Source organism: Pongo pygmaeus, chromosome 6, assembly GCF_028885625.2.
Source record: "Pongo pygmaeus isolate AG05252 chromosome 6, NHGRI_mPonPyg2-v2.0_pri, whole genome shotgun sequence".
Taxonomy (NCBI): domain Eukaryota; kingdom Metazoa; phylum Chordata; class Mammalia; order Primates; family Hominidae; genus Pongo; species Pongo pygmaeus.
The window spans coordinates 8044213-8332570 of NC_072379.2; the positions used below are offsets into that span (position 1 = coordinate 8044213).

The 288358-nt window shown below is 45.8% G+C and overlaps 3 protein-coding genes, 2 non-coding genes and 1 pseudogene across 22 annotated transcripts in view; 2 read left to right on the forward strand and 4 right to left on the reverse strand.

Annotated features, from left to right (window-relative positions):
• Positions 1-16765: 16765 nt before the first annotated feature.
• Positions 16766-39684, reverse strand: TMEM130 (transmembrane protein 130). 2 transcript variants are annotated; one of them, XM_054496795.2, is made up of 8 exons: positions 39325-39684; positions 33309-33614; positions 30407-30566; positions 26302-26468; positions 25525-25609; positions 21689-21891; positions 18837-18949; positions 16766-18498 (listed from the first exon to the last, which is right to left on the reverse strand). In XM_054496795.2, exons 1-8 carry the CDS (start codon positions 39407-39409, stop codon positions 18310-18312), a joined length of 1308 nt encoding a protein of 435 aa, XP_054352770.1. In that variant the 5' UTR covers positions 39410-39684; the 3' UTR covers positions 16766-18309. The 2 variants fall into 2 exon arrangements, with proteins under 2 accessions (XP_054352770.1, XP_054352771.1); XM_054496796.2 differs by having other exon boundaries at positions 16766-18462; positions 39325-39678.
• An 8084-nt stretch (positions 39685-47768) lies between these two features.
• On the forward strand, positions 47769-183199 carry TRRAP (transformation/transcription domain associated protein). 14 transcript variants are annotated; one of them, XM_063668114.1, is made up of 72 exons: positions 47769-47928; positions 50358-50518; positions 51249-51298; positions 59401-59511; positions 61464-61568; positions 62831-62914; positions 64755-64811; positions 66749-66874; positions 68440-68517; positions 68697-68785; positions 69642-69738; positions 72471-72609; positions 75276-75354; positions 77852-78086; positions 79181-79544; positions 79635-79732; positions 80200-80394; positions 81138-81329; positions 84834-84999; positions 86534-86790; positions 91059-91259; positions 94410-94561; positions 96455-96654; positions 99308-99525; positions 99951-100148; positions 100722-100982; positions 102550-102711; positions 104889-104985; positions 106470-106591; positions 106948-107118; positions 112275-112343; positions 115055-115108; positions 117595-117714; positions 117946-118065; positions 118770-118934; positions 119013-119194; positions 119417-119615; positions 120236-120364; positions 122539-122805; positions 124710-124916; positions 125760-125918; positions 126013-126147; positions 127610-127720; positions 128975-129121; positions 130717-130930; positions 131748-131873; positions 134081-134227; positions 135146-135345; positions 136502-136623; positions 136946-137159; positions 139522-139701; positions 141119-141265; positions 145436-145555; positions 145774-146061; positions 146232-146369; positions 147503-147615; positions 148061-148196; positions 151048-151239; positions 152541-152769; positions 153363-153628; positions 154197-154297; positions 158030-158231; positions 159712-159876; positions 161397-161487; positions 162817-163016; positions 163843-164104; positions 173971-174196; positions 174907-175124; positions 178140-178324; positions 181013-181216; positions 181302-181496; positions 182032-183199. In XM_063668114.1, the coding sequence occupies exons 2-72, from the start codon at positions 50419-50421 to the stop codon at positions 182314-182316; spliced, it is 11634 nt and encodes a 3877-aa protein (XP_063524184.1). In that variant the 5' UTR covers positions 47769-47928; positions 50358-50418; the 3' UTR covers positions 182317-183199. The 14 variants fall into 14 exon arrangements, with proteins under 14 accessions (XP_063524184.1, XP_063524189.1, XP_054353076.1 ...); XM_063668119.1 differs by having other exon boundaries at positions 84834-84942; XM_054497101.2 differs by having other exon boundaries at positions 47791-47928; positions 162871-163016.
• Positions 50967-51162, forward strand: LOC129041883 (small nucleolar RNA ZL1). The gene has a single exon (XR_008503998.1). It is a non-coding gene; the product is annotated as a small nucleolar RNA ZL1 (small nucleolar RNA).
• On the reverse strand, positions 54258-54361 carry LOC129041846 (small nucleolar RNA U13). Its single transcript, XR_008503977.1, has one exon. It is a non-coding gene; the product is annotated as a small nucleolar RNA U13 (small nucleolar RNA).
• LOC129041675 (E3 ubiquitin-protein ligase RNF14-like) lies at positions 168178-169687 on the reverse strand (annotated as a pseudogene).
• Positions 183200-197459: 14260 nt separating the features above from the next.
• The window catches only part of SMURF1 (SMAD specific E3 ubiquitin protein ligase 1), a 116194-nt gene continuing 25295 nt past the window's right edge, over positions 197460-288358 (reverse strand). For 3 of the 4 annotated variants that reach the window (XM_054497109.2, XM_063668122.1, XM_063668123.1), the window contains exons 2-18: positions 231502-231540; positions 230289-230397; positions 227465-227598; positions 227252-227317; positions 224832-224907; positions 222241-222482; positions 221387-221471; positions 219589-219735; positions 217693-217891; positions 215739-215842; positions 212136-212250; positions 210390-210568; positions 208405-208542; positions 207101-207221; positions 205553-205754; positions 203056-203140; positions 197460-200710 (exon numbers count right to left, since the gene is read on the reverse strand). In XM_054497109.2, the coding sequence (XP_054353084.1) occupies positions 200611-200710; positions 203056-203140; positions 205553-205754; positions 207101-207221; positions 208405-208542; positions 210390-210568; positions 212136-212250; positions 215739-215842; positions 217693-217891; positions 219589-219735; positions 221387-221471; positions 222241-222482; positions 224832-224907; positions 227252-227317; positions 227465-227598; positions 230289-230397; positions 231502-231540 (2141 nt within the window). In that variant the 3' untranslated portion in view covers positions 197460-200610. The remainder of the gene's footprint in view (positions 200711-203055; positions 203141-205552; positions 205755-207100; positions 207222-208404; positions 208543-210389; positions 210569-212135; positions 212251-215738; positions 215843-217692; positions 217892-219588; positions 219736-221386; positions 221472-222240; positions 222483-224831; positions 224908-227251; positions 227318-227464; positions 227599-230288; positions 230398-231501; positions 231541-288358) is intronic. The other variant, XM_054497110.2, reaches the window with a different exon arrangement.

Below are 288358 nucleotides of genomic sequence, written 5' to 3' on the forward strand. Positions count from 1 at the left end.
AAAAAGCCGGGCATGGTGGCAGGTGCCTGTAATCCCAGCTACCCGGGAGGCTAAGGCAGGAGAATCACTTGAACCCAGGAGGCGGAGGTTGCAGTGAGACGAGATTGTGCCACTGAAATCCAGCCTGGGCAACAAGAGCAAGACTCCGTCTCAAAAAAAAAAGAAAAAAGAAATCAGTCTTAGCAGAACCTTGATCTTGGACATCCAGCCTCCAGAACTGTGAGAAGATAAGTGTTTGCCTTTTTTTGTTTTTGTTTTTTGTTTTTTGAGATGGAGTCTATTTCTGTAGCCCAGGCTGGAGTGCAGTGGTGCAATCTCAGCTCACTGCAACCTCCACCTCCTGGGTTCAAGCAATTCTCCTGCCTCAGCCTCCCGCGTAGCTGGGATTGCAGGCGCCCACCACCACACCCAGCTGATTTTTGTATTTTTAGTAGAGATGAGCTTTCACTGTGTTGGGGCTGGTCTCAAACTTCTGAACTTGTGATCCACCCATCTTGGCCTCCCAAAGTGCTGGGATTACAAGCGTGAGCCACCGCACCCAGCAAAGTGTTTGCCTTTTAAGCTCTCCAGTCTATGGTATTTTGTTACAGCAGCTCCTGCACACTAAGACAAGGATTGAAACATTTACAGATTCAATGATATCAAGTCTGGGAGATGCTGCAAAACTCACAGGTGGGGAAGTGTGCAGGGTTAGCAAGAAACAGGATTGACCACAAGGTGAAAATTGGCAGGGCAAGTTGGCTCACCCCTGTAATCCCAACGCTTTGGGAGGCTGAGTCGGGCGGATCATTTGCGGTCAGGAGTTTGAGACCAGCCTAGCCAACATGGTGAAACCCTGTCTCTACTAAAAATACAAAAATCAGCTGAGCATGATGGTGCACACCTGTAATCCCAGCTATTTAGGAGGCTGAGGCAGGAGAATCGCTTGAACCTGGGAGGCGGAGGTTGCAGTGAGCCGAGATCGCACCTTTGCACTCCAGCCTGGGTGACAGAGCAAGAATCCATCTCAAAAAACAAACAAAAAACAAAAACAGGCTGAAAGTTGCTGGTGAGTGATGAGGTCATGTGGCAGGAGGCCTCTATTTTCCCTCCACGTTTGTGTGTTTGAAACGTTCTCTACTAGAAGGTTTGTAAAAATAGTATAGTGGAATGGGTCATGAAATCGCTTTGGTGGGGTCAGAACCAGCATCTTCTTAAATGAGATAGAATAAAATAGAACCGTCTAAGTCAGGTGTGGTGACTCATGCCTGTAATTCCAGAACTTTTGGAGGCCAAGGCAGGAGGATCATTTGAGGACAGAAGTTCGAGACCCGCCTAGGCAACATAGCAGGACCCCCCCCCCCCCATCTCTACAGACAATTTTAAAGATTAGTCGATCATGGTGGCGTGCACCTAAGTCCCAGCTACTCAGGAGGCTGAGGTGGGAGGATGGCTTAAGCCCAGGAGGTTGGGGCTGCAGTGAGCTATGATCACACCACTGCACTCCAGCCTGGGCCACATAGTGAGACACCATCTATAAATTTTTTTAAAAAAAAAAAGAACAGTCTAGAATAGAACACACCAGGATTCTTTCCATGTGATAATGTAAGCAATACTTTATAAACTTTTTTCAGGCGTGGGTGGGGAGGTAACGTGCTGAATGTAAAATGTACTTCTTACTGTATGAACCAAAGAGCTGGAAAATCACTTCTTGTAGTTGGTTTGACTGTGGCCTCTGGAGCCAGGTTGCCTGGGTGTGTGACCTTGAACAAGTTACTAAACCTCTCTGTGCCTCAGCTCCTTCACCTTTAAAATGCCGTTAATAATCCTACCCTCATTACAGGATTGATATGGGGATGAAATAAGCTAATGGACGTCAAGTGTTCTAAACATTGCTCCTAGCACATTCTAAGTGCTCCATAAATAGCAGCTATCACTATGGTGTTGGGAATTTGCTGGCCTGAAAAGGGAGGAAGAAGAGAAAGAAGAGAAAGGCAATGCTCAACCACAAAGAGCATTGTCTCACAGTGGGGTCCCAGGCAGTGTGGCATTTCATTCATTCATGAACATTCATTCGTTCACATTCATTCACTCATTCATGATTATTCATTTCTTCATGGATATTCATTTGATCATTCATGAATATGTATTCGGTCATGAATATCATTTGTCCATTCATGGTTATTCACTCATTCATTCATTCAATAAGTCTTCTAGAATGCCCACTATGTACTCCTCCCAAAACACTGGAGACACAGTGATAAACAAGATGGCCTTGGTCTGTGCCCTCACAGAGCTCACCCTCTACCTGGGAAGATAAATTAAACAATTTATTATAATAAACATGTAATTATTGGAATGGGGAACCACAGAGGCAAGCTGGGCCATCCCCTAACAGCTAATTGATGTTTGCGACTCAGCCAAGAGAAAAACTAGGGCGAGGTTCGAATGTTCCGGGCAGAGGCGAGAGGGCCGCTCCACCTGTGGGGAATGCCAGAAGCTCAGTATGACAAGGCCTGCTCTCTCCAGTAGGGGGCGCCACTGACCAGATGTGGCTATTTAAGCTGATTTTCATTTTATTTCATTTCTTTCTTTCTTTCTTTTCAGAGGCAGGATCTTGTTCTGTTGCCCAGGCTAGAGTGTAGTGGTGCAATCACCACTCACTGCGGCCTCAACTTCCTGGGCTCAAATAATCCTCCTGCCTCAGCCTCCCAAGTAACAGGGATACAGGCGCCCGCCACCACACCCAGCTAACTTGGTTTTGTTGTTGTTGTTGTTGTTTTGTAGAGACAGGGTCTCGCTGTGTTCCCCAGGCTCCTCTCAAACTCCTGGGCTCAGGCTATCCTCCCATCTAGGCCTTGCAAAGTGCCAGGATTAAAGGCATGAGCCACCATACCCAGCCTAAATTTAAATCAGTGAAAAATAAACAGAATTAAAAATTAAGTTCCTCGGTGCTCAAAAGCCACACTGCATTGCACAATGGAAGCACAGCAGGCTTTCATCATCGAGTAAAGGTAAGCGTGGTCAGTGCTGGTCAAGAGGCCGAGCTGTGCCATCCAATGCCACAGCCACCAGCCACAGGCGGCTGCTGGGCACTTGAAATATGGCTAGTGCCACCGAGGAGCTGAATTTTAAATTTTATTTTATTTTAATTAGTTAAAATTAAAATTTAAACACGGATCTTTAATTCAGTCACTGGAAGACTTTTAATTATGTTTGGTACAACTCGAATATGTATATCTATTTTTTAAACTGTACATTTTACAAAATCTAAACACAGATCATGTTGAAATGCTCTATAAAAGGAAAGTACGCACACCAGACAGTGAAGACGTAGAATGAAAAAAGAAGAAGGTAAAATATGTTATTACTAAATGTTATATTGATTGCATAGTGAGATGATAATATTTTAGAAGGAGTGTACTAAAAATATATTATTAAAATGTGGGGCCTGGAGTGGTGGCTCACGCCTGTAATCCCAGCACTTTGGGAGGCCAAGGCAGGCAGATCACTTGAGGTCAAGAGGTCGAGACCAGCCTGGCCAACATGGTGAAAGTCCATCTCTACTAAAAATACAAAATTAGCTGGGTATGATGATGCATGCCTGTAATCCAGCTTCTCAGGAGGCTAAGGCAGGAAAATCTCTAGAACCCAGGAGTTGGAGGTTGCAGTGAGCCGAGATCACACCACTGCACTCCAGACTGGGCAACAGAGTGAAGCTCCATCTCAAAAAAAAAATTACATGTGTGGCTCACATTATATTTCTATGGAACAGTATGGGACTAGGGCTTAGATGGGGAGGAAGAGGGCAGAAAGGGAGCTGGAGAGGTCTGGAATTCTCATAAGCTCAATGGGGAGCTTGAACTTCTTCCTGGGCAATGGGGAGCCACAGCAGGTGTTGGAGCATGGCAATGACAGGGTCAGACACTTATGCCTGGAAAGTGTTTATGCCTGGATACTTATGCCTGGAAAGTCAGATACTTATGCCTCTGGCAGCTTTGGGGAGGATGGAGGGAGGAGGGAAGCCAGTTGGGAAACCATTGTCATCAAGCTCACCAGACATGAGAGGGGCTTGGGTTAGGATGGTGGCCCCAACATCATTATCATCATTATTATTAAAGACAGGGTCTCACTCTGTTGTCAGGCTAGAGTACAGTGGTGCGACCATAGCTCACTGTAGCCCCCAACTCCTGGGTTCAAGCAGTCCTCCTGCCTCACCCTCAGGTAGCTGGCACTGCAGGTGCTAGGGATGGAAAAAGCTGCCTGTCTCTTTTAAGGAAATTTCATAGAAATTTCACCCAAAACTTCTGCTTTAATCTCGTCAGCCACCCCTAGCCATATGGGGGACTGGAAAATATAGTTTAGTTGGGTCCATGGCTCTCCGGGACAAAATTAGGACCCCATCCTAGGGAAAGTGAACGATGAGTAAGCTCAGGCACGGCACAGTGGGTTCTGGGTAGGTGGCTCTGAGTCTTGGAGGGACCCACAGCCGAGACATGGACAGGTGCCACCTCAGAGGGCTGCGCTGTGGAGGTGAGAGGTGGCTGCACCTCTCCTGAGCTGCTTACTGGCAAGGTGACCTCCTGGAGAGGGAGAGATCCTTCAGGGACAAATGACACAGCAGGGTTCCCAGCACTGAGCCCTGAGATACAACATTAGAGAGGAAGTCAGGAAAAAGGAAGGAAACCCTGACTAGCAGGCAGAAGGGAAACCAGGAGAACACAGGGTTTTGTGGGGAAGGGCTGGGGCCCAGGACCTAGCACCCCTCTAAGCTCCAGGCAGCATGAGGCTGGAAGCTGCCTAGGACCAGCCTGGGCAACATAGCGAGACCCCCGTCTCTACAAAAAAGTTTTTGTAGAGATCACTCCCTGGCTCACAGGTGATCAACACGTATGTATTTTCTTTTCTTTTTTTTCTTTTTTCTTTTTTCTTTTTTGATATGGAGTCTCGCTCTGTCATCCAGGCTGGAATGCAATGGCACAATCCCGGCTCACTGCAACCTCCGCCTCCCGGGTTCAAGTGATTCTCCTGCCTCAGCCTCCCGAGTAGCTGGGATTACAGGCGCATGCCACCATGCCCGGCTGATTTTTGTATTTTTAGTAGAGATGGGGTTTCATCATGTTGGCCAGGCTGATCTCAAACTCCTGACCTCAAGTAATCCACCTGCCTCGGCCTCCCAAAGTGCTGGGATTACAGGCATGAGCCACTGTGCCTGGTCTATTTCTTGAATTAGGTGGATTTGGCCACGTGAACATTCTCGATATCTTTGTTAAGAACAATTTCTGAGGAGACAGGAGTGAGGAAGCCAGGTCCCATTGAGCAGTGGGCAGACAGGAAGTAGTCATTCTCTCCAGAAGTTTGCCTGGGGAGGCGAGGGGAAGTGGAAGGAGGAACAGAGCCCTACTCAGCTCTGAATTCCAGCACCCAACATCATCATCATCATTAGAGACAGGGTCTCACTCTGTCATCCAGGCTGAAGTACAGTGATGCAATCATAGCTCACTGTAGCCTCCGACTCCTGGGCTCAAGTGGTCCTCTTGCCTCAGCCTCCCAAGTAGCTGGCACTACAGGTGTGTGTCACCATGCCTGGCTAATTTTTATTTAAATTTTTTGTAGAGACGAGGGTCTCACTATGTTGCCCAAGCTGGTCTTGACCTCCTGGGTGCAAGCAATCCTCCTGCCTCAGCTTCCCAAAGTGCTGGGATAACAGCCACCACACACCTGGCCCCTATCATCATCATCATCATCATCATCATCATCTCCAACATACAGATGAGAAAACTGAGGCCCAAAGAGGTAGAATGATTGTCCCAGATTTGTAGAAGGGACTGGAAGTTTGCGTCTGAGCCTGGCCCTCCAGCCACAGCCCAGCCCAGCCCAGCCCAGCTCCAACAGCGTCCCCACCCCTACCCCCTCTTCTTCCTTCCCATCATCCTATTTTTCTTTAATGAGCCAGCTCTTTGATAACTGCAGTGTGTTTTTTAGGAACTAAACAAACTGAAGCTGCAGGGTATTCTTTTTTTTTAACAAAAGACCTCATTGAATAAGCAATGGGTTTTTCTGCAACTATTTTTAAAGATGGAGCTGCAGGCTAGGCTGTGAGGAAAATCACAGAGAGTGCTCTCCTCAAGGTCAGGGCATTGAGGGAAAAATCCGTTGTTGGTGAGGTGCCCCGCGGACAAATATTCCTCGGTCAGAAGACCCAGGCAGTGGACAAGGCTCCTGGGACAAGCTCTCCTTCCCTGGCTACCCCAGGACACTCAGGACATTGGTGTCCCTCCATCCTCTGCAGTGGCCCTAGCCCGGTCCCTTAGGTGGAGAGATTTTGTGATCCTTAAGCCTTGGTCCCCTTGTCCCTGGTATCCTCACCGGGACATGGTTGGCCACCGACCCTGCCCTCAAGGGGTTCCAAATTGGGGCCAATGTTCCTGGAAACAAAGCATTTCCACAACATCCCCACACCTAATTTCCAACCACTTCCAAGCATTATCTCCAGTGAAAGTGAGGCTCAGAGAGGTCAGTGTGGCTGCCTGTGGCCAAGCTGGGGCTCAGACCTGGGTCTCTCTCTGTCCCCGTGGTGGTCCCAGCATTATCCACTGCAGGGAGCTACCTATTCCAATACAAATCTATGTTACAGCTGGGCACAGTGGCTCATGCCTGTAATCCCAGCACTTTGGGAGGCAGAGGCGGGCGGATCACTTGAGGCCAGGAGGTTGAGACCAGCCTGGCCAACATGATGAAACCCCATCTCTACTAGAAACACAAAAATTAGCCAGGTGTGGTGGCACATGCCTGTAATCCCAGCTACACAGGAGGCTGAGGCACGGGAATCACTTGAACCCAGGAGGTGGAGGTTGCAATGAGCCGAGATCATGCCACTGCACTCCAGCCTGGACAACAGAACAGTCTCTGTCTCAAAAAACAAAAACAACAACAAAAATAAAGATCTCTGCTCCAGGGGCACTGGAAGATTCTGGAACCTGGTGCGAAGGCATGCCTGAGCCATGCTGCCAACTTCATTTATTTTTTTGAGATGGAGTCTTCCTCTGTCTCCCAGGCTGAAGTGCAGTGGCACGCTCTCGGCTCACTGCAGCCTCCACCTCCCAGGTTCAAGCGATTCTCCTGCCTCAGCCTCCCGAGTAGCTGGGATTACAGGTGCACTTCACCATGTCCGGCTAATTTTTGTATTTTTAGTAGAGACAGAGTTTCACCATTTTGGCCAGGCACGTCTCGAACTCCTGGCCTCAAGTGATCCGCCCGCCTCAGCCTCCCAAAGTGCTGGGATTACAGGCATGAGCCACCGCACCCAGCCTCAACTGGATTTTTATTAAGAACTGGGTGGGGACATTTCTCTAGTTTTTATGTGCAAGTAGCCCCAGCTCTCTGGGCTCCAATTTCCCAACTGTAGATTGGGGTTGACAGTGGTTGTGTAGTTAATATTTTCTAAGTCCTCCCTATGCGGCACATGGCACAGGGTTCCCTAAGTGGGTGCTATTATTTCCCTCAGTTGAGACAAGGAAAATGAGACTCAGAAAAGCCAGCTTATTTCTGCGTATTTCTATCATGCCCCTTGCAAGGATTTGAGCCAGACAGGGTCTTGAACCCTCTGAGTTGGGCCGTAAACTCTTCCTGTTCCTCTGGAGTCTGGGCGCCCCCTGGTGGTCACAGCAACTCCTGCGGCTCAGCTCCCATCTTCCTGGTCCAACCTCCACCTGATCACTCTGGGATAGGTGGGCCTCGGGCAGGTCGGCTGTCAGAAAGCCTAAGAAGCACCTGCTGAGATGGCCAGGAGGGTGGTGATCCATCCAGCAGCCCAGGACCTCAAATCCCAGCTCTGTGGCCCCCAGCTCTGTGACCTCGGTGAGGTGCTCAGGTAGGAGGAATCACTAAGAGATTAATTTCTGTTTTGTTCTTGGTGCATTTTCCCCTTCCTGGTTCCAAGAAGAGATCAGGTGTCCAGGTCTTTGCATGAGACCATCTTTTGTTTCCTGGCTTTTATTGTGAATGCTGAACTAGTAGGGGATGACGCTGGGCTGTGTGGGGAGAGGGTGGCTGGGGGAGTCTAACCCTGTCTCTTTGTTGTAATAGACTTGGGGTTAAAATCGTGTGGTTTTGCTCCTTTGCACATGAAAGCATTTTCCCCACCAATTGTGGGGCCCTGTTTAGAGCCTCTGGTAGGGCCCACACATCCCAGGGAACAGGAGGGAAGGCTTCCTGCTGAGTTTCCTGAAATTTGAGCCCAGTCACTAAAAACCATCTCTCAAGAGTGTCAAATAAAAATAAATCCAGGCTTAGTAAGGAGAGACTTTCTTCAAAAGGGCTATTGCAAAGGAGAAAAAGGTGCCGGGAGTGGTGGCTCATGCCTGTAATCCCAGTAATTTGGGAGGTCAAGACAGGAGAACCCCTTGAGCCCAAGAGTTCAAGACCAGCCTGGGCAACATAGGGCGACCCCCATCTCTACAAAAAAAAGAAAAAAAAAGTTTAATTAGCCAGGTGCGGTGGCACACGCCTGTAGTCCTAGCTACTTGGAAGGCTGAAGCAGGAGGATCCCTTGAGCCTAACAAGTCGAGGCTATAGTGGGCTATGTTTGTGCCACTGTACTCCAGCCTGGTGACAGAGCAAGATCCCATCTCAAAAAAAAATTAAAAAAGGAGGAAAGCATTTATTGCAAGAGAGACAAGACTCTGACCTTAAAGTCTGCAAGCTGCTCAATAGTTGGGCAAAAGGCAAAAAAAAAAAAAAATTTTTTTTTTTTTTTTTTTTTTGAGATGGAGTCTCGCTCTGTCGCCCAGGCTGGAGTGCGGTGGTGCGATCTCGGCTCACTGCAAGCTCCATCTCCCAGGTTCACGCCATTCTCCTGCCTCAGCCTCCCGAGTAGCTGGGACTACAGGCACCCGCCACCACACTCAGCTAATTTTTTGTGTTTTTAGTACAGAAAGGGTTTCACCGTGTTAGCCAGGATGGTCTTGATCTCTGACCTCGTGATCCACCCGCCTCGGCCTCCCAAAGTGCTGGGATTACAGGCGTGAGCCACCGCGCCCAGCAAAAAAAAAAAAAATTGTTTTAATAGAAAGGAATAAACAAAGGCAGAATCAGGGGGACCAGATGCCACCGTCACTCATGCCTGTGAGCCCAGCATTTTGGGAGGCCAAGATGGGAGGATGACTTGAGGCCAGGAGTTTGAGACCAGCCCGGGCAACACAGTGAGACCCCATCTCGACAGGAAATTTTAAAACTAGCTGGGCGTGGTCGTGCATGCCTGTGGTCCCAGCTACTTGGGAGGCTGAGGTGGGAGGATCGCTTGAGCTCAGAAGTTGGGGGCTGCAGTGAGCTATGATCATGCCACTGCACTCCAGCCTGGGCAACAAAGCTAGATCTTGTCTCAAAAACAAAAACAAAACAAACAAGCAAAGTGTGAAAGATGTAGCAAATGAGCTGGAGGGCAGCAGCTGGGATGATAATCCTTAAGTGCTTGGACCTGGGTCTCAATGTTATGGGGAATCCCTGAGGGTTTGGAGTGGGAGAGTGAGCTGACCCAGCGGCAGTTTGGAAAATAATGCTCCAGTGCGTGGCCCAGAGACACAAGCTGTGGTCTCTGCTTGAGAGAAGCAGTTCCTGCTACACACCCCCAGTCTCCCCCAGGAACAAGCCTGCAGCAGCCCAGCGCCGGGTCAAATACCCTTTGGGGACCTAGGAGTTGAGGACCTGGTTTCAGCAGGACGACCTTGTCTTAAAGGGAAGCCTGGCCATTGGGACCTTGCTCCCTGAGGCTTCCTCTCAGAAGAACTTATAGCACCGCCCCCCACCCCCAACACCCAGTGCTTGCTCCTAGGAGCACAAAGGGGCTTTGGGGGCAGCTGGAAGAAAATTAAAAGGCGGCAAAACCCAAACCCCACCAGAGAGGGTGTCTGCGCTGGGGACTGCTGATCACGGTCTCCAAAATGTTAACTCAACACACACTCTCTCGTGACTTTAAAATGCACCCAGTATTGAGCCGGGCACAGTGGCTCACACCTGTGATCCCAGCACTTTGGGAGGCTGTGGTTGGGGGTATCATTTGGTTTCAGGAGTTTGAGGCGGAGTTTGCAGTGAGCCGAGATCACGCCACTGGACTGCAGCCTGGATGACAGAGTGAGACTCCATCTCAAAAAAAAAACAAGAAATACAAAAATGATCCTGGTGTGGTGGCTCATGCCTGTAATCCCAGCATTTTGGGAGGCTGCGGTGGGGAGATGGCTTGGTTTCAGGAGTTTGAGACCAGCCTGGGCAACACAGAGAGACCCCATCTCTATGAAAATACAAAAATTAGCTGGCATGGTCATGCATGCCTATAGTTCCAGCTGCTGCGGAGGCTGAGGCGGGAGGATCCCTTGAGCCCATGGGGTTGAGGCTGCAGTGAGCCATGTTGGTGCTACTGCACTCCAGTCTGGTCAATGGAGTGAGACTCTCAGGAAAAGGAAGAAAGGAAGGAAAGTACCTATCATTCAGATGCCCCCACACATGTACACACACTCATGCACACACGCATGATGCATACATGTGCACACATGCACACACGCACACACGCATGATGCATACACGCACAGTGTGCAGTTTACAGAGAAGAGCAGACACAGGGGGATAGTAGAAGCAGGAGAAACAGGTGGACTGATCACGCTGTCCACAGTGGTGGCAGCCCTGGAATCAGCAGCTGTCCAGAGCCGAGGCGGTGACAGTGGCACCAAGTGGTTAATGCACCCTGGATCCCCAAAGGCCTCCCTGCTCTCCCCAGGGTCTCATGCAGGGGTCCAGCTGGTGGCTTCTGCTCCCTCCCTTCTTCATCTCCCCACCACAGCCCTGCTCTGGGGCCCTGAGGCAGCTGATCCCCATCATTTGATGGAAGGGAGTGGCGGCCAGGGCTTGCACGCCTCTGAGCCAGTGTCCCCAACGCCCAGCACAAAACAGGTCAGAAAGATGCCCGTAGAGGGAGGAGTTCGCTTAGGAGCTTCCCCTCCCCAGTGAGAAGCTCAGCTCGGGAGACTATAGGGCAAGGGTTGCTGTGGGTCACACGTAGAGCCGGTGAGAAGCTGGAAAATACAGCAGTCTGGAGAGGGGATCAGGGAGGAGGTGGGCAGCTCCCTCAGTCTCTCTTCATGCTTCTTCCTATAGAATCTTCCATTCCCAGTCGACAACAGCCCTAGGAGGTGTGAAGTGGTGTCTCACTGTGGTTTGGATTTGCATTTCCCTAATGACCAATGACATGGTGCATCTTTTCATGGGCTTATTGGCCATTTGTATATTTTCTTTGGCTAGATGTCTATTCAAGTCCTTTGCCCATTTTTTTTTAAATTGGGTTATCTTTCAATTGCTGAGTTGTGTCATTCACTATGGTCAACAAGCTGGGAAAAAATGGGCAGGTATCTAGGCTCTGCTTGGTCCCCGGGGCAGCGAGCTGTGGATGCCTCCACAGTGTTTTCTGAATGAATGCCTAGAAAAACACACCAACACACCCATTCCCTCTTTTTTTCTCTCTTTTTTTTTTTTTTTTTAAAGACACAGGGTCTTGCTCTGCCACCTAGGCTGGAGTGCAGTGGCGTGATCCTAGGTCACTGCAGCCTCCAACTCCTGGGCTCAAGCAATCCTCCTACCTCAGCCTCCCTAGTAGCTGCGACTACAGGCACCCACCATCATGCCCAGCTAATTTTTTTAATTTTATTTTTTTGTAGAGATGGGGTCTCGCTGTGCTGCCCAGGCTGGTCTCAAATTCCTGAACTCAAACGATCCTCCCACTTTGGCCTCTCAAAGTGCTGAGATTACAGCGAGTTCCCTCTTTATCCATGTTGTACAACATGAAAAAACAAAAGCTTGGACAGATTCAGTGGCTGGCCCAAGGTCACAGAGCCAGGCTGGAACACAGATCTCCATTTCCTCAACCCACAGTCAGACTGTCTTGTGGCTGTAGCTGTTGACTCGTGCTGACCTGTGGATGCCTGGGAAAAGCTACTGGGCAAGAAAAAGAAGAGGCAGAGCAAAAGTGACCTCCTCTTCTGAAAAGATTTCTCAAGGGCCAGAGTCCCAGGAATGCCTTGTGTCCTGGAAGGGGCTGAAGGTTCTAGAAGTTGGTTGCCAGCTTGGCTCTTTCACCGATGTGAATGTGAGTATGTGTGTGTGTGTACAGTGTGCCTGTGTGTTCATGCAGGTGTGTCGGCAGGTGCTGCAATGCCAGGACCCTGTCCATCCATGCCCCTTTGCCGCCATGCCCCCCGGTGCACCTGGCAGAGGCTGGGAGACTGCAGAAAGCATAGCCGGGCAGACACTGCCACCTGCTGGACACACTGGGCACAGCATGCAGATGGCTTGGGGCCCGGCACTTCATCTCCTAGATCTTCTAAGGCCCCCAGAAAGTAGTGTCCTCCATCGCCCCTCATTGCCTCTGTGGGCCTCTCTAGAAAACACCTACAGGGTGTAATCTCAGCACTTTGGGAGGCCTGTAATCCCAGCACTTTGGGAGGCCAAGGCGGGCGGATCACCCTGAGCTCAGGAGTTCAAGACCAGCCTGGCTAACACGGTGAAACCCTGTCTCTACTAAAAATATAAAAATTAGCCGAGTGTGGTGGCAGGTGCCTGTAATCCCAGCTACATGGGAGGTTGAGGCAGGAGAACTGCTTGAACCCGGGAGGCGGAGGTTGCAGTGAGCCGAGATCGTGCCACTGCGCTCCAGCCTGGGGGACTGAGCAAGACTCCGTCTCAATAAATAAATAAATTAATTAATTAATTAATAAAAAGGAAAACACCTACTGATGAAATTTTTGGCACCATGAACCCCTTTAAGTCAAGTCAAGCCCTCTTCTCAGAATAATGTTTTCAAAAGCATAGTATAAAATAGTGCTGGACACACTGGCTCACACCTATAATCCCAGCACTTCAAGAGGCTGAGGCGAGAGGATCACCTGAGGCCAGGAGTTCAAGACAAACCTGGGCAACACAGCAAGACCCCATCTCTAAAAAAAAATTTTTTTTTAATTAGCCAGGTGTGGTGGCTTATACCTGTGATCCTAGCACTTTGGAAGGCCAAGGCAGGAGGGTCACTTGAGGCCAGGAGTTCAAGACCAGTCTGGGCAACACAGCAAGACCCCAATCTCTACAAAAACTTTCTTAAAAAATTAGCCAGGTGTAGTGGCTCACACCTATAATCCCAGCACTTTGAGAGGCCAAGACAGGAGGATTGCTTGAGGCCAAAAGTTTGAGACCAGCCTAGGCAACATAGCAAGACCCTGTCTCGACAGAAAATTTAAGTCAGCTGGGTGTGGCGATGGACACCTGTAGTACCAGCTACTTGGGAGGCTGAGGTGGGAGGATCGCTTGAGTCCAGGAGTTCGAGTTTGTAGTGAGCTATCATCGCACTACTGCACTCCAGCCTGGGAGACAGAGCAAGACCCTGTCTCTAAACAAATACATAAATAAAGATGTAATTTCTCCCATCCAAGTACCTCAATGCTCTCCATGGATCCCTTGGGGATTAGGGTAGCTCAGTTTAAGAGACTCTGACCCATTCCCTGCCTGATGACCCTGGAGCCTCCTCAGCCCGTTGGCCCACTACCACATAGGACCCAGCTCAGCTTGCTCCCTCAGCCCCTGCCACACTGTCTACAGCCCACCTGCTCTCCCAGCCTCCAGCCTCTGACCTTCCCTCCTCAACACAGAACAAGGCACCACCCTCAGAAGCCAGGCCAGTGGCTTTCTGCTCTGAGGATGGATAATTGCCTGATGCCGCCATGCGGGAAGGGGCCCACACCACAGTCCCTCTCTCCAGGATTCAGGGAGGAAGGCCCCTGCTTCCTGACACCCAGACATCACCACGTCTCAGACGAGGGCTTCCGGGCCATTTGTCCTGACCTATGGGGTCTTCTGGGCAGTCTGGACAGACCTTGAGTTTGTTACTTAGAGTCTTGTGTTCCCTCCCCTAATTCCAGTCATTGTGAGGTTACAATACAAGTGTGAGGAAGTAACCCTTTCTCCCTTTCTCACATCATCCCTCTTTCCTTTCAACAATATTTAATGAACACCTACTATGTGCTGGGTAGTATTCTGGGTGTTAGAAGTAGAAACAGTGAACAAAATAGGCAAAATCCTTTCTTTCTTCAAGTTTATATACCATGTAAGGCTCAGATTAAATAAACAAGTTAACGCCAGCTGCAGTGGGTCATGCCTGTAATCCCAGCACTTTGGGAGGCCGAGGTAGGAGGATCCCTGCAGACCAAGGGTTCCAGACTAGCCTCAGCAACATAGCAAGACCCCATCTCTACGAAAAATTTTTGAAAATTAGCTGGGCATGGGGGTGTGCTCCTGTGGTCTCAGCTACTTGGGAGGCTGAGATGGGAGGATTGCTTGAGCCAGGGAGGCTGGGGCTGCAGTGAGCTATGATTACACCACTGCACTCCAGCCTGGGTGACAGAGTAAGACCCTGTCTCTATAAAAAAAAAAAAGTACAAATAAATTTTAAAATAAATAAATTAATAGTATGTTAGGCAAAGCGTGGTGGCTCACGCCTGTAATCTCAGCACTTTAAAAGGCTGAGGTGGGCAGATCACTTGAGACCAGCCTGGCAAACATGGCGAAACCCTTCCTCTACTAAAATTACAAAAAAATTAGCCAGGCCTGGTGGTGGGTGCCTGTAATTCCAGCCACTTGGGAGGCTGAGGCAGGAGAATCACTTGACTCTGAGAGGCAGAGGTTGCAGTGAGCCAAGATTGCGCCACTGCACTCCAGACTGGGTGACAGAGCAAGACTCCATCTCAAAAAAAAAAAAAAATAGTATGTTAGAAGGTGACATACACCATGGGTATAAGGGCAGGTAGGAGAGGAGAGTTCCAAGTTGACCTCACAGATGAAGGTGATGTTTGAACAGCCGTGAAGGAGCAGAGAGGGAACCCCACACGTGTCCAGGAAACAGTGTCCTGCCCGGCAAAGGGAACAACTCGGGAAAGACCCAGCTGGACAAGCAGCAGGGGCTGGGGATGACAAGGTCACAGGCCAGTTTGGACAGGGACTTGGGGGGCCACCGGAAGGATTTGGGGTTTGCTCTGAGAAGGGAGACACTGAAGGGTTTGGGGCAGAGGAAGATGTGGTCTTGGAGCAGTTTTGTGGACAAACTTCTGGCGCAGTGAGGGGTGAGCAGGAGCCGCCAGGCATTGTGAGAGCTCTGCCCGGGACCGGGGTGGTGGCGGCAGGGGAGCAGGGAGCAGCCGTCAGATTCTGGATCTCAGTTGAAGGATTTCCCATAGGATGGATATGAAATGTGAGAGACGGAGCTGCCGAAAATGACGTGGGGAAGTCTGTTTCCTGGGGCTGCTGAAACAAAGTACCACAAACCAGGTGGCTTAAAACAATAGAAACTGGACTGGGCACAGTGGTTCACACCTGTAATCTCAGCACTTTGGGAAGCTGAGGTGGGTGGATCACGTGAGGTCAGGAGTTCGAGACCAGCCTTGCCAACATGGTGAAACCCCATCTCTACTAAAAATACAAAAATTAGCCGGATGTGGTGGCGGGTGTCTGTAGTCTCAGCTACTCAGGAGGCTGAGGCAGGAGAATCGCTTGAACCCGGGAGGCAGAGGTTGTAGAGAGCCGAGATCGTGCCACTGCACTCCAGCCTGGGAGCAAGACTCTGTCTCAAAAAAACCAAACAAACAAACTCAGGGCTGGGCACGGTGGGTCACGCCTGTAATCACAGCACTTTGGGAGGCCGAGGCAGGAGGATCACTTGAGCTCAGGAGTTTGAGACCAGCCTGGGCAAGATAGTGGAACCTCATCTCTACAAAAAATAAACAGAAAATTAGCCAGGGATGGTGGCATGCACCTGCAGTCCCAGCTACTCAGGAGGCTGAGGTGGGAGAATCACTTGAGCCCAGGAGGTCGAGGCTGCAGTGAGCTATGATGGTGCCACTGCACTCCAGCCTGGATGACAGAGAGAGACTCTGTCTAAACATAAAATAAAATAAATAAATAAAAATAAATAAGGCCAGGTGCGGTGGCTCATGCCTGTAATCCCAGCACTTTGGGGGGCCAAGGTGGGTGGATCACGAGGTCAGGAGATCAAGACCATCCTGGCCAAAGATGGTGAAACCCCGTCTCTACTAAACATACAAAAATTAGCCGGGTGTGGTGGCGTGTGCCTGTAATCCCAGCTACTTGGGAGGCTGAGGCAGGAGAATCGCTTGAACCAGGGAGTCGGAGGTTGCAGTGAGCTGAGATCACACCACTGCACTCCAGCCTGGTGACAGAGTGAGACTCCATCTCAAAATAAAATAAAATAAAATAATAATAATAAAAAAGAAACGCAGAATCCAGGCCCCACTCCAGACCTCCAAAATGAAAATTCTTGTTTACCAAGATCTCTAGCAATTCTCATGAACCTCAAAGTTTAAGAAGCCTGCTAGAGACTAGTGGTTCTCACACCTGATATGCACCAGAATCGCAGAGGGCTTGTGAAAACAGGTGGCTGCCCCCCTCCCCAGGCACTGCTTCAGGTATCAGGTCGAGCCCAAGGGTCTGCATTTCCAACAGGACCCCAGGTGTGACCCATGTTCCCCCTCTGGCTCTAGAATCCCCCTGAGGTTTCAGACTGGGATGCACGTCCAAGTCGCCCGGGGACAGCTCTCCCCAGCTCCAGGGATCTGAACTGCCTCCCTGCAGTTGTCTTCACCACAGAGGACAAGTGGGATGTCCTGCTGCGTCACAGCACTGCCGTTGCTGTCTGCAATGCAAAAACATCCATGCACAAAAGAGAGACTCCGGCCACACAGTCTATGCTTGGCTATATTCAGAGCACACAAGCTTTATTTAGCAACAATGGCAGTATTTCATGAGAACGAGCTGCACAATAGCATAAATGCCATTTTCCGCACATAGCCTGGGAGCAGATGGTTACAGCGACAGAGCCCAGACCCCACAGTCCTCCCCTGCCCTTCCCGACAGGCTCTGGCTACTTCTGGCCTCATTATTGTCTCTCTCAGCCACAGCCCAGGTCGCTGGGCCAGATGGGAGGGTGCAGGCTGGTTCCACTGCTCAGGCTGTGTCATCCTGCTTCTTCCTTCTCAAGGCCACCTCGGGAGCAGCTGGCCGGCAAGAATGCCCCCCTCACACACGGTGAACCCAAGTCCCTACTGAATCAAACTCTTCTTTCGTTTTTTTTGAGATGGAGTCTCGCTCTTGTCACCCAGGCTGGAGTGCAGTGGTGCCATCTGGGCTCACTGCAAGCTCCGCCTCCCGGGTTTGCGCCATTCTCCTGCCTCAGCCTCCCGAGTAGCTGGGACTACAGGGGCCTGCCACCACGCCCGGCTAATTTTTTGTATTTTTTTTAGTAGAGACGGGGTTTCACTGTGTTAGCCAGGATGGTCTCGATCTCCTGACCTCGTGATCCACCCGCCTCGGCCTCCCAAAGTGCTGGGATTACAGGCGTGAGCCACCGCACCCAGCCCTGATTCAACCTCTTCTACCGCTGTAATGCCTTTTCCTCAATGAAAGTTTCACACATGGGTTTCGATAAAATAAGGTGATATTTATAAAGCACTCTGCACTCACTCAGTATTAGTCCTGCCCCCTATCCAGCCCCCCGCCAGCAAGCAGGGACTAGGATGGCCTTATAAAGGGCGCAAGAACCACAGAGACAAAGCACAAAGGGAGGGCCCGGGCCCAGAACCTGTCAGGGCTGCTTGGAGGTCAAATTTCCTTTCAACTCTAGTGCAGGGCACATCCCAGCAACCGACTTAACCAGATACAGAGCTGATCATCTGAAATGCCCACGTGACACGTGTGTTTATATGTGTGTGTGTGTGTGTGTGGTGTGTGTGTACATGCACACTTCTCTCTGTGAGTGTGCCCATCTATGTGTACAACCTTTAGTTATGGATTTTTAACCCTCTGTGACCTTCTTTCTAGCTCTCTGGCACAGGCAGGGCTGTCTGGGGGAGGAAACTGAGAACCCCCAATGGACAGCAGATGTGCCAATATGAGAGGAATGGGCAGTGGGCAGCCAGGCCCACCTGGGAGTGAACACGGAACACCCCAAGTGTCAAAGTCCACACGAAGCCTCTTCAAAGGTAGGGGTCGAGGGCATGGTAACTGAGTGGGGCTTACATCAGTGGCTGGACTGTACAGATGGGTGAATGGCTGGGGGCGGGGTGACAGAGAGGCAGGGGCTTGTGGCAGTGGCTGAACTGTACAGATGGATGATCCAGGCCAACAGCCCCACGCAAATGAACCCCTCCTGGTCAGTGGTGCACACCACCCTGCTGGAAACTCCAAGTCAGCAGTCAGTTAACACTGAGACGGGGTGGGGAAGGGGAGTGCTCACACAGTGTAAGTTTTGACAGACTTATAGAGGGGCGGGAGCAGCCCGTGGTTCTCACGAACAATTTCCAGGTACTCAGATGGAGTCTCCAGCAAGAAGGGCCCACAGCACATCTGGCAGCAGCACCTGACCCCAGAGGGTGGCTCCGGGTTCTTGTCAGACATGGGGGAAAAGTCAAAATCAGCCACCTATGATGAACAAAATCCCAGGGGTCAATCACCCACCCACCAGGAGCCCCATCAGGTGGCCTTATGAGCTCAGCTGCCTGGCAGCAGAGTGCACAGAAACACCTTTCTGGCACCACACAGATGCAAGAGATGGACATAGGAGATAAATCAGATGGGACACCAACTTAGCAATTTTTCCTGGTCTACAGATGCCTCTTGGGCACATCACCCCAAGTTCCAGAGCCTCACTGTAATATCAAGACCCCCTCCAGGCATCCTGGCCTGGCCCCCATACCTTCTCTAAACATCCTCTCTAGGCAAGGCCCAGTAGTCCAGCCCCCACCCCACTGAGTACCCACCTCCACCATGTCCTTTTGCTGAGTGGCATTCCGCAGGGTCATGTACATGATGAAGGCCAACATCACAGTGATAAGTGTAGCACATGGGAAAGCAAAGACAGCCGGCTGGATTCCTGGGAATGAAAGAAGTAACATTACAGGACTGGGTAGCTGGTGCTACAGTGCTGGTTCAGGAAGCAAGCACAACAAAGGAGGGAATGGTCAAGCCCCACCAGTGATTTTTTTACCCTCATGTACATGCATCCCAACTGGGCAACCCCAATAGGTAAATCCAGGACTTCACAAAAAATAAACTGGGGTCTGGGCGGGGGGCTTTCAGCATACATCCACAAGTTACTTGGTAGCAACTTCCAAGAGGGGCAGCTAAATTCCTCACACCTTGAGTGAGGGCTGGACTCAACGACCAGCTCCTAGTGTACAGCAGATGAAAGGAGTGACAGTGGATGACTCCTGAGTCTAAGCCATAAAAGACACCACAGCTCCCTCTTTGCTCTCTTGGGTGACACTTTTGGGAAGGGCAGCCATGTTGTGAGGTCACCCAGTCAGCACTGTGTCCTTTGCTTCAGATTCCCACGCTCTGGCAACTCCAGGCTCACCCACTAAACCTGTTGCTATGAAGTGGTATGGTAGAAAGAGTCCAGTGTCTGAAGTTGAACAGTCCTGGGTTCAAATCCTAGCTCTGAACAGGCTACCTCATGCTAATGCTGACCTGCAAGACTGCTAAGGAGATGCAACAAGAAGAGGGGTGTTGATGTGTGTGGCATGTAGTAGGTGATCAGGAAGTGTGGGTTCCCTCTCCCTTTTCCTTCACCCTCTGCCATGAGGGTCTGTTTCCCAAGAAAAGTTGTCATTGATTACCTATACTGCTGTCTTCTCTGCAGAATTCAGGGGGTTCCTGATTGGAACTTGGTCCCCAGAGGGTGCTGACAGATGCAGGGCTCAAGTGACCTGATGATGCCCACAAAGTAAGCCAGGGCCAAGATTGAGTGTAGCATCCTCTCAGGGGCCCAGAGTGGGACTGGGGAGACTGGAGGGGACAGTGACAGCTTCAGGTGCATCCATAGGACCAACCTTGAAGACAGGTGCAGCTGGCAGGGTTTGGCATGAGCTTGGGAGCACTGGGAAGAACTAACTCCTACCCTGGGACCAGGAATCTGAAACCCTGGCTCAGGCTCAGGCTGACATCCAGTCTTGTTGCCTCCCTGTGCCTTAGTTTCCCCTTTTGTAGCATCAAAGGTAAGAGTAGTTTGGGCATCTGAAAGACGGTGCCTTCAGGACCTGAGATCCTACTCTATGTAAGGAAGTACTTCTCTGGGGCTCCCAGAATCCTCCATAAAAATGAAGTGTACAACCCAATGCTGTCATCAGCAAAGCCCACAACCATAAGCCAGGGGCTGAGCCTAATGATGGTTTTGGAAGGGTATTTCAAGAAAGAAGGTTGGGCATCCTTTTCTCTTTTTTATTTTTTATTTATTTATTTTTCTGGAGACAGGGTCTCATTCTGTTGCTCAGGCTGGAGTGCCTTGGTGCGATCTTGGCTCACTGCAGCCTCAACCTCCTGGGCTCAAGTGATCTACCACATCAGCTTCCTGAGTAGCATAGCAGAGACCTACAGGCACACGCCACTCTCTCTCTCTCAATCCCTCTCTCTCTTTCTCTCTCTCTCATATATATATATTTTTTGTTTGTTTGTTTTGTTTTTTGTTTTTTGTTTTTTGTTTTTGAGACAAGAGCCTCTCTGTGGCCCAGGCTGGACTGCAGCTGCGCAATCTCAGCTCACCGCAACCTCCACCTCCCAGGTTCAAGGGATTCTCGTGCCTCCGCCTCCTGCATAGCTGGGATTACAAACGCACACCACCACGCCCAGCTAATTTTTTGGTATTTTTAATAGAGACAGGGTTTCGCCATGTTGGCCAGGCTGGTCTCAAACTCCTGGCCTCAAGTGATCCACCCACCTTGGCCTCTCAAAGTGCTGCGATTACAGGCACAAGCCACTGCACCTGTCCTATTTTTATATTTTTTGTAGAGACAGAGTTTTGCCACGTTGCCCAGGCTGGTCTCAGACTCCTGGGTTCAATCAATCCACCTGCCTCCGTCTCCCAGAGTCCTGGGAGCCACCATGCCTAGCCCAGGCATCCTTATTAACGATATGCAATGCCTTCTCCCTGCAAGACTCACTACAACACTGTGAGTTGAGTAGAGTTACTGTTGGAGATGCTGGTTTTAGCGGTGGCAACTGCTGGGGCAGGGGTGATGGTGATGAGGGAGAGAACATTGCAATCATGGTGGCTTATTTGGTGCAAAAGTGTTTGCGCTGGGGACATGTGTGGTCTTGGAAATATGTGGGAGAAGACATTGGCATGGTTGCTTTTGGTCCACGAAGGTGGCACTGGGGCAGGTGGTGGCATGGGCTTATAGATGTGGGTAGGGTCAGGGGGTCATTGAGGTGACTTGGTGAGAATGCTGATAGAGTCGTTAGTGGTGGCAATGGTGGTCCTGGAAGAGTTGTCAGGAAAGCATATGGTAATGGTGGTGGCTGAGTTGGTTACAGTTGTTAGTGGTGCTGGTGTTGATGGTGGTGCTGGTAGAATCGATGGGTGCTGTATTGGGGTTGGCAGAGTTGTTTGCTGGTGGGATTGGAGAGTTTGGTAGTGGTGGTATTGGCAGTTGGCCAACGCTGATGTTGGCCATGACTGGAGCCAGTGGCATTATGGATGGTACAGATGCTGGCGGGCTTCGTTGCTGAGGACCTTGGTAAGGCTGGCTGGTAGGAGCGTATTGGTGGTGGTGGCAGGGTGGATAGGCTTGTGCTGCCCATGTGGCACTGGAGCAGAAGGCAAGGTGTCACTTACTGGAGGGCCACACCTGGATCCTGTGGTACTGATGCGTCTTGCTGATGATATTCTCGGCCCGGATGCTGAAGCAGTAGTCCCCAGGGTCCCTGAAGGTGTGCGTCAGGTTGTACGCTGTGCTGGCTACAGACACAGGGTGGCACTCCCCTTCCTCCAGCGGGAGGCACTCAGGCTTGAGACGCCAGCACACGGTCAGAGGAGGGCTGCAGGGAAATGGGGTCGGTTTTTAAGAAAAGGCTCAGCAAAGCGTGTCAGCACAGACCAAGTCCAAGACAGGCCGGGTGTGCAGGAACTTCAGTGTCCTTTCCAGGACAGGACATCGAGCTGTCCTGGATTCAGCATCATGCATTCCAGACCAGGGGACACTATGGTGCAGAAGAGATGGTCCCGGACCCCCAAGAGAATTCCAAGTGAATGAGGCCAACAGAGATACGCACAGACTGCTCACTGGAGGCAGGATGAGCGGTCCGATGGCACACATGGTGTACCATAGAAGCCCGGGGAATAATAAGCACATCCCCTTTTTTGTTTTTTGCATTTGATGAGACAGAGACTCACTCTATCACCCAGGCTGAAGTGCAGTGGCTCAATCATAGCTCACTGCAGCCTCCAACTCCTGAGCTCAAGCGATTTTCCTGCCTCAGCCTCCTGAGTAGCTGGGGCTACAGGCACCAGCCACCATGCCCAACTAATTTTTTAATTTAATTTAATTTAATTTTTTATTGATTATTTATTTAGAGATGGAGTCTCACTCTGTTGCCCAGGCTGGAATGCAATGGCGTGATCTTGGCTCACTGCAACCTTCACCTCCCGAGTTCAAGCCTCAGCCTTCCAAGTAACTGGGACTACAGGCACTCACAACCATGCCTGGCTAATTTTTGTATTTTTAGTAGAGACAGGGTTTCACCATGTGGGCCAGGCTGGTCTCAAACTTCTGACCTCAGGTGACCCGCCTGCCTCGGCTTTCCAAAGTGCTGGTATTACAGGCGTGAGCCACTGCGCCCGGCCAATTTTTTAATTTTTTTATAACGACGGGACTATATTGCCCAGGGTGGTCTCCAACTCCTAGCCTCAAGTATTCTCCTGCCTCAGCCTCCTGAAGTGCTGGGATTACAGACATGAGCCACTGCACCCAGCATGAGAGAGTTGTTTTTGTTTGTTTGTCTTGTTTTTGTTTTTGTGGGTTTTTTTTTTCTTTTTGACAGAGTCTCACTCTGTCACCCAGGCTGGAGTGCAGTGGTGCGATCTCGGCTCACTGCAACCTTTGCCTCCTGGGTTCAAGTGATTCTTCCACCTCAGCCTCCCAAGTAGTTGGGATTGCAGGCATGCACCACCGCACCTGGCTAATTTTTGTATTTTTTGGTAGAGATGGGGTTTCACCATGTTGGCCAGGCTAATCTTTAACTCCTGACCTCAAGTGATCCACCCACCTCAGCCTCTGAAAGTGCTGGGATTGCAGACATGAGCTACCGTCCCTGACCATGAGAGCATTCTTAATGAGGTAGCCAGAGAAGGCTTCCTGGAGGAGGTGGCATTTGAGCAGATCTGAAAGGACAAATGAACCTTTGATGGGTGAGAAAGAATAAGGGCATTCCAAGTTATCCACATTCCACAAGCATAGACTCAGAAGCTGGAAAATGCAGGTCCATCCAAGGAATGTGAAATAAGCATTCCAATTCCACACAACACTAGGTCCGCAGGAACAGCCACGCACTCGTGCCACCTCAAAGATCAGGGCTGCTAAACCCACGGGGCTTCCCATTCTCCCCATGCTAAGCTCCTGCCTCCAAAGCCCCGTGAAAACTACCTCCAACCCCTAAATTATTCACAGCTCATCTTCCTCTTCCCCTGGGCTCCATTGCCCACTCTCTGTCTGGCCTAGCATCCCTCTCATGTGTCTCTGTGTGGGCACAAGAGTCCTTCAAGGGCGGGTCGGGCACGGTGGCTCATGCCTGTAATCCCAGCACTTTGGGAGGCCGAGGTGAGCGGATCACTTGAGGTCAGGAGTTTGAAACCAGCCTGGCCGACAGGATGAAACCCTGTCTTTACAAAAAAATACAAAAATTAGCCCAGCGTGGTGGCACGCACCTGTAATCCCAACTACTCAGGAGGCTGAGGCAGAAGAATCGCTTGAACCCGGGAGGCGGAGGTTGCAGTGAGCTGAGATTGCGCCACTGCACTCCAGCCTGGGCAACAAAGCGAGTCTCTGTCTGGAAAAAAAAAAAAAAAAAAAAAAGAGTCCTTTAAGGCCTGGGCCCTGACCACTGACGTCTGCTGCTCTATCCATCCCAGTGGCCCCAGGAAGGGGCACCCTCATGGACAGAATGCACTCGGCATCTGTGTCTCCTCACCTACTAAACACTCAGCCTGATGCTGTTCTTGCCATGAGCCTGGGCCAGGCTGCCTTGATTAGACTGACTGATGAGAATCCCCTGGAATGATCTGCTTCCGTGTCATGTGGGGTGCCCCACCCTGCACACAGAACCCTTGGAAATCTTGTCTACTCTGGTCTAGAAGCTTCCAGAATAGCATCTTGTCCAAAGCAGATGCTCAAGCAACTTTTGCCTGCTGGTGCAAGCTCCCCTGTGCAGACTGGAGACCAGAACAGATTTGGTTTTATGTTTTTGTTTTTTGTTTTTTTTTTCTGGACAGAGTCTTGCTCTGTTGCCCAGGCTGGAGTGCAATGGCGGGATCTTGGCTCACTGCAACCTCCATCTCCCAGGTTCAAGCAATTCCCCTGCCTCAGCCTCCCGAGTAGCTGGGATTACAGGCATGAGTCACAGCACCCGGCCTCAGAAAAGGCTTTTGAAGGCAGGCATTCCAAGGGGCTTAGAAGAATAAGAAACATCTGGACATGTGAAGGGAGAGAAGAGAACCCTGAAAGAACCGCATGGGCAAAGATCTGGGGGCTGGAAAATAGGCCACGTCATACACAGAGGGCTTCTCAATAGGAGGGATCCCTCCCAACCTCTGTCTCCATACCCATGGTGAATACAGCCCCAAAAGGCAAGTCCTCCCTCCCTGGGACCTCAAGAATTGAGCTGAGGGCTAGGTGTGGTGGCTCATGCCTGTAATCCCAGCACTTGGGGAGGCCAAGCTGGGAGGATCGCTTGACCTCAGGAGACTGAGACCAGCCTGGGCAACATAGTGAGACCCCATCTCTACAAAAATTAAAAATTGGCCAGGCATGGTGGTGCCCACCTTTAGTTCCAGCCACCCGGGAGGCTGAGGCGGGAGAATCATTTAAGCCTGGGAGGTCAAGGCTACATTGAGCTATGATGGTGCCACTGCACTCCAACCTGGGTGACAGGGCAAAACTCTGTCTCTAAAAAATACAAATAAAGGCCGGACGCAGTGGCTCATGCCTGTAATCTCAGCACTTCAGGAGGCCAAGGCAGGTGGATCACTTGAAGTCAGGAGTTGGAGACCAGCCTGGCCAACATGGTGAAACCCCATCTCTACTAAAAATACAAAAATTAGCCAGGCATCGTGGAGTACACCTGTAATCCCAGCTAGTCAGGAGGCTGAGGCAGGAGAATTGCTTAAACCAGGGAGGCAGAGGTTGCAGTGAGCCAAGATTGCGCCACTGCACTCCAGCCTGGGCGAAAGAGCGAGACTCCGTCTCAAATAAATAAATAAAATAAAATAAAATAAAATGAAGACTGGAGCTGAGCCCATGCTCTCGCCATGGCCCAGACTCAAGACAGAGTGGCACTGCCCTTCCACGAGGTCCCAGACCTGGGGCCCGTCACAGAGCAGAACAGACTTGGGGTCACTGTGAAAGGGGATGTGCAGAGCCCACAGGGCAGCCCCAGTGCACTCTGGAGCTCACTTACCTCCCTAGGAAGTTCAAGGTCACGGTCATCTTTTGGAAGGTCTGAATTAGGGTGGGCCCCAAGACTTGGATGCCTCGAAGGGTTTCTGTAAGGCAGAGAGAACCCCGTTAGACCTAGTGGCTACAGATTGCTGTCAAGGCTCCCAGGGCACAGGGTGGTGCGACCGCCACCCTGTCTTCCCCTCTGTCCCTCTCCTAAGAGCAGGTCACAGGTCTGTGCAGGGTTCCTCTGGGTCATGCCCTCTCCTATCAGTGGCAGGTGCTGAAGCCAGCTCAGAGGGAGGAATGTGGAAAAGGCAGGCAAACAGACGACCGTCCCGCCCATTGCCAAGTCATCGTCCGTGTCATACAGAAGCGCACCATCCCGTCAGCAAGAACCAAGACATCTTCTGCAGCTGCCCAAGGGCTCCCTCTCACCAAAGCCAGGCAGAGATGGAGACCATCCCACCCCAGGGTGTGCCTCGGTGGGAGGCCGATGGGGCCGGGGAACAAGGAATGGCATGGACTGGCCAATTCACGGCAGATACCTGGTCACCAGCTCAGGCTCTGGGAGCAGGCAGCCCGGGGCACAAGGGCCGCTCAGCCACTGCACAGCCACATGATCCCATCCGTGGCCTGCAGCGCCCTGTCTGAAGCCGGGGTAATGATAGACGCTCCTCAGAGGTCTGTGGGGCTCCAGAAGACATACTGTGAGTCCAGCCCAGAGCCACTGCGATCTGTGCATACGGTGACCCCACTCTGGAATGCTCAGACTGCATCAGCCTGCCTGGACACCCACCCTGCAGCTTCAGTGAGGCAGAGAAGTCCCCGGTCTTCTGCATCACAGCCTTCGTGGCATCCGGCTTCACCTCTTCCCACTCCGCCACCACTTTGAGCTTCACGGTGAAGGTCCCGATGATGGAATAGTTATAATAGACCACGGAGTCTTCAGTCACCATCTGGGTCCTGTTAGGAGACAGGGAGGAGAGAGGAGGAAGACAGCAGATGGTTGCTTCCCCTTCCTGTAACTCAGAAGTGATTCATGGGACTTGTCAGAGTCAGCAGAGGCTGTACAGCGATACTCCCAGCTACCAGTGAGCACACCTGTCATCACAGCCTAGAGCCAGCCAGGGCTCCAGGTCAGCTGGCCCATTTCCCAGATGAGCAAACCAAGGCCAGAGAGGGCCTAAAATTCAGGAAAATTACAAATTCTCACATTAGCCAAAGTTCAAGGGCTCAACAGCCCCACACGGTGAAGACAGAATAATTTTTTGGCAAAAATTGTTTGTTTTTGTTGTTTTTGTTTTTTGAGACAGGGTCTCACTCTGTCACCCAGTGGCACAATCATGGCTCACTGCAGCCTTGAATTCCTGGGCTTGAGCAATCCACCCGTGTCAGCCTCCCAAGTAGCAGGGATCACAGGCGTGTACCACTGTGTCCGGCTAATATATGATTTTCTGTAGAGACAAGGTCTCACTATGTTGCCCAGGCTGGTCTTGAACTCCTATGCTCAAGTGATCCTCTGACCTCAGCCTCCCAAAGTGCTGGGATTACAGGCAAGAGCCACTGTGGCCAGCCAAGCCGAGGGTTCTGTTGGACAAAGCTGCCATCCAGATTTTTCAAGTAAATGGTCTTTTCTGCAAATTGTCTGCTTTCCAATATTTATACTGTACTTTTTATCTCTCTCTCTCTCTCTCTTTTTCTTTTTCTTTCCTTTTTAGAGATAAGGTTCTGCTCTGTTGCCCTGGCTGGAGTGCTGTGGTGCAATCATAGCTCACTGCAGTCTCTGAACTCTTAGGCTCAAGCAGTTCTCCCACCTCAGCCTCCCGAGTAGCTGGGACTACAGGCACGTGCCACCATCCGTGGCTAATTTTTGTATTCTTTGTAGAGACGAGGTCTCACTATGTTACCCACCCTAGTCTCGAATTCCTGGGCTCAAGCTTTCCCCCACCCTCTTGGCCTCTCAAAGCACTGGAATGACAGGTGTGAGCCACCATAGGCCTGCACTTATTTTCTTGATTTTCCTGAGTAAGTTAGAACTTTCAGGATAATATTGATGGACCCTGATAAGGAGCACCCTTGTCTTATTCCTGCATCTAGAGCCAGGTTCCCCCAGCATCTCAATGCAATGATTCCCCGAAGGTATTTGACCACAGGTCACTTTTGTCACCAAGAGTTAGAGAATCCACATTCCACATTTTGCCAGGCACGATGGCTCACCCCTGTAATACCAACACTTTGGGAAGCCAAGGTGGGAGAACTGCTTGAGCCCAGAAGTTCAAGACCAGCCTGGGCAACTTGGCAAAACCCTGTCTCTACAAAAAATACAAAAATTAGCCAGCTGTAATGTTACAGGCCTGTGGTCCCAGCTATTCAAGAGGCTGAGGTGGGAGGATCACTTGAGGCCAGGAGGCGGAGGTTGCAGTGAGCCGTGATCACGCTACTGCACTCCAGCCTGGGCAACAGAGCGAGACCCTGTCTCAAAAACAAAAACAAAAACACATCCTTTTTTTTTTCGAGATGGAGTCTTGCTCTGTCACCCAGGCTGAAGTGCAGTGGCACAATCTCAGCTCACTGCAACCTCCTCCTCCCCGGTTCAAACGATTCTCCTGCCTCAGCCTCCCAAGTAGCTGGGCATACAGGTGCGTACCACCATGCCCAGCTAATTTTTTTAATTTTTATTTTTTGTATTTTTAGTAGAGATGGGGTTTTGCCATGTTGGCCAGGCTGGTCTCAAACTCCTGACCTCAAGTGATCCATCAACCTCAGCCTCCCAAAGTGCTGGGATTACAGAAGTGAGCTACTGTGCTCGGCCAAAAACAAAAACATATTCTAAGTTCTCCACTCAGTATAATGTTAGTTGTTAGTTCCAGCAACTTCTTTTTCTAGTTTATTGATATTACATTGAATGTTCATTTCTGTTCATACTAACACTTTTTTGGCATCTAAAGAGATGAACTGGCCAGGCACGCTGGCTCACACCTGTCATCCCAGTGCTTTGGGAGGCTGAGGAGGGAGGATGGCTTGAGGCCAGGAGCTCAAGACCAGCCTGGCCAACATAGCAAGACCCCATCTCTACAAAACATTTTAAAAAATAGTCAGGTGTGGTGGTACATGCCTGTGGTCCCAGCTACTCGAGAGGTCAAGGCAAGAGGATTCCTTGAATATGGGAGATTGAGGCTGCAGTGAGTCAGATTTGTGCCACTGCACTCTAGCCTGGGTGACAGAGCAAGAGCTTGTCTCTAAAAAAGGAGGGGGGGGGGAGGAAAGCCAAGCACAGTGGCTCACACCTGTAATCCCAATGCTTTGAGAAGCTGAAATGGGAGGATCTCTTGAGCCCAGGAGGTCGAGACCAGCTTGGGCAACATAGTAAGACCCTGTCTCTACAAAAAAATTTTAAAATTAGCTGGGCGTAGTGGTGCATGCCTGTAATCCCAGCCACTCAGGAGGCAGAGCTGGGATGATTGCTTGAGGCTGGGGGGTCAAGGCGGCAGTGATCTATAATCACGCCACTGTACTCTAGCCTGAGTGTCTGACCACAGGTTGCTTTTGTCACCAAGAGTTAGGAAATCCACATTCTGAGTTTTGCTGGGCACAGTGGCTCACCCCTGTAGTCCAACACTTTGGGAGGAGGAAGGAAGCAAGGGAGGGAGGGAGGGAAGGGGAGGGGCGGGGAGGAAGGAAGGAAGAGAGGGAGGGAGAGAGGGAGGGAGGGGAGAGGAGAGGAAAGGGAGAGGAAGGGAGGAAGGAAGGAAGGAAGGAAAAAGAAAAAGGAAAGGAAAGAAAGGAAAGGAAGAAAAAGAAAGGAAGGAAGAAAGAAAGGAAGGGAGGGAGGGAGGGAAGGAAGGGAGGGAGGGAGGGAGGGAGGGAGGAAGGGAGTAGGGCCAAGCACGGTGGCTCCCACTTGTAACCCCAGCACTTAGGGAGGCAGAGGCAGGAGGATCACTTGAGCCCAGGAGTTCAAGACCAGCCTTGGCAACATAGCAAGACCCTGTTCTCCTCCACCAAAAAGGGGAAAAAAGACAAAAAGTTAAAAAGGAGGAATAAAGAGAAATGAAGCCAGAGTACCTGGGTTCTACCTCGTGTCTACCAAGGGTTGGCTGGGTACCCTTCGAGGTCAAATGGGAAAAAAAATCCCATGTACCTTTACCTTCCTTAAATGGCTGTTTTGGGCACCAATGGCCTCCTCTATTAGGTGAAGACACCACAAAGGCAGGGCTAGTGACTGATTCACCAGTGTTCTCCAGGACCCCCAGGCGTGGCAGAGAGGAGGTGCTTGAAGGATGTTTGAAGGGAGACAGAGTGAGCAGGGAAAGGAGAGGAGCTTCAGGTGGGTGCAGTGGCTCACACCTGTAATCCCAGCACTTTGGGAGGCCGAGGTGGGAGGATCACTTGAGGTCAGGAGTTCAAGACCAGCCTGGCCAACACGGTGAAACCCAGTCTCTATTAAAAAATATAAATTAATTAATTAATTAATTTAATTTAATACAAAAATTAGCCAGGCATGGTGGCTCACACCTGTAATCCCAGCACTTTGGGAGGCCAAGACAGGCACATCACTTGAGGCCAGGAGTTTGAGACTAGCCTGGCCAACATGGTGAAACCCCATCTCTACTAAAAAAAAAAAAATACAAAAATTAGCCAGGCGTGGTGGTGCAAGCCTGTAGTTCCAGCTACTGGGGAGGCTGAGGCAGGAGAATCACTTGAACCCGGGAGGCAGAGGTTGCAGTGAGCCAAGATGGCGCTACTGCACTCCAGCCTGGATGACAGAGCAAGACTGCATCTCAAAAAAAAAAAAAAAAAAAAAAAATTAAAGGTGAAGAGATTCAGAGCACCCTGCACAGTGCGCGGTACAGTGGGGTACAGGTGACAGCTGTAGGGCCTGCAGAGGGGTAAGGACCTACCCGTCGCCGAAGTCCCAGCTGTAGAGAAACAAGGCGGTCTTGAGGAAGTCGCTCGGGTCGTGCAGGAGGAAGGAGACTTTCAGAACAGTCTTAGTGAGATAGGAGCTGGGCCAGGGCAGGGAAGTGTTCTGGGTGACAACAAGGTCCCCCACGAGGAACTCTGGGAGAGAGAGAGAGAGAGAGACACACAGGAGGGTGAGTCTTGGAGATTCAGGGATCAGGGAACCAGGTAGAGACTTCACGGGCAGCTGTCAAAGCCACCGCTTCCCTGTCCGGACCTTCTGGCTGTCAGAGCTAGGCAGGGAGAGGGGACCGCCCCACCCCCCAAAGACCCCCAAACACAGAGGCATCCGCAACCTCCCCCTGCTTCATGAACACTGCTGAACACTGGAGGACTATGTCACATTCACTGTTTTCTCTCCTGTCCCCTCTCACCAGGACCCTGAACTTTCTGGCACAAAAGACGCCCAAGGTCAGAAGGAAATGCATGGCCGGGTGCGGTGGCTCACGCCTGTAATCCCAGCACTTTGGGAGGCCAAGGTGGGTGGATCACAAGGTCAGGAATTCAAGACCAGCGTGGCCAAGATGGTGAAACCCCGTCTCTACTAAAAATACAAAAATTAGCCAGGTGTGGTGGCACACACCTGTAGTCACAGCTATTCGGGAGGCTGAGGGAGGAGAATCGCTTGAACCTGGGAGGCGGAGGTTGCAGTGAGCCAAGATCGCACCACTGCATTCCAGCCTGGGTGACAGAGCAAGACTCTGTCTCAAAACAAAAAAAAAAGAAGGAAATGCATAAGCTTTGAAAGGAACTTTTGAGAAATATTTCAGAATGTCAGGTGACCCTAGAGAAATTAGCAGTTCCAATGGCCAGGCATGGTGGCTCACACCTATAATCCCAACACTTTGGGAGGCCAAGGCGGGCAGATCACGAGGTCAGGAGATCAAGACCAACCTGACTAACACGGGGAAACCCTGTCTCTATTAAAAATACAAAAACAAAATTAGCCAGGCATGGTGGCGGGCGCCTGTAGTCCCAGCTACTTGGGAGGCCGAGGTGGGAGAATGGCGTGAACCCGGGAGGCAGAGCTTGCAGTGAGCCGAGATCGCGCCACTGCACTCCAGCCTGGGCGACAGAGCAAGACTCCGTCTCAAAAAAAAAAAAAAAAAACCAAAAAGCAAAATTAGCAGTTCCACTGATCACAGCTTCGCACGCTGGGACCACTGTCCTGTGTCTACTTCTCTAAAAAGAAAAAAAAAACTGGTGGGGCACGGTGGCTCACACCTGTAATCCCAGCACTTTGGGAGCCTAAGAGGCAGATCACTTGAGGCCAGGAGTTTGAGACCAGCCTGGCCAACATGGCGAAACCCTGTCTCTACTAAAAATACAAAAATTAGCCGGGTGTGGTGGCCAGCACCTGTAGTCCCAGCTACTTGGGAGGCCGAGGCACGAGAATCGCTTGAACCAGGAGGTGGAGGTTGCAGTGAGCCAAGATCACACCACCACTCCAGCCTGGGCAACAGAAGGAGATTCTGACTCAAAAATAATAATAATAAATTAATTAAAATTAGTAAAAGTGGAAAGAAAAAGGCATGCTCAATAGAGCTCATTTGGAAAATGTTAAACATAAAATAAGAAGAAAAGAAGCTATCATTCAACTCAACCACTGTTGCCATTTTGAAGTATGACAAAGTATTTGCTTGTGTGTTTAATATACACATACATTAAATACAGATTATTGGGTTAGTTAGACAATTCTGTGCTTTGCTTTTTTAATATGCAATTTTACATGCATGTGTATTTACCCATGGCCTCACAAACTCATTGTAAGGGTCACTGTTAATAGTGGTATAAATGATTTCATTATATTTAGCCAGTCTCCTCACGGTTGCTCACTTAGCTTGTTTATCTCTTCTTTTGCTACTATAAACACTATTGCAATGAACATCTTAATGCATAAGGCATGACCCAAATGCAGGTTTATTTCCTGAAGATAAATTCATTATTAGACTGGAAAGTCTAAAGGGGCAAAGGGGCATCTTCTCTTGGAATGAGAGAGAGAAAGAGAGAGAGACAAAGAGACATAGAGACAGAGATAAAGAGACAGACAGAGACAAAGACAGAGAACAGAAAGAGCAAGACAGAAAGGGAAAACAGAGAAGGGACAGAGAGACAAAGACAGAGACAGGGACAGAGAGACAAAGACAGAGACAGAGACAGAGATAGAGAGAACAGAGAGAAGGACAGAGAGAGACAGACAGAAAAGAAAGGGGAGAAAGAGGGGAGAAAGAACCAGTGAATGATTGGCCCCAAGACTATAATAATTTCTTTTTTTTTTTTTTTTTTGAGATGTAGTCTCACCCTGTCCCCCAGGCTGGAGTGCAGTGGCACGTTCTCGGCTCACTGCAACCTCTGCCTGCCAGGTTCAAGCGATTCTCCTGCTTCAGCCTCTTATACAGCTGGGATTATAGGTGCCCACCATCATGCCCCCACTAATTTTTGTATTTTTAGTGGAGATGGGGTTTTGTCATGCTGGCCAGATGGCTCTCAAACTCCTGATCTCAGGCAATCCACCTGCCTCGGCCTCCTGAAGTGCTGGGATTACAGGCGTGAGCCACCATGCCCAGCCGAGACTACAATAATTTCTAACCAACAGTACCTATTGACCAGCCGCTCTCCACAGGTTTGTATTAATGTATACCCCCAGCAGCAATAGGTGTCCATTTTAGCACAATACCTGCTGGGGGGAATCACTGCCATTTTCAGATCCTTTTTAACTCAACTGACCCGGGGAAGGAATTTACCAGCCTAATCTGCATTGATCTGATTCCTAGCAAAGCTGGATGTTTTTCTCTGCATCAAGGGTTTGAAGGCAAACTAGCAAACGGGAGAGACCCTCACCTGTGATGGGGAGGACCACGAAGCCCCTGGCCACAGGCTGGCACATCCAGCAGTCAGAGGCAGTGACCCAGACGGAGACCGGGAATTCCCCGGGCACGTGGCCGACCACACGGATGGTGGAGCTGAGACCCTTCTCCGTCTTGCCAGTGAGCACCAGCGGGGTGTGGATCCAGTGGAAGCGGTAGAGGTGGGCGTCGGCGGGCAGGGCCAGGCTACCGTTGTCCTTGGCCACCAGGCTGGCCGAGATGGTCACCTCCGCTCCCGTGGTGGCAGGGCTATCAGTGGTGAGATTGAGTTCATACAGACCTAGGAGCCCAGAAACAAAGACTGTGTTTCAGAATGGTATGTGGCAAGGAGCCCCACAGCCACCTCTGGGCTGGCATCAACTATTCTATTTCCCAGGTGGAGAAACTGAGGCTCAGGCAGCTCAAGTGACTTGCCCAAGGGTCACTCAGCCAATTCAACATCAAACTGAGGTTCAAACCTGGGTCCCACTGACTCCAAATCACAGTCTTTTCAGTGTTATTTCCCTTTCCTTCCTTCCTTCCTTCCTTCCTTCCCTCCCTCCCTCTCTCCTTCCTCCCTCCCTCCTTCCTCCCTCCCTCCTTCCTCCCTCCCTCCTTCCTCCCTCCCTCCTTCCTCCCTCCCTCCTTCCTTCATCCCTCCCTGCCTCTCTTCTTTCTTTTCTTCCTTCCTGTTTTTTCTTTCCTTTCCTTCCTTTTTTTCTTTTCTTTCTCTCTCCTTCCTTCCTTCCTCTCTCTCCCTCCTCTTTCTTCTTTCTTTCTTTTTCTTTTTTTCTCCCTTCCTTCCTTCCTTTTCTTTCTTCTTTCTCTCTTTCTTCCTCTCTCTCTCTCTCTCTCTCTCACTCTCACTCTCTCTCCCTTTCTTTCTCTGGATCTCACTCTGTCACCCAGACTGGAGTACAATCATCACAGTTCACTGCAGCCTCCACCTTCTAGGATCAAGAGATCCTCCTGCCTCAGCCTCCCGAATAACTGAAACTATAGGCACACACCACAACACCCAGCTAATTTTTTATTTTTTGTAGAGATGGGGGTCTATGTTGCCCAGGCTGCCTAAATTATATTTTCTTTTCATGCCAGCCGGGCAGGGCCTTGGTTAGTGGCTACTCTTCTGGACAGGCCACACAGAGAACATTTCTACCGTTCCCCAGAATTCTTTTGGTTTTGTTTTGAGATGAGGTCTCCCTCTGTCATCCAGGCTGGGGTGCAGTGGCATGAACATAGCTCACTGCAGCCTCAAACTCCTGGGCTCAAGTGATCCTCCCACCTCAGCCTCCCGAGTAGCTGTGACTTGTAGGTCCAAGTCACCACGCTTGGCTGATTTTTAAATTTTTTTTTTTTTTTTTTTTTGTAGAGACAGGATCTCACTATGTTGCCCAGCCTGGTCTTGAACTCCTGGCTTCAACCACTCCTCCTGCCTTAGCCTCCCAAAGTGCTGGGATTACAGGCATGAGCCAGCATCCTCAACCACATTGTCCAAAGATCTACTGGACAGTGCTGGTCTCATGCCTCTGGATTCCTCCGCTCCTCACTCCTCTCTCTCTGTCAGGGTTAAAGGATCCAGCTGTCGGCCAGGCATCATGGCTCATGCCTGTAATCCCAGCACTTTGGGAGGCCGAGGTAAGCAGATTACTTGAAGTCAGAAGTTTGAGACCAGCCTGGCCAACATGGTGAAACCCCGTCTCCACTAAAAATACAAAAAATTAGCTGAGTGTGGTGGTGCATGACTGTAATCCCATCTACTCAGGAGTGAAACTCCACCTCAAATAAATAAATAAATAAAGTAAAATCACATCTCCCCAAGGCCAGCACCAACATGGTGGAAAACCCCTCTAGATGAGGCAACATTTTAAAGTAAAAATGCTGCCCATCCCGTGTTCCCTGGGGGCTGGGGATTGTAGCACAATGACTGACCCTGATACATCCCCGAGTCCCTGCCTCATCCTCCCCTCCCTTAGCAGGTACATGGTCCCCAGACATCTGACGGATGCGTGGGCCACCCTCGTGTGGTTTCCAGGGCAGGGCCAGCCCAGGGAGTAGAAGCAGGAATCGAGGGGATAAGGGAAGCCCCTTCTAGTGCCCAGGCAACTCTGAGATTACTTTTTTCAGCTGCATCTCATTCACTTCAAAGCAACATCACCTGTCCCTGAGGGGGGGACTCCAGCTCCGACATTTCCTCAGGCCCACCTCACACATTCGCTGCTTTGGCCCACATCACACATTTCTTTTTTTTTCAGGGCCATTTCTTTTTTTTTTTTTTTTTCTTTTATTATTATTATTATTATTATTATTATTATTATTATTATTATAATACTTTAGGTTTTATGGTACATGTGCCCAATGTGCAGGTAAGTTACATATGTATACATGTGCCATGCTGGTGCGCTGCACCCACCAACTCGTCATCTAGCATTAGGTATATCTCCCAATGCTATCCCTCCCCCATCCCCCCAACCCACAACAGTCCCCGAAGTGTGATGTTCCCCTTCCCGTGTCCATGTGTTCTCATTGTTCAATTCCCACCTATGAGTGAGAATATGCGGTGTTTGGTTTTTTGTTCTTGCGATAGTTTACTGAGAATGATGATTTCCAATTTCATCCATGTCCCTACAAAGGACATGAACTCATCATTTTTTATGGCTGCATAGTATTCCATGGTGTATATGTGCCACATTTTCTTAATCCAGTCTATCATTGTTGGACATTTGGGTTGGTTCCAAGTCTTTGCTATTGTGAATAATGCGGCAATAAACATACGTGTGCATGTGTCTTTATAGCAGCATGATTTATAGTCCTTTGGGTATATACCCAGTAATGGGATGGCTGGGTCGAATGGAATTTCTAGTTCTAGATCCCTGAGGAATCGCCACACTGACTTCCACAAGGGTTGAACTAGTTTACAGTCCCACCAACAGTGTAAAAGTGTTCCTATTTCTCCACATCCTCTCCAGCACCTGTTGTTTCCTGACTTTTTAATGATTGTCAGGGCCATTTCTTAAATTATAAAGGCATTTGAGGCCGGGCCCAGTCAGCTCACACCTGTAATCACAGCACTTTGAGGCCAGAGGGTCACTTGAGCCCAGGAGTTTGAGATCAGCCTGAGCAACACAGCGACACCCATTCTCTACAAAAAAATAATTTTAAAAATTAGCCAGGCATGGTAGCGTGCACCTGTTGCCCCAGCTACTTGGAAGGCTGAGACAGGAAGATCTCTTGAGCCCAGGAGTTTGAAGTTGCAGTGAGCTATGATGGTGCCCCTGCCCTTCAGCCTGGGCAACAAAGTGAGAGACCCTTTCTACAAAAATAAATAAATAAAAATCAAGTCATTTGAATTAAGATGCCGAGAGCTGGCCACTTCCGAGGGAATGCTGGCATTGAAAAGGGGACCTGCAGTGTCTTAACCCCAAAGAGGAAATTCCAGAAGCTGTGATGGGAGCTTTTCCACGCAAATAGAGTGGGTATATGATATTGAGGGACCTGAAGCCCGCATGGGTCACTGCTGCTGCCTGAGGCCACCCAACCAGTCTGTACCACCGTGGTTGGGCTTTGCTCTCCCTCCCCACTTTGGCTGGGATGCAGCATTTGGCCAGGCTGTGGACAGAGAGGTGCGTGGATGAGAGACCACCTCCTCCCTCATCCCCCTAACTCCTGGCACCCCTCTCCTCCCCATCCCCTCCCTGCCACCCCAGCTGAGAAGCGTGGGCCTGAGCGAGGCTGGCAGGTGGCAGGGACATTTGGCTGCATGCTAATGGCCAAACAGCATCTGCAGTGAGACAGGCGCATGTTATCACGCAGATCGGTTGCCAGGGGAATGGATCAGGAGGGCAGCCGGCTGGGACTGGGAGGGGGGATGGGGGGGCGGGGAGGGGCTGTGTCTGCTGCAGACGTTGCCGCAGACACTGGCCCAGCTCATGGGAGCCCGCCGACCCCCCCACCACCTGCTGGCTCCAAGGACACTTTTTCTCCGTCTGTTTTTTCAAAATCAGGTGTGTCACAGCCCCTGGGTGATACTGCCCCTGTTCCTCAGGGGTCTCAGGGAAGGCCAGGACATCCAAGGTGGAAATGGACCAGGAAGCCTTTGCCAAATGTGGCTGAAGGAACCAATCACAGGGCCTGGTGCTCTACCCATCAAATTCATCTTTCCAGGCTGGCGTGGTGGCTCACGCCTGTAATCCCAGCACTTTGGGAGGCTGAGGCAGGTGGATCACCTGAGGCCAGAGGTTTGAGACCAGCCTGGCCAACATGGCGAAGCCCCATCTCTACTAAAAATACAAAAATTAGCCAGGTGTGGTGGCAGGCGCCTGTAATCCCAGCTACTTGGGAGGCTGAGGCAGGAGAATTGCTTGAACCCAGAAGGTGGAGGTTGCAGTGAGCCAAGATTGTGCCACTGCACTCCAGCCTGGGTGACACAGCAAGACTGCATCTCAAACAAACAAACAAAAAAATTCATCTTTCCATGTTTGGGAGTCCATGTGACATGGACTTGGGGTATGGAGCAGCCAAGGCAGAAGTTTAGGGGACTCCACGGGCCCCCCAAGTCACCCAGAGCTGAAGGGGCAAAAGCAAAAAGAGATGGGGCAATCACCCCAAAGCTTGGCCCATGGAAGAAACACCTACCTTTTCCAGCAACACAGCATGTGCGGCCCTGAACATTCTAGAAAATGGCTACACCAGTCCTTTCACACAGAATATGCAGACTACCCAAGACACTTCCAAAGAGTACCTCTAAAGTCTGGATAACACAACCCGGAATTAATTAATAGTCCAGTACATGGACTTCTGACTTACAAATTCCTAATTCACGGACTCCAGAAAGGGGAAGGGTAGAAAAGTCTCCCCCACGGGTGAGGGAGAAGATATGTTTCCCAACTCTGCTCTCAGTCACTGTGATTTTGACCACATCACGGGTGCAATTGGCTAGAATGGGAACCACACATGATTTCCAAATAATTAATTCACTTTTGTTATTTTCTTTTTTTCTTTTTCTTTTGCAATTTAGGACACATTGAAAATCTCTGACACAAATAAACCTGATGGACAAAAGACCCCTTTTCTGTATTTCCAGGAGGAAATAGGTAATCTTGTCCAAATGCAATTCCCATAAAATTCGTCTAATTCATCCCTGAGGTGCAGGTTTTCTTTGACCTCATGGTTTTTCTTTCACAAATTTTCATTAGATCCCTTGCTCTCTCTCTCTCTCTACCGCTCTTTTATGAAGGGGGAGGGGGGTGAAAAGTGTTGGATAGTATTCAACCTTCTTAGCTGCCCACGTCCCACCTGTCCCTCGAATAGTCTTCAATCTGGGTCCTTTTATGGTTCCCAAAACGTGGCAGAGAGGTGGGTGCTGACCTTCCAGCGGTGGGGAGGCGGGGGCAGTAGACACACGACCCTGCTCCCTCCACTTCCCCACCCACACACACACCCCAGGAACCTGTCAGCTCCGGGTCCATTTTGGAAATCACCACCAGAGAGGAAATGGCAGCTTGGCCTCCTGGGCTCTAAAATCGCGTCTCCCCAAAGCTAGCACCAACAGGGTGGGAAGCCCCTCTAGATGAGGCGACATTTTAAGGTAAAAACGTTGCCCTTCTCGTGCTCCCTGGGGGACTGGGGAATTGTGGCGCGATGACGGACCCTGGCGCATCCCCGCCTCCCTGCCTCGTCCTCCCCTCCCTTAGCGGGTGCATGGTCCCCAGGCATCGACCGATGCGCCGGCCACCCCCGCGCGGTTTCCAGGGCAGGGCCAGCCTGTGGGGTGGAAGCAGGAATCCAGGGGGTGCGTGGAGCCCCCTCCAGTGCCCAGGCGACTTTGGGGAACAAGGGTGAAAGGAGAGGGAAAAGGGCGCTGCAGTGGCCTCAGCCGAGGAGGGAGATGCGCGCAGCGCGCACGGTGCCACCTCCGCAATCCCCGCTCCCGGGCCCACCCGCCAGTGGAGACGGTTCCAGGCCCCGGGCGGGCTGCGGCTGCAGGGAGGCCGGGTTGCCCAGCGCCTTACCTGCGGCCACCCCTGCCGGGGCCCAGGGCAGGAGGCAGGAGAGCCAGAGGATGCGGCCGAGGCGCGACCACACTGCCTGGGCCATGGCGGGGCCAGGAGCGGGAGAAGCGTGGGGCGGACGCGGAGGGAATGCAGCTGGAGCTCGAGAACGGCGGCGGTCGCTCCTCGGGACGCGCAGCGCGGGAGTTGCGGGGAGATGAGGGCGCCGTGCTCGCTCGTCCTCGCCGGGGGACGCTCTGTCGCTGCGCGCCGCCGCCGCCCACAGCCCGCTGCGCGACCCCGGCCCACGTCAGCCGCGCCGCGCGCCCTCCTCCTCCTCCCGCCGCCCCTTGCTCCCGCGTCCCTTTCCACGGCCGCGTCCTCCCTCCCCGCGTCTCTTCCCACGGCCGCGCCCCCTGCCCTCCTGGAGTCCACGATTGCCCCTCCCAGCTTGCCTCCCCTCTAGGGGTTCCAGAGCTCCCTTCCTGCGCCCTGGCTCCTCCCCGCATCCCTCCCCACCCCAAATCCACCCTCGGCCGCATCCTTCCCCTCCACTACCCGAAACCACGCCCCCCGCACCCGCATTTTTCCCTTCCCCCGAGCCCCTCCCCGCCCTGGATCCGATGCCGCCGGCTCTGACTCAGCGTCCCCAGGGGCGTGCGCTGCGCCGCAAGCCGCCTGCAGGTCCCTTGGGGCTCTCCTCCAGGTGCCTTCTCTCTGCACGCTCGTGGCTCCGAGATGCTACTCCTCATTCAAGAACTGTTGAGAGCTTAAGGTGCGCCAGGCGCTGGGCGAAAGGCCTCGAAATTCCTCTTGCTGCTGCTGCTTCCTCTTTTCTTTCTTTCTTTTTTTTTTTTAATCTTGAGACAGAGTCTCGCTCTGTCCCAGAATGGCGCGATCTCGGCTCACTGCAACCTCCGCCTACCGGGTTCAAGCGATTCTCCTGCCTCAGCCTCCCAAGTAAGCTGGGATTACAGGTGCCCGCCACCAGGCCTGGCTAATTTTTGTATATTTAGTAGAGACGGGGTTTCACCATGTTGGCCAGGTTGGTCTGAAACTCCTGGCTTCAAGTGATCCTCTCGCCTCAGCCTCCCAAAATGTTGGGATTACAGGTGTAAGCCACTGTGCCCAGCCTTTTGCCCCTTCTTGACAGAGGGGCCTGAGCACCTGGCCCCTGCGCTGGGCTTGATGTCATCCCCCGGTTTACCCTCTCAAGAGCTCTCAGGAGCTGCTGTAAGATGGGGCTCCTGCTCGTATCTGGGCCCAGGGCCACTTCTTTGTCACTGAGGGCCTTGTGGGAGTCAGGCAACTGCGGTGAGGGGTGACCAGCCTACATAGTTACTGCCATTTGCCTTAGAGGAGCAGGGCTGGGCTCTCCTAGAAGCTGGAGGGGCCTGGCTGGCCTTAAACGCTGGAAGCCCGGTGGGTTCTGGTCCCAGCTATGCTTCTGCTTTGCTACAGGCACCTGGGCAAGGGATCCTTCCACACAGTGAAGGCCTTTGACCTCCTCTCTGGCTCGTGGAGCACGGATGGACCATCACGGCACCACCCAGTGCATTGACATCAAGGCGTCTAAAGCCCGGGTCTCCAAGCCCCTGGCCACCAGTACCAGTCCATAGCCTGTTAGGAACTGGCTGCACAGCAGGAGGGGAGCAGGGCCTGTGAGCCATGCTGAGCTCCACCTCCTGGCAGATCAGCAGGGCATTCGATTCTCATAGGAGCGCAAACCCTACTGTGAACTGCTCACGTGAGGGATCAAGGTTGCGTGCTCCTTATGAGAATCTAATGCCTGATGTTCTGTCACTGTTTCCCATCATCCCCAGATGGGACCATCTAGTTGCAGGAAAACAAGCTCAGGGCTCCCACTGATTCTACATGATGGTGAGTATGTAATCATAATAGAAATAAAGTATACAATAAAAGTAATGCACTTGAATCATCCCGAAACCATCCCTCCAACCCCTCATTAGTGGAAACATTGTCTTTGGTGCCAAAAAGGTTGGGGACTACTGGTCTAAAGGGCCTCTGGCTCTGGGACAGCTGTGAGCTTCCCTGAGAATGGGCCCCACTGGCCCCACTGGCCCCACTGCTGTGTTCAGGGAATGGAGGGAGAATAGATTTGAGTGCGCCCCTATGAAAAGTTAAAAGGGCTAGACAGGGCAGGGCACGGTGACTCACACCTGTAATCCCAGCACTTTGGGAGGCCGAGGCGGGTGGATCACGAGGTCAGGAGTTCGAGACCAGCCTAACCAAGATGGTGAAACCCCGTCTCTACTAAAAATACACAAATTAGCCCGACCCAGTGGCAGGCGCCTGTAATCCCAGCTACGTGGGAGGCTGAGGAAGGAGAATCGCTTGAACCCGGAGGCGGAGTTTGCAGTGAGCCAAGATTGCACCTCTGTACTCCAGCCTGGGTGACAGAGCAAGACTCCGTCTCAAAAAAAAAAAAAAGTTGGGGGGTGGGTCGGTTGCGGTGGCTCACGCCTGTAATCCCAGCACTTTGGGAGGCCAAGGCGGGCAGATCACGAGGTCAGGAGATCGAGACCATCCTGGCTAACACGGTGAAACCCTGTCTCTACTTAAAAAAAACACAAAAAATTAGCCGGGCGTGGTGGCAGGCATCTGTAGTCCCAGCTACTCGGGAGGCTGAGGCAGGAGTATGGTGTGAACCCAGGAGGCAAAGCTTGCAGTGAGCTGAGATTGCACCACTGCACTCCAGCCTGGGCAACGGTACGAGACTCCATCTCAAAAAAAAAAAAGTGCTAGACAGATGTCACCCCCTAGTGGCATCAACTGCCACGGTGGTGATAAATACCAGGCCTAGGAACAAGGGGACTTTGGGTTCTCCCTGAGAGTTACAGGACCTTGGAGAAGTCATTTTTCTCTCTGCTAATGTTTTAAAAATTATTTTTTACAGAGATGGGATCTTGCTAGGTTGCTCAGACTGGTCTCAAACTCCTGAGCTCAAGCAATCCTCCTGCTTCAGCCTCCAGATTAGCTGGGACTACAGGCATGAGCCACCATGTCAGGCCCCCTTTTTCTTTAAAATGGGCATAATAATAGTCCCAACACTATGAGACTACTATAAGGATAAAAGGAATTAACACGTAGAACACAGCTTAGGACATAGTAAAGGGTTCAATCAGTGTTGGGTGTCAAATGGGAATTGCTGAAGGACTTGGAAGGAATTGGCTTGTTCAGCAGGTCTTTGAAGCACTTGAGAAGAAAACAGTCAAGGTTGCAGAGTTGCAAATCTTTAAGACGGTTTAACATAATTGGAAGGTCAGGTTGTTCCTGCTTTTTAAAAATGTACCAAATAGCATAAGATGTATTGTTTCTAAAATGTGTAACTTTATTTCACTGAGTAACAATTTTACAGTAGCCACAGTGTTACGGAAGCCACCTTCAAGGCAACCCTGAAATTGATGCTGATGCCACCCTTTGGCTGATTCTTGTTTGCCACCCAGGATTTTCTTTTCTTTTCTTTTTTTTTTTTTTTTTGAGACGGAGTCTTGCTCTGTCACCCAGGCTAGAGCACAGTGGTGTGATCTCGGCTCACTGCAACCTCTGGCTCCCAGGTTCAAACAATTCTTCTGCCTCAGACTCCCAAGCAACTGGGATTACACATGCCTGCCACCATGCCTGGCTAATTTTTTTTTTTTTTTTTTTTTTTTTTTTTTTTAGTAGAGATGGGGTTTCACCATGTTGGCCAAGCTGGTCTTGAACTCCTGACTTCAGGTGATCCACCCGCCTCGGCCTCTCAAAGCGCTGGGATTACAGGCATGAGCCACCGCGCCCGGCCAGGATTTTCCATAGGCATTACTCTTACCCCATCACCACCACCACCACCCTCACAGTACCCATCTCTGCTCCATCCCATAGCAGGCTGGGAAGCTTCACTCTTCCAGGGAGTATCTGATAAGGGAGGGGCAGGAAATCCTCTCAGAAGGCTAGGTTTCCTTTTTACTTTTTTCTTTTTCTTTTATTTTTTGAGATGGAGTCTCAAAAATGTTGCCTAGGCTGGAGTGCAGTGGCATGATCTTGGCTCACTGCAACCTCCGCCTCCTGGATTCAAGCAACTCTCCTGCTTCAGCCTCCTGAGTAGCTGGGATTACAGGCATGCACCACCATGCCCAGCTAATTTTTGTATTTCTTAGTAGAGACGGGGTTTCACCATTTTGGCCAGGCTGGTCTCGAACTCCTGGCCTCAAGTGATCTGCCTGCCTCTGCCTCCCAAAGTGCTAGGATTACAGGCGTGAGCCACCATGCCCAGTCCAGAGAGCTAGATTTTCTTTTATTTTTTCTTTTCTTTTCTTTCAGAGAGGGGTCTCTTTACGTTGCCCAGGTTAGTCTCAGACTCCTGACCGCAAGCGATCCTTCCACCTCGGCCTCCAGAGTAGCAAGGATTACAGGTGTGCACCACCAAGTGCAGCTTGGCTTTCCTAAATTAATGTTGTTGGCTAGAAACAGAATTGGAGCCATGTATGTAATTTTAAATTTTCAAGTAGCCACAATTCAAAAAAGAAAAAGAAATAAGTGAAATCAATTTTAATGCTGTTACAAAACTCAACATATTCAAAATATCATCTCAACATATAATCAACGTAAAAATGATCAATAACCAGGGAGCAGCAGCTCATGCCTATAATCTCAACACTGTGGGAGGCCGAGGCAGGGAATCTCTTGAGGCCAGGAGCTCGAGATCAGCCTGGCCAACATGGGGAAACCTGGTGGCAGGTGCTGTAATCCCAGCTACTCTGGAGGCTGAGGTACAGGAATCTCTTCAACCTGAGGGGCAGAGGTTGCAGTGAGCCAAGATTGCGCCACTACATTCTAGCCTTTTTTTTTTTTTTTTTTTTTTGTCGTAAGGGTTCACCATCTCGTGTGCATTTTATGCTGCAATTTTGTCTCTATTCAGATGGGCCACACTGCACATGGGGCTAGTGGCTACTGAAGTGGAAAGCACAGCACTAAGTTGTCTGGGTACAAATGCGTCTGACCATCCCAAGAGTCTTCTTGGTCATCCTCCTTTTTTTTTTGAGACAGGTTCTCTCCCTGTTGCCCAGTCTGGAGTGCAGTGGCACAATTGTGACTCATAGGTCACTGCACCCTCTAACCCTTGGGCTTAAGTGATCCTCCCACCTCAGCCTCCCAAGTAGCTGAGACTACAGGCATGCACTACCATGCCCAGCTAATTTTTCAGATTTTTGGTAGAGATGGGGGTCTCACTATGTTGCCCAGGCTGGTCTCGAGCTCCTAGTCTCAAGTGATCCTCCTGCCTCAGCCTCCCAAAATACTGGAATTACAAGCATAAGCCACCGTGCTCGGCCTCAAGAGTCATTTTTTTTTTCCACAAATTCTCCCAGTCTAGCCTATAGGGGCCACAGATACCTCTTACCAGGGTGACTTTGACCCTCCTCCCAGCATCCTCGCCTATGCCATGTGTCTGTGTGCCTGGTACTTAGCACGTAGTTTGGTGCAAAGTAGATGCTTGTGGAATGGCTGAAAGAATAAGATGAGGCCTCCCCTTGATAACGCCCCCAAAGCCTTGAACATGATTCGGTGTTGGAAACCATTTGTCCGTGCCTCCCCCGGACTGACCTTGGACTGCTTTCGCAGACACCATCTCATATGATCACAAAGCAACACAGAGGGGACATTCTCTCCCCTGGTGAGATGAGCATCGGTCAGAACAGACACCGAGGGCAAACTTAACAGGCAATGCCTGGGGCCAAACGTCCAGAACAGCAGCCACAGGTAACGGTCTGGGACCTGGGGACAGATCAGATGCTGTGAACAGTCAGACCTCATTCGCCTGGCTCTGGGCGGGGATGGGGGGGCGATGGGGGAGGGACGGTGGCTGTTTTGGTTAATTAAATTTTTCTGGGTAATGAAAAGTTCACACTTCTTTGGTGTCAATTCTTGTTGATGAAAGTCTTTCTAAAGCAAGTTAGTGTTAGTTGGTCTGTTGGCCCTAGCAAGGTGTTATAATCAAATCTTCTTTGGTCATTCGAGGGCAACAGCCCTTGGGTCCGTATCCCCACCACACATCCTCATTGTCCTGCATTGGAAATTAACTATGGGAGGTGTGGGGCCGCTGGGCAGGTAACAATGACTCGGAATCAGCTCCTGGGAGACGCATTTGGGGCTAAATCCTGGGGTAGCTTGGAGGGGACAAAATGAGTTCAGGGATATCCTTTTTTTTTTTTTGAGACAGAGTCTTGCTCTGTCACCCAGGCTGGAGTGCAGTGGTGCCATCTTGGCTCACTGCAACCTCCGCCTCCTGGGTTCAAGCGATTCTCCTGCCTCAGCCTCCCAAATAGCTGGGATTACAGGCACCCACCACCACGCCTGGCTAATTTTTGTATTTTTAGTAGAGATGGGGTTTCACCATGTTGGCCAGGCTGGTCTCAAACTCCTGGCCTCAAGTGATCCACCCGCCTCAGCCTCCCAAAGTGTTGGGATTACAGGTGTGAGCCACCGAACCTGGCCTATTCCTTTGTTTTTTAGAGATAGGGCCTCTCTCTGTTGCCTAGGCTGGAGTGCAGTAGCGTGATCATAGCTAACTGCAGACTTGAACTCCTGGGCTTAAGCGATCCTCCTGCCTTAGCCTCCCGAGTAGCTGGGACTTCAGGTGCATGCCACCATGCCCTGATAATTTTTAAAATATTTTTTAGAGATGGGGTCTCACTATGTTGCCCAAGCTGGTCTCAAATTTCTTGCCTGAAGCAATCCTCCCACCTCAGCCTCCTGAATAGCTGGGATTCCGAAAAAATCTCCAAAAATCCTGAAGGATTTTAGGCAGAGGAGTGAATGCGATCTAATTTACCTGATCAGGATGAAGTTGACACTGTCCCTCACCTCTAATTCAGGAGACAGACAAGAAAACAGGCAAAAATCATGAAAGTGTGAATGACTACTTTGATAGACACTTAGGCCACCTGAAAGTGCAGGGATTTTTGCCAGTGTTAGGGCCAGGCTTGACTGTAGGTCTTTATCATATGCAATTGAGCCAAAACTTATTTTAAAAAAGCTTCTACAGCTGTTTTCCTAACTCCCCTCAAAAAACAATATTAAACAATTGTTTAGCACACTAATTTCAGCCCTCAAATATTTCAGTCTTCAACTTTGGAGATCTTATTCTTTTTTTATTTTTATTTTCTGAGACAAAGTCTCACTCCCACCTCAGCCTCCCCAGTAGCTGGGACCACAGGTGCCTGCCACTAAGCCCGACTAATTTTTGTATTTTTTGCAAAGACGAGGTCTCGCTATGTTGCCCCGGCTGGTCATGAACTCCTGAACTCAAACAGTCCTCCCACCTTGGCCTCCTGAAATGCTGGGATTACAGGCATGAGCCACCACAGCCGTCTTGGACATCCCACTTTTTTGGGGGCAGTGGAGGTAAGACAATAGCAGATTTTGCTTGCAAACAGGCAACCTCTTCCGTGATGGAAGGGCTATTCTGAGCCATTTTGTTTATCCTGGGGCAGAATTAACTGGTACTAAAAACATCCATTCACAATCCCAACATTTCAGCTGTGGCCTTGTTCGCGTGTGGCAACATTAAACGAGCAAGGAGCTTGTTTCAGAAAAGAGCACCTCCCCTCCAGGGTATCCACGGGGACTGAAACATTTATTTATTGTAGGGTGTGAGATGTGTCTAGGAAGGAAACATAATGATCTTGGTGGGTTAGTGATAAATGGGGTGAGGGTGGGGGGTAGGTGAAGGAAGGTGTAGGAGGTGGAACCAGGGCCTGGAGGTGGCCAAGTTCACGTCATGCTTCCACACTCTGTCCCTGTAACATGGTAACCATGGCGCCTGACTGTACCTTTCCCTTGGAGACACCTTTTGGTCTGGCCCATGCCACCTCCCCTGGCTCCATCCCCACTCTATCCCTTCATTGCTCTGGCCTGGCCTGAGGCCTCTCTCCGTCCAGTTTTGTTGGAGGTAGCACTGCCTGCCATGTGGATCCAGCCTCGGAGGTAAAGCAGCTGCAGAATCAATGGGGCCTTTCTGCACCTGGGCGGCCACTTCCAGAAAGCCCACCCGGACTTTCTTTTACTAACAGGGTCTCGGTCCATCTCCAGCCGTCCCAAAGACCCTCCTGGCCTCCTCTCCATTCTGCGGCCCGAGAAGAACCCCAGGAGGGCAGCGGGGACCGGGAGCGAGCAGTAGGGGTGGCAAACCCTACCCTGCCTGCCACCTTCAGTCCAGTGGTGGACAATACCTGGGCCCCATCGCTGCCAACTCGGGAAGACCCCCCCCCCCCCACCCCACAGGTGCCCACCGCCCCCAGGGTCCCCGGGCATTCCCCGAGGCCTGGCTCCTGGGAAGAGACTCAGGGAAAAAGGAGCCCCTAGAACCTGGGCGCCGGCCCGGCCCAGTCATGGCTGTCGGTGGTTTAAAGGGCCGGGGCCCGCCCGGACGGCGGACGCCCCTCCCCGTGCCCGCGCAGGCCGCACCCACTTGGGGGCGGCGCGCCGGGGCTTGGTGCTCGGTCGGCTGGCGCTGCCGCTTTAAGCGGGGGCGGGACTGCGCGCGGCTGAGCGGCTGCGACGAGGGCTCGGCTGGGGGTCGCAGGGGTCGCGGGCCGGGCCTGCAGGAGCCGGGCCGCCGAGGTCGGGGTAAGTTGGCCGGCGGGCGTCCGAACGGCCCCGGGAGGTGCGCGCGGCCCCCAGGCGCGGGGAGGCCTCTGCGGCGCGGCGGCTCCGCAGAGGGATGGAGCGGGGGGCTCTGAGCGCCTCGGGATCCCCTAGGCCCCAGCCAGAGCCCACCCGGGGCTGCGGGCCGATGGCGTTTGCGGCCGAGCTGAGAGGAAGCTGTGGGAGGCGCAGCGCTCGCGGGCGCGGGAATTGGCGCTCGGCGCTCGCCGTAGCTTCGCCTGGGACGCGGTCGCGGAGCGCCGGGGACGGCGACAAAAGGAGGGAACCGAAGGGCCGTTTGTGAGCTGAGAGGTCGGGTGGGACGTTGGGGGCCTGTCCCTCCGGAGGCGCCCCCCCGGCCAACCTGGCACCTCCGGGCCTCTACGCAGGCACTGGACTCGTTAGGCCCGGCGCGGGGAGCGAAGGTAGCGGCGACCACAGCGCCCCCTCTGGCCCGGCGGCGCCGCCTCAGGCAGGGCTCGGCGGGGTCTGGGGGCGGCGGGGCAGTTTGTCCCCGGGAGTAGGAGCGGGCGCGGCGCCGGCCCGGCCTGGGCCTTCGGCGTCCGGCGTGGTGAAGTTGCTTTCCCTCAGACACGCTGAATGGGGGCGTTTTCCCCCGGCCAGGGCCCCCAGGCTCCGCGGGACCCCGGGAAGTGGAAGAGTTGACGACTTCCGTGGGAAGGGGGAAGTTTGGACAGGACTAGGGAGGTTCTTAGGCAGGGAGAGGCCGTGACCCCGAGTCTTGGGTCCCCTGGGATGGGGATGGGCAGGGAGAGGCCGTGACTTCCGAGTCTTGGGTCCCCTCGGATGGGGATGGGTAGGGAGAGACCGTGATCCCGAGTCCTGGGTCCCCTCGGATGGGGATGGGTAGGGAGAGACCGTGATCCCGAGTCCTGGGTCCCCTCGGATGGGGATGGGTAGGGAGAGGCCGTGACCCCCATGCTTTGGGCCGATGGAGATGGGGAAGAGGGTGTCATCTGAAACAGGCAGTTGCCAGGTCCTCTAGCAGGGCATGACAGACTCCCCCGCCTTTGTTTCCTTCGTGGCTTTTCCTACCCGGAGCCAGCGGGCTGGGGCTTCTGGTGGGCTTGTTGTGGGACACCTGTGGGCATGCTCTCTGTATGGAAGAAGGGTTTTTGGTGTCTAGGAGAGAGTGGCCGGAAGGAGCTCTCTAGTGTCACCTGTGTCAGCTGCAAAGCAGTGTATCCGGTAGGCCAGCAAAGGAGGTCCTGATGTGTCTGTTGAAGGAAAACGAAGCCGTGAAACCACCTGTTAGTGCAAAGCGGGATGATGGAAGGAGGAGGGGTGAAAGCAACTTATTTCACCAGCTTCTCGGGATACTTTGTGACACCTGTTAAAATAGAAACCAAGTCTCCATCTGTGTGTCAGCTGGGAGCAGCCGTTGAGTGCCTACTGCCTGGCAGCTACAAACAGAATTTATGGTTTCCCGTGCCCTTCACATAACCACAGTCTGGAGGGGTGCTGCTTGGGAGCCCACCTTTGGCACTTGGGGATTTTGATGTCCGCTGAAGTTTGGGAACCAGTCACACGTACGACCAAGGTTGCCCCAATCCAGCCTGCTGCCTGCGTTTTTTTTTTTTTCCCCCGAGACTGAATCTTGCTCTATTGCCCAGGATGGAGTGCAGTGGCACAATCTTGGCTCACTGCAATCTCCACCTCCCGGGTTCAAGTGATTCTGCTTCAGCCTCCTGAGTAGCTGGGATTACAGGTGCCGGCTACCACGCCTGGCTAATTTTTGTATTTTTAGTAGAGATGGGGTTTCCTCATGTTTGCTACGCTGGTCTGGAACTCCTGACCTCGTGATCTCCCTGCCTTCGCCTTCCTAAGTGCTGGGATTCCAGGCGTGAGCCACTGCGCCTGGCCTGCTGCATGTTTTTATACCGCCCATGAACTAAGAATGGTTTTATATTTTTAAATGGCTGGGGAAAAGAGGAAGGATATTTCATGGTAAATGAGAGTTACATGAAATTCAGATTTCAGTGTCCATAAATAAAGTTTTATTGGAACACAGCCTCATTTATTTACATGTTGTCTGTCTGTGACTGCTTTCTGGTTATAGCAAAGCTGAGTAGTTGTGACAGACTGCGTGGCCACAAAGATTAAAATATCTACTATGTGGCTCTTTACAGAAAATGTTTGCCAACCCCTGACTCAGAGAAAGAGAAAATACCGTAGGAAAGAACAGTATCTGCTTACAAAAATCATGTTTCAAAATTAATAGACAAAATGGAGTTGGGTAAACTTCATATTAAAAAAACCAGAAGAAATAGTGTTAGATTCTGGATTAAGATGAAAGCATATCGATTATATAGGCATTTAGGTAAGATTTTCACAGAGATTGTGATCCTGTGGCCTCCGTAAGTTGACCAACTCTATGCTTCTTTTCATAGGCTGGCTGAACTCATGGACCTGATACTTTTCTCTTGAGAAGCAAACCAGCCCAAAAGAAAAATGGCGTTTGTTGCAACACAGGGGGCCACGGTCGTTGACCAGACCACTTTGATGAAAAAGTACCTTCAGTTCGTAGCAGCTCTCACAGATGTGAATACACGTGAGTTGATCCTTTTTGTCATTAAGAAATGTGTAAATAAGGCTGGATGCGGTGCCTCACGTCTGCAATCCCAGCACTTTGGGAGGCCGAGGCGGGTGGATCACCTGATATCAGGAGTTTCAGACTAGCCTGGCCAACGTGGTGAAACCACGTCTCTACTAAAATACAAAAATTAGCCAGGCGTGGTGGCTCACGCCTGTAGTCCCAGCTACTTGGGAGGCTAAGGCAGGAGGATCGCTTGAACCCGGAAGGCAGAGGTTGCAGTGAGCTGAGATCACACCACTGCACTCCAGCCTGGGTGACAGAGCGAGACTCCCTCTCAAAAAAAAAAGAAAAGAAAAAAAAGAAATGCATAAATATGACACATTTATCTCAGCTCAAATGTTGTGCACTTTGAGATTAATCGTAACATTAACTTTTATTCTCGTTTTCCTTTTCTCTACCTTGTAGAGAAGCAAAGTGATGAGTAATACTAGCTGGAGCCCCCAAGAGGCACGTGTGTGTGTTTGTGTGTGTGTGTATATGCTTGTCAGCGCATGCACGTGTATGCCTGGGAGTACAAATGTGTGCGACTGGTTGTAGGGAACTAGCTATGTGCCTTCTATTAGGCCATGACAGTCAAACTGATAAGATCTGATTGCTTCTCTTAAATTACTAAATCCAAGTTTTGCATTAACATAATTTCCTTAACATAATTTCAATTACCTGATGCTTGTTTTGCTGTTCACAGCTGATGAAACAAAGTTGAAAATGATGCAAGAAGTTAGTGAAAATTTTGAGGTATGAGCATTATATTTTGTATATTTCATTTTGAGGTGAATATTCTTACGCACTTTCCTGTTCCTGCTTTGTCAGTCTTTTTACTAGCAACTCAAAGATCATTGTCTTTGTTCAAGTAATTTATTATATTTCGAAACTGAAATCTGAAACTTTGTACACAGTGTTTTCCATCTTCGCGCTAGTGATAGCGAACCCCGTACCATGTTGAGGATTGTCAGTTTTGTTTTGGTTGGTTTAACAACATTTTTTCATTTTAAAATATGGTAGCTCTTATAGGCTACCATGCCTGTTGGGATGCACTCAGATTTATTCTTGTATTTTTCTTTCTTTCTTTTTTTTTTTTTTTTTTGAGACGGAGTTTCGCTCTTGTCGCCCAGGCTGGGGTACAGTGGCGTGATCTTGGCTCACTGCAGCCTCTGCCTTCCGGGTTCAAGCAATTCTCCTGACTCAGCCTCCAGAGTAGCTGAGATTATAGGTGCCTTCCACCATGCCCGGGTAATTTTTGTATTTTTAGTAGAGACGGAGTTTCACCATGTTGGTCAGGCTGGCCTTGAACTCCTGACCTCAGGTGATCTACCTGCCTCAGCCTCTCAAGGTGCTGGCATTATAGGCGTGAGCCACCTCACCTGGCCTGTTTATTGTCTTTTTTGAGGCGGAGTCTGGCTGTGTCGCCCAGGCTGGAGTGCAGTGGCATGATCTTGGCTCACTGCAACCTCCGCCTCCCGGGTTCAAGCGATTCTCCTGCCTTAGCCTCCCAAGTAGTTGGGATTACAGGTGTGCACCACACCCGGCTGATTTTTTTTATTTTTAGTAGAGACGGGGTTTTACCATGTTGGCCAGGCTTTCCTTGAACTCCGACCTCAGGTGATCCTCCTGCCTTGGCCTCCCAAAGTGCTGGGATTACAGGCATGAGCCACTGTGCCCGGCCGAGATGCACTCAGATTTATGTTGTGAATTTGTTATGTTCAGGTAGTTTGATGGTGTATTCTTATGCAATGAGATCTGGATGTCATTTCTGGTTCTGCTAATTAGAACATCTGTGACCTTGATCAAGAAAGAACTTTCTCTCTTGTGGACCTCACGTCCCGCAATTTTATATTGTCCTGCATGTCCCTCAGACACTTTTTGTTTTTCTTCATTCTTTTTTCTTTTTGTCCTTTAGATTGGATAATTTCTGATCTTCTGAGAATTTTTTTGTTATCTCCAACCTGCTGGGGTTTTCTTAGAATTTCAGTTTATTTTTTGTATTGTTTTAAATTTGAGTTATTGTGGTTTCAGTTCTAGAATTTCCATTTGGTTCTTCATAGATTTCATTTATCTGCAGATTCCCCATCTTCGTTTATTAAGACCATATTCTTCTTTTATGTTTTGAGCATATTTACTGTATGAGGGCTGCTTTAAAGTCTTCGAGTATTGAAGCCAATATTTGGGCTATATGAAGGTCAATTTCTATTGGCTGTGGGCCACGTTATCCTGTTTCTTTGTCTAGTAATTTATATATTTGGAGACAAGGTCTTACTGTCATCCAGGCTGGAGTGCAGTGGTACAATTTCAGCTCACAGCAACCTCAACCTCTTGGGCTCAGGTGAGCCTTCCACTCAGCCTCTTAAGTAGCTGGGACTACAAGCATGTACTACCACGCCTGGCTAATTTTTGTATATTTTGTAGAGATGAGGTTTCACCACGTTGCCCAGGCTGGTCTCAAACTCCTGGACTCAAACAATCCACCTGCCTCAGCCTCCCAAAGTGCTGGGATTATGGATGTGAGCCACTGTGCCCAACCGTCTAGTAATTTTTTTATTGTACAGTGGACATTACTTGTGAGACATCGTAGGGACTCTAGATCCTGTTATCTCTCTCTGAAGAATGTCGACGTTTTGTCGTAGTAGGCAGTTCAGTTACCAGTTGATCCCACTGAATTTGCATAGGCTTGGTTTTATGTTTTGGGGAGGATCTGTGGATAGCCCAGGGTATTTCTCAGGTCTCTAACTTGGTGGGATTCAACCTCCAAATTCTGCCTGTGGATCTCATCAGAGGTTGATTTTAGGCTTTGTTGGGGTTGGTCTAGAATAGGCCTTATTCTAGGACATGGTCTAGCTGGATGTGTGAGGTCTGGGATGTTATTAAGATGTTAAGTAGGTCTTTGCATTCTGGCTAGGCTTGAAATCCAGCATCCTCTAACATTGCTAGATGTATGGTATCTTCATTCATCTTGCAATTTTTTTTTTTTTTTTTTTTTTGAGGGTCTCCCTCTGTCACCCAGGCTGGAGTACAGTGGTGTGGTCATAGCTCACTGCAGTCTCAACTTCCTGGGCCCACCTCAGCCTCTGGAGTAGCTGGGACCACAGATGTGCACCACCATGCCCCACTAATTTTTGTATTTTTAGTAGAGATGGGGTTTTGCCATGTTGCCCAGGCTGGTCACGAACTCCTGACCTCAAGCGATCCACCCACTCAGCCTCCCAAAATGCTAGGATTACAAACGTGAGCCACCACGCCCAGCCGCATCTCTCAGTCTTACAGCAGGTACACTGTGGTGAGCTTCAGGCAGTGTCACCCTGTGTGTGTGCAGTCCAGCCCTCAGCTAGCCTCACTGGAGACACTCCCCATTCCCCTGCTCTGTGGTTTGCTTTTCTCTGGTGCTGTGCCCTGCAGATTCCAGCCACTTTAGCTCTCCTGAACACTGAGGATTTTACTCCTCAGCTCAGCAGGCCCTGACCCCTGCTTGGACCCAGCTTGCTGAACCCCAGTTGGAAAATTGTACCTAGGCAGAGAGCCATGGTGGTCATGGGGCTCAGCATGTAAATTTCTCTTCTCTTGGAAGTCATGCTCTGTTACTGGCCCTAATCCAATACCTGAAAAAAGTTATCTCGTATTTTGCCCAACTTTTTGGTTCACCTGGGTACCAGTTAGTCTCATAGACAGATGAGAAAGTCACATTTGTTACTTATTTTTGTCACATCAGATGAGTAATGTGCTGATATCATAACAAGGTTTGAGGGAGGCACGTCTCACACATGAGCTTGAAACCCCAATCATCACACTTACAAACTACAAAAGGATCACGTTTCCGATTTCTATTGTTTATTTGATTAAAAAAAATTTTAAGAGACAGGGTCTTGTTGTACAGTGGTGCAGTCACAGCTCACTGCAGCCTTGAACTCCTGGGCTCAAGTGGTCCTCCTGTGTAGTTGATATTACAGGTGCGAGACACTATGCTTGGCTAATTTTTCTTTTTTTTTTTTTTAGAGACAGGGTCTTGCTATGTTGCCCAGTCTGGTCGAACTCTGGGCTCAAGCGATCCTCCTGCTTTGGCTTCCCAAGGTGCTGGTATTACAGGTGTAACCCACTGCGCCCAGCCAACATTTCTTTTTTTTAATATGAGGATAATAATCAAAGAACAATAGAGAAAATATTCCCTATCTTCTGTAAGGTCTTTTGTATTAATAAACATTAAATACATGCTAGTGGGGTTGAATTAAATACCCTACTATTTGTAGTAATGGATAGTATTTTAGCTTTTTAATAGACATTTTTAAGGACTTGTTGCCTTGAGCTGAGCTAGAAAAAAAAACGAAATGTTTAGAGATCTAGCTAAAGAGCTTGCTTTTCTGCCCAAGCTGCTAAAACGAGCTGTTTAAAATATATATATATAAAGAGGTGAGAGGCAGAAGAGGATATGCCTGCATTCTGCATTTTGTTGGAAGAACTGATCTGAGAGAACCATAGTTCTGGCAGGTTTGTTGGAGAGGCTGAAATCATAGACAGTCTGTGAACCTGCAGGAACAAGCCGGTGAGTCAGGGCACCGACTATGGACATACGGCTATCTGGATTAAATATCTGTAAATATCTGACCCTTCTGAGGTTTTGAGACTTTATTCTTCTTTTTAGTATTTGCAGTTAGCAGGTTACCTCCTTCCTGGCTTTTGGTCTCAGATGCATTGATTAACAACTAAAAGTTAGTGGGGCAAGTCTGGATGTGGTGGCTGATGCCTGTAATCCCAGCACTTTGGGAGGCCGAGGCGGGTGGATCACTTGAGGCCAGGAGTTCAAGACCAACCTGGCCAACATGGTGAAACTCTGTCTCTACTCCAAATACAAAAATCTAGCCGAGCATGGTGGCACATGCCTGGCCTGTAGTCCCAGCTACTCGGAAGGCTGAGGCAGAGAATCACTTGAACCTGGGAGGTAGAGGTTGCAATGAGTGGAGATCATGCCACTGCACTCCAGCCTGGGCAACAGTATATATATCTATATATATCCATGTATATGTATCTATGCGAGGCAGTATAGTTAGGGCTTTTCCAAGTAATGACTTTTGCAATCTGTATATCAACATTTACCTTAAGTGAAATTCAGATGACTGAATTCTTCAAAGAATTAAATACTAGAATGACCATCAAGAAGCAGTTCTCTAAATTGCTACTGTGCAGAAAAATGTCTACATGAAGTGAGTGACATTTAAAAACTCCCAGTGATTTCAGGAGTCTTACAGGTTCATTATTAAATGGGCCATCTTTCAAGACAAAATAAACCCTCAGGTTAGGAATCACATGAACAATTTATCTGGATCAAAAAGCTGGTGGCTGAGTTGAGATACTTGCAGAATAACCAGGCAGCTTGTTGAATGAATCTTTTTTTAATTATAAAAAATTTTTTTTAGAGACAGCGTCTCGCTATGGAGTATAGTACCTATTCACAGGCACCATCATAGCATACCACAGCATTGAACTCCTGGCCTCAAATGATGTTCCTGCTTCAGCCCGAGTAGCAGGGACTACAGGCGTGCACCGCCATGCCCAGCTTGAGTGAATCTTTCTAACTGGAGAAATTCTCTTTTTTTTTTAGACATGGTCTTGTTATGTTGCCCCAGCTGGTCTTGAACTCCTGGGCCCAAGCAATAGTCCCACCTTGTCCTCCTAAATAAAGTGCTAGGATTACAGGTGTGAGTCACTGTGCCCAGCCCTACTAGAGACATTTGAAATGCAGATATTTGAAAGCTGTATAATTAGTAGTTAATATGGACTTACAGGCAAATATGTTTGACTTCTTGATAACCTGGCAGTTAGTTCAGTGTTCCAGCATGAATCTTCTCCCTCTTTTCCTTGAATCCTTGATTGTGGGTGTTTCATAAAAAGTCTTAACCTTTAGGGGTGAAAGGTGCCAAACACAGTTCCTCTGCCCGACAAATGCACTGTCTGCTTGAAGAGAAGCTATTTGATTCCTGCACAGCTTCTGGGGCCGCCTCCCATACAGTGTTCTGTGTGAGTGGAGGCCCCAGAAATCTGCACCGAGTTGACCCAGGAGACAGGTGCTCAGGTGTGTTAGCTGGGCATGGTGGTGGGCTCTGTAATCCCAGCTACTCCGGAGGCTGAGGCAGGAGAATCACTTGAACCTGGAGGCGGAGGTTGCAGTGAGCCGAGATTGTGCCATTGCACTCCAGCCTGGTGACAAGAGTGAAACTCCGTCTCAAAAAAAAAAAAAAAAAAAAAAAAAACAAAAACACCGTAGTGGTTTTCTTTCCTTGCTCCATACTGCTTTCTGATTTTTGACTGTTTCACTGTCCTTCCTTTATAGACACCTCTTCTGAAATTACATTATATGATAGACAACTCCAGATCTTTCTCTTCAGCCCCACATTTAACTGCCCAGGTGTCTGGTCTCAGCAGCTTGTCAGACTCCTGATAGTAACAGTTGAACTCCAGGACAGGTGCGGTGGCTCACGCCTGTAATCCCAACACTTTGGGAGGCTGAGGCGGCAGATCACGAGGTCAGGAGATCGAGACCATCCTGGCTAACACGGTGAAACCCCATCTCTACCAAAAATACAAAAAATTAGCCAGGCGTGGTGGTGGGCGCCTGTAGTCCCAGCTACTCGGGAGGCTGAGGCAGGAGAATGGCGTGAACCCAGGAGGCAGAGCTTGCAGTGAGCCGAGATCACGCCACTGTACTCCAGCCTGGGTGACAGAGCGAGACTCCGTCTCAAAAAAAAAAAAAAAAAAAAAGGTTGAACTCCAGGCCAGGTGTGGTGGCTCATGCCTGTAATTCCAGCACTTTGGGAGGCCAAGGCAGGTGGATCACCTGAGATGAGGAGTTCAAGACCAGCCTGACCAACATGGTGAAACCCTATCTCCACTTAAAAAAAAAAAAAGTTAGCCAGGTGTGGTGGCGCATGCCTGTAGTCCCAGCTACTCGAGAGGCTGAGGCAGGAGAATCACTTGGATCCTGGAGGCAGAGTTTGCAGTGAGCCAAGATCACGCCATTGCACTCCAGCCTGGGGGACAGAGTAAGACTCCGTCTCAAAAAAAAACTTAAAAGTTGAACTCCTTTGTTTTATGCTTCCTTCTCCATCATGCTGAACTCTGTTGATATGCCTTTTACACGTGCTTTCTCTTGATTTCGTGGCTTTGCATGTGATTTTCTTAGAATCTTCTTTTCTACCTTTTCATGGGTAGCCCTTACTTGCCTTTCAAGTTTTAGTGTAAATGTCACTTCTTCAGGGAGGTGTCCTCCGCCCTTGGTTACATTTAGTAAATGATGTCTCACAGTTATATGTTCCCTTAGTTGTTAGCATATCCCCCCTCATGGTTCTGTATCCTTAGTCTTTTTGTTTGATATCTGTCTCCCTTCTGCTGCTGCCTCCCCCATCTCTGAGGGCATGAATATTATGTGTTCTGTTCATTATTTTATCCCTTTTGAGCACATGATAGGAGTTTAGTAAATATTTGTTGAATGAATAAGTGAAGCATTAAACAAGAAAAAGGATTTGGGTGTTAGATATACTTGATTTGAATCCACTTCCAAAACTTTACCTTTTTTTTTTTTTTTTTTTGATATGAGGTCTTGCTATATTGCCCAGGCTGGCCTCCAATTCCTGGGCTCCAGTGATCCTCCCACTTCAGCCTCCTGAGTAGCTGGGACTACAGACCAGCCAGTGTGCCCATTTTCAAAACTTAACCTCTTAGATCCTCTTTCCTTATCTGTGAAATGGAGGTAATACCTATCTTAGAGATAATACCCATCTCAGACTAAATGAGAAAGACTAAAAGGCACACAACACAGTATTTGACGTGTAAGCGCTCTGTAAATAACAACACAACACTTCCGAGCATTTCCTGTAGGCAGGGTTAGAAACTTCATAAACTTTGCATATATTAACTCATGCAGTCTTCACAATAGTCCTATAAGGAAGGCGGGAAATAATATCCCCAGAGAGTTTAGGTAACTGTCCAAAGTTTCTACTTCCTAAGTGGGACCCAGAAACTGCCCTAGTATCTTCATGCTATAGTTTTATTTCCTATTCTCCTTTTTTTTTTTTTTTTTTTTTTTTAAATAGAGACAGGATCTCATGCTGTTGCCCAGGCTGGAGTGCAATGGCACCATCATAGCTCACTGCTGCCTTGAACTCCCAGTCTGAAGTGATCCTTTTATTTCAGCCCTCTGAGTAGCTAAGACCACAGCACAGGCACGTGCCACAATGCCCAGCTTTTTAAAAAAATTTTTTTGTAGAGATGGAGTCTTGCTCTGTTGCCCAGGCTGGTCTTGAACTTCTGGGCTCAAGGGATCCTCCTGCCTCAGCCTCCTGAAGTGGTGGGATTACAGGCATGAGCTACAGTGCCCGGCCCTTCCTATTCTTTTGAAATCAGTACTAGGATCAGTAATGGATTAGATTAGATTATAATGTAATTAGTATACATCTAATTAGTACATAATGAATATACATCTAACTAATACATTGGTTTGCTCAGGCTCTTCATTTTCCAGATCAAGAAACTGAGACCTAGAAGCTAAATAACTTCATAGAGGTTTCATACTTAGATCGTGGCAGAGACAAGCTAGTACGGGTTCCAGGTTCAGCATTTTCCAAAGGATTGGTATTTCTAATTTTAATAGGAAAAGTTAGCACTTAGTTCTCCTGAATTGGATTTCAGAAATACAATCATCCTAATTTAAAATTATGTTATTACTAAATAATACAAGTAGTACAAATTTGCTTTTGGCTAAAATGTTTTATATTCCTTTGCAGTTATTATAATGTGTGAATTTGAAATGAAAATACATACACATAACTGAATGGGGTCTTTTATTTTTGCACAATTAGAATGTCACGTCATCTCCTCAGTATTCTACATTCCTAGAACATATCATCCCTCGATTCCTTACATTTCTTCAAGATGGAGAAGTTCAGTTTCTTCAGGAGAAGCCAGCACAGGTAATGTAAAAAAATACCATGAGAAGACAAGGGTGCTGTGGGATTGTGACCAGTTACGATTTAACTCAGAAAACTTACGGTTCCACTTAAAAATGAAAGAGGTTTTGTCATATAAGGATAACTTTGTTCAAGACCGCTGCCTCAGTTACATGTCTTGGTTTGATTTTTGTCTGGGACGTCTCTTTTATAATTTAAATTATTCACATTTGCCAACTGATGACGTATGTGTGTACACTGTTTACTATAGACCAGTGCAAATGTATACAGAAGAAGGAATGACCCCCCCATACCTATTGCCTAACTCCAATCTTATTGTCTTATTAATGTCAGTTCTTTTTTTTTTTTTTTTAAAGACAAGGTCTCACTCTGTCACCCAGTCTGGAGTGCAGTGGTGCCATCATAGCTCACTGCAGCCTTGACTTCTTGGGCTCAGGTGATCCTCCCACCTCAGTCTCCCCCAGTAGCTGGGACTACTGGTGTGCGCCACAATGCCTGGCTAATTTTTAAAAAATTTTCTGTAGAGAATGGGGGTCTTGCTATGTTGCCCAGGCTGGTCTTGAACTCCTGAGCTCAATAGATCCTCCTTCCTCAGCCTCCCAAAATTCTGATATTACAGGTGTGAGCCACTACGCCTAGCCTAATGTCAGTTCTTATAGCTCACGGTCAATTTTGTTTTATCGACACGCCCCCAACACACTGTTCATACCTCCCTACCTTGATCATTTAGAAATAGTCCATGTATATATATATATATATATATATATATATATATTTTTTTTTTTTTTTTTTGGGAGACGAAGTCTCGCTCTGTCACCCAGGCTGGAGTGCAGTGGCACGAACTCAGCTCACTGCAAGCTCTGCCTCCCAGGTTCAAACAATTCTGCTGCCTCAGCCTCCCAAGCAGCTGGGATTACAGGCGCATGCCACCATGCCTGGCTAGTTTTTGTATTTTAGTAGAGACCATGTTGGCCAGGCTGGTCTCGAACTCCTGACCTCAGGTGATCCGCCCACCTCGGCCTCCCAAAGTGCTGAGACTACAGGCGTGAGCCACTGTGCCCGGCCTACCACTTTTTCTATAAATATTTCAGCATGTAGCTCTTTTTTTTTTTTTTTTTTTGAGATGGAGTTTCACTCTGTTGCCCAGGCTGAAGTGAAGTGGCGCAATCTTGGCTCACTGCAAGCTCCGCCTCCCGAGTAGCTGAGACTACAGGCACCTGCCACCATGCCCAGCTAATTTTTTGTATTTTTTTTTAGTAGAGACAGGGTTTCACCGTGTTAGCCAGGATGGTCTCGATCTCCTGACCTCATGATCTGCCCACCTCGTCCTCCCAAAGTGCTGGGATTACAGGCATGGGCCACCGTGCCCGGCCCAGCATGTAGCTCTTAAATATAACTTTTAAAAAACATTCCCATAATACCAGCTTATTAGTAAATAAAGTATTTTTATATCATACCAGTGCAAGACCTTACATATTTGATCTTTAGTTGTTAGCTCCACAGACAGAATCACAGAAGCTTAGTACAGCTCATGTGGTAACTAGTCCTTGGGCTCAAGGTAGTTGGCATTATGCGAGCTAATGCGAGATGGTAAGAGGAGATCCCAAACTATGTTCAGTTTGTGTTTTGCTCTTTTATCTTCAATGGACTCCATGTTCGTACACCAGCGTCCGTCTGTTGAACTTACTGATAAGCCGTGGAAGAGGAGAAATTGGCTTAGTCGATTTGGTACAGAGTTTTAGAAATACTGAAAATGATCATCTGCAGTACTTACTTTGGGTTACATTTAAGTAGTTTCTAGGACTTGTTCAAAAATTGAGTCCATTTTGTAGGATGGTGGTTCATTCCTAGTGCTGGGTGTAAACAGCTGTGTGATACTTGCAGAGTGTGAGATAATTAATTTGGAGCCCTTGAAAGTATTTTTATCCTTACATTTATTTATTTTTTCTTGCCAGCAACTGCGGAAGCTAGTACTTGAAATAATTCATAGAATACCAACCAACGAACATCTTCGTCCTCACACAAAAAATGTTTTGTCTGTGATGTTTCGCTTTTTAGAGGTAAGCTTTGAGAATTAATTCTTGTCGTATAGCCATATGTAAAACTTTCACTGATTTTTCTTATGGTAAATTTCAGCATTATACAACTGTTTTATCTTTCGCCCAAATTCCAAGTCACATGAGTAAAAATTTTTCTTAATGTCCCTTTTCCCCCATTTCCTCCACTCAGAAAGATTACTTAATTAAAAATCATTGTTTGAGTTATGAGGAATTGGCCAGACGTAGTAGGTACCTTTGAAATGGTTGCGGACGGTGAGCTGGGTGCTGGCCCACAGATGCCCAGTGAGTGGCTCACTTGCATTGTTCTTTCTGTGTGTATCTCCAGTGTGGCGCATCCCACCTAGTACATGCTCATAAAGAGTATCTCACATCCTTGGGGTGAATCCATCTGGTACCTCCAAAACTGTTTTCTTGCTTCTCTTAGTTTTTCTTTTTTTTTTGAGATGAAGTCTTGGCCCAGTCTGGAGTGCAGTGGTGTGATCTTGGCTCACTGCATCCTCCACCTCCCGGGTTCAAGGGATTCTCTTGCCTCAACCTCCCAAGTAGCTGGGATTACAGGCCCGTGCCACCATGCCTAGCTGATTTTTGTATTTTTAGTAGAGACGGGGTTTCCCCATGTTGGTCAGGCTTGTCTTGAACTCCTGACCTCGTGATCCACCCGCTTTGGCCTCCCAGAGTGCTCGGATTACAGGCGTGAGCCACCTCGCCCGGCCCTCTTAATCTTGATGCAGTTAGATTTCAGTCGTGTTTCTGGGCCCCCTGGAAAGATGAGCTTGGATTCAGTCTTGGCTGGAGCGCTTTGTTGCTGTGTCATGTCAGCCACATTGCTTAACCCCTGAGATTTCGCTCCCTCACAGGTCAAATGTAGATGGAACCCCGTCCTCACAGAGCATTTGTAAGGTGCTTAGCACAGGGTCCAGTCCTTGGCACTTGCTCAATAATTCTTTACTGGTCTTTTCACAATATTGTCCAACAATGGAAAGTGTCATTTGGGCCATGAAGTCCTTAGCTCCTGGTGCCACTTGCCAGGAAGGCCAGTGAAGCCCCTGTCCAGGTTACTCATGCAGAGCTGGCTGGTGCGATTCCCTTCTGGTGGCACACTGAAGCTTTCTGTCTGGGACAACTGTGTTCTGTGAACTGATGAATTTTCGGCAAATCCGATAGTTGGTTGATGGAAAGTGTGTGTGCAGAAACTGCTTAGAAAATTAGCCTTTAAAGCGAGTCGTCAGAAGTATAACTTTCTTTAAATGCTTTTTTTTTAGACAGAAAATGAAGAAAATGTTCTTATTTGTCTAAGGATAATTATTGAGCTACACAAACAGTTCAGGCCACCGATCACACAAGAAGTAAGTTGTTTAAAATCCTTATAGCATTTATGAAGTGTGTCAGCATGTTCCTTCTGTGAAATTTTTTGCTCAAAGTTGGCTGAACACATACTGTTTTCAAGTGTAGAAATACAGCCTAAGTTTGGGGCAATTCTTTATGAGTTTAACAGTGACTTAAAAAAATGTTTGTATCAATACTTTGCTAAATTGGTTCAGTAGTTGAAGCGTATTAAATGACCAAACTGACAGGTTATTTGGGCTGTTCTGGTATTTACGCGTATGATGTACAAGTCATTGTATGTTGTACAGAGATTAAGATGTGGGCTCTGAAGCCAGAGCCGGGTTTGAATCTCACCTCTGCAATTCAGTAGCTGTGTGACATTGGTTAAGTTTGTAACCTTTCGGAGATTTTTCTGTAAAATGACAATAATCATAGTATGTCCTTAAAATGTCATTTGAGGAATTAGACATAAAGTTTAAAGTTCTTAGCATAGTGATTGGCATCTATCTATACAGTAAGCAGCAAGTATACATTTACCATAATTATATCTTCTCTGATGATAACCTAAATAAGTGCCTGTTAAATTATTTATTAAAATTAAAAATTATTTATTGAATTAAATTACTGAGAAATTAAAAGCATAAAGATGAAATAGAGTCCTACCATCTCAAAAACAGGATTTTATGTCTTGGTGATTTTCTTTCCTTTTCTTTTTCTTTTCTTTTTTTTTTTTTTTTTTAGATGAGTCTTCCTCTGTCGCTCAGGCTGGAGTGCAGTGGTGCAATCTCGGCTCACTGCAACCTCCGCCTCCCGGATTCAAGCAATTCTCCTGTCTCAGCCTCCCCGAGTAGCTGGGACTACAGGCTTATGCCACCACACCCAGCTAATTTTTTTTTTTTTTTTTTTTTGTATTTTTAGTAGAGATGGGGTTTCACCATGTTGCCAGGCTGGTCTATAACTCCTGACCTCGTGTGATCCGCCCGCCTCAGCCTCCCAAAGTGCTGGGATTACAGGCATGAACTGCTGTGCCCGGCCTTTTCTTTCCTTTTTCTCACCTTAATGTTTTTGTATATTTTCTACATAATTGTGGTAATACTGTATGTAACATCTTATAGCTTGATCATGTTAAGTGTAAGCATTTTCACAGTCATAAAAATTCTGTATACGATTTTTTAAAAAATTTTTGTAGAGACAGAGTCTGTCTGTGTTGCCCAGGCTGGTCTCAAAACTCCTGGCCTCAAGTGATCCTCTAGTCTCGGCCTCCCAAAGTGTCAGGATTGTAGGCATGAGCCACTGTGTCCATCCACAATTATTTTTTAATGGGTACATAGTATTCTTTCTTATGGGTGTCCTTATTTTTGGATATTGAAGGTATTTCAAATTTCTTATTTTAATGGTTATTATGGAATACCTTTGTTTACGGTTGAAATTATTTCATAGACTAGCTTTGTAGGAGAATTACCAAGGCAAAGGCATTAAAGTTTTAATGCTCCTGTGTTAAACTGATTTCTAGGAAGGTTTCAGTAGTTTATGGCCCCACAGTATATGAGAGTCTTTCTCTCATTCCATCTTATCAGGCATTGTGTATTACTATTTTTTGAAAGGCAAAAACTGGCATTTATTTTAATTTTCAACTCTTTGCTCTTCCTAAATCAGAAACTTTTCTGTTTATCAGTCCTTTATATTTACTTATTTTTTTGTTTGTTCACATCCATTGCCTATTTGTATCTTGAGCCCACCATTTTTCTTACCTCTCTTATGAGTTCTTATGTAGTAAGACAATTACAACTTTTCTTATTTATTATAGGTATTCTCTGTTTATGAATATCTTCCTATAATGAAACTGTCTGCTTTTTTTAGATTCATCATTTTCTGGATTTTGTGAAACAGATTTACAAGGAGCTTCCAAAAGTAGTGGTATGTTTTTACTTTGGTTTTAATTAGTGACATTTGTTTATACTTCCTTATTCCAAAAAGACTTTAGAACAGTTGGGTTGGAGAAATAGTGTGTGGGGAAGGGTTACTATTTTAGAATGGGGAATGTTTAGTAATGGTTTAAAAGCTAGGTTGATAAGTCAGCCATTCAAAAAAATAGCTTTTTTAGTTTCTGTGTTTCACTTAAGTACTTTTTTTATACATAAAGGCAATATATTTTTATTGTAGAAATTTTGGAAAAAAAATAATTGTCATAATTCATTTACTTGTAAGCAACCATTGACATGGAGGTTTTGCTTTTGGTTTTTACTTTGTGCATTTTAAAGACGGTTGAGTTTACAGGCTTGAAGACTTTTTGGGGAGGTGGTGTATATTTTCAGTTTTTTTTTAAATTTTACTAACTTTTTTTCGATCTTATTAAGAACTCTATATAAGCAGTGCCAGAATATACAGGTTTGTGGAGTAGAGGAGGAAAATCTCCTCATCTCCTTCCTTTTAGAAGTAAACACTCTTGCCAGTTTGGAATAGCTTCTTCCAGACTGTTCTTCTGGGAATCATAATTCTTTTTTTTTTTTTTGGCTGGGGGTGCTGGGGGGACAGGGTCTCTGTCTGCCCAGGCTGGAGTATAGTGGCGCAATCTCTGCTCACTGCAGCCTCCACCTTCTGAGTTCAAGCAGTTCTCCTGCCTCAGCCTCCCAAGTAGCTGGGATTACAGGCGTGCGGCACCCCACCCAGCTAATTTTGTATTTTTAGTAGAGACGGGGTTTCACCATGTTGGTCAGGCTGGTCTTGAACTCCTGACCTCAGATGATCCACCCACCTCAGCCCCCCAGAGTGCTGGGATTACAGGCGTGAGCCACTGCACCCAGCCTAAAGATTTCTTTTTTAATCTTTAAAAAATTTTTAAATTGATATAGGATAAAATTGACTCTTTTTGGCATTTAAAGGATTTCAGTCTGGGGAGAATGTATAAAACTTAAAATTAGTGACTTTGAGGTGTCAAGTCCTGCCACCTGCCCTGCTGTCAAAGCCCGAGCGCTGCTTTTCATAGGCAGCTGCCTTGTTGAACGTGAACCCCCAAATCCACTGGGAGCAAAGGTTGGCAGTGAGGTCCTGGCTTTTTAAAATGTCCTGTGTTTTGGCCAGGTGCAGTGGCTCACCCCTGCAATCCCAGTACTTTGGGAGGCCTAGGTGGGTGGATCACCTGATGCTGAGAGTTTGAGACCAGTTTGGCCAACATGGTGAAATCCAGTCTCTACTAAAAATACAAAAATTAGCCAAGCATGGTGGTGCGTACCTGTAATCCCAGCTACTTGGGAGGCTAAGGCGGGAGAATCATTTGAACCCGGGAGGTGGAAAGTTGCTGTGAGCCAAGATCATACCACTGCATTCCAGCCTGGGCGACAGAGCGAGAGACTGTCTCAAGAAAAAAAAAATGTCCTGTGTTTTGCTTGTTCCCTCTTTGATCTCTATTTAGAGAGTGAAAAATTAATCAGTGGGGACTGCCAGCTCGTAGTTTCTTCCCAAGAGGAATGGAGTGCTTTCCTTCCTGCCTCACTGTGGTAGGAAGGTAATATGGTTTGTATTTAATCATTTATTAGCCAGGGAAAAAAAGAGTAGAAAATACTTTTAGGCAAGCTTTTGTCTTCTGTTGTTGAAGATGGAGAACATGGTCCCTGTCGTGTTATCTTTATGGTCCTATGGGAAAAGTAAATATCTAGTGTGTGTTGGTTTAGGCTTTAATGGGCATTGGAAAATGAATGGCTGAGCCCAAATACTGTGGAGTTGGTGCAGCATAAAAATGCAGAACACGCTGTTCTTTTCCACCAAAGAGTCAAGTGTTTTTTTGCTTTTTTTTTTTTTTGGAATGAATATTGGGTTTGACTTTAGGAAAAAATATTTTTATGACTTTTATGTAGAACCGCTACTTTGAGAACCCTCAAGTGATCCCCGAGAACACAGTGCCTCCCCCAGAAATGGTTGGTATGATAACAACGATTGCTGTGAAAGTCAACCCGGAGCGTGAAGACAGTGAGACTCGAACAGTAAGTGTTTTGCTAACTGAGTTATTTCTACCAGTGGCTCTTGTAGTTTCAGATACTGGCCTGTTAAACCATTTTTTTTCTTTTTTTTTTCTCTTAAATACGTGGAGGCATTTAAGACAAATGTGTGTGCCTGGCAAAGCATCACTGGTCCTTCTCTGCAGTCTGGGAGGGGTGAAAGTGACCTGTCGGGTGTCATTGATGCCAGGCTAGAAAGATAAGGTTGTTGTTGAAACCCAGGATCACTCTGCTGGGAAGAGCAGCAGACCAGGTGTGGGATGTCTGTTCTGTCCCTTAGCTTTGAGTCTTTTGACATTAATAAAGTCTCTTAAACTATAGATAAAAGTATATAGCTCAGTGACTGAGAGTGTGGGCTCTAGGATAGAGAGCTCCAGTACAATGTCCCGGCCCCACTGGGGTTTTCTGACTCCAGGAAAGTTAATGAACCTGCGTTCTGACCTTATTTTTCCTCTCGTTATCTGAAAAACCTGTCTCACGGACTTTGTGAAGGTAATGCTGGCATGGTCCGCAGGTAATGTATCGTATATTTGTGGTGTCTGCCACATAGGTAACATGTTTTGAGCACTTACTATGACAATTTTTGTGATTGAATTAATATTATCCATGTTTATTTTTCTGAAATGGTTGTGCAGAGTGTTTCAGTTGTGCTAGGATGAACAAGAAACTTTGAGTAAAGCTTTCCTCCTTTCGTTGTTCTTAATTAGAAATTTGTTTTCTGAGTATCATTCCTTTGTATTTTCTTTTTTCCTTGTCTGTTCGTATCCATTGCTCATCTGTATTTTGAGCCTGACATTTTCCTTGTTCCATGAGTCCTTATATATTAGGACTGTTGAACTTTTCTATATTGTAAGCATTTTCTGTTTATAAATATCTTTGAATAAAACTGCTGGGTAAATTGTACTTTGTGCTGTTCTTTTAAATAAGTATGATCATAGGTATTCATTTTAAAAATTTCTCAGGTGATTTGAATCTCCAAGTTTGGACATAGTTTCCTGAAGTTTTTACAAATGATTATGTAGAAAAATATGAAAACCTTTAGGCCGGGCACGGTGGCACACACCTGTAATCCCAGCACTTCGGGAGACCGAGGTGGGCAGATCACCTGAGGTCAGGAGTTTGAGACCAGCCTGGCCAACATGGCAAAACCACATCTCTACTAAAAAACACAAAAATTAGCTGGGCATGGTGGTTCATGCCTGTAATCCCAGCTACTCGGGAGGCTGAGGCAGGAGAATCACTTGAACCCAGGAGGGGGACGCTGTAGTGAGCCAAGATCGCACCACTGCATTCCAGCCTGGTTACAAGAGCAAGACTCCACCTCAAAAAAAAAAAAAAAAAAAGAAAACTTTCATATTGAATTGTATTAAATGATAGTGCTGCATACTTTGTTTTCAACGTAGTTTGGATCTTTCATCACAAATATTTACAGAGAGGTGTCACTGTTTTCCGTTCTCTCTCTTTCAGTGGGTGATGCTCAATGGGCACTGGTGGGGGCTATTTTAAATGCCACAATGGTAACCTGGGTCCTACCCATTTCTGTCTTCCAGCATTCCATCATTCCGAGGGGCTCACTTTCTCTGAAAGTATTGGCAGAATTGCCCATTATTGTGGTTTTAATGTATCAGGTATGTGTATTGCTCATTAGTCTCTTGGGTTTTGGGCTTCTTGTAACAAAACTGACATCTGGGGCAAAAAGATGTGTATAATACACACATGTTAAATAACGTGATGATTCTTCGGTATGCCAAATTTTGTTGCCATAGCAGAGTGTCGATGTATGAAAATCTGGTATGTTTGCTTTTAGCTCTACAAACTGAACATCCACAATGTTGTTGCTGAGTTTGTGCCCTTGATCATGAACACCATTGCCATTCAGGTGTCTGCACAAGCCAGGTGAGGCGTCACTGTAGCCGGCTGCCACAGTGCCTGGATTCCAAGTAAAAATACACTTGCTGTTGTCATTCTTAAGGCATGAAAATTATGAGTGATAAAATTTTGGTAAAATTATATGCACTGTTGACTTTCTGCACCTGTGTTTCAGGGATGACAGTTGTAGCTATTTTCGTTCTTAATTTGGAAAGATGAGATAATAGCTCATATTCTGGTGTGTTGTAAATTAAAAACGTCATCAGGCATTACCGTGCTCAATGACAGCTATGGCATGTCCAAGCCTTGCTCACCTTCAAGCCTTTATTCTTGCTGATTGTTCAGCTTGAGTGCTAGAATGTTCTTTACACCCTCAGTTCCCCATCAGCCTTCATCTCCAGATAGGCTGTGTTCATCCTTTGAAGCCTCTTGGTGAAGCCTTTTCTCAAACCTAAGGACGTTCCTCCTGAGACTGTCTTCATGCACCCTCCTGACTTGGAGCCTGTCTGGCTGTGTCATTTGAGGGCAGGATCTGAGGAGGAATCCTCTTTGGCCATCGCCACGGCCCTAGTTGGGGTCTTGCGCTGAGCAGATGTTACACGAATTCTTTCTGCGGATTGAGTAGACCGGCCTGGCACTGGCTTTGTGGGATTCACATTGTAACTGCTGTGGAATGGGCTGGAGAACTGGTTGGTGTGTTCCCTTAAAACTTTTATGTTATTTGGAATTGCACGAAAAGTGTAGACACCTTTGCTATTGTTGCTGTGTTGTTTGGGTCTGTGTGGAAATCAATCTTTTGGGTTTAGTAATGGTTACAGGCTTTTAATTAATACTAACATTACTCAAAATTGAGAGGTAATATTTTTGTTCTCTTCTTATTCAGGCAACATAAGCTTTACAACAAGGAGTTGTATGCTGACTTCATTGCTGCTCAGATTAAAACATTGTCATTTTTAGCTTACATCATCAGGATTTACCAGGTAAGGTCATTGACTTTTATGTCAGGTTTATTGAGATAGTTTACATACAATAAAATTCACCTTTTGTGGGTGTACAGTTCTAGGAATTGACAAATGTTGGTAATCATTACTAACACATCGAAATACCGTACATTTCCATCAACCTCCAGAATTCCATTGTTATATATTTGTTGTCAGTTTCTTCCCACCACCTCTATTCCTTGGCATACACGCCGATTTATTTGGTCCCCATAGTTTTATCCTTTCTAGAATGTCATCTAAGTGGAAATGTCCAGTGTCTAGTCTCTGCAGCCTTTTGAGTCTGGCTTCTTTCACTTAGCAATAATGTGGAGATAGGACCTTGTTTTACTGATTACTTTTTATTGCTGTGTAGTTGTCTTTGCTTGGCAGCCTTAACAAAAATCCCATAGGCTAGGTTGCTTACACGGCAGCAGTTGTCTCACAGTTCTGGAGGCTGGAAGTCTGAGATCAAGGTTCTGGTTTCTGGTGAGGGCTTTCTTCCTGCCTTGCAGACAGCTGCCTTCTGCTGTGTCCTCCCAATGGCGAACAGAGAGGGAGAGTTCTCTCCTCTTACACGGCCACATTCCTGCTGGATAATGGCTGCAGCCCCATGACCTCACTGAGCTTTCATCCCCTCATGAAGACTTTGTGTCCAGATACAGTCACATTTGCAGTTAGGGCTTTCACATGGGAATTTTAAGGGGATGCAGCTCAATCCACAGCAGTAGAATCCCGTTGTGTGGATGTATCATGGTGTGTGTTTATCCATTCACCAATTGATGAGTATTTAGATTATTTCTAATGTTTTTAAAAACAGCTTTATTATTTACTTACTATTTTTTGAGATAGAATCTCACTCTTGTTGCCCAGGCTAGAGTGCAGTGGCACAATCTCAACTCACTGTAGCCTCTGCCTCACTGGTTCAAGCTATTCTTGTGCCTCAGCCACTTGAGTAGCTAGGATTACTGGCGTGCACTACCATGACTGGCTAATTTTTGTATTTTTTGTAGAGGTGAGGTTTGGCCATGTTGCCCAGGCTGGTCTTGAACCCCTGGCCTCAAGTGATGTGCCCACCTCAGCCCCCCCACAGTGCTGGGATTACAGGCATGAGTCAGGCCTAAAAACAGCTTTATTGAGATATAGTTTATGTATCATAAAGTTCCCCCTCTTTAAGTGTACAATTAAGTGGTTTTTAGTTTAGCCACAGATTTGTACCATTACCACCATCCAATTTTAGAATAATGTCATCACCCCAAAACGAAACTCTGTCCCATCAGCAGCCTTCCTTGACTGCGTGCTCTTGGCAACCACGAATGTACTTTCTGTCTTTATGGATTTGCCTGTTTCATTTTTGGCCATTATTAATAAAGCAGCTATACACATTTACATGCAGATTTTTGTATGGACATATTTGGTTCATTGACTCTTGCTGCTGTTAGAAGTTGTGTGTTGTGGCAGCTAGGTGTGAGAGAGATTGGAATTTAAAAGGCGTTATCAGTAAAACTGATAAAGAAGTTTTGGGTGCTTTTTTGAGGAGCCTGTGTGGTGGAGCATTATCAGTAAAACCGATGAAGTTCTGGGTGCTTTTCTGAGGAGCCTGTATGGTGGATTTTTGTTTCATTTTTTCGTGCATAGTTGTGTTCTTATTTAAATCATAAGAACTTGAAGGAAAAAATACCTTATCTCCTTTTAGTGTTTTTGAAAGAATTCTTATATGATTGTTCTATGGTATGGAATAAATTCAGTACTAATATCTATCAATGGAATTGGGTTATAGTTTATGCTTTTTGTAAGGCTTTTATTTCAGAAAAATAAAAATTAAAGAGCTGAGTTGTTTAGAATAAAAACTACTTTTGAAAGCATTTGTAACCTTTTCCCCCTTAATTTTAATGTATATGACTAGATAATGATAGCTTACATGAAGAAAATGGAACATTTGGTGTAAAAAGTCTAAATTAGGTACCCCTTGACATTTTAGTCAGCTTGCGTTATCTTGGTGAGTGGCCTTCTGCTGACCCCGCAAAAGAAGATTGTGATTAGAGCCTGTTCTGAGTTGGCTCAAGTTGGCTCCACTGTTGTTCACAACTTACATTAATGGGATAACTAAGTAAACAAGTAATTACTTTTAAAAAATCTTACAAGCCTGGCATGGTGGCTCACGCCTCTAATCCCAGCAGTCTGGGAGGCCAAGGTGGGAGGATTGCTTGAGCCCAGGAGTTGGAGGCCAGCCCGGGCAACACAGCGAGATCCTCATCTCTAAAAAGAAAATTGAAAATTAGGCATGGTGGTATGCACCCTTAGTCCCAGCTACTGAGGTGGGAGGATGGCGTGAGCCCAGGAAGTCGAGGGTCACTTGAGTCAAGCTTAGTCTTACTGATTTTTTTTTTTTTTTTTTGGAGACAAGAGTCTCACTGTTTCAGGCTGGAGTGCAGTGGCTTCATCTTGCCTTACTGCAACCTTCTCCTCCCAGGTTCAAGCGATTCTTATGCCTCAGCCTCCCAAGTAGCTGGGATTACAGGTGTGTGTCACCACATCCAGCTAATTTTTGTATTTTTAGTAGAGATGGGGTTTTGCCACGTTGGCCAGGCTGGTCTCGAACTCCTGACCTCATGTGACCCACCCACCTCGGCCTCCCAAAGGTCTTACTGAATTTTTAAGAAGCTGATAACATTTGAATTTTTCTTAACACTCTCCTGTCCGTGTAACTGTGTCATCTCACTCTGTTCTTACAGGAGTTGGTGACTAAGTATTCTCAGCAGATGGTGAAAGGAATGCTGCAGTTACTTTCAAATTGTCCAGCAGAGACTGCACACCTCAGAAAGGAGCTTCTGATTGCTGCCAAACACATCCTCACCACAGAGCTGAGAAACCGTACGTCCGGCCTGTCTTGTCTTGAATGCTGATGCTAGTCCTGTGGCCATCTTTGGGGACTCAGCTGATATTGCATAGTTGTGCTGCGAGGTTTCCACGTATCCTTGCTTCCTTCATTGCTGTCTTGGGTTCATTCTTTCCCCTCTTTTCTCTCCCTCTTTGCCTCCCTGTGTTAGTCTGTTTTCACGCTGCTTATAAAGACATACCCGAGACTGGGCAATTTACAAAAAAAAGAGATTTTATGGACTTAAAATTCCATATGGCTGGGGAGGCCTCACAGTCATGGCAGAAGGCAAGGAGGAGCAAGTCACATCTTACGTGGATGGTGGCAGGCAAAGATAGAGCTTGTGCAGGGAAACTCCCCTTTTTAAAACCATCAGATCTCAGCCGGGCACGGTTCTCGTGCCTCAGCCTCCCAAGTAGCTGGAATTACAGGCACCCGCCCCCACGCCCGGTTAATTTTTTAATTTTTAGTAGAGAGGAGATTTCACCATGTTGCCCAGGCTGGTCTCGAACTCCTGACCTTAAGTGATGTGCCCACCTCAGCCTTCCAAAGTGGTGGGACTATGGGTGTGAGCCACTGCACCCGACCTCTTTCCAATACTCCTGCCATGAGTAAGAATTTTGGAGGTGTGTTGGGGACCTTTGTAGCACGAGGATTCTTGTAGATCTGCTAACAGATTAAAAATCCTTTTCAGCCCGGCGCGGTGGCTCACATCTGTAATCTCAGCACTTTGGGAGGCCGAGGCAGGCAGATCACGAGGTCAGGAGATCGAGACCATCCTGGCTAACACAGTAAAACCCCGTCTCTACTAAAAATACAAAAAATTAGCCAGGTGTGGTGGTGGGCGCCTGTAGTCCGAGCTACTCGGGAGGCTGAGGCAGGAGAATGGTGTGAACCCGCGAAGGCGGAGTTTGCAGTGAGCCGAGATTGTGCCACTGCACTCTAGCCTGGGCAACAGAGCAAGACTCTGTCTCAAAAAAAAAAAAAAAAAAATCATCCTTTTCATGCTTACCATGTCACCTCCTTCCCATTACTGTACAAGCTGGCCCCTTCTGAGGGCATAAAGCTTGGTTTTAATCAGTGTTCACAGCTGCTAGCCAGGATTGCTGGCTTCCCAAGCTGCTGCTCTCCAGGGGTTGATCACATTAGACTTTTGGGGTTCAGCTTTTAGTTTTCCCTTTTTTTAAACTCCATTTACTAGTTGGCTTGATTTTTTTTTAACAAGATATTATAGGACGCTTTATTTTGAAGCCTTTTAGTAGTTCGTGAGACTTAAATAGACGTTAGCATCACATCTCAAAGTTTTGGTGGAAAGAAACATTTAGAGAATCATGTTAAATGTTAACTGTGTGTTACAGTTAAAACGTCCACTTCAACCAACATTTTCTCTTCACCTTACTTTTTTGGCACCTGCAACGTTATCAGCTGGTAACTCATTTTCACTCATTCTGAAGAGCCAGTGGTTTGAGAAAACCTGCCATTGTAACAAGTTCAGCATTTTCCTAGAGATTCCGATTCTGGGTCATGGAGAGGATCTGGAAAGTAGTGGTCATGCAATTTCATCTCCTATCACTCCTCCCTCTGCTGGAGGTGCTCCCACCTCCCCAGCCAGTTCTCCACGTCATGGCTGAGCCCTTTGCACCCCTCTGTGCCTCCTTCGTCTTGGCCACTTCACTGCAGCCTGCCTGGCCCATTGCATCCTCTGACCTCAGAGGGGCCTGCTTGTCGCTGTTTCCATTTGGCTGCTCCTCCGTGTGCTGCCTGGCTGTGCAGTTACCTAGAGATGTGCATCTTGCACATTTCAGTGTCTGCATTTCTTTTATGCCTTTGACCCTCAATAGCTATGAGCTGGTGGTAAATGTACTTTATTTGACTTACTGCAGCTGGCTTTATGTCAGGCTTATTCCAGAACCTGAACATCCTTTGGTATGATTGTATTAATAGAGCTCCCCAGGGGAAGAGTGGACATGCTGTCGCTGCCCCATCTGCACATCCTCAGAAGCCTGAATTGTCCCTGAGTGGTGACTGGTTGTTTCTATAGAACCCTGGTTAGGTTCAGGCCTGCAAGGGTGCAGAGAATAAGTTTAGGGGTGGTTCCACCTGCAGGAATACAGCAAGAGAGCAACCCCTGTGGGGATTCTGATGAGCATCATCCAGGGAATCAGGAACCGTAACCTGGGACTCATGCCTGTGAGAACATTGTAAAAATGCCTGGACCTTTGTAATTTACATAGAGAAACATCCTTAGGTCTTCTCAATATGCTTCAGGGTAGTAAAGGGGCATTTAGGAGATCCCGTTCCCTTCTCCAAACTGGTTGGGAGGGTGGTGACAATGTTTAAGGATGGTGGGATGTGCCCACTCTAATTAAGTATTAGAGGTGGGATCTCTGCCGGGGGACACCAACCTGATTTATTCTTTATTTGAGCTCTGACCCTGAACGTGACCCTGACTGCATCTTTGACAGCAGGTGGCTGGTGTGGCCCAGCAGAGCCGCTCTGTTAGACTGAAATAGCACTTGTGCCTTTCTGGTCTCCTCTCTGTCCCTTTTCAGGCCTGGGTTGCACATCAGACTGCGGGCTGGCTACTTCGAAAGCACTGTAAAGTAATTTAATGTGTGATTGGTTTTGTTAGTGATCTGTGCATTGGATGTTTGTCTTCTAGAGTTCATTCCTTGCATGGACAAGCTGTTTGATGAATCCATACTAATTGGCTCAGGATATACTGCCAGAGAGACTCTAAGGTATGAGATTAAACCAGTGATATCTGGTTGGTTAAATGCCAGGAGCATCAGTTACCAGCTCTTCATGTTACAAGTGTTTCAATGAACACTGGCTATTGGGCCTTGACACACCTGTTAGGTTAACAATTGCAGGATTTTTGTTTTTGTTTTTTTTATTTATTTATTTATTTATTTATTTATTTATTTTGAGGCTGAGTCTCTACTCTGTCACCCAGGCTGGAGTATAGTGGCGCAATCTCGGCTCACTGCAACTCTGCCTCCTGGGTTCAAGCAATTCTCCCTGCCTCAGCTGCCCGAGTAGCTGGGATTACAGGTGCCTACCACCATGCCTGGCTAATTTTTGTATTTTTAGTAGAGATGGGGTTTCACCATGTTGGCCAGGCTGGTCTTGAACTCCTGACCTCAGGTGATCTGCCCGCCTCAGCCTCCCAAAGTGCTGGGATTACAGGCGTGAGCCACTGTGCCCAGCCAAGAATTGCAGGATTTTTGGAAAGCCCTTAGATTACTTTTTGTGCTTTAGCTTAAAGGAAGAAATCAGAGTAATCATCTTGATTTAAATTTTAGGTAAAACTTTATCTGACTTTATTATTGTTTTTTGCTTTTTGTATAACGCATCTTTTTTTGTTAAAAAGAAATTTTTTTTTTATAACCTACCAGGAAGATATAGAAGGGAAGAAAATCTTTTGGTCCTGCACAGGGAGATGGAGTAATGTTGCTAATATCTTAATGTATGTCTGTATAATCTTTGTTTGTTACACTTAAGAAAAAAAAAGTAGTTGTGGCCGGACATGGTGGCTCACACCTGTAATCCCAGCACTTTGGGAGGCCGAGGTGGGCAGATCACCTGAGGTCGGGGGTTCGAGACCAGCCTGACCAACATGAAGAAACCCCGTCTCTACTAAAAATACAAAATTAGCCAGGTGTGGTGGCGCATGCCTGTAATCCCAGCTTGTCGGGAGGCTGAGGCAGGGGAATTGCTTGAATCCAGGAGGTGGAGGTTGCAATGAGCCAAGATCATGCCATTGCAATCCAGCCTGGGCAATAAGAGTGAAACTCTGTCTCAAAAAAAAAAGTGATAATGGTTACTGTTTCTAAAGCAGAAAATTAACATTTAATCATCTTTACATTATAAAATAAATCAATATTTGTCATATTTTACTTCTAATAAGGAAGGCGTGATGGATCTTTTGAAAAATGTTTAGGATCCTTTGAATATGATACAGTTTTCTCACTGTTTTCTATAGATAATGTTATAAAATATTAAGACATTTTTTGTAACTTGGGATTGAACCTGCCTAGAATTGGACTTTAGATTACGTTACTCCTGCTCAAAGCCCTCCAGTGGCTTTGTCTAGCTCTTAGAGAAAACCCAAACTCTTGACCATAGCATTTGAGTCTCTGCGTGATTTGGCTCTGTCCACCTGTTCTACGTCTTGTGTTGGTCCTTCCTCTCTGACTTGCTGCAGCCACACTGGCCCCTGCAGCTCCCTTCTCCAAACTTTTGCAGCACGCTGCCCCCTACAGCCCCGCTCCCTGACCTGCTTCAGCCATGCTGGCCCCTACAGTTCCCCTCCCTGACCTGCTTCAGCCATGCTGGCCCCTACAGCTCCCCTCCTTGACCTGCTTCAGCCATGCTGGCCCCTTAGCTCCCCTCTCTGACCTGCTGTAGTCATGTTGGCCCCTACAGCTGCCCTCCCTGATGTGCTGCAGCCACACTGGCCCCTATAGCTTCTTGGCTACTTCAGGCAGTTACCATCTCTGGGCCTTTATCTTTCCTGTTTCTTCCATCTGGAAATTTCCCTGGATTTTTGCCTTATGGCCCGTTTTTGTCCTTAAGATCTCAACTTCAGTGCCACGTCAGAGGAACTGTCCCTGGAACCCTGTTTAAGAATAGCTCCCCCCACTGATCTTTCTCACGTGCCCTTTTCACATCTCCCCCAGCACTTACTAACTTGTGTAGCTTGTTTACTTGTGTGTTCTCTGCTGTAAGTAAGCTTCCTGAGGACAGGGGCTCTACTTGGGTCACTGAGGTGTCCCTGGCAGGCCCAGGATCTGGCACATGGCAGGTGTCCATGTGTTTAGTGAGGGAAAAAACTAGTAGCCTGAAAATTCTTACTGTATCTCTGTAAAGTGGTCATCATATATAAAGATTGATTGACCCGTCCTATTTATTTTTGAGCAACAAAACCAATTCAGTGCATGATCAAGCTGGTAGTATTCCTCCTCGGCTTAGCTGTATGTGCCAGCATCTATTAGCAACTTTAGGACATGCACAAAGTTACCCTTTTAACTTGGAAGGTAAAGATGGAGGTATCAGTACAAAACTTGAGCCCTCTTCCGTCATGTATCTGGGAGAGAGTAATGTGGTGAAAATGGGCCATGTAACTGTGCCGTCCCAGGGGTGGTGTTCCTGGGGCAGATGGTGATACCCCTGGTGGCCTGCTGCAGCAGGCATGGCCACGTGGGAAGGAGCACTAGTGGAGGTCTCTGCCCACAGGCCCCTCGCCTACAGCACGCTGGCCGACCTCGTGCACCATGTCCGCCAGCACCTGCCCCTCAGTGACCTCTCCCTCGCCGTCCAGCTCTTTGCCAAGAACATCGACGACGAGTCCCTGCCCAGCAGCATCCAGACCATGTCCTGCAAGCTCCTGCTGAACCTGGTGGACTGCATCCGTTCCAAGAGCGAGCAGGAGAGCGGCAATGGGAGAGACGTCTTGATGCGGATGCTGGAGGTACCAGCTCTTCTGAGAGTATCATCCATCCTGCACTCTATCCTATTTGTGGCTAAACTTTTTTTTTTTTTTTTTTTGAGACAGATCCTGGCTCTGTTGTCTAGGCTGGAGTGCAGTGGCATGATCTCAGCTCACTGCAACCTCTGCCTCCTGGGTTCAAGTGATTCTCATGCCTCAGCCTCCCAAGTAGCTGGTATTATAGGCATGCACCATCATGCCCAACTAACATTTTGTATTTTAGTAGAGGCAGGGTTTTCCCATGTTGGCCAGGCTGGTCTCGAACTCCTGGCCTCAAGTGATCCTCTTGCCTCAGCCTCCCAGAGTGCTGGGATTACAGGCATGAGCCACCATGCCGGACTTGTGGCTAAACTTGAACCAGTGCTATAGGGGCGGCTCGATCGCTAGGCTCGATTCCAGGAGTTAGACCACCTAGGTTTAGACCCAGGCTCCCCAGATGCTTCACTTCTGTGCACCAGTTTTTTCATCTTTTCACTTGGGGTGATGATATTTGCCTCATAGGATCGCTGTGGGAGTTCAATCAGGCAGCGCTTGAAAGCTCTTAGCACACTTCCTGGCAAGTAATTAGGAGAGTTATTTTCTGGGGGCATAGTACCCAAGTGCTAGACTGGCTGTGGACATCTCTGGGGAGACACCTGAGTGTGAGGGATGTGATTCCTGAGCCCCGGGGGTGGTGGCGGGGCCCTGGTGGGACGAGGCCTGTAGTCCTGGATGAAATCCAGGCCCTGCTTGTCAGGCCAGTCACTTAGCCTTCCTGAGCCAGACTCTGCACATGCAAAACGGAGATGGTGTTGGGAGTAAATCGGCACCTTTCTTTTCCTTTACACCTGGCACAAAGGAGGTGCCCAGATGTTACCAGCCTTCCACCAGTTTTGTTGGGTTGGTGCGAAAGTAACTGCAGTTTCATCAGAAGTAATGGCAAAAACTGCAATTCCTTTGACACCAACCTCATAGAAAAGCAGCATGACTTGAGCAGCTGGTGTCAGTCCCATCTTATTTTACTGTGATCTGAGCAGTATTTGGCCTGTCGAAGAGGAATAATTCTGTCTTCCCTCTTGAATTTCTCTTCCCGTTAGGTTTTCGTTCTCAAATTCCACACAATTGCTCGGTACCAGCTCTCTGCCATTTTTAAGAAGTGTAAGCCTCAGTCAGAACTCGGAGCCGTGGAAGCAGCTCTGCCCGGGGTGCCCACTGCCCCTGCAGCTCCTGGCCCTGCTCCCTCCCCAGCCCCCGTCCCTGCCCCACCTCCACCCCCGCCCCCACCCCCGCCTGCCACCCCCGTGACCCCGGCCCCCGTGCCTCCCTTCGAGAAGCAAGGAGAAAAGGACAAGGAAGACAAGCAGACATTCCAAGTCACAGACTGTCGAAGTTTGGTCAAAACCTTGGTGTGTGGTGTCAAGACAATCACGTGGGGCATAACATCATGCAAAGCACCTGGTGGTAATTCTGCTCTTCAGTTATGTAGACAAACAATACTTTTCATAAAGTGAGTTTTATTCAGGTTAACTTAATATACTTTCTCTTTTCCAGAAGCTCAGTTCATTCCCAACAAGCAGTTACAACCCAAAGAGACACAGATTTACATCAAGCTTGTGAAATATGCAATGCAAGCTTTAGATATTTATCAGGTAAGGAAGTGCCCTCCAGCCAGGCTTTCGCATATGGAAAGTACCTCTTAGTATTAGAGGTGCTAGTGGTGGGGTGGCAGTGAGAGCTGTTAGTATTTGGATGGTCCACAGTATTTGTATACCCAGATGTGCTTTGTTCCACAACATAGCACTGCGTTTATGTGGGAATTCTTATAAGAGTCTATGTGCATTTTTGTGGGGCAGATAGTGTAAACGGAATGCAATAAAAATATAAGACTTAAGTTTACTAATTTTTTTCATGGTCTGAACACCTAGAGGTTTTTTTTTTTAAATTTTTTGCCAAAATTAAGGTGAGAAAGGAGAATTTAAAAGGTTTTGGAGGGGGACATTTGTTATGTAATTTAAGTGCTCCATTTTAAGTATGCAGCTGATCTGGTTACGTAATGAAACATATTCAGAGAGGTTCAGTTTTAATGCTCGTGGGCGGCGTTTTTCCCCTGTATTAGGTCCAGATAGCAGGAAATGGACAGACATACATCCGCGTGGCCAACTGCCAGACTGTGAGAATGAAAGAGGAGAAGGAGGTATTGGAGCATTTCGCTGGTGTGTTCACAATGATGAACCCTTTAACGTTCAAAGAAATCTTCCAAACTACGGTCCCTTATATGGTGGAGAGAATCTCAAAAAATTATGCTCTTCAGGTATAAAACTCCTTTTTTTATGTTGTTTGAACATTACAATTCTTTGTTTATGTCTTAAATACTTTTTCATTTATTTCAGGGATTTTAAAAATAATGTAGCCAAGAATGTGCTTATAGCTCAAAATTTAAAGAAATATTAGGCCATAATGTCTTGAAACAATTCTTAAAAGATTCAAATGCTTTGGATCAGTTCCTTTCATTAGTAGAAATAAATATGTGAGCCAGGTGCGATGGCTCATGCCTGTAATCCCAGCACTTTAGGAGGCTGAGGATTGCTTGAGCCCAGGAGTTTGAGATCAGCCTGGGCAACAATGGTGAAACCCATCTCTACAAAAATACAAAAATTAGCTGGGTGTGGTGGCACACACCTGTAGTCTTAGTTACTCAGGAGGTTGAGGCAGGAGGATTGTTTGAGCCCAGGAGGTTGAGGCTGCAGTGAGCTGAGATCGCACCACTGCACTCCAGCCTGGGTGACAGAGCGAGACCCCCATCTCAAAATCTCAAAAAAAAAAAAAAAAGGCATTAAATGTATTTGATGATGAGGATGAAATAACAGATTACATCATTGAAGTGAACTGCCCTGCTCAGTAAACCTGTTTCATTTTTTTCCTTTGGTGGATAATTAAATTTCTTGGAGTGTGTGATACAGGCTTGGTTTTATGTTTTTTGAAAGCTTACTACTTTGTCTTAAAACTGCTTTGGAGAAGGGATTAATTTTTCACATGTGTTTCTTGTTTTGACAGATTGTTGCCAATTCCTTCTTGGCAAATCCTACTACCTCTGCTCTGTTTGCTACGATTCTGGTGGAATATCTTCTTGATCGCCTGCCAGAAATGGGCTCCAACGTGGAGCTCTCCAACCTGTACCTCAAGCTGTTTAAGCTGGTCTTTGGCTCTGTCTCCCTCTTTGCAGCTGAAAATGAACAAATGCTGAAGGTAAAGTCCATTTAATCTAAGTAGTGCTTCTGTTCAGGGTTTTGTTATTGTTGTTAGAGACAGGGCCTCATGGTGGTGCCCAGGCTGGTCAGCCTTCTGAACTCAAGCAATCCACCTGCCTTAATCTCCCCAGTTTTTGGGACTACAGGCACTCACCACTGTGAGTGTGCCTGGCTTTTTTTTTTTTTTTTTTTAATTCTTATTTTCACTTTTAAACAAAAACTATAGTGACTCTCTGTATTTATAAAGTACTCTTTGAAATAGTAAATATTGGCAACAAATAAGGGCCAAGTGTGAAAATCATTCCGTGTATGTCTAAGCAGTAACTAATTTGTTTATCTAGTAACTTAAAATGAAAAATCCAGAACTCTTATGGCAAGCAAGTGTGGTGGTGGTATTAGTATTGACACCACTGATTTTCTTTTTTAAACCTATTTTTTTTTTTTGGATTACACAAATAGGAGCAGATGGTTCTATTTTTAAAAATCTCAGTGATGCAAACGAACTTATTAGAAGGAAAAAAATGTCTTCACCTACCTCTCAAATATGGTGTGACAGTTCCGATTATGTTACCAAGCAGTGGTCTCACTCCTGGATGCACATTGAAGCCAATACGATGGTACCAGCTTTTCAGGAAAAAAAACATCTTTATTGCCAGGTTGTTTGACAAGGAGACAGGAGACCCTGTTCTCCCGGAGCTGGGGTCTCGGGGTGGGTTTTATAGGAAGAGTAACTGTGAGGGAGACGGAAAAATGCAGTGAGGCATGATTTGATTGAGCTCTGCAGTGAGGCAGTGCTGGGCCTTTTGCTCTTAAGTTCCTATTGCAACAAAACAGGGCTCCCTTGTTCTTAATTTGGTCCTAGTTGCTTGATCCAGGTACTTGGGTTCCATCTGTGGTTAACTTTTCCTTCTAGCCCGCCCCAGAGTCACTAATCCTGTGTGCCTGGTTCACCTGCGCATGCTTGCGACTTGCAGACTTGCGGTCTGTTGTAACTCAAATCAACTCAGATGAAGCTGAACCAGTTTGAACTGGTTCTGTGGTTACAGTTACATCAACAGTTGTCCACTTCACTCAGGTTTTGTTTTTGCTTTTTTTGTTTTTTTTTGGGTTTTTTTTTTTTGAGTCTGTCACCCAGGCTGGAGTGCAGTGGAGTGATCTTGGCTCACTCCAACCTCTGCCTCCCAGGTCAAGCAATTCTCCTGCCTCAGCTTCCCCAGTAACTGGGATTATAGGTGCATGCCACCACGTTTGGCTAATTTTTGTATTTTTAGTGGAGATGGGGTTTCACCATGTTGGCCAAGCTGGTCTCAAACTCCTGACCTCAGGTGATCCGCCCGCCTTGGCCTCTCAAAGTGCTGGGATTCCAGGTGTGAGCCACTGCGCCCGGCCTTCACTCAGGTTTTGTGTTTTCTCTGTGTTAACAGGTCTTGGCAATATGTAAATGACACATTTCAGGACTATTTCTTTCTTTTTCCCCTTTAAATAAAAAATTCTGATCAGTCTGTGCTTCTTTATTAAGAACATCTTAGAGAAGATGTCCCATCATACATTTTTATAGATGACTAATCCTATGTAATTGGATCTCATCTGTTATTTGAGTCTAGCAAATGGGTAAAACCCATCCGTAGTTATATCACTAAGAGCAGCAGGTGGTAGAATAAAAACCTTATAAAAATGCACTCCCTCTTGTGGCAAAATATCTTAATTTCTATAGAAAATTGAATATGTCAAAAGAGATGCTTTCTTGGGAAAATTTGAAGATGTAAATAAGATCTGTTCATTTGGAGTAATTGCACAGATGGTGACACAGAGCTCCAGTAACCTGTGCTTGTTTTCTTTTCACAGTTCTATGGTAATTACTTATCAACAACCTTAATTTTGTGTTAATATAGGAGAGTACTGGTCAGATGTGGTAGCTTACATCTATAATCTTATAATTCTAGCACTTTGGGAGGCTGAGGCAGGAGGATTGCTTGAGCCCAAGAGTTCAAGACCAGCCTGGGCAGCATAGTGAGACCCTATCTCTACAAAATTAATTTAAAAAAAAATTAGCTGGATGTGGTGGTGTGCACCTATAGTCCCAGCTACTCAGGAAGCCGAAGAGAGAGAGGATTGTTTGAATGAGCCCAGGAGGTTGAGGCTGCAGTGCACTTCAGCTTGGGTGACAGAGTGAGATCCTGTCTCCAAAACAAAAGGGAAAATGCTTATTTTTAAATTTAAAGATATAAAATAATTATAATCTGTGTCCTCATAATTCATTATCCTCAAATAATTCATTTTTTGCCGGCATTAGATATGACTATGCAGAACAACAACAAAAAAGCCCAGAATAAAACCTATTGGGACAAATCGAATGTTGGAATGTGGCTGGGCATGGTGGCTCGTGCCTGTAATCCCAGCTACTCAGGTCAGGAGGCTGAGACAGGAGAATTGCTTGAACCTGGGAGGCGGAAGTTGCAGTGAGCCAAGATTGTGCCACTGACTATACTCCAGCCTGGGAGACAGAGTGAGACCCTGTCTCAAAAAAAAAAAAAAGAAAGAAAGAAAAAGAATGTTGGAATGTTTAAGGAAAGTATTCGAGGAACATAGAACTTTTTGTCCAGAATAATACGTATAGTTTTGTAAAATAAATATATTCTGCCATATACCATAATAAATTTGGTATATATTTATATACCAAATAACTATACCAAGAATTTATGATTACTTAAATACACATGCAAAAAATTTTCATGTTAAACTTAGCATGTGACATGTCAAAACCAGGATTTGACAAAATAAAAAGTTAATATGGTTTAAAATTTTGATTAAAGCTAGTATGATCTAGTAGAGTGGTTTTTTAAAAGAAAGATTTATACAAAAATATTTTCCAATTAAGTCTTCCAAAACACTATAATCTTCAATGTCTTTTGAGATTTTTTTACACTTTGCATACATCTTATTTGATTGGTAGTACAATTTCAGTTCCTGTAGGTTACTTTTTTTTTTGAGACAGAGTTTCACTCTTGTTGTCCAGGCTGGAGTGTGATGGTGCCATCTCGGCTCACCGCAACCTCTGCCTCCTGGGCTCAAGCAATTCTTTTGCCTCAGCCTCCCTAGTAGCTGGGATTACAGGCGTGCGCCACCACAGCCGGCTAATTTTGTATTTTTAGTAGAGACGGGGTGTCACTATGTTGGCCAGGCTGATCTCGTACTCCTGACCTCAGGTAATCTGCCTGCCTTGGCCTCCCAAAGTGCTGGAATTACAGGCCACAGCCACCTTGCCTGGCCCCTGTAGGTTACTTTTTGCATTTCATTTGTTACAGATACCAACATATACTTTAAGATAAACTATTTTGAGTTAAATAAAGATTGGAATGTGCTTGTTTGGTTTTTTCCCTTTGGAGTAAACACATCAGAATTGCCTCCCATTTCTGTCGGATTGCAGTGACACTTTAGAGTCAGGAGGGTATAGAACTTCCTCATTTAGATGCCACTAATCTGCGTCTTCTCCACCCTGCAGCCTCACTTGCACAAGATTGTGAACAGCTCTATGGAGCTCGCACAGACTGCCAAGGAACCCTACAACTACTTCTTGCTGCTACGGGCGCTGTTTCGCTCTATTGGTGGAGGTAGCCACGATCTCTTGTATCAGGAGTTCTTGCCTCTCCTTCCAAACCTCCTGCAAGGTCAGAGCAGTGACTTTGGTTGCCTTTTAGTCTTGTGTGTCATGTAGTCATGTGTCTAGCCACCCTGATCGCTGGGTTTCATCCTCTGTAACTGGTGAGGGTCATGGTTGGTGGGATGGGATGTGGCACATCCGCCGCCCCCCTGCCCCACTCCCCCAGCTCCGTCCTCCACTGGGACTTTGAAGGGCGCTGCCTTCAGGGATGGGCCCTTCCCTTCCCTCCTCAGCATTGAGTGGGATTTAGGTTTTAGTTGTCCTGGCTAGGGCTTGGTTGCATTTTTATAGTGTTTGGTAAGCAAGTCTAGAAAATGATTTCTAGTGGTTTAGTAAGATCAGAGGTCCCTAGACTGAAAGAGAATCAGAACAAAAAAAGAAAAACCAGGTGACAAAGTTGAGACAAAGTTGACTTACAGTTAGTTTATATTTTCATTTAGCTTCTGATTTGCATAGCCAGAATCCTGTAATTCCTGTATAATTAGGAATGCTCTCAAGGTACATAGTTAACAGGGATCTGGGTTCATTGAATGCTTATGGGGTGTGTGCTGATTGGAAACACTGTCCCAGGAATTCATTACACTTCTTGGTATGGTGAGCTTTTGGCAAGGGATTGACCCTTCTCATGTATATCCTTAACTTCCTAGAGAAGTGACATAGGCTACCCAGGAGGTAGCAGGAACATCCTTTACTGTTGACTGAAATGGCGATGAATCTGCCATGGGAGTGGCCCATAACCTGGCTCCATGTCCGGATTTAACCCTGTCTCTAGTTGATCCCTGCCCGAGCCCCTGTTCGCACAGTCTGATTTCCTCCTGGGCTCTCAGCTGTCCCCAAGGGTGTTCCTCCCTCCCGGTCTCATTCAAGCTGACCCTGTGCTGGGAACTCAGCCCCTTGCCCTCCTCTATCCTCCTCATCCTTTGGATTTGGGACCTGGTTGTGCTGCTCCGTGAGGCCATCCCTGATGGCTCCTCTTCTCCCTGAGTTCTTGTCCTTCATTCTGCCTGCCTGTGCCGCACAGGACGTGCCTTTTCTTGGGTCCACTGCCACACGCCTTTCTCTTTCTAGCCAGTCTCGGCTCTCAGTGGCACTGTCTCAGGAATGGGGTCAGTAAATCTTTAACTATCCTCGTGAGTGGTGGGGAGGTGGACTTTATCAGAAAGAGGCTCCTTGCCATTTATAATACACAAAAATTAGTTTTAAAAACTGTTTAGAGAATAGACCTCAACTGTGGTTTACTGAAAGTCTGATAGTACAACATAATTAAAAAATAATTTATGATATTAAAAGGATATAGTACTATGATTATAATTTAAATTATAATTTATAACAATTACATACGGCCTGCTGTTGCCACTCAGAAGGGGTCATGAGTGCAATTATGGGACAGATGTAACAGGGTGGATTCTAAGGGCACAGAGGTCTCCCTGCAGTTGTGCTGACGTGCACGAGAGAAGGAGGGACAGTTCTTCTGCATGTTTCACCTGGGCCCGAGTCCGGGGAGCATCTTCCCTCTCTGACGGCTGCACCCCTTTCCCTAGGGCTGAACATGCTTCAGAGTGGCCTGCACAAGCAGCACATGAAGGACCTCTTTGTGGAGCTGTGTCTCACCGTCCCCGTGCGGCTGAGCTCGCTCTTGCCGTACCTGCCCATGCTTATGGATCCCTTGGTGTCTGCACTCAATGGGTCTCAGACATTGGTCAGCCAAGGCCTCAGGACGCTGGAGCTGTGTGTGGACAACCTGCAGCCTGACTTCCTCTACGACCACATCCAGCCGGTGCGCGCAGAGCTCATGCAGGTAAGATTTTAGTGAGGTTGTTAGCTGGCTGCTTCCCTGGAAGCAGTGGGCCGTCATTGGGCTCTCTATACTCAAGAGTGGGCTCTCTGCAAGATGGACCGGTGCAGCTCTCTGCTTACTTCATCTTCGTGAGTCTTCTGGTGGATTGAAATATGTAAAGAAGGCCGGGCATGGTGTCTCCTGACTGTAATCCCAGCACTTTGGGAGGCCTAGGAGGGTGGATCGCTTGAGCCCAGGAGTTGGAGACCAGCCTGGGCAACATGGTGAAAACCCGTCTCTACAAAAAATACAAAAATTAGCCAAGCATGGTGGCCCACACCCGTAATCCCAGCTACTTGGGGCTGAGGCAGAGGGATCACCTGAGCCCAGGGAGGTCGAGGCTGCAGCGAGGCATGATCACACTGCTGCACTCCAGCCTGGGTGACAAAATCAGACCCTGCCTCAAGAAAAAAAAAGGAAGTGTGTAAAGAAATACTGTTGGTACTGAATGGACATTATTTTGCAGCATTGCCTGTTTTTCAGAGAGCTTTCATGAGGGTTATTTTTTTTTTTTTTTTTTTTTTTTGTGATAGAGCCTTGCTCTGTCTTCCAGGCTGGAGTGCAGTGGCGTGATCTCCACTGCAACCTCCACTGCAACCTCTGCCTCCCAGGTTCAAGCAATTCTTCTGTCTCAGCCTCCTGAGTAGCTGGGACTACAGGCACGTACCACCACGCCTGGCTAATTTTTGTATTTTAGTAGAGATGGGGTTTTACCATATTGGCCAGGCTGGTCTCAAACTCCTGACCTCATGATCCTCCCACCTCAGCCTCCCGAAGTGCTGGGATTACAGCCGCGAGCCACCGTGCCTGGCGAGGGTTATATTCTTAATAAGTTGATGACTGATTAAGGCAGGTGTTATGGTTACTATACGGCCACCATTGCTTCCAATGAGAACCTCTCTGTCCAGGAAAGATCTTCAGTTGCATAGTAAAGGGATATTGACTCTAAAGGAAAGATATAGGTGTTTGCTCCACCCTACCCAAAGGGAAAAAGCAGCAGATAATAAAGGAGGTTGTTTTGAAAACACTTGTATATTTGTTTATTAAAGTTCATATGTTGGCCAGGCACTGTGGCTCACGCCTGTAATCCCAGCACTTTGGGAGAGGCTGAGGCAGGCAGATCACTTGTGTCCTGGAGTTCAAAACCAGCCTGGCCAACATGACAAAACCCTGTCTCTACTAAAAATACAAAAATTAGCCGGGCATGGTAGCAAGCCCCTGTAATCCCAGCTTCTCGGGAGGCTGAGCAGGAGAATCGCTTGAACTGTCTCAAAAAATAAAAATAAAAAAAAAAAGAAAAGTTGATATGTTAAAGTTAGTTTTTCCTACATATTTTGCTGTTGTTACTGATTTGTGATCTGGGTGGTAATTGTTGGAGGGTTAGGGTGTGTGTCTCAAAGCATCTGCCCCTTTAGTAGCAGGTATTTGGCCCCAGATAGGAGTCAGAGTATGAGCTTTAGATGATGGAGGCTCAGTTACTCCTAGGAGTCTCTGGACAAATTAGATTGGAGACTGCAGCTAGGACTGAGTTTGAGGTTGGGAGATTTTCCCTCCCTGTCCTGAGATTTAGATCTTGGGCTTCATCTAGGCTGGAAGAAGATGGCATAGGGGCCAGGTGTGGTGGCTCACACCTGTAATCCCAGCACTTTGGGAGGCCGAGGCAGGAGCATTGCTTGAGCCTAGGAGTTCCAGATCAGCCTGGGCAATGTGGTGAAATCCCATTCTACTAAAAATACAGAAAATTAGCTGGGTGTGGTGGTACATGCCTGTAGTCCCAGCTACTCATGAGTTTGAAGTGGAAGAATCAGTTGAACTCAAGAGGTTGAGGCTACAGTGAGCCATGATTGAACCACTGCACTCCAACCTGAGTGACAGAACAAGACCCTGTTTCAAAAAAAACCAAAAGATAAAGATGGCATAGGGCGTGGGTCAGAGTCCCTACTGGTCACCTGGAGGATTGATGAGAGCCTGCCTTTAGAACAGTAGGATTGGTTCTACAAGGCAAACCCTGCGCCTGACCCAGGGTGCATGAGCAGCTTGTGGGAGAGACGGAGGAGGTGGTTCTTAGGCCTTCTCACCATCCATGAGGCAGATAGCCCAAAAGAGACACACACAGGGGCGGCTTGTGGGAGAGACGGAGGAGGTGGTTCTTAGGCCTTCTCACCATCCATGAGGCAGATAGCCCAAAAGAGACACACACAGGGGCAGCTTGTGGGAGAGATGGAGGAGGTGGTTCTTAGGCCTTCTCACCATCCATGAGGCAGATAGCCCAAAAGACACACACACAGGGCCAAGGCCACAGGAACCACCACAGGCCTCCAGATGAACGGCACGGGATCAGCCTCTCCCAATCCCATCAGCCAGCTAAGGCCATTCGAGCACAGCAGGAGGGCATGCTTGTTCCCAGGGCTGCCCCCTCCTGAGGACACCCAAGGGTTAGGTGGGCCGGGAGGAGGGTAGATGAGGTGAGAGGTCTTAGACTACTTTTCTGACAATTATTAAGAAGCCTGTTTGAATCTACAGGAACGTAAGAGAAATTGGAATTTTGTTTGGTTTAGAGAAAAGTACCAAGATTTTATGTCAAGGAGTATTGCTAGACGTGAATATTTGGCATTGTTAAATGGAAGGTGATTTAAGAAAATAGACTTATGGCTGGGTGCGGTGGCTCACAGCTGTAATCCCAGCACTTTGGGAGGCTGAGGCGGGTGGATCACTTGAGGTCAGGAGTTCAAGACCAGCCTGGCCAACAAGGTGAAACCCTATCTGCACTAAAAAAAATTAGCTGGGCATGGTGGTACATGCCTGTAATCTTAGCTGCTCAGGAGGCTGAGGTGGGAGGATTGCTTGCTTGGACCTGGGAGGTAGTGGTTGCAGTGAGCCGAGATTGCACCACTGCACTCCAGCCTGGTTGACAGAGCGAGACTCCGTCTCTAAAAAAAAAAAGAAAAGAAAAGAAAAAAAAAGAAAATAGACTTACATAGTGACCTGTAGTAATTTTTAGGACCTCTGATAATTCAGACAAAAAATGGGGGAAAATTTACGGTGTTTTGCGACAGTTGAGTGCGGATGCTGAGTCCACTGCAGAGTCCACATTAACTTCTTTTCCGTAGTCCTATAATGGCAGGTGCCTTCCTGATCTGTGTTTTTCCTTTGCCACCCTTTCTAATGTAAGATTTGAAGTGTATGAGACAATTTATGTCATGTTTGTAAGTTATAAAGCCTAATAAATAGACTTAAAAACCTGAGAAGTTGCCATCCCACCCAGGACTGGAACCTCACTGCTAAGTTGCATCCACCTGCGTGCTCCTCCCCACCCTTTTTTTTTTTTTTTTTTTTTTTGAGTTGGAGTTTCGCTCTTGTTGCCCAGGTTGGAGTGCAGTGGCGCAATCTCGGCTCACCAAAACCTCCACCTCCTGGGTTCAAGCGATTCTTCTGCCTCAGCCTCCCCAGTAGCTGGGATTACAGGCATGTGCCACCACGCCCAGCTAATTTTGTATTTTTAGTAGACGGCGTTTCTCCATGTTGGTCAGGCTGGTCTCGAACTACCGACTTCAGGTGATATGCCCACCTCAGCCTCCCGAAGTGCTGGGATTACAGGCGTGAGCAGCATGTGCCTAAACAAGATACTGCTTAGTTTTCTTGCTTTGGAGCTCTGCGGCACTTATAATATGCTGCTATTTATATTCCAGGAGCATGGATGAACATTTATGTTTACACAGGTACTTTCTTTATAAAGACATAAAACGTCCTTGGAAGAACATGCAAGACTAATAACATTGGTTTCTCCAAAGAAGGGATAACGGTGTGTTTGGGTAACAGAGGTGGGAGGAAGGATTGTCGCCAAGCAGTGTTCCATCACTTTGAGGGTTTTTTTTGACATGGAGTCTCGCTCTGTCATCCAGGCTGGAGTGCGGTGGTGTAATCTCAGCTCACTACAACCTTCGCCTTCTGGGTTCAAGTGATTCTCCCACCTCAGCATCCCAAATAGCTGGGATTACAACAGCCTGCCACCACGCCTGGCTAATTTTTGTATATTTAGTAGAGGTGGGGTTTTGCCCTATTGACCAGGATGGTCTCGAACTCCTGACCTCAGGTGATCCACCTGCCTCAGCCTCCCAAAGTTCTGGGATTACAGGCATGAGCCACTACACCTGGCCTTTGAGTTTTGATCCGAACCTCGTGAATGCATTACCTTAAGAGGACCTTAATGAAAGCACGCTGATTTTCAGGCTCTGTGGCGCACCTTACGCAACCCTGCTGACAGCATCTCCCACGTGGCCTACCGTGTGCTCGGTAAGTTTGGCGGCAGTAACAGGAAGATGCTGAAGGAGTCGCAGAAGCTGCACTACGTTGTGACTGAGGTTCAGGGCCCCAGCATCACTGTGGAGTTTTCCGACTGCAAAGCCTCTCTCCAGCTCCCCATGGAGAAGGTAAGCTTGGAGCTCTGTGACAATGTTGTTTCGTTTTAAGCCTTGTGAAGATACTATGTTTGAGTCTATGTGAAATGTTAGTTAGACCTGTGCCTTAGGCAGTCTCTGAGTAGAACCAGATGTATCAGGTGATCAGCGTGGTTGGCACAGGGGCTTTCCTAACGCCAGGAAACCAGTGGAGGTGTGTCACCTGAGAACTTGGGACTCCGGAGCAGCCCCCTCTCCTGGTGATCAGGAGGAGATGCCAGCCCATCCCTCCGTGAACTCCTTCCATTCTGATGCCTAGCAGGCTTACTGAGAACCTGAGTAGAGTCCATGCCTGTCTGTCTTCGCAGCCACACGCAGTGCCTCGCTTTCTCCCATTCTCTATCCAAACGCAGCTCGCGCTGTCTCATTCCTGGCTCTCATCCCACTGCCGACAGCTCCTAGGTCTCTGTTAGGCCCTTTAGAGATCCTCGTTTTTACTGTGTAAAAAGCAGACAGTGGCCCCGCACCCTGCTGGAGTGTCCTGCCCGCTGCCTTTGCCCTGTCTGTGTTGAACACCCACCGTCTCTCCTCCCTGCCCTGCTGACTTTTCTGCTCCCTGTCCTAGTTCTGTGTCAGCATCATCCCATCGTCACATTGGCTTTTCCCTGACTCTGTCACCAGTCCTTCCCCGACTCTGTCACCAGTCCTTCCCCACATGGTGGCAGCACTTGTTTCCATGTCTTTGCAGGACATCATCTAGCTGTTGTGTATTGGGTATTTTTTTAGGATATTATCGTAGTGTTTGAGTGGATCCACGTGAGTTGAGCATTTCAGTAAGCTGGCTGCCTGCTGGGGTCCTGAGCCTCTTGCAGATCTGATCTTCAGCCAGCATTGTGTGGCCTGGAACTGCTCCAGGCCCTCCCTTTGCTCTGGCTAACTCCTCTCTGCCCTGTTGCATCATTGTGTAGTACCGGGTGTGTTTACCTTTGTGGAAGACGTGTGCCCATGTAGTGGCTTCTGTGTCCATGAGTAAACATGGGGGAGGGAGAAGCTGATACAGATAAGTGTCACTCTGGAGTTGTTTTCTGTCATCATCTCAGTCAGCCTGTTCCCTGCAACTTCCTCAAGCCTGTGCCTCATCCCCAGCCCTCCCCAACTCCTGCCTTATGAAGCACTGTTCCCTTTCCAGCCTCAGGGTGGGTGCAGTCTCAGCTTCTAACCCAAATCTTCATCCACATACTTTCCAAATGAATGCTACTCTCCTAAGAGAATTGGATGGCTAAAATACTGTCTTTTGCGTATTTTATTTGACTCTGTATAGACAAAGACCTCCCCCCACCCCCAAAAAATTCCCTTTAGAAGTAGTTTTGCCCCAAAGCAGCTGAAGTCTGGAAGAAATCAGGTTTTGCAGAGATAGGATTGTAAAGGTCTGGGCCCCCTTACAGAGGCTCACCATGGTGCCTGTCAAGGCATTCTTTCTGAGCAGGATGCCATCCTGCCGGCATCGGCTGCTGCACACCTGGCATAGCTAAGGAGCCCATGAGGTAAAGGGAAAGATGAGCATGGCTAAGCCAAGCGCCAGTGAGTTTCCATTAAACCATTTTGCTTTTGGCGCACTTGGCAGTCCTTGATTCTTTTTGGCAGGTAATTGGCTCATATGTTATATTGATTCTGAAAAATAAAGTTTTAGAAAGTACCACCATTTATAATTGTTACTGATCAGATCACATGCAGTTCCGCAATACCCCCGAAGAGCACAGACACTCAAGCTGGGGTTCATCTGGGGAGGAGCTGTTGTCATGCTTGTGTGCACTTTGTGTCTCTAAGCCTGGCAGGGGCTGGAGGGGAGGGCCTCTGTCCCTGTCGTCACCCTCTCCTGGTTCTTCACACAGGGCCTGGGTAAATTTTTAACAAAGATTAGTTATTTGATTTATATGTACATAATTATTGTTAAGGTGAATGTCTTGGCTGTTAAAGGCTTCAGATGACTTTTGTGTGTGGTTGTGTCTTCGCCACTATCTCAGTCAACCCCATTGGAATGAATAGAATAAAAATGTGTGCACGTAGCTATGTAGGCTTTCTGAAAAAAAATGATGTCAACCTTTTTCTTTCTTAAAGAATGAGTTTAGTAAAAGCTTAAGAAAGCCATCTTTCAGTTTTGAACCTAGGCACAGGAAAGTCTGCTTTGCAGAAAGTTCATTATTATTCTTGTTAGGACCTTGAAGAGCGTGTAGGTGAGGCAGAATCTGGTTTAACCCAGCAAATCTACCACAAGAGGCTCTCCGAGCTCACTTAGTTCCTATAATCTGCCATCGGCTATTTGAACATGAAATTGTTAAACTCCATCTTGGCATTTTAATTTGAACTGTGCAATTCCTTGTTTCATAATACTTCCACCGCCTCTTTTAGAAGCTTCACCAGGTGAATACCTATTAAGGTGTATTGGCCCAATGTGCTCTCTTCAAAAGAAAATATGCATGAGACTGGTGCCATGGCTTAGTTGGTTAAGGCACCTGTCTAGAAACGTGAATTAAGATTCTTCTGGGTGGTCAAGACCATGCTGGCTAACACGGTGAAACCCCGTCTCTACTAAAAATACGAAAAAAATTAGCCGGGCGTGGTGGCTGGTGCCTGTGGTCCCAGCTACTCGGGAGGCTGAGGCAGGAGAATGGCGTGAACCCAGGAGGCGGAGCTTGCAGTGAGCAGAGATGGCACCACTGCACTCCAGCCTGGGCGACAGAGCGAGATTCCGTCTCAAAAAAAAAAAAAAAAAAAAAAAAAAAAAGATTCTGCTGGGTGTGGTGGCTCACGCCTGTTATCCCAGCACTTTGGGAGGCTGAGGCGGGCAGATCACAAGGTCAGGAGATCAAGACCATCCTGGCTAACACGGTGAAACCCTGACTCTACTAAAAACACAAAAAACTTAGCCAGGCGTGGTGGTGGGCACCTGTAGTCCCAGCTACTCGGGAGGCTGAAGCAGGAGAATGGCGTGAACCCGGGAGGCGGAGCTTGCAGTGACCCGAGATACGCGCCACTGCACTCCAGCCTGGGCGACAGAGCGAGACTCCGTCTCAAAAAAAAAAAAAAAAGATTCTTCTGGGTGCTGCAGATGCTTTTAGTGAAAGCTTTTCACAATCATGTAATTTCAGCACAAACTGTAGTTTCTTTGTGTCTTGGTCGTAGGCCATTGAAACTGCTCTGGACTGCCTGAAAAGCGCCAACACTGAGCCCTACTACCGGAGGCAGGCGTGGGAAGTGATCAAATGCTTCCTGGTGGCCATGATGAGCCTGGAGGACAACAAGCACGCACTCTACCAGCTCCTGGCACACCCCAAGTATGTCGGCTGCTTCCTTCTGTGCGGTTGGGTGGATCCTGTTTTAGGAATTGGGGCTGCAGAGTGCCTCCCAGGTTTCCTGGTGCTAGGAGCAGGCTCCTTGAAGTCCAGCAGATGCCGTATTATCTACCTACTCCTTCTTCTTGGGGCCTTAGAGAAAATGGAAAGGAGAACTGGGTGCTTGAGAATTAGAAGGGATCACAGTTGTCGCCTGCCTTTATTGTGTCTTGTCACCTTCTCCGTTAGTTTGTGTGAAGAAATCAAGGGTCATGTCCCTTCTCTTCCCTTTGTCTCACCATTCTGTCCACAGCAGCTGGCACCTGAAAGGCATGCAGTGGACCCTCTGCATTTTCAGTTCACAGTGATCTTTCTCCAGATATTTCTCATGTGATCTTGCTCTTACCTCTTGAGACTGTGCATGATCTTAATGCAATGATCTTTTGAGGTAACACACGCATACCATTTTTCTGCATTATAAGTTTCAGGGGATGGATTTTTCTTATATATTTTCACATTCTTCACAGCATCAGAAGTGATGCTGAGTATATAGTAGGTGCTCAGTTGTTTAAAGGACCTTGAAGAGAGAGAGGAGTCAAGGTAACCAAATGCACAAGGAAGTAAAGCAACATGAGTAAGAGCCAGCAGAATCAATGGAAGGCAGAAATAGACCCATACAGGCTTCAGGTGTTAGGATTATCAGAAATAGGTTGTAACTATGCTTAGAATGTTTAAATTAATAAAAGACAAACTTGAAAATACCTCCAAGAAACAGAAGCCTATAAAAATTGCCCAAAAAGTTAAAGAGAGAGAACCTTTAAGAAGTTGTCGAATACTTATCCAGAACACATACAGAGAGAGAAAAGATGGAAAATTCAAGAGAAAGAGACATGAAGAGTAGAGGGAAGTGGCATCATTTACTTTTAACCCCTCAAAAAGAGCAGAGAGACCATAATGACTGAGAATTTCCCAGAACTGATGAAAAAATTAAACAGTGTGCAGATCCAAGATGTTGAGTGAATCCAAAGCAGGATAAATAAAAAGAAATCCACAGAGACAAACTATAGTGAAACAACTACAAATCACAGACAAAGGGAAAATCTTAAAAGATGGCAGAACAGAAAGATGACATTCAAATGAATGATCAGTTGGAAGCTGTGAAAGCCACTGAATTGTGGAATAAACCTTTAGTTTGAAAAAAGAATTGCCAACTTAGAGTCATATATCTGGTGCAGTATGACCCATGAATAAGGATGAAATAAAGATGTTTTCGGATAAAAACAGAAATCTGCCACCAGCACATCTTCAGCAAAGAACATTCTAAAGGATGTTCATTCAGACAGAGAGTTCCTCCATGGAAGACTGAGGATGGGGGAAGGAAAAAGAGCCAAGAAAATGATAATTCGTGACCAAATGTAAATGGGATGCCGCTAAAGTGACACTCAGAGGGAAACTTACAGCCTGAAAAAACGTGCTGTAATTCCAGCACTTTGGGAGGCCGAGGCAGGGGTGGGTCACCTGAGGTCAGGAGTTCAAGACCATCGAGACCAGCCTGGCCAACATGGTGAAATCCCGTCTCTACTAAAAATACAAAAAGAATTAGCTGGGCGTGGTGGTGGGCACCTGTAATCCCAGCTACTTGGGAGGCTGAGGCAGGAGAATCGCATGAACCTGGGAGGCAGAGGTTGCAGTGAGCCAAGATCGTGCCATTGCACTCCAGCCTGGGTGACAGAGCGAGACTCCATCCAGGTGTTGCTGAAATTAAAGCAGATAAATTACCCAGGCCTGTCTGAATAAGAGGGAAGCAAGCAGATTAAAAATTTAAAAAGAAGTCCTGGTGGAGTCATCAGCTCAGGAGTTGGGTGTCGTGACGCCGGATCTGATTTTGCCTTTCAGCTTTACAGAAAAGACCATCCCCAATGTCATCATCTCACATCGCTACAAAGCCCAGGACACTCCAGCCCGGAAGACTTTTGAGCAGGCCCTGACAGGTGCCTTCATGTCTGCCGTCATTAAGGACCTGCGGCCCAGCGCCCTGCCCTTCGTCGCCAGCTTGATCCGCCACTATACGATGGTGGCAGTCGCCCAGCAGTGTGGTGAGCACAGGGGCACGGTGGGGCACGGGATTTGTTCTTTGACCTCTATAGGTGCTTTAAAAACTTGCTCAGGACATTTTGTTGTTCTAGAAAAAGCTGAGTTTGGCTGATTGATTTTCGGCTTTTATTTTCTAATTTTCCATTTACTACATTGATAATTGGTATTTCAGTGGTGGGCGCTATATCAGCTTGAAAGTTACTACCTACCAAGTTTTGTTTGTAAAATAGACCCAATTTAATAATACTTCTGTGTCCAAGTGCTTTGGGACAAGCTGCCTGTGAAACAGACAGTTTGTGGTCATACTCACTGCTCACCTTCCTCTGCCTGGCTGTGTTTTCCAAGGCCAGTCTTGCCCTCCAGAAACTTCTCCATCACCTGCTCCCTGCTCTCCAACCCATGCCTCGCAGTCTCCCCTGCGATGCCCGTTTCTGCTCCCAGAATCCTCATTCTGCCGTTCCTCCTGCCTGGAATGGCTGCTCACCTCTGTTTCAGTGGCTCTCATGTTCTTGAGGGTGAAGGGCCACTTGTATTTGTTCACTTTTATTTCCAATCCATTGCAGGTGATGTCTTTGTAAAAGACAATAAAAATGGCCAGGCACAGTGGCTCACGCCTATAATCCCAGCGCTTTGGGAGGCCGAGGTGGGCGGATCACCTGAGGTCGGGAGTTCGAAACCAGCCTGACCAACATGGAGAAATTCCGTCTCTACTAAAAATACAAAATTAGCTGGGTATGGTGGTGCATGTCTGTAATCCCAGCTACTCGGGAGGCTGAGGCAGGAGAATCGCTTGAACCTGGGAGGCGGAGGTTGCGGTGAGCAGAGATCGTGCCATTATTGCTCCAGCCTGGGCAACAAGAGCAAAACTCCGTCTCAAAAAGAAAATAAAAAAGACAATAAAAATGTCATGCCGCTGCCAGTTGCTACATAAGTTTCTGAAAACTTACTGTCAATTTCAGCATCTCCTCCCAGACCAGTCACAGTTGGTCTGCAGACCGCATTGGAGTAGCACTGCCCAGTTGGTGTCCTCAAAGCCCCTCACCCTTAAGATCAACCAGCAGAGCACATAGAATTTTCCCCTTTAACTTTTCTTGGCCTGACCGGTCAATACTGTACAGTTTAGCACTTTGATTGTTTCTCAGTGTTTGTTCTATGTTAACATTGTCTTTCTGGCAAAACTAAGCTTCTCAGTAACTTCCACCTTGGACCTGGGTACCTCCGAGGCATTACCTAATAGCATTACCTAATAATGCTGTGGCCGACTGTTCTCTGCCATAGCTGGATGCCGTTGCTTTTTGTTGTTGTATGTTAGGAATATCTGGAGCATAACCCATGGTCATTCCCATATTCTGCCCCTTGGCCTATTTAATAATTTTTTTAAAAAATGTTACCCCATTGTGGTTTTCTTTATTTTTTTTTTTTAATTTTAGTTTTGTTTTGCTTTTTAGATACAGAGTCTCACTTTGTTGCCCAGGCTGGAGTGCAGTGGCATGGTCATGGCTCACTGCAGCCTCTACCTGCTGAGCTCAAGTGATCCTCCTGCCTCATCCTCTTGAGTAGCTGGGACTACAGGCATGTAACACCGTGCCCGGCTAATTTTTTTTTTTTTTAAGACGGAGTCTTGCTCTGTCGCCCAGGCTGGAGTGCAGTGGTGCGATCTCAGCTCACTGCAACCTCTACCTCCCGGGTTGAAGTGATTCTCCTGCCTCACCCTTCCTGAGTAGCTGGGATTACAGGCGCCCGCCATGACGCCCGGGTAATTTTTTTTGTATTTTTAGTAGAGACGGAGTTTCACCACATTGGTCAGGCTGGTCTCGTACTCCTGACCTCATGATCCACCTGCCTCGGCCTCCCAAATGCTGAGATTACAGGTGTGAGCCACCATGCCCAGCCCACGCCCAGCTAATTTTTAAAAAATTTTTTATGGAGATGCATCTCATTATGTTGCTCAGGCTGGTCTTGAACTCCTGGCCTCAAGTGATTCTCCTGCCTTGGCTTCCCAAAGTACTGGGCTTATTTAATTGTAAAAGATTATGAAAGTGGCAAAGTGGCATGAGCCACTGTGCCTGACCCCTGTGGTTCTTATTTTGAACTAATATATTTTTGAGTTATGATTGAGAAATACATGAAAATAACACAGTGTATCATAGAAAACATTCGGAAAAATACAGCCTAAAGGCATATCAGACCACTTAATTTACACATAATTGCAGTTTAACAGAAGTTGGCTTAAAATCTCAGTGCTGGCTTTTTACGGAGTTTTTTTTTTTTTGAGACGGAGTCTCACTCTGTCGGCCAGGCTGGAGTACAGTGGCGTGATCTGCAACCTACGTCTCCTGGGTTCAAGTGATTCTCCCGCCTCAGCCTCCTGAGTAGCTGGGATTACAGGTGCCTGCCACCATGCCCGGCTAATTTTTGTATTTTTAGTAGAGATGGGGTTTCACCATGTTGGACTAGGCTGGTCTCAAACTTCCGATCTCAAGTGATCCTCCTGCCTCAGCCTCCCAGAGTGCTGGGATTACAGGTGTGAGCTGCCGTGCCCTGCTTTTTATGGAGTTTCTAACTTCAAAGAAAACATCGGGGAGTTCTGCAGTTTGAGGGACAAGACTGTTCTCGTAAATGAACTCTCACGTGCCTTCCCTTCTCTCCTTTTAGGCCCTTTCTTGCTGCCTTGCTACCAGGTGGGCAGCCAACCCAGCACAGCCATGTTTCACAGTGAAGAAAATGGCTCGAAAGGAATGGATCCTTTGGTTCTCATTGACGCAATAGCTATTTGTATGGCATATGAAGAAAAGGAGCTTTGCAAAATCGGGGAGGTGGCCCTAGCTGTGATATTTGATGTTGCAAGTATCATCCTGGGCTCCAAGGAGAGGGTAAGGAAGGGCTGAGGAGTGTCTTCTGATTTGGAGGGTGTCTGTACCTGAGGGTGGTCCTTCTAGAAACTGATAGTTTAAGAATTGCGGCCGGACGCAGTGGCTCACACCTGTAATCCCAGCACTTCGAGAGGCCACGGCGGGCGGATCACCTGAGGTTGGGAGTTCGAGACCAGCCTGACCAACATGGAGAAACCCCATCTCTACTAAAAATAAAAAAATTAGCCAGGCTTGGTGGCGCATGCCTGTAATCCCAGCTACTCAGGAGACTAAGGCAGGAGAATCACTTGAACCTGGGAGGTGGAGGTTGCGGTGAGCCGAGATCACACCATTGCACTCCAGCCTGGGCAATAAGAGTGAAACTCTGTCTCAAAAAAAACAAGAATTGCAGTAACATGTTGTGGTTTGTTCATTTTCCTCTCCAGGCCTGCCAGCTGCCCCTGTTTTCTTACATCGTAGAGCGCCTGTGTGCATGTTGTTATGAACAGGCATGGTATGCAAAGCTGGGGGGTGTGGTGTCTATTAAGTTTCTCATGGAGCGGCTGCCTCTCACTTGGGTTCTCCAGAACCAGCAGACATTCCTCAAAGCACTTCTCTTTGTCATGATGGACTTAACTGGAGAGGTAGGTGACGGGCGGCCCCAAACCTAACCATGCTGTTTTTGAAATGGTGGTTTCCTGAAGAATACTATAAGATCCTTCTGCAAGTATGCTCTCCTAGCAGCGTGGCGACTTTGATACTCAGATTTCATTTCAGCATCTTCACTAAAAGGGCAGCTCAGAGCTCCCATAGGCCTTCTGTGGGTATCTAAATACCTGTTTGCTTTGATAAGGAACAGTTACAGGCCACAGTATTTACCAGTGCATCTGAGAAGGGGAATTCCGCTTCTCATGTGCTGTTTCCAGAGGAGCTGCATTCTTAAACCTATGCAGATACGACTCATACCAGTAGAACATGATGGGCATTGCCAGCTTATCTGGTGAATGCAGGGGTCACATTTGGATCCACGTTTTCTGAGCAGGTGACTTGGGGACTAAAGCACCAAGTGAGTGCTGTGAAGTCACCTCATTAAAGCAGCTGGTGAGAGGGGCATGGACCCCCAGTGACAGTCTTTATGGCAGACAGGTGTGCAGGAGACGGTGGGCGCAGTGGGTGGCATCGCCCTGCTTTCATTCTAAGGCGTCCCTGACTTGCAGGTTTCCAATGGGGCAGTCGCCATGGCAAAGACCACCCTGGAGCAGCTTCTGATGCGGTGCGCAACGCCTTTAAAAGACGAGGAGAGAGCCGAAGAGATCGTGGCCGCCCAGGAAAAGTCTTTCCACCATGTGACACACGACTTGGTTCGAGAAGTCACCTCTCCAAATTCCACTGTGAGGAAGCAGGCCATGCATTCGCTGCAGGTGTTGGCCCAGGTCACTGGGAAGAGTGTGACGGTGATCATGGAACCCCACAAAGAGGTGAGATTTCTGTCACCAGAACCAAGATAATTTCAACAAAACTTTTGAGACTTTTTTTTTTTAATTTGAGTTGAGGTGATACTCCGTTTATAATTTTGTGTCTTGGTATCTGTGGGACCTTGGTTCCAGGACCCTGTGTGTGTACGAAAATCTGGGATGCTCAAATATCTGATGTAAAATGGTGTGATATTTGTATATATCTTATGCACGTATTCCGTGTACTTTATTTATTGATTTATTTTTTCTTTTTTAATGCTTTTTTATTTTCATTTATTTATTTTTTCTGAGACAGTCTCACTCTGTTGCCCAGGCTGGAGTGCAATCCTAGCTCACTGCAGCCTCGAACTCCTGGGCTCAAGTGATCCTCCTGCCTCAGCCTCCTAAGTAGCTGGGACTACAGATGCACACCACCACGCCTGGCTAGTTTATTTTTTATTTTTGTTAACTTTTTTTTTTTTTTTTGAGACAGAGTCTTGCTGTCGCCCAGGCTGGAGTGCAGTGGCGTGATCTTGGCTCACTGCAAGCTCTGCCTCCCAGGTTCACGCCATTCTCCTGCCTCAGCCTCCCGAGTAGCTGGGACTACAGGGGCCTGCCACCACACCTGGCTAATTTTTTGTATTTTTAGTAGAGATAGGGTTTCACAGTGTTAGCCAGGATGGTCTCGACCTTCTGACCTCATGATCTGCCCGCTTTGGCCTCCCAAAGTGCTGGGATTACAGGCATGAGCCACTGCGCCCAGCCTATTTTTTTTAACTTTTTAAATTATTTTTTTTCTTTAAGGAAATTATCATACAGCCCAAAATGTCATTTTCTTCTTTTTAATTAAAAAATTTTTTTCCAGCTATTTTTTTTATAAAGATTGGCTCTTACTATGTTGCCCAGTCTGGCCTTGAACTCCTGGGGTCGAGCAGTCCTCCCATTTCAGCTTCCCAAAGTGTTGGGATTACAGGCATGAGCCACCGTGCCTATCCTTAAATTTTTATGGGTACATAAAAATTTGTATAATCTCCCATATACTTTAAATTAGTTCTAGATTACTTATAATACCTAATGCAATGTAAATGCTATGTAAGTAGTTACACTTTAATAGTTTGTTTTTTCTTTTCACATTATTTTTTATTTTTTCCTCAAGTATGTTTTCTCCTTGCTTGGTAGCATCTGAGGATGCAGAACCACAGACATAGAGGGCTAGCTCTACCATTGTGCCTGCTCTTTATGACTTGAGATTTGCAAAAAACAGTGTACTTCAAGAGAGTAGAAGGCAGCGTTCCTGAGGCTATAGCACAGTCTGGTAGTTTTATTCTTGTTTTGTTGTGGTTTTTGTCTTTTGTTTTGGATTTTTTTTTTAATTTTTAAAGAGAGAGAGGTTCCCCTGTACCTTTAGGAACTAACATATCTTACATGCCTCTCCACGACCGAGGTTTTGCACATGAAATGTATCTCCCCTTCCCTAATGAGAAGATATCTGTAATAACTTTGGATCTCACACATGGTTTTCACATTTTTAAAAAGTGTTTGTGTCTCAAGGGGCAGCTGGTGAGTGGTGCCTCCTCCTTGGCTTCCCCAGGTCCTGCAGGATATGGTCCCCCCTAAGAAGCACCTGCTCCGACACCAGCCTGCCAACGCGCAGATCGGCCTGATGGAGGGGAACACGTTCTGTACCACGTTGCAGCCCAGGCTCTTCACAATGGACCTTAACGTGGTGGAGCATAAGGTGTTCTACACAGAGGTAGGGGGGTGGTGGTGCGGAGTGGTGTGGATGGTGATGACGTGTGTCTGCTAGCCTGTCTTTGTACGCGAAGACTGGTCAGGCAGCGTTCAGAGAAGGCTCGGGCGGGGACCCGCAGGTAACCCACTGACACCTGGCACAGCAACCTGAGCAGGTATGTTGCGTCTGGGCTCGGGCGGAAGGGAGGTATGGCCAGCAGAGACGCTGATGTCTTGTGAGTTCTCAGAACTCTGTTAGCCCCAACAGGAATTTTTGCTTGAATTTGGGGCCTCAAGGTTGTATTTTAAAGATGAAGCTGCACCCAGTTGCTTTAATCACTCTTAGATCAGCTGGCCCGGTGCAAGTGCCAATTTATTGCATTCATTAATTACTGAAACCTGCCATGCGCTGTTGAGAACATCACACGAGTGCCCTAAGTTCTGACAGCACCCCCTGAAGTGTAGGGTTGAGCTGTTTATTCTCACTTTGAAGGTGTGGAAACTGAGGCTTAGAGTTTGCTGATTACCCAAAGCCACAGGGCAGGTGAGCTGGAGAGCTTGAATTTAAGCCAGGACTGTTATTTAGAGCATGGTTCCTAATCACTGCACTGTCCAGCCGAGTTCTTATTTTTTTTTAGTGGACTTGATTTGCACCTTGACCCAAACACGGACCCTGGCAGATGGCATCTTACGAGTATTTGTCACTGTAAACATTCCAGTGTGGGGTGCTATTAGTCTGACAAACAGTAATGAAACTGTGGATGTCGCCAAATTATAAGCAACGTCCTTAGAATACAGTAATGGTCTGGTGATCAGATAAAATTTAAAATTTTTATGGGACATATGAATCATACTTGCAGAGGCATTGTCAGAGTGTACTGCGGCAAAAATCAGAAGAAAGCAAATTCTTCCAGGTCCATACTGATTTCGAAATTCTGATTATGAAAATTTACCTTTTGACGTTTTAAGATCCTGTTTTTGCTTGGACATATGGTTATAGGATCATATGATCTGGCTCTGATCTTTATACCTTATCATTTGTAAGGCTTGACAGAAGGTCAAGACCTTTAGGAAATGCATAACTTCCCTTGGCTGATCTAGAGACAGATGTATTTTAACCTGCATGGAAAACTCCTCACTGCACTTAAGACTAGAGCCTGGCAGTATTGAGGGCATGAAACTGGTTTTCCAGATGTCTGTCAGTGACTGGCTGCATCAGAACACGTGCGGATCTTTTGAAAAGCATGGACTCAAATCCTTTCCTTGGAGATTCAGGTTCAGTAGATTTGGGTGAGACCTGGGAATGCACTGTCTGAAAGCTTCCCAGGTGATGCTGTGTGGCTGTGTTGGGGTTTTGTTTTGTAGTTGACTTCTCTCTCTCCATACCTGCACGCATATATACACGCACGCCCTTATATGTGAGGAGAGTATTTTTGAAGGTCATACAAGGCCCTAGCAACAATGGTTTCCTCTGGGCAGTGGAATGGGGTGGGTGGCTTGAAGTGCTTTTCACTATGTATCCTTTTCTGCTGTTTTAAATCTTTTACCAGGTTGGACTCTTTTAAGGGGGAAGAATGATAAAAACCTATACTAGTTTTCCAAGATGTGAATGAAGAGAAGGGGGAAATAGTGATAGAGCACGATATCTGTTATTTAGATAACAGATAGAGAAATATCTACTTGTGTGGTAAAATGTCTGGAAGGATAGCCACTGGAATTCCCAGTGATGTTCAGCTTCCTACTTTATGCTTTTCTGTACTTGAAAAAAAAAGTGTGTTCACTTAAATATTTGAATTATAGCCCATCTGTTTCTTGAACACTTTGTCTGAGGCCCTGGGGAGGCTGATCTGAACCAGGAGGAGACAGACCTGCCGTCATGGGATTTGCAGTTAGATAAAGTAACCCCCTGTTTTGAGAAAAAAAAACGTGGTATCAGAGTGGGTGAGAAAAAAACATGATGGTATCAGAGTGGTTGAGAAAGTGTCTAAGAATTCTTTTCCACTAATGAGGTAAACTGAGTTTTGCCTTAAAGAGGCTCAGTCATACTTTGATACCTAAAATCTTTAGAATTTGAGCTTAGTTTGTCAGTTGTTAATTGTGTTGAAGTGTGTGTGGAAGATTGCTGTGTTCTGTTATTTGCACGGTTATTATGTCTTCACAGGAAGAGTGGGCTAAATGAAATTGTTTTATCTTTTGCAGCTGTTGAATTTGTGTGAAGCTGAAGATTCAGCTTTAACAAAGCTGCCCTGTTATAAAAGCCTTCCATCGCTCGTACCTTTACGAATTGCGGCATTAAGTAAGTTAATGAAAATCTACGGGGTATAAAAGTGAAAGGAGACTGACCACAGGAGGTCTATAGAAAAAAAAGTGGCCTTTTGTTGTTGTCTAATTTTTATGACTTTTTGTAGTCTTTTTAAGATGGGATCAAAAAATTATTTTTGTATGTTTATCAAACTGTGTAATGAGATGCCATAAAATTACATGTGTTGTTAGGATTGAAGTAATTTTGTGCTTTATAGTAAAGTCTGTTGTTGTTTTATGAATCAGACCTTCTGGTTTAAAAGGATTGTCGTATCATTCATATGGTGCCAGAATCAGAGTGTATATATAGTAAGGGACATGACAGCCTTAGAAGCTTTTTAGTGACTCAAGCATTTGTTAATCCTGCAATCTCTGGGTTTTCACTTGGAAACCTCCGTTATCATTGTCAAGCGCAGGAATGATGCAAAGTGTAGGAAAATAGACTAGATCTGTATTGACTGACATAGAAACAGTCATTTTCTCTCTAGTGGGGAGTGAATGTAAACACCCAATACAAACTTTTTTAGTTGACTCTCTCTTGCTTTGTTGATTTTTATGCTCTTAATAACATATTTCCAGAACCCTTCTTGAGTTAGAGGTGGAGAGCTGAGAGGCAGACCATAATACCTGAGCTAGAAGATGGGGTGGAGTGTTCCAGACAGTGCAAGCCAAAGCCAACAGGGGGACCAGGGGTGACTGGCAGCTTTCTTCTTCTCTTGGGGTCCCTTCTTTGGGGAACTCTCCTGTGCCTCCTTCCCGTTAGCCATTGTGGGTGCTACTTTTGCTAGAATGAATGTTACCTGTCACCTGACATAGAATTTTGAGGTGTGTCTCCTTCCTTAAGAATATTTGCCTTTTGAAAGTCTTAAAGCCTTTCACCCTCAAAACTGGGTAGTGAAGAAAGGCTGGGCTGTGTGTGTCTGTCCCCTGCATTGCCTGTCACTGGAGGGCCAGAGACCGTGCCATCAGCCTTGTTCAGATGGGACTGCCCTGGGTCCAGCCACCCCATCACCCTATGAAGGTGTCCTGGGATAGGGATGTCAGTGGGGTCTCTCTTCTTCCCCCTCAAGCCTTCTTCTTCTCATCTGGAGATGTAAGATTTATCATGGCTTTTCTGGCAGGCTGGACTTCACTCTTAGATTATACTCAACATGTGGATGGAAGACCATGTGTACTTTTGTCTTTCTCAGGGCCAAACACTAGGAAAGAGGGCTCGTGGTTCATATTTTTTGCTGGTTGGTAGGAGCCTTTAGGAAAGAAAATTCAGCCAGGGGCAGTGGCTCACAGCTGTAATCCTAGCACTTGGGGAGACCAGGGCAGGAGAATCCCTTGAGGCCAGGAGTTGGAGATGAACCTGGGCAACATAGCAAGACACCTTCTCTACCAAATAATAATAATAAATAAATAAATACAGAGAAGAAAATTATTTGGGCATCTTTCCAGTTAATAATGGAATTGTCTTGATTTCTCTCCCTGAAGATGCACTTGCTGCCTGTAATTACCTTCCTCAGTCCAGGGAGAAAATCATCGCTGCACTCTTCAAAGCCCTGAATTCCACCAATAGTGAGCTCCAAGAGGCCGGAGAAGCCTGTATGAGAAAGGTGAGTGTGTGTGTGTGCGTGTATGTGCACGCGTGTGTGTACTCGGCATTAAGAGTTCTTCCTGTTTATTGCTGTATAAACAGTGTATGCCTAAAATGCTTTATGCATGTGGTTATTACACACTAAACTGTAATAAGAATATACCTGTTTCATAGTCATACTGAGTTTTTAAAAATATTAAACAGTAAAGATAAGTCTTCGTCATTTCGTCATCAGTTTCTGAAATAGTATATGATTAATATTCCATCTTCCTAAGGGAGAACAGAAACTTGTAACTAAGGTTGAAGATGAGTTCTGTTCTGTTATAAAGTGTCCTCAGTTGTCTATTTTTCTTTACAACTTTTCTTTTTTAATAGTTTTTAGAAGGTGCTACCATAGAAGTCGATCAAATCCACACACATATGCGACCTTTGCTGATGATGCTGGGAGATTACCGGAGCTTGACGCTGAATGTTGTGAATCGCCTGACTTCAGTCACGAGGCTCTTCCCAAATTCCTTCAATGATAAATTTTGTGATCAGATGATGGTAAGCCAAATGCATTTAAACGCTCTATAATAAACTTAAAAAAAATTAAATTATTTTAAAAATAAATAATGCAGCTGGGCACAGTTGCTCACGCCTGTAATCCCAGCACTTTGGGAGGCCGAGGTGGGTGGATTGCTTGCAGTTGGGAGTTCAAGACCAGACTGGCCAACATGGTGAAACCCCTCTCTACTAAAAATACACAAATTAGCCTGGTGTGGCAGCGCACATCTGTAATCCCAGCTACTAGGGAGGCTGAGGCAGGAGAATCACTTGCATCTGGGAGACAGAGGTCGCAGTGAGCCAAGATTGTGCCACTGCACTCCAGCCTAGGCAACGAGTGAAACTCCATCTCAAAAAAAGAAAATTAGCCAGGCCTGGTGGCATGTGCCTGTGGTCCCAGCTTCTTGGCTTGGAGGCTGAGGTGGGAGGATCACCTGAGCATTGGGAGGCAAAGGCTGCAGTGAGCCGAGATGGCATCACTGCACCCCAGTCTGGGTGACAGAGCAAGACGCTGCCTCAAAAAATAAATAAATAAAAATAATGCATTCAGATGGCTTAAAATTGAAAAGGTATAAAAGGCTGTACTGCAGAAAGCCTCCCTCCCACTCTGTCCTCCAGCTACCCAGTCCCCTCCCTGAGTCAGCCAGGGTTAAGACTTTGTTGTGTATCCTTTTAGAGATGTTTTATATATGTAAGAGGACATATGCATATATATTTTTTCCTATAAAAGGAGGTACAATATATATATACACAGTGCTTGCTTTTCCCATTTAACAGCCATCATTTCATATCAGTACCTGAAGTACTTCATTCTGCTTTACGGCTGCATAATACCTCATGACATGGACTTGCCATAATTTATTTAACCATGGCCTCACTGGTGAACATTTAGATTGTTCCCAGCCTTTTCATTATATACCATGATGCACTGAAAAACTTATTCATAATTTCACATGCTTTTATCTGTGGTGTACATTTCTAGTTGTAGAATTTCTGGATCAAAAGAATGTATGCATTTTAATCTTTCAACACCTTGTCAAATTGCTCTCCAAAGAAATTTTTGCCAATATACACTCCTACAAAATAGATAAGTGTGCCTTCTTTCATACAGTCTTGGGTAAGAACATTGGAAGTCCTTTGGGTTTTTAGAACTACCAGAGAAATAATTATGCAGGAAAAAAAACCCCATTTGACAGTGTTTAAAATTGAAGTGTAAGCGGATGGAGGATTTCATCTGTTAGCTTTCTTTTGCATTCAATTTTGCTTCTGGTAAATGGATTTATAAATAATAAACAGGATTTCATGGTCCACCACTGCAAACGTGAATGTATTTTTCATGCTTATGTTTCCTGAGTAGCCTTTGACCATTTGACATTTTAAGATACGAGAGCTACTTTTTTATTTTTGGTATACCTTTCCCCCAGCTATAAACAGGAGTTTGTATCTACTGATAGACAGTTAAGGTAGAGATTGCATTATGTAGAGAGAGAGATTGCAGGTATGGATACATTGTGTGTGATACAGTGTATCACAGTGCACAGATACATTGTATTTATCTACACAGGGAATGTAGAGAAATCTCTCATATATGAAAGACACTAGCTTTTTACCTCATCTATATGCTAGTTTCTTCATATCTACAAGTACCTAAATAATGAATAATGACCTAAATACTAAAATTGTAAGTTTTGCCCTAATAATACATTATAATTGAAAAACAAAGTATAATATGGAAGTGAATTTTCCAAATTGGAGACTTTCGCCTTAAGCTTCCAAATAATATGTAATACACATACACACCTATCAGTTTCCATGTATTCCATATATTCACAAGAATGGCTAAAATAAATACATAAAGTTACATCACTTCCTAATCAGAGCACATCCAATAAACACTTTATCTTACATCCTGTATTACGGCTGAGGTGCTTTCACACATGAGGCCCATGAGCTGTATGCATGTGTCCAAATGTCCTACTGCTTTTGTGTATGTCTCCTCTTGAAAAGTCCTTTGTCATTTTTTGCTGCCTTTGTATGCTTGCCTGAAGCAGCTTTGGTTTGTTTATTTTTATTTTTATTTTTATTTTTGAGACAGAGTATGGCTCTGTTGCCCAGGCTGGAGTGCAGTGGTGTGATCTCGTCTCATTGCTACCTCTGCCTCCCGGGTTCAAGTGATTCTCCTGCCTCAACCTCCCGAGCAACTGGGATTACAGGTGCCTGCCACCACACCCAGCTAATTTTTTGTATTTTTAATAGAGACTGGGTTTTCACCGTGTTGGCCAGGCTGGTGTTGAACTCCTGACCTCAAGCGATCCACCTGCCTCGACCTCCTAAAGTGTGAGGATTACAGATGTGAGCCATTGCGCCTGGCCTGTTTGTTTGTTTATTTATGAGACAGAGTCTCACTCTGTCACCCAGACTGGAGTACAGTGGCACGATCTCAGCTCACTGGAACCTCTGCCACCTGGGCTCAAGTGATTCTCCTGCCTCAGCCTCCCAAGTAGCTGGGATTACAGGCATCTGCCACCACGCCCAGCTAATTTTTTGTATTTTTAGTAGAGATATGGGGCTTCGTCATGTTGGCCAGGCTGGTCTTAAAACTCCTGACCTCGTGTGAATCACTGCGCCTGGCCCAGCCTGTTTATTTTTAATCCCCAGTCTAACCCTTCATACCTGCTGTGAGCTGGGAATTCATTCAGTGAACATTGTTACCCAGATTTTTTTTTAGTGCAGTATGAAGACAGCTGCCTTAACGTCTGTGGTTTCTGACCAAGGCCAGTGGTCTTTCTGCCTAAAATGAATCACATGGGTTTTGTGTTAATGGTTCATTTAGGTGAATTTTTTCCTCCCTTTTCTGCTCTCTGAGTGGTTCAAACTGGAGGAGTTTCCATCCAGACGTTTTCATCCAGCATCCACCTGGACTGAGTCCAGCCTGGACTTAACGTTGACGGTGCCTTTGCACTTAGTGGCAGAGGTCTTCCTGAATTACACCTGCCTGCTGTGCTCTGCCAGAGGCAGTGGTAAGGGACACACTCGTCCTTACTTAATCATGTTCTTCAGAACCAAGTTCAGTCACTGCTGGAGCTCTTGTTTTCCCTCATAAGCCTTCGAGTTTAATAGCTGAAGCCATCAGCAGTATTTTAAGAGCCAAGGCACCTTACTTTTAGGGTGGGCATTCATGAAAACAACCCTAAAAATTTACCTTTAAGAGTTTTAGAGTTTTAGCTCTTACATTTAGGTCTTTGGCCCATTTTGAGTTCATTTTTGTATATGGCATTAGATAAGGGTCCAACTTCATTCTTTTGCATATGATAATCAGTTTCCTTAAGATTGAGTTACCTGACATATGATTATTAAGTCTTTTATGTGGTTAGTTGGTTTTTCTGTTTGTTTGTTTGAGACAGGGCCTTGCTCTGTCTCCCAGGCTGGAGTGCAGTGGCGTGATCATAGCTCACTGCAACCTCCACCTCCTGGGTTCAAGCAATCCTCCCACCTCAGCCTCCTCAGCAGCTGAGATTACAGGCATGCACCACCATGCCCAGCTAGTTTTTGCATTTTTAATAGAGACTGGGTCACACCATGTTGGCCTGGCTGATCTAAAACTTCTGGCCTCAGTTGATCTGCACACCTCCCAAAGTGCTGGGATTACAGGAGTGAGCTACCGCGCCTGGCCATGTGCTTGGTTGGCTTGAATATTTCCTCATCAAACTAAAGATGAATTTTATATACCCATTAGTGTCATTTTATTCCTTTGGGAAAAAAAGAATGGTGATGTGGCTGGCTGTTGTCTACCCCTTTAATTCTGTTACTCTCATTTACGTCTTTGTGTAAGGAGCCGTTCTGGTAAGGAGTAGGGTTCATGAATTTCTGTTGTGGTGATTAATATCTTTCAGGGAATGTTGTTGGTAAAATGTTGAGTGCTTTGAAGAAATGTGTATTATTGTATGCATTTCTCAATGCCAGTGTTCCCTGGAACACTGACTCCGCATGATGTCGGTGTTTCATGAAGACCAGTTCATTGGCTACGTAAGGTTGGGAAATGCGGCCTCTCAAAGTTTGACATGGACTGTAAGGACATTAAAGGCTCAGAGAAGGCTTGTCTTAGAGAAGAGTTTTTAGGTGTCCAAACCATTGTTCCCCATTCCTGTTTTACCATAGAAACCTTTTTAAAGCAACTTGCTAACTTCCTGTAGGACATCGGTGTTCTGAAGGGCAGGTTTGAACGATGCAGGGTAATAAATATGCAACTGTTATTGAATTCTCTGGTTGTGGTTTTAGCTTTAAGGCCTGGGCATTTGTCTGCCTAGTTTTGCTGGACACAGAGGCTGGAGCCTGGCTACCAGGTGCCTGGGTTAAGCTGAAGTTGGGGGTCTCTTCCCATACACTTAAATGCAGAGTCTCTTGCTGAAGCATGGCCTTCATTCTGCAGAGGGAATTGCGGCCCTATGGCACTCACTTGCACAGTCCCTGACCAAATGGGGTCCATATCTATCTCACCAGCCCCTTCCCTAGGGTCCCCATTGTGTCCACTGCTCCCCAGCCGCTATGGCCACCATTCCTTCTGTGCTGTCAGGGCCTTTGCCCTCCTCTTCTCTGTGCCCTTCTACTTCTGGCATTCCTGCCTTCTCTAGTCCCATCCTCAGCAGGAGGACCCCGACCCCCTCCTCTCTCATCCAGAGCTGGTTCCTGTCTTCCTCTTACAACACCGTAGTTGTAGCTACACACAGCAGGCACCTTTATGTTTACCTTTTTCCCCCTCAGACCACAGGCTCCGCAAGGAGAGGGACATCAGGACAGGGATGATGTCGGCCATTCACGTCTCTACCATGACACCCGTGTGGAGCCGACACTTCCAAGCACTCAGTGAACAGCTAGGAAACAAGTTAGCAGGAAGTAAAATGGCGGGGCCTGGTATTGGAGCACCCGGGAGTCAGGGCGTTTCCTTCTGTGTCAGAGCAAGGCAGCCTTTTTATTTTGAAACATGAACAAATGCCAGTTATTTTCATCACTAGTTAGATGGTTGCGCTGTTTTAATAATGGAAACACTGCAGTTCTCACACTAAACACGATGGAAATGAATGATGACATAGGAGTTTCCACCAGTGGAATGCACCTACTGTGAAGAAGTTGTGTCTCAGGATGTGTTTTTCCAACAGCAACATCTGCGCAAGTGGATGGAAGTGGTGGTGATCACCCACAAAGGGGGCCAGAGGAGCGACGGAAACGTGAGTGACTTGTTTGTTTCTGGGAAGGGCACCAGCCGCCATGCTGGGTCGGTGCTAATGCCGGGACAGTGCTTTCATTAAAATGCCGGTCAGAAACCTAGTTTGACGTGACTGTAGTCCTTGTAAATTGTTAAACACATTCGATTGGTATTCTGTTTTGCCTATCTTTTCTCTTAATTGCTAAACATTCCTTTTTATGTTTCTTTAAAATCTCCCCTTTGGTTCACTTTAATATGACTCTTCTGTTGAGAATTCTGGGGGGCTTGAATGTTAGTATTTCAATTTTACCAGCTCTGCTTTAAACAGTGTATTTTCTAGCCTGTCCTTGGCAGCTGCTGTTTACATGGTGGTGCGTTCCTCAGCTATTGTTTCCATTGCTTCCCATCACGGGGTGGTCGGCAAATGTGTTTAATCATTATTGCCTGATAAAACCAACTGGAGATTTTTTGGGACTGAAAGCCTTGCGGGGAATGTAAAAAGGAATCTCGTAAATACCGGCATGTGTGTTTTCAAGGTCTGCGTCATCCACCCCAATTGTTTGCCCAGTTATATGACTGGCCCTTCAAAGCACATTTGTATGGTTTTAAAGGAAAACCGCTTCAGCTAAATCTTTTAAAGTGTCTGATGTGGGTCATTAAAGACTTTGTCTCTTAAGAATGCATGCTTTCTGCTGTTTTAAATCTAATATTATTTGTATATGTTTATTTTTACAGTTTTTGTTTTTAACTTGATGTCCTCGCAGTGGAATTGCCTTTTCCATGAGTTTCATAATCCCCAGTGAAACATGACAACAGTATTCCTGTTAGGGACTTCCCCATAGTTCTTCAGAGGCATAATTAACGTGGCTTTTTGTCCTCGTGTGCCTTTGCTGGATGTGTTCCATCCTAACTTGGATTTTTCTTTTCTGGCTTTATTATGCTTTGTTTTGACCATTGTGTGTCAAGGTGTTTTGTTTATGTAAGTCTTGTTTCCTACTGCTTCTAAAGAGCCAAGTAAGCAAAACTAAACCAGGATTTTTTTAAAGAAGTGATATGCCGCGCATGACCCTGTTAAAGGTTTGCTATTTATATACGCAGAAGAGAATCAGGAACTCTTCGTGGAGGAGAGCAGAGTATATTAATGAGCCCAGGCTCCTGGGATGAGGTGCAGGTGTCTCTGTGCTGCTCTCCCTCTCTCATCTGTTAGGTACTTTTGCTTTACATTTTATATTTGTTTTTATAGTAAGCTACTAATTTTCTGGGACTCAGTCAGTTCTAGAATAAACATTTAAAAAAACCTAGTGGGTAGATGAACAACCTCATTTGAATCAAAAAGATTTAATATAAAGTCCTTAACATGGCTTAGTAAAAAAAATAAAAGATTTCTTAAAAGTTTACAGCAGATTATTCGGAGCTGGGGGTCCAGTTGTATAGGGAATGGAGTCGTGGATACTGGGAAGTCCTTGAGCTCCTCCTGGAACACTTTTATCCTGTGATTGTATTACCTGACCATCCGGGGAGGGTCTTGCTCCGTGAGGTGGGCCGCTTGTCTGAATCTCAGAGGCCATGGTGTTTGGGGGCCCGGAGACAACCAACACGGCCGTGGCTTCATCACCTAAGCCCGGGGCCAGGCCACCATTCAGCTCTTGAACTCTGACCATATTTTAATCTTGGAAAGTAGTTCGTTCCTGTTTGGTAGAATCCCCAAATGACAGTGTTCTGTTGAGACACTATAATTGAAGATATGCTAGATCATTGACTAAAGAAATAAGTCAAAGCTGCCCTCGAGCTTTTTTTGTTTTTTGACACGGAGCCTCTGTCACCCAGGCTGGAGTGCAATAGCACAGTCTTAGCTCACTGGAGCCTCCGCCTCCTGGGTTCAAGCGATTCTCCTGCCTCAGCCTCCCAAGTAGCTGGGATTACAGGCGCCTGACACCACATCCAGCTCATTTTTGTATTTTTAGTAGAGACGGGGTTTCACTTTGTTGGCCAGGCTGGTCTTGAACTCCTGACCTCAGGCGATCCACCTGCTTTGGCCTCCCGAAGTGCTGGGATTGCAGGCGTGAGCGACTGTACCTAGCCTGCCCTGAAGCTTTGGATACCCCTGTGATCAGAGCTCTGCCACATCATTGTGTTTAGGAAGCTTCCCTTTTTAACCGTGAGCTTGCAGGGGAGAACGCGTGACCACCTGTTATGCCTGTTCTCTGCGTGTGCACACATACATGCATGCACACACACACACACATAGAGCTGGTTTAGGAAGACTGCTTACTTTACACGATAACCCAGCTGTCCATTGGGTACGGTCATGGCCTAAACCACCTGGACCTCTTCTGACTGTAGCCGGGAAAGAGGTTTTTGTTATTTTTTATTATCTTAGCCCTTCATATAAAATTTGTTCACTCTACAAAAGACTTTTTAAAAATGTACTTGCATACAACAAGGTCTCCCAGTTTCTCCCGTTTCACAAGAATCCTGAAACCCTATTTGAAAACGTGCTGTAGGGAAGAATTCCACTGTTAGACACTCTCTGTCAGAAGGGCCGTGTTTTGACATCGAAGGTGAAGGTGTGCTTTTTGCTGTTGAGCATTTGTTAATTACTGTGTGCTTTCTGATAATTTGTGTCTTTACTGTCTTGTTAACCCCAATAACCCTTACTGTGTTTGAGTATATGGGAAGTTTTTATGTAAATAACATAAATAGAAAAAAGATGATTTTCCTCCCCATCCTCAGGAAAGCATTTCCGAGTGCGGGAGATGTCCCTTGTCTCCATTCTGTCAGTTTGAGGTGAGAACAACCTATTAACAGTCAGTTTCTGACTTGCAATGTGAAGAACAGTTTACCTTTTCTTTTCTTTTCTTTTCTTTTTACCTTTCTGTTGCCTTTTTTCATGCTGTAATTTTTGTTTTGGTTCAGCCTGCCGTGGAAGGGGTAGAGGTGAGAACTTGAGCGGAGCTACAGGAGGGGGTTGTTGTCGTTGCTGGTTTTGCTGTGACTCGTTAGCTGTGTCGTGGTTCTGTACTGGACAGAGTGCGTTGTGCCCTTGAGTGCAGTGACCTGTATTGTCTGTCTGTGGCAGAGTTGTATCAGTATCATTGCTGTGAACTGTCCAGTGCCAAGCATGTTTTCTATTAGGATGTTTTAAGCAAGACTCTTAAGTTCATGTGAGAATTGCAATGTCTCAATTATATTTAAGATTGAATTAGATTTTGTGTTCGTAACCTCTATCTGAATACACATAGCTAGCAACCTCCTGAGAGGAAACTCACACAGAGTATATTGTACCTGCTACAAGTGGGAGGAATTACATGTTCTTTCACACTACTGACTGCCCTGAATTTAAAACCTTACAGCTTGTCCCACTCACCCACCCAGTCCCCTTCATCTCCCTCTTGCGTGCACACACACCACACATGCACACACACCGATGCACTCACAACACGTGTGCACACAGACCACACATGCACTCACACCACACATGCACACACACCAGTGCACTCACAACACACATGCACTCACAACACACACGCACACACACCACACACGCACACACACCACACACGCACACACACCACACACGCACAAACAACCCACATGCACACACAACACACATGCACACACATGCACTCACAACACACATGCACACACACCACACACGCACACACACCACACACGCACAAACAACACACATGCACACACAAGACACATGCACACACAACACACATGCACTCACACTGATGCACTCACAACATTGTGCAGCGTTGCACACACCCCGAGCTTTCCCTCTCGTGTAAAATGGGGATGATGGCATCTATTACTCCTGCCTCCCAGCGGTGTTGCAAAGACCCAAAGAAGTGGTTTCTGTGACAGTGCTTTGAAAATGAAAAAGCAGATTGTAAAAGTACCATTTTAGAACATTATAATTTCAGGATAGAACTTACTCTTCCTAAGTCTTGCAGATTCTGGGGAAGAGAATTGTAGGGGGCACGGAGCTGGCCTTGAGCCCATTTTCCTCATTTTGTCTCCATCTCCTGCTTTGCCTTTTGGTGTAAAGAGAAATTCTGAAAAGTCTCTCAGGTGCTGCTGGGAGTGAGGCCCTTCCTGACCCGTGCTGTCATCCCCATCTTACCCCGAGGATCGCAGCGCACACAGCGCAGCACGGCACATTGGAACGTGTCCCTCCCTTGTGGCCATGGAGGATTCCTTTGAATGACAGGAGCAAAGCTGGAAAGTGAGAAGGGAAAGCTGGAGCAGCAGCAGCCCACCCCCGAGCTGTGAGACAGTAGAACATGCAGCACCCTTAGCATTTCACACATCTTTGATTTAATTCAGTGGAGCAGTTTGTCAGCTTTATTTTTAGGCCTGGTTGACAAATACTTAGTACCAGGATCAGTTGTTTATATACATTGATATTTAATTTCCAGGGTAAATAGTTAATTTTTTGAAGAACTTTCTCTGCTAGGGTTTTTTGTTTGTTTGTTTGTTTGTTTTCTTTTCTTTTCTTTTTTTTTTTTTTTTTTTTTTTGAGACCGGGTCTCATTCTGTTGCCCAGGCTAGAGTGCAGTGGCACAATCTCAGCTCACTGTCACCTCTGCCTCCTGGGTTCAAGCAGTTCTCCTGCCTCAGCCTCTGGAGTAGCTGGGACTACAGGCCCCTGCCACCACGCTCGGCTGATTTTTGTATTTTTAGTAGAGACGGGGTTTCGCCATGTTGGCCAGGCTGGTCTCGAATTCCTGACCTCAGGTGATCCACCCGCCTTAGCCTCCCAAAGTGCTGGGATTACAGGCATGAGCTACCACACTGGCCTCTGCTAGGTTTTGAGGGCAAAAGACATCTGTGCCCTTAAAACTTAGTGTGTTGAGAGGACCTTGTGATACCTTGGCGAAGTAGGGCATCCTCACACTGCTCTGGCCCCAGGTGGAATCATCCCTGCTTCTGTGAGGGGACTATTATGGCAGCCTGGTAAGGTCACCTTTACCACTTGTGAGTACGCATGACAGCAAACAGCACGATCACATTAGGTGTACACAGTTGGCCCCTCCACACCCCCTACAATGGACAGGAATGCTGAAGGCCACAGGCAGTCAGTTTCCTTAGGACACAGCACAGTTAGAACCTAAGGCTGGTAAGTTGTGGCTTTTACATGTGAACCCTTCACTTCACTGCCTAGCCTTGCCAACATAGTTAGACTATAGTAGGGTCTGTAGTGACGTTGACCTCTGTCACTTGCAGAATTAATTGACCCATTTATAATTTCTGGTTTGCTTGATCAGGAAATGAAGATTTGCTCAGCAATTATAAACCTTTTTCATCTGATCCCGGCGGCTCCTCAGACACTGGTGAAGCCTTTGCTAGAGGTTGTCATGAAAACGGAGCGGGCCATGCTAATCGAGGTAAGGGCCACACTGAAGGCTGCTTCTCGCTCTGCCACCCTCCGGTGCTTATAGCGTCCTCACTTGATCGTATTTTCAATGGACAGATGGAACAGCATAAAGACGTTCGATGTCAACATTTGCTTGTGGGTGTTCGTGCGCTCCAGTAACAAGGGACCTTGTTAGGTAGACTGAGCCTCAAGCTCTGAGAAGAGGAAGATGTGAGATGCAGCATTCCCACATGTTTTGCAGGCGGGGAGTCCGTTCCGAGAGCCCCTGATCAAGTTCCTGACTCGACATCCCTCACAGACAGTGGAGCTGTTCATGATGGAAGCCACACTGAACGATCCCCAGTGGAGCAGAATGTTTATGGTAAGAGCTATGAGCAGCTGGAATCGGGTCCCTGCAAATGCTTGTAAGCTGTTGTGCTCTGAAATGTTCAGTTCGTATTTCACTGTTCAGTGTCTTGGCTGCTTTTTTCTCGGATCCATTTGAATATTGGAAACAGCATTGCTGTTTGGTTGTGTCTGTGAAACGTGCAGGTCTAGGAACCACTCTTTGTAGGACTTTGGTGGTGGTAGCAAACAAATGTTCTGCCAGGATTATAAAATCATAAAGTATGATTATTTAAAAGTATTTTCTAAGGGCCCACACCTGCAATCCCAGCACTTTGGGAAACTGAGGCAGATGGTTTACTTGAGCCCAGGAGTTTGAGACCAGCATGGGCAACAGAGTGAGACCTTGTCTTTACAAAAAATATGAAAAGTAGCCGGGCATGGTGGCACATGCCTGTAGTCCCAGCTCCTCAGGAGCTTGAGCTGGGAGGATTGCTTGAGTTCAGGAGTTGGAGGCTGCAGTGAGCTATGATTTTACCACTGCACTTCAGCCTGGGCAGCAGACCCAAGACTCTGTCTCTTTTTAAAAAGAAAAAAAAAGCATCTTTTTAAAAAGCACGCGTGTGGTGCTTTTTTGGTAAGCCTTCTTTGAGAGATTTAGAAAGATTTAAAATTCATATCCTCTAATTTTCTGTGACTTTGATTAGCTTAAAATGGCTTTTCTATTTGTTTTGCTTTCAGAGTTTTTTAAAACACAAAGACGCCAGACCTCTGCGGGATGTGCTGGCTGCCAACCCCAACAGGTTCATCACCCTACTGCTGCCGGGGGGTGCCCAGACGGCCGTGCGCCCCGGCTCACCCAGCACCAGCACCATGCGCCTGGACCTCCAGTTCCAGGCCATCAAGGTAGCACCCCTTCCTCCAGCCCCCAGTGCCCAGAGGTTTAATCGAGATGCGGTTCCCTAATTATCTCTTCTTTGACAGATCATAAGCATTATAGTGAAAAACGATGACTCCTGGCTGGCCAGCCAGCACTCTCTGGTGAGCCAGTTGCGACGTGTGTGGGTGAGTGAGAACTTCCAAGAGAGGCACCGCAAGGAGAACATGGCAGCCACCAACTGGAAGGAGCCCAAGCTGCTGGCGTACTGCCTGCTGAACTACTGCAAGTGGGTGCCTCCTCCCGCCCTGCCCCACGGGACCGGCTCTGTCCCAAAAGCTCAGCCGGAGCCGCCTCCTACTCTGTACAAGGCTGCGGTCATTGGATACGTGCAGTCAGATTGGTTGTGGAGAATGGGCTATGTCTCTGAGCTGTTTAAAGGCAAGTCAGAGGCGTAATTGTTAATGACATTTGCTCTAAGTTAACCTGTGTTCTTCTTTTGACCCTCCAGAAGGAATTACGGAGATATAGAATTGCTGTTCCAGCTGCTCCGAGCCTTTACTGGTCGTTTTCTCTGCAACATGACATTCTTAAAAGAGTATATGGAGGAAGAGATTCCCAAAAATTACAGCATCGCTCAGAAACGTGCCCTGTTTTTTCGCTTTGTAGACTTCAACGACCCCAACTTCGGAGATGAATTAAAAGCTAAAGTGAGTCCCATTCTTATGCTGTAGAAGGGTACGGGTATTTGGTCTGGTTTTCTAGGGAACTTTGGGCCCTTTTCTTTTTTTGCTGTGTCACCCTTGAATAAATAGTAGAGTGAGCCAGGTGCTGTGGCACGTGCCTGTAATCCCAGGTACTCAGGAGGCCACAGCGGGAGGATTGCTTGAGCTCAGGAGTTGGAGGCTGCACCGAGCTATAATCACACCACTGCATCCCAGCGTGGGTGACACAATGAGACTCTTTGTCTCAAGAAAAAAATAAAATTAGTGGGCTGGGCTGTAGGTGAGAAAGTGCCGTTGCTGAGGAACGTCAGGTGCATGCAGGAGTGACCCAGCGTTGAAGGGTGGTTTGTTAATTGCCTTGTTTTTAGAAAATGGCTTGTTTCACGTGAAAAGAATAAACCAGGCTGACATCTCTTTTCCACAAGTTTTTAACCTACCTTTCTAGTTGCCCTTTGCGTAGGAGTCAAGGTTGGTAGTCACACCCGGGGTTGAGTTTCAACTTGATGGTGTGGTATAGCCGAGACTGGCTGTTCTTCCCGTCTTACTCAAGAAACAAACAGCATGGCTTTGTTTTTCTCCTTCTTTATTTAAATTTTTTTTTGTAGGTTCTGCAGCATGTATTGAATCCTGCTTTCTTGTACAGCTTTGAGAAGGGGGAAGGAGAGCAGCTCTTGGGACCTCCCAATCCAGAAGGCGATAACCCAGAAAGCATCACCAGTGTGTTTATTACCAAGGTGGCATCACTATGTGCATGGGCGTGAGAAGTAACCTGGCATGTGGATGAACGTCTGTGTGTGTGTGTGTGTGTGTGTGTTAAGGAGGTTCATTGAAATGTTTGTTCCCCCAACACGTTTATTTTTCATGATTGAGTTAGTTTTTAGCAGACCGTCACCTTACAATTCTTGTTAGTGAGTTTTTGAAGGCAGCCTTACTTTGGAATGAATTAACTTTCCCACATTAATAGATTCTAGTAAGAAACGGAATAGATCTCAATGAAAATTCATATAGCAGTTATTTTGTGAAAACCCCTGTTGCCGGTCAGCAGAGTTTCTGTGTTCTATTTTCATCTTCAGTTTTACAGAAGACTCTCTTAACAGCCAGTGAGCATATAAGACTGCCTGCAGTAGCTGCTGTCACTCCTCCTTGTCCAGTGAATGAAACCCTGTGGTGGCCGTAACCTCCTTGTCCAGTGAATGAAACCCTGTGGTGGCCGTAGTCCAGTCTGAAATGAGCTCAGTTTTAACATCTCTGTGCTTTACAGTTTGTGTTAGAGAGGGTTTTTTGAATTAAATGCCTGCATCGTGTTATTTCCCCAAGGCTTACTGTATTGATCTTCACTATTAAAGGCTGTGTTTGCCCTGAGATTCTCACATTGAGTGTTTGTTGGAATGCTGAGTGATGGTGTTCCTCATCAGAAATACAGATTGCTGGTTTTCTTATCCATTTTGTCCTGAGATCAAGGCAGAGGGGACTGTTGTTTCCATTGGCAGATTCTTGGACCTTACATAGTCTTTGTCCTTTCAGACGGGCCTCCTTCCTGCAGTGCTGTCATTCCACCGCATGATCAGAGTGAGCCCAAGGGTTTATTCTTGGTCCCCGTACTGATATTTGCCTTATTCTGGGCAAGTGTAGGGAGATGGGGTCCAGACAGGACCCCTTCCCCTTTATTACCTTCTCCAGGCTGTGTCTCCTGGGTCAGATGCTGCTATGGGGATTTTGAACGTCAGGATGAGGAGAAAAGGAGCTGGCAGGCTAGAGGCTGTGGATGCAGGTGTGGGCCTGCCAAGAAGCAGTACATCTGGGGAAGAGAGGACCTTGGGGCTAAAAGAGACCTTGATAAAAACATGATTATAGTGAAGACTTCAGTCTGTCTGTTTTTCAGAATTATTAAGACCTGGTAGACACACAGTGGTTAGGATACTTAGTTGAATTGAATGATGCCACCATTATACTTGATTTAATAGAGATGTGTAGAATATTCCTCAAAGAAGGCACATTTTTTTCTTATGTCCATGAAACACTTAAAAAATCTGTCAGATGCTTTCAAAACTGCAACAATTTTTTGAAAGTAGACATTTTTCCGGGTCACATTTTCTGATCATAATGCAGAAAAATGAGGAGTAGACAAAAGTTGACCAGGAAAAAAACATCTCAACTACTTGGAAATTAAGAAACTCAGTCCTAAATCACCTTGAATCAAAGAGGTCTTCTTTTCCACCTCACCCTCCTCCAGCCCCTGCATCCTGACTCTTAAGCCTGCCCTGTTTTAAATGTTGAAATGAATTTGGTGAATTTCTAATCCATACGTAAACCAAAAAGTATCTGAGACTGATCTCAATCAATTTAGAAATTTATTTTGCCAAAGTTAAGTATGTGTCCGGGAGAGACGTTTGTGCCTTTCTCTAAAAATGGTTTTGAGGGCTTCAGTATTTGAAGGGGAAAGGGGGAGGGTGTGGTCATCCACACGTTGCCAAAGAAGGGGAGCAGGTAGGGGAAGAGTCAGTTCTGTGTTCATCTCACGCTCAGTAAGTCAGCACTTTATGTAAGATAAGGTGAACGTGGGGCCGTCACCTGTGGAGATCGTTAACCTTTCATCTGTAGCTCTCCTTAGGAACGAAAGGAGCCAGTTTCTTGCATGACACAGCTTTCAGCTTAATTTTTTCCATTGGGCAGAGCAAATTGGGGTCCTGGGGTTGTTTTTCTCCTTTCACATATATATGAAGGAAAATGGATAGGATGTTATTGATAACCTCCTTGTAAAACTTCATGTTACATACTGTGTGTGTGTGTGTGTGTGTGTGTGTGTGTGTGTGTGTGTGTATTTTTAAGGCTTAAACCTGTTGTATGACCCTCAGTCAGTAACCCAGTTCACAACTGGAAATGAGTCCTTCCTGCTGTCCCTGCGCAGGTCCTGGACCCTGAGAAGCAGGCAGACATGCTGGACTCGCTACGGATCTACCTGCTGCAGTACGCCACGCTGCTGGTGGAGCACGCCCCCCACCACATCCATGACAACAACAAGAACCGCAACAGCAAGCTGCGCCGCCTCATGACCTTCGCCTGGCCCTGCCTGCTCTCCAAGGCCTGCGTGGACCCGGCCTGCAAGTACAGCGGACACTTGCTCCTGGCGCACATTATCGCCAAATTTGCCATACACAAGAAGATCGTCCTGCAGGTATTTTGCAAGCCCCCTCCTGTCCGCCGACATCTGCGTGAATCCCACGTGGTGCACTTGGCTCCCTAGTGCAGTCTCAGCCTCTCCTGTTGTCTTTTCCCAATGCCAATAAAAACCATGAAGACACAGACACTGTATGATTCCACTTAGAAGACCCTAGGGCACTCAAATTCAGAGAGACAGAAAGTAGAACAGAGATTGCGGGGGTCGGGGAGAGGGGGTGGGGAGCGAGTACTGAATGGTGCAGAGTTTCAGCCTGGGAAGATGCAAACATTCCGGAGATGATGGGGCTCATAGCTGCACACAGTGTGAAGGTGCTGAGCGCCACTGGGCTGTGCACCCAAAAATGGGTTAGATGGTACATTCTGTGTTATGTGTGCTTTACCACAATCGAAGGAAATTTGTGGGGAAAACACCCCACACTGTGGGCCCTCCCATGACTGTCCATGCTCTCCCTTCTCCCCCACTCCCACCCCCACCCCCACCCCCACCCCCACCCCCCCACCCCCACCCCCACCCCCACCCCCACCCCCCACTCCCACCCCCACCCCCCACTCCCACCCTCACCCCCATCCCCCACCCCCACCCCCACCCCCCACTCCCACCCCCATCCCCACCCCCACCGCCACCCCCATCCCCACCCCCACCCCCCACTCCCACCCCCAACCCCACCCCCATCCCCACCCCCACCCCCACCCCCACTCCCACTCTGCTCTCTCGTTCCTCAACAGCTTTGCTTTTAAAAGGAAAGGTCACCCTTTTCCATCTCAGGCTTCTCTGTCCATTGCATTCTGGCTTCTGACTCTTGACATTCCATGGCAGATGTTAGAATATTCAAGGGCCCCAGCCCACTTCTCTTAGCCAAAGACAGTAGGTACTTTTGGATCCGTATCTCATGAGCTTGTTGCTGTGCAGCTGGTATTGAGCGCCTCTTCCCGGAGTCCCTCGGTGGTTTGGGCTATGAGGTTGGGCACCGCGGGTTTGAGGCTGGTATTGAGCGCTTCTTCCTGGAGTCTCTCAGTGGTTTGGGCTCTGAGGTTGAGCACCCCGGGTTTGAGTGTTGTTTCTTCCGCTCACACGGTCCGTGCCCTTTGGCAAGTTAACTGTCTCTGTGTGAGAATTAAATGTAATACTCCACTCGAGCGTGCAGCATTATTTCATCACTGATAGTTCTTCTGTGAGACTATCTTTGATGGCTTTCCCCTGACGTCTTTCTCTTGTGAACCTCTGTGGTGTTGAACTCTGCACCCCAATCAAGCCAGAGGTCTCTCACATCCCCTCCCATGGGCCCTTGAGCTAGAACTCCAGCCTCGGGGCTGCCCTGCCCTCCCCGAGTTGTCTCAGAGACAAACACTCGAGAACTCTGTGACCTTCTCTGCTCTTCCCCACTGCCCAGGCACCAGCAGGTTCTGCAGCTCCTAACACCCACCCTGTCCCCTCCACCCTTGGAACTGGTCTTCTCTGTGTTCCATGACCTCACATCGGGGCCTCACCTCTCACTTGAGTGACTACAGCTGCCGCTTCTCACGCCTCTCCTATTGGCCCTGTTCACTTTATTTCCCATCCTGCAGTTGGAGGGAGATGAGCCGTGTACCTCCCTAACTTGCTGCTGGTTAGGCGGGACATGGGATCCCTGCAGGGAGCTTGGTCTTACCTGTCTGCATGCCCTGGCCTAGTTCAGCATGGGCACGTAGTAGGTGCATTATAAATAGTAGAATGAATGTATTCATTGGTCAAAACTTAACAAAACAGAAAGCAGCTAAGTTGTTTCCTAATAAGAAAGTCCTAAGAAATGTTTAAAAAATTGTTTTGGAAAAGTATCATGTCTTGATACCAAGGGACTGTCTTCTTGTTTCTTAAAGCCTTCCTTCTCATCCTCCATAAGCATCTCTTCCCTGTTTTAGGTTTTTCATAGTCTCCTCAAGGCTCATGCAATGGAAGCTCGAGCGATCGTCAGACAGGCGATGGCCATTCTGACCCCGGCAGTGCCGGCCAGGATGGAGGACGGGCACCAGATGCTGACCCACTGGACCCGGAAGATCATCGTGGAGGAGGGGCATACCGTCCCGCAGCTGGTCCACATTCTGCACCTGATAGTGCAACACTTCAAGGTGTGTAGGAGGGACGGTGGGCTGCGGGGCGTGCGTCTTCAGGCATTCGCTTTGAACCTTTACCTTGTCTTGTTCTGCAATAATCAGGTGGTCGTTCATCTTTTAGTAAGGCTACTTCTGGTTCATTGATTAGTTTGTGTATATGTGTATGGCTTTATCAGCATAGAAATTGCTGTAATATAGAGAATATGTTGCAGGTGTGTGTGTCTTTGCGTCTAAGGCTACATTTCTGTCGTAAGTACTGTGCTCAGTTAACCCTTGTATGCTGCTAAGTTTGCACCTTAAGGTGAGAGATAGTCCTCATTGACTCTAGATTTCCATCACCTGCCTTGGAAAGTTATTCATGTTGCTGACACCTCCTTCTCTGGCCAAATTACCTCTTTTGTGGGATTTATTTATATGTAAATGTTTCTTGTAGATTTGGGGTAGAGGAGAAAGGATTGAGTTGAAAGCAAATTCTTTTATAGCCACCTCTTAGAGGAACTTTGCTTTTGGGTATGTCTTAAACTTTTACAATGTCAAGTTCTGAAGTTTGATACATGTGATTAGACTCACCTTCCTGTCTGAAGAGAATTTGAATTTTCAAGACTGAAGTATACTATTGTAATGGGATGTAATGGGATGTAGTTGGGGTGGGGGAGGGTGATAAACACATACATAAGGCAGTGAGAATTTCCTCAGTCAGGTTAGGATTCAGAATTCTTGAGCATCAAGTTGGGCTGTGTGTGTATGTTGGGGCTGAGAGGCATGTCGGGGGGTGTGTGTGTGCACGTGCGCACACGTGCATGCGCTGTGGGACCAAGGTCCCATGTTCCCGGCGTGATGCCGGCCCTGTGTCCGCAGGTGTACTACCCGGTACGGCACCACTTGGTGCAGCACATGGTGAGCGCCATGCAGAGGCTGGGCTTCACGCCCAGTGTCACCATTGAGCAGAGGCGGCTGGCCGTGGACCTGTCTGAAGTCGTCATCAAGTGGGAGCTGCAGAGGATCAAGGACCAGCAGGTAGGGGTGTCAGCCTCAGGGGTGCCCCGATCGTCTTCCTTTGACTTCTCCCTAGAAATCAGTCAGTAAAGCCAAGCACCTATGTGTTTTTAAGCCGGATTCAGATATGGACCCAAATTCCAGCGGAGAAGGAGTCAATTCTGTCTCATCCTCCATTAAGAGAGGCCTGTCCGTGGATTCTGCCCAGGAAGTGAAACGCTTTAGGACGGCCACCGGAGCCATCAGTGCAGTAAGATCATGTGTCTCTGGATGGGTGCTGCGCATTCTGCTGGGAGTTGGTTCGTTTGTTCCCTGTATTTAGAATGTGAGCTCAGTGCCCAGCTGCATTCAGGAGAGGCAGCTGGGAACAGCCACGGTCACCAGATTGAAACTCCAGGACATGTCACTCATGCAAGGGGTTCCCGGGTCACCAGACATGCTTGCCTCTGCGTTCAGTTCATACCATTAAAGTTCTGTTGATGATGGTTGATTACTTGCAGAAAGGCATCTAGAGAAACTCTTTGAAGTAAGGAGTTGATTAAGAACATGTGCCCGTACTGAGAGCAGTTTCTGAAAAGGACGTGTGTTCTGTTTCACGAGGCAGCCACCAAGAGGGTCCTGGGTATTTCCCTTGTGGAGTGGTGGCTCTAGGAGCCCTGAGTCTGACCTCAGCTGGTGTCATGGACCTGCTCGCTTGTGGACGCAGGCCTGGCCACCCCACTTCCCAGCTTCGTAGGCCTGAGGCTGAGCTCTTCTCCCACCCGCACCATCCCCCATCTTATGTGGCAGCCATGTCTGCCCTCGGCTTCTATTAGAAACCTGGCACCATCTGCACTTTGTCCATTGGCCTCTCTGCACACATCTGGTCCAGAGCAAGTCTCACTCTGCCACAAATAACCCATCCCTGCCTTCACACCGTGGTCCCAGCCTCTGTCACCCCTCGCAGTAACCAGATGGGAGCTGCTCAACTGCCTCCCTGTTCTCTCTTTCGCTGTTCCTCTCTCCACCTCCACTTTTATTCCCTCTTGATTATTCACAAAGCAGTCAGACTTCCACAAAAGTTTTCTTTCGCAACTTGAATCAGGGGAAGCTGGGTGAAGGGTACGTGAGACCTCTGCAGTGTTTTTGTAAAAATCTCTTGTGGATCTTACAATCTTTTGGAAGTAAAAAGTTGAATCAAGTCAGGTTGCCATTCCCCTTGCTCGAGCCCTCCCCTTGGCTCTGGCCTGCAGGGCCTGGGTGACCAGGCCCTGCTGATGATGGCTCTTGGCCCCCAGCACCGTCTGGGTGCTCGGCCATGCGGGCCATCCCTCTGCTCTAAATGCACCTCTGGTTCTGGCCCTGTGCTCACTCAGGATGCGTCCCCTGGCCTTTTCCCTCCACTGGGAGCTGTCTCTCTTCCTTTTTCTCATGGCCGGCTTCGTCTCAACCTAAAGACCTCCCTTGATGTCGTCTTGGGCCTCGCACTTTTGTTCCCCATCACATGAGCCACTATTTTGCATGGCTGCTCTGTTGACTGGCCATCTGCCCTCCTGCTGGCTGTGTCAACTTCACCAGGGCAGAGACCACATCTGTCTTTGGTATCCCCAGCACCCAGAGCTGCCTCTGTCCCCAGGAGGTACCACATACCCATTAGCTGGGTGAAAAGTCAAGCCTGGGTTGGAAATTCGTGTTGCGATTCTCTTCCTGCCTGAAAGGAGGTCGTTTTCCAGGTCTTTGGGAGGAGCCAGTCACTACCTGGAGCGGACTCTCTCCTCGCCAAGCCCATCGACAAGCAGCACACAGACACTGTGGTGAACTTCCTCATCCGCGTGGCTTGTCAGGTACGGGATCCAAGTGCCTTGCGTTAGGGCTTCTGCAGACCGGAGGCTACTGACTAACACCCCAGGAGGTTATCTGTGACAGTTTCATCAAAAAAGATACAGACAAACCAAGGTCTGCGAGCTGGTTCTGTCATTTTCATACCAACTGCACTTGATTTTGTGGCAGGTTAACATTTCCAAAATCTACCTGTGTCTTATAATTGATATAATTTTTTTGGTTTTTTTTAAGATGGAGTCTCGCTTTGTCTCCCAGGCTGGAGTGCAGTGGTGCGATCTTGGCTCACTGCAGCTTCGACTCAGGTTCAAGCGATTCTCGTTCCTCAGCCTCCTGAGTTGCTGGGATTACAGGTGCATGCCACCATGCCCAGCTAATTTTTGTATTTTTGGTAGAGATGGGATTTCACCATGTTGGCCAGGCTCGTCTCGAGCTCCTGACCTCAAGTGCTCCACCCACCTTGGCCTCCCAGAGTGCTGGGATTGCAGGCATGAGCCACCGTGCCCGGCCTGATAGGATTTTTTTAAAAAGCATTTCACTCTTTCAGTGGTAGCAAAGTAATGATGTGCCTTCTAATTGACTGCATGTTAGCATTGGTGGACTATGGTGGGCCATGATCTCGGCTGATCATTTAACTTCCAGGTGTTCTTTTTGCATCCTTAAGATGGGAACGGTACACAGCTCAGTAAAGGGTGAGATGATCCAACCTACGGAAAGAAGGGACATTTAGCAGTTTTAATGCTTTGATAACTTGGGTTTATTTATCATTCATATCAATCTATATCTTAATAGAATTTTTGGAAATTCATTTCTGAAACTTTATATTTCAAAAAACCATTGTAAATGAAATTTTCCTAAATTTTAAGTTCTTATTCTTGTTAAACAAAATAGTATATCTTACAGTTCTATTGAGAATTTCCAAGTACTGAAAAGGATCTGCTAAGTACCTAACCAGTAGATAATTCCTTGCCTCCCTGCAGTGTGCAGGGAGGTCCTGTGGGGAGCCAGTAGGGCCCACAAGCCATTGCAGGTCACCACGGATGCGCTGCAGAGGAGGGGGCTGTGAGGGGGTCACGAGTCAGGCTGGTCGGGGAAGGTGTCCAGCTGTGTGGAGGTCCGGCGGAAGAGGGGTGGCCATGAGGTGAAGATCTGAGACAGCCAGGTGCAAGGGCCAGGGCACAGTTGAGACGTGCTGTCACTAGAATGACTGTGAACTTGGATGCAGTGAAATGCCAGCTGTAACTCGGATGAATTCCTAGGTTAATGACAACACCAACACGGCGGGGTCCCCTGGGGAGGTGCTGTCTCGCCGGTGTGTGAACCTTCTGAAGACTGCGTTGCGGCCAGACATGTGGCCCAAGTCTGAACTCAAGCTGCAGTGGTTTGACAAGCTGCTGATGACTGTGGTGAGTGCAAGTGTCTGAAGGGCCAGGGCAGGGCCACCAAGGCCACTAGCAGATACTGTCACCTGGGCAGGGACTGGACGTTTGTGGATCACTCTGACCCTGACGCCTAAGCCCTAGAGTTTGACTAATTGATAATGACTATGCTCTTGAGGCTTTAGGAGTTTGAGACCAGTCTGGGCAGCATAGTGAGATCCCAATTCTACAAAAGAGAAGAGAAAATTAGCCGGGCCTGATGGTGTGAGCTTGTAGTCCCAGCTACTCAGAAGAGGCTAAAGCAGGAGGGTTGGCTGAAGCTGGGAGGTTGAGGCTGCAGTGAGCTATGAATGGCTTTGGGACTTGAGCTCTCACGCTGGCCCCAACTATATGTAGGAATGTTTAATCTTAATACAGTTCTCTTGCATTTTGTGGACTCGTTTCTAAAACTTGCCTACCAGTTGGCTTGGGATAAGCATTTGTAGTTGACTGTTGCAACAACCTTTAAGATGAGCTTTGGATTTTTAAAACAGATTTAATGATGGAGCTATAATTTGTTATCAAGTTACCATGTAGCACTTAGGTAACAAGGAGCTAGTCCCAAAATGCTAATTATTTTATTTTTTGGTGGCTGTTTTTTTGCTTATAAAAACCATGATCCTGTACTTTTCTGGTGGCAGCAAAAGCTATTTTCTTGCCTTATTCAGATTTGGTTTTTCTAGTTCTTGATAGGATTTGGAAACTTTTACTATTGAGATTATAAAACCTATTATTGCAAGCACTTGTTATTCTGGACTGCAAAGACCATGTTGCTTCTATTTGACCTCTGCTGTGAACCACGAACTCTGTCTTCTATTTTATTCTGTTTCTTTGGTTTGTTTTTATTAGTTTTTAGTGCTGCCATCATCTGTTAGTTGATTCCATGATACATAGTTTGAAAGATACTTCTCTTTGGAAGGATATTTGTTTTTTGTTTTTGTTTTCGTTTTTTTGAGACAGTCTCAGTCTGTCGCCCAGGCTTTATTGCAGTGGCACAGTCTCAGCTCACTGCAGCCTCCACCTCCCGGGTTCAAGTGATTCTCATGCTTCAGCCTCCCAAGTAGCTGAGACTACAGGCATATGCCACCATGCCTGGCTATTTTTTTTTTTTTTTTTTTTTAGCAGAGACGGGGTTTCGCCATGTTGACCAGGCCAGCCTCAAATTCCTGGCCTCAAGTGATCCATCCACTTCAGCCTCCCAAAGTGCTGGGATTATAGGCATGAGCCACTGCGCCCAGCCTGGAAGGATATTTGTATTTTTGTATCTTAAGAAAATGGGAAGAGAAAAGCAAAATTCATTGCAGGAACTTTTTTAGAATTTTACCAATTTCAAAATATTAATATTGTTTATTATCGAATATTAATATTTTAATAAGCCTTTTTAAAAGAGTTTGAGTAGTTATTTAAAGCGATTTTATAAAGGAATCATTCTTATGAAATCCGGTTGTCATTCTCTAGTGGTTTTTTTTACTTAGTCTCCAAATAATTAATCCAGTGCCAGATTTTGCCAGACTCTTGTTTCTAGAATTTGTTGTCATTCAGTGTTTGTTTCCTCTGTGAGTGGCCTGTGTTCTCCATTCCAGGAGCAGCCAAACCAAGTGAACTATGGGAATATCTGCACGGGCCTAGAAGTGCTGAGCTTCCTGCTAACTGTCCTCCAGTCCCCAGCTATCCTCAGTAGCTTCAAACCTCTGCAGCGTGGAATTGCCGCCTGCATGACATGTGGAAACACCAAGGTGTTGCGAGCCGTCCACAGCCTTCTCTCTCGCCTGATGAGCATTTTCCCAACAGAGCCGAGTATGTGACCTCTCCCACCGGTGTTTTTCAGAGTGGACGGTGGGTGCGGAGCTTGCTATGAGAGCGCTCGTCCTCCAGTTACTGTGTCGAGCGCTTTGTTATCGCTTTCCTTTCTACTCACAAACTTTCTTTTAAAAACTGACATAGAAACATAGAATGGGCCAGGCGTGGTGGCTCACGCCTATAATCGCAGCACTTTGGGAGGCTGAGGCGGGTGGATCACCTGAGGTCAGGAGTTTGAGACCAGCCTGACCAACATGGAGAAATCCCATCTCTACTAAAAATACAAATTTCGCCGGGCGTGGTGGCGCGTGCCTGTAATCCCAGCTACTTGGGAGGCTGAGGCAGGAGAATCGCTTGAACCCTGGAGGCCGGAGGTTGCGGTGAGCCGAGATTGCGCCATTGCACTCCAGCCTGGGCAACAAGAGCAAAACTCCGTCTCAAAAAAAGCATAGAATGGCAGCTCTCACTGAATGTTGTCTCCTTTGGAAATTCAGTTCTTCATCGGTTGAATCTTTTTTTAAGCTACTAAAGAGAAGTATTAAAAGTATTCAAATGTTGAACATTTGGCAGGATCAAATTTTAGCGTGTTATGTATAAGTGTATTTCAAGGAGATTCTGTTAGGTTTTTTGAGTATTCTGCACATAGCTGTGTAGAACAGGAACCAGCCCAGAGGTGAGGCCCACACTGTCCTGCAGGGAGAGAAGTGCCCGTGCCAATCCCTCCTGATACCCAAGCAGCCAGCACTCAGTCCCTGGCATCAGCACTGGTGGGCCCAAGAGCCGTAACCACAGTGCCTGGGTCCCCGCCCTGTAGGTACTTCCAGTGTGGCCTCCAAGTATGAAGAGCTGGAGTGCCTCTACGCAGCCGTCGGAAAGGTCATCTACGAAGGGCTCACCAACTATGAGAAGGCCACCAACGCCAATCCCTCCCAGCTCTTTGGTGAGTGTGCGTCTGTCCTGGTGTTCGTGGTGGCTCAGTTTGGCCTCTTTCCCTGCACACTGGACGTGCTTCCCTTTGGGAAAGGGCTCCGGTTGTTGGGCAGAGCTTTGAGCCGCTGCATTGTTCAGGTGTCTCTTGCCTGGAGCCCTCAAGCCGCCGTCTCCTGTAGACTGCACCCCCATTCGCCGATGCTTGCTCTGTGCTCCCTCCTTAGCTTCCAGCACAGGCTTTGGTGTGAGGGATGTTGCCAGGGTGCATGTGTCCTGCCACCCCAGTGTCACACTAAACAGGCACTACAAGAGCTACATGACAATGTCTGAACTCTGCCTTTCACCACCAGCCCACCTGTGAGTCAGCCACTCACAAGATGAGAACTTGTCCCGTCTCATTGCTGAGGCTCTGGCTGGCCCAGGTGAAACAGAAACTGCCTCCCTCCTTAGATGATCAGGGCAGCTGGGTCACTCTGGCCCCAGGTATGCAGGAGTCAGATTTATAGATGTGCCCTCAGGTTTGTGGCAGACACATGTCTTTGATCCTAGACTTTGTGTCAGTGCCTCAAAATTTATTTTCTCCTTTATTACATATTCATTGGGTGAAACTTTGAAAATACAAATGAAGGAATACTAAGTAGAAGTCACCTGTCAGGCTCTCCTCCCAATAGCAATCAGTCCCAGTATTTTAGAGTGATTATCATGTTCTATACACATGTATACAAATACCTACAATAGATAGCCCTTGTCAGGCAAACGCTTTTCTGAATTTGCCAACTAAATATATTTGGATGAGTTCCTTGCTCTCCAAACTTGCCAGGAGCTAGGAGAATTTGGTTAATATGGTGTCCCTTGCTCTCTTAGCTTGCTGTCTCTCTTCAGGCAGCAGCCGGGTGCAGAGAGTGAGGAGTGCTTCTGGGTCTTTTTTTAAGTGGGGTCACCCTGCAGAAGATCCCAGCTTCCATCACAGGGCAGCACAAGTCTCTCCTCCCGCTGCTCATTCTCTGGAGGACTCTTGTTGAGAAGGGCTGACCTCATGGGCCCTGCCTGCTTCCTCTGTGGGGTGTCAAAGGCCAGGGGTAGCCTCTGGGTGAGGTGGGCCTGGGGAGTTGGCCACACCATCGTCCCCATGCCGGATCTGGGGTGTAGTCTCAGCCGTCTGCTCCATAGGGGAGAGCACAGCACTCGGGAACCACAGAGCACACCCTGTTTCCATCACTGTCATCAAGTGTCATGGGTTGCCTGGGTTACAACCAGACTGGTCTTATATTGACTGCTCTGTTAAGAATTGGTCTTTTAACAAAGCTAGCCTGAAATCACCTCGTAACTGGCAAACACTCTTTGGTTGATCCGTGAATACAGATTTAAAATTTAATGATTAGGGCCGGGTGCAGTAGCTCACGCCTATAATCCCAGCACTTTGGGAGGCTGAGGCAGGCGGATTACTTGAGGTCAGGAGTTTGAGACCAGCCTGGCCAACATGGTGAAACCCCGTCTCTACTAAAAATACAAAAATTAGCCGGGCGTGGTGGCAGGTGCCTGTAATCCCACCTACTCGGGAGGCTGAGGCCGGAGAATTGCTTGAATCCTGGAAGCAGAGGTTGCAGTGAGCCGAGATTATGCCACTGCACTCCAGCCTGGGCGACAGAGCAAGACTCGACATTAAAAAAAAAAAAAAAAAGTTTAATGTGTAGGTTGAAATCAAGGTGAGTCTCACAATGCCAATTATGAAAGATAATTCTTCCATACACTCAGTGTTTCTGTTCTAATATTGGCTTTGCTGATTTTTATTGATCTTAGGCCGTTTTTCAGAATGAAGTGCAAATTGAATTCGAAGATATTTGGCATGTCCTTTAGATAGGCTAGATTTTTCTTCCTCTTTTTCTTATTTTTCCCAAACCTATTATAGGACTAAAAACTTAGGGTAATTTGCTGTCATCCAAAAATAAAATCCAGAACTGAAGGTAAGAACGTTGTTTCTACTGAAGCACAAAAATCAGTTCTCATTCATGATGATTTGATCTAGTTGAGAATTAGGAGTGAAAATACAGTGTTTCATTCAGAATGTAGCATGAGCCATGTAAAAGCTCACAGTGTTGACAGTGGGATTAACTATGCTTTTGTCAGAATAGGTTGTTTTAAATAATGTGTTGCTTTCACTCCGTTTTTCATGGTTGTTACTTTTCTGTAAAACACCTGGCAATTTCTACATTTTAGGGACGCTTATGATCCTCAAGTCTGCCTGCAGCAACAACCCCAGCTACATAGACCGGCTGATCTCCGTCTTTATGCGCTCCCTGCAGAAGATGGTCCGGGAGCATTTAAACCCTCAGGCAGCGTCGGGAAGCACCGAAGCCACCTCAGGTGATGTGCTGGCCACCGGGGCCTTTCCTCAGACTCTGCTGAACAGAGAACAGACTCTGTTGTGCAGGCTGGGGCTGAACTCTAAAGGGAATGTGCATTCACCAAGTCCTGTTGTTTGGTCATAATTCGTTACCATTTGCTCTTCAATGTAGGGGTTTAAAAAACAACTCATTGTTAAAAATTGACTGTTATTAAGCTGGGTACGGTGGCACGCCTGTGGTCCCAGCTCCTCAGCGGGCTGAGGCAAGAGGATTGCTTGAGGCCCAGAATTGGAGGCTGCTGTGAGCTGTGATCACGCCTGTGAATAGCCACTGCACTCAGTCTGCAACAGATTGAGACTCTCTTTCATGTGTGCGTGCGTGCGTGTGCACACACACACACACACCTGCTTTTAAAGTCTGTGAGTGTAAGAATGCAGAAATTTTAAAATAGTTAGACTTTAGATGCTGCATTCACCACTGAGAGTTACCAGTGCTTACTGTGAAACAGAGACTGCTTAATCAGAGTTGCTGTTTCTGAAGAGTTAAGTCACAGGCTCCAGAGCTGAGCAGTGGGCTCCTGGAATCTGGATGCTATGTGGAGGTGTGGGGCTGCCTGGCAGGGGCTGTGGTGGGCACGGCTTCTGGGTGCACCTCAGAGTACAGGGGCCATGATTAGGACTTCAGAGCTGGGTGTGGAGAGGCCGGAGCCACCTGCACTGGTCCGTCAGCTCCCTCATCCCTCTCCCTGCAGAGAGGGCTACACTTCCAAGATGCACGTAAGAACATACGAGTGCTTCAAATCCCAGAGCTCTAGATGCAGGAAAAAACACTGAGGGGGAAAATGGGCAGAACCCAGCATGCCAGGCAAGGCTGAGTGGCTGCCTGTTTAAATCAATGTGTAGAGACCCGTGGGTTTGTTCTTTCTTGGGGCGAGCAGGTACAAGCGAGCTGGTGATGCTGAGTCTGGAGCTAGTGAAGACGCGCCTGGCAGTGATGAGCATGGAGATGCGGAAGAACTTCATCCAGGCCATCCTGACATCCCTCATCGAAAAATCACCAGATGCCAAAATCCTCCGGGCTGTGGTCAAAATCGTGGAAGAATGGGTCAAGAATAACTCCCCGATGGCAGCCAATCAGGTGAGCTGGGACGGTGTGCCATGTGATCTCGCTTTCAATAAAAGAAAATTCAAGCCTCAACATCTTGGTCTTTCTGAAACTTGAAGCAAAACATTTTTTTCTGCTGTAATTACACTCACAGCATCTTTTCTTAATTAAGATGGATTTTTGCCTGTAATCTCAGCACTTTGGGAGGCTGAGGCGGACAGATCACAAGGTCAGGAGATTGAGACCATCCTGGCTAACACGGTGAAACCCCGTCTCTACTAAAAATACAAAAAATTAGCCAGGCATGGTGGCGGGCGTCTGCAGTCCCAAGCTACTCGGGAGGCTGAGGCAGGAGAATGGCGTGAACCCAGGAGGTGGAGCTTGCAGTGAGCTGAGATCACGCCATTGCACTCCAGCCTGGGCGACAGAGCAAGACTGCATCTTGGGGGGAGAAAAAAAAAAAAAAGAAAGATGGATTTTTTTCAGTGCACTTAACAGATGTTAAATAGAAACTGAGTTGCTCATCTTAATGTGGCTTTGCTCCTCTTAAAAGGTTAAATGAAGACTCACTCCTGTCATCCCAGCACTTTGGGAGGCCAAGGCAGGTGGATCACTTGAGGTCAGGAGTTTGAGACCAGCCTGGCCAACATGGTGAAACCCCGTCTCTACTAAAAATACAAAAATTAGTCAGGTGTGGTGGCGCATGCCTGTAATCCCAGCTGCTCAGGAGGCTGAGGCTGGAGAATCGCTTGAATCCAGGAGGCAGAGGTTGCAGTGAGCCAAGATCACACCACTGTACTCCAGCCTGGGCATCATGGCGAGAGACTGTCTTAGGGAAAAAAAAAAAGTTGTTAAATGAACCTTGTTAACCTTTTTATGGCGATAAAGATAAGACAAATAATACTAAAAGTAAAAGTAATAATAGAGACTATCATTTCACTTAGATGCTTACAAACTTCTGATTTGTTTTATAATTTACAGTTGCTTTCTCTCTAAAATGAGTTGTAGCCCCTACGAAAATTACATTGGCATGTCTTGATTTTAAGCATCCAAAGATAAAGCCATCTTTGCCTTACTGTTTAGGAATGACCTTGTCTTATTGTGCTTGATAAAATTGTAGGAGCTTAAAAAATACTAGAGCAGATGGTTGAAATACTTTTAACTGCGTCTTTTCTCAAATTTCATACAGACACCTACACTCCGGGAGAAGTCCATTTTGCTTGTGAAGATGATGACCTACATAGAAAAACGCTTTCCGGAAGACCTTGAATTAAATGCCCAGTTTTTAGATCTTGTTAACTATGTCTACAGGTAATTACAGGAATTAATCAAGTACTACATACATTGGCCCTTAATGTGCTCCCCAGCCAGCCAGCCATGCAGCAATGACTTTAATCTTTGACTCATACCTAAGTTTAAAATATTCATTTAAATGCTAAATTGTGTGACCTACTTTGGTGTCATTAAAGGACCTTGTGTTGTAATGCTGCATGAGGCTGCCACGATTTATAACATACTCTTGGTTTTCGTAGTGGCATTTCAGCAAGTTCACATCCACGTCCACCTGTTTCTGCTTGTTTGCATATGGCTTGGGGAGTCCATCGTCTTGCCTGTCTCTGACTTGGTGTTACAGGGATGAGACCCTCTCTGGCAGCGAGCTGACGGCGAAACTTGAGCCTGCCTTTCTCTCTGGGCTGCGCTGTGCCCAGCCACTCATCAGGGCAAAGTTTTTCGAGGTTTTTGACAACTCCATGAAACGTCGTGTGTACGAGCGCCTGCTGTATGTGACCTGCTCGCAGAACTGGGAAGCCATGGGGAACCACTTCTGGATCAAGCAGTGCATTGAGGTAGGAAGACTCGGCTCACATCTGCGGCCGGGGGCAGCTGTGAGTCTTCTGAGTGGGGGCTTCAAAGCCAGGAGGTGTTCACACACACTGAGATGAATCAGAAATCTCCAGCACAAACCTGCTTCTGATCTCCAGGAAGAAAGTAAAGACTTCAGGGCAAGCGTTCATCTAAAGCGTTTTTGGGCTGATTTAAAATCCTGTGTCAGAAAGTTGAATAGTATATTTTTGTAGGTGAAGATTCATTTTTTCTTCAAATATAAAAAAGTTTGAATTCTGTCTGCGTGCCCTAGAAAATAAAACTGTGGACTTGTCAACTCCCATTGTTCTTTTATTTTTATTTTTTTTTTTGAGACAGAGTCTTGCTCTGTTGCCCAGGCTGGAGTGAAGTGCTATGATCTCAGCCCACTGCAACCTCCGCCTTCCAGGTTTAAGCAATTCTTGTGCCCCAGCCTCCCCGGTAGCTGGGATTACAGGCCCATGTAACCACACCTGGCTGATTTTTGTGTTTTTAGTAGAGATGGGGTTTCACCGTGTTGCCCAGGCTGGTCGCAAACTCACAAGCTCAAGTGATCTGACTGCCTCGGCCTCCCAAAACGCTGTGATTACAGGCATGAGGCACCATGCCTAGCCCCCATCATTCCTTAAGCAGGAAGATGGAGCAGCCGGGCCAGGGCCTGACCACACTGTCGGTTTTGGTTCCTTAGTGTGAGGAGTCGGGTGCTGGCAACACAGGTGTGTTTAACATGCTCAGTGTTATATGATGAAAGCGAGATCCAGACCTAGAGTAGGATTGACTTTTCATGGAAGGCAAGTCAGATGTTCTTTGAGTTTCCAGCAGGATTGTGGCAAGCTTCTAGCTTGCTAGAGTTTCGGCCTGTGGCTCACTCATCAGCTTGGGTTTGCTGTGGCAGGTTACCAGTGCTGTGCAGGTAGTTCTCGTCCATTTACCTGGAGTGAATGAAACCAGGTCACCACATACTATGTCTCCTGAGACAGCTGGAACAAAAGGTGGATGAGTTCTCTTTGATGAGAAGAAGGGAGTGAGTTGTGGTGCTGGTTCTCAGGGGAGCCTGCTAGCATGTTTCCCGTTTGTGCCGGATGGGCGGGCGTTCTCTTGACGCGTGTGCAGCGTGTGTTTGGAATTTTTGCCTATGGCCACACCTGGGCAGAGTTCCCTGCTCTTCCATCACTCGTTCAGGAGACCTTCCGACTGCTGGTTAGTTGCCAGGCACTGGGTTGGGTGCTAAAATTACAAAAACAGATGAGATACTGGCTGTGGCAGGTCCATGTGAATCGGTCAGGGGAAGGGCACAAGCCAAGAGTCCTCGACTCCCTCCTTCCTTTGCCCCTGAGTGGCCACCACCATCTCTCATTAGGACAATGGGAACCATTTCCTTAATGTTCAACCACCTCCCCTCCTACTGATAAGTTTTCTCTGTCGTTACAAAATTATTCTTAATAAAGCAGATAACAATACTCTTTCCATTGTGCGTGGCATAAAATCCAGCCTCCAGGCTATGGTCCTCAGGTGACTGGCCCCCCGTCTGTCTCTGCATCCCCATCTCCCTCTCCCTCCAGCATCAGTCTCCAGGGTGCTGGCCCTCCGTGTTCTTGAACTTGCCTCACTCTTGCCACTCAGGCTAATGTGCAGCTCCCTTTAATTCTGTCAGTCCACCCTGTTTCCTGGCCACGTTACCACAGTGAGCACGTGCCTGGCTGTGTCCTTCCCTCTGACACTTCAGCTCCTTGAGGCAGGGGACACCATCTCTGTGCAGGCAGCAGATGAGTCTGCAGGGCCTCCATGGCACCCAGTGGGTGCTCAGGGAATATTCGCCCAAGACGGCAAGAGTGGCGTGGCCAGGCAGTGTGCGCACTGCCCGTGGGGAAGCACGGTGGGGTGGGGAGTGGCCCGACTGCAGAGGCAGGCAGGGGCTTCAGTACATCACGGAGGGGCTCACGACTCACACGGGGAAGCCTGTGCACTGTCGGCTGAGGCTGCGGGAAGCCGTGGGTGGGTGGGCCGGGATAAAGGGCCACTGTGTGGAAAGAGATGGGTTCAGGAGGACGAGTCTGGGGGTGAGGTGGGAGGTTCCACCCAGGTGGGAGCAGGAACCGCCTAGGTGTTGAGGAGTTAAGAGTGGCAGGGCCTGGTGTGTGCTATGAGTGAAGCAGAGGTCTTCTGTGTGTGGACGATGCCTTGGAGGGGATAGAGGAGAGGAAGCCCGTCCGGTCGGGGAGAGGTGGGAAAAGGTGCTGAGCTCATACTTGGACCTGCAGAGTCAGAGGTGCCCGAGTGAGGGGCATCTGGGAGAAAAGTCCATGCGCATGCCTTGGGTCTGTCTCCTTTCCACACCCCTTGCAGCTGCTTCTGGCCGTGTGTGAGAAGAGCACCCCCATTGGCACCAGCTGCCAAGGAGCCATGCTCCCGTCCATCACCAACGTCATCAACCTGGCCGATAGCCACGACCGTGCCGCCTTCGCCATGGTCACGCACGTCAAGCAGGAGCCCCGGGAGCGGGAGAACAGCGAGTCCAAAGAGGAGGTGAGGCCCTGCACCCCACGGGCAGAATCCCAGAGAGGAGGTGAGGCCCCGCGCCCCACGGGCAGAATCCCAGAGAGGAGGTGAGGCCCTGTGCCCCATGGGCAGAATCCTCGGTCCTGCAGAAGAAGTTATTGCATCAGCTTTAGATTTGTTTCGGGCATGAACAAGGTATAAAAACCTGTCTACCTGAAAGCTCTGAATGTGGTACCTAAGTTCAGCTGGATTTTTTTTTTTTTTAGTTAGAATTGAGAAGCATCTTGCACTCCCATTCGGTTTTGAGATGGATCACGTTACCATGAGCTAGTACTGCTGAGAACAGAACATTTCCCTGTGCCGTGATTTTTCTCTCGTGGTGAGAAAAGCCCGTGTTCACTACAGAAAGCGCTGCCTGGGGGAATGCTGCCTGCCACACAGGGGCTGGGGCTCTAGTTGGTTCCTCCAGCAGCCTGCTCAGAACCCATGTCTCTCCTAGTCCCGGGATGGGCAGCAGGGAGCCTTTGCTCCTCCAAGAACCTGTACCAAGGTTGATGGCTTAGTCTTGGTGGCTTTCTGTCCTCCATGAAGAAGTGGCTGCCGCTGTTCCTGGCAGGGATTTTTGTAGGCTGTGTCTCCTTAAGATCGTTGGTTTTTGGAGGCTCAGCCTTTGTGGAGCGTTGCGTCTTAGGAGACAGTCAACCCGTGCTGCAGGCGGGCACGCCACCCTCTTTGCTCTAAAAGGGGTGGTGCGTCCCCTCTTCCATGTGCAGGATGTCTACTCATTAATAATTTCGAATTAAAATTTTTTTCTTTTTTTTACTGTTGCTGAAACACTAGATTACCAGGTCATTTGGTCTTTTCTTTCTATAATCTTCCTGTGTGAAATAAATTGCCAAGTCTGAAGTTCTTCATTTTCAAGGGCACACACCAAATTGTCGATACCTGACTTCAAGGAGTAGTTTAATTGTTGACTGACTTCTCCAAACCTTCAGACAGAAATAAGGTGTATTCCTCTTTGGGAGTGGTCATATAAAACATTGCACCAGCAACATGCTCCGCCGTGGCCCTGAGGGGATTCTCAGGTTGAGCAAGCCAGGCAGCTGGGCGACTGTATTGCATTTTGAGAAATGATAGACTATGATTCCATTAATCTTTATTTTTACTGTTTGAAGTTTATTTTAAATTGTGCTTTTGACAAAAAACCCAATGTGAAAGCACACTGGTGGCTTCTTTATAGTCATTTTTAAAAAGAGAGAGATCTGGTCTAGTTAATCCGGGTTTTGTTTATTTTAGGATTGAAGATTATTTAAATACTTACACACTTCCAGGAAACAAACACGAATTTTACCAAAATTGTAACAAGAAGCCTACAGGAGGTGTGTTTGTTGGGTTTTCTTGAAGCCTTTGACATTTTGGTTTTGCCTGCTGCTTTGTTTCTTAGGATGTAGAGATAGACATCGAACTAGCTCCTGGGGATCAGACCAGCACGCCCAAAACCAAAGAACTTTCAGAAAAGGACATTGGAAACCAGCTGCACATGCTAACCAACAGGCACGACAAGTTTCTGGACACCCTCCGAGAGGTGAAGGTCTGTATGCAGCTTGGAAAGGATTTGTTGCTTTCCTCCCATGGACAGTTCAAAGCCTAAATCAGGATCATTCCACAGCAGTGTAACTTTTTCTGTTTCTTTCCTTTTTCTTTTTGAGATAAGATGTTGCTTTGTCACCCAGCCTGGAGTGTAGTGGCGCAGTTGCACCTCACTGCGGCCTCAGTCTCCTGGGCCAAGTGATCCTCCCACCTCAGCCTCCCAGGTAGCTGGGACCACAGACATGAGCTGCCACGCCCAGCGAATTTGTTAATTTTTTAGTAGATACAGGGTCTTGATATGTTGCTCAGACTGGTCTTGGATTCCTGGACTCAAGTGATCCACCCACCTTGGCCTCCCAAAGTGCTGGGATTACAGGCGTGAAGCAGAGATTTGGGAGTGTCACAGTGTCTTATAGGAGAAAATAGGAAAAAAGTTAATTTCTCCACCACCATCTCTTGAAAGAAACGGTAAAACTGTGTACAAAAAATGTGTGAGGAGACATAATAATGTTGGATTATTTTTCAAGTGCACTAAAAAAGGAGAAAATGAGAAATGAGTTAATTTGCTAAATCAAGCCCACTTTGTGGAGCTGGGGGCCTCCAGGTGCATTTATGTTTGAAATCTAGCCAGGTAGAAACTCTCTGGCTTCTGCAAACTCTCAGGTAAATTATAAGTCTGATTGTTTTTTATGTCATGACCTTGAAAGACTGGTTGAAGCTCCATGTACCAGGTTACTTTTGACGAGGAGGTATTTTTCTGTTCTTTCAGGAGCTGGGTGATGATTCTGATTATTCTGTTCATATCAGGAGCTAGGTGGGAAAAAAGCATGAACTACTTCTCACAAGTGATTTTTACATTAAAATCTTTTGGTGACCTATGTTGAACTTGTGCACTGGATCAGTCTTTGAACTTATACCCAAGTGACACCATTGTCATCTTGGATAAGGATAAAATGCTTTTCTGTGGGATGGAGCGGGAAGCAGAGCAGCCTGATACATGTGAGTGATAGCTCTCATGTCATGGGCCAGGCATTTCTTTTGTTTGTTGGTTTGTTTGTTTGTTTGAGATAGGGTCTCACTCTGTTGCTCAGGCTGGAGTATAGTGGTACGATCTCGGCTCACAGCAACCTCCATCTCCCAGGTTCTAGCGATTCTCCTGCCTCAGCCTCCTGAGTAGCTGGGATTACAGGCACACACCACCACACCCGGCCAATTTTTGTATTTTTAATAGAGACAGGGTTTCACCATGTTGGCCAGGCTGATCTTGAACTCCTGACCTCAGGTGATCTGCCTGCCTCGGCCTCCCAAAGTGCTGGGATCACAGGCATCTTAATAGACCCCTGTCCCTACTGCCACCACCACCAGGAAAAAGGGCTGTAAGTCCATGTCCTGAAGCCCAGAGGCCTTTGGCTGATGGTCACCATGACACATCACCACATCATCAGGTGCCTGTGCCTCAGTTTTATCCTCAGCTCCTGGTGGGAGTGCCATCAGGAGAGGAATTTCTAGCAGTATGTTGTGCGAGGGGTCAGGATATTTGGTTTTATTCATTAAGATTTTTGTCTTGGCTGAATTGGTCACAGCTGTACACCTCCACGTCCTCTGTGGGGCCGTGGCTGCTCTCTGGATGGCAGCTGGGTTAGACCAGATGTGGCTGAAAATCTCGGCAAATCTCACAGAGAATTTTGCCCACGAATGTCCCCATGGTCTTCTCTTGATCTGAGGCTTCATAGCCTGAGTCTCAGGGCCCATCTGTGTCACCCTTTATAAGAGGATTGCTCAGGCTGGAGCTGCAGACGTCGTCAGCCATATGTGTGTCACAAAGGAGACCCTCTAACTCAGTGCCCAGCACAGGTGGGCACACCATCGCCCCTGAGCCTGGTGTGCCGCCTACTTGCTGCATATCCTTGGGCCACTCTGGCAGACCTGTGCCCACCTCTTAGCATGGTGTGGTTCTCAGGGTACTTGGGTGTGATTTAATTCTTCCCTTCTCCTTGGGTTCTTTTGTGTCCCATTTTCCTCGTTCACCTTTTACATTTGATCTCATTTCATCATTTCAGCATCTTTTTACTGAGAGCCTGCTCTGTGTCAGGTGATGTTCTGGACGCTGGAAACACAGTGGTAGCTGGTCCTCAGCAGGGTGTACGTTCTAGTGAGGGGAAATAATGAACAGAAAGAAGTGCTAATTCCTCAGGAGGCGAGATGGGTGCTGGGGTAAAGCAGCCAGGGCTGGTGGGGTTGGAGAGGGTGGTGTCGTGTTATTTCATCTTCTGTGTATTTATGGGAGTTGAGATTTTTCATGGAGCAAGATGGGGTTACAAATCATTGTGTTTGTTGTTTCCACCCTGACGTTTTCCTTCCTGGAGCTCCTCTACCCCGTGAAGTGGTCAGGTGCCACCAGCTCTTCTTAGACTCTTGGATTCTAAATCCGGAGAGGGCGGTCCTCACCCCAGGCACACAGGCTCTTTCTCCTTCACCTCATTTCTCAGGTCTGGCCATTGTTCCCTGTGGGAAGTCTGTGGAGGCAGCAAGCCCTCGCTAGGCTCTTTTGACGCTGTGGGTCCACCACGGGGCCCTAACCCCTGCACCTCTTTGGGACAGTGTGTACATCAGAACAAGCCATGGACTTGGGGAGCAGGAGCGGACTGTAATCCTGAGACACAAAACCCTGAACATCGTAATCCCGGATGTTGAAATCCCTAAAGATCAAAATTTCTAATCTCTCAAATCCCGAAAATATAATGCTGGAAAAAACAATTTAAAAATTCTTTAAAACATACACAGACACACCCCAAATAATACTTTACTAGGTAGGTTTCCAGGTATTCCGTAGTCCAGTCAAGTTGATGCTGTAAACATGGCACCCATAGGCATCTCCTTAAACCACGCAGACAGTGACAGGGAATAGTTTCTAACCTGATGCAGCTGTGATGATGATTTTCAGGGATTCTGATCTTTGAGGATTTCAACACTTGGGGTTAGGGCGTATGGGATTGTGTCTTTTGGGATTCTGATCCAAACCCCCACGGTTGGAGTTGAGCAGCTTTATTAGCAGGTCAGTGACCTCGCTGGGCTCTTCATTTCTCCCCAGCTCTTGGCCTCCGCTAAACTGACGTGGAGCTGAGAGCCCCCGATGGGCTGGTCAGGGTGAAGTGTGTGGCCATGTGAGGGGAACTGTGCCTACTTCATCACAGTCCTCCTCACAGGGCAGCCTGATGACAGATACTTAGGAGCGTTCTTTACCTAAATGTTTTCACCCATTTTCCTTGAAAGATTTGTATCCTTGGTGTCTGTTTTTAGTGGAAACGTGAATGTGCTCGTGCTTTCCCCTCTTGGGTTTGCTGCAGGAGAGATGAAAGCGTAGTCATGTCCCTGGCACTCTGCCACCACGCCAGGGCAGCAGGGACAGTGTGGCTGTCAGCATGTTCCCCAGCCCCCTGGCGCCACTGCCTGATGCCATGTAGGGTGTCTCCTGTGGGCTAGAGCAGCCTCAGGCAGACTAGAAACCTGGCTGTTAATAAGGAATGTTGGCAGCTAATTCAGATCAGATCTTCAAAAACAAGAGGGCTAGGACGAGATAAACACAACTGTGGATGTACTGTGCCCTCCGGGCCCTCAGTTTCGACTTCAGGCTCTAGTCGTCCAGGTGTTCTGTTCCAGTCCGTCTCGGTCATTTTCTCCTGCCTCTTGTACACTGCAGATTGCAGAGACTGAACTTTCAGTTCTTGATTTGTTCTTCAGAATAATACCTGTTGGCAAATAGTTTATGTCATATACGGTGTGTTTTCACTTTACTATTTTCAGTGGCCTGGGCCTCGGTGACGTCTGTGTCTCTCTAAGTTACTCTTTCAGTCTTGTCGTGTTTTTGTCCTTCTTGGATATGGTGGGATCAGTAGTGTTAGGAAACCCCCTTAAAAACTAAGTGCAAATGCAGGTGCCATTGCTGAGCCCCTCGGGATGCCTGGGCTTGGCTGCTAAGTGCACCATGGCTTCCCACCACTCAGGATCCATGGGCTTTTACTCCAACATGGCATTTTCTCAGATCTTTGAAACTTTGAAAGTGAAGGAGCATCGATAATGTGTGAGACAGATCATGGGTGTCTTCTGAGCATGGCTGTGCGAGGCACCCCCAGCCCGTGGCCATCTCAGCCTGTTGTCTTTCTGTTCATAGACTGGAGCGCTGCTCAGCGCTTTCGTTCAGCTGTGCCACATTTCCACGACGCTGGCAGAGAAGACGTGGGTCCAGCTTTTCCCCAGATTGTGGAAGATCCTCTCTGACAGACAGCAGCATGTGAGTGTATCTTTAAAATCCTGTTTTGGAAAATTGTAGTTTTAGCTTTTGGTAAGTATTCATAAAAGAACAGAGTCTTTAACAAGTTTCAGAGAATGAGAGAACCACTGGCTGTCACTCGAGCGAATTAGGAAAGGTATTCTTAGATGCATCGAGAGAGACAGCAAGACTTGCCGATTTTTGAATGAAGGTGTAAATGACATGTGCTTTGGTTTCAGGCACTGGCGGGCGAGATAAGTCCGTTCCTGTGCAGCGGCAGTCACCAGGTGCAGCGAGACTGCCAGCCCAGCGCACTGAACTGCTTTGTGGAAGCCATGTCCCAGTGTGTGCCGCCGATTCCCATCCGACCCTGCGTCCTGAAGTACCTGGGGAAAACACACAACCTCTGGTTCCGGTCCACGCTGATGCTGGAGCACCAGGCTTTTGAAAAGGGTCTGAGTCTTCAGATTAAGCCGAAGCAAACAACGGAGTTCTATGAGCAGGAGAGCATCACCCCGCCGCAGCAGGTGAGGGTGTGCCTCAGTTTGTTAATTACCTCTTCCCTGCCAGTGACTTCACACTTTAAATAAATACTGCTCCCAAATGATTTCAAATGACAGCACAGTGAAACTGTATTTTTAGGGGGAAAAAAAAGTCTCTGTCTCGAGCACTCAGGAACCTTACTTCATGTTTTCAGGAGATACTGGATTCCCTTGCGGAGCTTTACTCCCTGTTACAAGAGGAAGATATGTGGGCTGGTCTGTGGCAGAAGCGGTGCAAGTACTCGGAGACGGCGACTGCAATTGCTTACGAGCAGCACGGGTTCTTTGAGCAGGTAAACCTCAGACCACTGATGGGCTTGGGTGCGTAATGAGAGGTCATTTATAATGGTTCTTTAATAAAATGTCCTCAAGTCGGAGTTCACGTTCTCTTTTTTTGAAATGGAGTCTTGCTCTGTCACCCAGGCTGGAGTGCAGTGGCACAATCTCGGCTCACTGCAACCTCCACCTCCCAGGTTCAAGTGATTCTCCTGCCTCAGCCTGCCAAGTAGCTGGGATTACAGGTGCCCAACACCATGCCCAGCTAATTTTTGTATTTTTAGTAGAGACGGGGTTTCGCCATGTTGGCCGTGCTGGTCTCGAACTCCTGACCTAAGATCCGCCCACCTCGGCCTCCCAAAGTGCTAGGATTACAGGTATGAGCCACTGTGCCTGGCCCAGGGTTCACATTTAAATACGTTTAAAGCATTTCAGTCCCTCACGTAAAGGCCCTATGACTGAAGTCTGCATTTAAGAGACACCTACGTATATGACGTGAGCTAAAGCACAGTCCTAATAAGTCCTTTGCATTAGATGCCAACGTGGATGCTTTTTCCCTCCCGTTGTTGGTCCTGTTGGAAGCGATAGGTTTTGTTTTTGCTTACGTTTTACTCCCCGTGTCTGCCCTTCAGTGTGGCACAGGCCACCATTTCAGGGTGCAATTCCTAGCACTGTGTAGGGTGCTGTGCCACAGAACCTCCAGAAGCAGATGTGGCCTTGCGGCTCCTGCTCCGATTACTAAAGGATGGAGAAAGTAATCCCACATCTGGACAGCCTCCCCTCCTTCCATTCTGTTCAGGGAATCCCACTGTCTTCTGTCTCTGAACAGAGAGCTGCGGGCGTTTAGTGCTCCTGGAGAAGAGCTCCATGTGCTCCCAGGTCTGTGATTCAGCCTGCTGTAGACAACTGGGCCATGGCAGTGAAATGGCTGTGTTTCTTAGCCAGGTGCAGGCAGGCACCTGTAGCCTAGCTACTCAGGGGGTCTGAGGCAGGAGGGTCCCTTGAGCCTAGGAATTAGGAGTTTGAGTCCAGCTTTGGCAACATAGCAAAACCTCATCTCAAAAAACTTAGTTCTAAGTTTTAAATTTAAAAAGTAAGAAAAGGTGTGTTTCTAGTTAAACAGTGATTTAAAAGCATTAACTTTTTTTAGGCACAAGAATCCTATGAAAAGGCAATGGATAAAGCCAAAAAAGAACATGAGAGGAGTAACGCCTCCCCTGCTATTTTCCCCGAATACCAGCTCTGGGAAGACCACTGGATTCGGTAAGCCGAACACGGTGCTTGACGTGTGCATGAATCAGTTAAGGGAATCAGGGAAAAATCTCTGACCTTTTCTTGTAATGAGTGTTTTTTAAAGAGAGGTTTGCTACTTTATGGCCACATAAAGAACAAACAGAAACCCAAAACCAGCATTTAAAGCCTTGAGTAATTAAATAAGTCGACTGGAGAAGCAGTAAACTATCCCTCCATCTCCCCTGGCTCCAGTGCTCTGGGCTGTCTGCTGAATAGCAGGTGGTTTGTGGTGTCCAGGGTGGGCAGGGGGCTCACCCCGCAATGGAGCACACCTCCGTGTCCCGCAGAAGGCCACTCTTACTGTGTTGTTCTTCTGTAGAATGGAAATTTGCTCCCTAAAACCCTGTCCCCGCCTTTGTGAATTCATGAGTGCGCTGGTGACTGAGCTTTTGCTCTCGGATCTGTGGTCTTGTAGATGCTCCAAGGAATTGAACCAGTGGGAAGCCCTGACGGAGTACGGCCAGTCCAAAGGCCACATCAACCCCTACCTCGTCCTGGAGTGCGCCTGGCGGGTGTCCAACTGGACTGCCATGAAGGAGGCGCTGGTGCAGGTGAGACGCCCCGGGGGCATCCCTGCCGCTGCCTGGGTCCCTTTTCCTGAAGCTGCAGGTGTCTCTTGGGAGATTTCCCTTAGAACAAGCATTTTGGCAGTGGAAAGATAGCTTTTGGGAAGGAAAGGTTCCGTTTGATTGTCTCTAACACCTTTCCTGAATTTGAGTAATGACACTTTTTTACTAAATGAGAAATTGAAGATTAGAAATAGTCACAAACTATTAACTAGAGGATGGAATCGAGGCCAGGTGTTGACTTCTGGTTTGGGACCTGGGAAATGACTCATTGGATGCAGGGAGTTTGTGTTCCTTAGAGAAATAACCAGTCATTTATATCAGTAAAAATACATTCTTCCCTCAGTATCCAGGACCCCCCAGTGATACCAAAATCCACAGACACTCAAGTCCCTGATATAAAACGCTGTAGTATTTGCATGTAATCTCTGCACAGCCGCCTGGGTTCTTTAAATCCTGTCTAGGTTACTTACGGTACCTAATACGGTGTAATTGCTACTTACACAGTTGTTTTGTTACACTGTAGTTTTTAGGGAATGACAAGAAAAAGCTCTGTACATGCTTAGTACAGATGCAGTTTTTTTTTCTCCGAATATTTTCTATCCACAGTTGGTCGAATCCACACAGATGGAGGACCAGTCAGGATGCATTTACGATTGCTTATTCCTTCTTTATTCTGACAAAACATAAAACTGAATAAGTATTTGTAGCTCACCTTAATGTTCCCTTCTTTCTCCTTCCCAAAGTTTCCCTTAGCTGGATATATGCAGCGTCACGCGGTCCCGAGGTCTCACAGATGCATTTCTTCTTTCATAGATTCTTGATCATTTTATAAAACTTGTAAATTACTCACTGCTTAGAAAAAAACTCAAATATGTGAGTAAACATCCTGGGTAATCTGCACTAAATTAATTTCAAATATTCTTGAAAAGGATTCAGCAAATTACTTTTGTCTGTTTCTGTGCTTCCTAGGGTAGTTTCTTGGTTTGATTTAGAAAGTAGGTTAGCTTTTTTTCAGTAGGGAAAATAGAAGACACGCCGTTGTTCTTAGTGTAACTGAGGGTAGGTGTTGTAATTGGCAAAAATCTATCTCAACTAGTGTTGGAGTCCAGACCCTTGACATTGGTGCCAACGTGGAGGGTAATGTTGGAAGCTGCTGTAGTCTTGTTTGCCTTCCTGAATTTCTTCTTCAGTGGGTTATCGAGAACTAAGAGGTACCATGAATGTGCTTTGGAAGAGTAAGATGTCAAAAACAAGCCGCAGTGTCATATAATTTGTGGGGTGGTGTCATTATTACCATTATTGCATGCAGTCCTTGGGACAGATACCATCATGGCACTAACGTGTGTCGCTTTTATTGTTACTTATTGTTTTCCAAAGGGGAATGTTTATTGATCTTACTACAGCAATTCCTGTAAACTTCCCATCATAGAGATGTCCTTCCATCTTTCTAATCACAAAGATATTATGTTTGAAAACTTTCATGAAAAAAAATTTTTTAATATTTTTAAATGAGATTAACAAAATGTGAGGCATTCCAGTGCTTTCTTCAGAAGGTAATGGGCAAAAAAGGCCTTTTGGAGCAGAAAGGAACACACGTGGTCTCCACCTGGCTGAGGAGCGGTTGGCCCAGGCTCATCCGCTGCTCCATGGAACTGACGCTGGAGTGCGGGAAATCTGGGGGACATTTTATAGTGAACGAGAAAGTGTGGCTTTAAAATGACAGGAAAATTTGCACATGTTCCCTCATGTTCATGTAAACCTGAGTTAACACCTGAACGGTTTAATTTCCCAGGATAACAATATGAGTTGGAAGTAATTCAAAATTACACCCATGTGGCCGGGCGTGGTGGCTCACGCCTGTGACCCCAACACTTTGGGAGGTCAAGGTAGGCAGATCACTTGAGCCCAGGAGTTTGAGACCAGCGTGGGTAACAGCAAGACCCCCGTTTCTACAAAAAATAAACAAAAATTAGCCTGGTGTGGGGTACATGCCTGTAGTTCCAGCTGCTTGGGACACTGAGGTGGGAGGATCACTTGAGCCCTGGAGGGGCTGTAGTGTGCTATGAGCATGACATTGCAGTCTAGCTTGGACGACAGAGTGGGACCCTGTCTCAAAAAAAAAAATTACACTGACATTTATCATACTGGAGATTAATATATATTTAACAGCTTAAAATGTGCTTATTGGCCAGGCACAGTGTCTCATGCCTGTAATCCCAGCACTTTGGGAGGCTGAGGCAGGCAGATCACCTGAGGTCAGGAGTTCAAGACCAGCCTGACCAACATGGTGAAACCCATCTCTACTAAAAACACAAAAAATTATCTGGGCATGGTGGCGCACGCCTGTAATCCCAGCTGCTCAGGAGGCTGAGGCAGGAGAATAGCTTGAACCTGGGAGGCAGAGGTTGCAGTGAGCCAAGATCGCACCACTGCTCTCCAGTCTGGGCAACAGAGCAAGATTCCGTCTCAAAAATAATAATAATAATAATGCCAGCTGACTTTGTAGCAGACTGTGTGATTTTTCATCTGATCTGTCATAACAGCATTGATCAGTCTCTTTTCTTTGGAAGAACTGATGTTAAAGCCAGGATCCTGTGGTATGCTTTCATAGCTAGAGAGATTGGCCGCTCACTGGAATTTAGAAAAGGAGAGTATCCAGAAAAGACTGTGTAAACGCATGACTTCTCTAAAGAAAATACATTCCTATAGCCTAATTTCTGTGTATTGCCTTGCATACCTAGTGACCAAAAAAAGTGATCGTTTTCCTGTTTGACACTTTACACTGAGGGAAAGAAGGCCCCTCACGTCCTGTGTCGCGTTCTTTCACTGCCAGGTGGAAGTGAGCTGTCCAAAGGAGATGGCCTGGAAGGTGAACATGTACCGCGGATACCTGGCCATCTGCCACCCCGAGGAGCAGCAGCTCAGCTTCATCGAGCGCCTGGTGGAGATGGCCAGCAGCCTAGCCATCCGCGAGTGGCGGCGGCTGCCCCACGTGGTGTCCCACGTGCACACGCCTCTCCTACAGGTGCGTGCGGTGCCCCCACGCGAGCACGGGCCTGTGGCCTGTCGCAGACAAGTGCCAGTGTCCAGGCTTAGGTCTGCAGACTGCGCTGGACGGCAGAGATGAAACTCCTTCTGCTTGTCTTGTCCTCTCCCACTTAACACTCGTCCTCAGGAAAGGAAGGCCACAGTTAAAACATTGAGAAAAACATGTCGGCATTTCTGCGGAATTGAAGACATCCTCACAGTGATTCTGGTTTTGAATTTTGCCTGAGGGATTGTTTTCAGTGTCCACTGTGCCACCCTCAGTTACAGAGCCCATCGCTCTGTTTTCAGTAAGCTTTTGGCGGGAGCTGGAGGGACAGGGTTAGGAAATGTTTTCCGAAATCTGAATGTAATGAGTTAAATTTCAGATGTAAACAGAAAGCACAGATTCTTCCAGGCAAGTTAAAAAATTACTGTCAACCAAGATACAGAGTACTGAACTAAGTGTTATGTTTAGGAGATTAAAAAACATTTTAAAACAATAGATTCTGCCTCAAAGGAGCATTGAACCTGAGACAGCGGGCATAGCCATAGAAGCAAATTTACAGTTGGGGGGGATACTGTGATTCAGAGCCATGCTGATCAGACAGAAAATCAGGATAACAAGGATCGAGAGAAGGGAGATATCATGTGCGCCATAGAAGCCAAGGACAGAATTTGGATAGGCTAAGGATTGTGGCCAGGGCCTTCCAGGTGAAAAGGTTGTATCAGAAGTTTGGTGCCAACAGCGCATCTGGAATTTAAGGGTAGTCTACCTCCCAGGCTCATAGGATGGTGACTCAAAATGTGTTTACATTTTATGGGTCCAAAGAGGTCACGAGAACCACGTTTGCAGGTGCTTAGTATGGCTGTGGGGTTTAGCAGGCACGTTGGGAAAAGGCACGCCTGCAGCAGGGATGCCACGCTGTCCCGACCTTAGGCATTGCTGGACAAAGAGCCGGGCAGGGAGGGTGGCAAAGGGCATGGACAGCAGGAAGAGGAGTTTTGAGGACTGCCGATTAGCAAGGTTTGGTGTCTGTACCATCGTTCTCCCAGTCTCCTGTCTCAGGAGCCACAGGCTGAGGTTTTAAAATTGTAGACACCATAAGGAAAGTAGCGTTTGGGGTGAACAGTAAGTGAAATGTGGGATCTCAGGTGTCTGTGTGTAAATGAGAGTGCTTCCTTTGGTAATTGCACCATAAGATCTTTGCGATAATCAGGTCCCCGATGGACTCTGGTGTGTTTTTCTCGTTTGATCTTTACTGTTATTTACCACGGAGTCTTTTATGCTGGTCCCATCAGGCAGCCCAGCAAATCATCGAACTCCAGGAAGCTGCACAGATCAACGCAGGCTTACAGCCGACCAACCTGGGAAGGAACAACAGCCTGCACGACATGAAGACGGTGGTGAAGACCTGGAGGAACCGACTGCCCATCGTGTCTGACGACTTGTCCCACTGGAGCAGCATCTTCATGTGGAGGCAGCATCATTACCAGGGTAAACCGACCTGGTCCGGCATGCATTCATCATGTAATTTTCCAGACGCCCCACGGTTCTGGTTTCGTCTCTGTGTTTTGGTTTGGTTTGGTTTTTTTTACCCCCAGGTTTTCTATTTTGGGATAGGGATGACAGGTCGGGGTGGTAATGGTGCAGGGAAAGATGAAGGTGGTAGAAGAAGTAAAGTTTTGTTTTTTGTTTCTGTACCTGTTACATTTTTCTAGTTGGGGCAGAATCGTACAGGCCGGGGGGTCAACGCTCTGAGCCATGGCACTCTGCGTTGAAGGTCCCGTCCCAGGACAAGCTGTGCTCAGGTGGCTCTGCGTGGCCTTTTCTGGTTTTCCTGGTCCCCCTCTTATCCCCTAAACCTGTCAGGCATCCACGTGTTTAGAGCAGCCTTTGTCATTTTATGATTTGGTTAGCCAAGATGGTAACACTCCACTCAAGAATTAGCACCTTTTAAAAGTTGCTTATGGTATAAAATACAAAGTAACGAGGGTTTATCACAGAGCTGCCCATTTTCATAAGCCGTGTGTGTGTGTGTTTCATTTTTTATTTAAGCCTTGTTGTGAAGTGCTTTGAAAGAGGATTGGTGTGGGCTGATGATTCCTTTCTTTGCCCCCTAGCGATTGTAACTGCCTATGAGAATAGCTCTCAGCATGATCCCAGTTCAAATAACGCTATGCTTGGGGTTCATGCATCAGCTTCAGCGATCATCCAGTATGGAAAAATCGCCCGGAAACAAGGACTGGTCAATGTAGCTCTGGATATATTAAGTCGGATTCATACTATTCCAACTGTTCCTATCGTGGATTGCTTCCAGAAGATTCGACAGCAAGTTAAATGCTACCTCCAGCTGGCAGGCGTCATGGGCAAAAATGAGTGCATGCAGGTGCGGACAGGACGCTTGAAGAATGAGGCCAGGTGGAGAATGAGGCCACGTGGGGACTCCTGGTTCAGAATATAAGGAAGGCGGATTCGAACTTCCTACAAATACAGCCTCAGTAAGGGGGAAACAGTCCTTCCAAAACAGGAAAGGGAAAGGAAGCTTCTTGACTGTGAATTACAGTCTCTTGTGGTCTCTGTCCTACTATATACTTAGTTAATGTGTTTAAGGAAAGAAAAAAATTACACAGTACAGAATTATGAGGATCTAAGATAGATTTTGACTATTTTCAGAGGAATCTTAATAAGAACAATAAAACCGACTAGACCTATAAAGCTTTGGAGAAAATAAGACCCCTAAGTATTTAGGATTAAATACTTAGAGTTAGCTTTAGTAATTCAGTTTAAATTCTGAACGTCAATCAATAAATATTCATGGTAGGCAAATCTTTTGTCAATTTAAAGTACATTGGTCAATGACTCATAGGACTTACTGCCTAGATTAGTATTTTATGAAGTTTTCATATTGTTTAGAAATTTCAATAACTTTTTTTCTGCTCATTTTTTTTGAACAGGGCCTTGAAGTTATTGAATCTACAAATTTAAAATACTTCACAAAAGAGATGACAGCCGAATTTTATGCACTGAAGGGAATGTTCTTGGCTCAGATCAACAAGTATGTATGTTATATTGAAAGGATAATAGAAAAAATGCATCAGTTTATTTAAAGTTATTTATAACCTGAAGCCAATGTGAAGCTCAAGCTAGAAATGGGTATGATTTGGTGACAGTCATTAGATAGGATTTTTTAGGTATTGCACCTCTGCAAAAAGAGTAACTTGTGACAAATTGATAAGCCTGCTTGATGTATAGTATTTTAAAAGCTTTTCTCAAATGAGCTACTGGATCACAGAACTGCTGATAACATGGATTCATTTCCCCATTTCCTCAGTCCGCCATTTACAGAGCTGGTTCGTTTTGTGGAGATGATTCCTGCTTTAGACCAGGGGTCAGTAAAGGATGGCCTGGGGGCCCACATCCAGCCACTGCCCTGTTTTTGTCAATGAAGTGGTATTGGAACACATCCCTCCCCACCAATGTTGCCTGTGACTGCTTTTGCCTTACTGCAGAGTTGAGGAGTTGTGATAGGAATTGTATGGTCTGCAGAGCCTAAACCATTCACTGTCTAGCCCATCACAGGAAAGGTTGCCAAACCCTGGTTTAGAGAAGTAAACGTCAGAGGAGATTTTGTAAATATCATGCAAATGAGGTAGACTCACAAGATGCTGCCTGTTGCCTTGTATAGGCTCCAGTGCCTGCTTTTCACATCTTCGGTCTACAGGGCTTGCATGTTTAGCTTATTTTTAAATTAGGAAGCAATTTTGTCAACATAAAAAGGTTTTATCTTTTTGTGTAATGTTTTAAATTCATATGACAGACACAACCATTCCAAAGTGTACAATTTAGTGGGTTTTAGTATATTTACAGTGTTACACAACCATTACCACTAGCTAATTCTAGAATATTTCCATCATCCCCAAAGTAAACCCTGTATCTGTTAGTAGTTACTCTCCTTTCTCCCCTCCCTCCCCTCCCCCTTTCTCTTGACAACTACTAATCTACTTTCTGCCTCTATGGATTTGCTTATTCTGAACATTCATATAAATAGAAGCATACACTATGTGGCCTTCTGTGACTGTCTTCTTTCACTTAGCAGGATGTTTTCAAGCTTCATCCATGTGCTGTCATGTATCAGTAACCTGTCCCTTTTCGTGGCTGAATACATACTGATATCCATTGGATATCCATACATTTTGTTTATCCATTCAGCAGTTGATGGACATGTGGGTTGTTCCTACTTTTTAGCTGCATGAGTAATGCTGGTGTAAACACTGAATACGTGTCTTTGTGTGAGCATGTTTGAGTTCTTGGTTATATACCTGGGGACAGAATATCTGGGTCATATTGTACTTCTCTGTTTATCTTTTTGAGACGTTGTCAGTCTTCCACAGTTGGCTGTACCATTTTTGCATTCCCACCAGCAATGTTTAAGGTTTCTAATTTCTCCACATCCTCACCAGCACTTGTTATTTTCTTATTATTTATCTGATTATAGCCATCCTAATGAGTATAAAATATATTTCATTGTGGTTTTGAATTGCATTTTCCTAATGACTGTTGATGCTGAGCTGCTTTTCTTGGTTTTTATTGTTAGTTTGTAATTCTTTATATGTCTGGATAAAAGTCTCTTGCAGATATATGATTTCCAAGTATTTTGTCACATTCTGTGGGCTGTCTTTTCACTTTTTTGATAGTGTCCTTTAATGTTCAAGTTTTTAATTTTGATGAAGTCCAATTCATGTATTTTTTTCTTTTGTTGCTCATACTTTTCACATCTTCTAAGAAACTGTACCCTAATCCAGGATCAGAAGCATTTATTCTTATGTTTTCTTCTAAGCGTTTTATAGATTTAGCTCTTACATTTGGGTCTCTGATCCATTTTGAATAATTTTTTTATGTGGTGTGAGGTAGGGGTCTATATTTATTATGCTGCACGTGGATATACGGTTGTCCCAGCACCATTTGCTGAAAAGTCTAGTCTTTCTCCATTGAATGGTCTTGACACCCTCATCAAAAATCAGTTGAGGCCAGGCCCAGTGGCTCACACCTGTAATCCTAGCACTTTGGGAGGCTGAGGTGGGAGGATCACTTGAGCCCAGGAGTTTGAGACCAACCTGGACAATATAGTGGAGACCCCCATTTCCAAAACCCAAAAAACAAAAATCAGTTGACCATTTTTTGTGGGCTTATTTCTGGACTCTCACTTCTATTCCATTGATCTGCTATGTAGAGTCTCATATTTCCATATGAATTTTAGGTTATTTTCATGTATTTCTGCCAAAACAGTTGGAATTATGACAGAGATTGCATTGAATCTGTAGACCAGTTTGTGAGCATTTTGCCATCTGAAGCAGGTTTTCTAGTTTGTGAACACGAGATGTCTTTCCACTAGTTTAGGTCTTCTTTAGTTTAATTCAACAATGTTTTATAGTTTTTAGTATACAAGTCTTGCACTTACTTTAAATTTATTCCTCAATATTGTCACGTGAATGGAGCCGTTTTCTTCATTTTCACATTGCTCATTGCTAACATTTGGAAATACCAGGATTTTGTATATTGATCTTAGATTTCTCAACCTTGCTGAGTGTATTTGCTCTAATAGCTTTTTGGGGATTCTTCTTTTCTGTGTATAAGATCTTGTCAACTGCAGGTAGAGATGGACTGACATCTTCTGTTCCAATAAAGATGCCTTTTATTTATTTTTCTTCCCAATTGCCCTGACTAGAACCTCAAGTACAGTGCTGAATTAAAGAGATGAGATCCTTGTCTTTTTCTTGATCTTGGGGAAAGCCATTCAGTCTTTCAGCCTTGAGTATGATGTTAGCTGTGGGTGTTCTGTAGATGTCTTTTATAAGCTTGAGGAACTTCCCTTCTGTTCTAAGTTTGCTGGGTATTTTTATCATGAGATGTTGTTGGATTTTTTTCAAATGGCTTTTTCTGTGTCCTCTGAGATGATTGTGGTTTTTTTCCTTCATTCTTTTAATGTGGTATATCACATTGATTGGTTTTATTTATATTGACTTTTTTGTTTTCTGTGTTGAACCACCCTTATTGCTGGGATAAATCCCACTTGGTCATGATGGATAATCCTTTTAATCTGCTGCCGGAGTTGGGTTGCTCATTTTTGTCGAGGATGTTTGCATCTGTATCATAAAGCACCTGGGTCTGAAGTTCACTTGCTATGTCTGGTACATTGCTGGTGTAATAGTGAAGCGGTATAACTGCTGTGGAAACAGTTTGACGGTTCCACAAAAAGTAAGCGTAGAGTTTCCACGTGACCAGCATTTCCACTCCTGGTATACACCCAGAAGTGTTGAAACAAACAGATACCTGTTCAGGAATGTTTGTAGCAGGACTATTTGCAATAACCAAGATGTGGAAACAACACAAATGGAACAGATAAACAAAATGTTTATGTTCTATATGTGCAATGGAATGTTATTCATTTGTTAAAGAGAATGAAGCACCGACACAGGCTTCAACATGGATAAACCTCGAAAACACTGTGCTAGGTGAAAGAAGCCAGATTGAAAAGATCACATGGTGTATGATTCAATTTATATGAAATGTACAGAACCAGTCAGTCCACAGAGACAGAAGGCAGACTGCAGGTTCCCAGGGGCTGGAGGTGGGAGGGGTTCAGAGCGACTGCTTATGGGGCGGTTGCACAACATTGTGAATGGACCAAATGCCCTGCAGTGTTCATTTTATAATGGTTAATTTCAGGTTACGTGAAGCTCACTTCAATTGAAAACCATACACGTTTTGGTTTTCTGTCTCCTCACAGGTCCGAGGAGGCAAACAAAGCCTTCTCTGCAGCTGTGCAGATGCACGATGTGCTGGTGAAAGCCTGGGCCATGTGGGGCGACTACCTGGAGAACATCTTCGTGAAGGAGCGGCAGCTGCACCTGGGCGTGTCTGCCATCACCTGCTACCTGCACGCCTGCCGGCATCAGAACGAGAGCAAATCGAGGAAATACTTAGCCAAGGTGAGACCGAAAAAACGAGCTTTGACCAGAGGCCATCGGTCGCCTTCAGATTTGGACAGAAATTTAGCTACAGTTTACTCACCCATGCCGGGTGTGAGGCATGATTTCATGCCTTAACTCTTAATCCTCATCTTTCGAAGCATCTTTCACAGTTCCATTTCAAAGCAGAGAAAACTGAGGCCTGGACACTCTTAGGGCCCCAGAACTTCCAAGTGGCAAAGCCTCACATAGAGCCCAAGTCTAGCACTGCCTGTGGGAGCTCACACCGAACAGAGGGCTGAGGAGGGGATATGGAGCTAGAACTTCCCTCCTAGACGCCCGTTAGGTTGTCATCCCTCCCCTGCAGGGCTGCTGTCAGCACAGCCACAGAGCCGGCGTGCTGGGATGGTTGTGGGTTTCTCTCTGCACGGTGCCCCCCAGCAGCCCTGAGCTCAGGATGGGTGTCACCCACATGCTCACTGAAAGACGTGCACTTGACATTCAGGTTCCTCCTTCATGTGGCTTCCTGTCTTCCCCCAAGAAGCAGACAAATAAAACCCCGAATTAATTCCAGCAGGAAACCCAAGAATAAATTGTTCCCTTTCCTATTTTGTCCATTAAAGGTTTGGATTTTTTAGAATTCCTTGATTTAACGTAAAAATTTGGAATGTACACCAGCACATGGCAGTTAAAGCCGACTACAGAGACAGCTACACGCACTGCCTCAGGGCTTGGTTCTGGGTTGCTTACACCCATATGTAATTGTTTCAGTCGTCCGTGGACACCTGGCTACCAGCCTGTGGCCTACCTGATGCCGGGGTGATGAGCATCTGAGAGTTTTAGCAAAAGTTCATTTTGTTTGGATGAGATCATGAGTGTAAGTTAACAGGTGGGCAGGCCCCAGGCATCTTCCTGTTGCTGTCTTGCAGTCGGTCACTGGTCACTGCTAGCCAGTGGATTAGATCAGCGAGTAATTGTCATTAAAACTAAAAAGGCCGGGCGTTGGTGGCTCACGCTTATAAACCCAGCACTTTGGGAGGCCGAGGTAGGTGGATCACTTGATGTCAGGAGTTCAAGACCAGCCTGGCCAACGTGGCAAAACCCCATCTCTACTAAAAATACAAAAATTAGCCAGGCGTGGTGGTGTGTGCCTGTAGTCCCAGCTACTGGGGAGGCTGAGGCAGGAGAATCGCTTGAACCCAGGAGGTGGAGGTTGCAATGAGCCAAAATCGCACCACGGCACTCCAGTCCTGGGTGACAAAGCAAGGCTGTTTCAAAAACAAAACAAAAAAAGACTAAAGAGAAAATCTATATTTAAATTTTAGGTTATATATACTGTAAGATTTACTGTAAGTTTAGCAATAATGTTGACCTGCTTATAGATTTTTTTTTTACATGGCCGGTAAAGCCGCTCTATACAATGTTGTAATGTTGGGGAAAGTCTCTTGCTTGAGGGCTACAGAATTGTTATTCAACTCTAGAATTTCTCCTTCTGTCTCAGGTGCTGTGGCTTTTGAGTTTTGATGATGACAAAAACACTTTGGCAGATGCTGTCGACAAGTACTGCATTGGTGTGCCACCCATCCAGTGGCTGGCCTGGATCCCACAGCTGCTCACCTGCCTGGTTGGCTCGGAGGGAAAGCTGCTCTTGAACCTCATTAGCCAGGTGGGAAGAGCAGGGTGACCTTGTTCACATGCACAAAACATTGTGTCTTCATTTTGCATTCTCTTTTTTCCCAGAAAGTAAATTTGAGTGCTCAAAAGTATTAAAAATAAGTTAAAGAGATGGGAAGATATAATCATCTAGGTATTATTTAATATAAAGCATAATTAAAAGTTATTGAAGAATATATGATTTGAAGTGAAATAGCTAATAAAGCAGTTCAGTGTTAAAATTCTAATTTCTTAAACATTTTCCCATCTGTAATGCAAGTAAAATAAACTTGTACTAAAATGTACAGTTGCCAGTGGGTACTCTGAGAATGACAGGGAGCCCTGAATCTGATTGGTAGTTTTCATCTGATTTTTTGTCATATGCTGGGAGCTCTTCGGAGCTACCCTTAAACTAAAACATGCCCGATTGTGGCTGTCACCCTTTTGACAGTTGAGCTGCATTGTAAGGAACCCATGGTTCTCGAGGGCAGTGGGGCAGGGCTGGGGAAGCGGATAGCCCAGGGCCCTATGGAAAGGCTCTCGTAACCATCTCTTGAGAATGATTCCAGGATGTCCCTCTCCCATGAAAAGACCCAGGCATAGAGGAAGGACTAGAAATGGCAAAGTGTGGCTACAGTGAGGTTTGGGACACGGCACCTTCGTGGTTGCTTTTGTAAAATCATGAAGCGCCACAGGAGTCCGTGAAGGTCTTCAGGAAGGAGCTGGGTCCGCGCACTCCGCCCACCCATTCCTCTGGCTCCTTCCTGCATGCAGCACCTGTGCTGTGTGGGCCCTGAGCAATGCCCTGGTTTTCCTTGAGGAGGCAGCTGTGTTTTTGAGTCCCAGCATTCTGTGTAGCGCTTATCCTCAGGATGCAGATCCAACCTACTTGGTCTCATCACTTGTGGAGCATCTCAGGTTCAAGAGCAGCCGCCTCTGCCTGTGACGGCTTAGATGTTATTCCTTTCTTCCTTTCATGGGCACATTCTGAAAGATTCAAGTGACATGGTATTATCCTGTCAGCCACAGAACTCCAGTTCAATAAAATGGGAGTTTCTTAACTGAAACGGACATCCCTCCCTCTCCTCCCAGCTGCAGTTAGGCAGAATAAAGTTATTTGATAATGGAATTAGTTCAAATCCACAGTGAATTGTGCCTGACAGATTAGCTGGTATTTGTATGTTTTTTTATTTGCTTCAGTGTTTTGCCTTCCTGGGGACACATGTGTTTTGCCTTCCTCAGATTTACTGCCTGGAAGGAAAGCATGGTTTCCCTGTCACTCACAGTTCCTGGGTGGAGTTGATGAAATGCATGTGTTGATGTGTCTTGGCTCTTTTAAAGTGAATCAAATATTTTGCCTGCTGTTGAACCTGGCCTTGTGCGTCAGATCAGTGCTGCAGTATTTGCTTCCTTGGTCCAAAGGCAGATCAGACACCTGTTTCTGACCTGACACTGGTTATTTTCAGTACAAATTATCTTTATCCAGAGCTCAGCAGAGAGCAGCGCTGTTTATAACGTCTTGTCTCTGAGCAGGTTGGACGCGTGTATCCCCAAGCAGTCTACTTTCCCATCCGGACCCTGTACCTGACCCTGAAAATAGAACAGCGGGAACGCTACAAGAGCGGTACGTCTCGGGTGGGGCCGGCAGGCCAGGCCAGGAAGGGCTCGTTCCAGGGGGTGCCCCACATCCAGACAGACCACCACAGCCACCCCCTGCCCTGCAGCTCACTCCTAGCCGTGGCCAATCTCTCCTCAGTGGGCAGCACTGTAGGGCAGGAAGCAAAGCCTGATTTGAGTACAGTCTCTCTTTTGCCAGGATGTAATAGGCGTTCATTTATCTGAGTGATTTGATCTATAGGTAGAGAAAATATGTGAAATTTTCAGCTTCAGAAAATTGTAAAGTTTACCTTCCTCCTTAGTAGTAAGTGCATCCCAATACACAGCACAAATGCCAGGTGCCGTGTGTGTGTGTGTGTGTGTGTGTGTGTGTGTGTGTGTGTGTGTGTAAGTTATGAGGAGTATCTTCAGCTGTGAGAAGAAATCAGTATTGAAGTCAGTCTTACCAGATGTTGGTGAAATTTCACTCACAGTGTAAGACTTTTAATCTATATTGAATAGCCCTTATATGCAAAGCAACAACTGATTTGATGGCTTTAGTTACCCACTAGGCATGGTGCTTTAAATAATGAGAGGACTGTTTACTGACCCTTGTTTTCAATGCTGAGTCTCCTAAGGGCCGGGGACCGTGCGTGGTTGGTGAGAGGCGGTGGATGCGGGCTGCGTGGCACATTTCAGCTCTAACCTCTGGGGAGTCAGTCTCCCTAGGTGGCTTCATGTCTTGGTCATTTGAAAATTAAGGTTTTTTAGTTTTAAGACTAAGTGTAGAGAGGTAAATTCAGAAAAAATGGTCATTAAGGGCTCTGCAGTGTATCTCACAGGGAAAAATGACCGTATTTTTCAAAAGCAGTATTTTGCAATTGGCTTGGCTTTCCAAACCAGTTTCCTATTAACTGCTTTTAGATTCTCTGAGTTTATAGTAGCAAGGAACGTGTAACATATTGTGAGATATTTTTCCAAACATTTATGTTTAGGATGATCAGACATAACAGAAACGTTAAAAGGAGTGCTCAGGGAACCCTTGTGCGCCCTCACCTGGACTCACCAGGTGGCGTGTTGTCACATCTGCATTCTCCTGAAACACATACACGGGTTTATTTAATGGAATGGATTGAAGCCGCATTGTAGACAACTGCGCTGTCCCTCCCCGCGTCCCTCAGCGCACCTGCGCCTAGAACCAGGGCCTTCTCCCATGCAGTCCCTGGGGAAGCGGTCTTGTAAGGATTCACACGCCGGCAGGAACCAGCGCTCCTTTGGCCCATGGGTCCTGCAGCGCTCCGAGCCCTGGCGTCTGTCGGTTTTGCGCTGACACTGGCGTTGTGTGTGTTGCTCTCAGATTCTGGACAGCAGCAGCCAAGTTCAGTGGGTAACCAGTCCCATTCTGCATCAGATCCAGGGCCCATAAGAGCAACAGCACCCATGTGGCGCTGCAGCCGAATCATGCACATGCAGCGAGAGCTCCACCCCACCCTTCTGTCTTCCCTGGAAGGCATCGTCGATCAGATGGTCTGGTTCAGAGAAAATTGGCATGAAGAGGTATTTGGCTCTGATCTTGCAAATGGTGGCTCCTTGTCGAGGGGACGTGGCATTCTGTGTGCTTCTGTGGCTCTCTTCCCTTGAGCTGTAGTTGCCAGTCCTTTTATATATTTGTTGTTGAACTTAACCATGGACCAGGCAAATAGCTATCTCTGCACACTAGTACAGCCTTAAAGATTCGAAGCAGAAGACATGAAAGAGGGTGGAATTGAGGAAGCCGCTTCTTGCTGTTAAAATGCTGGCCGTGCTCACGTCCCTGAGCTCAGTGACCTGAGTGCCACTGTTAACCAGGTGTGAGCAGGAGCAGTGGCGTGAGTAACAGGGTTATAATTTCCATAGATGGGGAATTGTAGGGATGTGGGGTCTTTTCAGCAGTCAGACCACTTCCTTAATAACGTTGGCTTAAGCTGATGACAAAATAGTCCACGCCTCATGCCGAGATGCTTACCTGGTTGAGCCCCAGGGCCAGCTCCTTACTGCTGTGAAGTCTCGTGTGTGCACGGTGCACGCAGACACGCGGTGGGAACAGTACAGCTGCCTGAAAATGCAGGGGTTTTGTGGCTAATCGCAGACGGGTGTATGATCCAAAAAAGTGGGGCTTTTCTGTTTTTGCTTTTTGAATGTTCAGGGCCCTTACTCCCCAAGGTCAAAAGCACCTGCTCCCGTTTCTTGCACACGCTGATTTCATGCCTGCTGTGTGTGGGTCCTGCCGGGGAGTGCAGAGATGACCCTGGGCTGGGAGGGCCGCACTCAACAGGCGCTTTTGGCTGCTGGTTCTGGAGTGGAGGGCTGTGTTTGTCAGTTGTCTCTGGCTCTTTTCTACCAGGTTCTCAGGCAGCTCCAACAGGGCCTGGCGAAATGTTACTCCGTGGCGTTTGAGAAAAGCGGAGCGGTGTCCGATGCTAAAATCACCCCCCACACTCTCAATTTTGTGAAGAAGTTGGTGAGCACGTTTGGGGTGGGCCTGGAGAATGTGTCCAACGTCTCGACCATGTTCTCCAGCGCAGCCTCTGAGTCTCTGGCCCGGCGGGCACAGGCCACTGCACAAGACCCTGTCTTTCAGAAGCTGAAAGGCCAGTTCACGACGGGTGAGTCTCCATTTTCCTTCCCTTCTGTAGGGAGAATTGGACACGCTGATTTTCTCCAGCTTTAGTGTCAAAGCTGATTGGATCATTGGTTTTCTGATGACTGCATGGGGCACACTGGTTACACTCTGTTTACAGTGCAGACATCAGAGTGCATAGCTGAGACCACATGTTTTTCTCCCAGCGAGGGGTCAAGGTTTGGAGCAGGAGCTGCCAGGATCCACGACGGGGCAGAAAATGCATGGTTTCAGGCCACACTGCCCTCCTGCCCTCCTGCCTTCCTGCCTTCCTGAGACCCTTCCTTTACTTGGTTTTGGTGGGAAACAGTGTAAGGTGGGGTGGTGGGAGACAGTGTTAGTGTGAGCCGGTAGGAGACAGAGTCCTGGTGAGCCTGTGGGAGACGGTGCCGGGTGAGCCGGTGGGAGATGGGGCCAGGTGAGCCGGTGGGAGACGGGGCCGGGTGAGCCGATGGGAGACGGTGCCGGGTGAGCCGGTGGGAGACGGTGTCGGGTGAGCCGGTAGAGATGGGGTTGGGTGAGCCGGTGGAGATGGGGCCGGGTGAGCCGATGGAGATGGGGTCGGGTGAGCCGGTGGGAGATGGGGCCGGGTGAGCCGGTAGGAGACGGCACCAGGTGGGATGGTGGGAGACGGTGTTAGTGAGCCAGTAGGAGACAGCGTCTGGCGTGCCGGTGGGAGACAGGGTCCGGTGGGCCCATGGAAGACTGGGTCTGGGTGAGCTGGTGGGAGATGGCGCCAGGTGAGCCAGTAGGATTTATAGGGGCAGGGCCTGCAGTGACGAGCTAAGTGCAAGCTCACTGTGGATTCTGGGCATTGTGATAGGGAGATGTATTTTCAGTGCTTGTCTGTAGTTCAGGTTAATGTGTTTTCCTAGACTGACAGCTTAACTCCTGGCTCTGCCTCTTACGTTGTGATGTGAGGGAAAGGAGTCCAGTTTCCTTCAGCCCAGGTTTCTTCCTCTGTCAAATAGGGAGCCTCACCCCACGGTATCCCACCCCCACCATCTACACACCTCTGTTCCATCCTTGCACCCCCGTCCCATCCATGTACCCCGGTTCCATCATACACACACGTCCCATCTACGCACCCACGTCCCGTCCGTGCACCCCATCCACTCACCTGTATCCTTTCACCTGCATCCATCACCCCCATGTCCCATCTGCACACCCATGTCCCATCTACTTACCCTTGTCCCATCGTACACACGTACATCCCATTTACACACGCGTGTCCCATTGTACGTACCCCTGTCCCATCTACACACCCACATCCCATCCTTGCATCCCCGTTCCATCCTCACACTCCCGTCCCATCCTCACATCCCCATCCCATCCTCACACTCCCGTCCCATCCTCGCATCCCCGTCCCATCCTCGCATCCCCATCCCATCCTCACACCCCCATCCCATCCTCACACCCCCATCCCATCCTCACACCCCCGTCCCATCCTCACATCCCCGTCCCATCCTCGCATCCCCGTCCCATCCTCGCATCCCCGTCCCATCCTCGCATCCCCGTCCCATCCTCGCATCCCCGTCCCATCCTCGCATCCCCATCCATCCTCGCATCCCCATCCATCCTCGCATCCCCGTCCCATCCTCGCATCCCCGTCCCATGCTCACACCCCCGTCCCATGCTCACACCCCCGTCCCATCCTCACACCCCCGTCCCATCATACACACCCACATCCCATTTACACATGCGTGTCCCCACGTACGCACTTTGTCCCATCTACACACCCACATCACATCTGCGCACCCGCATCCCATTGTACACACCTGCGTCCACCGCTGTGCACACAGGCACAGGTGCTTCTCGTGCTGGCTTCTCGTGCTGTCTGGAACACGTTGCTTCTTACTCCTCATTCAGCCTCCATCCCACTGACCTGCGGGCGCCCCAGCAGAGAAGCGCGTGGTGGGCTCTCTTGCCAGGCTCTCACTGAGAGCTCCTGGTCCCAGGATGTGGCTCCAGCTGCCTAAGTAACTTCCCCAAGCCTTCATCTCTCGAGTGTCAGCACATAAGTGATTGTTGTGTGAAAACAAGATTTGTCTGGTACAGTTTCCCAGAGATGAAAGAAACATGAATCATTCACATTTAAAAGCTTAATTACTGCATTTTTAAAATTGTAGAACTAATCATTTTAATTTTCATTTCTTGTCTTCAACTTATTCTTTAAATTAACTTCAATTTTTATACAAAATGTCCTGAATGGAAGTGCTTGAAACTATCTGGTTAAAACAAAATATGGGCCTCAAACCTAAGCTCAGTCACTAGCCCAGCTAAAAAGAAGAGATGCTATCCTGTGACCTTTTTCCTCTTAATAATATGTTATATGCCGAACAGTTTAAAAATGGGATTAGTTGCCTTGGTGACAGAATAAATAGCAGCAGCTCTGTTCTAATTATAAGATTATTTTAAATTTTATTTTTAAGATTAAGCATCCTCTTTGACAATCCAGAAACATAGTCTTTACTGACTCTTTGGACACACACCTAAAACAGTTAAAGGGATTCCTCAATTTTCAATGACAAAGTACAAAAAAAGAGTATGTTCTTGGTGGGCACGGTGGCTCACGTCTGTAATCCCAGCACTGTGGGAGGCCGAGGTGGGTGGGCAGGTCACTTGAGGTCAGGAGATTGAGACCAGCCTGACCAACATGGTGAAACCCCATCTCTACTAAAAATACAAAAATTAGCCTGTCATGGTGGCGCGTGCCTGTAATCCCAGCTACTCAGGAGGCTTAGATGGGAGGATCGCTTGAACCTGGGAGACGGAGGTTGCAGTGAACCCAAATCGCACCACTGCACTCCAGCCTGGGCAACAGAGTGAGACTCTGTCTCAAAAAAGAATATGTTCTCAAGCTGCAGTTCAGTTTTTCTGTCCCCTTTTCCAAAAAAATCTTACTTTACTACCAAGCCATTCACCTAACTATAAGGAAAGACAATTTTTCAAAAAGGCAACAAAGTCCAGAAAAAGGAGTGGGTATCAGTCCAAAATTATCACCCAAAACACTGCTGTTACAAAAAAAATTAAAAATTAGAGTAGGAAGCCAAATTCCCATAGCTTGTTAGAGAAGATCTTTAAAAAGAATTCAGAAAGTTAAGAGTGGAACTACGGTAGTATAGACAGGCTCAAAATGCAGATAATTCAGGAACATTCAGCTTGGAAATATATTAGGCTTTCTCCTAGTCCAGCAGAGGAAATAAAATCATGTGTTGCTGGAATTAATATTAAAATTGTCTCCACACGCAGAAGGTAAAGAAAGAGAATGTGGAAGAAACGTAGCAAAGACAAGTTACCTTAAGTCTAGGCTCTGCTGCCCAGGAAAATTGAATCGAACTTAAATTCTTCCTGAGTCAGTATCACTAAATTCTAGATTTGGCCTGAAACCAGTGGACCACATACACCACTAATAAATATCAAGTGACCCACAGTGTTTGTGGTATTAAATTTTTTTGTAATTATTACAAGTTTCTATTCTGAAAAGCAGTAGATCAAAATGACACTGGACCATGCAGTCGGTTACAAAGTAAACAGCTCCCTCCAAAGAGAACTGACTTGCCAGAAACCTAGGCTGGAAGGAATGTGAGTAATATGAAGTACATCAGGCTCTCAGTATAATTTCCATAAGGCTTTTCTACCCACCCCAGTTGTAGGGAGAAGTACTGAGGGAGCTCCAACACAGTGTCTTACAGGGGTGCTTCCTGGAGACAAAAGGGCTCTAAGTTTAACTCTTGACCCCTCTTCTCCTTACCTAAAGCTTGGGGAAGAAAATAAATATTTAATTTTTAACTTTTCAGACCTTTGGGCACATTATAATATTTAATATTCTGTAGTTTCCTTTTCTGAACCTCTGGCTTAGAATTTTTTTCTCAACTTACATTAAAAAAAATGTATGAATGCTCCTTCACCAGATGAAAATATAAGCCATGTTCTTCCATCTCTTCTACACAGGAAGAGTGAATGAATAGTACTGTAAATATCCTGCAAGGTTACTTTATGTACTTGACAAAAGATTAGGGAAAACCAATCCACTTCCATAGCTCAAAGAGTAGTTAACTAGTCTTCAATCTCATCTTCCCAAATGTCTACATTCACATCCAAGCATGAAACAGCTGGTTACAACACGGTGAAGTAGGGTTGGCGAAATGTTTGTAAGGGGTTGCTAGAGAGAGAACCCATGCCAACCCAATAGAAATAGTGTCTGCAGCCAGTACATGGCATCCACTTCACTTCTCTATGTGAATTCCACAGCATGGGCATCTCTTCGAGTTCTCTTGTAGCCTCTCCTTACTTTCCATCTCTTCCAGTGCCTTCTGAGTCACCCTCTTACCTTACCTCTGTTCCAGAAATCTTGTCTTGGCCTCATCTGCTTGCAGGTATTCGTTTTGTAAGTCTGTTAATTTCTCTGCCATCACCTTACATGGAGAGGCCCCGTGGTAGGTCAGTCTGTTCCAGAAATCTTGTCTTGGCCTCATCTGCTTGCAGGTATTCGTTTTGTAAGTCTGTTAATTTCTCTGCCACCACCTTACATGGAGAGGCCCCATGGTAGGTCAGTCTGCACAAGGTACAGAAGGCAAAGTTGCAGCTGGAGCAGATGCCCATGGTACAGCTAGGCCCTGCAGGCCCCCACAGGCGGGGGCAGCACACCACATCTGCCACCAGCTCCAAGGTGGATGGGAGGAGAAGGCAGCCATGACGGGCAGATAACTCTGCTTCCACTGGCTCTTTGACCTGGCCAGGAGTGGCCACCGAAGGGCACTTTGGTTCTGAGCAGTTGAGGCATTGAACCTGGCCATCTCTGATCTGGATTTCAAAGCAGTCCTTCAGACAGGCTTTGCAGTACACAGGCCTCACTCCAAGAAGTACATGCATTCACTGCCCAGCTTCTCAAAGAAACAGATGTCGTACAGGAACAATCTACTATTAAAGCATTTTATCTGCTGAGCTTAATCAAAGTCCAAGATTTCCTGGATCAGACTTGACAGTGATTCTACTTCCACATCCTGCACAGCTCTATCACCCACAGTTTCCTCTTGGTCTACATGAGATCCAGCAGCTCCTCCAAAATCTAGCTCTGTGATGGGAGAGGCTTGAGCTGTCCTTCTCAGCACTTCTTCCTGAGAACCCATCTTGAGCTCAGTGGGAGAGACAATATTCGGATGCACCAGGGCCTCTTGCTTAAGAAACTGCATCCAGCAGACAGGATCCCGCTGCCACTGTGTCCTTCCCATAGGTTGTCTAAGTACTTACATAGAGCAGAGAGCTGAGTTGGTGGCAGCAATTTGCCACTGAGTGTGAATGAAGGTGGGAAGGAGGGTGGATATTCTGGTGGCAGTTCAGAGTTCAGCACAACTGGAGGGAGAAAGCAAATGTATACTCAAAGCCACTCTTCTGGGGGCACTCATCTGAACTGCCGCTCACAAATATCTTGAAGTTCTGTGGCAAATCCAAATCGATCCTGATTTCTCCACCTCGGACAGGCTCTGCTTTTCTGAATTCATCTCCATGATAATACTCGCCAGGGCCAGCAGTTCACCTCCTGAGCTTCTCAGTCTTCTGACAACATTTAATTTTATGAGGAATTGTTAATAACAATCAGAAAAAAGGATATCAGCACTGCAGTCTGTATTTCAGTTTATTTATTTATTTATTTATTTTAAGGTGGAGTTTTGCTCTGTTGCCCAGGCTGGAGTGCAATGGCGTGATCTCAGCTCACCGCCACCTCTGCCTTCCAGGTTCAAGTGATTCTCCTGCCTCAGCCTCCCAAGTAGCTGGGATTACAGGTGCACATGCCGCCACACCTGGCTAATTTTTGATTTTTAGTAGAGGTGGGGTTTTACTATGTTGGCCAGGCTGGTTTTGAACTCCTGACCTCAAATGATCCACCCACTTCGACCTCCCAAAGTGCTGGGATTACAGGTGTGAGCCACTGCCCGGCCATGTATTTCAGTTTAGAGTGGAGTTCCTGCAGATCCCATTTATTCTCCAGGTGGTGGAGATGAGACTGCCAAAGCTGGATAACAGGCCAAGATGTGGAACTCATACTACATATACTATGGAAATCCTGCCATTTGGGGCAAACCAGAAACCGCTCCTTCAGTGAGGGAAGCCCCTCCTCCACAGTGTTTCCCTCCAGCCTGGGAAACTCCTTTTCATTCTTTCAGGCCACACCGTGCGCACTCCAGCCTTGGTTCAGCCTGGGTTCAGCATGCCACTGCCACCGTCTCCTGCGCTCGCCACCCGTCGTCACTTGGGCAGCTGACCAACAAGTGGGGCAGGCCCCAGCCTAGCTCTGTGCCCCAGCGCTGGGATCAGAGGGCGCTATGTGGGCCTGTGAGCCATGGGCCAGCTTGGGGTGTCCTGAAGGAGCAGGGCCCCACACCTTTCCCTTCCTCATCAGTGCCCTGAAGGGTCCTGGCTAGGCTGGGCTGGGGGCACCCTGTCTCGAGTTTGGGGGACCGAAGCCCACTGAGCAGTCCTGGCCTGGCCCCCTTCTCTGCCTTGCATGCCCAGAGTGTGGTCCCTACCATACCTTCCAGCCGCCCGGCAGTGCCCGACTTAGCGCTTTTGTAATGATCTTTGCCACATTCTTTCTTCACTGATGGGTTAAATCATAGAGTAAGTGGTTCACATTTGTGATATTTAAAGAATCTCCTAAAGACTCATTGTGTCCTAGATGACACAGTTAATATTATTAAGTCACATAAAAGAAAATCTTTGTCTCCTTAATCGGAAAGGACACTCAACAGCCATAGCCGTGACCAGGGTTGCATCGAGGTTGCATCCAGCTGAAGTGTGGCGTGTGCCCTGCAGTTGCTCCAGGCAGTCTGGGGGTGCGGCTCCCCTTTCGTGATGTGTGGGTTGGGCCTGCCTTAGGTGAACCCACAGCTGAGGGAGGTGCTCTTTGAAAAGTGAAAGGCGAGCCCGGTCCTCCCTGTCTATACATGAAGCGCTTTCATCTCCTCAGGCTTATCACGAAGTGTGTGTGATGTGTGGTCTTTCACCCTTCTGAGAACGGAAGAGTCTGAGATGAAAGTTTTATGGAAATCATATTTTACTTAAAAGAAATGGTGGTATTCAGCATGCTTTTATCTTAAAATATCCACATTATTAAATCAAAAAAGTAGAGAATCAGAAATGGGATAGATCTTCTGGCTTTTGATATTAAAAAAAAAAAAAAAAAAAAAAAAAGTCACAAAACCAAAACTGGAAAAAGCATGAGGCTCCTGACTCATCTCAAAGTGCGGCGGGTCTCAGACACACACAGCCAGAGCTCATCCACCTTCCACTCTCCTGTACACAGGGGAGGCTGTTTCTGTCTCTTTCTTTGTCTGTGTTTCGTTCATGGAATGCAGTCCAGTTCTCTAGCAGAGCTGTGTGTGTGGGCTACCAAGCACATGTCTGTAAAGAGGTGGAAGAAAGCTCAGAAATGGCCCACTCCATTTATCCCACAGAAACGAAGACTTCCATTCATGTGGGAACTGGTACACAAATATTCAGAGCCTTTGTTATTTTATTTGTGATAGCTTAAAACTGGAAACCATGCAGATGCCCTTTCAGAAGGTATTGAATACATTAGAAAAACCTCAGCAATGAGGAGTTAATTACTGATACACAGTAACGTGGGTGAACCTCCAGGAAATCATGCTGAGTGCAAAAAGCCAGCTTGGATATGTACTGTGGGATTCTTATTTGTGAAATACCACAGTGGAGACGGAGAAGGGATTCGTGCTGGCCAGGTGTTCAGGATGCAGGCGAGAGGCGGGGGTGGCTGTGAAGGGCAGCCAAGGGCATCCCATGCTGATGGTGCAGCTCAGCAACTGATTGTGCTGGTGGCTCTGCGAGGCCACACAGTGACATGACCAGAGGTGTACGCATGCATACACACACGTGCACACACACGCACACGTGCACACACACCTGCATACACACACATGTACACACACACTTGCACACGTAACTGGTGAAGTCTGAATCAGCTCTTCAGCTCTTTGGACTGTGCCAATGTCACTTTTTGGTGTTGGCATCGCACTGGGTTGCATAGGACGCTGGTGTGGGAGGAAGAGGGTTAGGAGTACATGGGACTTCCTGTATATTTTGTTTGCATCCTATTGTGAATCTCTAGGAATTTCAGAATAAAAGTTAAAAAGAGATCAGGCATGAGCTTGGCGGCACCTTCTTGGTCCAATGTGGAGAGGGAACAGTGAGGTGGCCTGCGTCCTTGGCGGTGGCCTCTGTCTCTCGCAGCTCTGCTGGGGGATTTCACCTTGGTGCACAGCAGCCTCTCCAGCCACCTGCCCGTGTGGCGTCCTGGCACTGTGAGGAATGCAGAGGAGGGAGGTGCCACAGAGCTTAAAATGAAAGGGAAACCAGACAAGTGGTATGAAAAACACACACACACACACAAAATGCATTGGCTTTCATGAAACTGATGACATTTGTGGACAGCCAAGTTCAGACGTGGGCAGGAATAGGCCACTCGTATAGCTGGGTGTTATCACGCGAGGGCAGGGATGGTCAGGCCACTCGAATAGCTGGGTGTTAGGCCCAGCGCCTCATGTGCGCTGCCTTGTTTAATTTCGTCCTTACGGGGCAGGTGTTAAATTATTCCCATTCCTGTACGACAGGTTAGAAAAGTGAGAACCTGAGAGGTTCAGCAGCGTGCTCCAAGCTCTAAGCTGGCATGTCTCCCGCCACGACTCAGCCAGCGTTCCATTTGGGCTCAGGACGCCAGCCCTGGGGACGGTGCCTCCTTGTGGCTCCCCCAGGGCCCCTGCTTTGCTGCAGAAGCGGTTGGGTTCATCCTGACCTCCAGTTGCCCTGGTGAGTTAGGGTGACGAGGCTCCTTCCAGCACTGGCGCTCGTCTGGGAGGAAGTCAGGGCGTTTTACAGAAAGACATTTTAATATGAGTGACCTGAGAAATACATTAACCAGGGATTTTTGAATTGCTTCAGTGAAAAATGTTTTTGGCTTTTGCCATTTTGGTATCCTGCATTCGTTCCTTCTCTTGGCTCATTTAGAGTCTGTCTCCTGGGTGGTCATTTCCGTTGCCTCAGGCTCACTTTGATTACAATATCAGCTTTGACAGGAGACCTTAGGGCTCCGTGTGACACTTGTGCTCAGAGTTGGGGTTGCCGTTGGATGCTGGTCTTCAGGCCCTGGTGACACGGGCTCCTGGTTGTTGGGTTTTACAGGCCGCCCTCGGGCTCCTGTGTCTCCCAGGGCCCCAGCCTCACACACTGAGGTAGACGTTGCCTCAACGGCATTGTTTCCGGAAGGGCCTGTGGGGTTGGGGATGGGGTTTCAGGCTGGTGGTTCCTCTCTTCCTCTTCCTCTCCACGCGGTGGGAGGTCCCTTATGGGGCTTCTCTTGTTCTGTCAGCCTCTTGGGGAGCAAGGGACATAAAATATTTTGCTCCACACCATGTGTAAAACGTGTAATTCAGCCGGGCATAGTGGTTCACGCCTGTAATCCCAGCACTTTGGGAGGCTGAGGTGGGCGGATCATCTGGGGTCAGGAGTTCGAGACCAGCCTGGCCAACATGGAGAAACCCTGTTTCTACTAAAAATACAAAAAAAAAAATACTGGCCAAGCCTGGTGGCGGGTGCCTGTAATCCCAGCTACTCGGGAGGCTGAGGCAGGAGAATCACTGAAACCCAGTAGGCGGAGGTTGCAGTGAGCCAAGATTGCACCACTGCACTCCAGCCAGGGCGACAAGAGTGAAACTTCATCTCAAAACAAACAAAACGTGTAATTCGTAGCTGGTAGGGGCTTGAGCATTTTTTTTGCAGTGAATTAGAACTGGCCCAGATGACTAAAAATGTTTTAATTCATGTTTTATTTTTAAGATTTTGACTTCAGCGTTCCAGGATCCATGAAGCTTCATAATCTTATTTCTAAGTTGAAAAAGTGGATCAAAATCTTGGAGGCCAAGACCAAGCAACTCCCCAAATTCTTCCTCATAGAGGAAAAGTGCCGGTTCTTGAGCAATTTCTCGGCACAGACAGCTGAAGTGGAAATTCCCGGGGAGTTTCTGATGCCAAAGCCGACACATTATTACATCAAGATTGCGCGGTGAGTGGGCCAGCCTGGCGGGTGGAACTAACCCACGGCACCCATGGACATGGAGCACCATGGGAGCTCCAGGGTGGACCATGTGGAATTTCGGACGCAGATTCCCTGACATGGGAGAAGATGATTCTGGAATGTAAGTGTTCAGGCACTTTAGAAGTTCTGCCCGCACTGACCGGTTAGCTGTCCTGAGTGCAGTCTGGGTTTGCATTCAGCAGACCTTCTTCTGAGTCACCATAGAACTTGACAAAACAGTGTGTGTCCCACTCTTTTGTAAATCCTCGAAGCACAGTATTCAGGCAGAATCAGACGATTGTAGCATTTCCTAGAGCGTGCTGCATCTCATTTGAAATGCAGAAAGGGCTTTGAAGAGGTTTCTCTTAACAAAAAGTGTGTTTCGTCTTTATTTCTGAACCAGACACAGCTCTGCTTTTCCATACGTCCAGAGTTTAACTGCCCTTTCCTCCAAATCTGGCTCCTGTCCTGGCCAGCTGTCCCTCCTCCTTGACTTCCGCCCATGGCTGCTGAATTGAAAATATTGTGACTCATTTCCACCGCATCAGGGTGAGGCAGGGTACAAATAAGTTGATAAACAACCACTGGCCTACGCAGTCCGTTTTCCCGTGACAGTTCGGACATTCTTAGCTTCTTCTCAAGACCAGGACTGGTAGCAGAGATGCAGGGCATGTCCTCATGGCTTCTCGCTCTGGCAGGTTCATGCCCCGGGTGGAGATTGTGCAGAAGCACAACACCGCAGCCCGGCGGCTGTACATCCGGGGACACAACGGCAAAATCTACCCGTACCTCGTCATGAATGACGCCTGCCTCACGGAGTCACGGCGAGAGGAGCGTGTGTTGCAGCTGCTGCGTCTGCTGAACCCCTGTTTGGAGAAGAGAAAGGAGACCACCAAGAGGCACTTGTTTTTCACAGGTAGAGATGAGAGCGACACCTCGCGGGGTGCACAGGCAGCTTCACAGGTAGGGATGAGAGCCATACCTCGTGGGGTGCACAGGCAGCTCACATTAGCCTTTGAGGGTCCAGCTGTGTCAGCAGAGAATGTTCTAGTCTGTGCCGACCAGGGAAGGCCTCAAGAAGAGGAGCAGCTCCGGGCCTTCAGGCCTCTCACTGAGAGATGAGAGCTGTGTCCACCTTTCCTCTAAGGCGAACTTGTCCAACCTGCGGGCTCCATGCGGCCCACGATGCCTTTGAATGTGGTTTGACACAAATTTGCCAACTTTCTTAGAACATTATGAGATTTCTTTTGCTTTTTTTTTTTTTTCTTTTTTAGCTCATCACCTGTCGTTAGTGTCAGTGTATTTTATGTGTGGCCCAAGACAATTCTTCCAATGTGGCCCAGGGAAGCCAAAAGATTGGACACCCCTGTTCTAAGGCCTTTTGCACTCTTAAGGAGTGGGCCCTTGGGAGAGCTGGCGCCTGCCAGTGCGTGCTGCCGGTTTTGCTTCTCCTCCTGGGAACCCAGGCTGCCAGGAGGAGAAGCAAAACCAGCCCAGCCGAGCCTGGGCGCCAGCGGGGCAGCAGCATGCATCAGGTTTCCAGCGCACCTCGAGCTGCTTCACACACTGTACTCTGGGCCCTCCCTGAGTTTCCTTCTTGGGTGAAACGCAGGACTCGGGAAAGTCTAACTGCCCTGTTAAGGCCACAGAAATTGCCAGGGGGACACAAATAGCTGATAAGAAGCAACCTCTGAGTGAAGTCTTTGTCACTGAGTTATCATGAGTGGCCTGATTGTAAAGGCACGTAGATGAGATGCTTATAATGTTATCCAGAGAAGAGAGGCACTTTGATGACTTTTTAGCATGTAATCCCTGAAGTCGGGAGCCCGCTGCAATGTATGTTATGTAGTCCATTATGGAACTTTCTTTTGCCACCTAAGCTGTGATCAGCCCCTTTTGACCTGAAATCTCTGACCCTTAAGTTTTTTATATCTCAAAATAAGATTTTTTAAAAAGCCTAAAGAAAGCTCAAAATGCATCACAGAAAGCTGTGTGTGTTTTAACATGTATGTAACATGACCTGTAGTGTTGATTCCAGCTGTGGGTTATTGATTTCTCTGCTTCCAAACGCTTGGTCAGCGCGGAATGGTGGTCCTAATGTGTGTCCTGGAGTCATTTGGGGATTTCTTTATGGGTAGATGCCAGGACAGCAAGCCATCAGCTGTGGCTTAAGACAGAATCAGCCACTTGGTTCACAGAAGTCAGAATCATCTGTGTGCACTTCACGCGCCGCTCACTCCACGTCAGGGGTTACAGTGGCTGGGACACAGCTACCACTGGGACCCTCACCAGGCAGGCTTAATCTGACATCTTCTGGAAATCTTTCAGCTCCGTCCAACTTTATTGCAACAAGATATCTGAATATTCCCTGAACCTAGTATCTTCATAAAGTATTATCTCATTTAATCCACAAACAACCCTATGGGGTAGGTACTATTATCCCACTTTCGGAAGAGAAACTGCACACAAGTCTGGTGCTGCTCCCCAAGGTGACATCACTGGGGAGACAGGCTCTGGAGTGGTCGCCCAGCGCTTCTGCCACCTCCAGCTGACTCAGACCACAGTGGTTTCGGTGTAGGTTAGCATCCTGTTGGGCAGGTCGTAGATTAACTGCATCTCCGATACCAAATGGTGATTGGGAACAAAGTGCTGGTCACCATGTGTGGACAGGGATTTATACATTAATGCGGCTGGATGATCAGGTTGATGCTGGTTGCTTTCCTTATATGGACAGAACACAGCAGATGACCTGAGGGATGATTTTCCTCCTCCAAAGATGGGGTACAGCCATCCTAGGTGCTGAAAGACAAGTTTGCATCATTAGACAGCAGCTGTCTCAGAGCAGGAAGGCCGGACTTTTCCCATAGACTCTGATTAAGGAAAGCCTCTAAGAGTGAGCATTTGGTAGTCTGTTTATTCTTTTTTTTTGAGACGGAGTCTCACTCTGTCATTTGGGCTGGAGTGCAGTGGTGCAATCTTAGTTCACTGCCACCTCCACCTCCTGGGTTCAAGCAATTCTCCTGCCTCAGCCTCCTGAGTAGCTGGGACTACAGGTGTGCACCACCACGGCCGGCTAATTTTTGTATTTTTAGTAGAGATGGAGTTTTGCCATGTCGGCCAGGCTGGTCTCAAACTCCTGACCTCATGTGATCCACCCGCCTTGGCCTCGCAAAGTGCTGGGATTACAGGCGTGAGCCACCATGGCCAGTCATGTTTATTATTTTTTAGACAGGGTCCTGCTCTGTCACCCAGACTGGAGTGCAGTGGCGCAGTCACAGCTCACTGCAGCCTCCAACCCCTGGGCTCAAGCAATTCTCCCACCTCAGCCTCCCGAGTAGCTGGGACTATAGGCTATCCTTTATTTTTTGTTTTTTTAAGATGTCTTTTTTTTTTTCTTTGAGATGGAGTCTCGCTCTGTCGCCAGGCTGGAGTGCTGTGGCGTGATCTCGGTTCACTGCAACCTCTGACTCCCTGATTCAGGCAATTCTCCTGCCTCAGCCTCCTGAGTAGTTGGGATTATAGGCACCTGCCACCACTCCCAGCTAATTTTTGTGTTTTTAGTACAGACAAGGTTTCACCATGTTGGCCAGGATGGTCTCGATCTCCTGACCTTGTGATCCGCCCACCCCAGCCTCCCAAAGTGCTGGGATTACAGGCGTGAGCCACGGTGTCCGGCCAAGACGTCTTTTTAAGATTGCCTTCTGAAGCATTTCTGTTTGTGGACACAGGGTGACGATCAGCTCGTGCCGTCAGAGCCTCGTGCCATCTGTTGAGTAAATGGATGGCGCATGACCACCGGCTTCTTCCAGCCAACCCCCCCTAGGCATACAGAGCCGGGTCAGCTCTGCTCCCAGTGGCACTCTAACAGTGGAGCTGAGCACTGGCCCGCGGTCACCCTCAGCCTGTCCCGTTTCTCTTCCTTTCTCCCCAGTGCCCCGGGTTGTGGCGGTTTCCCCACAGATGCGCCTCGTGGAGGACAACCCCTCTTCACTTTCCCTTGTGGAGATATACAAGCAGCGCTGCGCCAAGAAGGGCATCGAGCACGACAACCCCATCTCCCGTTACTACGACCGGCTGGCTACGGTGCAGGCGCGGGGAACCCAAGCCAGCCACCAGGTAGCAGCGGGGCTGGGCCAGGGGCCGAGCTGCCGCCTGCAGCCCTCCTGTGTGGGGTGGTGCCTGGAGACGGGTGTTTAGGAGACCAACAGGCATTTGTTGGGGGCCACCTCTGTCATTTAAAGTAACTTTATTAGACTCATGAGATGGTGGAAATGAGACAGCTGTTGACCTTGGTGAGAGGACACTTGTCGTGGACGGTTTGTTATGACCAGACACGGGTCAGTCCTCGACCTTGCTTGCGGTTTCGATAATGAGATCTTTGGAGTAGAAGCCTGAGAGGAAAGGTGTTCCTGCGAGGGCCAGGCTGCTAATGGTGAGGGAGGTCGAGGTCAGGGGTATGGTTTTGAGCAGTCCTCCTATTTTTCGGATGTCTTGCTCATTGTTGAGGTTATGAATGATGGACCCAGAGCATATAAATAGGAGGGCTTTAAGAGAGGCCCCTTGTCCTCTGCCTGCACTTACAAAGAAGCGCCGAAATTAGAATTTTAAAGTAAGTTTCTGGCGGTCTCACTTGGCAGCCACACCTGATCTGAGGTGATGGGAGGCTGTTTACAGTCTTCATTCATCCACTTCATGTTCCCGTTCACCTGGTCGGCTGCTGGGGGTGTTAGGTGATGTGCAGCATGTGTGCTGTTTTCTAAAATACAAAAAGCGACAGACTCTGGAGTGCATGGGGCCCAGCTGTTTCGGTTGCCTGAGCCTGGAGCGTGGTGCCCGCAGGAGTCTTGGGTGGCCCTGGCCTGCAGCCCCTCGGAGGTGCAGAGGCCCCTCATTCACCTGCACATTTTTGCCATTGGTAGGAGGCAGGGCAGGTATGGGCTTTGGGTGGGGAGATTTTTGGGGGATTGTGTGGAGCACCCAGGGGCAGCTGTTTTGGCCTCTCCCTGGGTGCCCCATGGTCCTTTCTATGGGTCCCAAGAAGGAGAGACCACAGAGGTGGTTGCTGTGACCTTGTCCCGAGTCACCCAGGGACTCGTTCCAGTTCTCCTGGCTCCTGGAGGACTTAGTTTGGTTGAGGAAGGTTGAGCCCATGGTGTACTCTGTGGCCTAGGGCACGGCAGGGCCCGAGGTGTTCCAGGCTGCAGCATCAGGTGCAGCCTCCAGCTCTGTGCAGGCAGAGGCATGGATCCCTGTTTCTGATCAGCCTGTGTTGACAGAGTTCATGGCCTCTCTTGGGAATTGACGCCAGGGCTTTTTTGTGGCACAGGCCACGGCCTGGTCATTCTGTGGACGATGGGCAGTTCTGAGGTATTTGCAAGAGAGGAATGGATTATATTCCTAAGGCGACATTAACTTTCCACAGCGTGGAAGCCAGTGACAAATACGTGCTGACCTCAGAGTCATCCTGTTTCTAAACAGCGTGAGTGACCGACTAGGCAGTTTGTTCCAGCTTAGCAGCTGCCAGGGCCTGTAGGCAGAGGGAGATGCCCACAGCACAGACAAATCCAGTTTCAGAGCCACTTCCTCCTCTTGTTTATTTTATTTTGTTATTTATTCTACTCCTTCATTCTTCTCTCTCCTTTTTTTTTTTTTTTTTTTTTTTTTAGATGGAGTTTCACTCTTGTTGCCCAGGCTGGAGTGCAATGGCATGATCTTGGCTCACCACAACCTCCACCTCCTGGGTTCAAGCGATTCTTCTGCCTCAGCCTCCTGAGTAGCTGGGATTATAGGCGCCTGCCACCATGCCTGGCTAATTTTTGTATTTTCAGGAGAGACGGGGGTTTCACCATGTTGGCCAGGCTGGTCTCGAACTCCTGACCTCATGATCCACCCACCTCGGCCTCCCAAAGTGCTGGGATTACAGGCGTGAGCCACCGCGCCCAGCCCAGCCTTTTTTTTTTTTTTTTTAAATAAATAGCTCCTCAAGACTGTTGCAAGCCTTTAATTTCTAGAGTTCTGACAAAGTGGATTTTGATGGTTTTGCCAGCATTCTCACTGCTCAAGGAGCAGATTTTGGAAATCCTTTGCAGTCTCAGAAGTGCTTCTTCCCATTTGACGGGTGAGGAAACAAACAAACCGCATGTGTCGCCGGTGGCCTGCCTTGTTCTTGCCGGCAGAAGGGCCTGCTTTCTCACAGCCATTCTCATGGAGCACGTGGGTAGGACTAAGCCGGGAAAAGACCCCGTAGATGGCCTGTACCAGGTCGAACAGGAACTCCATTAACTCAGTGAACTCTTACTGAGTTGGTGATGTCTGCAATAGTCTTTGAGTCTCTAGTACACAGTTCAGTCTCTCGTGTGGTGTGTGTGGTTAGACCAGCTCCTTCAGTTTGTGAAACATTTGTCATTAGTGTAAAGTCTTGGTTGAAAGTGGTGCTGCTGTTGTCCAGCTGTTGTGTTCTATTAATTGGCCTGATAAATTCTGTAGTCAGCAAGGGTGGAAGTGTTCAGATATTTACCTGCATTCTTGTCAGGTATCGCGTATCAGGTAACTGCAGCTTTGACGCAGACCAGCCGCATTGGTGCTTGGTGCTTTAGAGCAGACGGCGGCAAACCCTAGAGGGAAACAGCCATCTTGTGCCTCCTTTCATTCAGTCTCCTAATAATGCGTGCGTTAAATCTGTCACCAGAATTTACAGAATTTACTCTTGGTGCTAAGTTAAAGAGGAATTGTAGTTTGAGAGTTTTTCTTTTCCAAAAAAAATCAGTGAATGAGATGGGAGTGTCACAGAGCACTGTGTTTCAGGTCCTCCGCGACATCCTCAAGGAGGTTCAGAGTAACATGGTGCCGCGCAGCATGCTCAAGGAGTGGGCGCTGCACACCTTCCCCAACGCCACGGACTACTGGACATTCCGGAAGATGTTCACCATCCAGCTGGCTCTGATAGGCTTCGCGGAATTCGTCCTGCATTTAAATAGACTCAACCCCGAGATGTTACAGATTGCTCAGGTAACCTGGTTTGAACAGCCAGATCCTCTCCTCATGACATTGCCTTTCTGCTGAAGTTCCTAAAGTGTCTCCTTCTGAAATTTAGGACACTGGCAAACTGAATGTTGCCTACTTTCGATTTGACATAAACGACGCGACTGGAGACCTGGATGCCAACCGTCCTGTCCCATTTCGACTCACGCCCAACATTTCTGAGTTTCTGACCACCATCGGGGTCTCCGGCCCGTTGACAGCATCCATGATTGCGGTCGCCCGGTGCTTCGCCCAGCCAAACTTTAAGGTGGGTCTCCGCGTCGTCCTGTCACAGGCGCAGGCTAGAGCCACTCAGATGCCTGCGTGTCACGGCCTTGCAGGAGCTACTGATCTGCCTCATGGGCTCTGCGTTCTCCACAGCGGCCAGCACCCCTGTCTGTTATGTCTTTTGCTGTGAGGGCAAGGGATGGTTTTCTCTTTGGTTCATTCTTATCTGTAGTGCTTGGAACGGGCCTGCCTGACACTCGGCAGACGCCGGAAGGCATCAAGTGAACAAATAAACAGATTGGGCCTCAGTTGCAGCATGGCCGCCCTTGTCATCCAGGTCCGCGCTGCCCAACACTGAGGCCTTCTGGCTGCTGCTCCAAGTGGAGGAAGGGGTTTGTACCCCAGCGGCTTCCCCAGCCCGTCCTGAGGACACACGGCCTGGCCTGGTGCTGAGGCTCGACTGGCCCTCGGTGGCCCTGGGTGGCCGCTGTGGTTGAGTCCCACCTTGTTAGGAAGCTGACCCTCTGGGCTGTTCTTGGTTAAACACAAGTCGTCTCGTTCTCCCCTGCACGCAGGTGGATGGCATTCTGAAAACGGTTCTCCGGGATGAGATCATTGCTTGGCACAAAAAAACGCAGGAGGACACGTCCTCTCCTCTCTCGGCCGCCGGGCAGCCAGAGAACATGGACAGCCAGCAACTGGTGTCCCTGGTTCAGAAAGCCGTCACCGCCATCATGACCCGCCTGCACAACCTCGCCCAGTTCGAAGGCGGGGAAAGCAAGGTGAACACCCTGGTGGCTGCGGCAAACAGCCTGGACAATCTGTGCCGCATGGACCCCGCCTGGCACCCCTGGCTGTGACTGCGGCCGCCATGGCCACCCGGAATGTGAAGGGCGCCCCGGGCTCTGAGCCCGCGGCTTTTACGACTTCTCCCTGCCTCGTTCCTTATATTCACAGAAGCCCCATAGTTTCACTGGGTTGCAGTTATTTTCCTGGTAGTTTGTGTGTAAGAGAGGGAGAATATAGTTTTAGAGGAAGCTGAACTATGACGACGCTGGGCGAGGCGGTTGGAAATGGCAGAGCTGAAACTTATTCCAAGCTTTCAAAATAATCTTTTAAGAATCCAGGATTCTCCGGTCTGGAATTTCTGGGTGAGTCCCTTTTTTATGGTGTCCTCCCTCTGTGAATGTACAGGCGGAACTGTACGAACAGCTCCCTACCATCCATTTTTAACTCTTTCGGAAATAACACCTCACAGCAGCTTCGTGCTTTTGTACAGACCTTTGTAACGTGTACAGAAAACTCATTTTGTTTGAGAAACAGGAGATGATGAACCCATCATGCTGGTTTTTCTCTGAGCACAAAGTTTTAGGCTGTACACAGCCAGCCTTGGGAATCTCGTTGAGCGTTAGGCGTGGATCCACGGGGCCAGGTTACCCTGCGGGAGTGCCACACGCATCCACTTCGGATTCAGCGGGTGAAGACAGAACTCTGAGAGTCTGCAGGCGGCTCCTGTGCTTTTTATTTCTGGCTCTTCGGATGTCTTCTAGACATTTACTATCATTGCATCTGAAGAAAAAATCACTTTTACCTTCCTAATTTAAAAAGACAAAACAGAAATGTATGTTCCTTCGCTAGCTTTAGTCTTTCTGTTCACATTTTTATAAATCTGAGCATTGAGAATGTTCTATCTAAATTTGTACAGTGTGATTTTTTTTTTAGAATAAATATTTTATAAAAGGGTTTATTGTCCCTTGTTTATGTTAAAATGCTCGTTTCCATGAGGGATTTCTTCCCTCAATGTCCCTCAGCCCCTTGGGAACCAGAGGCCCCAGAGACAGTGTGGGATCCTCAGTGTAGCCTCTTGGTGACAGCATGCGCTGCCTGGACAGGCACAGTGCTGCTGTGATCACAGGGGAGGCCGTGACTTGGCACGTGGGAAGCCAGCTCAGAGCATATTCAGTCAGGGCGATGAGGGATGGCGGCCCAACCTCAGCAGCAGGTCGACGTGCAGGACTCTCAGAATGGCGGCCCAACCTCAGCAGCGGGTCGGCGTGCCAGACTCTCGGAGCCCTCAGCTGTGTTCATGTGTTTCAGGACTGCTGCCATGTAACGTGTGTGTGTGGAGCGTGTGCAGAGTATGCCCGAAGCATTCCCGGAGGCTTAGCATGAAGCACTCTGTGCCCAGCTCTACCTCCTCATTGTCCTTCATCCAGTGTGTACCATGGGCCAGGCCTGCCCTCGTGTGGGGGGGACAGTCCCCAAGGAGCACACGCCATGATGTCAGAAACATCTTCTTCGAAGAAGATGGCCCTTTACAGGCCCCAGGGGATGGGGGCAGCACGGAGCCCTCTCTGGGCCTCTGCCCCAGGCCACAGAACCTTCTCCAGCCCTTGACTCTCCTTGCCTTTCATTTACCCTCCATTGTTCTAGGCTACCACGGAATGATGATTACAGCTGAGTTTAACCAAATCCCACCTCAGGGTCAAATGAAAGGGCCTTGACAAGCTGTCCCTTGGCAGCTTGAGATCGCAGTTGTGTTGCTGGGTTTTGGCCTGGGTGCAGGCTGGTTTGCAGTGGGCGGTACTGGCAGCTGCCATCAAGGTCTCTGTGCTGGGCTTCAGCCCTCAGCCCAGAGGGGCGGTTCCCCACTTTATAGAGAGGGGGTTTCCAGCTCAGAGAAGGTGAGAAGCTTGTCCAAGGCCTGGAGCAGTTGTGGAGAAACTGGGAGGGAATCCCGTCCAGCCTGATTCCAAGCCCTCATGCTGCTCACAGGTCAAGGCCGAGGGGCTGGTTTTTGCCAGTCTGACTGGACTCAAGTTACTTCCCAGTTCCTTGCAGAGAGCTGTCTTTGTGAGACGGTGTCTTGAGTTCTGGAATGATGGGAGCCGTGCTTTGCAAATGAGGAGTGATTGCGTGCTCATCTGGCAGCTGGTGGGTGTCCTGCTGGCGTCAGGCCTGAGCGGTGACCGTGCTCCTCTGATTGTCCTCACTGCGCGTGACAAGGCCTGGGCCACTGTGTGAGTCGTCTTGCGCTCCCTGAAGCCTGGTGTCTGTGCAGATGTGTGGGTGGCGTTAGGGTTGGGGGACATTTGTCTTTCACACTGGAGAATGGGAGTCTGGAGCTGGTGCTACTGGTGAGGAAGAGGCCCGGCCTGCTGCCAGGTTCGCCCACGCCTTCCCCCTGGTTGTTGGGAAAACCAACCTTGGAATGGCCAAGGCAGGAGATAGCACCTCCCCGGTGAAGATCCAGCATTGCGTGAGCTCCACGTGGAAAGATCAAGGATCTGGAGTCTGGAGCCCTTCAGGCAGCAACTCAATGACCAAGAACCTCAGCTCTGTCCACCCCAGTGCAGCGTTGCTGGGAGCTGGACCCAGGAACTGCCGGCTCCAGAGTGAGGAGGGTCCAGACCACACAGACAATATGCCCTTTTTCTCCAAACACCATTTCAAGGTAAGTGCTATGATCAGACTTCTTTTTATTCTTGTGGTAAGATATGTATAACATCAAATTTACCATTTTGATGAATTTTAAGTGCACAGTTGAGTGGCATTATGCACCTTCGTTGTTGTGCAGCAATCACCAGCATCCATCTCCAGAACTTTTACATCTTCCCATCTGGAAAAATCTGTCCTCATTAAACACTCACTCCCCATCAGCCCTCTCCTCCGCCCCTGCCAACTACCATTCTACTTTCTGTGTCTGTGAAATTGATGACTCTAGGGACCTCATATAAGTGGAATCATGCAATATTTGTCCTTTTCTGACTGTTTTTTGTTTGTTTTTGTTTTGAGACGGAGTTTCACTGTTGTTGCCCAGGCTAGAGTGCAATGGCACGATCTCGGCTCACCGCAACCTCCTGCCTCCCGGGTTCAAGTGACTCTCCTGCCTCAGCCTCCCGAGTAGCTGGGATTACAGGCACCCACCACCACACCTGGGTAATTTTTGTTTTTTTAGTAGAGATGGGGTTTCACCATGTTGGCCAGGCTGGTCTCAAACTACTGACCTCAGGCGATCCACCCACTTCGGCCTCCCAAAGTGTTGGGATTACAGGCATGAGCCGCGGCACTCAGCCTTTTGTGACTGTTTTATTTCGCTTAGCGTAATGACCTCAAGGTTCATCCATGTTGCAGCGTGTCAGACTCTCCTTCCTTTTTTAAGGCTGAATTGTGTTGCGTTGCCTGTGTAGACATTTTGTTTGTTTGTTCATCTGCTGATGGGTACTTGGCTTCTCTCTCTTTTGTCTACTATGAATAATGCTCCTCTGAACATAGGCATACAAATATTTGTTCAATTTCCTACTTTTAGTTCTTTGATTATCTACCCAGAAGTAGGCTTGCTGGATCATATAGGAATTCTATCTTTAATTATTTGAGGAACTGCCATGCTGTTTTCCATAGCAGCTGTATCATTTTCGTTCCCACCAGCAATAGGTAAGGTTTTCTATGTCTTCACATTCTTGCCAACACTTGCAATGTTCTGTTTTTTTGTTTGGTGGTGGTTGTTGTTGTTTTGAGATGGAGTCTCGCTCTGTCACCCAGGCTGGAGTGCGGTGACGCGATCTCAGCTCACTGCAAGCTCCGCCTCCCGGGTTCACGCCATTCTCCTGCTTCAGCCTCCCGAGTAGCTGGGACTACAGGCACCCGCCACCACGCGTGGCTAATTTTTTGTATTTTTAGTAGCGACAGGGTTTCACCTTGTTAGCCAGGATGGTCTCGATCTCCTGACCTTGTGTGATCCACCCACCTCAGCCTCGCAAAGTGCTGGGATTACAGGTGTGAGCCACCGCGCCCGGCCATTTTTGTTTGTTTGTTTGTTTGTTTTTATGACATCCATCCTAATGGGCATGAAGTGGTACTTCACTGTGGTTTTGATTTGCATTTCCCTAGTGATGGGTGAAGTTGAGCAGCTTTTCATATGCTTGTGAGCCAGTCATATATCTTCTTTGGAGATGTGTCAATTCTAGTCCGTTACCCGTTTTTCAATTGAGTTGTTTTTGTTGTTACAGTTCTTTATATAGTCTGGATAGTAATCCTTTGGAGATAGATGGTTTACAAATAATTTCTCATATTGTGTGAGTTGCCTTTTCACTCTGTCCGTAGTGTCATTTGATGCACAAAAGTTTTTAATTTTGATGCAGTTCATTTTTCCTTTTGTCGCCTTTGCCTTTCATGTAATGTCAAAAAATCATTGCCAAATCTAATCTCATGAAGCTTTTCCCCTATGTAGTCTAGTCTTCTAAGAGTTTTATAGTTTTAACACTTACTTTAGATCTTTGGTCCACTTTGAAGTTAATTTGTGTATATGCTATAAGCTAAGGGCCTAACTGAATTCTTTTGCTTGTGGATATCCGGTTTTCCCAACATAATTTTGTTGGGAAGATGATCCTGTTGGAAAGGGTGCTGGCATCCCAAAATCAGTTGACGCATACAGTGTGGAGAGTTGATTTCTGGGCTGTCTGTTCTGTTCAGTTGATCTCTCTCTGTCTTTATGCCACCACTACAGTATTTTGCTTACTGTAGCTTTTTAGTAAGGTTTGAAACCAGGAAGTATAAATTCTCTGAGTTTGTGCTTCTTTTTCAAGATTGTTTTAGATTTGGGGTCCCCTGCAATTTCATACAAATTTGAGGATGTATTTTTCTGTTTCTGCTAAAATGTTGGGATTTTTTCTTTCTTTCTTTTTTTTTTTTTTTATTTGGAGATGGAGTCTTGCTCTTTCACCCAGGCTGGAGTGTAGTGGCACTATCTCGGCTCAGTGCAACCTCCACCTCTGGGGTTCAAGCGATTCTCCTGCCTCAGCCTCCCAAGTAGCTGGAATTACAGGCGCCCGCCACCATGCCCAGCTAGTTTTTGTATTTTTAGTAGAGATGGAGTTTCACCACGTTGGCCAGGCTGGTCTCGAACTCCTGACCTCAGGTGATCCACCCGCTTTGGCCTCCCAAAGTGCTGGGATTGCAGGTGTGAGCCACTGCGCCCATCCCAGTGTTGGGATTTTGATAGTGATTGTATTGCATCTATAGATCAGTTTGAGTAGTAATGACATCTTAATATTTTGGCCAGGTGTGTTGGCTCACACCTATAATCTCAGCACTTTGGGTGGCTGAGGCAGGAGGATTGCTTGAGGCCAGGAGCTTGAGACCAGCCTGGGCAACATAGCGAGACCTCATCTCTACTAAAAATATAAAAATTAGCTGGGTGTGTTGGTGTGTGCTTGTTGTTGCAGCTACGTGGTAGGCTGAGCCAGGAGGCTCTCTTGAGCCCAGAAGTTGGAGGCTGCAGTGAGCTATGATTGTAGCACTGTACTCCAGCCTGGATGGGAGAGCATCTAAAAAAAAATGAAAAATTAAAAATATAGTATGTCTTTTATTCCATAAGCTTGGAATGTCTATTTGTCTTCTATAATTTCTTTTTTTTTTTTTTTTTTTTGAGATAGAGTCTTGCTCTGTCACCCAGGCTGGACTGCAGTGGCGTGATCTCGGCTCACTGCAAGCTCCGCCTCCCGGGTTCACACCATTCTCCTGCCTCAGCCTCCTGAGTAGCTGGGACCACAGGCACCCGCCACCATGCCTGGCTAATTTTTTGTATTTTTAGTAGAGATGGGGTTTCACCGTGTTAGCCAGGATGGTCTGGATCTCCTGACCTCATGATCCACCCACCTTGGCCTCCCAAAGTGCTGGGATTATAGGCATGAGCTACCCCACCCAGCCTGTCTTCTATAATTTCTTTAATGAATGATTTACGGTTTTCAGTATACAAGTATTTGACTTTGTTGGTTAAGTGTGTACCTGTTTATTCTTTTTAATGTCGCTGTAAATTGAATTGTTTTCTTAAGTTCCTCTTTGGATTATTTATTGTTAGTGTATGGAAACACAGCTGATTTTTGTATGTTGATTTTTGTATCCTACAATTTTGCTGAATATGTTTATTCTAATAGTTTGTTTTCGTTAGACTTTTCTATAATCATGTCATCTGTAAACAGATAATTTTACCTCTTCCTTTCCAATTTGGATTTTTTTTCCCCATTTGCCTAATTGTTCTGGCTGGAATTTCCACTACCGTGTTGAGTACAAGTGGCAAAAAACGGTCACCTTTGTCTCATTCCTTATCTTAGAGGAAGCCCTGTCAGTCTTTCACCATTGAGTATGATCTTAGTTGTAGGTTTTGCATAATGGCCTCTATTATGTTGAGGTGTTTTCCTTCTATTTCTAGTTTGCTGGAAGTTTTTATCTGAAAAGGTGATAAATCTTGTCAAAAGCTTTTCTGTATCAGTTAAAATGATTTTGTGGTTTTTCCTCTTTATCCTGTTCATTTGTTGAATCATCCTTGCACATCCCAGGAATAAATCCCAATTTGTCATGGTATATATACTCCTTTTAATATGCTGTTGGATCTGGTTTGCTAGTATTTTGTTGAAAATCTTTGCATCAGTATTCATAGGGGCCATTAGTTTGTAGTTTTCTCTTGGTGCCTGGCTTTGGTATCAGGGTAATATTCAAGGTCATGTTATAAAGTCTTGATCCTACATCCTAGCTCTGCTCTCAACAGAGTCATCCTGCCTCTTGAGAGCATAGACATGGAAAAAAAATTGGCACACACAAAAAATATGTATACATATATATCTGTATATGATAATCAGGTAAAAATCAGAAGACAAGGATGCTATGGCTACCTGATGGAGCTGCAGCGCTTATGGTGGTGGAAGGGAAGTTGAAAGAACAAACGGAAAAGTTTCAGAAGCTCATGTTTTAAAAAAGTCATTGGCCGGATGCGGTGGCCCATGCCTGTAATCCCAGCACTTTCGGAGGCCAAGGCGGGCAGATCACCTGAGGTCAGGAGTTCGAGACCAGCCTGGCCAACCATGGTGAAACTCCCTCTCTACTAAAAATACAAAAATTAGCCAAGCATCGTGGCAGGCGCCTGTAGTCCCAGCTACTCAGGAGGCTGAGGCAGGAGAATCAATTGAACCCGGGAGGCGGAGGTTGCAGTGAGCCAAGACCATGTCATTTGCACTGCAGCCTGGGCGACAAGAACAAAACTCCGTCTCAAAAAAAAAAAAAGTGATCAAGATAGTAGACACGGTAGATGTGGGCACACAGATAGGCTTACCAACTTGTTTAAAGCCCCAACTACCTAGTGATGACACTGAGATCAAAACCTGAAAATATTCCGGCTTTGGACAGTAGAAAATGCCCCAACAAGCCAGACACACGTTCCCTAACCTAGAGTGCTGCAACCTCTCACAGACATCAGAACGCAGAACTGTGTCTGCTGGCTGAGCTCACAGACACACACTGCGTTCTAGTGACTGTGCCAGGGTGGGAAATAAAAACAGATGTAAGAGTGACATCCAGCAAGGGGACAGAAGAGGAAGGAATCTCCCTCCGCACCGAGACAAAAATTGGAGTGGCAGAATCTGTCTGAGGTAACTGTTTTGGAACTCTGGAGTCTAATTTGAATGCTTGCAACTTCCAAGGAAAATCTTGGCTGGTAATTTGCAGTTAATTTCGGTCAATTTCAGCCTTTAGGATATTAGCATCTCCCCAGCCTGAGTCTTGTGGTAGGCAGCCATGCCCGTGTTCCTGGCATGATTTCCTGGAGCCAGGGTGGAAAGTAAGGATCTGGCCTCCACGTATCAAGGTTCAGTGTTTTGATTGCAGAAGTGCAGACATAGAGGTGGGCAGCCATTGTTGCATTCCCCACTGGCTGAAGTGGCTTCCAGAGGATTTAAAGGAACAGCCTGAGCTATTGTTTTTCTTCTTACCTGTTTTTCCGTTTGGGGAGCCAGACTCAAGGATGAGGATATTGGAAAGCACGTGTGTGGACAACTTACTTGGGCCTCCTGCCAACAGCCAGTAAGATGGCAGGTCCTTCCGTCACAAAGCACATGAAAATGAATTCTGCCAACAACCTGGAGGAGCCTGCAAGAAGATTCTCCCTGGTTGAGCCGAGAGATGAGAATACAGTCTAGCTGACACCTTGAGCGCAGCCTTGTGAGTCCCTGAGCAGGGCATTCAAATCATCTGTGAAATAAATGTGTATACAGGGCAATTTAGAAAGCCACTCTACATACCTAGAGAAATACGCAGGCTCAGAAGAGACCTGGGAAGACTTTAAGCTTTCACCTCAAGCTGATCCCAAGTTACCCTCAACAGTTGATGTGGGGAGACAAGAGTAAATGCTGGGGGGTAAAAAAAAAAAAAAAAAAAAAAAAAAGATCTGATTTCCACAGTTATAAGATTCAAATGTCCAGTTTTGAACAAGAAACAATCACAAGACCCTCAAAGAAATAGAAAAGTATGGCACGTTCAAAGAAACAAATCAACAGAAACCATCACTGAGGAAGCGCTGACAGCAGACTTACTAGACAGTAACTTTAAAACAACTGTTTGAAAGATGCTGAAGGAGCTAAGGAAAACAAAGATAGGAGAACAGTATATGAACAAAATGAGAATATCAATAAAGAAATAGAAATTTTAAAAAGGAAACAAATTCTGGAACTAAAAAGTACAATAACTGAAATGAAAAATTCCCTAAAGGGTTCAAAATATTTAAGCAGGTAGAAGAACCACTCAATGAGCTTGAAGATAGGGCAATTGAAACTATTGAATCTGGGGAATCAAAAGAAAAAAAAATGGAGAAAGTAAATGAAAACCTAAGGAACCTACCTATGGAACACCATAAATGAGACCAGAAGTAGAGAGGCAAGGGCAGAAAGTATATTTAAAGAAAGTTCAACAGAAAACTGCTCATATTTGATTAAAAAAACATGTATCTACAAACCCAATTAGCATAACAAACTCCAGATAGGATAAGCTCAAGGAAACACACACCAAGACACTTCATTGAAGACAAAAGAAAACCTTGAAAGCAGCGAGAGAGAAGTTATCACATACAAGAGATTCTCAAGATTATCAGCATATTTTTCATCAGAAACTTTCGGAATCAGAAGAGAATGGGCTCATATATGAAAACTGCTGAAAGAAAGAAAACCTGTTAGAATTCTGTATCTAACAACTGTCCTTTAGAAATGAGGAAGAAATTAATACTTTCCCAGATAAAAGCTGAGGGAGTTCATTATCATTCTTTGCAAGAAATACTAGAAGGAGTCTTTCAGGTTGAAACGCTGAACACTAAACTTCTTTAAAAGAACACTAAGCATCTTACAACTTGAAGTTGTAAGAAGAAATAGAGATCTCCAGTAAAGGTAAATACATGGACAGTTATAAAATCTAGTATATTCTAATGATGGTTTGTAACTCTTTTTATTTTCTACATGATTAAAAAGACAGATCCATTAACAACTGCTAATATTGGGTGCACAATGTATAGGGATGTAATTTGTGAAGTCAGTAACAGTAAGGGAGACAGAGCAGTACAGGAGCAGAGTTCTGTATGTTACTCAAATTAGGTTGATATAAATTCAATTTAGGTTGTTGTAATGTTAGGATGTCAAGTGTAATCCCCGTGTCACTATAAAAAATGAACTAAACACAAAAGGCAGTAATGGAGGAAATGAGGAACCAAAAAAAAAAAAAGTTTAGATGGCAAAGTCCCTTCTTATCAGTAAGTACTTTAAATGTAAAATGGATTGAATTCTTCAATCAAGAGAGATTGGAGATGGCAGACCAGGAAGCTCCAGGCCCACATTTCCCCGAGGAAACATTGAGGGGAAAAAACAACAACTAGGCACTCACTAGGAGCTCTGGAAACCAGCCAAAGGTCTATAGCAAGCAGGTGAACACCCAATCAAGAAAAAGCCACATTCAAAATAGTTTTTATGTCATTTTTATTTGCCCTTCCCCCATCCCTCCCTGGTACAACCGTGTGTTTGGGAGGAAGCAGCCCAGTTTCCAGTGTCTTCCCTTGCACCGGAGGGAGCAGAGCAGAACTGATTGGCAGTGTTCTGCCCTGTCTTTGGGCTGCCTGAAGGACTGGTTTCTATGTCATCTGACTCAGAGGTGAAACAGGGAAGGTGGCACAGTTCAGATCTCAGGCTGGCAAGACCCATGGAAGGCAGTGGCAGGCACGGCATGTAAAAGCTGTCGGGGGACCGCAGTGGATACCTGGGGCAAGAGATTATGGGCAGAAAATATAAGAGAACATCTTATTCCTAAGAAGCAGCTGGGTTAAGACCCTTTTAAAAATTAAGACTTTTTTTTTTTTTTTTTGATACGGAGTCTCGCTCTTTTGCCCAGGCCGGAGTGCAGTGGTGCGATCTCGGCTCACTGCAAGCTCCACCTCCTGGGTTCACGCCATTCTCCTGCTTCAGCCTCCCAAGTAGCTGGGACTACAGGAACCCGCCACCACAACCAGTTAATTTTTTGTATTTTTAGTAGAGACGGGGTTTCACTGTGTTAGCCAGGATGGTCTCGATCTCCTGACCTCGTGATCTGCCCGCCTCAGCCTCCCAAAGTGCTGGGATTACAGGTGTGAGCCACCGCGCCCGGCCAAAAATTAAGACTTTTAAAAGCAGCCATGTATATGGTATAAGCCAAAGAAAAACAGAGGCCCCTAAAAGACCTGAGATGACCTTAAGCCGTCACCTCAGGCTGATACCAAGTATTAGGATATACCCTCTGAATTAGTGAAGCTTTTCCCCACCACTCTTCAAAGACTGGAAGAGATGACTGCTTTTGCAAATGCCCAGTTAAAAAAAAAAAAAAAAGGAATACAAAGAAACAGGAAAACATGTCCCAATCAAAGGAACAAAGTATATCTCTGGAAACCATCCCTGAAGAAACAAAGGCATCAGACTTGTTAGAAAAGACTTTAAAATAGTTGTCTTGAATATGCTCAGAGATCTATGGGAGAACATGACAAACGCCTAAAAGAGGTCAGGATAGTGATGTATGAACAAAATGAGAATATCAACCAAAAATACAAATTATCTAAAAGAACCAAATTCTGGCACTGAAAAGTACAATAAATGAACCGAAGTATTCAATACAGTGGTTCAACACCAGAATCAAACAGGCAAAAGAAAGAATCAGAGACCTTAGAAAACTGATCATTTGAAATCACTGAATTGGAGGAGCAAAGAGAAAAAACGAAGAGAGCCCAAGGGATTTATGGGACACATCAAGGTGTCCAACTTAGGACAGGTCCAATTTAGGAAATTCCAGAAAGAGAAGAGAGACAGGAAGAGGACAGAGCTTATTTGAAAAAATAATGGACAAAACTTTCCCAAACTGGAAGAAAGAAATGGACATACAAATTTAGGAAGCTCGACAAATTTCAACTAGGATAAACCCAGAGAGAGTCACAGCAAAGGTGAAGGGTGAAATAGCTCCATTATAATAGTAGGAAGCTTCAGTACCCCACTTTTTTTTTTTTTTTTTTTTTTTTTGAGATAGAGTCTTGCTCTGTCACCCAGGCTGGAGTGCAGTGGTGCAATCTCGGCTCACTACAACCTCTGCCTCCCAGGTTCAAGTGATTCTCCTGCCTCAGCCTCCAGAGTAGTTGGGATTGCAGGCATGTGCCACCACACTCAGCTAATTTTTGTATTTTTATTAGAGATGGGGTTTCGCTGGTCTCGAACTCCTGACCTCAAGTGAACGCCTGCCTCAGCCTCCCAAAGTGCTGGGATTACAGGCATGAGCCACTGCGCACAGCCCAGTACCCCACTTTCAATAAATTATTAATAGAACAACTAGACAGAGGATGAATAAGGAAATATAGGACTTGAACAACACTATAGACCAACTGGACCTAACAGACATACACAGAACAGTCCACCCAACAGCAGAGTACACATTCTTCTCAAATGCACATGGAACATTCTCCAGAATAGACTGTCTCCAAAGAGGTCATAAAACAAGTCTCAATAAATTTAAGAAGACTGAAGTCACACAAAGTATTTTCTCTGACCACAACAGAATGAAGCTAAAAATCAGTAACAGAAGGAAACTGGGGAATTCACAAATATGTGGAAATGAAACAAGATGCTTTCAAACAACCAGTGGGTCAAAGAATAAATCACAAGGGAAATTAGAAAATATCTTGAGACAAATGAAAACACAACATACCAAAACTTATGGAATGCAGCGAAAGCAGTGCTAAGAAGGATTATTCACCATGACCAAGGAAACTTATGGCTGTAAATCTTTATATTAAAAAGAAGGTTAAAAATGAACAACCTACGTTATACCTGAAGGAATTAGGAAAAAACTAAACTAAACCCAAAGCTAACAGAAGTCAGAAAATAAATACTATAGCAGAGGAAATAAAAGATAGACAAATGACAAAAATCAGTGAAGCTAAGAGTTGGTTCTTCAAAAAGATCAACAAGATTGACAAAACTTTAGATGATTAAGAAGGAAGAATCAACTAAAAGAAAAGAGGGGACATTATTACCAATTTTACAGAAATATAAAGGATCATAAGAGTATTACAAACAACTGTATGCCAACAAATTGAATAACCTAGATGAAATGGATTCCTAGAACTCTACAACCTACCAAGACCGAATCACGAAGAAACAGAAAATCTGAATAGACTGATAACTAGTAAGAAGATTGAATCAAAAATCAAAAACATCCCAACAAAGAAAAGCTCAAGACCAGATGGCTTCACTGGTGAATTCTATCAAACATTTAAAGAAGAATTAATACCAGTCTTTCTCAAACTCCTCCAAATAGTTGAAAAGGAAAGAATGCTTCCTAACTTATTCTGTGAGGCTAGCATTACTGTGATTTGAAAGCCAGACAAAAACACTACAAGAAAACTATAGACCAATATCTGTTATGAATATAGATGTAAAAATCCTCAACAAAATATTAGCAAATTGAATCCAACAGCATTTTTTTTTTTTTTTTTTTTTTTTTTTGGAGACAGAGTCTTGCTCTGTCACCCAGGCTGGAGTACAATGCCACAGTCTTGGCTCACTGCAACTTCCACCTCCCAGGTTCAAGCGATTCTCCTGCCTCAGCCTCCTGAGTAGCTGGGACTACGGTCGTGTGCCACCACACCTGGCTAATTTTTGTATTTTTAGCACAGACAAGGTTTCACTGTGTTGGCCAGGCTGGTCTCGAACTCCTGACCTTGTGATCCACCCACCTCGGCCTCCCAAAGTGCTGGAGTTACAGGCATGAGCCACAACGCCCGGCGCCAAGACCATATTAAAAGAATTATTCACCACAACCAAGTGGAATTTATCCCAGGAAGGGAAGGGTGGCCCAACATAAGCAAAATCAATCAATGTAACACATCACATTAATAGAACACAGGGAAAAAAACATGTACATCTCAACTGATACAGAAGGGCATTTTACTTATAAACATTCCCTCTGAGATCAGGAACAAGAAAAAAATTCCCACTTTTACCACAGCTATTCAACATTGTACTGGAAAGTATAAGCCAGAGCTAATAGATAAGAAATAAAAGGCATCCAAGTTGGAAGGAACAGGTAAAGCTATCTCCTACAGATAGAAAATTGCAAAGAATTCACAAGAAAGCCACTAGAGCTAGGAAACGAATTTTTGCAGTTTTAGGGTACAAGATTGACACACAAATGCAGTTATGTTTCTATATACTAGCAATGAATGTCCACAAAAGAGCTTAAAAAAGCAATTAGCATCTAAAAGAATAAAGCTAACCAAGGAGGTGCAAGACTTGCCAATTGTCTGCCGAAAACAAAATATGTATAAAGAAGTTAAAGAAAACCTAAGTAAATTGAAAAGACATCCCATGTTCATAGATTAACTTTGTTAAGATGTCAGTAATGCCAGGTGCAGTGGCTCATGCCTGTAATCCCAGCACTTTGGAAGGTCGAGGTGGATGGAGGAGTTTGAGACCAGCCTGGGCAACATGGTAAAACCCGATCTCTACTGAAAATACAAAAATTAGCCGGGCATGGTGGCGCATTCCTGTAGTCCCAGCTACTAGGGAAGCTGAGGCGGGAAAATCGCTTGAACCCGGGAGGCGAAGGTTGCAGTGAGCCAAGATTGTGTCACTGCACTCTAACCTGGGTGACAGAGTGAGACTCTGTCTTTTTAAAAAAAAAAAAAGTCATCCTCCTATATACTTTAAATCATCTCTAGATTGTTTATAATTTCTAATACAATATAAATGCCATGTAAGTAGTTTTTATTCTGTATGGTTTAGGGAATAATGAAAAGAAAAAAAAAATCTATTCATGTTCTGATGCAACCATCCATTTAAAAAAAAGATTTTTTTTTTTTTTTTTTTTTTTTTTGGAGACAGTCTTGCTGTGTTGCCTAGGCTGGAGTGCAGTAGCGTGATCTCGGCTCACTGCAAACTCCACCTCCCAGGTTCAAGCAATTCTCATGCCTCAGCCTCCCAAGAAGCTGGGACTGGTCTCCAGCTCCTGACCGCGCCCAGCCAAAAAAATATTTTTGATCCCCAGTTGAATCCATATATGTGGAACCCACTGGTATGTAGGGCTGACAGTATTTTTACTACAACTTTTAAAAAAAGTAAGGGCCGGGCACAGTAGCTCACGCCTGTAATCCCGGCACTTTGGGAGGCCGAAGCGGGCAGATCACCTGAGGTTGGGAGTTTGAGACCAGCTTGACCAACATGGAGAAACCCCATATCTACTAAAAATACAAAATTAGCCGGGCGTGGTGGCGCAAGCCTGTAATCCCAGCTACTCGGGAGGCTGAGGCAGGAGAATTGCTTGAACCTGGGAGGTGGAGGTTGCAGTGAGCCGAGATTGCGCCACTGCACTCCAGCCTGGGCAACAAGAGCAAAACTCCATCTCAAAAAAATAAAAATAAAAAAAAATAAAAGGAAAAAACGAAAAGATAACCAGTGCGCAAAGAAATTCTAAATTTTCTCAATCCCATGTCTTTGCCCGATAGAGCACTTTCAACCCACTACCATATTGCCATTAGTTTCCCTTACAATTCTATCCTTAACTCTGTCCTCCTTCCCTGGAAGGCCCTTGCCAGTATTCCTGCCGCCTACACGCTTCCTTTCTTGTGGGTTTGCAAAGACACTGGAATCTCGTTTCCACACCAAAATAACAGGCGCCAAAAATGTAAAGTCGTGAGTTTATTGCATATGTAACAAAATGAACCTGACCTCCTGGGCCCAGCCTGCTGTACAATCACTGTTTGTTTTGTGTTTCTAGCTGGTTCCATAACCACATTAAATAGAACTAGTATTTCCTTAAATACTTTTGATTTTGACATAAAACAGAACATTAGTGTACAATTTTCACAAAATAAATCAGCGATAAAAACAGTGGGAAGGATAACAAGGATAGCAGCAATACTTCAAAACAAGACATTACAAAATAAATTAAAAAATACATTATAAAGTGGTTGAGAAACAAAAATAAACACATTTTTAAAATCCATACTATGTTTCGGGAAGGCTGCCGTGCGGCACACACCTGGCTGCAGATGGCAGGTGGGGGGACATTTTCTCTGCAGAAGGCCCTTCCTGACGTCTCGGGTTGGGTGACCACCTTAATCTGAATTCAGACCATACGTCTGAACAAGCTCAGGGGTCGAAATTCGATCTGGTGGCAGATTCTCTTTTCAGAACTTGAGAGAGCCCTTTTCCGGTCGCCCCGGGCCTCCCAGGCAGCCTCAGCTCTTCCTACCGAAAGCACTGGCAGAGTGGTGTTAGCTACATCCCTGAGTGTCGGCTGACGGCCGCTGGTGAGGGCAAGCCTGAAAAGCCGGGCCCCTGAAGCATCTGGGCAGAGGGGCAGGGGGCATGGTTGGATCGCCTGGGACCACCGAGAGAGGCAACACAGAGATCACACGTGAGTGGGCTTCGCGCAGACCCAAAGTAGAACAGTTGGGAAGCTTTTACCATTTGCTTTGCCATGTTGAGTTCTTTGGGGTGGTTCAAAAGGACCAAACAAACCATCGTAGAAACTGAAGGTTCTAGAAGTGCAGTGCCACCGACAGGGAGGCCTGTTTGGAAAGAGTGAACCAGAGCTCTGGAAAGGTCTACGACACTCACACAACCGATGACAAGGCGGCAAACCCACACGCAGGTAGAAGTGGAAAAGCAGAGACGGAGGCCGGGACGGGAATGCGTGTGTCCACCAGGGCCACCTCTGGAGGACCCGGGACCCAGCCCTCTGGCTCTGGGCTGAAGCAACACCCGGCACGAGAGGCAGGGCAGTACCGACCACCATGGGGCTGGCGGTGCAGCTGCTAAGGCTCGCCCCCGACTCCTCCCAACAGCAAAAAGGTAGTTTTAAAGGCGTCAAATGCAACATTCCTGCTTCAAAGTCTTTTAAACCATGAGACCCTGGTTTCCTTCCTAGTTACTGCAGATTTTGGATACACCACCAGGCAAATCAGGTGGGGCCTCTGACCTCATCCTGGAGGCTGCTTCAGTTCTCGGATGGATGTCTCTTCTGCCTCCTGCAGGTTAGGCTCGTGATAGAGAATGGGCTGTCTGGGAGAGGTCTGTAGTTTTCACTTCCTCACCTTCAAGAGGAAGATGAAAGGCTGGATACAGCCACTGGGGAAGAGGCTTCTAGAACACCCTCAGGAAGCATCATGGTGAATGAGACACAGGATGCGCCCACCTGGGGGGGCAAGGCAGAACTTTTCAAAGAGGCTAAGTCCACCATCTGGCCTGGACTTTTGGAATGGGGGATTAAACTTTCCTCCTGCAGCAAACCTCATTTGGCAGCCCTTCCATTCTAGAACCTCAGCAGCCCAGAAGTTAACAGTGACAAAAAGAACAGATAAAACCGTCGTCCACAAGGTCCTTCCCAGGCCATCTCAGGCCCACAGCGGGATCCCAGAGACTTCGACAGCAGTGAAATGTCTTGCTCATGAATTACCCTGTACTTGCCCCTACCCCAAACAAAAACAACAACAAAGAAACCACATAGGAACACTGGCTGCTGCTGCTGCTGTTCTCTGCCCAAGTTCAGCTATTGAAAATCAAGCCACTTTAAGATAAAATACTGTTTGACTTTTGTGCAAACTGGAAATGGTGTTAGAAACTTCGAATCTAGGCTTGCTTCTGGCCTTGCTCATCATACGAAGACATCTGGGCAAGTGAACCGAGTAGCAATCATTAGTGTCATCAGCTGCCACTGGGAAAGGGGCCACATGAGGCAGTGTGGAGTCGTCCCCCTCTGCGGTCACAGGTTTGCGTCCACACCCTACTTTTTGTAGAACAGTATCTTTGGGTGGATTTACATCATCGAGGTTATCCTTTCACCAGTGCTTTTAAGCGAGTTCACACCAAGCCAGCAGCTATGATAACACAATTTTGTTAGTTTAGCTCTTAGCAGTTGCCGCATCATGGTTTACTAATATTTTAAATGACACAGTCGATGCTCTTCTATGGATAACAGTGGCACAGAGGTCACAGCTTTGGGACTGACTGGTTGGCTCTAGGGCTGATTTTGGTCTGCTCTTTTCTACACTCCATGACATGGTGTTTTCACTGAAAAAAAAGTCAAACTGGACAGATAACGCAGCAAAAGGGACCCTTAAAAGATCGTTTTTCTCTATGTAAAACAAAATTTTCAGCCAAGATACCCAGAAAAGAAATATCCTGGGCCTCCAGGAAAAGCTGCTCCAATTCCTTCTCCTTTCAAAGGGGAAATACATTTTGACTCAAGCTTCCTGCTGTGGCAGAATTCCAATAAGCATACATTATATAGTTATTTTTCAGTTGGAAATTGATCTGCTACCCAGAACCGGCTGCTGGGATGTGAAATCTGGAATCTGAGCTCTGGTAAGATTCCTAGCAGCTGCTCAAATTGAAAAGGGGCCTCAAGGCTGTTTTGAGATGGGATAGCTGGGATAGCCACCAGTTCCAAACCCTCAATCATCCACGCCCAGTCCCCTAACTGTGAGTTGATGCTCCAGTAAAGAGCTCAGGGCCGTGAGCCTTATCACCACATGGGTTGCAACCACAGCAGAATATCCTGTGTGACCAAAGCCAAAGGCTAAACCTGGCTGCATTTTATTGGATGGGTGATGGAAGTGGGCGGGAGTACTATGATAAAGGAGGGATATATGGGTGGGAGCCACCAACAAAAGTCCCCCATCCCCCTCCCCCAACAGAAAGGAGAGAGACAACCCTTTCCCCTCAGGTGATCCGGAATTCCAGGGCCTCTGCCAGCTTTGCAGGAGGTGCACAGAAGCTGGATGCTTTTGGTCTGGTGGCCATGAGCTAGACTCTGTTGCCTTTGGTTGCTTTTCACTCCACAGCAAACCCGCAGGTCTCCTCCACGGCTGTCAGCAGCTTCTCGTAGAGCTTCTCATAGGACTCATATGGTGGAATGTCGATCCGGTTAAAGCTGAAAAAGGACAAAAGAGAGTCACCGTGTGGGCAGTCCAGCCCTAGGACCAACCTCAAGGCCAAGGACAGGCAGCGAGAAGTGTGTGTGGGAGGGGAGAGGAATGGGGGGTGGGGCAGGGTTGGTGATGAGTTCTCCATGTCCCCTGTGTTTTTCTGCTTCTAATACAAAGATTTGTAATTTGTTTTTGCTTTTTGGTAGAGACAGGGTCTCGCTAGGTTGCCCAGGCTGCTCTCAAACTCCTGGCCTCAAGTGAACCTCCTGCCTTGCCCTCTCAACGTGCTGGGAGCCACTGTGCCCAATCAACACACAGTAAAGTAAGTCTTGGGCCTTCACAACCAAAACATAACCAAGTTACTATTTACTGCTTCTATCAGGACAAAGCTCTCCACTTGTTTTCTGTTTGTCTGTCTGTGGGGGAAATTCTTTCTCTGTGCTGGGAATGCCTCTTTGGCAGCTCCTGTAACCCAGACTGGCTGCCAGGCCACGTCACCACTAACGATGTACTGCGTGTCTGTCTGTTCCTCTGGGACTTGATCTGAGACCAAAACGGGGCAGTCTGGAAAATTCCCTGCAAAAACAAAATAGATCTCAAAACTAGTAAGATGACAAATCCTTAAAAGATGAAATGAATATTCAACTTTTGACTCGATATTTCCAGGGGGAAGCTCATTTCCAGTATTTGTGCAAAGAAAAAGACATCCTTTAAGAAGCTATCGTAGCAAACCAAAAAATACAAAATTGTGACCCAGAGGATGTACGGTGACTTCTGGCTTTCTAGGGTAACCAATTAAGGACGGTTTCTGTCTACAGAGCTGGGTTCCAGGGCGGGCACTCTTTTTTCTGGAGCTTCAGAGCATACTTTCCACATCCATCTAACTCCAAGCACTAAACTACTAAAGGACAGAAGCCTTGTGAGTAGGTGTGCAGCCAACATGGCACGTTCCCGTAATGGACGCCACAGCCATGCTTGGAGCAGGACCTTGGCGCCCACCATGGTCCAGGACCAGCTGCATTACCCCATTTCACAGGTGTGGAAAACCAAGTTAGAATATGAAGTCACTTGCCCCAAATCACATGTCAGAGGGTGTCACAGCTAGCATTTGACCCCGCATCCTTGGGTTCCAAGACAGGAACCTTCCATCATCTCACAGGGCATCTCAGCAGCATCTAGAACTGGTTCCCCCAAGGAAACGTGGCTACTCGTCTCAATGGATGGTTCCAGGACAAAGTGTGCGCAAGTGATTGTATTTTTAAACCATATAGGAAATAACCTACTATATGGAGACTCGTTTTTAAGTTAAAATTTAGGAAGAAAACATTTGCAATAGACAAGGTGCGTGTGTCATAAGCAGGATTCCAAGAAGATGGGGACCCAGAAATATTAGATAAAGTGAAGAACAATACATCCAAACTAAAAACTATACAATTTTCCTTACCAACAGGTGTGTGTACGTAAGACCTGGCAGAGAGGAAGACTTGAGCCTGCTGGAGTGGTAGCCACACTCCACTGAAACGCCAATATTAATTAGTTACATGGCTCATAAAATTAGTTTCATAAGAGACTCTGACAGCCTGTGTGTGGCACGCTGCAAAGTACTTGTCCCATCTGACACAAGCACTACTGCCAGTCATTGAGACTTGGCATAAATGGAACAGAGTCCTACAAATCGGAAAACAGCTTTAAAAAATAACATGAGGCCAGGCTTGGTGGCTCACGCCTGTAATCTCAGCACTTTGGGAGGCCGAGGCGGGCGGATCACCTGAGGCCAGGAGTTCCAGACTAGCCTGGCCAACATGGCGAAACCCTGTCTCTACTAAAAATACAAAAATTAGCCAGGCGTGGTGGCGTGCACCTGTAATCCCAGCTACTCGGGAGGCTGAGGCACGAGAATTGCTTGAACCCAGGAGGCAGAGGTTGCAGTGAGCCGAGATCGTGCCACTGCACTCCATCCTGGGTGACAAAGCAAGACTGTCTCAAAAACAAAAAACTAAATCAAGAGAAAATCTATGTTTAAATTTTAGGTTATATATAGTAAGATTTATCTTAAGTTTAGCAATAATGTTGGCCCTCTTACATATTTTTTTTTTACATGGCCAGTAAAGCCGCTCTATACAGTGTTGTAATGTCGGGGGGAAAGTCTCTTGCTTGAGGGCTTCAGAATTGTCATTCAACTCTAGAATTTCTCCTTCTGTCTCAGGTGCTGTGGCTTTTGAGTTCTGATGACGACAAAAATATTTTGGCAGAGACTCCATCTCAGAAAAAAAAAACAACAAAAAAAACGTGAACGTCGGCATCCTCTGGGGCTCCCAGGACGCCGTGACTTCCTGGCCGCAGTGCTTACCAGGTATGGGCCTTCGGAAGGTTGTCTGTGTTCGCGTCTATCAGGTGGATGGTGAACAGCCGGGGCCCTGCCGCGCCTGTAGAACCTTACAAGACAACATTCTAGTTAATGTACTTCAGAGTTACAGCCGTGGCGCTTCCCGGCCACACGGCCCCCAGGAGCCAGGGCCCTGACCACATTCCCACCCCCACACCCAGGCAGGGTGTCCTGGGAGAGGGCCATGAGGTTCCCAGGCCTGGTTTTAGGACATGCCTGCAATGGCTATCAAAGTGACAAAATTCAGACACTTTTTTGAGACAGGGTCTCACTCTGTTGCTCAGGCTGGAATGCAGTGGGGCAGTCTTGGCTCCCTGCAACATCTGACTGCCAGGTTCAAGCAATTCTCCTGCCTCAGCCTCCCGAGTAGCTGGGATTACAGGTACACGCCACCACGCCTGGCTAATTGTTGTATTTTTAGTAGAGACGGGGTTTTGCCATGTTTCCCAGGCTGGTCTGGAACTCCTGGATCGCCTCAGGTGATCCACCCGCCTCGGCCTCCCAAAGTGCTGGGATTACAGGCGTGAGCCACCACACCCAGCCAAGATTCCAACATTTTAGACTATTGCAGGGGGCAGAGCAAGGACTGCTCAGGCCCCGCCTAAAGTGCACCCTGACCATGAGCCTGCTCCAGACAGACTCCCTGAGGGTCAAAGCTATTTGTACCCACCCTCTGGAATAGACGACTTGCCCACCAGTTCTGTAGGGCAGGGAGAGGCACCAGGCCCCTTCTTGCTCAGGTCTTTCCAAACTCAGCCCCAAGTGAGCATCAGGCTGGCCAGCAGCCACCGCTGCTGCTGCGAAGACGGCTAGCCGACAGGGCTGCCGGGTGCTGGGAAAGGAGGGTGCACAGGGCACGGGCCTCGGCTCTGCTGCCCCTTGCTCTTGTGTATTCACAGATACTCCTTTCAAGCTGGACCAAGGTCAGCGGCAGGACAGGAATCCAGGAGCAATGAGGACCAGCAGAGACACCAGCTTTATGTTGGGCAGAGGGTCTCAGTGTGTAGCCCCTGGTTCCTGGGGACCTGGGACAGGAAGCTGGCTCCTCCCCCTCGCAGGCCACACCCTCCAAGCCCCAGCCTCCTGGGGAGTCAGGACAGGCTGGGCCAGGTGAGGGCCTTCAGAGACCTCCTGCAGGGCCCTGGCCACTCTGCCTGGTGCTGCCACCATTCAGTCCCCTCCCACAGCACCAGCACTCCCTGTTCTGGACTGTGTCCCTGGTCACCTCTGACCCACCTTCTAGACACTTGGGGGACACTGGACTAAAGTCTATCTAATTATTGGAGGACTAATGAGACCCTTACGACGACAGGGACTATCTCTAAGCAGGAACGTTTAGCATGCGGACCTGCTGTGGGCAAGACAATGGTGCCATGAGAAAAGCAACTTGGTCAGGAAGCCTGGATTCCTGCCCTGCCTCACTACTCACACCTCCTGTTTTTTTTTTCCTCGGGGGGATAATAAATCCCATGACCTCAGTGAGTCTCGGCTTCCTCATCTATGGAATGGGGCTAATAATCCCCGTCAGCCAGGCTCTCTGGGTTGTTGGGAGAACTGAATGAGAAAGGCTTTGTAAATGACAGGCACCAGCAAGCTCTGGGAGCGGCTGTCATGGTCAGGCTGGTCAAGCAGACAGAGGCTCCCAGATACGAGCGGGGCTCAGCCTCAAACCCCTTTTTATCCATGCTGGGCCCCCAGCAGCAAATCCATAGGCAGAGGTCACAATGGAAAAAGATGCAGGTGCCCTGATGGCCAAAGCCGACTGCAATGGAATTAACCTCCTTTCACTCAGCGAGGCAGAGGGAATATTCTGTGTTCACAATGTGTCTGTGTGTCTATCAGCATTTACAGTCCAATCAGCTAAATTTCAGTACGGTGACACCCTTCACTTCACTCCTTCCAGCAACGTCCCCTCCAAACCCTAAGTGTAAAAGATGAGACATTAGGCCGCCTGCCCTACAGGCAGATGGGCACCTTTCGCACAGAATCCCACCCCACTTCCAGCAACCTCAGTGGCTTCAACAGAGTGAGCAGGACATCATCTTTGGGTGTGGTTTGTGGCTAAACGGGTTCATGTGCAGCTCCAAGCTTTGGAGCCACTGAGACGGGGGGCGGTTCCCCCATAGCTCCCTCCCTGGGATCTTGACTAAGCTGGCCTCACAGACACTCTGAAGGCCCCTGCTGGCCAGACCCTCTTGGCTTTTTGGAAGCAGTGAGGAGGGGGAATCCACGTGCCCTGGAGTGGCCCCACAGTCTTTGCTCAGCAGGGCCCCACACCTGCTCACACACGGACCCTGCCAGGTAACCACCTCTGCAGGGCAGAGCATTAGCTACTGGAGAACATTCCTTATGCCATTTTCTAGCACACATCTCAGAAAAACATCCCAGCCACCTTCCAGCTTATCCTGCCCACAGCCCACATAGACGCGTCATCGAATAGCCCCGCCTCCACGTCAGTCACCTTGCAAAGCCTTGAAGCCTTGGAGCGGGACTCGCGTGGACCCAGTCACAAACTGCAGGAGCCTGGCCCTCCTTTCTTCATCGAACGTCTCCACTGCTTGCCAGAACCACCGCACGATGTTGCTGTCGGCCACACAGTGCTTCAGCCGCGTGTTCGACTTCCAGTCGTTCAAGTCTATTTTATCCAGGCCGCCTATGATCAGCTGAGGAGGTGCAGAAAGGTGAGTTACTTCCAAAATGTATAAACCCACGTCAGGACGTGCCTCCTAGGTACCCGACACACACAACAGTGAAAAGTCAATTCCCAAGCAAAGCAGCGGCTGTGTCTAAATAAACTAGGCAGACGTTGAGACAGAAGAAAGCTACCAACAGGAGGCCTGTGGCACATGCTTCTGTCCGCCTCCTCCAGGCAGGTCTCCAACCCCAAGGACCATGGTGCACAGCTATTGATGGGACGTTTTCTTATAACCAAAGCAGGGTTTTTGCTCTGCATCGGTGAGGAGTATCAAAGAACCAACCGGTGACACTGTACAGAGCTAACCGTGAATAAGGGCACGTCCCAGGGTCTCTCCAGGACACTCAAGGACATGTGGAGTTTCAAGTCTGAAGAGAGGAGAATTCAGCAAGAGTTATGTGGGGCTGGGGCCGATGGGGCGTGTTTCCGCAATTGGCTTAAAAAGTTCACCCCCTGCTGGGTGCAGTGGCTCACGCCTGTAGTCCCAGCACTTTGTGGGGCCCGAAGTTGGGCAGATCACTTGAGCCCAGGAGTTCAAGGCCAGCCTGGGCAACATGGCGAAACCCCGTCTCTACAACAAATACAAAAATTAGCCAGGCATGATGACATGCACCTGTAGCCTCAGCTATTCGGGAGGCTGAGGTGGGAGGATGGCTTCAGCCTGGGAGGTCGAGGCTGCAGTGAGCCATGATTGCACCACTGCACTCCAGCCTGAGCAACAGAGCGAGACTCTGTCTCAAAAAAAAACACAAAAGTTCACCCCAGAACTACTGCTCCATCCAAGCTCTTGGCTCCCAAGCTGTCCTCACTGGCAGCAGAAAGACTTGGAGAACAATCTACAAGGCTTGAGCTATTTGGCACCAGAGATGCATAAGGGCTGAATGAATCACCGTGTTCAAGTGCATGCAGTATGACTAGAGAAGACAGTAGCCCCTTGTTCCTAGTCTAGGAACAGCCAGAATAAAAAGCAGTAAGATGCTGTTGTGGGAGAACCTGGTTCTCCCAAGACAGGAGAGGGCTATGCAATCTCCCCTGCTAGAGATCTTGAAAACAAGGGAAGCCACAGCCACCTTGAACAGTTTCCCGGGAGTTAGTCAGATTTCCTACCGCCAAGCAGACATCTCGCCAGTTACCAACTGGCATGAACACCCTCTACTCCCACTCTTGCTCCAACCCTGGCTGTAGTCTGGGAACCCCAGCAGCTCCTAGGCTTACTGGAAAACGGCACACGCTGCCCCCTGCAGCAAGGATTGAAAACAGGCAGATGCCAGCCACAGGGACGCCCTGGGTCGACTCCGCACGGTAGGCACATACCTCCAGTTCCTTCTGGTCAAAAGGCTTCAGCAGATGTTGAGGGATGAGCTCATTGAACCCCTTCTGCAGAGCTAAGAACTGGGCTTCAATTCCTCTCATAAACCTCCAGTTTACGTACAACCTGGAAGAAAAACTCGGAAGTTGGAATGCAACACCAAGTGGGTTTTCCGCCATGGGCAGCTTTGTTTTGGAGACAGGGTCTCACTCTGTCACCCAGGCTGGAGTGCAATGGCTCAATCTCGGCTCACTGCAACCTCAGCCTCCTGGCTTCAAGCAATTCTTCTGCCTCACCCTCCCCAGTAGCTAGGATTACAGGCACCCACCACCACACCTGGCTAATTTTTGTATTTTTAGTAGAGATGGGGTTTCACCATGTTGGCCAGGCTGGTCTCGAGCTCCTGACCTCAGGTGATCCGCCCACCTCGGTCGCGCAAAGTGTTGGGATTACAGGCGTGAGCCACCAAGCCTGACCCACGAGCAGGTTCTGATATCACAGTCTGACAAACATGGGAACACACTGGGCCCCCCCCGCCAGATCTCTCCAAGACAGACAAACACACCACCAGCTAGTAGTACCAAACCTTGGCATCACGTTAAAAATGACTCAGCACGTGCCCTGATTCATTCGGATTCGCTCGTGAAAACAGGAGGATTGAACCTGATCTGTCATATCAATTGCTGCAATTTGAAAGCATGTTCTGGCCAGGCATGGTGGCTCACGCCTGCAATCCCAGCCCCTTAGGAGGCAGAGGCAAGAGGATTGCTTGAGGCCAGGGGTTCGAGACCAGCCTGGCAACATAGCAAGACCCTGTAAAAATTTAAAATTTTTTAAAATGTGTTAAAGTACATTTGAAAGTACAGCACAGGACAGTGTGGCACACAGACGTGCCCACATAGTTCTCAGCTGCAAGTGCCTAGGCCTGAACACAGATTTGCCTCAAGTTAGGGGTGGAAAAAATCTGAGAGGGTGGCTTCCTCGGACTGAGCACGAGAGACCCTCCAAGCTGCTGCTCTCTCCTTTGCCCCCCACCTTTGCACCCAGAATTAAGTGGTCACTGAAAAGTCCTTCCCCACATGGGCTTTGTCCCTCAGGCCAGGCCTGGCCCCATCAGGGCCCCTCCAAGCAGATCCCTGACGCTGCTGCTGAACTGTCGGTTTCTGAAAGTCGCCTCTGTTCATGTGATCTGATCACAAGCACCAGCCATCAGGGATACGCAGGCCTCACACAGCGAAGGAGCTACAGCAACTAAATGCAGGCTCAGCCGCGCCCCAGGCACCCGGCCGTCCCCCACAGGTGGCATTACCGGACGTATTCTTTCTTGTTCTCCTCCGTGACTGGCACATTTCTGCCATTGGGTTTCAGTTCATGCTGCAGGATCCGCCCGAAGGCGTTGTGTTCCACGCAGAAGGTGTGGTCCAGTACAGGCGTGATGTCGTTCTCTCTGTTGAAATAAGACAGAAGGATGTAGGTTAGAGCTCTGCCACCACGCGGGGCCATCGGATAGACAGAAAACATTTACAACTGCCAGACCCGGGGCTGCAAGAGAGGACAGCCTTGGGCAGACACAGAACCTGCGTGGGGGTGGCACAGCAACAGGTGCTGGAGGACTCTGAGACCACAGCTCTGTTTCCAGATGTCCCGGCTCCTGGCTTTCACAGTCATAGAAGGCGCACAGCAGGTTGCTGTACCATCCTGTGATTTCGGGAGACCCACAACCCAGCTGCTTTGTAAGCAGTGTGGGAGTCAAAAGGCAGGAACGTGAAGAGGTACCAGGGTCAAAGGGAAATTGACCTGGAGGTGAAGCCACGCCAAGAAAATACTGTGCCCGGCCGGGTGCAGCAGCTTACACCTGTAATCCCAGCACTTTGGGAGGCCGAGGCGGGCGGATTACGAGGTCAGGAGATTGAGACCAGTCTGGTCAACATGGTGAAACCCCATCTCTACTAAAAGTACAAAAAATTAGCCAGGTGTGGTGGCAGGCGCTTGTAGTCCCAGCTACTCGGGATGCTGAGGCAGGAGAATCGCTTGAACCTGGGAGGTGGAGGTTGCATTGAGCTGATAATCGAGCCACTGCACTCAAGCCTGGGTGACAGAGCAAGACTCTGTCTCAAAAAAAAATAATAAATACTGTTCCTCCCTTAGAGGCAGCCTTTCCAAACGCATCAGTTCAAACACAAAAGTCTCGAAAGTGAAAACTAGCTCTTGAATCTGCCATCGTTCTTGAGCCTAGGCAGAGTGGAAGATTTTTTTTTTTTTTGAGACAGAGACTCACTCTGTCATCCAGGCTGGAGTGCAGTGGTGTGGTCTCAGCTCACTGCAACCTCTGCCTCCTGGGTTGAAGCAATTTTCCTGCCTCAGCCTCCCGAGTAGCTGGGATTACAGGCACGTGCCACACCTGGCTTTTTAAAATATTTTTAATTTTAGTAGGGACAGGATTTCACCATGTTGGCCAGGTTGGTCTCAAACTCCAACCTTTGACCTCAAGTGAAAAGAGCAAGTGATCCGCCCACCTCGGCCTCCCAAAGTGCTGGGATAATAGGCCTGAGCCACTGCACCCAGCTGAGTGGAAGATTTTCCACCCAATCCCCAGAGTCCCCTGTTCAAGTTGGAACACGTGACACATGGGACACAACCAGGAGCCCCGACTCCGACTCACCCACATTCCCTCCATCTGCCAGAGCCTGATCTTTTGTCCCCGTGAAATCTGTAAGGACCTGTGACAGTCACGGTTCATCTTGTCACTGCCTGCTGCTCTTAACAGAGTGTTTAGAGTAATTCTAAAGCAGAGGTAACTAAATGTTCATTTCGTTTTGATACTTGCTTGGCCCCTGTGTAGGTTAACTGGAGACACCCTGAGTGTCACACACACCCCACAACGGGCCTGGGGAGTGGCCTATTAATGTCTGTGATCGCACCTTCTTCATTCAAAGAAATAAAAGAAACTAGTCCAGGAAGAGAAACCTGCCCAATATCATGAGGAAAATAAGTCAACTGAGTACTTTTTTGCTATATCTGGTAGGTTTTTTTTGTTTTTTTTTTGCAGTAACGGGGGTCTCACTGTGTTGCCCAGGGTGGTCTCGAACTCCTGGACTGAAGTGATCTGCCCGCCTCATCCTCCCAAAGAATCTCCTTTTTTGTTTCAGGTTATAATACAATGGCTTCACACCCATCCCCAAAATACACACACACACACACACACACACACACACTCGCGCGCACACGCACATACATACAATAGACGTGGTGGTGGGCCCTAAGCCAGGTGACCGGCCGTCAGTCAATACTTACAGGATCCACACCAAGCTCTTATGCAGCTCCGGGTCCACAGATTCCAGATCTGAGAGCTGGATGGGCTTCCCCAGCAGCTGCTTATAGAAGGGCACTGTGAAGCCCCCGTTGATGTAGTGTCCATGGAACACAGCCAGCCCCATGATCCGCCCCACAAAGTGGAAATAAGACAAGTGGTCCTGTAGGGGGCACCAGAGAACACGAATTTGTCAGCATGATGCCGGCCAATGTGGGAATCTCGTGCTGTCCACAAGCTTCTTGGGGAAAAGTGTTCCAGAGGCAACCAGACCTACTGACTCAGGGACTCACAGGCCCCGCTCCTGAACAAGTGAAAGAAGGCTGCTTGTGTAGCAGAAATTTGCCTAGATTCGCTGGACAGCGTTTTGTATGCTCTCAGGGCCAACACCTCCTCAGAACGGCCATATAACTGGCAGAGGAGCCCCGTGTTCAGCAATGACTGAGAATTTCACCTTCGTGACAACAGAGAATCGAACCAAGCCCAGGGCCTCGACACTGGCAGGGCCTCGGCACCATGCTGGATGCGTACCCAGGAAGCCAGCCCTGCGCTCCCTCCCACTGCACAGGAAAGAAAAGGGCAAGTTCCCTTCCTCCTCCACCACCACTCCCTCGATCCAGAACGAAAGGAAGAGAGGGAAAGAGAGGGAGGGAGGGAAGAAATGCTAAGGGGGGAAAAAAGACCACAGGAAAATATGTATGAATAAGCCAAGTCAAATAACAATTCTAGGCCAGGCATGGTTGCTCATGCCTGTAATCTCAACACTTTGGGAGGCTGAGGCAGGCAGATCACCTGAGGTCAGGAGTTCGAGACCAGCCTGGCCAACATGGCGAAACCCCATCTCTACTAAAAATACAAAAACTAGCTGGGCGTGGTGGCAGGGGTCTGTAATCCCAGCTACTCGGGAGGCTGAGGCGGGAGAATCGCTTGAACCTGGGAGGCAGAGGTTGCAGTGAGCAAAGATCATGCCACTGCACTCCAGCCTGGGGGACACAGCGAGACTCTCTCTCAAAAAAAAGAAAAAAAGAACCATTCTAGAACCAGAGCCGTTCTGGTCTTAACTCAGGAACCACACATCTCTACTTTCAGGTTTGAATTATGTTCACCTCAAAAAATGAATCAAAACTCTGCTTCCATGTTGGTAAAAGGTTTTTCCACATTTGAATGCACAAGCGGAGCCTTATCCCGACTTCGCCTCAGTGGCCTATGCAGGATGCTGGTGAAGGCCGTGGCGCCACAGGAGGAGTCCCCTGCTGGCCGGCTGCCCACCCTCGGGCTGGGTGTGCAAACACTGCACTGACTTCCTCATCTCTAAAACCAGCACGCTAAGGGTGGCAGCATTTGTGGCTTAAAAAGCTAGTTCTGGAAAGATTCCAGTTTTGACCGGGAGGAGGCTGGACTTCGGAACCTACTCCTTAGAATGACACCGTTAACACATACGATCATCATACCAGAGTTCCCTCCAATGATCATAAAGTGTGAGTGTATGAACAGCTCAGTTTCACCCTTCATCTCCTTCAACACAGCACACCCAGTGATCACAATCTCTGAAAATACAGGATTGAAATCATCCATCTTAATTCAGTTTTCACTTTACCTCTCCACGTTTTGCTTACCGCTGTCTTTGATTAAGTCTACAACAAATAGACCAAGAACTGAGAATGAAACTGAAAATCCATCTCAAAACTTCTCCAACTCAATTCCCCACCTCTTTGTTCATTCATACTTACGGGGTTGATTGAAGAATCCGGATTTATTTGCAACATGTAAATATTGTCCGTAGAATACTGGAAGAGCCCGTAATAAGGATTCAGCATTTCATGGCACAGCAAGTAAAGCCACTCCCTGGGAGCAAACAACAAAAATGCATTTGAGACGCGCTAAAATTTCTACATTTTTTTTTTTTCCTGAGATGGAGTCTCGCTCTGTCGCTCAGGCTGGAGTGCAGTGGCACGATCTTGGCTCACTGCAACCTCTGCCTTCCGGGTCCAAGCGATTTTCTTGCCTCCCAAGTAGCTGGCACTACAGGCATGTGCCACCAGGCCCGGCTATTTTCTGGATTTTTTAGTAGAGACAGGGTTTCACCATGTTGGCCAGGGTGGCCTCGAACTCCTGACCTCAAATGATCCACCCACCTCAGCCTCCCAAAGTGCCAGGATTACGGGCGTGAGCCACCACGCCCAGCCTAACTTACTATTTTCTGAATTTCTTTAATGTTTGCATCATTTTATTATTTTAAAAACCCCAAAGTTAAAAACAGTCAAGCCAAAAAAAAAAAAAAGGCACTTTAAATAGAAATTGTATGGTTCAGTGGCTACACTCAGGTTGCATTAAGCCCAGCTAGTCGGGGGGCCCTTAGACAAACACCTGTGGCAGATCTACAAAGAGTCTTTTATTCATTCTACTCAAAACTCCTTTTCAACGGATCGCATTAAGATAGCACCTCCAAATTTTATTCTGGAATTTCTTACTTTTTCAAACAGAAATGAGAGAGAATAGGGAAGGGCAGACACAAATGCAAATAATCTGTCCAAGAAAATCGTGAGAATACACAAAAAATATCAAACAAAAACAGTTCTTCATTGTACTCAAAAGAACAGAAAGGAACTGCCAGAAGAGATGAGACTCCGAATCCTATAAAGTCTCTTTACTACAAAGGCAACATTGCTGAATTTGAATTCATCCCAAGTTTTGGAGTTTCGATTTAGGAAGTACCTTTTTTGAAAAACACAAAGACCTCCAATTGTCTAGACAGGAAATGATTAAAATACAAGCAAACATTCCGACCCAGCCACGGACAGCATAAAGATACAATCAGCTCTGTTCTGGAAGTGGTAAGGGAAGCAATAACTAAACAGGCCAAAAAGAGAGGCTACAGAAAGGACTTCAGGACTAAATACTGGGGAGATAAGTGTAGCCTGACCCCCACAGATTGGATAATGAACACACACCTGCACATGTGTAACACACATGCAACTGAAATCTCTCCACAGCTCTCTGAGATAAGTATCATCCCATTAGGAGGAAGACTCCAGTGGTGAAATAACACTACAAGACCAAACTGGAGGTGGCAGAGCAGAGATTCCCAACTCTTTCCACTACAGCATCATGTCAGTCAAGGGAAATTCACAAAGACCCATCTCCACGCAGAAGACTGGACGACTATGGAAAACGCAGAAGGAATGTAACTCCTACCAGACCAAACCAGGGAGTCCGACAGCTGAGTAACAGGCATTTCAGAACGACCAAAGAAAGAAAATGTGCGAAGAAATTAACGAAAAGTAGAATTCATTCATTTGGCACATATTTACGGAGACAAGTGTTCCGTTGTGTGTTAGGTGCTGTTCTAGGAACCAGGGATCAGCTGTGAACAAGACAAGTTCCTGACTGCGTGCAGTCTGACTCTCTTGGAAGATGCAGACAAGAAAGAGAAACATCACACCACACAACCATGCAGTGGTCACAGCATGACAAGGGAGGACGCCAAGAAAGGGGAAGCTATGGGACACCCAGGACAGTGGACCTCACCCAGGGAAGCAGTGAAGTCTCAGGACGACCGCAGCACAGAGGAGCGAGAGAATCGCCATGAGACTGCACAGAGGCCTCGCAGGAGACACGGGGGCTGTCAGAAGGTGTGATGTGCACCATCCTGGAGGACTTGAAGTTCAAGGGGCAGTAGAGACAATGAAAGCTACTGGGGAGGGAAGCCAAGGCGGGAGGATCACCTGAGGTCAGTAGTTCAACACCCACCCGGCCACCATGGTGAAACCCTGTCTCTACTAAAAATACAAAAATTAGCTGGACATGGTGACTCGCACCTGTAATCCCAGCTACTCAGGGGGCTGAGGCATGAGAATCACTTGAACCTGGGAGGTGGAGGTCGCAGTGAGCCGAGATCCAGCCAGTGGACTCCAGCCTGGGCCATAGAGTGAGACGCTGTCTCCAGGAAAAAAAGAGAAGAAGAAATTCTTGGAAAAATTAGAATTTGTTCCAAAAAGTTAAATTCTAGAATACTATTTAACCCCTTAATGGACAATATTTTCATTCATAATAATATAAACCATATAAACTTTGATCCCTTTACAGATAACTGGTAGACAAGCATACGACACTGACCAAATTTTGGTTACAGAAGAGAATGTAAATCTTAACCTTGACAACATAAAAGTAATATTACAGATGACAGAATTTAAGAGGCAGAAGGAATGCTGAAGAGAAAGTTATAAGTATGAATATCTTGTTCTTATGCAAATGAGAGGTCCAGAGATCATGTCTCTAGTTGATAAATCAAAAAATAAAGGTGAAAGCACAGGACATAAAGTTACAAATGACGGAAGAACAAAAAGATCCATATTACTAAATTGAACATGAGAGTAACTGGAGTCAGTCTATCTTACGTATATGCCCATAAATCATTAAATCTGGAAATAAGAAGATACCTAATCCAAAGAAAGAGCTAAAAGAGTTAAGAAGCAGTTGTCTTAGCCAAGCACAGTGGCTCACACCTGCAATCTCAGCACTTTGGGAGGCCAAGATGGGAGGATGGCTTGAGCCCAGGAGTTTGAGACCAGCCTGGGCAACAGAGTAAGACCTCATCTCTACAAAAAACTTTTTAAAAATTAGCCAGGCATAGTGGCACATACCTGTGGTTCCGGCTACTTGGGAGGCTGAGGTGGGAGGCTTGCTTGAGCCCAGGAGGTCGAGGCTGCAGTGAGCTATGACTATGCCACTGCACTCCAGCCTGGGCAACAGAGCAAGACCCCATCTCAAAAAAAGACAAAAAACAAAAAACAACAATTGTCTTGAAGCTGAAAAGAAGCAGGACATGAAATAGCAGCTTTTCATCATTCGATTCTGTTTTTTTATATCATTTTCTTGAATTATTTTGACCAAAATTTCAACATTTTACAAAATTCCTTTGACACAAATGCAATTTACATGCACGAATGTAATCCCTGCCCTGCTCCCTGCAGCAAATCCTCTACAGAGGAGAGCAAGGCCGCCTCCTGTGTTAATTTCAGGAGCATGCCCCTCATGTTTCAAAAGAAGGGAGTGAATTTAAAAGTTTAATTCTAGCTTTACAACAAGTCAGTTAGTGGTGACGATCACAGATATTCTGGTAGGTTATGGCAAGAGGCTGGCACGAGCATGCTCAGAGGAATTCCTATTCTCAGCAGGGTGGCTGAAGCCAGCGCATGATGGCCCGACTGCTCCAAGGAGACATCAGCCCTGCCCAGGAGTGCTTGGTGATGAGCACTGGAGAAGGGCAAATGACTTCTCTTGAAAAGACTGAGATCCAGGCAGCAGAGAAGGTGAATGAACTAGCAACTCACCTGGCCACACCACCGTAATCCAAACCTTCTTCCCCACGGAATTTCACCATCAGCCGTTTTTTCAAGTCTTTCGGTCGCATCTTCATTATCTGGCGGTAAGACTCCTGAATAGCAACATCACAGTTTCAGAGAGAAGAACATTTCTTATTCTTAAAGTTATAAAAGGTTATTGATAATGGAGCCTGGTTAAGAATACGCATCCATTCCAATTCAAGTTTTATCTGGCTCCTAATCAGAATGCTTCTTCGGCATCCAGTATATTCCATCATCTTTTTTCTCAGTTTCTCCCTCTGAGACAACAACAAAACAAACACAATGCCAGGAAACACTAACCTTCAGGGAAACACATGTCTGTTTTCAGTGAATCACCAAGGACTTAAGGACAAATCTCACTAGGGTTGATTCTTCTCTGTATAAATTAATTTCAGTGCACACTATAAACAACTTGTGCATTGCAACCAAAATCAAGACATTAGAAAGTCTGAATGCTAAGAGAGTTCTGAGCCTGTTTTTATATCTAAAGTGAAAAATCACATTTGATTTCCCACTAAGTCAAAAAGCAAAAAGATTTTAAGTTTTTAAGTAAGACATAAGGTGGCTTAAGCACAGCACAGAACACATGTGATCAGCCTGCTATTCCCTCAGACTGAGCACTTAAAGCAGAAGTCGCTACATGTTTGTAGATGTAGACTCAGTAATAAGGCACTTAAGAATTTTTTCATGCTTTAAATTTAACACAATTCAAACTCCAACAACCCAGCCGGGCACAGTGGCTTACGCCTGTAATCCCAGTACTTTGGGAGGCCAAAGTGGGCAGATCACTTGAGGTCAGGAGTTCAAGACCAGCCTGGCCAACATGGTGAAACCCCCATCTCTACTAAAAATACCAAAAAATTAGCTGGGCGTGGTGGCGGGCGCCTGTAATCCCAGCTACTCGGGAGGCTGAGGTGGGAGAATCGCTTGAACCTGGGAGGTGGAGCTTGCAGTGAGCCGAGATCACGCCACTGCACTCCAGCCTGGGCAACAGTGCGAGACTCCATCTCAAACAAACAAACAAACTCTGGCAACCCGAGAGGGAAAGAGGAAACGATCTAGTAGTGAAGTCAGTACTTCAGCGCTTTCCTAGCCCTGCAACAAGGGCAGACATGCAGCAGGCAGGGCTGGGCGCTCTGGCCAAGCTGCCCATCCAACACCCAGGCCCAGCCCTCGCGGTAGGGAAGGCGCTCAGCTCCCTCGCCCCTCAGTGCTCCCTTAGCACTGTCACCCGGGGAGAATCTGTGCTCAGTCTCCTTTGATCATTTCTGACAGTGTCTCCACAAAGGAGGGCAGGAAATGGCCCAAATGCCATAGAGATTTTCCCGTATGGTCGGCTTTCTTGGGAAAAGAGCCTGTTCTGTTTAGGGACCTGCTTCTGCAGGAAGCTGCTTAAGGGACAGAGCCTGTCCCAAGAGCCACCTGCTTCTTGCCAATTTCCACAGGAGAAGCAGGATGGCCCCCAGCCCCTGAGCTGCCCTGAGAAGGACAGCCCTCAGATGACATCTCACACAAGAAGAGAGGAGGGAGACTGACTGGCTCTGGGGAAAATGCAGATTGCAAATTGCAGGAATATTTAACCCGCATCATGCAGACAAGGCAGTTCCCACTGTTTTTTAGTGCTAGTTTCTGTATACACCTCTAGGTGTATACAGTTTTTTCATTTTTACCATAAGAGGAAATGGCTCCCATTCCCTCCCTCTACACAGGCTGTGGTCCTGACAAACTCTGCACTTCCCCTAGTAATAAAATCAATACCTGAAATACCAAACGGAAAGAAGGGTTCCCTGAAACGCAGACATCACCCACAAAGCAGTTCATTTAAAGCAGCCCTTGAAAACAAACGCATTTGAGATTCCTTTGTCTGAATTGCCTTATTTGTTTCTGAACAGGGTCTGGCCAGTGGCCCTGAACTCTCTACCTCGAAGATTTCTTCTCTGGACACTTCGATGCGGCAATGACCAGCTTGGGGCTGCTGAAGCGACAGTTCGTGTCTGAGGACTTTCAGCTTCTGGACTAGATCTCTTTCGTATCTCTGGGCAGGAAGCTCCTCGTCCTCCAGAGAGCCCTCGCTGGGCAGTGGCAGCGGCTGGCTGGGCTCCTTGAGTTGGCACTGGTGACTTGAGAAGAAGAGACGCAGAAAGTCACTCCGAAGCCCCGGCCAGGGGAGCTGCAAGCACCCACGTACGCGACAGGGTCGGAGGAGAGAGCTAGCTGCATGCAGCTTCAGGGAGAATTTGTTTCCCTGATGACATAACCATGTACCTAGCTAGCTGTGTCAAAGTTGCTGATGGCCACATTAGCCTAAATATAGGTCTACAGTACAATAAAGGAGGTACCCCAGGCCAGGCGTGGTGGCTGAAGCCTATAATCCCAGCACTTTGGGAGGCCGAGGCAGGTGGATCACCTGAGGTCAGGAGTTCGAGACCAGCCTGGACAACATGGTGAAACCTGGTCTCTACTAAAAATACAAAAAATTAGCCAGGTGTGGTGGTGGGCACCTATAATCCCAGCTACTCAGGAGGCTGAGACAGGAAAATCGCTTGAACCTGGGAGGCAGAGGTTGCAGTGAGCTGAGATTGCACCACAGCCCTCCGGCCCGGGCGACAGAGCCAGACTCTGTCTTTTTCAAAAATAAAAAGGAGGTACCCCAATTCCAAGCAACCACTTATCTCGCACATTACTACCACAAATAAAAATGGAAAATGGCTGTCATTTATTACGCATCTATTACGCACCCATGAGATGGACCAAAGCATCATCAGATGCACCTTGGCAGTTAGAATGAAATGGAGATGATGGGAAAAAATTTTAAAGGAGGTAACAGTGGAGAGCTCAAATGAAATCTCATGATAGGCACAACAGCAGACTGCTCAAGTGAAATCTAATGAAAACCATCCCTCATTTTTACTACTGAGAGATTTCTACACGTGCTCACTGAGAGCAAAATTTCAGTAAAAGGAGTAGGATTAGTACGGTGACAAAGTGGCATTTATCCTGTTCAAGTTTTGCCACTGAGACACAGAGCTGTCGGTTAAAAGAGCTATGTCGGGTGCAGGTGCAGTCGCTCATGCCTATAATCCCAGCACTTTGGGAGGCCGAGGCAGGCAGATCACCCAAAGTCAGGAATTTGGGACCAGCCTGGCCAACATGGCAAAATCCCGTCTCTACTAAAAATACAATAATTAGCCGGGTGTGGTGGCACGCGCCTGTAATCCCAGCTACTCAGGAGGCTGAGGCAGGAGAATCTCTTGAACCAGGGAGACGGAGGTTGCAGTGAGCCAAGATCGCACCACTGCACTCCAGCCTGGGCGACAGAGTGGGACTCTATCTCAAAAACAAAAAACAAACAAACAAAAAAGAGCTATGTGGAATGTTTGGCTCTGAGAACACGACAGGCCTGGAACACTAAATATGGGATCCAAGATAATTCTCAGTTCCAAGGTATCCAGTTCCCCACCGTGCAGGCACTAGGGAGGTATCACCTATCTCTACTTCTCAACCTAGGGGCCACGTGTCTCATGAGAGCGCGCCGTGCAGAAGCTTCCTTCATGAAGCTACCTACCACTGCCATCTCGGTAAATTTTATTTAGGCTGCAAGTAAGAAAAGGGTAGCAACAACATAGGGCTTCAGTGCTCTTCACAGCTAATTTAAGAGTTTAAAATATGCAATTATCCACCAGATATTTAACATCATTTTGACCATGCTTATTATCCAACCAGCAAGGCAGTCGATACATTCACAAAAATACCAGTCCAAGAAAGCATTCGATTATCAATGAAAGAGGTCAGCAAAAAAATATTTTTAAAGTCTTACTTCATGATGTGGTGTAACCTTGGGTCTGTAAACTGGGTTGTTCGGTTATTATGATCTACAAAATATATCCTCCCAGAAACTGTACTTCTGACTTCCCAGCCCGGCGGCAGTGGTCCAAGTTCATCACAATTCACACTGTTAAGGTCTCTACCAAAATGGAAGATACAGAGAGGTTTGTCCAACTGAGTATGGAAGAATGAGACCAAAAGTCAGCAACAGAAGCCACAAAGATTCCTTATCAAGGTGTCTGTGTCCCAGCTCTGCTAAGATGGACCTTCGTGGTGCTACTTACGCCAAACCTCCACTCAGTCCAGGCCTCTCTGCTGCAAACAGCAGCAACATCCGAGAGATTTAAAACCAAACTTGCAGGCTGGGCGTGGTGGCTCACGCCTGTAATCCCAGTACTCTGGGAGACAGGTGGATCACCTGAGGTCAGGAATTCGAGACCAGCCTGGCCAACATGATGAAACCCTGTCTCTACTAATAATACAAAAATTAGTTGGGTGTGGTGGTGAGTGCCTGTAATCTCAGCTACTCGGGAGGCTGAGACAGGAGAATTGCTTGAACCTGGGAGGCAGAGGTTGCAGTGAGCCGAGATCACACCATTGCACTCCAGCCTGGGCGACAAGAGTGAAATTCCATCTCCAAAAAAAAAAAGAAAAGGAAGTTTCAGAGCTTATAACCATGATAAGGAACGGGCTCCCCACGGAATATCATTTCTTATACAAAAGAAGGCCCTAATAGTAGGAAGTATCTTAGTGCTGTCAGAAAACTATCTGAATTCACAAGTGTCATTAAATGTTCCAGGCCAGAAGGGTTTCTTCATTGGAAAGTTCCCAGACAGCACCAAGCTTTTCAGGGCTAAGGGAGATACAGGAACATGCATTCAGAAACTCGCGATTCTAAACAGTTGCAGCAGGACGAGGCATTCTCATTTTCAAATGGGCTTTTTGTTCAACAAGTATTTTCCACTCTAAGAATGATTAATTATTCTCCTGATTAATAATTTCAACACAATCTACAGTCAGAAGGGAGCACAGCTTTACTGACCAAGATGTGTTTCTAATTAACACAAAAGCCTGTCATTTCTAACAGGGGGTACAAAAGAGACACCTCATTCATTTGCAGGTAATATATTTCCAGTCTCATTATAGGTACTGAGTCATACATTAAACATAGTCTTGGAAAATCAGACAGGAAGTTTATTCTCAGATGAAACAAATTATGAATAAAAAGGAACTAAGTATTACCAAAAATCATATTAGGTAGTAATGCTATTCTAAAAGGAAATAAAAAGCAAAGAAAAGGAAAAAAAGAAACTTAACTCTGTTATGGGGTGGGGGGGTCTCTCTAACCTGGGCTCAGATGTATGGCCTTGTAGAAGGAATTCGTATAGAAAAGCTGCATCTCCCCCAGGAATGGTCCCCGAGGGACTGAGGCAATGGGGACAGTAAAGTAGAAGAGAGAAAGGGTAACAGAGTCTTTATATTTCCTTGACTTGTGATGGAAAATTTTAAGCATATAAAAAAATTAGTGATCATAAGGAATCGCTGTGTAACCAACTTCAACAATGATCATGGTCAACCTTGTTTCAAAGGTCAACAATGACTTACGTTTCAAATGTACCCCTGTCTACTCCCCCCACCCCAACTTATCTGAAGCAAATCCCAGACATCAATATCATCTCATTCATCCCTATTTTTAGTTTAAAACAAGAGCAACACATCTGGAAGGTATTGGCTTTTCAAGTCAACTGCTGGAAAGACAGCTGGGCGGGTGTGCATTTCAGGAGGCTTACCTTGGTATCCTGGGGTCGTGCCATGTGCTAACTCCAGTCTGTGTGTGCAAAAAGTAAACTTGGCCCTGGACTGTTGTTCTTTGTTCTACACAAGAAATTAGGGATCCAAATTAGACAAGTTCAATTCCAGGGAGAGTTTGTAACCAACCCTCGATGCCCTCACGTCTGGTATTATCTAAATCTAGATAACACTCCCCTCTTATCCCAGTTCTTCTCTCTGAGGTGGCCGAATAATCCCCTCTTCTCCATCTCGCCCCATGCTCTCCTTTCCAGAGCACTACAGACACCCTCAACTAGCCTACGTGTTACCTTGGTTTGCTTTGGTCTTCGTTTGCCTAAGATTTTCACTTGATTTCTAAACTGGGAGATTTGGAGCAATTGTTGAAAATTCATGATTAGCTAGATTTAGGACCACTGTCTTCCAGTTGTCTTTACACTGCCACAATTATCAAATGGCATAGCCATGCAAACATCTGCACTTTTGGCACAAACAGGCTACTCAAAAAGGGTTAAAGGCCGGACGCAGTGGCTCACGCCTGTAATCCCAGCACTTGGGCGGCTGAGGCAAGTGGATCACTTGAGCCCAGGAGTTTGAGACCAGCCTGGGCAACATGGCGAGACCCATTCTCTACAAAAAATACAAAAATTAGCCGGGCATGATGGTGTATGCCTATAATCCCAGCTACTCGGGAGGATCGCTTGAGCTAGGGAGGTCAAGGCTGCCATGAGCCATGATCATGCCACTGCACTCCAGCATGGGTGACAGCGAGACCTTGTCTCAAAAAAAAAAAAAAAAGGTCAACTCATGGAAACAGGGCAGATGGCACTGGCCACAGCAGGATACATTCTCTCACCGTAGCCTTCGGGCAGTTCCGGGGACTGGTGGCCGTGTGGTCGGTTCTGGGGCGTCTGTAGTGAACCTCGCACATCAGGGTTTCGAAGCCGCTGTGCCTGAAGTCTTTGATCTTGACTTGGGGACTCCACGAACCTGCAGTTCCCTCCTCCAGCAGCAGCACCGGTGCTATCTGTGTAAGGGGCTGGTTCCTCCATGAAGCAGCTGAGCGGCCTCCCAGGCCCCGAGTCTTCATACACCGTTCTGAAAGGGACGAGAGCAGGCAGGCATGGTGTCACCATGGAGGAGTCACAAGACCAGCGCCTTAGGGCTAGTGTCCTAGGGGACACCATCACATACATTCATTTGCTTTCCTTTAATAATGTCCAGTGTTCCAAGGGCCTAGTTTTGTAAAATTCACCATGTGCCACTCAAACAGAAAGACAGACTCTTCTAAGAGGAACAGGCGGCCAGAGTGTCCCCAAGGCCAACTGTACAATTTCACCATAGGGTAGACTGGAATGATTAGGAGAAACCAGCCTTAGACTATGAGGAGTTCGTGAAATGAGATCTCATTTTTCTTGATTTAAAATCACATCCAGGCCAGATGCGGTGGCTCACGCCTGTAATCCCAACTTTGGGACGCCGAGGTAGGCAGATCACTTGAGGTCAGGAGTTCAAGACCAGCCTGGCCAACATGGTGAAACCGCATCTCTACTAAAAATACAAAAATTAGCTGGGTGTGGTGGCACACGCCTGTGGTCTCAGCTACTCGGGAGGCTGAGGCATAAGAATTGCTTGAACCCAAGAGGCAGAGGTTGCAGTGAGCCGAGATTGCGCCATTGTACTCCAGCCTGGGTGACAGAGCAAGACTCCATCTCGAAAATAAAATAAAATCATATCCAAATACTCCATTTTACTTGTTATTTTACTCTATAGTGAAACTGCCGGTTACATAAAATGCCAAAATGCCTTTAGGTACTTTTTAAACATCAATATTCACCCCCTGAGCAATTTTGAAGACAATTTACCTTAATAGGCTACTGTCCCTTAGAAGCAAATACTTTTTTAAAATCTTAGATTGAAAAATTTCAAATATGTATAAAAAATGAGAGACCAGTAGAGTGAACCCCGTGTCCACCCCTCCCAGCTAACCATCATCCAATGTCCACTCTTCCAATCCCTCCCCACCAACCCCAACATTTTATGACTTCATCCTTAAATATTTCCATTATCACAACTAAAAAATGTTCATTAACTTTTTTAAAAAATCAAATACTGGTATTCAGATTTCTCTAATTGTCTCATAAATCAGGATCCAAAGTCCACACCTTGCATGTGTCGCTATGTCTCAAGTTTGTTTTTATATGAATTGTTGACAGGTTCTCCTTCCCTATCTTTGCTTTTCTTGCAGTCTATTTGTTGAAGACCCTGGGTTTTCTGTCCTACAGAGGGCCCCATTCTGGATGTTTGTTGATTATATTCCCTTGGGGCTGTGAGACACATTCCTGGTCCCCTGTGTTTCCAAGAGGTGTGTTAATGTTGGATCATCTCTCTTTTGTGATGTTGTTAGCAATTACTGCTTGTTGGCCAGGTCCATTAATTCATGGGGGACTGCAAAATGGTGACAGTGACCAATGACTGTTCGGCAGTTTGTTTTATTTTTTAGTGTGTTGAGTTCTTTCCCCCGTCATTATGAACCCAAGGATTTTTAATATATTTGATATGTTCCAAATTCATGGCAGTTATAATTCTTTTCTTTTCTTTGAGCCAGGGTCTTGCTGTGTCACCCAAGGTGGAGCGCAGCAGTGTGATCAGGGTTCACTGCAACTTCAAACTCCTGGACTCAAAGCAATCCTCCCACCTCAGCTTCCCTAGCAGCTGGGACTATAGGTGTGTGCCACCATGCCCAGCTAATTTGTTATTTTTTATTTTTTGGTAGAGGCAAAGTCTCGCTATGTTGCCCTTGGCTGGTCTCAAACTCGAGACCAAAGTCTCTGGCCACCTTGGCCTCCCAAAGTGCTGGGATTACAGGCAGTTATAATTCTTATTGATGCTCAAACTCACCCATCTTTGGCCCATGGGAGCCTCTTTCACTGGCTTCTGAGTCTTTCAGCCACAACCCCAGTTGTTTGTTTGTTTGTTTTTGAGACAGAGTCTCACTCTGTCACCCAGGCTGGAGTGCAGTGGCATGATCTTGGCTCACTGCAACCCCCTCCTCCCGGGTTCAAGCAATTCTCCTGCCTCAGCCTCCCCAGTAGCTGGGACTACAGGCGCCCGCCACCACACCCGGCTAATTTTTTGTATTTTTAGTAGAGATGGGGTTTCACCGTATTAGCCAGGATGGTCTCGATCTCCTGACCTCGTGATCCGCCCACCTCGGCCTCCCAAACTGCTGGGATTATAGGCGTGAGCCACCACGCCCAGCCAACCCCAGTTGTTTTTACAGCTTCCTTTATAGACAAGTAAACTGGTTCACAGTTTTATCCCAACATCCTTTATGCATCTCAAGCATTCTGCAGAGTGACTTAAGGAGGGAAGGGCGCTTTCCTATAGGCCAAGAGGTGAAGGCAGCAGAGAACTCGGCCCGCCTCTCACTGTGGTTATACGCACCCTTCATTTTCTAACAGTCCTCTGCAGTCCACCACCGAGCCGCCGCTTCCTATTCTGTCTCGTGTCTGTAAACTGACTAAAAGAGAAAAGAACGATTTGTGTTAAAACCCAGCGGGGTTTACATAATTATAATACAGTGAGTCATTGCTAATTTAGAATTTATGTACAATATCATAGAAAACGAGGCATATGTGTATGCATACACACATATATTCCTATGCTTTCAAATACGAAGGATTTTACTCCAGTAGCTGCGTGCTACTTGGAATATTCCTTGTAAATGTGGCAAAGAGAAGGGTGCTATGTTTCTCCCGGTCTCCATAAAAATAACAATGCAATATTCAGTCCCTCTAAGTTATTTTCAAGAAGATTTATTTTTTAAGAAGACTTTTTTTGGGCCGGGCACGGTGGCTCATGCCTGTAATCCCAGCACTTTGGGAGGCCAAGACTGGAGGATCGCCTGAGCTCAGGAGTTTGAGACCAGCCTGGGCAACATGGCAAAACCCCGTCTCTACTAAAAATACAAAAATTAGCCGGGCATGGTGGCACACACTTGTAGTCCCAGCTACTTGGGAGGCTGAGGCAGGAGAATTGCTTGAACCCAGGAGGCGGAGGTTACAGTGAGCTAAGATCGCGCCACTGCACTGCAGCAGGGGTGACAGAGTGAGACTCTGTCTCCAAAAAAAATTGAAAATTCAAAAAAAATAATAAAAATAAGAAGCTTTTTTGGGGGGATTAAGTCTCACTGTGTTGCCCAGGCTGGCCTCAAACTCCTGGGCTTGAGCAATCCTCCCGCCTCAGCCTCAGAGTAGCTAGACTACAGGCATGTGCCACTGAGCCCAGTTTTTATTTCTTAAGAACATTCTGACTTAAGTTTAATAAAGACACAGAGAGGCCAGGCACGGTGGCTCAAACCTGTAATACCAGCACTTTGGGAGGCCAAGACGGGCGGATCACCCGAAGCTGAGAGTTCCAGACCAGTCTGGCCAACATGGCAAAACCCCGTCTCTACTAAAAATACAAAAAATTACCCAGGCATGGTGGCAAGCAGCTGTAACTCCAGCTACTCAGGAGGCTGAGGCAGGAGAATCGCTTAAACGCGGGAGGCAGAGGTTGCAGTGAGCTGAGATCATGCCACTGCACTCCAGCCTGGGCGACAGAGCAAGACTCCGTCTCAAAAAAATAAATGAATAAAGACACAGAGAGTACTTTTAGTATCTGCAAAGTCTAAGTGAATCTAAATATTTATTCTCTATCTTTACTATGAACAAGACTTTTATAAAGTTATTTTCAGTTACTCATTTTTCTCCCTGGCACATCCCACCACAAAGAAAAAAAGAAATTACACGCAGGAAAGCATTCGGTGAGAACTTTTTCATGATGGTAGATTTCAGGGTGTATGTCTGCACTATTCATTTATCTTGGGTCAGGTCTACACAGGACAATACCTAAAAGATTTAGAGTGAGAATCACTCCAGTGTGCTGCAGAGAGACCTTTTTTTTTTCATTCCATGCAGCAGTGCTTACACGTCAATATCTGAGTTACCCTAAAACACTAATACAAGTGGGTGGATAATAGGATGAGTTATTTAACAGCTAAATCACTTCCAACAGACTGCCTCTAGCCAACACTTTGTAACATTAGCACACTTTAATTTTTCATTCTAAATAATGCAATCTCCTGACTGTACAAATCATATTACATGGAATTCTTCACAACTCTTTGCTTTTTACATATATGATGGGGCTTCCAGAAGAAACTATTTCCCAACTCCTGTATGTGTGGCCACCATTCTTATTATCTACCCTTGGATAATACGGTCAAAAATGTATTGTCCATAAATGTGATGATTAAAATTACATTTAAAATTCTAACCCTAAATTTTTCTGTACCCAAGTCATTTTAACTCAACTTTAAAAGCCAAGAGAAGGGGGCCGGGCATGGTGGCTCACGCCCGTAAGCCCAGCACTTTGGGAGGCTGAGGCAGGCAGATCACTCGAGGTCGGGAGATTGAGACCAGCCTGGCCAACATGGTGAAACTCCGTCTCTACTAAAAATACAAAAATTAGCCAGCCATGGTGGCGCACACCTGTGGTCCCAAGTACTCGGGAGGCTGAGGCAGGAGAATCGCTGGAACCTGGGAGGCGGAGGTTGCAGTGAGCTGAGATCTCACCACTGCACTCCATCTCAAAAAAAAGAAAAAACAGAAAAAAAAAAAAAAGCCAGGAGAAGGGAATTAGATAAAATAATAAAAACTACACAAGACAAAACTTCCTAGTACTGAAGAGAAGGCCCCATACGTGGTCTGTCCTCTGAGGCCCGTCAGCATCGTCAGTGCCTGTATGTGAGTTCTCAGCGATGAAGGATTGAATGTAAGTTCTGGAAAAGCATCTCTTTACACAGACAAGAAAGTTCTTACCCACTATCTGGCCACGAACTGCATCAGTATCTGAGGGGTTTAGTTTGCATAGATCCAAACGCTGGTCTGTAAACAAACAATTCAAAACTTAACCCAAGGAACGTGAACTAGGGAGGAAGGCAGGAATTCAGTATTCAGCGATCAGAACAGAAAACGATGCCTCCTAAGCTTTCTTTGGTTGCATTAAGAGGCAGGAAAGTGTTTGGTTCTTACATCCGGTATCTTTTAATCTGCTGATGGCATTGGAGAGCAGCCGCACACAGCCCAGGAAGCCAGCTCCCTGTTTCTTGTGAATTTTCTTGTGGTTCCACACGCTAATTGTTATCGAATCCGTTTTCCCAACATATCTGGAAAGAAAGTGCAAAACTCATTTTTAATTGTGTTTTTGTTTTTTGTTTTTTTTTTTTTTGAGATAGAACCCTGCTCTGTTGCCCCCAGACTGGAGCACAGTTGCGTGATCTCAGCTCACTGCAACTTCTGCCTCCCAAGTTCAAGTGATTCTTCTGCCTCAGCCTCCCGAGTAGCTGGGACTACAGGCGTGCATCACCATGCCTGGCTAATTTTTGTATTTTTAGTAGAGATGGGGTTTCGCCATGTGGCCAGGTTGGTCTTGAACTCCTAACCTCAGGTGATCTGCCTGCCTTGGCCTCCCAAAGTGCTGGGATTACAGGTATGAGCTACCATGCCCAGCTTTTAATTGTATTTCTGAATTATGATATCTCATTGAGATTTTCTCTTTAAGAAACTTTATAAAATAATGTTGCCTCTGTATTACACATGTAACAGGCATTTAATAAATACGTATCCATTAATTTCAACAAGCTGGGAAGAAGAACTACCTTGCTCCTTATGGAAGGGGCAAATGTAGATAACCACGTGATAATAATAATCTTGTAACAGACTTACTATATTTTATTTATTTTTATGTATTTATTTTTTTTGAGACAGAATTTTGCTCTTGTCACCCAGGCTGGAGTGCAATGGCGCAGTCTCAGCTCACTGCAACCTGTCTCCTGGGTTCAAGGAATTCTCCTGCCTCAGCCTCCCCAGCAGCTGAGATTACAGGCACCTGCCACCACACCTGGCTAATTTTTGTATTTTTAGTAGAGATGGGGTTTCACCATGTTGGCCAGGCTGGTCTCAACCTCCTGACGTCAGGTGATCTGCCTGTCTCGGCCTCCCAAAGTGCTTGGATTACAGGTGTGAGCCACTGCACCCAGCAAATTTACTATATTTTAATAGTCGCATAGGACAGTAACATGATTCATAAATTCTCACCAGTTAGGTTTGATATAGAATACTGGTTTGTGACAAGGGACTACTTACAAACCTACGGATCTATTCAAAGTACACAAGAGGACACTAAGACATTAAACCTCCATTTACTGTCACTGCAAGTCAACGGAGAGAGGAACTCAACCCACTTACACAGCCTCAGTGTCACTGAAACTGAATCTTAGAATATAATTCTCAAAAATCCCACCCAAATACAGTATAATTTGTATTAATTAAAAAAGACAATAATCTTTCAGGATTACTTTGATGAAAATATCTTAGTAGGAACATGAAAACATGGGTGCATATAAAATAGTGGTCTTCACAGAGGGGGGCGGTGGCTCACGCCTGTTACCCCAGCACTTCTGGGGGCCAAGGTGGATCACCTGAGGTCAGAAGGTCAAGACCAGCCTGGCCAACATGGTGAAACCCATCTCTACTAAAAATATAAAAATTAGCCAGGCATGGTGGCGGGTACCTGTAATCCCAGCTACTCGGGAGGCTGAAGAACGAGAATCACTTGAACCCAGGAGGAGGAGGTTGCAGTGAGCCAAGATTGCGCCACTGCGCTCCAGCCTGGGCAACAGAGCGAGACTCTGTTTGAAAAAAAAAATTTAATTTAATTTAAAAATAAAATAAAATAGTGGTCTTCAAAGTACAATCCAGTTTTTGAATGAATATAAGAAATTGTCTGATGGCTTTGATCACATAAAACTATATTTTCTCTTGCAGAAAATATATATGTACTAGAAAGCAAAAATTTTCAAAGTCAACAGAAACATACAGTCATAATAATGCATTTTTTAGGCCTGGTACAGTGGCTCACGCCTGTAATCCCAGCACTTTGGGAGGCCGAGGCGGGTGGATCATGAGGTCAGGAGTTCGAGACCAGCCTAGCCAAGATGGGGAAACCCCGTCTCTACTAAAAATACAAAAATTAGTTGGGCATGCTGGCGGGTGCCTGTAATCCCAGCTACTTGGGAGGCTGAGGCAGGAGAATCACTTGAATCCAGCAGGTGGAGGTCGCAGTGAGCCGAGATCGCGCCACTGCACACTCTAGCCTGGGCGACAAAGCAAGACTCCATCTCAAAAAAAAAAATGCATTTTTTAGGTAGAAACTACAACTAGGTTTAGGGTTTTGCTGAAAAACAGTAGCACGTGGAGTTCACAAACTATGGCCTTTTTTTCTGCTAAAATGGCCAGGAGATTGAAAAGTTTGAGGATCACATGTACAAAACCAAACCATAAAAATCTATGAAAATGCCAAATGCAGTCGGGCGCAGTGGCTCACGCCTGTAATCCCAACACTTTGGGAGGCTAAGGTGGGCAGATCACTTGAGGTCAGGAGTTCAAGACCAGCCTGGCCAACATGGTGAAACCCCATCTCTACTAAAAAATACAAAAATTAGCTGGCCGTGGTGGTGTATGTCCATAATCCCAGCCACTTGGGAGGCTGAGGTAGGAGAACTACTTGTACCCGGGAGGCGGAGGTTGCAGTGAGCCGAGATCGCGCCACTGCACTCCAGCCTGGGTGACAGAGTGAGACTCCGTCTCAAAAAGAAAGAAAAAAGAAAGTAACAAAATGCAAGAACTTCCAAGTACATGAATTCTAAAATTAGGCAACGTAGACATTCATTTGGCCATCCGCTTTTGTTATCAATAAAAAGTCATCTTTTTTTTTTTTCTCTTAGGTGTTTCTCGTAAAAGCTAGACACCTGCTTTCCTGCCGCTCCACATGGGGCTTACAGAACATTCAACTCACAGATCATAGTGCTGGTTCCACTTTGGGTCCAATGTGTTTTTCACAGTGTCGGTTGAGTGGCACTGCCCAGACCCATCCACGACAATCTTTGCAAAAGGGTCGGGGAGCCCTAGAGGAGAGAGGAGACCCACACCTAGATGAGACCTCACATCCATCCATGTGACACAGAACACACAATTCGTGTTCTCTAATTTCAGAATAATTTCAATCAGCAAAATAAGTTATGTCTATTGAGCTTTCTAAGAGAGCCTAGTATGCCTCCATACTCAGATTTTTAGAGGGCAGAAAAGAAAGTGACTAAAAAAAAAAAAATAAAAAAAAAAAAAGGCTTACATTCAAATTTCTATTAAAGTGGGGCTAATTAAGTGGAGGGAAAAGTGTCTGAAAGTAATTGTATTTAGACTTTCTAAAAATTCATAATGCCCCGAAATTTGTTTACTGATCTTTGCCTATCTTATCTATGGAAGCAAGTATTCACCAGGCCTTAATTCGGTAGTTCCTAAATGCTAGAGAATGAATCAGACAGGTTTATTAGATCATACAGGTGGCAAAGTGGACAGTTGTCAGAGATAGAGATGGACACGAGCCGCCACGCTGGAGCTTCCTGGCTACCTGGAGAAAGCCTTTGAGCCTAAGTTTCTTCATCTTGAAAGCACGAATAATACCACTCAAGAACTGAAAGATGTCCTGTGAGGATCAGAAAGTGTGTGAAGAATTTAATGCTGCAGGCACTGACCAGATACTAGTTGACTTTCTTAAGGAGTCATTTCTTCCTTTAGAAAAGGAGTCTCTTATTTTTGCAATTCCTTTAATTATAGGGTGTTGTAAATGTGATTTAATTTATAAAATCTGATTAACAATTGTATGCAAATCCAGCTGTTTTATACAAAAGTATTTCATTTGTATTAGAGCTGAGAATACATCATCCAGCAGAAAGCAATATTCTAATAGGTAGAGAGGCAGAAAAAATTGGGTGTGACCAGAATAGGAAATGAAAGACAGGTTTTGGGGTATGATTTGTAAGTTCTGTATCTTTCAGCTAAGGAACCACTCATGTTGTAGTCAACCGGGAAATAAAGTTTGAAGAACCATGGATTTCTATTAAGTAAAGGGCAAAACTTTGAAGAGAATACACTCAATCTTTTTTTAAAGTTTAAAATTTCAGAAATACATGCATAACATTATAAGAGGGAAAAAATAAGTGTTTACTTACTGAAGAAGTCTTTCTTTGCAAGGTTCTTGGCACATAACACTAAAAACAAAGAAAAATTATTCAGTTTAGCATTAAAGACGAGATTTCCATACTAGCTAATCTATATTTACACCCGAACAAAAACACTCTAAAAATTAGCTTTGCCAAAGATTTGACTTTCAAATCTAGTATCATATGAAACAAAAAATGGACAACCATCTAAAAAGTGTTTTCTCCTCAAACTGAAGATCAGCTATAACAAATACAAAATGCTTTAAACTAAAAATCTTAAACACATTCAGATGGGTTTATCAATATACTTTTTTTTTTTTTTTTTAAGAGATAAGGTCTTGCTCTGTTGCCCAGGCTGGAGTGCAGTGGCATAATCATAGCTCACTGCAGCCTCGAACTCCTGGGATCAAGCAATCCTCTTGCCTTAGCCCTCCCAGTAGCTAGGATTATAGGCACACGCCACCATGCCTGGCTAAATTTTCTTATTTTTGTAGAGATAGGGCCACTGCACCCAGCCTACCGATATTCTCTTATACTGCATACGATGACATAAAAACCAACTCAAATAAAGACCTGAAGTATTTATCCTTTCAGGTACCGCTAATGACAGAAGAAGCTATGCAGTTTTTTATTCTGATAAATAATACAATTTTGTAAATGTCAACTTTGATATGTTGGAAAATAGTAAGCAAGGGGAAGGTGGTAAAAAAAAATATGGGGGCATCATCAGGGCGATGTGAACAAAAAATGACAAAATGCACGTTAAGAACTTAGCACAGGCTGGGCGTGGCGGCTCACGCCTGTAATCCCAGTACTTTGGGAGGCTGAGGTGGGTGGATCACCTGAGGTCAGGAGTTCAAGACCAGCCTGGCCAAGATGGAGAAACTCTATCTCTACTAAAATACAAAAATTAGCTGGGTGTGGTAGCGCATGCCTGTAATCCCAGCTACTCCAGAGGCTGAGGCAGGAGAATCACTTGAACCTGGGAGGCAGAGGTTGCCGTGAGCCGAGATCACACCACTGCACTCTAGCCTGGGCGACAGAGCGAGACTCTGTCTCCAAAAAAAAGAACTAAGCACAGTGTTGATGTATAGAAAAAATGCAATTAAGGCTCTTATTATTTTATTAATGAGTAATGAGGTAGTATCAATTACTGTTAAGACAGTTTGTCACCAGACCTGCTTGCTACACAATGAAAGTGACTGTGTCAGGGAGACACTGAGGTGCTTTTGTCTTTTGTACTGCTTCACAAATTGTCCTCAATTTTAAGAATATTATGTTTTATTAAGAACTTGTATTTTACAAAAATGTGCTCACATAATACTGTTCTGCCAAGTTTCACTTCATTTTATAAAACTAAGTGAATAATGTCATAAGTGATAAGCTATAGCTTTATCAAGATATATATATTTATATAGATGTATAATCAAGATATATATATAAGATTTTTATATATATATAAGATATATATATTTATATATATATAAAGATTTACATATATATATATAAAGATTTATATATATATAAAGAGACAGGGTCTCACTCAGTCACCCCAGGCTGGAGTACAGTGGCACAATCGTGGCTCACTGTAGCCTCAAACCCTTGGGCTCTAGGGATCCTCCAGCCTCAGCCTCTCGAGTTGCTGGGACTACAGGCACACACCACCACACCCAGCTAACTTCTTTTTTTAAAGAGACAGGCTCTCACTATGTTGCCCAGGCTGGTCCCAAGCTCCTGGCCTCAAGCAATCCTCCCAACTTCGCCTCCCAAAGTGCTGGGATTACAGGCATAGGCCACCATGCCCAACCAAGATATAATTTATATACCACACAATTCACCCATTTAAAGTGTGCAATACAGTGATTTTTAGTGTACTCATGAGTGGGACAACTATCATTACAATCAATTTTAGAACATTTTTATCATCCCAAAAAGAAAGGCCATACCCAGTTTAAACTAACAATCTTAAACACATTATGATGGGTTTATCAATATACTTTTTTTTTTTTTTCAGAGACAGGGTCTTGCTCTGTTGCCCAGGCTGGAGTGCAGTGGCATGATCATAGCTCACTGCAGCCTCGAACTCCTGGGATCAAGCAATCCTCCTGCCTCAGCCTCCCCGGTAGCTAGGATTACAGGCACACGCCACCCAGCACACTCTGGGAGGCCGAGGCGGGCGGATTACTTCACATCATGAAGTGGTGTTAGATTTTGTCAAATGCTTTTTCTACATGTGTTGAGATGCTGTTTTGGTGTTTGGCCTTTGTCTATTGATACGGTGTGTGACATTAATTGATTTTAAGTTGTTAAACCAACCCTGCATTGTGAGATTAAACTCAACTTGGTCACGGTACACAATCCTTTTAATATGTCGCTATATTCAGTTTGCTAGTATTTTGTTGAGGAATTTCACATCTGTATTCATAAGGGATATTGGTTTGTATTTTCCTTTCCTTGATAGACTATCTAGTTTTGGTATCAGAGTGATACCAGCCTCATAAAATGAGCTGGGAAATATTCCCTCCTCCTCGTCGTCTTTTTGTTTTGTTTTGGAAGAATTTGTGAAGAATTGGTATTAATTCTTCTTTAATGTTGGGTAGAGTTCACCAGTGACGGCCTCTAGGCCTGGGCTTTTCATTTTCTTTGTGAGAAGTGTTTTAAATTACTAATCCAATCTCTTTACTTTTTATAGATCTAGTCAGATTTTTCCATTTCTTCTTCAATCAGCCCTGGTAGTTTGTGAATTTCCAGAAGTTTGTTGATCTCGTCACTTTTTATAAGTCTATTCAGATTTTTCCATTTCTTCTTCAGCCTTAGTAGTTTGTGTCTTTGTAGATGTTTGTTGATTTCACCCATGTTATCAAATTGTTGGCATACACTTGTTCGTAGTATTCCTTGATAATCAGTATTCCTTGATAGTATTTCTGTATAGTCAATAGTAATATTTCTTCTTCAGAGTAATGTAATCTGTATATCCTTCCTTTCCACCTCAGTCTTTTTAGTGGATAGATCACTATTAATTACACCTCCTGCTGATGTTTCATTTCTTGTTACTCTAATTACAAAAGTAATACATACTTGAAAATATGGAAATGTGTAAAATAGAAAATCCACAGCCCCAAAACCTCATCATTACTGTTTGTCCAGCATTTGCCTAGCTAGTCTCATGTGCTTATTTTTCCCATTAACATTTAGAATCATTTTGAGCAAGTTTTTAAAAAATGACTTCATAAGTAAATGAGGAAATTTTTTACCTGTTTACAATATTAAGTATTCTCATTCTTGAATGTAGCATATTTATCCCTTTATTAAGTTTTTTGATGCCCTTAAGTGAGTTGGGTTGGTTTTTTTCTTTTTTGAGACAGTCTCTGTTGCCCAGGCTGGAGTGCAGTGGTGCGATCACAGCTCACTGCAGCCTCGAGCTTCCCAGACTCAGGTGAGCCTCCCACCACAGCCTCCCAAGGAGCTGGGACCACAGATAAACACCAGCACACTTGGATAATTTTTTTGTAGAGACGGGGTCTCAGTATGTTGCCCAGGCTGGTCTGAAACTCCTGGGTTCAAGCAATCCACCAGCCTCGGCCTCCCAAAATGCTGGGATTACAGATGTAAGCCACTGTATCCAGCTGAGATTTTAAAGTATTTCATAAAAGTCTTGCACATTTCTATTTGGGTGGATTATTCGGGTATTTTTTGTTACTATTGTGAATGGAATCATTCCTTTTGTTGCATTTTCTCATTGTTATTTGGATATAGACGAGCTATTAGTTTTCTCACATTAATTTGAAATCACCCATCTGTTTGGGCTCTCTTCACATGGGCCTATAATGTTCTGTTTGCTTCAGTTTTCCTCTTCTTTTCCAAAGCTTGGAATATCTCAACAGCTCTCATATAAAATTCAAAGTGTCCAAGACTGAAGTTCTTCCCAATCTGACTAGAAACCTGGTCCTCTCCCAGGATCCATCAGTTCAGAGACCTTAGCAGCCCCCATCAAAGGCATAAACGAGGCCAGCCGTGGTGGCTCACGCCTGTAATCCCAGCATTTTGGGAGGCTGAGGGGGGCGGATCACAAGGTGAAGAGATTGAGACCATCCTGGCCAACATGGTGAAACCCCGTCTCTACTAAAAATACAAAAATTAGCTGGGCGTGGAGGCGTGTGCCTGTAGTCCCAGCTATTCGGGAGGTTGAGGCAGGAGAATCGCATGAACCTGGGAGGCGGAGGTTGCAGTGAGCTGAGATCGCACCACTGCACTCCAGCCTAGTGACAGAGCGAGATTCCGTCAAAAAAAAAAAAAAAAAAAAAAGGCACAAGTGAGAAGACTACATGTTCTCCTTCTTTCCTCTCAATCTCAAATAGGTTACCTTCTTAGCATCTCCACCTTTGTCCAAGCTCCCAACACAAGCTATGATGAAATGACCGTTTCGAGACTTAAATCTCATGTCCGTCTTCCTTTTAAAATTCTCCAGTGGCTTCCCCTTGCAAAAACTCTAGCCTTGTGAGCCTCCGATCCCTCCCCACCTCCCTGTGCAGTCTCAAATATTAGCCACCAATTCTGGGCCCTGGTTTTCGGAGGTGCTGGTGCTGGATTGCTTCTGAATAGAATAATCCTGGTCACATGTCTCACAAATATTAATCTTTGCTCATACAATGTTTGAGTTTAAGGCTCATTCCAGTGGAATTTGGTTACATCATGAAGTGGAGAAAGGTCTCAGCAGTGTTAGCACAAAGAAAATTTTGCTTTGGCCAGACACAATGGCTCATGCCTGTAATCCCAGCACTCTGGGAGACTGAGGAAGGTGGGATCGCTTGAGCTCAGGAGTTCGAGACCAGCCTGGGCAACATGGCAAGATCTCTACAAAAAATACAAAAATTAGCCAGGCAAAAAATACAAAAATTGGTAGGCGACTGTAGTCCCAGCTACTTGGAAGGCAGAGATGGGAGGCTCACCTGAGCCTGGGGGGAGGTTGAGACTGCAGTGAGCTATGACCACACCACTGCACTCCAGCCTGGGTGACAGAGTGAGACTCTGTCTCAAAAAGAAAAAAAAAAAAAGGAAAGAAGAAATTTGCTTCAATTCTCTATAAGGATCATTTAGGGTCATTCTGAATGTGGTTAAGTTAATGGTATATGATTTCTCCTACTAAAATAGCTTTTTGATCAGGACATGGAATTTGGTCCATTCTAGAGACATATGAATAAAAGGTAATTCATTAGACATTATAAAATCTCATTCTATTTAGATTTTTTTTTTGAGACGGAGTCTCGCTCTGTCACCCAGGCTGGAGTGCAGTGGCGTGATCTCGGCTCACTGCAACCTCCACCTCCTGGGTTCAAGTGATTCTCCTGCCTCAGCTTCCTGAGTAGCCGGGATTACAGGCGCACACCACCATGCCTGGCTAATTATTTTATTTTTAGTAGAGGTGGGGTTTCACCAATTGGTCAGGCTGGTCTCAAACTTTTGACCTCATGATCCACCCGCCTCGGCCTCCCAGAGTGCTAGGATTACAGGTGTGAGCCCGGGATTACAGGCCGGGCCCGGCCTTAGATCTATTATTTTTTTAAAAATACATTTATGTACCAATACGGTGAGGTTCTGGGGATATATCAATTAACAAAAGACACATTTCCAGAAAACTGAGTTTATTTTTCAGTGTGGACCAATGCATGGTTTCTTCAGTTCCAACCCTGAAGCACCCCTCTACCTTAGCCAGATCATTCCTCTTACCTCCCATAATTTCCTAATCACATCCCATAGTTTTCCTAATGTTGGGAATATGGTCAAAGCAAATTACATAATGTTCACGAAGCACTTGAATACATGGAAAGGAAGTGTTTTGCTAACATGAGGTACATGCAGTTAGTAAAACAAGCTTCTTTTACCTGGCAAAAGACAGGGTTACAAAAATATTACTTGAGGTCGGGTGCGGTGGCTCACGCCTGTAATCCCAGCACTTTGGGAGGCCGAGGCGGGTGGATCATATGAGGCCAGGAGTTACAGACCAGCCTGGCCAGCATGGTGAAACCCCGTCTCTACTAAAAATACAAAACAATGAGCCGGGCATAGTGGTGGGTGCCTGTAATCCTAGCTAGTCGGGAGACTGAGGCAGGAAAATTGCTTGAATCTGGGAGGTGGAGGTTGCAGTGAGCCAAGATCACGCCACTGCACTCCAGCCTGGGCAACAGAGCGAGACTATCCCTCTCACCAAAAAAATACTACTTGTGGTTTCACCCACTCCAACAATGAACTACAGCAAAAATTTAGTACTTTATTCAATCTTGAGAAAGTTTCTAATTTGTCTCAGTACTACTGTTTCTCTAGCCTGTGGCTAGAAACTTTCACTGCAATGTTGTTATTCCTCTCTTCTTCTTATATTTCTGTGTCTCCAAGTCCTATCACTGTCTTCTTCTGAATGTCTCTTGAATTTGTCTGTTCCGTATTTTTATACCCACTCTCTTCTTCTTGGCATCACCCACACACAACTGCGCCCTCCCTGATGGAAGCCTCCCTGGTCCACAAGACATTTAGCCACTACATCAATCTTTTTTGTATCTGTAGAGGCAAGATCTCACTCTTTGCGCAGTCTAGAGTGCAGGGGTACAATCATGGCTGACTGCAGCCTCAAAACTCCTGGGCTCAAGTGATCCTCCCACCGTGGCCTCCTGAGTAGCTGCGACTATAGGCATGCACCACTATGCTCAGCTAATTTTCCTATTTTTAAAAAATTTCTGTAGAAACAAGGTCTCAGTATGTTGCCCAGGCTGCTCTCAAACACCTGGCCTCGAGTGATCCTCCTGCCTCAGCCTCCCCAAGTGCTGAGATTACGGGCTTGAGCCACCGTGCCCGGCCTGGATCAATCTTTTGAATGCCATTTTCATGTTCTTAGGCAAAAACATCAACAACAATAACAAACAACAACAAAAAAATCTCTAATGACTCTGTATTATATTTTACTGTGAATCTGAGTTTCTCCCTGGGTATTAAGATTTCCCATTCCCTAACAACACATTTATTCCCCATTATTCCTCAAGGTATAGCTTGGATTAGCCCCTTTTACCCACCCCAGCTACCTCCAAGAGTTTATTCTTGCTTCTTAACCCATCAGACAATCCCTCTCTCTTTGCTGGGCCCTACATTCAGGGTCCAGGCTAGGTATTTTGTCAGTGAAGCTTCACTCAAGCCAGTGTTTCCCAAACGTCAGTCTGTGATGACATTTTCACTAGTGCCAAAACCAAAAAAATAAGGACAATGTAAGCGGGGTTTTCATAAAACGAAACTAATTTTAAGTGGCTGTTCTTTGTTCTGATGTTATGTCTTTCCTGCTTTTTTCATGTTAAAAATGTCCTTTCTTTAATGAAAGAGGTAACAAAAAATGGTGACAGAGCAGTGACTTGGCAAAGTAAAAACTGGGCAATATTATACTGATCCCCACATGTACATAAATGTTTTGACTGCTCTGGGAATTACAACTCTAACCATCAGTGATCGGCTCCCTCTTTTTAATCCTATTTACTTTGAGAATCATATAGTTTAGTATTCAATTACTTCCCATACAGGTGGCTTTGTTCCCCAGCTAAGTTAGGCCCCTCTGAGGGAGGAAGCATCCATCCATCCATTCATTCATTCATTTATTTTCTGGGCCAGGGTTTCGCTCTGTCGCCCAGGCTAGAATGCAGTGGCACAAACACAGCTCACTGCAGTCTCGAACTCCTGGGCTCCAGTGATGCTCCCACCACAGCCTCCTGAGTACCTGGGACTACAGGGCATGCACCACCATCCCTGACTAATTTTTTAATTTCTTGTAGGGACAAGGTCTCACTATGTTGCCCAGGCTGGTCTCAAACTGAGCTTAAGTGATCCTCCTGCCTCAGCCTCCCAAAGTGCTGTGCCACTTCCAAGGTGACTGTACCAGAGCCACTGATCTGTCAATTCTGATACAAATTTAGGATATCTTCAAATTTGCATTGAAGGAAAAAAAAATCACATTTCAGTTATATCAACAGATTCAAATGCCAAAAATGTTAAGCCCATACAGGAGAACTGAACTCCATTCCATTATCTGCGACTGAAACAAACACTTCTTTCCAATCTTGCTCAGTAAGTTTATGCATATACAAGACACATACACGTTTCCACTATTCAGACACCATTAAATGATCAAATGATTTCTTCCTGCGGGGAAAACTGTCTAAGTTAACAAAACACACTTCAGCACCCACCAGCCATGCCTACTGGCTTTGGAGGTGGGAACAGATCTCTGGTAAAGTGACAGTCCTGAGGTAAGTTTTCAAAACACCTGTTTGCTTAAAATATGGATGTTACAGTTCATCTTCTACAATTGCACTAAATTAAAAATGAATGACAAAATCATGTGAACTATTTGCCATCAGAAGTGTGACAGAATTCAGATCAATACCCCCAAACGTGGCAGGGTTAGGCAGAGCTGTTGTGGCAGAAACTGTCTCTCCTATGAGGCACAACTGAGCCCCAAGGATGAGGTGGGGATGTGCCACCTGCTGCCTGTCCCCACAGGTTCCCTGCCAGCACCAAACACTAATACTATCTGTGTGATCCTTTCTACTCCAGAAAGCTCTTCTATATACACTATTCTCTTCTTATTCTCACAGGATAAGGGACATGGACACACAGGCAGATGGATTCTTTCCTGATTCACGGGTGAAGGCATCTCTGCTGCACCCCCATCCCACTCTACATTAATGCGGCATCATCATAGCTCTTTGCAGAGCCTGAAATTAAACCCTTTCTTTATTTGCATTCTTCTTAATGCCTAGCTCCACTGAAGCAAGCACTGTGTCTTTTATTATTAACCACTGTCTCCCCAGAGGCTGAAACAGTGCCTGGCACACGCAGTTGACTTTAAACATATTTGTGAAATGGTATTAGGCAATGACTTTTTTTTTTTTTTTTTTTTACTGTGTAATTAACCCACTAGAATGTAAGCATCAAGAAGGCAGAGGCTGCCTTCTCAACTGTTACATTCCTAGCACGGAAACACAGGGCCTGGCAGAAATTAGCGCTTGATCAATGTTTGTTGAAATCAATGAATAATTGCCTGCTTGAATGAATGTATGAAAACAACTGTTTTGCAAGCGCCACAGTGTGATGTGTCTGACTCCTATGCCATGTTCCACAAGGAGTCGAGAGCCTGGAAGCTTTGCACACTACTGCCTGGCAGATCTGGTTCTTCGGAAATAAAATATATATATATATATATATATTTTCTGCAGGTTCAAAGCGGAAGTATTATTATCATGAGGGAGAAATAAAGTAATAAAGTACATGTCAAAAAACAAGTACTAAAGTCCAGAGGGCATTTGGAACTTTTTTTTTTTTTTTTTTTTTTTTTGAGATGGAGTCTTGCTCTGTTGCCCAGGCTGGAGTGCAGTGGCACGATCTTGGCTCATTGCAACCTCCACCTCCCAGGTTCAAGCGATCCTCCTGCCTCAGCCCCGCTAGTAGCTGGGATTACAGGCATGTGCCACCATGCCTGGCTAATTTTTGTATTTTTAGTAGAGACGAGGTTTCGCCATGTTGGTCAGGCTGGTCTCAAACTCCTGACCTCAGGTGATCCACCCGCTTCGGCCTCACAAAGTGCTGGGATTACAGGCGTGAGCCACCACGCCCGGCCAAAAACAGGACGCGGAACTTTTTATTTGAACAAAGCTCTCATGAAGGAACCGTCATTTTTAAGTCTTAAGGGATGATCTTCAAGGATTTGTTACACCATCACATTCCAAGAAAACCGATAACTGGGGATCACTCTCTATTTTTTAACATTAAAATGTTATTTTTTCCAACACCCTCACAGAATCTACAGCCCCTGAAGTAGGAGCTCTTCCTGGATGGAGAAAGAAGACAGGTTCCACACAGGAAGCGATTGCCAAAGCTATTGTTTTCTTTCGTTTGGTTTTTTCTGAAGTATTATAGGCTAACACCTTTGCTTTGGAAGGTAAGAAAAGTGTCTCATTAAAGTCTATCTATATAGGACAATTTCTATCTCCAGATAATGTTTCTGTCTTAAATAAACCCAGTGGAATGTTTTACAGCAGAACAAGGGCAAGGCCAGACTCAGTGGCTCATGCCTGTAATCCCAGCACTTTGGGAGGCTGAGGCAGGAAGATTCCTTGAGCCCAGGAGTTTGAGGCCACCCCTGAGCAACGGAACAAGACACTGTATCTTAAAAAAATAAATAAATAAAAATTAGCCAGTTCAGTGGTTTGCATCACTACTCAGCACCAGCTACTCAGGAGGCTGAGGGAGTTCAGTGGTTTGCACCACTACTCAGCACCAGCTACTCAGGAGCACTGAGCCAGTTCAGTGGTTTGCACCACTACTCAGCACCAGCTATGCAGGAGGCTGAGGGAGGAGAACTGCTTGAACTCAAGAGTTCAAGGCTGCGATAAGCTATGATTGCACCACTGCACTCCAGCCTGGGCAACAGAGTGAGATGCCGTCTCTTTAAAAGAATAAATAAATAAGAAGAAGAAAGGAAAAAAAAAAGTAATCATAAGTAATTGCAAGAGAAAGCAATGTCAGCATTCTCTCTCTCTGTGTTCTACCAAATGAGGCAGTATTATTATTTTATAGAGATAGGATCTTGCTGTGTTGCCCAGGCTGGTCTCAAACTCTTGGTCTCAGCAATCCTTCTGCCTCAGCCTCCCGGAGTGCTGGAATTGCAGGTGTGAGTCAACATGTCCAACCGAGGCAGTATTAATTCGACACATAGAAAGATCAACAGAAAATCCAAAGGCGGCCAGGCGTGGTGGCTCACCAGCACTTTGGGAGGCCAAGGCAGGTGGATCACCTGAGGTCAGGAGTTTGAGACCAGCCTGACCAACACAGTGAAACCCCATCACTACTAAAAATACAAAATTAGCCAGGCATGGTGGCACAAGCCTGTAATCCCAGCTACTGGGGATGTTCAGGCAGAAGAATCACTTGAACCTGGGAGGCGAGGCCTGCAGTGAGCCAAGATTCTGCCATTGGACTCCAGCCTGGAGACAGAGCGAAATTCTATCTCAAAAAAAGAAAAGAAAAGAAAATCCAAAGGTGAGGATGAAGTTTAGCAAGGTAATACACTGCAAAAACCCCACAAATGGCTATTATGAAAACCCCAGGAAATACACACAATCTTCTAAAACAAAGTGCCTTATAATTTCTTTCCTATTTATCATTTTATAGTGCTACTTCCATAACACTGAAGTATTTAACGGTATTATTTTGCCTGGTTTTATCATAAAAGCCATTATAACTATTTGGCTAATCATTATTCACATCACAGTATAAATCAGGGTAAAATAATTATGCACAATTTGATTGAGCATAGAAGGAAAATAGAAGATCAGAGAGATTAAGCAACAGCTCAAGGTGACCTGGCAAAGTTAGTGACGGAGATAAGAACTGATCCATCTCCTCAGTGAAAACCACAGCATTCACTGACTCACGCTACTTCATCAAGACAACTGAGCATTAAGAATGAAAACATTTCAGTGGCTCACGCCTGTAATCCCAGAACTTTGGGAGGCCGAGGCGGGCGGATCACAAGGTCAGGAGTTCGAGACCAGCCTGGCCAAAATGGTGAAACCCCGTCTCTATTAAAAATACAAAAAAAGTTAGCTGGGCCTGGTGTTGGGCACCTGTAATCCCAGCTACTGGGGAGACTGAGGCAGGAGAATTGCTTGAACCTGGGAGGCGTGGGTTGCAATGAGTCCAGATCACGCAACTGCACTCCAGCCTGGGCAACAGAGTGAAACTCCGTCTCAAAACAAAAAAAAAAAAAGAAAAAATGTGTCACAACATTAAACGTTTCCAGTCGATGTAGCTAACAATAGATTCATAAGATCATTTAAAACTTAAAAAAAAAAAAAAAAAATCAACCAGACGCGGTGGCTCACGCCTGTAATCCCAGCACTTTGGGAGGCCAAGGCGGGTGGATCACTTGAGGTCAGGAGTTTGAGACCAGCCTGGCCAACGTGGTGAAACCCCATCTCTACCAAAAATATAAAGAATGAGCTGGGTATAGTGGCATGCACCTATAATCCCAGCTACTCGGGAGGCTGAGGCAGGACAATCGCTTGAACCCAGGGGGCAGAGGTTGCAGTGAGCCAAGATCATGCCACTGCACTCCAGCCTGGGTGACAGAGTGAGACTCCATCTCAAAAATAATAAAAAAATTGATCATGACCCAGCAATTTCACCCTTAGGTATGTCCTCAATGCAAATGCACAGACACATGCTCGCCATGTAGCAAAAGGATAATAAATAATAGTAGCACAGTTCCTAATAGTTCCTTTATTGATTGTACTGTTTGATTGTACTCAGTTTTGGAACTGAGAACCATTGAGATGTCCATCAACAAAACAAACAATAAAAAAGTTGTGGTCAACACAAAATGGAATACTATACAGCAATGAGAATGGCAGATCCTAACGACACACACATTTATGAATGAATCTCACAAACATAATATTCAATGAAAGCCACAAGACAATACATTTCATACAATGCCACTTATATAAAGTACAAAAGCAGACAGAACTAATATGTGCTGTTAAAGTTAGGCTAGTGATTATCCTTTAGCAGGATAAGGTAACGACCTGAAGGATGCATGAAGAAGGTGACTGGGGAACTGGCCATGCTCTATGTCCTGACCTGGATGCTAATTATACACGTGTGTTCAGTTTGTGAGAATTCAGTGAGCTGTACACTCAAATATTTAGAAATCAATCATAAACATCAATAGACAGAATAGAAAGTCCAAATATAGACCCATCTCAACTGATGTTCCTCAAAGGTGCCAAGACAATTCGATGATGAAGAAAAAAAGATAGCCTTGTCTAGACTGGAAAATAGGAAATCCAGCCAGAATGAATGGGATATCCTTATGAAAAAAGAATAATAATAGGTCTCAACCCTTCCCTCACATCATACACAAAAATTGACCTCAAACGGAGCAGAAACATAAAAATTAAATACAATAACATAAGAACTACATACCATTAGGAAAATGAAAGGGCAAGAGACAGACTGGGAGAAAATATTAACAATCCATATGACCAGCAAAAGACCTGCATCTAGAATAAAGAACTCTACAACTCAATTAAAAAAAAAAAAAAAACCCAATCCAATTAAAAACTTGACATTTGGCTGAGCACAGCAGCTCACACGTGTAATCCCAACACTGGGAAGCCGAGGTGGGAGGATGACTTGTGTCCAGGTGTTCAAGACCAGCCTGGGCAAAACAGAGACCCTATCTCTATAAAAAATTTTAAAATTAACTTTTAAATAGACACCTTACCAAAGAAACATCGCATGGCCAATAAGCACAGAAAAACATGCTCAGTGTCAATAATCATTGGCACAATGCACAATGCACATGAAAACCACAGTAAGGTACCACCACATACCTACTAGAACTGCTAAAATTAAAAAGACTGACAATACTAAGTGCTGGCAAGGAGGTGGAGGTAGCAGTAGTAAGTAGTGTTTTCCTGACTCCTGGAGCCATTCTAGCAAATCATTATTATTTTGAGACAGGGTCTACACTCTGTCACCCAGGCTGGAGTACAGTGGCACAATCACAGCTCACTTTCAACCTCCCAGGTTCAAGCGATCCTCCCACCTCAGCCTCCCCAAGTAGCTGGGATTACAGGCACGCGCCACCAAGCCTGGCTAATTTTGTTTAATTTTTTGTAGAGATGGGGTCTTGGTCTGTTGCTCAGGCTGGGCTTGAACTCCTGGCCTCAAGTGATCTGCCTGCCTCAGCCTCCCAAAGTGCTGGGATTACAGGATTACAGGCCTCTAGCAAATTACTGAACCTGCAAAGGGAACCCCCAATTTATTTATTAGTCAGAAATAGAGGTGACAACCTTTGATTTGCAACTCATGGATAAGGTAGGATAGTCTTGTGGGACTGAGCCCTTAACCTGTGGGGTCTTTGCTAATTCTGGGAAGTTAAGCGTTGGGATTGAATCGAACTGTAGAATAGCCAGTTAGCATCAGAACTGGGATTGATGTGGAAAAAAAAAAACACACACACACATTAGGTGTCATCAGTGTCATGTGTAACAACAGCTCAGAGTATCACACACGGGTCAATTTTTGTGTATGATGTGAGGTAAGGGTTGAGACCTATTATTATTCTTTTTTCATAAGGATATCCCATTCATTCTGGCTGGATTTCCTATTTTCCAGTCTAGACAAGGCTATCTTTTTTTCCTCATCATCGAATTGTCTTGACACCTTTGATGAACATCAGTTGAGATGGGTCTATATTTGGACTTTGTCTATTGATGTTTATGACTGATTTCTAAATATTTGAGTGTACAGCTCACTGAATTCTCACAAACTGAACACACGTGTATAATTAGCACCCAGGTCAGGACATAGAGCATGGCCAGTTCCCCAGTCACCTTCTTCATGCATCCTTCAGGTCATTACCTTATCCTGGCTAATTTTTTATTTTTTATAGTGATGGGGTCTCACAATGTTGCCCTGGCTGGTCTCAAATCCTGGGCTCAAGTGATCCTCCAGCCACAGCCTACCCAAGTGCTAGGATTACAGGCGTGGGCACCCACACCCAACCCCTGCTCCTTAAGTGTGGGCTGTGTATAGTGACTTCCTTCCAAAGAGTCCAGTATGGAAAGAGGGGAAAAAAAGTAACTTTACAGTGGAGAAACCTGACGAACACCACCTCAGCCAGGTGATCAAGGTCAACATCAACAGTGACAAGTCACACTGATATTAAGAGCATGTAATTTTGATAGGATGTGATGAGAACGGTACTTCACTTCTGTGGTCTTCCTCCCCAAAATGCATAACCCCAATCTAATCATGACACAAACATCAGACAATTCCAATGGAGGAACATTCTACAAATACCTGACCAGTGCTTCTCAAAGCTGTCAAGATCATCAAAAACAAGGAAAGTCTAAGAAACTGTCACAGCCAAGAGCAGCCTAAGGAAATATGACAACTAAATGTGATGTCATATCCTGGATGGGATCCTGAAACAGAACATGTCAGTAGGTAAAAAATAAGACAGTGAAAGCATGGACTTCAGTTAGTAACAGTGTATTAAAATTGGTTCATTAATTGCAACAAATATACTGCAGTCATGTTAGCTATTGTTAATTGGGGAATGTGGACATGTGTGTATGTGTGTGTACATGTGTGTATGTGTGTGCATGTGTGTGTGTGTGCCTGCGTGTGTGTGCATATGTGTGTGCGTGTGGGGCGGAAGGGGTAACATGGGAACTGTCTGTCCTACCTTGGCAATAATTCCATAAGTCTAAAATTGTTCTAAAAAATAATGTCTATAATAAAAAAAACAAAAAAAAGGTTACAAAACAGTGATGAGGTAAACTCTTTTTGGTAAAATTATGTGTATGTGGATAAATGTGTATTTAAGAGTCTGGAATGATGTCAACTAATATAGTATAATTGTCTTTTTTTCATAATAAATTATGGTATAATTTATTTCTCTTCTTTTCACCTGGTTGTAATCTTTAAATTTTCTGCAAAGAATGATGATATGAAAAACATTTATGAGGAAAAGTAAAAGCTTACTTTTTATATTAAAATATTAGTGACTTAAAAAAAAAGGATTAAACTGACAGTAGCTAGGATTCTTAATCCACTTCTTTTTTTTTTTTTTTTTTTTTTGAGATGGAGTCTCGCTCTGTTGCCAGGCTGGAGTACAGTGGCACAATCTCAGCTCAATGCAACCTCTGCCTCCCGGGTTCAAGTTATTCTCCTGCCTCAGCCTCTCAAATAGCTGGGACTACAGGTGCCCACCACCACACCCGGCTAACTTTTTGTATTTTTAGTAGAGATGGGGTTTCAACATGTTGGCCAGGATGGTCTCGATCTCTTGACCTCATGATCCACCTGCCTCAGCCTCCCAAAGTGCTGGGATTACAGGCGTGAGCCACTGCGCCTGGCCTTTTAATCCATTTCTAAGCACATTCACTGGTGCTATGTCTGGTTCACTTTCTATTCTTTGTTCAGATTACTAATATGTCATTTGTGATTTTCACCATCAGGCAACTCTAAAGGGCTGAACATGAAATTTTTCCAGGTTGATGTATAATATAAATATGTTACAGAAGACAGGGTCAAATAAAAAAGAAATGTCACTAATGTCAGTAACCACAGAAAAATACAAAGTTTTGAAGACTCGGGGTAAAATTTTTCAAAAATTAATTCACAAATAAAATAGCTTTTACAGAGTCCTGAAAGGGCTCATTCTATTACTCGGTTAATTGTTTTGTTATCTGAAATCTTGTGGCTTTTCATGTCTTTATTTAAAAAAAAATTGTGGCACCAGGGCCGGGCACAGTCACTCACTCCTATAATCCCAGCACTTTGGGAGGCCGAGGCAGGTGGATCACCTGAGGTCAGGAGTTCAAGACCAGCCTGGCCAAACATGGTGAAACCGCGCCTCTACTAGAAATACAAAAAAATTAGCCGGGCGTGGTGGTGGGTGCCTATAATCCCAGCTACCCAGGAGGCTGAGGCAGGAGAATCATTTGAACCTGGGAGGCAGAGGTTGCAATGAGCTGAGATCACGCCAGTGCACTCCAGCCCAGGAGAAAAAAAAAAAAAAGTGGCACCAAATTGAGAGCTTAATTTCACGCTTCCAACTTGAATAAAATTGACAGATAATTAGGTTTTGAGACCGACAGACTGAACACATGCTGTGGACTGCCTCTTCCTTGCTATACCAATAGGAATGACAGAATAGATATTTAAGATAAACATATACACAGCTCTGCTCACAAAAGGAATCCTCAAAACAGGGGTCCTCAACCCCCCCTCCCCTGCACCCTCCTCCTCATCCCCCAGGCTACACAGCAGGAGTTGAGCAACCAGCAAGCAAGCGAAGCTTAATCTGTGTTTACAGCCACTCCTGATCAACTGGCATTACTGCCTTAGCTCTGCCTCCTCTCACATCAGCCGTGTAGCATTTGATTCTCATAGGAGCATGAACCCTATTGTGAACTGCACATGTGAGGGGTCTAGGTTGCACCCTCTTATGAGAATCTAATGCCTGATGATCTGTCACTGTCTCCCATCGCCCCCAGATGGGACTGTCTAGTTGCGGGAAAACAAGCTCAGGGCTCCCACTGACTCTGCATGGTGAGTTGTAGAATTATTTCATTATACATTGCAATGTAATAATAATAGAAATAAAGTGCACTATAAATGGAATGCGCTTGAATCATCCCAAAACCATCTCCCCCACCCCTGTCCATGGAAAAACTGTCTTCCATGAAACTGGTCCCTGGTGCCAAAAAAGGCTGGGGATCACTGCCCTAAAAGATGGAAAGCAAAGGAGCACAGGGAAATCTTCGCTATTTACAGATGACACAGCCACACTCAGGCAACTGCCACTACAGGAGGCAGGACCAACCCTTGGAGGATGCCCAGGTGGGAAACCGGGAAGCTGAAGCCCAGAAGAGGCCACTAGAGTGATGCCTCGAGCAGGGCATGTGAGCTGCCACAGCAGCTGCACTTGGGCTCCTCATTGCTTGGCCATGCCCACCCCCGAGTGGAGGTAATGACCTGGGGCCAGGCTCGTTCTCCATCTGCAAGACAGAGTATGGAAGCCTGGCTCTGGGACACAGGGCCATGTTCTGGGCAGGCTGGCAGGTGACTGAAGAACACAGCATGTCCAGTGCACAGCATAAGAGTCCCTCCTGCAGCTCATCCCCAGCTCCTCCCCACAGCTCGACAGAGAAGCAGGAAATCCCAGCTGCAAGAATGAACACAGAACCAAGAACCATCCAACATTTACAGGAAGTCACCTCATGAAAGAAAGAAATGAACTCAATAAAAGTGTTTCCTCGTAAAACAGAGACTACATACTCGTTTCAAACACACATGGAATTTAGAAAAGCTGACTACATACTAAGCTACAAAAGAGACTTTAACAAATCTCCCAAATTGATAAACAGTCTGCATTCATTCACTAAATGTAACCCAAAAAAAAAAATCCGCACTAAATATACGTCCTAAATAAATCCACACATCTGGAAATTTTAAAACAGTTTTAAATAACTCTTGGATTAAAGAGAAAGTCAAAGTAGAAATGAGAAACTATTTGAATCAAATGAAAATAAAAAATACTCTATATTAAAATGCAGACTTATTCATTCACTAGAAACCCAGAAAGACTGAAAATGAATAACCTACACTTTCAACTCAAGGATGAATAAATAAAGCAGAAAGAAGGAATTAATAAAGATAATAGTGCAGGTTAATGAAAGGGGAAACAACTGTCAGTCAAACCAGAAGCCGGTTCTTTTAAAAGATTAGTTTAAAAAAAATAAAAGAACGAACCTTTTAAGTAAGCTCAAGAAAAAGAAAAAAGGCACAGATACCCCCAAATAAAGACAAAAGGAGAAAATAAAACCACAAGGAACAATTTTATAAATCATAACAGTGCACCACAGAGGCCCAATTTTAAACCAATAGCTAGAATGAAACATTTTCTAAGAACATATAAATTGCCCAAATGTGGCCAAAGAGTAGTGAAACCCTGACCAATGGCTGTAAGTCGAAACAGTAATCGAAAATCTACCCAAAGAAACAAGGCACTAAACCTAGATAAGTTTTTTGTTTTGCTTTGTTTTGTTTTTGAGACGGAGTTTCGCTCTTGTTGCGGAGGCTGGAGTGCAGTGGCACGATCTCGGCTCACTGCAACCTCTGCCTCTCAGGTTCAAGTGATTCCCCTGCCTCGGCCTCCCGAGTAGCTGGGATTACAAGCATGCGCCACTACGCCCGGCTAACTTTGTATTTTTAGTAGAGATGGGGTTTCTCCATGTTGGTCAGGCTGGTCTTGAACTCCCAACCTCAGGTGATCAGCCCACCTTGGCCTCCCAAACTGCTGGGATTACAGGTATGAGCCACTGTGCCCGGCCAAACCTAGCTAGTTTTACAGGAAAATTCTATCAAGATTTCAAGGTACAGATAATTCTCACCTTATAAAAACTGTTCCCACCTTCTAACAAAATAATAATAAATAATAAAAGAAGCCACCCCAACTGAGTTGATGAGACCGACACTGAAACCAGGAAACTACAACAAAAGCAAGCAAAATTACAGGCGATGGTAGATTCCTCCAATGCTCCCAACATCTCCTTTTCCTTTCCTTCCAGGAAAACAGAAGTCTGCATTTCCCAGCTCCCTGCAAGGGATCACGTGACTGGAGTGCTTCTAGCAAAAGTGCTGTGTGTCACTTCTGGACCACAGTACAGAAGAGCAGGTAAGAGATCTCCAAGCCTCAGTGAAGCCCGAAGCCACCGAACTCCTATCAGCCTCGATATCTGAATGACTGGGTGGAAAACAGCTCCCCCTGACCCCCAACTCACAATGAACATGGGCAAAAATTAAATCATAGTTACCTAGGGCAAGGGTCCGGGAGTGGAGAGGGATGGCGCAGGGAGGATACCAGGCTTGGAAGAGGAGGACGAGGATGCCTTTAGCCTAGCATTTTTGTCTTTCCACAAAGAGAATGCATTTATACATTGCTTCTTAATTAAAAATAAATCTTGGGTCAGGTACAGTGGTTCACGTCTATAATCGCAACAGTTTGGGAGACCGAGGCAGGAAGATCGCTTGAAGCCAAGAGTTTGAGACCAGCCCAGGCAACATAGCAAGATTCCATCTCTACCAAAAATACTGTTTTAAGTTAGCTGGGCATGGTGACACACATCTGTTAGTTTCAGCTCCTTGAGAGGCTGAAGCGGGGATGTCACTAATGAACATTCATGTAACAAGGGTTTGTGTAGACATATATTTAATTCTCTTGAGGATTCTGCCTGGAGATAGAACTGCCGCATCAGACAGGACCTCTATGTCCAACATTCTGGGGAACTGTCAAAGTGTTTTCCAAAGTAGCTGCACAATTTTACATTCCCAACAGCAATACATAAAAGTTCCAATTTCACCACATTCTAGCCACCGCTTATTATGATCTCACTTCTGTTTTTGTTCTTTTTGGAGACAGAGTCTTGCTCTGTCGCCCAGGCTGGAGTGCAGTGGTGCAATCTAGGCTCACTGCGATCTCTGCCTCCCAGGTTTAAGCGATTCTCCTGCCTCAGCCTCCCGAGTAGCTGGGATTATAGGCGACTGCCACCACGCCCAGCTAATTTTTGTATTTTTAGTAGAGATGGGGTTTTGCCATGTGGGCCAGGGTGGTCTCGAACTCCTAACCTCAGGTGATCCGCCTGCCTTGGCCTCCCAAAGTGCTGGGATTACAGGCATGAGCCACCACACCTGGCCTGATCTCATTTTTTAATTTTAGCCATCTAGTGAGTCTACGGGGTATCTCACCGTGGTTTTGATTGGCATGTCTCTGATGACTTTGATGCTGAGCATCTTTTCAAGTGGTTATTGGCCATGTTGGTAGCCTTCTTCGGAGAAATGTCTGTTCAGATCCTTTACCCATGTATTAAACTGAGTTATTTGTTTTTCGTTGTGGAGTTGTAAGGGTTCTTTATATATTCTAGAGACAAGACCCTTTTCAAACATAATTTGCAAACATTTTCTCCCATGCTGTGAGTTTTCTTTTTCTTCAAGAGTCCTTTGAAGCACAGAAGCTTTGAATTTTGATGAAATCCAATTAATCTGTTTTCCTTTTGTTGCCTGTGCTTTGTTTGTCATATCTAAGATTCCATGTCTAGACCAAAATATTGAAGATTTATTCCTGTTTTCTCCTACGAGTTCTTGAGGTAGGAGCCCAATTTCATTCTTTTACATGTGTATATCCACTTATTCCAGGACCATTTGTTGAAAAGACTATTATTTCCCCTGTCAAATTATCTTGTCATCACTGTTGAAAATCAACTGACCATAAATATGAGGACTTATTTCTGGATTCTGAAGTCTATTCTATTGACCTCTATATCTACGCTATTGTCAGTACCATTCTGTCGTAATTACTTTAGCTTTGTAGTAAGTTTTGAAATTGAGAAGTGCTAGTCTCCAACTTTGTTCTTGTTTTTTCAGGACTGTTTGAGCTATTCTAGATCTCTTACATTTCCATATAAATTTTAATCAGCTTGTCAAATTCTGCAAAACAAAAAACAACAAGAAAACGCCTCCTGGGATGTTAATAGGTACAGTGCTACATCTGCAGATCTGGTTAGGGAGGACTCCCATCTTGTCAAGAGCAAGTCCTTCAATCCATGAACATGGCTGTCTTTCCATTTAGTTAGGTCCTCTTTCATTTCTTTCCACGATATTTTAGAGTTTTTAGTGTACAGGTCTTATACTTCTTTCGTTGAATTTACTCCTATTAATGCTTTTTTACACTATTTTAAAATAGATTTTTTAAATCTTTTTATTTTCAGTAGATTAGGGTTTGCATAGGATGGTGGAGCAGGGACAGGAAATAAGGGGACCTGGGCATAACAGCTAAGGGATACATGGTTTCTTTTGGGAGTAAAGAAAATGTTCTATAATTGATTGTAGTGATGGTTGCACAACTCTGACTACACTAAAAACCACAGAATGGTACATTTAAAATGGTGACTTTTATAGTATGTGAGCTATCTCAATAAAAATGTTACCAAACGAAAGAGAGAACCTTCTTAACTAGATAAAACAAACTCTTAGCATTTTGTACTCTGTTTCATTTACCTCAGTAGGAAAAAAGTTCCACATCCTCAGGCCAATGTCAAAAAGTCACTGTTTAGATAATAATGATTTACTTGGAAGCATTAACTCCTGTTAAATTAGTCTAAAACAAAGTATGATATGACTGCCACAATATTAAACTAGGAGAAGAGAAAACATAAACCCCTGCTGTTTGCTTTTGTAACTTTTTCAATGGAATGTTGATAGAGTACATTTGGGATTCACAAATAAATAACCTACCCATTATAAACAAACCAACTACAATCTTGGGCAATGATTTCAAAATTACTGAAATAGTCTCTAACTAAAATCCTGTTTCCTATGTTGATTCAAATCCAATTTATTCTTAATACATTATTAAAATCCATCTTGATTTTTCAAAGATCTCCACTGCCTACAAACTGCATTCTTTGGAGTTCAAACCCCCACAAAATGCAGTTTCTCTTGATGTACTTTAGCAACCTTATCATTCAAATATGGTTTGTTTAATGGTTCACAGACCAGGACATAGAAACGTTTACCTCTGGGTCTTTGTGTTGCATGTTGGTTGCCCTCCTTTCGATAACATCCAGCCAGTATTTCAGCTAGAATGTGGGCTCAACAGGAGTGCACAGCACATAGTAGGCACTTGATCCATATTTGCTGACGAGTGCCACTTGCTATTGTATGCCTCTGTGTTAAGCACTTCCCCTACATTATCTCCTGTATTTCCTCCACAAACTGTGTGAAGAAACTATCAGTCTAACAGATTACTTGTCCAAGGCTGCACACGTTGAACCACTGTCCAGTGACTGAAATCCTAGTCATTCTTCAGGTTACTGCTCAAATCTTATCTCCTTTCGAATCTCTAGGGCCAACAATGATTCTCCTTTCTCTACACTGCTTAAGTACTTCCTGCCTTTGACACATAAATCTATATTACCTTGAATTATTTCTTTAAGTAGACTTTTTATTTATTGATTGTTATTTATTTATTTTTGAGGTGGAGTCTCGCTGTGTCGCCAGGCTGGAGTGCAGTGGCGCAATCTCAGCTCACTGCAACCTCCAACTCTTGACCTCGTGATCCGCCCGACAGATGAACAAATGGAAAAACATAACAAGTTCTTGGATAAAAAGATGCAATATAAACATCAGTTCTTTCCAAATTAATCTAGAAATTTAATGCAATCCTGTTAAAATATTTACAGAATTTTTCTTGGGGAAGAATCAGGGAACTAGGTATCAAGAACTAGCTCACAGAAAATAAACATCAATAGCCCGTGAATATATGGCCAGGATGGTCTCGATCTTTTGGCCTCGTGATCCGCCCACCTCCGCCTCCCAAAGTGCTGGGATTACAGGTGTGAGCCACCGCACCCAGCTGACTTTATTTTTTAGAGCAGCTTTAGTACAACAAAATCGAGCAAAAGGTACACAGAAATCCTATATACTCCCTCCCCGACCAAATGCACAGCTACCCTTACTGATATGGTTTGGATCTGGGTCCTCCCGCAAATCTCATGTCGAATTGTAATCCCCAGTGTTGGAAGTGGGCCTGGTGAGAGGTGATTAGATCATGGGGGTGGGGTTCTCATGAATGGTTTAACACCACCCCCTTTGGTACTATATAGTGAGTTCTCAGAAGATCTGGTTGTTTCAAAGTGTGTAGCAACTAGCATCCTCCTCGTTCTCTCTCTTCCTCCTGCTCTGGCCATGTAAGACGTGCCTGCTTCTCCTTCACCTTCCACCATGACTGAAAGTTTCCTGGTGGCCGGGCACAGTGGCTCGCGCCTGTAATCCCAGCACTTTGGGAGGCCGAGGCAGGTGGATCACCTGATGTCAGGAGTTTGAGACCAGCCTGGCCAACATGGTGAAACCCCGTCTCTACTAAAAATACAAAAAAATTAGCTGGGCGTGGTGGTGGGTGCCTGTAATCCCAGCTACTCAGGAGGCTAGGGCAGGAGAATCACTTGAACCCAGGAGGTGGAGAGTGCAATGAGTCGAGATCGCACCATTGTACTCCAGGCTGGGCGACAAGAGGGAAACTCCATCTCAAAAAAAAAAAAGAAAAGAAAAGAAAAGAAAAAGAAAGTCTCCTAGGAGGGACCTCCTCAGAAGCCGTCGTGCTTCCTGTACAGCCTGTGGAACCATGAGCCAATTAAACCTCTCTTCTTTATGAATCACCCAGTCTCAGGTATTTCTTTAGAGCAGTGCAATAACAGATTAATACACCCACTATCAATATCTTATACCAGAGCACTGCATTTATTATAATCAATGAACCTGTGTGAACACATCATCATACAGAGTCCATAGTTTACATTAGGGTTCACTCGTGGTGCAGTACATTCTACAGGTTTTGACAAATGTAGAATGACATGTAGCCACCCTTATAGTATCATACGGAATAGTTTCACTGCCCTAAAAAATCCTCTGTACTCTACCCATTATTCTCCCCCTCCCCTTGGCAACTTCTCATCTTTTAACTGTCTCTACACTTTTGCCTTTTCCAGAATGTCACATAGTTGGAATCATATAGTATATATCCTTTTCAGATTGACTTCTTTCACTTACAATTCTTACAAATCAGCAATAAAAAGACAAAATAAGCCAATTAAAATATAGGCAAAGTATCTGACCAGACATTTCTCCCAAGAAGATAAACAAATGGTCAATAAAGCTCATAAAAGATGTTCAACATCATTAGCCATCAGGTAGATGCAAATCAAGACTACTATGAAATATCACTTTCCACAGCCAGGCGTGGTGGTTCACACCTGTATTCCCAGCACTTTGGGAGGCCGAGGTGGGTGGATCACCTGAGGTTAGGAGTTTGAGACCAGCCTGGCCAACATGGTGAAACTCCATCTCTACTAAAAATACAAAAATGAGCCCAGCACAGTGGTGCACACCTGTAATCCCAGCTATTCGGGAGGCTGAGGTGGGAGAATCACTTCAACCTGGGAGACGGAGGTTGCACTGAGCCAAGATCATACCATTGTCTGGGCAACAGAGTGACTCTGTCTCAAAAAAAAAAAAAAAAAAATTAAATATCACTTCCCACCTAAGATAGTTAAAATTAAAAAAAATAGGATAAATACAGAGGGGCAAGGATATGGAGAAACTGGAACACTCCTACATTGATGGTGGCAATGTAAAATGGTGCCGCCACTTTGGAAAACAGGTTGGCAGTTGTTCAAAATGTTGAACATGGAGTTACCATACAATCCAGCAATTCCACCCCTATATAGAATACCAAAGAAAAGTGACAACATATGGCCACACAAAATCTTATACGTGAATACTTATAGCAGCATTATTCACAATAGCAAAAATGCAGAAACAACCCAAACGTCCATCATCTGATGAATGGATAAACAAACCACGGCAAATCCACACAATGGAGTATTATTCAGCCATGAAAAGGAATGAAGTATTGATCCATACTCCAACATAACTGCAACTGGAACATAATGTGCTAAATTAAAGAAGTCACATACAAAGGACCACATATGCACAATTCCATTTATCAGAAATGTCCAGAACAGGCAAATCTATATATAAAGAAAGTAGATCAGTGGTTGCCAAGGACTGAGAATAAGGGGAATAGGGAGTGACTGCTGAAATATGTGGGGTTTCTTTTTCAGGTGATGAAACTAGTCTGAAATTAGAGGGTGATGGTGTACAATTCTGTGAGTATACGGAAAATACCAAATTATGCACTTTGAAGGGTTAAGTTTATGGTATTACGATTTCATCTCAACAAAAATTAAATGTACTGGGTGCAGTGGCTCATGCCTATAATCCCAACACTTTGGGAGGTCAAGATGGAAGAATCACTTGAGCGCAGGAGTTTGAGACCAGCCTGGGCAACATAGCAAGACCCCATATCTACAGAAAAAAATTTTTTCCTTTTAAAAAAAATTAGCCAGGCATGGTGCCATATGCCTATGGTCCCAGCTACTTGGGAGGCTGAGGTGGGAGGATTGTTTGAGCCCAGGAGGTCAAAGCTTCAATAAGCTATGAGTGCACCACTGCTCTCCAGCCTGGGCAACAGAGCAAGATCCTGTCTTTAAAAAAAAAAAATTAAACACAAGAGTAATTTGAAGACTTACAGAAGTGGCATTTGCTTCTTATAAGTCTTAGCATTATCTTAGCAGAGGATGTTAAGTTGGTGTTTAAAATACCATGCTGTGCGGAACAATACATTTTAAATAAATTATTTAAACAAGAATAAAACGACAATGGCACCTATTGTAAAAGGAGTATAAAAGGTAGTGTCTGGGTATAAGAGTTTAGAGAGTTTAGCTAGATAGACAAAAATGCATCAGCAAGAAAAGCGACGATAGTGCAAGGCTGATTGCTTTTGCCGCGCACATTAAATGACTCCTCCAGCACTATCAATCCATCTTTTGTGCTATCTTTTAGGTCCATTCTTTCCAGCCCCGCTGCCACTGCTCAAGTCCAGGCAACTCTTATCTCATGTCTGGATGATTACAATAGGCTCTGGCATCTCTTTTCTCTAATTCATTTTAATCATGAAATAATTATTTGTTGGATAAATGAATAAAACATTTTCATTGTATAACTCTCCTACACATAAACCTCTGAACTCAACATCATTTACTAAATGAAAATTTCTTTAAAAAAAAAGTATTTGGCCGGGAGCAGTGGCTCACATCTGTAATCCCAGCACTTTGGGAGGCCGAGGCGGGTGGATCACCTGAGGTCAGGAGTTCGAGACCAGCCTGGCCAACATAGCAAAACCCCATCTCAACTAAAAATACAAAAAATTAGCCAAGCATGGTGGCAGGCACCTGTAATCCCAGCTACTCGGGAGGCTGAGGCAGGAGAATCGCTTGAACTTGGTAGATGGAGGTTGCAGTGAGCTGAGATCGCGCCACTGCACGCCAGCCTGGGCAACAGAGCAAGACTGTCTCAAAAAAAAAAAAAAAAAAAAATTAAAAAGAGTACAAACTCCCCTTGGATTGAACTACTGACGTCACTGATGACCTTTCCCCTCATGCATTTTTTTAAGTGGTCCTTTGCTCAGGGTCCCCTGGCAACCAACATGCTCCACCTCCTTTACCCCTGTGCTTCCAGGCCTAGTTCAAGTCCCCCGTCCCCCTTCTTCAATCTGTCCTTTACTGTCCTGTAGAGTTACCTACTCCTTTTTTTTTTTTCCATTGGTACTTATATAGCTCTCCAAACAGATTTCAAACTCACTAAAAGTAGTATCCATGCACGGGGTTAATCTAAGACAATAAACACTGACACAGAGAATCAAATGTCAAAATGGGCTGTTCAAGCAGATTTTAAGAATTCAGAGAAATAGAATAGTATTGTAGGAATGGTTAGGAAGGTCGTTTGTTTGTTTTTGTAGAGGTGAGACAGGCTGGGTTTCAAAGGGCAGGTAAGTTTTGGATATATAGTAAGGATGTATTGTCAGAAATCAGTGCCTGTAAATCAGGCTCATGCCTGTAATCCCAGCACTTTGGGAGGCTGAGGTGGGTGGATCACCTGAGGTCAGGAGTTTGAGATCAGCCTGGCCAACATGGTGAAACCCTATCTCTACTAAAAACACACACACACACAAAGGCTGGGTGCAGTGGCTCACGCCTGTAATCCTAGCACTATGGGAGGCTGAGGTGGGCAGATCACAAGGTCAAGAGATTGAGACCATCCTGGCCAACATGGTGAAACCCCACCTCTACCAAAAATACAAAAATTAGCCAGGCGTGGTGGTGTGCACCTGTAATCCCAGCTACTCAGGAGGCTGAGGCAGGAGAATCGCTTGAACCTGGGAGGCGGAGGTTGCAGTGAGCCAAGATCACGCCACTGCACTCCAGCCTGGCGACCTAGTGAGACTGTCAAAAAAAAAAAAAAAAAGAAATCAATCAATCAATCAATCAATCAATCAGACAGGACACTGTATATCCCAGGGTCCGTGTGTCAATTGTTTGCAAGCCTTAGCATGGATCTAAACACAAATACTAATTGAATCTTTAAAATACAGTGTTTTTATTTTAAAAACTGTATTTTAAAATACAGTGGCTCACACCTGTAATCCCAGCACTTTGGGAGGCCGAGGCAGGAGGATCGTTTGGGCCCAGGAGTTCGAGATCAGCCTGGGAAACATGGTGAAACCTCATCTCTACAAAAAAAAAAAAAAATACAAAAATTAGCTGGGTGTGGTGGTGTGCGCCTGTAATCCCAGCTACTCAGGAGGCTGAGGTGGGAGAATCACTTGAGCCCAGGAGTTCCAGGCTGCAGTGAGCCATGATCATACCATTGCCCTCCAGCCTGGGCAACAGGGCGAGACCCTGTCTCTTAAAACAAAACAAAACAAAACAAAAAAATACAATGGGTTAGTGGTTTTGTCTTCAAAAAGCCTTTCACAATGTTACACTATTCATCAAAATTATATTGGAAAGTAAACTCTAATCGATCCACTTAACTCGGTTTGCAGTAGCATAGTCAGAAGCCTACGTTTTCAATCTGTTACTTATCTTGGATTAACTTTTCTGCAAACCCACCTACATGGATCTTTTTTCGTACTACCATTTTCTGCTCACTTAAACCTCCAAGGAGTGTGGGGTAGGAGAGAAGGAAGGGGCTCATTCTTCATTTTAATAAGAATAATCAGAAATGCTTAAAGCAAGGGCAGCCTTCATCTGATAGCATTTAAAAGAAAAGGACTTCCTGGAAAAAAGCTGATGAATTGACAAAGACTGGCAAACATATCTCCATGGCCATGAATGAGTAAAAGTCAGATTGGAAAGGGATGGTGAGAAACAGGTGGAAAGGGATGGTGAGAAACAGGTGGAAAGGGATGGTGAGAAACAGGTGGATAACCGCGCACTACTGTTCAGCAAAGGCGGCTCACAAACACTGCAACTAGCGTCTGTCCTCTGTGGCCTCCAGCAGGTGATCCGGGGCGCTGGGTGCAAAACTTTAAGGTGTTTAGAGAAGGGGCTGTTTTAAACAAAGCTCTTCAGAAATGGGTCCTCTACACATTGACCATGATCAAACAATCAGGGAGGTGGAACTAGCTGATCATGGGTTGGGAGCTATAAACCTACCCCTTCCCTTCCCTACTGCTTACAGTGATAGCAGGGTTGGAAGGTGGCATTTTGCTGAGACCCTCTTGTCTCTCCCTCCCACATAGACCCACATCCCCTTACAGTCAATTTCCCTATCCCAGCAAAGGGACAGAGAGGAGGAGTGGGAAAGGGCAGGGCAGGGGAACAAGAAGAGAGAGAAAATGTATTACATTTTAGGGGGCAAAATAAAATTAATCTCTGCCTTCTGTTCTGAAATATTAAATCCCCCCACCCACATTTATCATTGAATGTTCAATCTGTAATAGAAGAAAAATGAGCACGAGCAAGCTTTTGGAGTTCCTGTATGTAATTTCAATTTTCCTTTCCTATTGCCAATAAAAAATATTCAACAAATGTCATACTTTAGTATTAGAACCTTTTTCTTAAAACAAAATTCCTAGGAGATGGTAACTTTCCTATATAACATTACTTTGACTGCCCTGCCCACAAGGTTATAATGCAAACTCGGAAATGCTGCGGGCAGAATTCTTGCAAGGGTGTAACCCTACAAAGAAGTTACTCAGGTCTCAAAGTGACAGCTATGCTCTAGTTAGGGGGTTGGCAAGCTACTGCCTGTGTTTGTAAATAAAGTTTTATTGGAACACAGCCACGCTAATCAGTTTACTCAGTATCCATGGCTACAACAACAGCAGAGTTGAGTAGTTGTAATAGAGGCCACATGGCCCACAAAGCATAAAATATTTCCTATCTGAGCATTTCAGAAGCTTGCCAGCCTCTACTCCAGATGTACAGTAGTAGTGACTGCATATATACATAAAATCAGTGGACTAACTTCTTGGGGACCCACAAAAGCAAGAAAAATATATTCCCAAAAACGCTACCCTTACTTTTGACTACTTATTTATTTACGCAGATCTGAAACACACACACACAATTTGGTAAAATTCATGCAATGCATACCCGTGAAACCTGAACCAGATGTAAGAAATAATCATTCCACAAGAACACCATGAAGAATTCCTCTGAAATTGCTATGTTGTAGTCTACCAACAAATATTTGCAGAATAACAAGTAGAAAAATGATAGGAAACTTCCATGTCTCTCTCAGGCTTTGGGTATTCACAAGACTGCTCTGCCTTAGCTCAGAATATCTCTACACAACAATTAGGAGGGGAAAAGGGAAGGTCTGGACAGCTAGAAAGATGGTGGACGGGAGTATCTGAAACCAAGGAGCCTCAAATTCACCACCTCCCTCACATACAAAATGTTCCTTACCCAGACCCTCTTTCCAGATGGTTCCTAGCTAAAGCCTTTATTCTCGTTCTAGTCCCCTCTGGCTTCTACCCTAGTCTTATAATTTTTTTTTTAAACGTCTTTTCATCCCGAGATTAGCCAGTTGGATTACTCTGCCCTAATGTCTCCAGCTCTGGGCAGCAAGTCTAACCTTCCCCACATAGCTTTCCTCTTGCCCTAACTACTTTCTGCCCTCACCTGGATGTATTAGGTGCAATTACTTTTGCACCAGCCTAATATCAATCCCAACTTCATCATCTGGGACCTGAAGCCAGAAATAATCTTTGTTCACTGCACCAGACCAAAAGATGTGGATTTTGAAGTCATCAAGTCCTGGGTTCAAAGTCCAGTTTGGCTATTTCCCAGACGGGTGATGGATGAGCCAAATTACTCAACCTCTCTGGTCCTTAATGTTCTCATCTGTGCCATACAGATAATACTTCCTACTTTTCAGGGTTATTGCGAGCAATGGTATAGGTACCGAATAAAGATAGCTGCTATTATTTTTAACTTGTCTTAATAATTACTACTAACACCACTATCACCTATCGAGGATTCAAATGTCTGGCAATGCAATGAAAACTTTACTCATTTAACCTTTCCATATTGATATTCACAAACTTCTAGTGTGTGTCATATTTATACCCATTTTATAAATATGGAAATTGAGACAGACTCCAATTCCAGTCTCTCAAGTATGGCTGATTCTCATTATTTCTGGATTCTGTATTTGTGAATTCACCTACTTGCTAAAATGTATTTGTAACCCCAAAATCAATACTCGTGGCACTTCCCTGGTCATTCACAGATGTTTGCAGAGCAACAGCAACAACAAAAAAAATTGAGTCATCGAACGTGCATATTCCTAGCTGAGGTCAAACCAGGCAACGATGTGCCTTCTTGTTTCAGCCTTGTACTGTCAACAAATGGTCTTTTCATGGTCTATTTAGTGCCGTGTTTTTCACATGTCTGTGCTTTGTGTTGGTGACTGTGCTGTTTAGAATGGTCCCCAAGCAGAGTGGTGAAGTGCTATCCAGTGTGCCTTGCAAAGAAAATGCATGGATTAGGGAAATTTTGTTCAGGCACGAGTGGCAGTGCTGTTCGCCATGAGTTCAATGTTAATGAATCCAGGATATATAGTGAGTAAGGTGTCTTTAAACAGAAGCACATATAAAACAAGGTTACATATTAATCAGTCGAAGAGAATGTTGCAACTTGAGGATCACAGGACCCTAACCCCCTATTCCTCTGGGAACGATGGTTCAGGATTCGCTAATTTGGTGTTCGCAGCAATTTTATAGAACACACCTACTGAGAATAATGGGAATCAACAGTATAGTTCTCTTCCGCTGTCAGAGCTGGTACTCGCCACACCCCAGGAACTATACACAGACTAACACCAGCGGTCTTCACTCCCATAGCCTATATCACACCACCCATGAGACACGTTGATGGGGTAGGAGGGCGCAGAGGGAGGAAATGTAACATTGCAATAATCTCACGCTGTTCCAAAAACAGAGGAGAGAATGCAAGCCACACACAAAAACACACACTGTTCCTCTCTCCTTCCCACTTCCAGAATTATAAGAAGGTTTTGTGTTCTCTGAAATTGTTATATTCTGGAAATGTTTCCCAAAAATGAATTACAAACTGGTTAATCACATTAAAAGCTGCCTTCGGCCTGGCATTTTTGATCATTGTCAAATTTATTTTCCTTCCTTTTCAAAGCCACTCTCCTACTCTGCTTTCAGCTCTAGCTACAGAAAGGAGGTGAGAAAATCGAAAGGATTACCACCACATTGAGTTTTATCCTGGAAAATAAAGATTCTCCTGGAATTTATCACTAAAAAGTCAATAAAATGCAGCAAAGCAACCACTCTATAATGACATTACATTATTGCCAAATTGCCAGAGTCCTATAGAAATGCACCCAAGTCCTAAGCAATTTTTGCAGTTTTATGCCTATAATTTCCATGCAAAAAAAAAAATCATTTTATGCCAAACTAAGAATAGTTTATGACTACTTTCCTCCTTGTATAAAGAGTTTCTCTTTAAGATACTTTCCTTATTTAGAAAACTTAACCTATGACAAAGTATGGCACTCTATATATGCACTTTTCTATATATATATATAATTTCAATTTTAAAAAACTATATATGAGATTAGAAGCCAATTCAATTATAAATTGATCATAAGTAAATTTGCTAAAACAAAAAGCTTTACAATCTACATGTTCAAGATTTGATAGACTTTCTATGTTGTAATATATTAATTTGAATTTTCAAAACTAACAAATAATGAAAGTCAATTGTAGGTGTCATTAATAGCGCAGTTGAAATTTACGCACAAGATTAACAAGACTGAAATCAATTAAAAGAAATTATTTGAAACTGTATTTGTGTGTGTGTGTGAGATGTGTGTGTATCTATATATGGTCAAAATTAAAGTCCGCTAATTGTTACCTAAAAGTGACCTTAACTATTTTAGGGAACCAAACCAAAAATATTAGAAATACAATTAGGATCACACTAAAAATTTATAAACAACCTCTTTTATAAGAAAGAAAATCAACAAGAACAAGGAATAGCTTTCTATATCACAAAGAGAATGTCTCTATTAATTGAAAACACTCAATTTTTGAATGTTTCAATGAATTAATTCAAATTTTGAACAAGTTTAGGGCAATATATATCAACTTAATTTTTAAATAACTCCACAGGTAATTTTAAATATACAGCTCTGGCTAACTCAATACATCTGAAGTCACTTGAATTTATCATAAGCCCAGGAGACTAACAAATGAATATAAGGAGTACAAAAGGGAATTCAACTTAATTCAAATACCATCTGTTCTGTTCTGCTTCTGTAACACAGATGAGCTCATATTTGATTGGTAAGTGGCAGTGACATCTTATAACATGGAAGTCACACTGATTCCTTTGAGAGTTTCCTAAGCAAAAAAGTGGAGGGAGTGAAATGAAAATCTTAGGCAAGAAAAGGAAAAAAAAAAAAAAAACCGTCACCTAACTTGGCCTTAGCAAGAAGCTGTATTTTAAGAACAAAGCAACCACCCTATAATGACATTAAATCATTGCCAAATTGTCAGAGCCCTTTAGAAATGGCACCCAAGTCCCAAGCAGTTTTGCAGTTTCATGACTAAAAGTTTCATGCAAAAAATTATTTTATGCCACGCTGTCAAAGAGCCTACAGCTGGGTCCCACTCCCCAGACAGCGCACCCACAGCCAGCCAGAGGCTCCCTCAGTTTGGCTACCTGCACTGGCTCCATCAATGGCCACTATCACAGGAGGCCCAGGGCTCAGAGTTCCACTTCTATGTGCATTGTCTCAACACCCACCGCCCATGTACTAATTCAAGCATTGCCAGTTTTCCATGTTGCTGTTTTTATTTTATTTTATTTTATTTTACTTTTGAGATGGAGTCTCTGTCACCCAGGCTGGAGTGCAATGGCGCGATCTCGGCTCACTGCAACCTCCGCCTCCCAGGTTCAAGAGATTCTCCTGCCTCAGCCTCCCAAGTAGCTGTGATTACAGGCATGTGCCACCATGTCCGGCTAATTTTTGTATTTTTAGTAGAGACGGGGTTTCAACATGTTGGCCAGGCTGGTCTCAAACTCCTGACCTCAGGTGATCCACCCGCCTCGGCCTCCTAAAGTGCTGGGATTACAGGCGTGAGCCACCGCAGGCGGCCTGTTTTTTGTATATTTTAGTATCCATTTTAGCAACATCCAGCCACACTGAGATGCCTGCTTGGGTGGTCCAGATAATCTCTTAAGGTAGCAATTATGGTTTTTGCTAGTAGTTACCAAGTTGCAATGATTTTTGAGAAACCAGCTATAATTTTACCTTTCCCACAAAACACTTATTATTTTTAGTGTATTGTTGTACAGAATGTATGGTTTTTCAGGGACATAAATTTTCCATCATAGCAGAAACACCAGTGAGTATTTATCAAGTGCCTACTTCCTATGTACAGGCAATGGACTAGGTACTCAAAGTTAAATTTAAGGACCTAAAAGAATATGTTTTCTTAAAGATCTCAACTTAGCCATGGGGGCCTGGGGGAGATGAGAATTGTGCGCTTAGCATTAGTTTGCTAGGGCTGCCATAACAAAGTACCATCTGCTCAGTGGCTTAAACAACAGAAATGTATCGTCTCACAGTTCTGAAGGCTAGAAGCCTGAGATCAGTGCCTGAGCCTGGAGAAAACCCAGATGTCCAGCTGCTTTGGCCCTAGGGTCACATTTGCTGAAAGGAGTCCTTTTAGGGTCTGGAGGATGAGGGCTGGAGTCCTTTAACCTCCAAGAATGGGGTCCTGGGGCATTACCTATCAGTGTCGGCTAAGCTTCAAAGGGGCAGCACCTTGAGGGTACAAGTTCTGACAGCAGCCCAGCTTCACCTCAGCTGAGTAACCAAGAAAATCTCAAACCTTGGTCTACTGTGAACAACTTTCACCTACAAATGACCAGGACGCCTAAATCATGGGGTAAAACCACCAACTAGGCTCCAGGTGGCCACCTGGTAAAATATAGACAGGTAACAAATAGCACTGCAAAGGTTTTGAAAACAGAGGTGACATTGAAACCACAACCCGCAAAAGGCTAGTTAGAACAGAACACATGCCCTGAGCTCAACTAGGTCAATGCCTGCTAAACAAATGCGTCAATATGCTCCACAGTATTTACACAAGACACAGAGTCTCAGAACATAATAACCAAAATGTCAAGGATAAAATCCAAAATTACTCAGCATATAAAGAACCAGCGAAATTGCAACTCACATGAGAGGAAAAGATACACCATGCAAACACTAATCATAAGAAAGCCTGAATGGCTATATTAATATTCAACTTCAGAGAAAGAAAAATGTGGGAGATAAAGAAGGACAGTACATAATAATAAAAGGGTCAATTGACCAAGATGATATAACAATCCTATATGTGTTTGTACCTAACAATAGAGCATCAAAATACATAAAGCAAAAACTGACAGAATTGAAAGAGATAGGCAAATCTAAAATTACAGCTGGAGACATAAAAACTCTAATCAGCAATTGACAGAGCTAGTAGACAGAGTCAGCAAGGATATATATAGAAGAACTGAACACCATTAACTAACGGGATCAAATTGACATTTATAGAATACTCCATTCAACCACAACAGTATACATATTCTTTTCAAGTACAAAATGGAACATTTATAATAGAAATCTTAGCAAACTGAAAGGGACTAGAGTCATACGATGTATGTTCCTGACCATAATGGAATTAAACTAGAAAGCAATATGAAAAAATAACAGGAAAATCTTCAAACACTTGGATAGTAGACATCACGCTTCTAAATAATCCATGAGTGACAGGGAAGGTCTCAAAGGAAATTAGAGAATATTTTGAACTGAAAGAAAATGAAAAAAAAAAAAGTTTGTGAGATTCAGCTAAACTTAGAATGAAATTTATAGGATTAAATGTTTTTATTAGAAAAGAAAAAAGTCGCAAATCAGGCATCTAAGCTTCTACCTTAAGAAATTTTAAAAGGAAAGCAAAATGAACCATTGCAATCATAAACTCTAACTAGAGCTTCACGGAGTACCAAAAAGAGGGGAGAGAGGGAATGAGGCAAAAACAACAGTGAAAGAGATCACGGCTCCGAATTTTCAACAAGTGATTGCAATGGCTTGAATGTGCGCCCCAAAGAGTAAATGTTGGAAACTTCATCTTCAATGCAACTGTGCTGGGAGGTGGACCTAATGGGAGATATTTAGGTCATGAAGGCTCTACTCGCATGAATGGATTGACGACATTAAAAAAGGGCTTGAGGCTGTGAGTTCAATCTCTTGCTCACTCTCTCACACACATGTTCTCTTGCCCTTCGCATCTTTCACTATGGAATGACACCACAAGAAGGCCCTTGCCAGATGCTAGCACCCTGATATTGGACTACCCAGCCTCAAGTACTGTAAGAAATAAACTTCTTTTATTTCTAAGTTACCCAGCCTGTGGTATTCTGTTATAGCAACACAAAACAAAGACAGTAATGAATGGCTTCAAAGACAGTAATAGGCTTCAAAAAGCCCAAACAGGATAAATACACACCTGGTTACTTCACAGTAAAACTGCAGAAAGTGAATTACAAAGATAAAAATATTGAATGCAGCCACAGAAAAAGGAAAGATTACTTTCCAAGTACTAGCGACCAACTTCTGAAACGCCACAGTGAAGATTTGAAGACAGAAATATCTTCAAGAAAATAACTGCTAACCTAGAATTCTCTACCCAGCAAAAATAGCTTTTAAGAATCAAGAGAAAAATGAAGATCTTTTTCAACAGACAAAACCCAAGTTAGCCACCAGCAAAATTTTCATTGTCAACATCAAGAACTGCTTTTATTGAAAACACACAAAACGGAGAAAAAAAATCACAATTAGTAAAATATTATAAAGTAATTATACAATACAGCTAAATTTGGTATAAGAATAAACAAAATCATCTACATCCTTCTCCTTATTTCAGGAGTTAAATCTGATCCTCACATTTTAAATCTAACAGATAATTACCTAATTTTCTGGTAAGGTAAAGAAACTGAGATGGAAGCAGGGGAGACTATAAGATTTTAACCCCAAAATGAGCATTTTCCTATGGGCATTACAAAAGGTCACTGAGTTAGAAGGACCTCTGTTTATGAACATGTTAACTGGCTGGAAGGGGAAAAAAAATGACTCTAATCAAAGAGAGAGAGGTATGTATATAATAACAAAAGACAGAATGGTCTCACAGTGTAAAGCGAACTTTTTTCAATTTGACAAGATCATGCCTATGATGTCGAACAGTGCATTTTCTCATTTTCATCACTAATTGACTCATATTTCTTCCCCATTGCAACAAACATCAGCTCCGTATTCACAAGCCCTCTGCTTGGAGCTTCATTGACAAAGAACAGCAGCATACAAAATAGCACTACAGTGCACTGAGAAATGTCACCAAACACTAAGCTATGGGGCAACTAAAACTGGACACATTTATATTTGTTCTATGTTTGGTCAAGGTAAACTGCAGAATTTAGCTGAATAATACACGATTTCCATTCAGCCACATGTTAGTGACTTTCGGCCCTCTGATCATCTTCCCTCCTCATTAAATTATAAGATCCTTTAAGGAGGTTACTCTGCATCATTCACTGAAAACAACATTTAATAAGTGCTTTGTGCCAGGCCCTGGAATGGAAATGATTGAGATCCCTCCTTTCATCTTTGGCAGCAGCAAAGACAAGGAAATAAATAATGTGAATAGGGTTATGAAGACACTGTGATGGGAAGACAAGAAGGAGTAACTAGGGAGTAGATCATTCTACAGAAAGAACATGTGTAAAGACATGTTTGAGAGGCAGAATGCATTCAGGGAAATGTGTATACATGGAAGGTTTGGTTCAGGAACAAGAGGAGACTAGAGCCCGATGAGAAAAGGTCTTCTATGTAATGTTAAGGAATTTGGACTTTGCCCTGGAGGCAATGAGGAGCCAAACATTACTAATTTTTTTTTTTTTTTTTTTTTGGAAAGCTATAAACTCTGGCACTGGAGTAGAAAATGAGAAGGAATGGAGAGAGGCAGGAGGCAGGAAGTTGACCTCTTTGGTGGCTGTTTCAATAGTCGAGGGAGGTTTTACATTGCTTTGCTGTCACTCCACAGTATCTAACACAGGGCCTAACACATAAAAGAGAACAGTAACACTGAACTGAATTGATTCTAAGAAGAAAATACCTAATTTCTTATAGAGTGGTTTATCTGCTTTCTAAGGTCTGTGCAGTAATTCCTTTCCCAGGATAGGGGGGGAAATGCCATTATCATGTACACGCTGGCAGGACCACTGCTGTGGTTTGGTCTGTCCCCACCAAAACTCATGTTGAAATTTGGCAGCGGTGGGAGGTGGGGCCTATGGGCCTACTGGGAGGTGTCTGGGTCGTGGGGGTGGATCTCTCATGAATAGATTAATGCCTTCCCACGGGGGTGAGTTCTCACTCTCACGGAATGGATTAGTTCCCAAGAGAGTGGGTTGTTTAGAAGAGTCTAGCTTCCTTGGTTTCTCTCTCTTGCCATGTGGTTTCCTTGCACACATCATTTCCACTTCTGTTTTCCAACATGAGTTAAAACAGTCTAAGGCCCTCCCCAGATGCAAATGCTCAGTCCTGAACTTTCCAACCCCCAGAATCATGCGCTAAGTAAACCTCTTTACTTTATAAACTATCCAGTTTCAGGTATTCTGATACAGCAACTCTAAACGAACTAGGACAGCCACCAGTGCCTTTCACAGCATTCCAAATATACAGTCAAATCCCTGGAGAATCCTGGTTCTCACAGGTTTTTTGTGTGTGTTCATCTTATCACATTTACAGTAATCTTAAAACCTTTAGTGGGAAAAGTTAAAAAAAAAAAAAAACTGCAAAGCAAAATGCTCTGACCCCAGAATGCCAAATATATACTTTTAATAATATAAACTAAGCAAAGGGAAAGATGTTGTACTCTACCTAGTAAGAAAGTAAGAACGCATCCAGCAGTTAATTTCAATTTAAAAACGCCATTCCGGCCCTGCCCGGTGGCTCACACCTGTAATGCTAGTACTTTGGAGGCCGAGCAGGGTGGATTTCCTGAGGTCAGGAATTAGAGACCAGCCTGGCCAACATGGTGAAACCCCGTCTCTATTAAAAATACAAAAATTAGCTGGGCATGGTGGCGGGCGCCTATAATCCCAGCTACTCGGAAGGCTGAGGCAGGAGAATCGCTTTAACCTGGGGACAGAGGTTGCAGTGAGCCAAGATCGTGCCACTTCATTCCAGCCTGGGCAACAGAGCGAAACTCCATCTTGAAAAATAAACAAAAATAAAAAACCAAAATAAAAATGCAGTTCAGAATTCTCAGCCCAACATCACAGAAATATATATCCAGCTTTCCCAGGAGACTAAAGCAGATTTATTTGAATAAATTTTGTATCTTTGTTAAAACAACAGTTATCAACTCATAGTCATAGCTTGTAAGTTAATACTAGAAACATTCTATCAATAACCAAACTGAGACTTAAAACAGAAGACTAGAGAAGGAAAATTTCATGATGTAAAGTGAAGAGATGAAATTTAGACATATACATCTTACGAAGCAACAAGAATATTCAGAGTCAAAGAGAGATACAATAATTCTTACCAAATTTTAAATCCAAAGCCAAGAAAGAGTGTTTCAGAGATAAGCAAGGTGGAGAAAAGAACACTATACATAATGAAGTGATTTTGAGACTTTTCTTAAATGGAGGAAAAGGTGACCAATTTTTAAATGCATTCGATAAGTTTTCCAGCCATCTCTTCATTTTAGAACTGAATCCAGTTTTCTGGGAGGCTACCAATGAACTTGGTTCTTGATAAGGAACAAAGCTATATTAAGTTTTGAAGAAATATGGGGGGTAGGGAATAGTGAAAGGAATGTCCCATCCCCGGCCTGGGCAACATGGCAAAATCCCATCTCTACAAAAAAAATACAGAAATTAGCTGGGTGCAGTGGTGTACGCCTGTAGTCCCAGCTACTCAGGAGGCTGAGGTGGGAGGATCCCTTGAGCCCAGGAGATCGAGGCTGCAGTGAGCTATGATTGCACCACTGCACTCCAGCATGGGTGACAGAACAAGGCCCTGTCTCAAAAAGAACAACAAAAAAAAAGAATGTTCCATTCACGTAACATGCAGTTTCTACTAATTTTAAAACTGAGCTACAGTGTTCCTGGCTCGTATTTGGAGCAGAGATTTAAACAGCAAAAAAATACCCTACCAGAGACATGCACAATTAAATTTCACACTGAAACACAATAAATAGATTTAACTTATTGCCCAATGTGTAATCACTTTTTGTAAATGGAGGTGGGAATTCCACATCTAAAGGTCTAGACTTTTTAATCTCACCCTAAAGGGAAAAAAATGATACAAACGGCCGGGCATGGTGGCTCACGCCTGTAATCCCAGCACTTCAGGAGGCCGAGGCGGGCAGATCACCTGAGGTCAGGAGTTGGAAACCAGCCTGGCCACTGTAGTGAAACCTCATCTCTACTGAAAACGCAAAAATTAGCCAGGCGTGGTGGTGTGCGCCTACAAGCTATTGGGAAGGCTGAGGCAGGAGAATCACTTGAACAGGGAGGCGGAGGTTGCAGTGAGCCAAGATTGTGCCATTGCACGCCAGCCTGGGCGACAGAGCACCACTGCGTCTCAAAAAAAAAAAAAAGAAAAGATACATACAAAAATAGGGATAATTTAATTTTTCTTATTTTGCATTTCCATGTCTAGGCACGTTCAAAGACTTTTAATGTGATATTATGATGCACATTTGAAATTTTCAAAGACAAGGCATTGTATATTGGCTTCCCTTTTATATGGGCATACTAGGATTACACATTTTGATTCCACTTAAATTTGCACTATATATAAAAGATAGGTAAAATAGGGTCCTATTACATGGAATTTTTATATTTTTATACATTCTAAAATCTCCCTAACATTATGATGAAATTATTTCAATATTTTGTTGTTCTTTGTACATATTAATATCCTATGTCTCTAAAGAGTTTTGAAAGACAACTTATCCACTCAATAGTTAAAATGGTTAAAATGGCAAATTTTATAATGTATATTTTACCAAATTTACAAAATGAATAACTGAATATACCCAAAACCACGGATATTTACACTTTAAAGGGGCAAATTATATGGTATGTGAATTCTATCTTAATATAGCTGTTTAAAAAAACTTACAGAGCCCTCTTCCAGAAAAGCTGCCTTGTCAACACTTTGATTACTCATTATGTGAAAATACAAATATTGTTGATTCTGTGTCAAACGGATAATTCAGAAGAGATGGACACTGACGGTGAAGAAATGTTAAGAATTCCTTAATCTATTTTTCTTATACTTTTAAATTATGTATATACAAGAATAACACATGCAAAAAATCTATACTTAAATAAGTGGCTCTTTCAATGTTATAAGTAAAGGTTATAGATAATCAGAAAGCATCAACATTATTTAATTCATAGCATTTTTTCTCTTTTGGTGGTGCATGTAATTGTAAATCTTACAACTGCATTTTTTTGGTTTTTTTGGTTTTTTCTTTTTGAGACAAGGTCTCACTCTGTCGCCCAGGCTGGAGTACAGCAGTGCGTCTCCTGGGCTCAAGCGATCCTTCCACCTCGGCCTCCCAAGTAGCTGAGACCACAGGTGCGTGCCATCATGCCTGGCTTATTTTTGTATCTTTAGGTGAAATAGGGTCTCACTGTGTTGCCCAGGCTGGTCTCAAACTTCTGAGTCAAGCGATCCACCCACCTCAGCCTCCCAAAGTACTGGGATTACAGGTATGAGCCACCACACCCAGTTACAATCACATTTTTTTCATTTTTGGTGGCACATGTAATTGTACATCTTACAATCAATGTGGTTTCAGATTCTGAGTTGAGACTTAGCAAAAAGGGGGAAGAAATGGAGACATGGAGCTTCTAATCTCTAAACACCTATGTACACCACTCCCAGCACCGTATACATACGCCTGTGTTCATACACATGTGGCCCTTTTCCTAAGCCTCCTGTGAAATCAAACACATTTTCATTCCAATAAAGCGATTTCTGGAAAGTTATAAAAGACACTGGGGAAAGGTATTTAAAATGAATACCATTTTGCTAATTAAATATGTTTGCTATTACAATTACTAAAATAAATGTACTCCCCTTATATGACGGTATGACAAAGCAGGAATCTGATGGACATATTATGTCAATTACTCATTTGAATCCATGACTCAGAGTATTTTAAATATACATATGGAAACCAGAGTCTTTTCATAACCAGACTCTACAAACAAGAAATGTGTGCCAAGACGTGACAAACACAATCTTAAAAAGCTTCACAGATTTAAAACTTCCATTTAAAGCACAACCTATTTTATCAATGCTTTTATGTAATCCCCAAAATACAGCAACACGGAGTTTAAAATTCCAAAGATGTTTTCTGGTTTCAATGACGGAAATTGCTTGTCCTGTCTACAATAAACACACACAGTAGGACACAAAATTTCAAAGAGAAAATTCATATATTGATGGAGACAATTTTTGAAATTTTCTTGTCATATATGAAAAGAAATTTGTGATGGATATCTCTGGACCACAACTCTTTTTTTTTTTTTTTTTTGGAGATGGAGTCTCAGTCTGTCACCCAGGCTAGAATGCAGTGGTGCGATCTCGGCTCACTGCAGCCTCTGCCTCCCAGGTTCAAGCAATTCTCGTGCCTCAGCCTCCCAAGGGATTACATGCGTGCGTCACCACGCCTGGGTAATTTTTGTATTTTTAGTTTCACAATGTTGGCCAGGCTGGTCTAGAACTCCTGACCTCAAGTGATCCGCCTGCCTCGGCCTCCCAAAGTGCTGGGATTATGGGCATGAACCATCATGCCCCACCGGGACACATAACTTTTCAACTGGAAGAAAAGTATTCTAAAACGTTATATTTTTACAATAACTTAAGAATAATTTTGGTCACTATAGAGGTAACATATGCTCATAGAAATCAGAATAAATAAATAATAATAAAAGTATACATGATCTCACTACCCAGCTATAACTGCTATTACTACTTTTTCCTCTATAGCCTTTCTGTCTTTATCAGGGAAAGGACAGTGAAATGGCTAAGTGCCTGGTTCTGGAGCCTCACTCCCAGGTTGAAACCCCCCTCTTCCACTTACTAGCCCACGTGATCTTGGGCAAAAGAGTCAAAATCTCCATGCATCATCTGTAAAATAGGAATAGTAGTAATACCTACTTCATCGGATTTTTAATGTAATTATCCTGACCATACGGTTTTGCTACCTGCCACTTTCACTTAATAGAATGTGTGAATGGTTTCCATGTCATTAGATATTCTTACATAAAATGTTTAAGGGCTGCAATTATTCTGCTACATGGGTGTTCCATAATGTATTAAGATCCCTACTGCTAGGCATTTAAACTGCTTCCAATTTTTCGATATTATACAACAAGCAGTTATATGAGGAGAGTAGGAATGATTGGAAGCTGGGGATCCCACATTACAGTGGCAATGACAGCAATAGGGGCTTCACGCAGACCAGGCTGTTTGCCTATGACCAGGATGCTGGTTTCCTGGTCACCCAAGGTACCTCGCTTCTTGCTTTTTCCCAAGTTTGGTGCCCAGCCGCTGGCTCTTCTAGGCGCTCCTAGCAGCCTTCCAATTAATTTTCTTAAGCCTAAATGAGCCAAAGTCAGTTTCTGTTGCCTGTAACCAAAACACCTTCCTGATAGAAAAGATAATCATTCTCTTCTATATATATCCCATTAATTTCAAAATGGACTCAATGAGAACCTGTGATACACACACAGGTGTACACATGCACACGCACGTGAATAAGGTACACAACCAACTAACCTTCACAATCTGCCACATCCCAAGAAGCACCCAGTGAAACTAGACAGCTACGATGCAAAGCACAAATTCTCTCTGAAAGAAAGACATTTTTATCACAACGAAAATTCCACCATGAGAGTCTTCATGAGCTTATGAGCTTGAGATGCTATACTTTCACTAATGCAAAATTATATAGAATACATAAGCTACAGAAAGGCTAATCTAATCTTTCTCGAAGGAAAAAATAAATAAATTACACATTATACTCAAATACAAATACTAAAACAACAACCACTGCTACTAATTACTAACAATTACACACTACTCTATACTATATGCCAGGTACTGTTGTAAACCTCTTCATGTTAATCATCTAATCTAATTCTTGCAATTAATCTATCATAGGGACTAGTCTTATCCCGTGTTATAGGTGAGAAAACTGAGGCATCAGAGAGACCGAGTAGCTTTGCCCAAGATAACACAGCTATTAAAGATTTGAACCCAGGCAATCTAGCTTCAAATCTGTGTTCTTTACCACCATATACACTGTTTCTTGATTTTTGTCTTATAATGACAGATTTTTGCATTCTAATCATATATTAAATTTTGGCTGTGTGTGTCACAGATGGGGCCTAAATGGCCAGAGGATATTTACCACACAGTTGGATGAAGACCCTCTATATTGCCTATCCCACTAAGACTACAATTCCAGTCCACAGAGTGACTATCATTCCCTTTCTCCCAACAAATTTTGCCAAGTGCTATTCTACTTCCAAGTCTTTGCTCAATCTATTTACATTACTTAAAATGCCCTCCCAATCCGTCATCCCTTTGCCTATTTCCAACCAATCATGCCAGGCCAAGTTCAAATGCCACATCCTACACAAACCTTCCTCAAATCCCTCCAGCTGCAATCAATCTGCCTCTCTCCATACTTCTGTGATTATCTTCACCTTTCCATCCTTCCCTTCCCAATGTAAAATTCTACAAAGCAGGGACTACATCTGGTCAGTTCTCCCTTTTTATTTGATATCCTCTATGGTATAGAAAAAGGTTATTGCCAAAAGTAGTTGTTCAATTAACAACTACTGAAGTTAAGAACATTGGGGTGTTAAAGACTTCTCTGCCAAAATGCAATCCCAAGGAGGCAAACTGGAAAATACCAAAGATTGAGAAAAATTCACCCTATCGTGAAACTACTATAAGCCCCCCTGTAAACCCATATCTAAAAACCTATCATTAAGATACACTGTGGTTTGTGAAACGTCAGCATTTATTCCAGTAGGTCTTTTTATGGTCTGAATGTGCACACTGTGCGAAATGAAGGAGGAAATTTTTTGGGAAACTATTTAAAATATTTGGTAAATACTGGGAACACAAGGTCACATGAACCACAAGGAAAAGGCCTGAAACTCGCTAGTACTTTCATAAGCAGCGTGGGTGCTAACTGCAAGCAAGTCAGACAGGTGGCCAGCCTCTGTCTTTAACAATTCCATTGTTGCCAGGAGCAGTGGTGTATGCCTGTAATCCCAACCGCTCAGGAGGCAGAGGCAGGATCGCTTGAGCCTGGGAGTTCAAATCCAGCCTGGGCAATATAGTGAGACCTTGTCTCTTGAAAAAACAGAAAAGAGAATTCCAGTGCCTTCTCCAACCTCTTTTTTTCCCCTTCAGTTGGTTTTTCCCAAGTGATTTAAGGATTGAATCAAAGCTAAGCAGCTCTTTGCTTGTTTCGTTACCAGCTGATGACTGCATTAATCACAGGCACTACTATGGTGAAGATGAAATATTCCTTTTGCATTTTCCCCAAGTAGTGTGGAAAGATGTAGGAAGAAATCCAAAGGTAATTATAATTATTAACCAAATGGAAATAACGCATCGTAGATTCTGTGATGTTTTTGGTAAAAGTACATTCATGTGTCACCAGAAGGAACAAGATTGAACAAAGATGACTCACTGCCCTCAGCACCTGTATAGCAGACATAGAGAGTTCCCATCACCTCTGTAGCAAGGGTGTGAAATTGAAATCTACCCTCATTAATTCTTCTGCCACTGCAAAGGACCCTCACCATGGGGAGCCTCTTATAGAAAGCATTCTTTTCTGGAAAACTTTGTATATTTCAAAATAACTTAAAGAATATAAGTGGATTATTTGTAACTCAAAGGATAAAGGCTTCAGGGGATGGATACTCCAATTTTCCACAATGTGCTTATTTCACATTGCCTGCCTGTATCAAAACATCTCAAGTACCTCATAAATATATACACCTACTATGTACACACAAAAATTTTAAAAGATAATAAAATTTTTTTAATTGTCACCAAAAGCAAACAAACAAAAAAGACACTGACATTAAGATATTTCTGATTGGGCTTCATTGATTCCTTAAGATCCAGACTCATGAGGAGCTCCTAGAAATCCCTCGGACCTAACACAACTGACAAATGGGAAGCAACCATTCTTGAACACAGAGAAAGTTGAGCATCAACCTCCAGCCATTCTCACTGCAAACGATCTTTCTGTACCATTTGCAGGGTTACCCTGCACCAAACAGCATACAGTTACAGGAAGCAAGAAATATTAAGCTCCTCCCAGCCTTCTCGGAGCCAGTCCCAGAGTGGTATTAAGTGACATTCCCGGAGAAAAGAAGTTGCCCTTAATGAAACCTCACACGTGATGGATCTTTTGAGTATTAGTAACAACACCAGCGTATGGAGACATCTTATTGTTTACCTAAACAGCCAGCCTATTGGCATATATACACACCTGACCCAGAAACTAGGTGACAAGTATCCCAAAAGTGTGAAAAGCATGGAAAGTGAAGTTGCTGACCTAATTTGCCTATGTGAGAACCCTTTCAAAAGTCATTCTTCTTAAAATCTCATTCATAACAGACATCTCTGAACTAACTCACAAATTTAAGAAAATCCCTTGAAAGTATGCAAAAACCACGAACAGAACAAACCTCATCACACTGTAATGAAATTCACAACCTACTCACAGCCTAAAGAACACTTGGCCATTGTTGCTGTGCAGAACCTTAACAACTGGTCCATACCAGGCATTCCCTGTTACGCCCTTGCGCTAAAGGCTTGCAATTTTTTTTTTTTTTTTTTTTTTTTTTTGAGATGGAGTCTCGCTCTGTCGCCCAGGCTGGAGTGCAGTGGCGTGATCTTGGCTCACTGCAACCTCCGCCACCTGGGTTCAAGCGATTCTCAGCCAGGCACGGTGGCTCACGCTTGTAATCCCAGCACTCTGGGAGGCCGAGGCGGGCAGATCACCTGAGGTCAGGGGTTCAAGCTCAGCCTGACAAATATGGTGAAACCCCGTCTCTACTAAAAATACAAAAACATTAGCTGAGCGTGGTGGTGCATGCCTGTAATCCCAGCTACTGGGGAGGCTGAGGCAGGAGAATCGCTTGAACCCGGGAAGTGAAGGTTGCAGTGAGCCGAGATCACACCACTGCAGTCCAGCCTGGGCAACAGGGAGAGACTCTGTCTCAAAAAAAAAAAAAAAAAAGAAAGAAAGAAAAAAGAAAAAAATAAAAGGACACAGCAGCATTGCCCATTAGATGCAGAGCATTTTCCAGAGCCATTTCTTCAATTCCGTCACTAGAGACACAGCTGCGAGCCTAAAGTAATATGCACACTTTAAATCAAGGAAGAAGTTTAGTAAGAAGGCTCTTAGTAATCTTCTGAGCATAACAGAATGGAATTCAGTATTGACAAGAGTAACAAATTTGTGGTGTGACCTGAAATCTGGAAGAGGTTGAGTTTTCCTAATATGATATTAAGCTAATGCATCATGTTGAAAGTCATTCTGCACACCCAGAAGTGACATGTTAAGGGAATAGCATGATTCCTGATGTGCAGTTATTTTCCCATGTTCTTTCCTCTCCAAGCCTACTCTGCTATACTCTCTCTACAACGCTGGGGCTAGGGTTTCACCAACTCACCTAGGTTTTCCAGACCCCCTGTTGGCTGACTCCCTGTTAACTTCTGCCAACAGGAACTCCTAGAGAGAGGATGGAAGATGACAGGAGAGAAAAAGGGAATTACTTCCTAGTTTCCTATTTCTGTCAGTATGCTACCAGCAGCAGCAGATGGTGGTTCCAGCCCCCACCTTCCGTTGTCACTCTTAGTGCCAGCCTCGCCACACCCCCTCACAGACACCGGCAAGCCGCAGGGCTTAGCCCTAGGTTGTCCTCAGGCTATACTGTGTTCACTCCCTCACCGGCTGGCTCTCCAAACACTGACCAGATGGGAGCCCTCTCAGTTGACTTGGCACCCACCAGGTCACAAACCCTCCCTAGGAGTTCAAACACTCACTGAGCTGCACCCACACCCTCAAACATCTGTATAGCAGTTCTGCAGTGCCTCTCTCGGAGGCCTGGAGACCAGCCCCACAGGAGCCCTGCACCAAGCTCCAAAGCTGTGGTAACACCATCTCTTATTTTTCCCCAGCCCTGGAAGTGATAGTGTCTGCACTATCCTAGTACCCCATTTCCTTCGTGTTTTGTCAGCCTTTGAACTCATATGTAACCCAATCCCCATATTCAATCTCTTCCATCTGAAATGCCTGCAGTAGTTTGTTTTTCTGACTGGACTCTGAGTGAGTCACCAAAGGTAATGAAAAAGCATTTGATAAAATTCGACATCCAAGTATGATTTTTTTAAACTTAATACAAGAAAAAGATATAAATGTTTTCTCCACATGATAAAATATACATATTTCAATTCAAAAGCTAATATGTCGCTTCATGGAGAAACATTAAGACACATTTCCATCAAAGCCAAGAGCAAACAAAGACATCCCTCGAACCACCAACACATAGTACATAGTGCACAGACTCCTTTGTACTGTAGAATAGTGTTGGGATGCATTAATGACGCAACAGAATAAGAAAAAGAGCTAGAAATAAAAAATGAGCTCCTGAAACATCGTTCAAGGATATAATTATTTATCAGGAAAATATACTGAAAAACTATTATAAGGAATAAGAATAATTCAGTGAGATAACCGTGAACACAATTAGAATACTGAAAACAACAACCTTTGTATCTACAGCCAATCTTAGTTCACAGATGTGATAAAGATCTCATTTAAAGCAATAGTGAAAAAAGATAAAATTCCTAGAAATAAACTTTAGAAATAAAACCATATGAAGAAAGTTTTATATATGAAGGGTTGAACAAATGGAAAAACATAACAAGTTCTTGGATAAAAAGATGCAACATAAAATCAGTTCTTTCCAAATTAATTAATCTAGGAATTTAATGCAATCCTGTGAAAATATTTATGGAATTTTTCTTGGGGAAGAATCAGGGAACTAGATATCAAGAGCTAGCTCACAGGAAATAAACAGCCCGTGAATATATGAAAGGACCCTCAACCTCACTCAAGAGAGATGCAGATTAAACCTACAATAAGATGCCATCTCTCACCTATCAGGCTGGCAAAAATCCAAGTTTGATAATCTATTGAAAAGATGATGCAGAAACAGACTAGAACAAATGCAAAATGTTACAACAGCTACGTAGGGAAGTCCAGCCACATCTATCATATCTGTTTAAATGCATGTGCCGTTTAACTCAGCAATCTTACTCTGGGAATGTCATCCATAGACCAACTGGCACATGTAAAGAAATGACATGCATGGGGCTACTTAGCACATCACTAAGGAACAAAGGCCTGGAAAAAGCCCAAGTGATCCAGCAACACAGGACTGATTGAGTAAATTCTGGTAAATACACAGCCATGAAAATGGATGAGAGAGGTCCCCAGGAAAATAGTACGTGACAAAAACAATACGCAAGTGGTAGACACAGGGTGCCGCCTTTTGTGTAAAAAGGGAGTTAACAAGTACTTTAGCATTTGCTTGTATTTGCACGTTGAGAACCATGGAAGGATCAACAAGAAACTAATAAAATAGCTACCAACTGCAGGTGCAGGACTTATTGAGTACTCCTTTTTATAGCACTTTGATTTTTGAACCAGTTCAATATATTACCCTAGTCAAGAGGTAGTGTAATAACTAATAAATAAATTTTAAAGGCCAAGAATAATGGAATAAAGGTCAATGATACAAAAAGGCAGTTCAGTGGAAAAACAAATACGAATGACACCTAAAAAGATGTTTATCCAAAATCATAAGAGAAAAGCCAATAAACCAAAAAGAGACGGCATGTATCTATCAATTTGTGAAGATCAACAAATTTGATACTAAGTAGTGTTGATGACGGTATAGAGAAACAGCCACTCTCAGACATTGCTGGTAGGGCATATAAATTAAAATAATCTCTATGAAGAGCTATTTAGCAAATTTAAATTTAAATTAATTTTAAATAAATTTCTTTTCTTTATAAACTACCCAGTCTGTGGTATTTGTTATAGCACCAGACAACGGACTAAGACAGGAGAGAACACCAAGTCTGTCACTCTATTAAAAACAATCAATAACTGGCAAAAACTGTCAGAATCAACTGTTTCAGAACACTGGGAAATAATCAAAAGCTTACTACAAGCAAGGGAACACCTCATACAAAATAAACAGCTAAGAGAGAGTCATGGAATTTTAATTTACCCTGGTCCCATCCGCTCCCCAGTTCAGCAGCAGCCTTGAAGGCAACAGTTAACATTCCAGTACAGGTACCTAGTACCACAGGGAGCAGAACATATCTTATTCTTAAAGAATTGTGGTTGATTGATTCGACCTGTCTAGTGGCTCCCTGAAGAACTGGCTCAAAGGGTATGCCTGTCTTTTGCCTAACTCAGAACTCTCCCAGGGCTAAGGTAGATATCAAGTAGAAGTGTGGGAGTGGTGGAGGTCTACAGGGGAGGAGAGGTGGGGTGTAGGGGTATGCATTTGTTGAAAACATTTAATGTACTCATTGCTATTACCTGGGGCAAGGGACAAACAATGGACTAATGTAAACACTTGGGAGGAAAGGCTAAGGAATGAGATACTTTGGGGAATATGGGCTTCATTTGAAGAGCTCCTACATATTTTTGTGAATCAAGAAAGTCACATGCATGCCACAACTGGGTGCATGCTGAAAAAAGACCTAAGAGGGCCCTAAGCTCCTACCTCTGGCTGACTTTCAGGATCTTTGCAAGCAGGAAGTAAAAACTAAGGCAGAGTTGTAAAATGCCTGGCTGCACCTTGAAGGTGCCTCACAACATACACCCAGCCCATTCGCAAAGACTGGGAGGTTTCTGTTGTTGTTGTCATTCCAGACGTGTAAATAAATCTCTAGTGATTCATTAGCTGACCACTAAGCTAGTGGAAGAGAGGCCTCTGTGGCCACACATGACAAAGGATACAGACTTCACAAAATTAGTTCAGAAAAGTCCTAAATGAACAAAGCATAGCTATAACAAGAAGCAACAATACACAGGAAGGGGGAGCATCTCATTTCCTGAGTTACCACATTATAATATACAAAAAATCCAGTTTGGAACAAAAAAATTACAAGACATAAACAAAAAACTATGGCCTGTACACAGAAAAAAGAAATTAACAGAAATTGCCCCTCAGGAAGCCTAGTCAGTGGACTTACTAGACAAAGACTATTTAAATCAATGGTCCTAAATAGGCTTGAAGAGCTAAAAACAAAAACAAAAGCCAGGTCTAAAGAACTAATGGAAACCATGAGAACAGTGTCTGAACAAATACAGAATATCAACAAAGTGACAAAAATTATAAAAAAGCAATCAAATAAAAATTCTGGATTTGAAAAGTACAATAATGTAAATTAAAAATTCACAAGAGAGGCTCAACAGCAGATTTGAATGGGTAGAAAACGAGGTCATGAGAATAGATATACCTGAGAATAGGTAACTTGAGGTTTTCTGGCTTGATGAACAGAAATAAAAAATAAAAAATAAAAAATAAAAAATAACTTTTTTTAAAATAGAGAGTCTAAGAAGTCTGTGGAATACCATCTGGCATAACATAAGCATAATGGGAATCCCAGAATGAGAGAAGACAAAGGAGCAGGAAAATTATTTTTTAAAATAATGACTGCAAGTGTCCCAAACTTGATGAAAAACATGAATCTACACATTCAAGAAGCTAAACAAACTTTTAAGTAAGATAAACTCAAAGGGATCCACACAGGAACACATTATAATCAAATTGTTATATGACAAAGACAAAGAGAGAATCCTGAAAACAGCAAGAAACAACTAATCATGTAGAAGGGATCCTCAATAAAAGTCACATCTGACATCGCATCAGAAACCATAGAGCCAAAGGCAATGGAATTATATATTCAAATTACTAAAAGAAAAACATTGTCAACCAAAAATTCTATATGTGCCAGAACTATCCTTCAAATACAAAGGAGAAATGAAGACATTACAAAGCTAAAAACCAAGAAAGTTTGTAGATAGTAAACCTGCTCTACAAGAAACGCTGAGGGGAGTCTTTCAAGCTGAAACAAAAGAACATTAGACGATAGGGCACGGTGTCTCACATCTGTAATCCCAGCACTTTGGGAGGCCGAGGCGGGCAGATCACGAGGTCAGGAGATCAAGACCATCCTGGCTAACACGGTGAAACCGTCACTACTAAAAATACAAAAAAGTAGCTGGGCGTGGTGGCGGGGCCTGTGGTCCCAGCTACTTAGGAGGCTGAGGCAGGAGAATGGTGTGAACCCGGGAGGCAGAGCTTGCAGTGAGCCCAGATCGCGCCACTGCACTCCAGCCTGGGTGACAGAGTGAGACTCCATCTCAAAAAAAAAAAAAAGGAAAATATATAGGTAAATTTTAAAAATGAATAGTAATGTTATTTTTGGCTTGTAACTCTTCTTTTTAAAATATGATTTAACAGATGGCTGCATAAAAATTATTACAAATACACACTGATGAGCACATAATGTATAAAGATATAATCTGTGACAATAACAAGATAAAGTGGTGGATATAACCATATAAGAGCAAAGTTTTTATATACCATTGAAACTAAATTGGTATTAAGTTAAACTGGATTGTTATAAATTAAGATGTTAATTGTAAACCACAGGGCAACCACTAAGAAAATACTATTTAAATTTGTACTAAAGGGAATTAAAATAATACACTAGAAAATATTTACTTAACATAAACAAGAGATTATTTTTAGATCCAATTACACAAATAGGTTGAAAATAGAAGGATAGAAAAGGATAACCCATGCAAATAGTAACCAACTGCAGTGGTTATATTAATATCAGATAAAATAGACTTTAAGACAAAAATTGTTATAAGGGACAAAGAAAAACCTTATATAATGATAAAAGAGTCAAACCATCAAGAAGATGTAACAGTTATAAGCATATATGAACTAACAATAGATCCCCAAATATATGAGGAAAAAAACTAACAAAATTGAGGGAGAAATAGCTCTACAATAATTGTTGGAGACAGCAATACTCCATTTTCTATAACAACAGAACAACTAAACAGAAGATCAACAAGAAAACAGAAGACTTAAAAAATACTACAAAGCAACTATACCTAACAGACATATACAGGACAGTTTACCCAACAGTAGCAGAAAACGTATTCTTCTCAAACACATGTGGAACATTCTTTAGGATACATATCAGGCCACAAAACAAGTCTTAATAAATTTTAAAAGAATGAAGTCATACACAGTATCTTCTGCATCCATACTGGAATAAAATTAGAAATCAATAACAGAAGGAAATTTGGAATTCACAAAAATGTGAAATTATACAATGTTTATCAATAGGTCAAGAAAAAAATGACAAGAGAAATTAGAAAATACTTTGAGAAGAATGAGAATGAAAATACAACATATCAAAATGTGTGGCATACAACAAAAGCAGTGAAGACAACAAAATTCATAGCTATAAATGCGTATATTGAAATAGGAAGACCTGAAATCAATACCTAAACTTCCATCTCAAGGAATTAGAAAAAGAACAGCAAATTCAACCCAAAGCAAGCAGAAGAAAGGAAATATTAAAGATTAGAGCACAGATAAGTGAAATAGAGAATAAAACAGCAATACAGAGAATTAAGAAAATCAAAAGTTGGTTCTTTGAAAAGATCAATAAAACTGACAAATCTTTAGATAGACTGACCAAGGAAAAAGGAGAGAAGATTTCAATCGCTAGAAATAAAAAAATGAAAGTGGGGACATGGGCCAGCGCAGTGGCTCATGCCTGTAATCCCAGCACTTTGTGAGGCTGAAGCGAGTGGATCAACTGAACCCAGGATTTTTGAGACTAGCCTGACAACATAGTGAAACCCTGTCTCTACGAAAAAGACAAAAATTAGCTGGGTATGGTGGCACACACCTGTAATCCCAGCTACTTGGGAGGCTGAGGTGCAGGGATCACTTGAGCCTGGGTGGCTAAAGCTGCAGTGAGCCGAGATCATACTACTGACAGAGTGAGACCCTGTCTTGAAAGAAAGAGAGAGAGAGAGAAAGAGAAACTAGGGACATTACTACTCAACTTAAAAAAAATACTATGAACAATTGTATGCCAACAAATTAGGTAACCTAGATGAAATGGACAAATTCTTAGAAATATGCATACTACAAAAACTGACTCGACACAAAAATTAAAAATTTTTTAAAGACTCAAGAAGAAAGAGAAAAATGAATAGACCTATAACAAACAGATGAATTCAATAACCAAAAGAGCTTCCAAAAAGAAAAACTCTAAGACCAGGTGGCTTCACTGGTGAGCTTTACCATAAACATTTTTTTTTAATTAACAAAACCCCTTCATAAATTCTTCCAAAAATAAAAGTAGAGGAAGCATTTCCTAACTCATTCTGTGAGGGCAGTATCACCCAGATACCAAAGTCAGACAAAGATGTTACAGACCAATATCCTTTATGAGTACAGATGCAAATAATCCTCAGTGAAATATGCACAAATTTAACATAGCGCATATTAAAAGGATTCTACACCATGATCGAGGGATTTATCCCAGGAATGCAAGGGTTCAACATACGAAATCAATCAGTGTAATATGCCATGTTAACAGGATAAAGGGGGAAAACCACAAAATCATCCAAATTGATGCAGAAAATTTTTTTGACAGATTCCAACATTCATGATAAAAATATTCAACATCCTTGGAATAGAAACTCCCTCAACTAGATAAAGGACATATATGAAAAACCCACAGCTTAACATCATATTTACTGGTGAAAGACCAAATGGCTTCCCCACTAATAACAGGAACAAGAGTAGACTGCACTTGACAAATAAGGTATCTGGATTGAAATGGAAGAAGTAGAACTATCTCTATTGAAAAATGACATAATCTTATATATAGAAAACCCTAAAGAATCCACACAAAAGCTGTTAGTGCTAATGAATAAGCTCTGCAGAACTGCAAAATACAAGATCAACATACTAAAATCAGCTGTATTTCAATATACCAGCAATGACAATCCAAAAATGAAATTCAGAAGAGAATTCCATTTACATTAGCATCAAAAAGAGTAAAATACTTAGAAATAAACTTAACCAAAAAAATACAAGACTCATACACTGAAAATTACATTATTGAAAGAAACTGAAGACTTAAACAGAAAGACATCCTGTGTTCACAGACTTAATAATATGAAGACATAATATTAGATGACAGTATTCCCAAAATTAACCTACAGATTCAAAGCAATTTCTATCAAAGCCCCAAGTGCCATTTTTATAGAAATGGATACGCTCATCCTAAAATTCATATAAAACTACAAGGGAGCCCAAATAGCAAAAATGATCTGGAAAAAGAATAAAGCTGAGGGACTCATACTTCCTATTTTAAAACTTACTACAAAGCAATAGTAATCAAAACAGTGTGGTACTGGCATAAGGAGAGACATTATAGAGCAACAGGATACAATTGAGAGTCCAGAAATAAAGCCATATATTTAAAGTCAATTTTTTTTTTCCAAGAGGGTGCCAATACCATTCAATGGGGGAAAAGTCTTTTTCAACAGTCTTTTCAACAAATGGTGCAGGAACAACTGGATATCTACTAGCAAAAGGATAAATCTGGACCCCCCTATGTCACACTATATATAAAGATTAATTCAGAATAGAACAAAGATCTAAATGTAAGAGCTAAAATATTAAAACTCTTAGAATAAAACATAGAGGTAAATTAGTTATGACTTTGGATTAGGTAATGATTTCTTCAATATGATACCAAAAGCACAAACAATGCTTTTTTTTTTTTTTTTTTTTTTCTTGAGACAGAGTCTCACTCTGTCACCCAGGCTTCAGTACGACGGCACGATCTCAGCTCACTGCAACCTCCGCCTCCTGGGTTCAAGTGATTCTCCTGTCTCAGCCTCCAGAGTAGCTGGAATTACAGGCACCCACCACCACACTCGGCTAATTTTTTTGTATTTTTAGTAGAGATGGGGTTTCACCATGTTGGCCAGGCTGGTCTCAAACTCCTGACCTCAGGTGATCCACCCACCTCGGCCTCCCAGAGTGCTGGGATTACAGGCATGAGCCACTGCGCCTGGCCACAACAAAATTTAAAAATAAAGAACTCCATCATTTAAAACTTTTGTGCAGCAAAGAACACTATTAAGAAAGTAAAAAGATAATCCATAAAATGGGAGAAAATATTTGGAAATCATATATCTGATGAGTCTAATATCAAGAATACATAGGCTGGGCATGGTGGCTCACACCTGTAATCCCAGCACTTTGGGAGGCCAAGGCGGGCAGACCACCTGAGGTCAGGAGTTCAAGACCAGCCTGACCAACATGCTGATATCTGTCTCTACTAAAAATAAAAAAATTATTGAACATTTCTCTAAGGAAGATATACAAATAATGGATAAATAGTGGACATTTCTCTAAGGAAGATATATAAGTGGTCAATAAGCACGTGAAAATACCCTCATCCTCATTAGTCATTAGGGAAATGCAAATCAAAACCATAATAAGATACTACTTCCTACCTTTAGGATGCCTGTAATAATAACTAAACAGCAAAAAACAAAACGATGATGGAAAATAACAAGTGTAAACTAGGATGTGGAGAAACTGAAACCCTTGAACACCACTGATGGGATGGTAAAATGATGCAGTGGCTGTGGAAAACGGTTTGGCAGTCCCTCAAAATTTAAATACAGAATTCCATATGACCCAGCATTTCCATTCTTAGGTACATATCCAAGAATAAAAACATATGCATATGTTCACACAAAAACTTGCCCACAAATGTTCATAGCAGCATGATTCCCAATAGCCAAAAAGCAGAAACAATCCAAATGTCAATCAATTAAAAGAATGTGGTCTATCCATGCAATCAAATATTACTTAGCAAGAAAAAGGAGTGAAGTATTGATACAAGTTACGACAGGATTGAACCTTGAAAACGTTATGCCAAGTGAAAGAAACCGACACGAAAGGCCACACACATATGATTTCATTTTCATGAA

Coding starts and splice junctions, on each gene's coding strand:
- TMEM130 (XM_054496795.2), bottom strand. CDS start 39,409: ATGGCCCAGGCAGTGTGGTCGCGCCTCGGCCGCATCCTCTGGCTCTCC. Junction 21,892..25,524: donor ACCTTGAACTTCCTAGGGAG/GTAAGTGAGCTC, acceptor ATTTCCCTGCAG/CCCTCCTCTGACCGTGTGCT. Junction 18,950..21,688: donor GATCCAGGTGTGGCCCTCCA/GTAAGTGACACC, acceptor TTTCATTCCCAG/GAATCCAGCCGGCTGTCTTT.
- TRRAP (XM_063668114.1), top strand. CDS start 50,419: ATGGCGTTTGTTGCAACACAGGGGGCCACGGTCGTTGACCAGACCACT. Junction 131,874..134,080: donor CAATCCCTCCCAGCTCTTTG/GTGAGTGTGCGT, acceptor TCTACATTTTAG/GGACGCTTATGATCCTCAAG. Junction 141,266..145,435: donor ACACCCTCCGAGAGGTGAAG/GTCTGTATGCAG, acceptor TTCTGTTCATAG/ACTGGAGCGCTGCTCAGCGC.